The following is a 288,358-nucleotide window of genomic DNA, read 5'->3' as shown; positions in this document are numbered from 1 at the left end:
TTGTCCCAGGAAGGGGAAACTTTATTGACACATTCCTGGGGTCAGATACATCACATGATCACACTGACAGAACCACAGGCACATAGACACAGGCAACAGAGCATGCACAATGTCGGTACTAGTACACTGTATATCCACCTTTCGCAGCAATGCAGGCTGCTATTCTCCCATGGAGACGATCGTAGAGATGCTGGATGTAGTCCTGTGGAACGGCTTGCCATGCCATTTCCACCTGGCGCCTCAGTTGGACCAGCGTTCGTGCTGGACGTGCAGACCGCGTGAGACGACGCTTCATCCAGTCCCAAACATGCTCAATGGGGGACAGATCCGGAGATCTTGCTGGCCAGGGTAGTTGACTTACACCTTCTAGAGCACGTTGGGTGGCACGGGATACATGCGGACGTGCATTGTCCTGTTGGAACAGCAAGTTCCCTTGCCGGTCTAGGAATGGTAGAACGATGGGTTCGATGACGGTTTGGATGTACCGTGCACCATTCAGTGTCCCCTCGACGATCACCAGTGGTGTACGGCCAGTGTAGGAGATCGCTCCCCACACCATGATGCCGGGTGTTGGCCCTGTGTGCCTCGGTCGTATGCAGTCCTGATTGTGGCGCTCACCTGCACGGCGCCAAACACGCATACGACCATCATTGGCACCAAGGCAGAAGCGACTCTCATCGCTGAAGACGACACGTCTCCATTCGTCCCTCCATTCACGCCTGTCGCGACACCACTGGAGGCGGGCTGCACGATGTTGGGGCCTGAGCGGAAGACGGCCTAACGGTGTGCGGGACCGTAGCCCAGCTTCATGGAGACGGTTGCGAATGGTCCTCGCCGATACCCCAGGAGCAACAGTGTCCCTAATTTGCTGGGAAGTGGCGGTGCGGTCCCCTACGGCACTGCGTAGGATCCTACGGTCTTGGCGTGCATCCGTGCGTCGCTGCGGTCCGGTCCCAGGTCGACGGGCACGTGCACCTTCCGCCGACCACTGGCGACAACATCGATGTACTGTGGAGACCTCACGCCCCACGTGTTGAGCAATTCGGCGGTACGTCCACCCGGCCTCCCGCATGCCCACTATACGCCCTCGCTCAAAGTCCGTCAACTGCACATACGGTTCACTTCCACGCTGTCGCGGCATGCTACCAGTGTTAAAGACTGCGATGGAGCTCCGTATGCCACGGCAAACTGGCTGACACTGACGGCGGCGGTGCACAAATGCTGCGCAGCTAGCGCCATTCGACGGCCAACACCGTGGTTCCTGGTGTGTCCGCTGTGCCGTGCGTGTGATCATTGCTTGTACAGCCCTCTCGCAGTGTCCGGAGCAAGTATGGTGGGTCTGACACACCGGTGTCAATGTGTTCTTTTTTCCATTTCCAGGAGTGTATATACATAAATATTGACAAAAAAAAAATTCTATTACAGTATTGGTGCATTTCTGCCAATTGTGAACAGAACATAAAACTTTTATCAGTCTTTCTCGTAGCGACGCCACTCTTCACTTTGTAGTTGAGAGTATTTCCTATGACTCGGATGATTTTCACAGGGGAATTCTTTCATCACCTGTCACTTTTCACTGCACTAAAACTGGGGATCACCTTTTCACACTCTGGTGGAAAACACTGGGGATTTAACTATGTGAAGGGGGAAGTGATATTTCTTGACTCGACGATCCATCGGGTCATGTCGGGAATCAGGAAAGTTGATGACTGGTTCAATGACGAATGAGTCAGTTTGGTGGCTGTCTTAATCTCATTCCAATTCATGTTTCAGCACATGAAAATACAGAAAAAAAAATCTGTATTAGGACTTGCTCATTAACTAGCATCTTAATCTAAGGGAATACAGAGTAAGAATTTAAGACAATAAAAATTACTACATAGACTATGTACATATACATTATAAATTATTCATATTTTGTGTCTAGGTTTTATATTCTTTCGTTAGCAAATATTAGCAAAACACGTTTCGTCTTGTACAGGTCTTTCTTAAGCAATGTATTTAGTAATATTGCCGTAGCAATTTTCATAGTTAAGGAAAAGTCATCATTAGTGTCCTTTTAATGTAAATATAGTAAAATCGTGCGTAGTTTATCAACGTTTTATTATCTTCATGTCCATTTTCATCTCAAATCTTGAGCACGCTTGCGCCCGTTATGGAGAGGAATGCTTATTGTTGAGTGTGAGCCGGCGAGCAGTCATTGAATGTTGCCACAGTGCTTCACAGTCACGTGGTAACGAACTGGCGGTTTAACAGCGTTGACAGTCCGCGTCCTGCACGAGGCAGATAGTTCAGTGGCTACCAATCGTTTTGTAACTTGTGCATTTTGTTGAATCATGGGTAATGGAGCAGCTCGTCAAGGCGACATGGTCAACCTGGACGGTAAATTGACTCCACCAGCGACGAAGGACAGTCATCGATGAAAATGACTACTGTCACCTATTTCAGTGAGTACAATAGCTTGTCTATTCTTTGACTGATAGTCACTGTATCGTCGTTGCAACGTGAGAATACTTGTAATGCTACTTCACACGCGGAACATCACTCGTGTCCATAAGTTTATTACAGTTTTGATTCACACAAGAGATAACTAGTTCGTGTCCATACCTGTGTCAAATTACGATTTTACACACGCGTCCATCATTTTGTCACTGAGTCATACGCATCAATCCATACGTGTCCATTTAGGTGTCTTTATACTACAGAGTAGTACAGTTAATGCTAAAATTACTTATCCTGAAAGGATCATTTACAAAATATACATAGTTTTTTTTATATATATATTACTGTCCAAGAGAAAACGTGCTTGCTATTATGAATGGTGCTTCTGAAGCACGTTAGATTTTATATATATTTTAAATCTGATTCTTTTCCTTTTCTTATTGTTCTATAGCAGCCTTTTTTTGTTTCTTTGTTCATTTATTCGGTTACATCAATAATCAGTAAAATATACCACTTTGGCGTGCCGAACAGTTCACGTTCAAAACTTCATCTAACAGAAATCGGGAAAATTATTCCTATTTCCTAGGATGCTTTTGCTCACAGCAAATCAGATTTACATCATGTTTCGATAAGTAACTGCAGGTACGCATTAACCAACGAGCCACGATCGTCAATACACACAATATACACACGTCAAGTCTTTTGAACCAATTTCCAGATTTCTTCCCCTACCGGGTAGGGTAGAAAGGTAAGAATGCTAAAGAAGAAAAATACAATAGGATAGTGCAAGGAAATGAAAGATACGAAGATAGATAGTAGGTGAAATAATCAGTTGAACAAATTCATTCTTCGGCTCCACCGTTTTTAGTGTCATCCACGTGGCATAACTTGACTTCAGTATTAAAATGTCGCACAAATCCGCTTCCAAAGCATCTTCAAATATATCTCAAAATCACGGCATGCGGACATAGCAGAAGAATATGAGCAGATTATCTCAGTCCTCAACTAGGTGTCTTAATATCGAAGGTTTCTGTATAATACTCGTGACATAGGAATAGTCTCTCTAAGTTTCTCCAATACAGGACCTAATTCTTATTATAAATGCAAATTTCTTAACTGGTTGACTCATAGTAATAAATAAATTAAAGTTGCTCTCCAGTTGCGGGTACCATTATTCATTTCATTGTACATTAACTATATGTTGCTGCTTATACTCGGTGTAATCTACAGATTACAATGTATCAGTTTTGCATCGTACATGGTTCTAGCGACTTAAAATGTCAATCCTTTGGAAGCTTAACTTAGGTTAATACTTCACATATACGGACATTCTGGTCTGAATGAGGGATTTAAAGAAAACCTTTACTACTTGGTAAAAAGGAGATTTGCCATAACTTAAAACTAAAGCAGCAGGTGGCACTTTGGCACATCCCTTACTCAATTCAATGACTGCAGTCTTCTCTTGCTCAAGAAACTTAAAACTACCTTAAAACTAAAGCAAATCTTATTTTCCAAATACGTAGAGTACCTTCTTCAATCACTTCATATCTTTCAAGCTCCATCATTACTTTGTGTCCACCTCACTCAAATGATTACGTCACCTGCAGAATACATGTACATGCTGTTGATTCACATACTTTCTAAACAGATCACACTCTTGTTTCAAGTTGCAGCTTAACATAATAAATGATATATTTTTTAATGTTTTTCATGGTACTTCTTTAGGTCTACATGGTGGTAAAGTCCTTTTATTCGTCCACTAACTGGATCTGCCAACACGTAACAACCGATATGCGGCTTCCTGACTATAACAAACGGTCCTTCGTATAGGCGTTGCCACTTACGATTTTTACGTAAGATGAGAGATGGTTTGAAGTGTGTCCTCAGAAGAACAAGCTCGTTCAAACGATACGACAGAACTTTATTGACATGCCTGTCAAATGCCTTTTTTCTTAAATTGGCATGAGTTGTGAGAGAGATCAGGGCTTGTCTTAACTTATTATCTAGGCTGACTTCTGGACCTTCTATCTTGGGGACAGGATCAGTCCATTCATTGCTTTCCCTTTGCCTGGAGATTAATTCTGAAGGTGTGAAACCGGTCGAAGTGTGCGGAAGATTATTTACAATCTCTTCAAATGGAGTAACGAAATCGACCCACCGTGTTTGCTGGTTCGGTACATAGGTGCGAATAAAACGATTAAATTCTTTGAAGACTCGTTCTGTCGGGTTACTTTGCGGTCTAAATCTTGGGATTAGAATCTGTCTAATACCATTATTCGCAAGAAACTGTCTCCACTCCTTTCCAACGAAGTTCGAAGCATTATCAGACAACATGGTTTCCGGCTTACCAAAACGAGGAAAATAATCCTTTTCTATTCGTCATATTAAAGATTTTGCACTGGAAGACTTCATCGCGTATAAACGCACGTGCTTAGTGAAAAGGTCTAGCAAAACAGCAAGGTACTTAGCACCTCCTCTTCCTCTAGGAAGTGGACCCGCATAGTCGAGACTGACTATTTGGTTAGGACGCTCAGTGTATATAGGATTCAAAGGTATGACATTCGAAAGATTGAAGGGCTTTGGCTTCTGACAGATTAAACAAGTGCTTGGATGTTTATGAATTCTCTTATGCAGATTGGGTACGTAGCAATAGTCAGAAATCTTTCTTTTACACTTCTCGGGGTCATAATGTCCCCAGGATAGGTGAGTGTACCATATGAGATATTCAACGTACTTCTCAGGAATACAAACACACCATTGCTCCGTCAACATAGATGTACGATGAAATAAAACACCATTGTGTGATTTATAAAATTTCGACAAACGATGATTGGGGTTGTCTTGTAGAAGCTGTTTGGCTCTCTTCCATTTTCGGTCACTTTCTTGCAGAGTACCCATCTGTCGGCAAAGACGTAGAAAATAACTACGATTCAAGGGATCTTTCATAAGGAGTATCTTGTGATTGGAAATCTGTTCTACAAGTTCCATAGGCTCCGGCGTACCTTCCGGCATGCGTGACAGTGCATCTGCAACGATGTTGTTCTTGCCTTTCACGTAAACAATTTCGAAATTGTACTCCTGTAGAAATAGGCACCAGCGAGTAAGCCTCGGATGACAGAGCTTACACGAAAGGAGAAAGCTAAGAGCTTGATGGTCGGAGTACACTTTGATCGGATGGCCATAAATGTAATAATTAAAACGGCGGAACGCCCATACAACTGCCAATCCTTCTAACTCTGTAACAGAGTACGATCTCTCGCACTCCGTCAGCACACGACTGGCGAAACTAACTATCCTAATCTCTTCTTTATCTCTAGTTCTCTTTAGCTGGAACAAACAAGCGCCCAAGCCTTGAAATGAGGCGTCACAAGAAATGCAGAATTCGGAGCTCATATCCGGATGACTGAGGATATTGCTATTCAGAAAAGCTTGTTTGATTTTGTCAAAGGCTTGCTGACATTCAGAGGTCCATGCCCAATGAACGTTTTTCTTTAATAGTTTGTGCAACACTGGACTGTTCATGGATTGATTTGGTATAAAGCGACGAAAGAAAGACGTTAACCCTAGAAACCCTTTTAATTGTCTTTTGGTGCAGGGCACAGGGAAGTTCCTTATTGCAGACAGTTTGTTAGGATCGGGAGAGATTCCCTCAGAAGAGATAATATGACCAAGGAATTTTACTTCCTTTTTTACAAACTTTGATTTCTGTAAATTGGCAGTAACGCCAAAGTTAGCAAACCTCACGAAGATTTTCCGAATCAAGTCAAGATGTTCCTCCCATGAAGTCGAGGCTACTAAGATATCATCGACATAGACAGTTATTTTGTCCAGTAAATCATGACCTAAGACATGGTCAAGTGCGGCAATAAAGACACCTGAACTAATATTCAAGCCAAAGGGTACGACACGAAATTGATATGACCGACCCGCAAAGATAAAGGCCGTGTACTTCCCTGAAGAAGGCAACAACTTCACCTGCCAATAGCTACTTCGAAAGTCGATGGAGGTTAGAAATTTGATACCATAAAACCTTTGCAGTTGCTCCTCCAGTGCTTCCGGTAGGGTACACACAGGAACAATAATTTTGTTGATGTTCCTAGCGTCTAGAACAAGCCTAACACTTCCGTCCTGTTTAAATATAGACAATAATGGGTTCGAATATGGAGAGTCAGAGGGCTCAATTATTTTCCAGTTTAACATTTTGCGGATTTCCTGTCGTACTGCTTCCTTGCGGGATTGCGGAACTGCATAGGTGGTTTTACAGTAGGTGCTGTGGGGCTTAACCTTCATGTCGAATACATAGTTGGCTATGATTCCCGGTTTCTTAGAAAACACATTGGTAAATTGTGTCAACAGGTCGTATAGTTCCTTTCTTTGTCGGTCACCTAATCCTTCAGATTCATTAGCCTTCGTCAGTAATTCTTCATGTGTCGGTAATAAGTCAAAGTCTTCGTCTGCGTCTACTGACTCGTCTAAATAATTGAAATATTGTTGCCGAGATGTGAGCTTGCGGAGCTTTACTTTATGTTCTTGGCTGGACAACTTAACTTTGGTCCTCATAAGTCGAATCACTATATTCTTATCACTGCATCTGAAAGTACATGTACCTTCATGCAAATCTATGATGACACGATTCTTACGTAGAAACTCCATTCCTAGGAGGCAAGGTACTGACAGATTTTTAACAACTAGAAAAGTACATGGTACGGTATCTGATGCAAATCTCACTGGTACATGAATTTGTAGCGTCACCTTTTGAACTAGAGAGCCTACAGTTCCGGATACGGTACACCCTTGTACTGGCACTGACAGAACTTTTGCTACAGAACACACTTTCTTATATACACATAAAGACAAAACATTGATATTGGCACCAGTATCTATTATGGCGACAAGTGGTACATCATGAATATGAATCACAGTGGATGCCTGAACCTGGTTTTCCCATAAATCCTCACCATTCAAAACGTCATTCTCCTTCAGCGAGTCATCTCGTAAGTCACAGTCATTGTCATATCGTATAAGGTTGATTTGCCCTCTAATGAAATCGCCCCCAACACATTCCGCAGCTTCCCCAAGGAGGCAAGAAAAAGAAGCTGCTTTTAGTTTTCCGCATGTTCATTAGATTGAATTTCGCTCAGAATTACTTTTGAAGTACCGGGCGGTACGCTCGGTACGAAGTTTGCTTCCGTATTCCACCCAAGTTGCGAGCTATTTGCCGGAATTTCAGTCGAGATGGTGTGTGTTGGCGGGTTTGCTCGGGCATAATAGATGCGAGAATTTTGAGGTTCATGATTTTGACTTTGATAGTTAGTAAAAGGTGGAGGACTATTCCTAAAGTTTGGAGCATACTGTTGTTTGTATTGCTTGGAAGGATCTGGAGCATTTCTCCCTTGAGAACAGTGCTGGAATCTAGGCTGGTTACCATACTCCTGTTTACTGTTGGTGTTAATCCAACGTCCCTCTCCATTGAAATTATTATTGTTTTGGCGATCGTTATTGTAGTGATAGCGATCATTGTAATTAACTGTTGAATTACCGTATTGCTGTTGTGTTGTCTGGTATATGGGGTGGTGCCTGTTTTGATCCTGGAATTTATGTTTCTGCTTCCCGCTACGGCGATAGTAGTTGTTATTATCGCACGGAACATCGTGTTCTTTACTGTTGTTGGGTTGGTATGACATACCTGAGTCTGCGCCTACACCGTGCGGCTGTGTAGTGTGCGGGCCAGGATTACAATTACTCCGCGCACTAGCACGCACGTCTTCTTGAATCATGTCAAGGTTGTCAAGTACTGACAGAAAAGCCTCCGTGTCGTCGTCACTGACATTTACTAACTTCTCCCTGATTGATACCGGTAGCTTTGACTTAAGGATCATAATTACGTCCTTCGTGGAAATGGGCGTGTCCCAATATTGTATTTTTTTAGGTATTTCTCGAAGTACCTACGGAGACCAGCACTTCTCGTGTTAAACGGTTCAGCATTATATACTTCCTTTCTAAGGCGTTGTTGTATGCCTGAACTCCAGAATTTGTTCAGAAATTGCTTTTCGAAGTCAGCGTAATTATTACATCTGTCAATTACTTCTGTTCCCCAGACAGAACCCTCTCCTTGAATGTAACCTACTATAAAGCGCATACGTTGCTTGTCATCCCAGCTCTCAGGAAAAACACCATTAAATTATTTCAGAAAAACCATTGGGTGGATGTTGCGTTTCTCTGGCAGAAAAGGCTGGAACACGCGGTGCTTGAGAACGCTTTCTTCTTTCATTAACTCGACAAGAGTTACTTGATCATTCCGGTTGCGTACTAACGGATTCTTCCTGCTGTGTCCATGTACAAGTGGAGAGAATTCTACACGAGACACGGGATTATTATTGTATTCATGTTCTGAAGAAAGCAAGTGTGAATGCTCACTTCTATTGTCATTAGGAAAATCATTGACTTGTCGTTTCAACTGCTCGATTTCCTCAGTGAGGTGTCGTTTCCACTCGGGAAGATCTCGGTGAAAAACTCTACGAATCTCTCGTAATTCAGTGAGAATCGTATCTCCTGATGTACCTGGAGCAGCTAAAATTTCAACTGTGGCTGACTTAACGGCTTCTTTTAAGTCGTGTTGAACCTTGTTTGCTATGTACTGTTCCTTAATCTCGACCCATTCTACAAATTCTTTTCCTATCGTGGAACGTACGTTGGCTGCAGCATCATTCACCCTCTTTTCAATGTTTATTTCGGATAGCGCCTGTGTCAGGTCATTGACCTGGCCTTGCAGAGTGACGACATTGTCTGCAAGCTTGTTTACTTTAGTTCCGACCTCAACGGACTTTTTTGAAACTTCTGTTGTAACTGCCTGTCAACTTTCGATTTGTACTTTGATGTCTTTGTGCACGTTACCTACTGTGCTCTCACATGCATCTACCTTCTGCAGAATACCTTCTATCCTTTCATTAACTTTAGTACTTAATTCCGAGATATATTCCACCGTGACTGTCCTTATTCTTGCCTCTAAGTTGGCATCAATATTATCTAACCTATTTTTCATTGTACCAATCATGGTATTCAGGTCAAACCATTTTCGCTCTGTCTCCCGTTCCTTTTCCCTTGCTTTTTGTTCCCTTTCTTGTCTATCTCGTTGTTTTTGTAATTTATAAGCTTACCTTTCCCATTTCTCCTGTTCTCTTTCTTGAAAAAAAATTCTCATCATTTCAACCATCGAATTTTCTCCCGCTTGCTGTGACGATGATTGCTGTGACGATACGTCACGCGCACCATCATCGTCTACCGTTCTCTCCATTCGCGAATCGGGTCTGCCTGCTCCCGTTCGCGAACGTAGTGGGTATGACATGACAACTGTGTCATCACCGTCATCCACACTGTTTGTCGGCTTTCCTTTGTCATCTGCCATGTTTATTTTCAAGTTTGTGGCGTAACTGCTCAAAGAAATATTTCGCGGCACGCCGATCGTCAACTCTCAGATGCGCGCGCTGATAGTCAAACGTCACACCGCGGTAGGTGGCAATTGCAGAGCTATACCGGGTAGAAGACAAGATGGCACCTAACTTTGAAAATGAGTGACAAACACCTACTAGACACTTAATCCAGCTATTATGGCACACATCTTGTGTTCTTAACCGTAGCAACAATGAAGATGCTAATAATGCTAACAAATAAACTTTGAATGAAGAGATGATCAGAAATGTATTCTAACTACGTAAATAAGCAACTCTGTAAGGAAATAACAGCGATAGGATAAAATGAAGCAGTAAGGAAAGAAATTTGGGAAATCAGTTTTTTTTTATACAAGACGTGAGATTTTATGCGTAATGAAAACCGTACTTACATCAGTCGTTTTGCGCACTGCTGTTATTTTTCGAAATTTTTTTTAATACTTGCACGGTTTCGTTCAGTACTTCCTTTACGGCTTCCCGATGTCCACCGGATGATGTCATGAAAGAATAACAGAACAGATTAAAAAATTTTATCAGGTCCCTGTTCGGGCGCCACATCTAGTATGATAAAAAAAATTATTACTCTTAAATATATTTCAATTCTATCAATTTAAATCTGTGTTTCATACTAGAATGCCGTGTTCCCAGTTTGGCACAGCTTTGCCACAGGACACGCGAAAGCGGTCGAAGACGTCCGTCTTCTGGTCGGCTCCTGATCGTTGTCAGAAGGAGGCTAGTTTTTGATTACGCAAAGACTTCTATTATTCGGAAAAGAACAACCCGGATTTCTTTACGTAATCAGTATGAATTTTATAATTACCTAAGGGACCTTTAACAATGAACAGTAAAAAAAATTTGCATTTGCAAATGAAATCATTAATAAATAGGGCAGCTATGAGTTGTATAGAAGACAAGGAGCGGCCTTCTGTTTACGACCAGGATGCCGCAGTATTCTCTGCTGTAGTAAAGGCTGTTTGACATTTATAAAAATAATATGGCATGGAGGATAAAAAAGTATAAAGGAAAAGAATAGAATAAGAAATCTGGTAAACACTAAATATATTCTAATAAGTCTCACAAGCAATTAGAGCTACTTTATAGACAGCATAACTTACATAAGTAATTATCTAACTCTATGGTGCGATCAGATTTCAGCCTGTCCTGTACTAGCTCCTATGTTCGCGTTTTTGTCACAAATTACAGTCACTTTTCTCCTTCGTTAAAGACAATTCTTGCACTGTTCAACACCTCCGATAACAATAGCTTGCCGAGTTACAGTTTCGAACATAAATTACTTGAATGTTATTAATTAATAACGTTGTCCGCACGCTGGCAAGACCGCTCACTTTTTAGCTTAAAGTCGACCTTCTTCACGCTTTCACACCACAAGCAGAAGTACATTAAAAAATCTGAACATCTACCAAAGTTTTTTTACTGTCATCTTTTATTTAGATCGAAGCGGAACGTCGTTCAGCTTCTGTTAAAATGTTTCTTTGACTGCGCAATCGATGTATTAGCGTCCGCGCTAGATGCGCATCTTTACAGTAATATTAATTATATAAAGTAAATGTCTTTCATGCTAATTATATGAAATAAATGTCTTTCAAAGAATATGTCTCATAGGTTGATCATTTAATATGCAGATAGTTGAATGCCTTTCCAAGGGTACTCAAAGTTTTCACAGGACGGAAATACCAATAATATTACAGACTGTAAATGACTTGACTTGTAAGTTCAGAAGACGGAATGGATAATGTGAATGGATAGCGTCTTGAAAAGAGGTTATAAAATGATCAACGAAAGTAAAAAGAATGAGAGAATGTAGTAGAATTAAATGAGTCAAGTTGAGGAAATTAGATTAGGAAACGAGACCCTAAAAGTAGTAGATGAGTCGCGCTATTTGGGCAGAAAAATAACTGACGATGGACGAAATACAGAGGACGAAAAATGCAGACTGACAGCAGCAATAAAATGATTCTGAAAGTAGCAATTTAAAACATAATATAATTTAAGTGTTCGTAAGTCGTGTCTGAAAGTATTTGTCTGTAGTGTAGCGTTGTGTGGAAGTAAACAGTTCAGACATGAAAATAACGGAAACTTTTAGTCTGGTGCTACAGAAGAATACCGAAGAACCGATAACTAATGGGTAAATAGTGAACTAAAACTGGAGAGATCATAATTTATGGCGGAGCTTGAATAAACGAATGGCTCAGCTGACAGGAATCGTTCCGATGCATCAAGGAATTTACAGTCTGGTTACGGAAGGAAGCCTGGTGGGTTAAAAATGTAGAGGGAGATCAAGAGACGAAGACAGTAAGCAAGTTCGAACGGGTGTGGGTTACAGTAGCTATGCGAAGACGAAGAGGTTTGCACAGGATAGACTAGCATGGAGAACTGCATCACAACAACAATTGCACAAAGAAACGCACCTTACAAATTTTACTTCCTCCTGAAGTCTTCTCCACACTCGTGAAATGAAATTACGATTTTCATTCGACACCAGACTTTCTGACTGTGGCGGACTCTAACCAGCCAATGATCCAGCCACAAACAATGTCATCCAAATGTATATAGCGGGCCGCTTGGATTTGCGGGCCCAACGGCCTGATTGGCTAATTTCAATGCTAATTAACTTGGCGCAACATATCGAATTTTTTTCTGAACAATTATCTCTCAGCGCTGCGTACCGTGCAACATCTTTACAAGCTTTACACAGTTTCTGACCGCACTGTATATCTCTACCGACAACACCAGCTTCTGTATATTTCATGACAGGTAGGTCTTCTTCGAGAATGCGTCCTATACCTGCACCAGTACCCCCTCAACACAGCAGATAAGCCTAAATCCACACCTTCCAGACACTTGTTTCAACGTATTGACTACTCTACACTCCTCACCATCAACAACACTCCAAAACCTCCAAACAGCCTTCTAGTTCCCTCTCTGCCATTTAATTTGTATGGCTGCCAGCTCAGCAAATAATTACGGTTCGCAGTAATCGTCCCCTTTGCATAATTACTTTTACCTTGCTATCAGTTAGTAGAATTCTTTTGTTCCATTTTCTATCTCACACTATCCTATGCAAACAAATTTAATCCCTTCATACATATGTCCACAATTTTTTAAAATATGTATCAGGTACTTCTAGTTCACCTTTCAGTATACGCTCAAGAACAAATTCACAGGTAACTGCTGCATTGGAGGCACAGATTTACTGTCGCCATGACAAACACAATACTTCGGCGTGTCACGCTGAAAGAAATTCACATTGTTGTGGTTTTCTTGAATCGTGAATTTAAAATGATGCTCTCGGACTCGAGCAAGACGTTATGCAATGTGCTAAGCGTATTTCTTGACGAAAGTCTTTAATTTTAAGGGGGGTAGGACGTCAAACGGGACGACTTGGAGCAGGAGAGGCACCACAGGACATTTTATTTCCTGCTGTCTATAATTTAACAAATAAATTCATAAAACTTTGTCAGCATGACCAGGAAGGATTCAGGATTCACCCTCATAGCAGTGGAAGTGCAAAAACATAACAAAATAAATTGTTTTGTACATATGAAATTTCATCATTTTTTCACTTACTGTTGGCTGCATTTGTTGCTATAGGTACATTTTTCTTCACAAGTAAGAGAGATTCTTCGATGAATTTTGCACAGCATACAAACCATACTTACAGGTGTATGAAACTCTAGAATTTTCCAAATCTATTAAAAACTGTGGTAAAAATTGAGATAATTAACTACAAAATTTGATTATTTTCTAAACATGAAGTGTAAAACGTAACAGCTCAATCATTTTTTCATAAATTAAATAGATTCTAGAGTTTCAGACACCTGTAAGTATGGTTTGTATGCTGTGCAAAATTCATCGAACAGTCTGCTACGTCTGCCACAGACGGCTCCTGGCAGGCAGACTACACTCAAGACACTCCTGTGTACCATATAACATACACAAGCACTTGCAGGCGCAACCAAGAGGAAAACGAATCTTCAAAATAAACAGAACTTGCTAGAGACTAATGCGAAGCTTTTTCTGCAGAGGTCGCCTCACAGACACAGGGAAAGTTGGAGTACTCCGCCGACCTCCGCAGGCTTTATAAGGCCAGCGCAGCAGCAGTACAGCCAGTTCCTCGCCGAGCTAGGACCAGCTCCGACGGACTTCACCGACGCCCTTGATGAATAGTCGTTTACATGTTATTTGTTTTCTTTGTGTATTTATAGTGATTGTTTGGGAAGTATAGTTCAGTTTTCAATATACTTCATTATACTGAGTGTTCTACAATATTGAGTATTCTTCACAATCTCTTACTTATGAAGAAAAGTGTACCTATAGCAGCAAATTCAGCCAATAATAAGTGAAAAAATGATGAAATTTCACATGTAAAAAATTTATTTTGTTATGTTTTTGAACTTCCGCTGTTACGAGTCCGAATCCTGAGCCCTTCCTGGTCATGCTGACAAAGTCTTATGAATTTACTTGTAAAAGTATAGACAGTGGAAATTAAAATGTCCTCTGGTGCCTCTTCTGCTCCAAGTCGGCCCATTTGACGTCGTACCCCCTTCATATGAATTTACAGGCAGTTATGTCCTGAAACTGGAAACCTGTTTTGTTGGACCTGTGATTATGCGAAATGGACAATTTGCGTTCGGTGTGTCCTGCTTCTTATAGAAGCCGTACAGCGAGTACTGTTTGTATAAAGCGTTTTTGTACTTATTTGCTGCGCTTAGCTTTTAAATAGTTTTTCTGGGAAAACCTAGCGTAGTTTTCGCGTCTCGTATTTCAGTGAGTGTTTCTTGATTATCAGAGTAGCTCATCAGAAGATTATCTTGGGAATTTGTCACCGTATAGAGTAGGGTAAACATAGTCATGTGTAGGGACTGTGGTTGTTGTGAGCGGACGCAAGGAGAATTGGCCACTCTTCGGGGGCAGGTGGAGGCTTTGTCTGTTAGGCTCCTCGAGCTCGAGGCTCAGGCGTCGGCTCGTAGTGGCGTTGGGGCAACTGTGGTGAGACCTATGCCTACTTCGGTGGCCTTGGAATCACATGGAACCCCTGATGTCGCTGCGTCTTCCGGCAGTGAGCATCTTACCGGTCAGCCATCACTCCAGGGTGAATGGCGGACAGTGGTGGGCTCGCGCGTGCCTGGCCGAAAGGCGAAGGTGGGATCTGGCCGCGTGGCAGCTGCCTTACCCCTTTCCAACAGGTACGGGGTGCTTCCTAGTGGTGATGATATCGTTTCCGAGCCACCACAGGATGCCTCGCCTGTTGGGCCAGTGGCCGATTCTCCGGCAAGGTCCCGACAGTCACAGAGGGCGGGCCTATTAGTTATAGGGAGCTCCAACGTTAGGCGGGTTATGGAGCCCCTTAGGAAAATAGCGGGTAGGTCGGGGAAGAATGCCAGTGTTCACTCGGTGTGCTTGCCGGGGGGTCTCGTCCGTAATGTGGAGAAGGCCCTTCCGGCAGCTATTGAACGCACTGGGTGTGACCGGCTGCAGATAGTAGCACATGTCGGAACGAATGACGCCTGCCGCTTGGGTTCTGAGGCCATCCTTGGTTCCTTCCGGCGGCTGGCTGATTTGGTGAAGACAACCAGCATCGCACGCGGAGTGCAAGCTGAGCTTAATATCTGCAGCATAGTGCCCAGAGTCGATCGCGGTCCTCTGGTTTGGAGCCGTGTGGAGGGTCTAAACCAGAGGCTCAGACGACTCTGCGACTATAATGGTTGCAAATTCATCGACCTCCGTTATTGGGTGGAGAACTGTAGGGCCCCCCTAGACAGGTCAGGCGTGCACTACACACCGGAAGCAGCTACTAGGGTAGCAGAGTACGTGTGGCGTGCACACGGGGGTTTTTTAGGTTAGAGGGACCCCCCCTTGGGCGAAACGATAAAATACCTGACGGCTTACCAGAGAGGACATTATCATCGTTGATAAAGAACGTCCGTCCTCAGAGACCAAAAACAGGAAAAGTTAACGTAATATTGGTAAACTGCAGGAGTATCCAGGGCAAGGTTCCTGAATTAGTATCTCTTATTGAAGGAAATAGTGCGCATATAGTATTAGGAACGGAAAGTTGGTTAAAACCGGAAGTGAACAGTAACGAAATCCTAGACACAGAATGGAATATATACCGCAAGGATAGGATAAACGCCAATGGTGGAGGAGTATTTATAGCAGTAAAGAATTCAATAATATCCAGTGAAGTTATTAGCGAATGCGAATGTGAAATAATCTGGGTTAAGTTAAGTATCAAAGGTGGGTCAGATATGATAGTCGGATGCTTCTATAGACCACCTGCATCAGCAACCGTAGCAGTTGAGCGCCTCAGAGAGAACCTGCAGAACGTCGTGAAGAAGTTTCGTGATCATACTATTGTAATAGGGGGAGACTTCAATCTACCAGGTATAGAATGGGATAGTCACACAATCAGAACTGGAGCCAGGGACAGAGACTCTTGTGACATTATCCTGACTGCCTTGTCCGAGAATTACTTCGAGCAGATAGTTAGAGAACCAACTCGTGAAGCTAACGTTTTAGACCTCATAGCAACAAATAGACCGGAACTTTTCGACTCCGTGAATGTAGAAGAGGGTATCAGTGATCATAAGTCAGTGGTTGCATGACTACAAGTGTAATAAGAAATGCCAAGAAAGGAAGGAAAATATATTTGCTTAACAAGAGTGATAGGGCACAAATCGCAGAATATCTGAGTGACCACCATCAAACGTTCATTTCTGAGGAAGAGGATGTGGAACAAAAATGGAAAAAATTCAGAAACATCGTCCAGTACGCCTTAGATAAGTTCTTACCGACTAAGGTCCAAAGCGAGGGGAAAGATCCACCGTGGTATAACAATCATGTACGAAAGGTACTACGGAAACAAAGAAAGCTTCATCATAGGTTTAAGAGTAGTCGAATCATAGCTGATAAGGAAAAGCTGAACGAAGCGAAAAAGAGCGTAAAGAGAGCAATGAGAGAAGCATTCAACGAATTCGAACATAAAACATTGGCAAACAATCTAAACAAGAACCCTAAAAAGTTTTGGTCATATGTAAAATCGGTAAGCGGATCTAAATCCCCTATTCAGTCACTCGTTGACCACGATGGCACCGAAACAGAGGACGACCGAAGAAAGGCAGAAATACTGAATTCAGTGTTCCGGAACTGTTTCACTGCGGAAAATCGTAACACGGTCCCTGACTTCAGCCGTCGCACGGACGCCAAAATGGAAAATATTGAAATAAACGATATCGGAATTGAAAAACAACTGCTATCACTTAGTAGCGCAAAAGCATCCGGACCAGACGAGATACCCTTAAGATTCTACAGTGATTATGCTAAAGAACTTGCCCCCTTTCTATCAGCAATTTATCGTAGATCGCTGGAAGAACGTAAAGTACCTAGCGACTGGAAGAAAGCGCAGGTCGTTCCCATTTTCAAGAAGGGTCATAAATCAGATGCGAATAATTATAGGCCTATTTCGCTTACGTCAATCTGTTGTAGAATAATGGAACATGTTTTGTGTTCTCGTATTATGACGTTCTTAGATAATACAAATCTCCTTCATCATAACCAACATGGATTCCGCAAACAGAGATCATGTGAAACTCAGCTCGCCCTATTTGCCCAAGAAATTCACAGTGCCGTACACACTGGCGAGCAGATTGATGCCGTATTCCTGGACTTCAGGAAGGCATTTGATACGGTTCCGCACTTACGTTTAGTGAAAAAAATACGAGCTTACGGAATATCGGACCAGGTTTGTGATTGGATTCAGGATTTCCTAGAAGAAAGAACACAACATGTCATTCTTAACGGTTCAAAATCTGCAGATGTAGAGGTAATTTCGGGAGTACCGCAGGGAAGCGTGATAGGACCTTTATTGTTTACAATATACATAAATGACTTAGTTGACAACATCGGTAGCTCCGTGAGGCTATTTGCAGATGACACGGTTGTCTACAAGAAAGTAGCAACATCAGAAGACTCGTACGTACTCCAGGAGGACCTGCAGAGGATTAATGCATGGTGCGACAGCTGGCAGTTTTCCCTAAACGTAGATAAATGTAATATAATGCGCATACATAGGGGCAGAAATCCATTCCAGTACGATTATGCCATAGGTGGTAAATCATTGGAAGCGGTAACGACCGTAAAATACTTAGGAGTTACTATCCGGAGCGATCTGAAGTGGAATGATCACATAAAACAAATAGTGGGAAAAGCAGGCGCCAGGTTGAGATTCATAGGAAGAATTCTAAGAAAATGTGACTCATCGACGAAAGAAGTAGCTTACAAAACGCTTGTTCGTCCGATTCTTGAGTATTGCTCATCAGTATGGGACCCTTACCAGGTTGGATTAATAGAAGAGATAGACATGATCCAGCGAAAAGCAGCGCGATTCGTCATGGGGACATTTAGTCAGCGCGAGAGCGTTACGGAGATGCTGAACAAGCTCCAGTGGCGGACACTTCAAGAAAGGCGTTACGCAATACGGAGAGGTTTATTATCGAAATTACGAGAGAGCACATTCCGGGAAGAGATGGGCAACATATTACTACCGCCCACATATATCTCGCGTAATGATCACAACGAAAAGATCCGAGAAATTAGAGCAAATACGGAGACTTACAAGCAGTCGTTCTTCCCACGCACAATTCGTGAATGGAACAGGGAAGGGGGGATCAGATAGTGGTACAATAAGTACCCTCCGCCACACACCGTAAGGTGGCTCGCGGAGTATAGATGTAGATGTAGATGTAGATGTACAGCGACGAACATGGTAGTCTGATAGAGAACACATTTATACCTTCGCTCGCTGTATCGGTAACATTAGCTTCCGCAAACATGTGTAATTACAAGCCTGAGGAACAATCGGAGAAAACTGCAAAAATGAGCGTCTTACGTTGAAGAAACTGCTAAGCGATCTTGAATAAATCACTACATAATATACAAAATTAGTCAAATCAAGGGATTTCCAATTACAGACAGCAGATATCTACTCGGTCAAACACTGAAGACGTGCAACACGTGAGCACATGTTACAGGGACGCACACTTTAAACATAGTTACGTAAACGTTGCGAAAATACACCGAGACGCGGAGCAAAATTATACAAGACAGATCATAAGAAGAAAGGTTGCCCACAAATGCCAGAACTTGCTTTAATTATTAGTCGTAAATTAAACTAGTTATGATTCTAGTACAGAATATGCGATCGCCAACTAATTGTTTTCCTATAACCATAATGCTGGCAAAATTCTGACTTCACTTTTAACCGCTTATCAATACAAAGAACAGGACTAGTTGTAAAAGATAATGAACCTACGAGACATGTATTAATGACACAATAAATTCAAGTGTTAGTCGTGAAGCCGCTACAATGAGACATTAATGGTTGCTCGTTCGTTAGCGACAAAAGAAGCTAATTGCGAGAAAATATAATACTTACGTCCTTCTATTAAACGAGAGGTTAAACGAGAGGCACGGTGAAAGCTACTCGTAAAATGCTTAATGAGTCATTACGATTTTTGTTACCAACTACACGGGTTCCCTGCCAAAGTGCTTGTCCACAAGAAGACATTGACCAGCCTTTTCGTCAACGGCAGTTGCCGTCTTATTCCTTGTCTAACTTCAACAAAGAAATAAAGTAACGCACACATCCCGGCTAAAACAATTTCGTGCATCAAGTGTATAGATAGTATGAATATATCTCGTATTAACATTACCGAACTTCTTTCCTGTTACATTTGCGTACTGTGCAAAAGAAAAACGACCGTCTGCATACGACTGTACGGCCCTAATCTCTCTCAGCATGATTTCCCTAAATCGCTTCAGGCACATTCCGGGATGGTTCCTTTCAAAGGGCACTGCCGATTTCCTTCTCCATCCGCCCCTAACCCGGGCTTGTGCTCCGTCTCTAATGACCTCGTTGTCAACGGGACATTAAACACTAATCTCCTCGTCTCTCGGCGTATTCTCATGATTCCTACGCGAGATGTACTATGGTGGTAGCCTAATTGTCGGATAGTCTTCTTGGAGTACAGGCTCTCTTTATTGGTCCAGTATGTTCCACTTTAGTTCCCGAGTATCTCTGCTACATTTCGTGTGAGCTATACCGACCTGTTACAATCTTATCATCGTATCTCTGAACCCGTACCTTGTCTGTTATGTCTGTTTGATAATGACTGCAAACACTGGAACACTACTCTAGAATTGGTCGCACTACCTTCTTGTCTGCAATTTGCTTTACAAAGACGCTGCATTTTCCCATAACCCCGATAGCACATTGGACTCGCATTCGGAATGACGACAGTTCAAACCTGCATCCGGCCATCCCAATTTAGGTTTTCCATGATTTCCCTAAATTGCTTCAGGCAAATGCCGGGATCGTTCCTTTGTAAGGGGACGGCCGATTTTCTTTCCCATCCTTCCCTAATCCGATGCGACCGATGACCTCGTTGGTGGGCTCCTCTCCCAAAGCAACCAACCAACCAACCAACCAACCCAGAACCCCGGGCCATAACTAGGCTTCAACAACCGGAACGCCGCCCTGGGACCTTCAATCCTGGAGCAAGAAGGAAAGAAGCGAAAAATAAAATGAGGAAATATTAGTAAAATCGATCAGTGGAGTCTTTCCATAGATTAAAACAATCTAAGTTGGTTTTAGAAAAACGCTGACGTAAAAATATGCGAACCATCTACTCAACTTTAGCTACCGGACGACGATGTGTTCAATGAGTCTGTGTAGTCGGAAAACGATAGCAGACATAACACGCTGAGACAAAGATCACAAAAGTCGTATACACGTTTAATGAAGACACTTCTTACAAACAACACCGAAAGGTAAGGTTGGCAGTAACAGCAAACGGGTATCAGACTGTAACACCATAGCTCTACTGCTCTACTGATTTATTTTGCCTTTTGTTTTATTTAATGTTATATCGTTGAGTTTCTGTAAATGTTGTTGGATTGAATCCATACCATGAGAGTGTTTATTCTTTTTTCTGTTATAAACTTTGATGTCTTTTGGAATTTGAGAAGCTTGACTTATGTGATATGTACGATATGAGCAAATGATATGTTTGACTTTCTCACTTAATGTCTTTGGTTACCTTGGAGATTGAATAATTTTGTTTAAATATTTTTTGGAGAAATAACAATATGTGCAAATGTTCTGTTTTAATTAATATGGATCAAATGGCTCTGAGCACTATGGGACTTAACTTCTGAGGTCATCAGTCCCCTAGAACTTAAAACTACTTAAACCTAACTAACCTAAGAACATCACACACATCCATGCCCGAGGCAGGATTCGAACCTGCGACCGTAGCGGTCGCGCGGTTCCAGACTGTAGCGCCTAGGACCGCTCGGCCACTCCGGCCGGCTTAATTAATATATTTGGCTGTTGTTACGTAATTGCTGATCCTCACTTAGGGTTCTTAGTTATTTTGTATCTAAAATGCGTTGTGGTTCCCCTCGGGAACGGAAGCATGTAGCGCGCGCAAATTGTGGTTGGCATGGATAGAAAGGTGGAACAGTCAGTCGGGGATGAGCTACCTAACTATCAACTGCTCATGTAAAAGTTGTGTATTGTGCTGGTTCCAGGAAAGGCTTTTCCTGACGCTTTCCAACGCCTCGGATGGATGGATAAAGAGCTGGAACTATTCTGGAATTGGTATCTATCATCGCCACCAAGAAATGACAGAGTCCAGCAATTCTACCTACAAATCCACCTACCAACATGCAATCGCCACCACATTGCGCGATCACTGTAATGGAACACTATAGTAATGTACAGTGAAGGATCAGCTCATTGGATGTTTTAGTGTGCACAAATATAAGGTAACTTATACTCGAACTCTTATACCTACCTTGATTTTTTATCCCTAGTCACACAACCACTTAGGGTCCTTCCCAGGCTAAAGTGATTACCGAGTGTCCTTATTGAAAGAACATTAAAGCTCAGTGTTTTAGCATAAATGAGTTATATAGTGAATAATGCTTGCTGAAAATAATTTTTCTATTAAAACTGCTTATTTAAATTTTGTTGCCAACTTCTAACGTGAAAGTTCTCAAAACTGAGGCTTACAAAGTTTTGCTTAGTAAGTGATTACAGTGCAGTCTGTCGAAAATCAACCAAAGGTGAGCTATTGTCTTATAACCACAACAAGTTGTGTTCTACTACAGTAAAAATTCTGAACTGCAAGTGTTGAGAGTTATATGTTCATCCTTGCTAAGTACTTGTTTCTCTAGTGTATTGAAAGTGTGTTTAGTTTGCTCTGCTATAGTAGTCAAGATTAAGGGATCCCCTGCATTGAAAGTAGTTCAAATGCACAAAGTTGTTTAATCACAGAAAGTTTTAATTACTCTTGCTATTCAAGTCAAATTCTGTACAATATTGGGCGTCTCTCGTGTATTAAAAGTGCATATTAATGGCGTAACAGGACCAACAGTTTGTCTATTGTGCTCATGCTAGATAACGATTAATAGAAAGTCCACTATTTGTGAAAACAATAATTTCTTTATTCAAAAGACAGTGAGAAGTAACCTGCTAGTGAATTCCATTGAACTTTCATTCTAAATAGAAAAGTATTTAGCTGAGAGAGACTTAACCTGTAACCAGTTCATAATTTTGCAGTGAACTACATTTACAATTTTATGTCAACTAGGAAAATGTTTGGAAAGTAATACTGAACCTGTGTCCAATTTATGATTCTACTGTGAATGTTAATAGTAATGTTATAAAGACCATCCAGTTTCAATAAGCCCTGAAAGTAATAGTGTGTAGCATTATAAGGTTATATTTATGCAAATAGTTTGTTCTGATCTGGTAGCTCCAACCTTAAAGTGAACATACTGTATACAGGTGCCTGAGTTCATTGCACTCGCGTGTGGCAAAGTATAGGTTGTGTTTGCCCGTTAAAGTTACTCATACCTATTTTCATGAACAAGAATGTCAATCATTCTCTTGCCTAATTAGGCTGGCGACCGTTTTCTTTATTCTTTGAACAGTGTAGATAGGTAAAACATTGTTTGTTACTGTTTAAATATTTACGTAATTCAGACTTTCACATCCGACAAGCCTCCTCCGTTAGGTATTTCACGGTCAACACAAACAAAATTCCTCTCAGAGGGTAACACTGCTCTGTTGCTTTAAACCACGATTACTCTAACAAAATAGTTCCATTTTACGATCTACTTCCCACTTTAAGGTTATGGTATAGCAGTAGCAGACGGTAGTGTTATAAGACCGAACTCATTTATAGCCTTTCAAATTTTGTCGAAATAGCTATTCTCGTCAGCCACTGCTCCGATAGTCTACTCGAGTGAACTAGTAATACTTGTTTTGTCAGTTCAGGAGGCACACAATAGAGTAAGAGATCATGTATAAATGTTATCCACCGTTACAAATTACGTATCACAGAAGCGAAAACCAGCATTAAACAATGATCACTATAATGCCGGATCTATTGCGCCAATCGTCAAAGTTAGCAGCGAGAAGAATCAACGTATTAGCGGCTCGAATTCTAGTGACCTCTACCGCTTCAGTAATAGAGAGACAAAAAAACCAAGTAAATGTACTGAGACTGAAGGCACGATCTACACTGGACAAAGACAATATTTAATTGTACTGTACGTAAGCAGAAACGTCAATTACAGATCAGATTTCATTCCATTTATAAGACATCCATTATTTAGAAGACAAATTAATTTTCTGCCAAAATACAGTTTAATATTTAAAATTCATTAGAAATTCTTATCAAAATACATTAGTATTTAGGCTACATACACGAAAAACGTGTGTTTCAAGACATCACTGTGACTCTCTTAACCTCACTAACAACGTCCGTACAAGCGAATACAGAGATCATTTGGCAAGAAAACTTTGTAGAAAAATATGTAATACGTACTGCTCTGATTTTCTCGTAATTGCAACATTTACACAATTCGTGCTCCTCGAACATAAACTAGCCCCGACAAACTATTATAAAAAGTCTGGATTACTGGTCTTCAAAATAAAACTACTCAGAATGTAACTGCTGCATCTCCATATTCATTAAATACACCTGACAATAATAATTTGTTTTATTCGTTCGCAGAAGGATGCAAGTGGTTTGGTTGCTGTTCAAAAAATGGCTCTGTGCACTATGGGACTCAACTTCTAAGGTCATCAGTCCCCTAGAACTGAGAACTACTTAAACCTAACTAACCTAAGGACATCACACACATCCATGCCCTAGGCAGGATTCGAACCTGCGATCGTAGCGGTCACGCGGTTCCAGACTGTAGCGCCTAGAACCGTCGGCAAGACTCACCGGAGGAGAAACACCCCTCTGAAGATGTCCAGCGCAGCTCTGGACGAAACGCTAGGAGCTGAAGAGTTTCATGGACCACGACCTTACATCCCGGAAGGTTTACCAGAAGATATTATGATCTCTGCCCACCGCCTGGTGACGATACAGGCACGTGATGCGGTAGCAAAAGTATGTAAGCGGAGCAGACACGGACAGGAGATCACCCCAACGAAGATATGAGCTGCAAATGGGGAAATCCATTGAGATAAACGACTTTGAGGAAGGGAAGATTATTATTACTGAAGCCTATGAACGAATATCTCGAAAACGGCGCAGCTGGTCGAATGTTCTCGTGCTACTATCGTGAACATCTACCGAAAGAAACTACCACCAGGCGTTAAATAGTTGGATACCCATGACTCTTTGTAGAACGTGGGGTCCGGAGATTCGTCTGCTCTGAAAAGTAGGATGCATTGTGATCTGTAACATCTCTGCCAAAAGAGCGCAGTGCTGGTACACGCACAAGTATTTCTAACCATACAATTCATCGCGCGTTGTTGAACGTGGAGCTAGACAGCAGACGACACCTACGCGTTCACATGTCGAGCAAACGACACCATCAATTCCGATTGCAGTGGGCACGGGATTAGACCGTTTATCAATGAAAACGTGTCGGCTCATCTGGAGAATCACATTTTTGCTACACTTTGTCGATGGTCTTCTCCACAAACGCCGTCATCGAGGCGAACGGCGGCTCGTAACGTACAACACGCCACCGATGCAGGCTGGTGGGAGCAGTATTATGCTATGGGAGACATTCTCCTGCGCTTGTATGGGGCCTTTGGCAGGACACGTTGACAGCTGCAAACCACCTGCACTTCTTCGTGCTAGAAGTCTTCCCCGACGACGATGTCGTCTTTCAGCATCATAATTCAGAATCTCGGAGCCAGAACCGTGGTTTGAGGGGCACTGTAGTGAACTTATGTTGATGTCTCGGCGACCAAATTCGTCTGATGTAAATCCTATGGAACCCATCTGGGTCGCTATCGGACACCACCACCCGCGCGCAAATCAGGGGCCCGTTATTTACGCGAATTGCATGACCTGTGCGTAGACATCTAATGCCACATATCTCCACAAACCTACCAACAAACTGTCGGATTCCTGACACGCAGAATCAGTGACGTATTTCGTTCGAAAGGCGGAGAAAGAAGATATTAAGCAGGTGGTCATAATGTTTTGAGTCATCAGTGTATCATGAAATTATTACGTGTAATGATTAACTTTGGCCTCATTTAGTTCAGCAGATTGCTTTTATGCTACTTGCTTAACGTATCTACACTACATATATAGTGCGTCAGCCACTGTACGGTGCATGGCGGAGGGTATCTTTTACCACCACTAGCCATTTCCATTCCTGTTCCACTCGCAAACAGAGCGAGCTAAAAACGACTGTCTAAAAGCCACATTATGACCTCTAGTTTCTTTTATCTTATCGTCGTGATCCTTACGCGAAATGTATGTTGGCGACAGAGGAATTGTTTGGCACTGAGCTTAAAATATCAGTTCCATAAATTTTTTCAGTATTGTTCCTCCAAAATAACTTTGCCTTACCTGCAGGGATTCCCATTTGAGTTCCCGAAGCATTTCCGTAATAGTTGCGTATTGTTCGAGCCTACCGGTAACAAATCTAGCAGCCTGCCTCTGAATTGCTTCGATGTCTTCCTTTAACCGGACCTGGTGTGGATCCCAAACAATCGACCAGTACTCAAGAATAGGTCGCATTACCGTCCTATATGTTGTCTCCTCTGCAGATGAACCACACTTTCCCAAAATTCTCCCAATAAACCGAAGTCAACCATCTGCCTTCAGTACCACAATTCTAACACTCTCGTTCCAGTTCATATTGCTTTGCTGCGAAACGCCCAGATATTTAAACGACGTGACTGTGTCAAGCGGGACAATACTGATGCTGTATCCAAACATTACGGATTTGTTTTTCCTACTCATCCGCATCAACTTACATTTTTCTACATTATAGCAAGCTGTCACTCATCACACCAACAAGAAATTTTGCTTAAGTCATCTTGTATCCTCCAACAGTCTTCGAGCCACTCACATATCTGGTAACCTATTCCATATGCTCATACCTGCAGTGGGGCTTGTTGTCAAATGCTTTTCGGAAATCTAGAAATATGGGATCTACCTGCTGACTTTCATCCATAATTCGCAGTATGACATTCCTAGGAGAGGAATTTCATAGTGAACTAATGTTATTTTTTTAATTTCCTTTTTGTTTCACATCAACATCATAAGGCACCATGCGTGCACAGTCCTATCTATAGATAATCCTGTGATACAAAAATGTGTGGATGATTGGAAGTGCACGTACGATCGTGCAATTAGGATAGCTTTCTTGGCTTCTAGATGCGTGAGTACATCAACTGAGTTTATTTTGAAAGCTGATTTATGGCGTGAGTGGGACAGTTTGTCCCTCACTTTTTAAAAAGTACGCCTTGCGATTGGTCAGGCAGAACAAAGCGAAAACTGTGGAAATTTCCACCGAAATGTTGTTCAAATCTTCTACAGTAAACTGGTAGGAGACTTGAGAACGATCAATGACGTTTTTAGCTCCCATCTAATTGGACAAAGCCCCTGCCGCTGCGTTATCGTCTCTGAACGATTGACTGTCCTCCATCCTCACACCGGGATGTTGCACCAGAAGTTTTAGAAATTTTCTAAGTCAGTTAGTCAGAAATTGAAGTTTTCGAGTGCATTTAGGATAAAACATATTGTTTGAAATTCCGGTTAGTTGTTTTCTTCATAATGTAAGTAATCCGTGCAGTAATTATATTCAGCTCTCATAGCTAAATTTTGTGTGTGTCAATTGTATTAATTCCAAATTAGTTTTTGGAAGAGCGCCTTGATTTCATTGTCTTCCCATATTAGGATTTTTCTGCTGTGCTCAACATAATTTGGTGAGCACAACGAATGGTCGCAATCCAGGTCTGACTGCAACATCTCGCAATTCGTAGGAAATATTACGATTTTCTTCCATATGGTGAACATAGCTTCTAGTGACTTTCCTTCCGAACTACAGGCCTAGAGAGTGTTCGAGTTTTAGTGCATTCACCAGAACACCCGTCGTTCAATCTTCTGATGACACGACCCTTTGCTGAGAGAATTATGCAAGATAATTTGTTAAGAACGCAGCTGCCATAAGAAACCATTTTGTTGAGATGACTTTGCTTTTTTAAAACGCTGCTAAAATCGAGGAAAGAACACGTCACTGATAATAAATGTCCTCCTTCGTGAAATTTACTTCGTTAGTATTTTCCCCGCACGCCTTCCACGATTCGCTCTCATATCCTGTGATTACTGACAGCAAAAATGATGCTCCGGAAATGTCTTTCCAAATGATTAATGAAATTCATTCCCTGATCAGTCATGCTGAAGTCGCTTAGCTAGTTTCGTTGCGCATTATAGACAAATAATTCGGCTAAATTTCATTAAATTGTACTAATTGCTTTAGTCAATATTTCACTCAGTAGAACATGCAAATACAGAGGCATTGCCTGTTCGCGATAAGAAGTGGCTTCATAAATTCCATGGTAAATGGGAAAAGAGATTTCCCTAAGTGTAATAAGATCAAAATACAGAATCAGACAGAAATCAGATAACAGATAGCATCATTCCATAAAGTAAATTTTATAGAAAGAACGACGGGCGTCTTTTAAGATGTTAAATATTTTCCAAATCAAATAACACCACAAAGGTATTCTTCACCAGCTCGACGTACATGTACCGTGCGCTGAGGTGACCTATATATAGAGATGGTGGTAGTATCGCCTACACAACGTATAAAAGGGCGGTGCACTAGCGGAGCTGTTATTTGTCCTCAGGTGATTCATGTGAAAAGGTTCCCAACGTGATTATGGCGGCCGAATGGTTCAAATGGCTCTAAGCACTATGGGACTTAACATCTGAGGTCATAAGTCCCCTAGACTTAGAACTACTTAAAACTAACTAACCTAAGGACATCACACACATCCATGCCCGAGGCAGGTTTCGAACCTGCGACCGTAGCAGTCTCGCGGTTCCGGATTGAAGCGCCTAGAACCGCTCTTCCACCGGGGCCAGCACCGAATGATGGGAATTACCGGGTTTTGAACGCGGAATGGTAGTTAGAAATAGATGCATGGGACATTCCATTTCGGAAATCGTTGGGGAATTCAATATTCCGCGATTTACAGTGTCAAGAGTGTGCCGAGAATACGAAATTTCAGGGGTTACTTCTGACCATGGGCAACAAAGTGGCCAACAGCCTTCACTTAACGACCTAGAGCAGCATCGATCACGTGGTATTGTCAGTGCTAACACAAGCAACACTGCTTGAAATAATCGAAGAAATCAATGAGAGCCGGATGACGATGTCTCCATTTGGACATTGCAACGAAATTTGGCGTTAACGGGCTATGGACACAGACGACGGACGCGAGTGCTTTTGCTAACAGTGCGACATCGCCTGCAATGCTTCTTCTGGGTTCGTGACCGTAACGGTTGAGCCACAGACAAATGGAAAATTGTGGCCTGGTCAGATGGTAAGAACTGATGGTAGGCTTCGAGTGTGGTGAAGATGAAGCCATGGACCCAAGCTGTCGACAAGACACTATGCAAGCTAGTGGTGGCTCCATAATGCTGTGGGTTGTGTTTACATGGAATGGACCGGATCGTCTGGTCTACCTGCACCGATCATTCACTGGAAATGGTTATGTTCGGCTACTTGGAGACCATTTGCACCAGCCGACCGTGGTGGCCGAGCAGTTCTAGGCGCCTGAGTCCGGAACCGCGTGACCGCTACGGTCGCAGGTTCGAATCCTGCCTCGGGCATGGATGTGTGTGATGTCCTCAGGTTGGTTAGGTTTAAGTAGTTCTAAGTCTAGGGGACTGGTGACCTCAGATGTTAAGTCCCATAGTGCTCAGAGCCATTTGAACCATTTGCACCATTCATGGACTTCATGTTTCCAATGAAAGATGTCACCAGGCCGCAGTTGTTCGTCACTTTTTCGAAGAACATTCTGGACAATTCGAGCGAAAGTTTTGGCCACACAGATTACGTGACATAATTCGAATTAGACCTTAGCAGTCGCGCTGTTCCAGACTGAAGCGCCTAGAACCGCTCGGCGACCACCGCGGCCGGCTAGTGCAAATGGTCTCCAAGTAGCCGAACTAACCATTTCCAGTGAATGGTCGGCGCAGTTATACCAGATGACCTAGTCCATTCCTTGTAAACACAACCCGCAGCATTATGGAGCCACTACTGGCTTGCATAGTGTCTTGTTGACGGCTTGGGTCCATGGCTTCGTCTACGCCACACTCGAAGCCTACCATCAATTCTTACCAACTGAAGTCGGGGATCATCTGACCAGGCCACTATTTTCCAGTTGTCTGTGGTCCAATCGTTACGGCTACGAGCCCAGAAGAAGCACTGCAGGCGATGTCATACTGATAGCTTGCGTTACTTGAGAAAGGTTTCATTCTGTTTGTTTAGACGTTATATGGATCATAAATCGTATTTATGAGGAACAGAAATGGCTAGAAGACCGAGTCTTCCGGAACACCACTCCGCGTCCCCACTGTAGAGTGGCAGCGAGATAGTGTGTGAAAGAGACAGAACGAGGGAAATGTAGTCGCTGCACAGAGATCCCTCAATCCGGTTAGTGCGGCGCTCCTTGCGCCGCCGCAGTGCGTTCGCCGGCGCTGCGGCGGTCGCGTGATCCGCGCGCCCAGGGCGCGGGTTTTTCGCCGGATCGCCTGGCGGCGGCGCATCCATTATTCAGGCGCGACGCGCCGCCGAATGATGGAGCGGCGGTAAGCGCCCGCCCGCCCGACCTGCAAATTAATACGACGGCCCGGCCCGGCCGCACACCGCTGCAGCCGCCGCCGCCGCCACCGCCGCGGCTGTCGATCTCCGCCGAACAGATCGGCCGCCCGCGCAAAACCGCACAGCGAGCCGCTCCTCCCAGCGGGCCGCGTCCACGGCCCGTACCCGCAGCGGCCACATCGCTGCTGCCCCGCTGCAGCCTGCAGCCGGTTCTAGTAACAAATAAACTGGTCTGTAGGTAAACCTAGTATCTGTATGGACACTATCTCCTTCCACGAAAATTTATTTAGGAACGATTAATCTGTGCACTTGTGAAAAAAGCAGCTGCTTGTATATACGTATGTTCCACATCTCCTAAACCACAGCATCGATTTCATCCAAACTTGGTACACAGGTCCCTTACTACACTCTCTCCTCGTAAGTATCCCGAGACCCGCTTCTCGACAGCAATGTTTTTGTTGTTGTAGTCTTCAGTCCTGAGATTGGTTTGATGCAGCTCTCCGTGCCACTCTATCCTGTGCAAGCTTCTCCGTCTCCCAGTACGTACTGCAGCTTACATCCTTCTGAATCTGCTTAGTGTATTCATCTCTTGGTCTCCCTCTACGATTTTTACCCTCCACGCTGCCCTCCAATACTAAACTGGTGATCCCTTGATGCCTCACCACATTTCCAGCAACCGGTCCCTTCTTCTAGTCAAGTTGTGTCACAAACTCCTCTTCTCCCCAATTCTATTCAATACCTCCTCATTAGTTATGTGGTCTACCCATCTAATCTTTAGCATCCTTCTGTAGCACCACATTTCGAAAGCTTCTACTCTCCTCTTGTCCAAACTATTTATCGTCCATGTTTCACTTCCATACACTCCCTACAAATACTTTCAGAAACGACTTCCTGACACTTAAATCAATACTCCATGTTAATAAATTTCTCTTCTTCAGAAACGCTTTCCTTGCCATTGCCAGTCTACATTTTAAATCCTCTCTACTTCGACCATCATCAGTTATTTTGCTCCCCAAATAGCAAAACTCGTTTACTACTTGAAGTGTCTCATTTCCTAATCTAATTCCCTCAGCATCACCAGATTTAATTTGACTACATTCCATTATCCTCGTTTTGCTTTTGTTGATGTTTATCCTCCTTTCAAGACACTGTCCATTCCGTTCAACTGCTCTTCCAAGTCCTTTGCTGTCGCTGACAGAATTACAATGTCATTGGCGAACCTCAAAGTTTTTATTTCTTCTCCATGGGTTTTAATACCTACACCGAATTTTTCTTTTGTTTCCTTTACTGCTTGCTCAATATACAGATTGAACAACATCGGGGAGAGGCTACAACCCTGTCTCACTCTCTTCCCAACCACTGCTTCCCTTTCATGCCCCTGACTCTTATAACTGCCATCTGGTTTCTGTACAAATTGTAAGTAGCCATTCGCTCCCTGTATTTTACCCCTGCCACCCTCAGAATTTGAAAGAGAGTATTCCAATCAACATTGTCAAAAGCTTTCTCTAAGTCTACAAATGCTAGAAACGTTGATTTGCCTTTTCTTAATCTAGCTTCTAAAATAAGCCGTAGGGTCAGTATTGCCTCACGTGTTCCCATATTTCTATAGAATCCAAACTGATCTTCCCCGAGGTCGGCTTCTACCAGTTTTTCGATTCGTTTGTAAAGAATTCGCATTAGTATTCTGCAGCCGTGACTTATTAAACTCATAGTTCGGTAATTTTCACATCTGTCAACGCCTGCTTTCTTTGGGATTGGAGTTGTTATATTCTTCTTGAAGTCTGAGAGTATTTCGCCTGTCTCATACATTTTGCTCACCAGAGTGAGTTTTGTCAGGACTGGCTCTCCCAAGGCTGTCAGTAGTTCTAATGGAATGTTGTCCACCCCCGGGGCTTCGACAGCAATATGGAGTGTGTTGTGTACGACTTCGTTAAGGAGAGAACGCTACAGAGTGGTTCGGCAACTGTCGTCATAGGAAAGCTGGACAGATGAGGAAATGATTATCGAACACTTTAACACAATAGACAGAATACGTACTTAACTCGTACACTACTGGCCATTAAAATTCCTACACCAAGAAGAAATGCACATGATAAACGGGTATTCATTGGACAAATATATTATACTAGAACTGACATGTGATTACATTTTCACGCAATTTGGGTGCATAGATCCTCAGAAATCAGTACCCAGAACAACCACTTCTGGCCGTTATAACGGCCTTGATACACCTGGGCATTGAGTCAAACAGAGCTTGGATGGCGTGTACAGGTACAGCTGCCAATGCAGCTTCGACACGATACCACAGTTCATCAAGAGTAGTGACTGGCGTATTGTGACGAGCCAGTTGCTAGGCCACCATCGACAAGACGTTTTCAATTGGTGAGAGATCTGGAGAATGTGCTGGCAAGGGCAGCAGTTGAACATTTTCTGTATCCAGATAGGCCCGTACAGGACCTGCAATGTGCGGTCGTGCATTATCCTGCTGAAATGTGGGTTTTCGCAGGGATCGAATGAAGGGTAGAGCCACGGTTCGTAACACATCTCAAATGTAACGTCCACTATTCAAAGTGCCGTCAATATAGCGATGACGAATACACGCTTCGCTTCCAATGTGCGTTCACCAGGGTGTCGCTAAAAACGGATGCGACCATCATGATGCTGTAAACAGAACCCGGATTCATCCGAAAAAATGACGTTTTGCCATTCGTGCACCCAGGTTCGTCGTTGAGTACACCATCTCAGGCGCTCCCGTCTGTGCTGCAGCGTCAAGGGTAATCGCAGCCATGGTCTCCGAGCTGATAGTCCCTGCTGCCGCAAACGTCGTCGTCGAACTGTTTGTGCAGATGGTTGTTGTCTTGCAAACGTCCCCATCTGTTGACTCAGGGATCGAGACTTGGCTGCACGATCCATTACAGCCATGCGGATAAGATGCCTGTCATCTCGACTGTTAGTGACACGAGGCCGTCGGGATCCAGTACAGCGTTCCGTATTACCCTCCTGAACCGACCGATTCCATATTCTGCTAATAGTCAGTGGATCTCGACCAACGCGAGCAGCAATGTCACGATACGATAAACCGCAATCGCGATAGGCTATAATCCGACCTTTATTAAAGTCGGAAACGTGATGATACGCATTTCTCCTCCTTACACGGTGCATCACAACAACGTTTCACCAGGCAGCGCCGGTCAACTGCTGTTCCTGTATGAGAAATCGGTTGGAAACTTTCCTCATGTCAGCGCGTTGTAGGTGTCGCCACCGGCGCTAGCCTTGTGTGAATGCTCTGAAAAGCTAATCATTTGTGTGTCACAGCATCTTCTTCCTGTCGGCTAAATTTCTCGTCCGTAGCACGTCATCTTCGTGGCGTAGCAATTTTAATGGCCACTAGTGTATTTCTCCAATTGTACGAAGACTACTTACAACCGTTGCAGCAAGAAACGGAGTCCAGCTATCACAATGTCCACAAGAAAAAGTCACACTGCACTACAGCACAAACGGGAAAGAGGGAACCGCGACCATGTGGGGTCTGCGTAGCATCACGTCGCAAAGCGGTTCCGAGCGCGAATGGGCTGTGTCGCTGCCGCCGACCGTCCTACACTGAAGCGCCAAAGAAACTGGTATAGACATAGGTATTCAAATACAGCGATATGTAAACAGGCAGAATACGGCGGTCGGCAGCAAGAGGCTGGCGAATTTGTTCGAACGGTTATTGCTGTTACAATGGCAGGTTATCCAGAGTTAATTGCGTCTGAACGTGGTATTATAGTCGGCGCACGAGCGATGGGACACAGCATCTCCGAGGTAGCGATGAAGAGGAGATGTTCCCATTCGACCACTTCACGAGTGTTCCGTGAATATCACGAACCCGACACCGCTGCAGCCGGAAAAGGATTCTGCAAGAACCGGACGAACGACGACTGAAGACAATAGTTCAACATGACAGAACTGCAGCACTTCCGCAAATTGCTGCAAATTTCAATGCTGAGCCATCAATGACATTTAGCGCGCGAACCATTTAACGAAACATCATCGATATGTGATTTAGGAGCCGAAGGTCCACTCGTGTTCCCTTGACGACTTTCTCGACACAAAGCTTTACGCGTCGCCTGGGTCTGTCAATACCGACATTGGACTGTTGATGACTGGAAACATTTTCCTTGTTGGACGAGTCTCGTTTCAAATTCTATCGAGCGGATGGTCGTGTAGGGGTATGGAGACAACCTCATGAATCGATGGACCCTGCATGTCAGCAGAGGACTATTCAAGCTGGTGGGGGCTATGTAATGGTGTGAGGCGTGTGGTGTGATATGTGACCCCTGATATGTGTAGATACGACTGTGACAGCTGACACGCACTTAAGCATCCTGTCTGATCACCTGCATCCTTTCATGTCCATTGTGCATTCCGTCGGACTTGGGCAACTCCAGCAGGACAATGCGTCTTCCCACATGTCCAGAATTGCTACAGAGTGGCTCCAGAAGCACTCTTCTGAGTTTAAACAATTCCGCTGGCCACCAAACTCACCACAAATGAACATTATTGAGCCTATCTGGAATGCCTTGCCCTATGCTTTTCGGAAGAGATCTCTACCCCCTCGTACTCTTACGGATTTATGGACGGCCCTCCTGGATTCATGGTTTCAATTCCCTCCAGCGCTACTTCTGGCGTTAGTCGAGTCCGTTCCACGTCACATTGTCGCACTTCTGCATTCTCGCGGCTGCCCTACACGATATTACGCAGGTGTACCAGTTTCTTTGGCTCTTCAGTGTTTATTGCGACGCAAAGGACGCTTATGGTACAGAGCCACTGGAGGTGTGGCTCATCGGGCGTGGATGCTTGCGTGTTCCAGATCTCTCGTGACCACTGTCGGCGTCGGAAATAAACTTATAGCTCCGTTGCTATGACGCCCGTGGGATAGAATCGATGAATACGGCACAGAGTTTATCGACACTTCGTCTTTATGACGGCTTCAACTCTCCTGAGGACACTTTCCATGAGGTGTCTAAACGTCTCTAGAGGAATGGCAACCCATTCCTCCTCACGACCCAAGACCAGACAAAGTAGCGTTGTTAGAAGTTGGGATCTGGAGCCAAGTCAGCATTCTAACTCGACCCAAAGGTGTTAGATTGGGATCAGTTCGGGACTCCAAACATGCAGTTCCATTTCATGACTGTTATTTTCCACAGACCATTATCTCACAGATGCTCTTTATGGCAGGGTTCATCGTCAGATGGATGCAGCCATCGTCTCCAAACTGTTCATGTACAATACACAATGCTGTAAAATATGTTCATTTCCTTCCTCATTTAACGTTTTATTAAGTGAAATAAGAGACAACACCCTAACCATGAAAAACACCCCCATACTGTGACACTACCTCCTCCTGCTTCATGTTGGCACTAGACATGATGGTAGGTAAGGTTCTCCAGGCATTCGACAAACCCAAGCTCATCCATCCGATTGTCACACGATACACTGTGATTCATCACTTCCAGTCACTCGTTTCCAGTCATCTACTGTCCTGTGTTGTCGCCCTTTACACCATCTCAAGCCTCGCTTATTATTTCCTGCAGCAACGTGCGCCTTACTCGGAGGTGCTAGACCATTGTACCGCGTTGTTTTTAATTCCTCGCGCACAAGTAGACTGCTGGTAGCACATTGGATCTCTGAGATGTTTCCTTCCATTGACTCCATGTTATTTTTTTACAACCAGTCTCCACTGAGCTAGACATTCCCTGTTCGTCAGTAGTCTAGGTCTTCCTGGTTTTAGTTTAGCTATGATTTTTCTTCACGTTTCCACTTCATAATCTAATCACCAACAGTCGACTGGGCAGCTTCGAAATGTTGAAACGCTCCTTATGGGTGTGTTATTCAGGTGACATCCAATGTCTAGTCCACGTTCGAAGTCGCTGAGGCGGCGTAACCGACTTATTCTGTTATTCCTGCTGTCATATTAACAACACAAAATTGCCCGCCTTCTCTTATACTGGCAGGACCACCTCTCATGCCATCTGATGGAAAGGAACACTGAAGGGGTGCGGACAATCTACCTCCCATACAGGTTATGGTGAAAAGGGAGTGACAGTGAAGCATAAATCAGGGAGGCATTAACCAGTGTGATTGCCCTTTTTGTAATTTTATTCGTTGCGAAGATAGGAGCTTCAGTACGTCTCTTTTAAAAAAAAATATCCTAATCTTTTATTAGTTAATCCACTTCCACTCCGCAAGACCTGTTCGAAAACTTATCACACTGTACCATTCACGTAAACATGGCGTTATTACAAACGTAACACAAAATCGACTTTGCTCCCCTGTACCTGCACAAGGTACAGCTATCCAGTGTGACGTAACTTGTCCACTTGCTGGAACTGACAGTAAACACAAGGAAAATACGCAAGTCATGTAGTCAACCGTCTTGACTTGAATGTTAGTGTGAGTACAGTGAACACCGACGAGGAGAAATAGATATGCCACTCGTATATAGAGTATTAAGTTATCTGAACAGTAACTGTAGTAACGTTTTCTTATTTACAATACTGATACAGGTAGTGCAGTACTGTAGTACTTTTAAACAAAATATATTGTACAGTAAAGGAAGTCGTTGATTAAAAACTGCATCATAATTACTTTTCTCTTACTTTACTTGGAAGTAGGCGTAATGTTACTAAGGCAGTTACTAGTGGCAGTCTAACGAATGACTTACGATAATCTGCTGAAGCTACCTAACGTCTGATAACCAATGCAACGATGGAACACCACGCCAAGGCCGGAACCGGCGGTCAGCACTACGTCCTCAGAATGCTGTGTTTAGAGCATCCGAAAGGAGAAAGGAACCACTACTACCAGAGTAGAAGAAAGACCAACCGACCTGCAAATCAAGGAAACTGTGAAAACTACACACCTTACCAGACAGCAACGGCAAGGCGAGGAAACGTACACTGCCGTTACATACACTAACTTCCAGGGCAGGTCACTGGGGCGTTAGCGGCCACCAGGCAAGAAAAATTCCGCTGGTTGAACTTAATAAATAGTAACACATAGAATGCAGCAGTTAGTAACAAGAAGTCGAGGAAAGCTAATTAGATCCGCTTTCCCCCAAGCACTCCACTGCCCTTCATCTCAGCGACAATGCGAGCAACAACATGAACCCAAGTCACTGGAGAATCGCGAGATCTCGCAATGGTGGAAGTTTCACTGCTAGGATTAAACTCCACTCAACTTAAAGCTTGTTGGATCCGGTTGACGACTAGGTCGTGTACCCTCGCGACCACAGCCCTTCCATCCGGCAGTGCATGGGTGCCGCCAGTGCTCCCGGCGTGTTCTCGCACTGCTCTCTTGGCTCCTCTGGAGTCCCCAACCGAACTGCCGACACACACGACCCCGAAGAACAACGACGTCACCTCAAAGATAGAGCCACAGTTACTACATATCGATAACGCCGCTGCTGCCACTAGCAGACAGGCAACGCTTGCGAAACCAAGTGGCGCCAGTCACCACAAGAAGAATAGAAGCAACCGCAACCATGTCAACTAAACGATACAGTCTGGCCTCAAACCTGGACTCGCATTCGGGAGGACGACGGTTCAATCCCGCGTCCGGCCATCCTGATTTAGGTTTTCCGTGATTTCCCTAAATCGCTCCAGGCAAATGCCGGGATGGTTCCTTTCAAAGGGCACGGCCGACTTCCTTCCCCGTCCTTCCCTAATCCGATGAGACCGTTGACCTCGCTGTCTGGTCTCCTTCCCCAAAACAACCAACCAACCTGGCCTCCAACAAAGGACGGAAACCCACAACAGCACCAACACGAGCCGCAGCACGGCTCACAAGCAGTTATCTTCTCCATCTACTATGCTTCAGGAAACGGGAAGTTTACGGAGTCGGCGAAGTTACTATCGCGAATCCAAACGGGAGCACAGGACAGCTTCCACAGGAGATTGACATTCCCAAAAACAATGTACATCGCATTCTAACACGTCACCAGTTCCATCCATATCATTTGCATTCGTTGAGGCACAACATTTCCGCACACTTTTCTCTTCTTCGAAAGACTATGTAAAATGTGTTTAACACTTGATATTGAGATGTTGTTCCATTGCAATTTGTGACATGACAACGTTGACACGCCGTAGGTGGTCGGCCGGTGTGGCCGAGCGGTTCTAGGCGCTTCAGTCTGGAACCGCGCGACCGCTACGCGACCATGCCTCGGGCATGGATGTGTGTGATGTCCTTAGGTTTAAGTAGTTCTTAGTTCTAGGGGACTGATGACCTCAGATGTTAAGTCCCATAGTGCTCAGAGCCATTTGAACCATTTGAACACGCCGTGGCCGCACGGCCACTACTTAACGCTGGCTGCTCACAACCGACTAGTCGGGTTGTATGTATGCTGTTTACAGTTGTTAGTTCAAGTTACCATTGTAGTTACTGCACTGATCTCGCTTTAACTCCATAGCTCAAATCAGTAAAGAAACATGTGTGTATATGTGAGTCTCAAGTCTCTCAGTTCGTATAATTATCTGTTTCGACTTACTACCCAGCAGTCATCAGATGATGTTTAAAAAGTAGGACAAAGTGGGAACAGTAAAATATTAGGAAACTAAGTTACAAATAAATCCCTGTTCCACCGCTTCTTACTTGTCTAGCAATAGCTAGATTCGGCAGCTGTTTCTTTATGGCTGTTTAGCGTACACATCATACCGCCAGGTACTGCTTTGCTCCTGGCCGATCGCGTCAGCAAAAATGTACGTCTAGCTGGTCTACACCAGAAGTTAAGTATTTTTTTTACTTATTTTCGTTTTGAGCAGACATTCTCTCGTAATCTATTTTACATTGTGTCTATTTTTAATCTTGTATTTACGATTTACGAGTTACAAACTGTATACTGTTACGTTGCTAATTGTAGCCTTCAGATGCAAACATAGTTCTTCAGATGTTACAGGGTCTCACGTGGGGACTAGTAGGAAAGACGTGAACGGCCGTGACGCGGTGGATATAACGGTTGCTATCAGATCACCGCACTTAAGCGTTGTCGGGCGTGGCCTGTGCCGGCCGGATACGCCGTTGACAATTTTGCCTTTTCCTGTGCGGCAGAGGGGACAGGAAAGTTGGTGGTGTACAGTCGCTGGTCACGAGCCTATGCGTCAATGCCCTCCTCTTCATAATATCGCATGAAGTGAGGCAATGGCACACTCTTGATGGTGATCCGGCCGTCGGATGGGGACGTTCAGCTCGGTTAAGCCGTCGGCACACGGACCGTACATCCGAGCGTTGAGCGTTGAGCCTGCCGAGTTTCTGACGTCACAGCGTGGAACAGCACGTTCGGGAGTATTTCCGAACGTGCAGAGCAATATCTAGCATGTCAGATATTCTGAGCGTGCGTCTGAGAGTTGACCAATGAGATGGCACAACACCACCTACGTCACTTGCACGCCATCTCCCTTCAGCACGGAGTTCTGAGACGCCAAATTGGCAATCATTTCAAGCCTGTACGATGTATGCCGTTGCTGAGCACCAGTTAATTGAGAATCGCTTGAAAACCCGTTGTTAACTGTATGATTCACTGCAATAAAATAATGAGAAACATCATATTCGTTGCAAAATAATTATTGTAACTTCCGTATTATGAGAGTATGCCATTTGAAAGTAGTGACAAACTGAGAGTATGCCATTTGAAAGTAGCGATAAATTTAGGATCCACCAAAAACGCTTTGTTCTTGGTACAATTTGTTATAAATAAATTTCAGTTAGTAACATAGCTACGATTAAAGCTTTTAGCAAGTGTAACATGGTAGAACTGGGTGTTAAACGACTGTCGTTGGTTCAGCGAAGTAAGTAGCGTTATTGAGTCTCTTCAGACCAAAAGAAAGTTACTACCCTCAGGCAAAAAATAACGCAGTGATTTGGTTAATGGGCAAATACACAAGTTACATTTTTAACAATATTGGGAGCGATGAACACATTGAATACAAGATGTATATGGAAAATGAGTTCGAGAAAATACTTACGTATCAGAATGACAATAAGAAATATGGTAACATGCTCCGAATTGTCTTCAACAGAATGAGTATAGTTTAGGAACACGTGGATTCCTCGTGAAGAGGGGATGGTTTGGGTTACGTTCTCGACCCTAAACTTGCCTGTAAGTCACACATCAAAAATAAATCGTTAGTACAGCAGATACAAGAATATGACGGCAAACATCTGGTGTCTGTTGTAAAAGAAGATCTTGAACTCCCTAAGGATGCGTTTAGAAGGCCGGAACTGACAAAAATGACAAGGCAGTGAAGGATGTCGCTGTTCGGGACTGCTCTCCTGTCCACGTAATTTACCCTGGAAGGAACACACATCAAGGATTTACTGAAAGATTAATGTGGGTGTCGCCCGGGTTCCCGGGTTCGATTCCCGGCGGGGTCAGGGATTTTCTCTGCCTCGTGATGTCTGGGTGTTGTGTGATGTCCTTAGGTTAGTTAGGTTTAAGTAGTTCTAAGTTCTAGGGGACTGATGACCATAGAAGTTAAGTCCCATAGTGCTCAGAGCCATTTTTTTTAATGTGGGTGTGGGAAATGATGATGAGGAACCTCAGGCAGCAGAGGAAGAAACTGTGCACGCTGACATGCCAGCAGTTGAAGGTGACAGTGAAGGTGCTAAGTGTGTGCTACTGCTAAAGACTGAATAGCATTCCTCATTTTTTGAATGCTGTAATTTATGACTGCAATTATCTGTCACCGTATTTATGTCATTTCATTGTAAGCCAGCTATTTTTGTTACTGTTTTTGTGGAATAAAAAAAACTGGATATATGTTACGGCGGTGGTTCGCGTCTAGCCACGTCATAAACTTTTTCTGCTGACTTAGCGTATTTAATAGGTTCTGATGCCTTATCATTAGTTTAATATAAGTATATACTATAATATTTGATGTTATGTAAATGTATGTTCGCCTTTTTTTGAGGAGTGAGTTTGTTCGAGTGGCTTAATCTACAGGACAGCTTGCGCTATTTGTTAAAGAAAAATGAGCAAAATATCTTCATACTTTTTAATTCACATGTTGCAAAGATTCTGCTACTGGGTAAGAACAATGATCAAGTAAGAATGACCTTTGGGTTTTATTAAAATGTGGGAATGATGAAATAATATTTATCTTATGTGGAGAACTATTGCAAATTTATATCGCACTGTTTGTAATTGAAGTTTTACAAGCCTGTGTCCTTATTGATTGTACATGGTACTTTCCTTTTCGTCTTAAAACATGTACATGGATATTCATCTTAAAACATATACATGGATATTGAAGTTTTTATTTGCGTATTCTACATATAGAACAATGTGACTAGCATATGGACATTGGAGGAAATGTGCGCTTTAATGGAGCTGATGTGGGAATTTCACGCGCGCCCCTTTAGTGAACAGTGTGATTCACGAACTAGAATCATCCCGCAACTGCCGCTGGAGTGCGTTGTGATCACGTATACCACGCTGGGGTCCACGTACCGTATGCGCAACTCGCATCGTTTCTGAGCGTTCAGCAGCACGTTCAACTCAACACGCTCAACGCTGACGTTCGATAGCACGGTACGTGTGCCTACGGCTTTACCCTCTCATCGCTATTCGAGAGGAGTAGGCTATGTGCCGGCATCAGGTTTCACATTCTCTATTTTCCCATCATCGTCGTCATCATCATTATTATTATCCATCACTACTCTACACTCGCACCTTACAGTCATCTACACTTAACAGTTACACTCACTACACGAAGGAAAGGAGTCTGCTGGTGCGAAGGATAGAAAATACCTGTCCAATTCAGACGGCTGAAGCTGGCCTTGTGGACCTCCCAGCCAATCATGACGTACTATTTTAAATTAATTTGGTAGCTAAGGAAGGAACATTAGGGTTTAACATCCCACAGGCATCACAGTCATTACAGGCGAAACACGGGCTCAGACTGGGGAAGGATGGAGCCGGAAATCGACGTGTCTTTTCGTACACGAACCGTTCCAACGTTACCTTTCTTGAGGTAAGGAAACTACGGAAGATGAACATATGGGCATCTACACCATCGTCCTGCCGAATGAGAGTCCTGTGTCTCACCCCTGCGCCATCTCGATTGGTAAGTGGCTAAGAGGACAGGTGAGATATGGATAATGTTAATTTTCGTGGAAAAGGACTTTCGTCTGTATTAGTTAAAAACAGTCTCGTTTGCTGTATACCACATATGGATTGGAAGAACTTTCGTCTATTATGTATTCCTTTATTTCATTGAAATTTAGTTTCGTTACAGCTGTATTTTTGTATTTTATTATGATGTCGATTTCACGTATGTGCAATCCGTTTCAAGGCAACATTGTCTCTCCCTCAGGTATCATACTAGCTGACATTGTTCGGTCAGAAATGCCCTCTTTGCCGGTGCTAGACTGCTTTCCTGCTTCATCTGTCATGTATTATTTTGCTTCCAAGCTATCAGAATTCCATAACCTCGTCTACTTCGTGGTCCAGAATTTTGAGGTTAAGTTTATCGCTAATTTCATTTCTACTATTTCTCATTACTTCCGTCTTTCTCCGGTTTGCTCTCGATCAATATTCTTCAGTAATTCTTCTTACCTTTCAATAAGGATATAAGGATGAGGTGCACTCAGCCCTTGTGAAGCCAATTGAGGAGCTAAGGCACAAGTCACGTAAACTGGCAGCGGCCGGGAGAGCGGTGTGCTGACAATTATGCCCTAAACCAGTGACACATATGGGCTGAGGATACAACAGCGATCGGTCGGTACCATTTGGCCTTCAAGGTCTGTCCTAACGCAATTTCTTTTTCAATGAGGTTCAGAAATGGCTCTGAGCACTATGGGACTTAACATCTGAGGTCATCAGTCCCTTAAAACTACTTTAACCTAACTAACCTAAGGACATCACAAACATCCATGCCCGAGGCAGGATTCGAATCTGCGACCATAGCGGTCGCGCGGTTCCAGACTGAAGAGCCTAGAACCGCTCGGACACTCCAGCCGGCTTTCAATAAGGATAGCACTGTCATCAGCGTGTATCACTGATATCCTTGCAGCTTGAATTTCAGCCCCGCTCTTAAAATGTTCTTTTTGACAGCTCGTTCTTTGCCTTCCATCCTTATTTCTCCATTTTGGTTCTTGTACATGCTGTTATTGTACACTCTTTCCTATAGCTTACACCCTTTTTTTCCTGAGGATTTCGAATATCTTGCACCAATTCACATTGACGTGCGTCAAAAACTCGTATGAATGTTCCTGATTTTTCGGAAGTATGACTTCCATATTCAAGCGCAAACAATGAACCGCTTGTCTAGTGTCTTTACCTGTTCTAAAGCCAAACTTATCGTTATCTAACAGGTCCTCTATTTAGTCTTCTGTATGTTATATGCGTCTTTAAACATTTTTGCTAAAGACAACGCCAATATTAGGCAAGTATAGGCCCTAGGTGCTCAGTGGAGTTCTCCAACCCCACCCCAGACCTCTCCTCCTCCAGATGCCCTCCCCCCTTCCATATTCTTGGTTTTGATAGTCTTAATTCTTGTCTGGCTCTTGACTAAATTCGCCTCCCGCCATTGGAGAAGAAGGAAGTGCAAGATCTGAAATTCTGGACGAAATCAGAACGAATGTTTGTGATACAGCCATGACAGAAGATGGATCCTGCAAAGAAAGAACAAAATGGGAGGTAATATTTGCTCACGGAAGTGCAGCATTTCCAGCGAATGCGGCTGGAATATTTTAGGCCCCCTACCTCGCCTCCCGATGAGAGCCAGCGCCAGCTGGAGGCAGCTGGAGAGCCAGCTCACTGCGTCCTGGAGGCGCCGCGCTGCATCAATTTTAAAAGCGCGGCGCGCGTGATGCACGGCCGACATCGCTAAACGTTCATAAAGAGATTATTCTTTGTGCGGCGCGCCATGCAAGTTGTAGCGCGCTCCATAATGCATGGCTAATCTGGGCCGCCTCTTACCTGCCCGGCCGACCGCGAATCTGCTCCGGGCTGCGGCGTTACGCAGCCTGCCCACAACGCTGACGATGGCGCGCTGCTTCTGGTTCGAAACGTGCGCGCAGCTCCGCGGGAGTAATCCCACCCACCACGAGGAAGAAAATCCTGGATTGTATTCAGGACGCCGCAACGTGCATAAGATTCGAGCTATTCAGTTATATCAGTATGCTCATACAATAATGAGATAACTACTAACAAGGGAACCTCCCCATCGCACCCCCCTCAGATTTAGTTATAAGTTGCCACAGCGGATAGGCCTTGAAAAATTGAAAACAGATCAATCGAGAAAACAGGAAGAAGTTGTGTGGAACTGTGAAAAAATAAGCAAAATATACAAACTGAGTAGTTCATGGGAAGATAGGCAACGTCAAGGACACTGGGAACGCAGGAGCGCCGTGGTCTCGTGGTAACGTGAGCAGCTGCGGAACGAAAGGTCCTTGGTTCAAATCTTCCATCGAGTGAAAAGTTTAATTTTTTATTTTCAGTTTATGTGAAAAACTCTTATGTTTTCATCACTTTTTGGGAGTGATTATCATATCCACAAGAAAACCTAAGTCGGGCAAGGTAGAAGAATCTTTTTACCCCTTCGCCAAGTGTACAAGTTAGGTGGGTCGACAACATATTCCTGTCATGTGACGCACATGCCGTCACCAGTGTCGTATAGAATATATCAGATACGTTTTCCTGTGGAGGAATCGGTTGACCTATGACCTTGCCATCAAATGTTTTCGGTTCCCATTGGAAAGGCACGTCCTTTCGTCTACTAATCGCACAGTTTTGCGATGCGGTCGCAAAACACAGACACTAAATTTATTACAGTGAACAAAGACGTCAATGAACGAACGGACAGATAATAACTATGCAAAAATAAAGAAAATAACATTTTCACTCGAGGGAAGACTTGAACCAAGGGCCTCTCGTTCAGCAGCTGCTCACGCTACCACGAGACCACGACGCTCCTGAGCTCACTTTGACCATGATGCTGCCTATACGACCCGTGGACTACTCAGTTTGTATATTTTGCTTATTTTTTTCACAGTTCCACACAACTTCTTCCTGTTTTCTCAATTGATCTGTGTTCAGTTTATCAAGGCCTATCCACAGTGCCAACTTATAACTAAATCTGAGGGGAGTGCGATGGGGAGGTTCCCTTGTAAGAAATTACAGCAGATATATGAGGAAACGCCTTCACGAATGTAAGAGTAATCACATTTGTCATTTAGTTAGAGAATAAATGAATTAAAATGTAATAGCTGCAACTCTAAATGTAGTTAGACAATTACAATAAATTTCTGTATCCGGTACAAAGAACATGTATACTGAAGAGCCAAAGGGACTGGTACACCTGCCTAATATCGTGTAGGACACTAGCGAGCATACAGAAGTGCCGCGGTACGACGTGCCATGGACTCGACTAATGTCTGAAGTAGTGCTGGAGGGAACTGACACCATGAATTCAGCAGGGCTGTCCATAAATACGTAAGAGTACGAGGGGGTAGAGATCTGAATAGCACGTTGCAACGCATCCCAGATATGCTCGATAATGTTCATGTCTGGGAAGTCTGGTAGCCAGCGGAAGAGTTCAGACTCAGAACAGTGTTCCTGGAGCCACTCCGTAGCAATTATGAGTGTGTGGGGTGACGCATTGTCCTGCTGGAATTTCCCAAGTCCGTCGGTAATCCGACAGAATGCTTACGAACGTGTGACCTGTTAGAGACATATCTAGATGTACCACGGGTCCCATATCATTCCAACTCCACGCGGTCCCCACCATTACACAGCCTCCACCAGCTTCCCAGCACAGTCCTCTGCTGACATGCAGTGTCCGTGGATTCATATGGTTGTCTCCATACCTGTAGACGCCCATCCGCTCGATAGAATTTGAAAGGAGACTCCTTCGGCTCCGAAAGCTCATAACGATGATATTTCATTGAATGGCTCGCACGAAGCATTGAACTCTGCAACAATTTGCGGAAGGGTTGCACTTCTGTCACGTGGAACGATTCTCTTCAGTCGTCGTTGGTGCCGTACTTGCAGGATCTTTTTCCGGCAGCAGCGATGTCGGCGATTTGACGCTTTACGGGATTCCTGATATTCACGGTACACTCGTGAAATGGTCGTACGGGAAAATCCGCCCTTCATCGCTACCTCGGAGATGCTGTGTTCCATCGCTCGTGCACCGACTATAACAGCACGTTCAATCTAACTTAAATATTGATAACCTGCCATTGAGGCAGCAGTAACCAACCTAACAACTGCGCCAGACACTTGTTGTCTTATATAGGCGTTGCTGACCGCAGCCCAGTATTCTGTCTGTTTACATATCTCTGTATTTGAATACGCATGCCTATACCGGTTTCTTTGGCGCTTTAGTGTAATTGCACTGGCCACTCAATATAATTAGAATATGTTGTCGCAGATGAAGAAAAAGAACGGAGTAACAGACCCCTTTCGATTGTAGTGTATTCTAGTAATTTCGAATTGTGTCCGTTTATGTGAGACTCCACACTACTCTCTCAAGTTAAATGCCTATCGAAATTATAAAAAGCATCTTGGATAACGCAAGAAATAAATTATCCCTATGACATTCAAGCCAAGGTTGAGAATCCTGACATATGATAATGCCTTTCAACAAATTTATTAAAAAGTTACGCATCTCACAAAAATAATTATAAGAAATTCCATCAGTGGCTGTCTCACTCTTAATAATCATATACAGATACAAATGATGACTGGTCCTCGTAACCTGACAGAAAGGTAGTATGTTTATTTCATTTCTTTGAAAAAAACAACAGTCACCCTGAACATTTTTCTTCGACAGTTAAGGTAGTGAATGTAAGCAAGAATTATTAAACAGAAGGAAAATGACCTTTTTTAGTTGGTTGACAAATGTTTCTTAAAACAAGGAAAAAGGATTGGGGTGATCTGGCAGTTCTCTCACTGCTGGTTTACGAAAGAATATGCCCTTACTAATAACGATGGTTGTGCATTATAGTGTTAAAGTTGACATGCAAGTGTAACGATCAACTGAACCATGACCACAGCTGAGCAGGTAGTCGACGCTGAGATTCCCTACAATGCCAGAGCTGAGGTGTACTTTTCCTTATTGAACATTTGTACTGTGTCGTCGTAGCTGCGACCGCTGGTGTGATGGCTTGGCCCATTTACTGCACGACGGTTGTTTGTAAGGACACGTCTTGTGGCTGGTAGTGAAAATACGATTAATCCCGTCTTACGGTAAAATAAATACAGAAAAATCCCAGTTCGAATGTACGTTAATGAGGACGACAGTAGGCGTCCACTTCAATTCAAACCTGTTTTTAAACTTCCAACAACCGAGTTGCAGATGTAATGAATATTTTACCGGTGCGAATAAAGTTAGAAAGACTAAATTCACTTAAATATGTGATCCTGAGTGATGCTAAAATCGAAGCCGCACTCCAACAGAGTGAAGCTCTCCTACTTGGATCGTAAAATAGAAAGAACTCTCCACTTTCAGAAATCTAAACCACACATTCCTCAAATCTCATACCTAAAGACAAAGTTTGAGGGAGGTTAAACATAAATCTGTCTGCTTGGCTGAATGCTAAGGAACGATGTTATTCCGCAATTGTATAGGACCAAGCACATGTTGTCCATGACCACACACCAAGGTACAAGTTTTCCTGCAATAGCATCGGGTCGATTAGACAACTGTTTGATCTGATGCTTCTGTAAACAAGCGTGGTCCGACCGGAGTGGTCTCAGAGTATCGACAGTGGCGAGAGCAGAATCGAAACTGTCACGTATGTCTCCCAGCGCGAACCACGAAACCTCATACCTGCACAAATTTTCTATATTTTTGACTTGTCTTTTCCAATCAGAAGCCTGAGCTCCACGAGTATCTCCTTGCTACCGAAAAAAAAGAATCTCGTACAACTGAGCGCTTAGTTTCAGATTTCTAATACAGTTGGGGAGTACGACTGCCACCCCTCTAATCCCACAACATCTTCGCCCATAGGACTTGCGCTCTCAGAATGTTACTGGATTTCCACACTACGGCTTGGAGCCAAAAAGGAAAACACTTTAGTAGTGGGAGGCAGGTGGTATTTCTTTTGCATGCCGTGTCCACATTTTTAACATTTTCTTTTGCCGCTGGAGCTGTGTACCCTGCGAGGAGAGAGGAAGGCCATAACACAGTGGAGGCAGTAAAAAGAAACTTAAACTTATGTTTACTGTTTCGCATGTACAAGCTAGGTGGTGGATGGTGGTTTTGCATCCCGTGTCCACATTCTTCACATTCTTAAGATTCCAATCTGCCGATGGGGCTGTATTCCCTGTGAGGAGAGAGGGAGGTCAATCTCTAACAAAGTGGAGGCAGTAAAACAAAATGTAAACTCATGTTTTTTCTTTTAAAAGCTCTGAAGCCAATTATTCGCTAAGGAGAAAAGAAAAGAAACATGGTTCGTCCGCTCCTGGTAGCCCGGAGAGACAGCGAGTCTCACACCGGCATTCCTCTGGCCTGGCGTAAACACATAAATCCGGAGACGACAAATCAGCGTCCCAGGCTCGTTCTTTGCATTGAGAAGAATGCATGCCTCGTCCCTTACTGCTCAGTTCTGACGGGTGCCTGCTACACTTATAAGCTATCCCGAGAGCACAGCGAAGGTGCACTACAGTTGTAATAAGAATTAAAAAGGAAGTCACGGCTCTAGAAGAAAAAGGAAATATACGGGCATGTTCACTCGTTGATTGTTTATTACCGATGCATTCCAAATCTGCCTATCTCATCATTTACGTGATCTAATAGGCTATGAAAACGTAATCAAAAATCCATTAAACATGAGAAGCGTCAAGTTAGATCTGTGACATTTTACATGGTGTAGTGGATAAAGTTTTGGACTCTCCCGTAAAAGGTAATGAATTCGAGTCCCACCGAACTTTAGTTTGAATACTCTTTTCTATTACCTTTTAGATAAATCTAGGATCAGTTCCAGCTTGTTCATTTCTTTTGGCTTAGGGATCATCGAAATGAAAGAAATAAGCGTTCTGCCTGTCACCATCTTCCCTACCATCAAATTACGAGCATCTCATCTGATGATCTGCTGCTCTCCGGACCATGCTGTTCTTGAAATACTACAGGGATTTCGATTGCTGACTGAAATTAATGGTTAAATGAAGAGAACAGAGGGTGACGACCAGTAACAGATAGCTAAAACGAAAGCAGATATATTCTCACTAACACATTTAAATGAGAGGTAGTCTCGACACAAACAGATGGCAACTAGTCAGGCTGCAATTTGGCACTACAAAGGTGATCCACAGGCTTTGTATGGGTCAAGTCACAAGTACATGGAAAGACAAAAAATATCAGTAAAGATAACGGTAACTATTCCAGTCCACAGAGAGAGTTTTGATGCAGCTTAACAAAGATGACCTCCAACATTATTTTTTTTAGCGTGTTGTATCCAAATAGTGATCACCTTTGGCGATTTTTTCTTCTTGGATGACAAGGCATGGGAAATAGTTTCACTTTATTGTGTATTCGCTAGCAAAGGAACTTGGACTTTCTGTGGGTTCTTGAGTGCTTTGAGTGTGTTGGTTAGGTATTCGTACGAGTGATTGACAGTAACTATTTACATGTAGGATACCGAATAACTGAACATTGCATCATCTTTGATGGTCCTGTCGGGGTGCAATAATGGCTCGAGACATATTGTATTTGTGCCAATGCCGTGGTAGGTCCTGGCCTACTTTCGCAAGTTTGTGGATATTTCTCCGATGTCTAATTTTTGAAAAATACGAGTTGCCTGGTCTTTTATCTTCTCAGCGACGTATTTTTCTCCAGCCGGCTCGTGTATTTCTGTCGTCCTGGCCTACCTCGGGGCGCCTAGGCTCCACTTCAAACACCGGTTTTGTAGTGGTTGCGAAATGCGTATATTAGAGTCACATGTTGTTCCCGAAGACGTCGAGCTGTACAGCAGGGAGGGTTCTGCCGTTGCTCTATAAAGTTTCAATTTCGATGATAGGTTTAGATTCCTGCTCTTGGGAAATAGCGTGAGTGCCCGGATCATCTTCAGAGTATTCAATTTTCTATCTTACACGTGTGGGGTAAAAGTCATCCGTTTATCCAATATCACTCCCACGTAGTCCAGGGAATTGCATGTCCATAGATGGCAAGTCGCTTCCTCAGTTCCGGCCGTTTCTTCGTAAACAGTATTGCTGCAGTTTTCGTAGGGTTTAGGGTGATTTTATTTCTCTTCGCCCACTGTCCGTTGACGTCAAGTTGTCGCTGTATCCTGTTGACAAGTTGTCCTATGTTCCTTCCAGAGGTTAGGAAGGCCGTGTCATAGGCGCACTGACTGGCGCTGTCCTGCTGAATGTTGGTAATATCGTTAATATACAAATTAAACAGGCATGGCGAGATCACCGCTCCCTGTGGGAAGCCAGCTGAGACAGTTTTCAGTGATGATCTCTTCCCATCTATTTGTACAAACAGATGCCTGTTCTGCAGAAAGCTATCAATCAGCTTGATGTAACAGTCGGGGAGACGGGTTTGATCGACTAGTTTGACTAGAAGCTTCTCACGCCGTTTCGATGTCTAGGAAAACTCCAGCTGTGGAGTTTCGTCTGTTTAGTTTGAGGTGTATGGAATCTGTGATCCGAAGCAGCTGAAGCTCCGCCGATAACAGTGGCTGGAAGCCAAACTGTTCGAGGCAGATGATATTTTCTTCCAGACAGTCTTTAATACTCTGTAGCAGCACCCGTTCCAATATTTTACCGAGAGTTGGCAACAGACTAATCGGGCGGCAGCTGTCTGGCAACGTTGGTTTTTTCCTCTTTTGGGAATAGGGATGGTCTTCACCGACTTCCAGTCTGCAGGGAAGTAGTCGTTGAGTAAGAAGCTGTTGATAATTCGAGTTAAGAGAATGATGGCATTTCTTAGAAGATTCTCTCCACGGTTTGAATCACAAGTTATCACAAGGAGCCATGAGCGAAAAGACTTGGGGGCACACGGGTAGGAGCAGAGTGACAAAGGCTACCGAACTAACATTGATAAAACCGTGAGGCTGACCTCACTCGGTGCAAACAAAATATTTGCATCTTAAACACGATCGGCTTTGCTATGAGCGTTCTGTCGCGAATGACTTGATTAAAGCTGAGCCTAACTGCGCCTGTCTGTTTCCATGGCGATGGAAATGAACCCATAAGGTCGAAATGGCGGATACCACCGGGTGAAAGCCGGTCACGGGATAAAGCCTACAGTGTATTGCCATGAACTGAGCCTACTAAGCACTGCAACTAACTGAGAGCGAGAGACTGTCTCTCAGTAATTTTGTAAACTCTGTTCTTCGCGCATTCGCGCACTACACATTTCCTCCTAGAGTAAAAGGTCCCTGCAGCCGACATGTGTGTGTGTGTGTGTGTGTGGGGGGGGGGGGGGGGGAACGACGAAGATAGCTTAGACTTTCAGCCGATGGGAGGGCCAGGTAGCGAGAAGCCAGCTTCCAGCCATACTCTACTGAGTGGAAGCTGCCGGAGACTGAAGAAGAGGAGATAACTAAAATGACACCAACGATTTTTCAGTATGTAAGACATCCTTCAGCACGTAATGGCTAAGACCCAAACAAGTGACTGAAGGAATACGAAAGTATCGCCAAATTTCCAAATTTAACAATTGGGACGACACGATATGCTTGGACAATGTATTTTTCTACTTGGAGGGAACCGCCAAGCAGTAGTATGAAAACAACGAGGAAAAATTGACAAGCTAGGGAGCATTCCACACGGAACTGCGTAAGTATTTGTGTGCTTTAGATTTGAAACGACCGAGCGATTTCTGAGTAGTTCAAGCACCATTCGTTTGCAGCTCTTTTGTCTTTTTTTTATATAACTGGAAGTAAAGTATGTCTAAGGCTGCACATTAGGTGGAGTGAAATAATTAGAGCTGACATTAGCATGCGGTCGGTAAGAAACAGGTTTTATATGCGATGTTTAAACTATACCTCCTGTATTTAATGTCACACTAGCTTCTACAAAAATAATATAGTAATCATCCATCAGTAGAGTGAGTTGTACCAACAGTACAGAGTGCCCCTGACGACATGAGCTTTTTTGGTTGACATATAGCTCTGTTTCTTAGTAAACCGTGACATTATTGCAAACTTGAGTTGTTCTGGTTCATATAGACTCTAAGATAAAAAAGTCACACCTCTAAAGGATTATACAACATGCTCACAAACTGATATTTACACAGGTATCGATGGAAATGCAAAATCTTGATCTCTGGCGGCCGGTGGATGAATGTGTGACGCTGCAGTGCAATTTCGCCACGCAGCTGGCAAGAATAGCAAACAGGGGACATGTCGATACCAGGGAATAAGGCCATTGCGATTTTCATTCCGTGTACTCAGTTGCACAGTAACTGTGCCTCGCAGACAGGCGCGTGAACAATACATACAGATGTCAGCATTTGAGAGAGGACGTGTAGCTGGGCTCAAAGAAGCCGATTGGAGTAATCGGTGAATCGCTCGACATTTGGACAGGAGCGATGCCACTGTTCGACGATGTTGGCAGGAATCGGTGAACCACGGCCGACACAGCGCCGAGAAGGAAGCGGTCGACCTAGAGAGACGACGGAATGTGGCGACCTAGAAATCGACAGGGAGACACTCAGAGCCCCGGATTCATCATTGTCATCGATCCGACGTGCAGCCGGTGCTTTAGGGACCACAAGGCCCATAACAGGCGACTCACAGAACGAGGACTGAGCTAGCGCCCCTTGCGCCGATTAACATTCACCTCTGTACACCAAGAAGCCCGTTTGCAGTGGTGTCGGGGACATTCGGCTAGGAATCTCATCGGCTGAAGTAGAATTATCTTCAGCGATGAGTCCCGCTTTGGACTGAGCCCCGACCGCCAGCGAACACATGTCTCGAGACGTCCAGATCAGTGGTGGAATCCCATCCCGACAGTCGCCTGCCACACGCCCCGAGAGCCAATATCTGGAGTGCCATTTCATTTCATAGTAGGACCGCTTTGGTCGTCATCCACGGCACCATTGCAGCACAGTGGTACATCAACAATTTTCTACGCCCCGTTTTGCTTCCCTTAATGGTAAGCCATCCTGAGCTGACATTTCAGCAAGATAATGCCCGTCCGTACACAGCGAGAGTTTCTTCTCCTTGTCTTCGTGTTTGTCAAAGTCTACCTTGACCTGCAAGGTAGCCGGATCTCTTCACAACTGGGAACGTTTGTGACATTATAGGCAGGGCTCTCCAACCAGCACGAGATTTTGACGAAGTAACGCGCCAATTGGACAGAACTGGCAGTGACACCCCTCAGGAGGACATCCAACATCCCTATCAATCAATGACAAGCCGATTAACTGTTTGCTTAAGGGTCAGTGGTGGATCAACAGTTTATTGACTTGCTCGATTTGCAGAGCTCTTTCTCTTGAATAAATCATCATGTTTTTTTCTCAGATTGTAATAATTGTTTTGTTCTTACATGTACATCATATCTATCGATTTGCGTCCCATTCGGGTAATTCCCTCGTGTTACGTCGTTTTCTTCTCTCTTAATATATATTATACATCATACTGCTACAATTGATGATTTGAATTAAACGAATAATGGTCAAACTGCATTTAAATGAATAAAGTCATGCGGAAGGAGAAATACGCACACACTCACAGCTTCTAAACTACCCATGTTTTCCTCTATGCAAGCTCCACATGTCGTAGCGTCCCCGTATCAATTAGAGGGCTCGCACAACAGACAATCAAGGTGGACTGCCGACCTCCCTCCTAGACTTCAGTTCAAAACATCGCCAGTGGATGTAAACATCAACAGACTTTCCGCATAAACACGGCACTACTTCATGAAAAGCCATGTGATAGAGATCCACCAATTCGAACTGATGTTACTACATGTACCACTCTGCCGAATCGGCGTTATGAGCACACCAGCAAAGTCAGACCGCCAATGTGTACCTACAGCTAGGACAGCTCCGGCCAATACCTATGGCGGCTCTAGCCTAGTAGACACTCGCCATAGTCTTCATTAGAAATTTGTATCTTTGTGTTTGTTTTGTTTTGCTTTAGGGTGCAAAAAACAACTGGGGTCATACACGCCTATCTTTGTAATTGTGTAGAGCAGTATTTTGGTTATTACTTTCTTTTCATTGCCTTCTACTCTTATTTGGCTTTTGCCACCACAAGAAGTTTTGTGCTTCTTCTTGTTCTTGCGTTTGGAAATTAGTGCGCGGCAAGAAGGCGTTTTAGTTAAAATAAAGTGTGTTCAAACTTGATCGTTAGCTCTTTCATGCTGACCACAGGACATAACAGTTATTGGCGACGAGGATAAAACTATTATTTGCGGACTAAATGGCCTCCTTACAGGAATTTCTTCAGTCTTTGACGGAAACTCTAGCCGGCCGAAGTGGCCGTGCGGTTAAAGGCGCTGCAGTCTGGAACCGCAACACCGCTACGGTCGCTGGTTCGAATCCTGCCTCGGGCATGGATGTTTGTGATGTCCTTAGGTTAGTTAGGTTTAACTAGTTCTAAGTTCTAGGGGACTAATGACCTCAGCAGTTGAGTCCCGTAGTGCTCAGAGCCATTTGAACCATTTTGAACGGAAACTCTACGGGAGATTCAGGCAGCGCTCACGTCAGAACACCGTCCTCACTCCCCAGCGTTGCAAGAGGTACCTTGTATGGTTGATTCCATCGTGGATAAATTGAACATTTTTTTAGCAACAGTCGGTCCATAGCTGTATCGTTTAATTCATCAATTGAAACCTGAGCAGTCCACTCGAGATCTCTAGTTTACCCATATACACACAAATACACGCCACCTTCGCCCGTCAGACTTCCTTTTCGTGTCGAAAGTCCCCAGGACAGACATATCGGGGATGGATTACGACGCTACAGAGTCTCTCCTGCGATTGCAAATGTCGGTGCGGCAACTTTGCCTGCAAGCAGTCTTATGCCTCTTCGTTGATTCGTGGTATGGTGGTTTTTCACGCACCACGCGAGGGTCTTCGGGCTGATAAAGTTACAGAACCCGCCCTTCGACGCCTGTCTGCCGATCATTCGTTCGTTTGAACAGTCCCACCGACTACAGCCACCGTATTTTGATCCGGTTGATTTTGCGGCTCGCCAGTTGCCTAGCACCGAGCGAGAGTCACGTCGGTCCGTTGCTGCATCCTGTGACAGAAAGTCTTTCACCCATCATGTTCGGACTGCTTCTGGACTCAAAAACGGTCGAAGTGCCCCCACCAGAGAGCAAGGTACACAGCTTGCAGTCGAACGGACCACATCGCCGTTGTGTGTTAGGCTTCACAGAACCGTCGCTTAGATGCCACACTTCCTGCTGACGCACAGGCTCGTCACGAATTGTCACCGCAGGACCTGGACGCCTCGCATTCCAATGAGGACAAGTACTCTCCCAGTCAGGAGCCCGTTTCCGCCTTACCTTGGACGTCGCGCATACGAGGTGAGGCTAGAAAAAAACCGGACTGATGCTGGAAAAAACATTTATTTACAATTATTTACAATTTCATGTTATCTCCTTCAATGTACTCTCCTCCTCCGTCTCTACACCGCTCCATACGAATTTTCCACTGTTCATAGCAATGCTGCAGATCATTTTCGGTAAGTCCATACATTACTTCCGTCGCTTTTTCTTTTACTGCTTCAACAGTCTCAAATCTAGTTCCTTTCAAAACTGACTTGACTTTAGGGAAAAGAAAAAAGTCACAGGGGGCCAAATCAGGTAAGTAGGGTGGATGATCTAAGATGGGAATGTTGTGTTTTGCCAAAAACGTCTTCACTGACAACGCACTGTGAGCTGGGGCATTGTCTTGGTGAAGGATCCATGACTTTTTTCTCCACAAATCGTTCCGTTTTCTCCGTACTCGCTCACGTAGGGTAGCCAGGACGCTAATGTAGTAATGCTGATTCACTGTTTGTCGCTCTGGTACCCAATCAATGTGCACAATCCCTTTGATGTCAAAAAAAACAATCATCATTGCCTTGAATTTCGATTTTGACATTCGTGCTTTTTTTTGTCGTGGAGAACCAAGAGTTTTCCAATGCATCGATTGGCGTTTAGTTTCGGGATCGTAAGTAAAAAACCACGATTCATCGCAAGTAATAACATTTTGTAAGAAGGTGGGATCACTTTCAATGTTTTCCAGGATGTCAGAACAAATCATTCTTCGGCGTTCCTTCTGTTCAATTGTGAGACACTTTGGAACCATTTTTGAACACACTTTGTTCATGTTGAAACTTTCATGAAGAATCTGCCTAACACTTTCCTTGTCAACTCCTGTTAACTCAGACACTGCTCTGATTGTTAAACGGCGATCTTGTCGAACAAGTTTACCGATTTTTTCAATGTTTGCATCAGTTTTTGCTGACAATGGTCTGCCAGTGCGAGTGTCATCACTGGTGTCTTCGCAGCCATCTTTAAATCGTTTAAACCACTCAAACACTTGTGTTCGCGATAAACAATCATCCCCGTACACTTGTTGTAACATTACAAACGTTTCACTTGCAGATTCTCCTAGTTTGAAACAAAATTTGATGTTAACACGCTGTTCTTTCTGTACACTCAACATTTTCCGACACACAGACAAAACGTCAACTACTTAAAACAGACGCCACGGGCATACTGAGTGCAGGTGGCAGATGAAACTCGAGCACTAGGCAGAGCGAGAGTCACGTGACAGGCCACGCGACTTTCAGCCTTATTGCATTCGTTTTATTGTTTCACCAGTACTAGTCCGGTTTTTTTCTAGCCACACCTCGTATAGCTGTGGTCTTCCAAATTGATGCGGCATCTTCCGATTCTATTGTGGATGGTGCCACATACCAATCCTTGGGATCGCCAGCTTTGTCTCCGTACCCTCGCGCCTTGCGTAGTAACAGTAATCACCATATATCAGTCGACGACGCTTTTCAACACAAATCACCTACAACGGTCGTTCCTTCACCGCTAAGTATTTGGTGGTCGGCTCTTCGGGCACTACTAATCTGCTGGGTGTGGACATTTTTGATCGTCTGGGTTTGTCGGCGCAGGACGAGGTACAGACGGTTTTGATCCCCTCCTCGGATATCCTCCTCGCCCCGTTGCTCAGCAAACACGAAACCAAGGGTGAAGGGTTTCACTGTACATGTTCAACTTCTTCCCTCTGCTGTCCCTCGTTTTTATAAGGCCCGCCCGGTCCCTTTGCTCTCCAAGACAGGCTCCAGCTGGAACTTCGCCGCTTACGAGACCAAGGCATTATTTCTCCCGTGGTGCACAGTAGCTGGGCGACGCCTATCGTGTTAGTCGAGATGCCGTATGGTGCTGTACGCATCTATGGCGATTTTAAGGTCACGGTAAATTCTCAGTCCGTCATCGATGCATATCCTGTCCCATCGGGGGATAACATACTAACACGTCTTCAGGCTCCACTGTTTTTGCCAAAATTGATTTGCGCAATGCTTATTTCCATCTGCCGTTGGATGAGGAATCGCAGCAGATGCTAGTCATCATTCCGGTACAACCTCCTCCCGTTTGGCATTGCCAGCGCCCCCGCTATTTTCCAACGTCATTTGGAACACCACTCAAGTTAGGTGCCCAGTGCGGCAAATTATCTGGACAATGTCATCTTTGGTGACTCGACCGCGGTGAACCTTGCGGACAAGCTGGATAGGCTGTTCCAGGTTTTTTCCTAGGCTAACCTGCATTGCCGGAAAGAAAATTGTCACTTTTGTGCTGAGGTCAGTTATCTTGGATTCACGATTGATGCCCGCAGCCTACACGCCTCCTAGGAGTATGTCGAGTTAATTCAAATCTGTCTTCCATCACCAATGTGAAGCAACTGCAATCCGTCCTGTTTCAAATCAACCATTATCAGCGTTTTATAGCCCACGCCGCCGAGATTTCGGCGCCCCTGACTAGGCTGTTGCGTAAGGGTCTGCGTTAGGTTTGGGACGTGGTGTCTGAGCAGGCTTTCATAAGTCTCAGGTTGGCTCTCTCCCGTCCTCCTTGTCTGGCTGCTTACGACCCTTCCCTGCCCCTCATCGTCACCACCGATGCATCAGACTATGGTCAGGGTGCGATCCTCTCGCAAGTGGTCAACAGCGTTAAGAGGCTGGTGGCTTTTGCATCCAAAAAATTTGACCGACACCCAAACCAAATATAGTCAAATTGAAAAGGAAGCTTTATCGCTGATTTTCGCCCTGACGAAATCCTAAGATTTCATGTATGGTCGTCATATCACTCTGCAGACCGACCAGAAACCTTTGGTTTCTCTGTTTCACGCGGGTGCCGCAGTGCCCACCCAGAAACCGCGCCGTCTCCAGTGATGGGCGCTCCTCCTGGTGATGTTCGACTTTCATTTCGTCTGTCGCACCTCTGAACGGCACACAAACGCCGATTTCCTTTTCTGGCTGCCTGCGGGAGAGGACCGTGAGTTTGCCGCATCCCCATGGTTTGTTTCCATGTGGAACCGAATATGGAAGCAGGTCTGGATGCGCTTCCGTTGGATGCCGATGCGGTCCGGCGGGCCACCGCTCAGGATCAGACACTGAAAGCTCTTCGCCGCCAAATCGCTGTGGGTTGGCGGACCAGTCATCGTAGCGTCCGCATTTTTGGGATCATAGGCACAGTCTTTTTACCGCAGTGGCGTCATCCTTTTGCATAGTGATTAGGACGTTTCCCAGGTGGTCATACCACATGTATTGCGCCGCTGTGCCCTCAACCTCCTCCACGCTGGCCATTGGGGAATCGTCCTTACCGAACAGCTGGCCTGCCGACACCTTTGTTGGCGTAGTTTGGATAAAGACATTGCCTCCCTTGTGTCGGCCTGCACCACACATCAGGCAGCACCCCTGTGACAGAATTTATCGTGACCAGATGCAGCCGGTCTGTGGGAACATCTCCACTTTCATTTCTCAGGGCCATTTCATGATTCCCAGTGGCTCAACCTGATCGACTCCAGGTCGGGGTACCCTTACGTATGCTGCTTGATGAACATCACTTCTGCTGATACTATCAAAATTATCGATAGTTACGGATAACAGTCCACAGTTCACTTTGACCAAGTTTAAGCAATTCTATGCTGCCAATGGGATTTCCCTCATCCACACCACCCCATTCCAACCTGCGTCAAACGGCCGGACAGAACGTTTTGTGCGGACATTCAAGACCCAAATCAATAAGCTGCTGAGTCATTAGCCACTGGAGGAGGTCGTGCTTCCTTTTTTGGCTACTCTGTCCTTGTTCCCAAGACTTCTAACCCACCCACACTCGCGCCCCCTTCTGCTGCGTCGGGTGGAGGTCTGAGTGTGGATCTTCTCTCATCCATGGTCGCACTGAGTGCCTGCCATCATCACCGAGCTCTGCGGCTGGGAAATGGCTCTTCTCCGGTGGGCCGATGCTTCCACCACCTGCTGGCACCTCAACCGTTTCCACTCCCATCTGGTGGACCAGAGATGCCATGGGGGAGCTGCCAGTGCCTGTTGCCGGTCACCCTTCCTCTTCCACCTCCACCTCAGCAACTGCCTCCACCGCCAGATGCCCCTGCTGCGTCGCCGTCTCCAACTCCTGCCAGCCACAAACCTATGGACGTCGTCCAGGAAGCCCCACTCCTATGGATGTTTGTGATGCTGTGCATTCTTTTTCCAAGGGGAGAAATATCGTAACTGCCCCTTATGAATTAGACAGCCCGCACAAACAAGCAAGATGGGCTGCCGAACTCCCTTGAAGAGCTCGGATCTTTCCGCATAAAAACGGCACTACTTCATGAAAAGCCGTATGATACAGATCCACCAGTTGAAACTAATGTTACTACCTGTAGCGCTCCGCGAATCGGCATTATAAGCACACCAGAAGACTCAGACCAGCAGTGTGTACCTAGAGCTAGGACAGCTCCGGGCAATACCTATGCCGGCACTAGCCTAGTAGACACTCGCCATAGCCTTCAGTAGAAAGTTGTATCTTTGTAAATGTGTAGAGTAGTATTTTGGTTATTACTTTCTTTTCATTGTCTTGTACTCTTATCTGGCTTTTTCCGCCACAAGAATTGTTGTGCTTCTTGTTTTTGTTGCGATTGGAAATTAGTGCACGCCAAGAAGGCGTTTTAGTTAAAATAAAGTGTGTTCAAATTTCATTGTTAGTAAAGGTTTTTTTAAATTACCGCTACCAGTCACAAACTTTGTCAACTATTGTATTACTTATTTATTTAGCGACATGTTTCGAGGAAACACCTCATCTTCAGGCTTAATGGCATTACAAAAACAACTTTACAATAAGGTCATACTGATGCTACATAGTTTCTTCGTAAATGCTGTGGTCATACTGTGGAAGAAGAGAAAACTTAGTAAGAGGCAATGTCACTTTGGAAGCTGGACTGATGTTTGCACGAAAATGTTTTGTAGCAGTCACTCACTTTGTTCTTCTGGCGTTGCAGTCTCGAAGAACAAAGTCAGTGACTACCACAGCCACCTTATTCACCAGATGTCGCACCCTGCGACTTTTTTCTATTTCCAAGAATCAAAACGGTGGTCAAGGGACACCATTTTCAAACAGCACAAGATGTCCGAACAGCTGTGACGAGGATCTTGGATGATATTAAAGAAGATGAGTTCCAGAAATGTTACCATCAATGGCAGAAGCGCTGGAAAAAGTGTGTGCAATCAGAAGTGAACTACTTTGAAGGAGACAACACTAAACTTGACTAAAATGGTACGCAACATTTGTTTCACATCAGTCTCATTACTTTATTGTCGCACCTCGTATATCCCATAGTCGTAACTCTGCTTCGAGAAGAAATGCAAAAGCTGATGCGCCTGCAATTGTTAAAATCATATTGATAATAGAGTGTGTCTACACAATGGTACACGTGGATGAGTATTTTGGCCATATAGTATAGTGCATTGTGATACTGCTAGTGAGAATTGAATGAAAAAGGGAACCGTTTTCATGCGATGGTGCTGTCAAACAGCAGCAAGAGAACCGCCGTAATCAATGCCGCAACCGACGAACCGATCGCTGACGACCGACTCGCCACAAGACGCAGCGCAAAGCTTTGCAATTCAATGCTGGAACCTGGGGCACAGTCTGGTGCCAGCCATACCCAACTGACGAAAGTTATACGTCCAGGACTTCACCGTCACCCCACTGCAGAAGCGTATTTAACCGACACTGATGACAGAGGCGGGTGTTGTTAGAAAGTGCTTGTGTTAGAAAGTGCGTTGCAGATGGTATCAGTTCACTAAGTCTTTTATCTGTGGCCTGTGTTCCTACGAGATTCTGTACGTCATAACAATCTCACTTCTTCAGGCAGTTCATCGCTGTTTTCTGTCGTACTTGAACATCAAATAAATAAATTTCAAATGAAGTGGGTTACACTCCTTCTTTAATCTTCCGTTATCATGAAAGAGAGATATATCCCCTGGCTGTCCCACTTTCTCAGCTGCAGTATATATATATATATATATATATATATGTGTGTGTGTGTGTGTGTGTGTGTGTGTGTGTGTGTGTGTGTCTGTGTGTGTGTGTGTGTGTGTGTGTGTGTCTGTGTGTTTGTTTGTTTGTACTGTGCTTATGATAGTTCTTTTAGGGCGGAGCACACAGGTAGATTGTAAAGTATTGTATATTCATTCAGTATTTCTTTTTCTTTCTACTATGGCATTGTGTAAATGGTAATTTTCGTCTATTACAACTTTCTGTGAAGGACTGTTTCTGCATTTAATAAGTTTTAGATCGGCGTTTCTGTCTATTGACCTGTGGTTCTTATCCATAATATGTTCTGCAAATGTAGACTTTTAAGTGTTCTCCTGTGTTCAGTGTATATGATGCGAAAATTTCTGCCTGTACGTCTGATATAAAGTTAGTTACAGTCTTTACAATTGAGCTGATACATTCCAAACATATTGTTTCTCTGTGCTGGTATTGGTCATCCTTAACATCTTTTGTATAGAGTTGTCTCTCCTGTTGGCTAGTTCTCGTCCTTGTTTTTGGAATATGTTAACAACCATGTGAGCTTCTTTCTTGTTGTAAGTTACCGATGGCCGTTTATTTGTCATTGTGGATTTTTGTTGTTCACTGGTGGTTCAAAATGGCTCTGAGCACTATGGACTCAACTTCTGAGGTCATCAGTCCCCTAGAACTTAGTACTAGTTAAACCTAACTAACCTAAGGACATCACACACATCCATGCCCGAGGCAAGATTCGAACTTGCGACCGCAGCGGTCGCGCGGTTCCAGACTGTAGTGCCTAGAACCGCTCGGCCACCCCGGCCAGCGTTCACTAGTGTGGCATACATTTGTGTTGTCTGTATTACTGTTCAATGTACGTGTACATGTATGTTGGTGTTGATTCGATTGTTTTTGTGTGTTCGGTGCCTATTTCATTTTTGTTTTAATTTTATGTTTGTCTATCGTATTTGTTTCGTATTCATTTTCAACAGTTAGTTGTGTGACTGTTTGCAGCTATTTTTTGTACCTATCTTCATTTACTAGAGCTTTTGTCAACCTCTGTAGCATGTATCAGAAACTAACTTGTTCGGGTGTTGTATGGTCGACTGAGTTTCTGTGTGTGGCTCGGGTGGTGGTGGTGGTGGGTTTCCTGTACATGGAAAGTTGCTATTGATTGTTCTGTCCTCGTATTGCGACGTCCAAGAAATATACCTTACTCTGATTTTCTATTTCTGTGTTGAATTGCATCTTTCGGTAGACCGTGTTTGTATCGCTGTGGCGTTGTTGTAAGCATTCGGGTGTTTCATCCAGAAAAGAAATTACGTCATCTACATATTGATCTCAGTAAATTATCTGCATTGGTTGGATTTCACTAAAGTTTCAAATATTTTCAGAGTGATGTAAGAAGATGTTGTCTAGGAGTCCATTCATTGGTGATCACATGGAGAGCCTGTCCTGTTGTGAGTAGAACTGGCTGTCAAGTAATAAATAATTTTGTTCTGCGATTTATTTTATAATATTTGTTATGTCTTCAGTATGTGGATTGGTTATGTCAGTCTGTTGTTGTTGTTGTTGTCATTTTGTTGTGTAGTCTGTTTCAGTGGTTTCTATTCTCCGAATGTTAGTGAACATGGATGTAATGACGAATAAAATGAGTGTGGCTGTTGTGCGTGTGTCATTGTGTTTGATCTTTTGCACCAGCTCGTTTTGTGTAAGCTACTGCTGCTGTGAATATACACTGTTTCTGCATGTATGTGTGTATATCTACAACTAGATGACATGTAGGTACACTTCTAAAATGTACAGCTTGTCTGATTAGTATGCGTTAAAAAAGAAGAATTTGCGTTTGCTCATTGTTTCCACGATTATACTGGGTAAACATTAAGAAAACTGACAAACTGCATGGACGGATTCCTGACTGGAGATAGAGGAAAAAATGTCCTATGAACATACACTAAGTGATCAAAACTATCCGGACACCCGGCTAAAAATACGTACAAGTTCGTGGCGTCCTCCATCGGTAATGCTGAAATTCAATATGGTGTTGGCCCACCCTTGGCCTTGATGACAGCTTCCACTCTCGCAGGCATACGTTCAGTCAGGTTCTGGAAGGTTTCCTGTGGAATGGCAGCCCATTCTTCACGGAGTGCTGCACTGAGGAGAGGTATCGATGTCGGACGTTGACGCCTGGCACGAAGTCGGCGTTCCAAAACATCACAAAGGTGTTCTACAGGATTCGGGTCAGGACTCTATGCAGGCCAGTCCATTACAGGGATGTTATTGTCGTGTAACCACTCCACCACAGACCTTGCATTATGAGATGACGTTCACTGGGCATTTGCCATACCCACACCCTGCCATCGGATCTCCACACTGTGTACTGTGGTCCAGTGTTTACGCTCCTTACACCAAGCGAGGCGTCGTTTGGCATTTACCGGCGTGATGTGTGGCTTATGAGCAGCCGCTAGACCAGGAAATTCAAGTTTTCTCAGCTCCCGCCTTATTGTCATAGTATTTGCAGTGGATCCTGATGCAGTTTGGAATTCCTGTGTGATGGTCTGGATAGATGTCTGCCTATTACACATTACGACCCTCTTCAACTGTCACCGGTCTCTGTCAGTCAACAGACGTGGTCGGCCTGTAGAAATCTCGCGTACAGACGTATAACACAAGTGACACCCAATCACCTGACCACATCCGAAGTCCCTGAGTTTCGCAGAGCGCCCCATTCTGCTCTCTCAGGATGTCTAATGACTACTGAGGTAGCTGATTTGGAGCACCTGGCAGTAGGTGGCAGCACAATGCACCTAATTCGAAAAACGTATGTTTTTGGCGGTGTCCTGATACTTTTGATGGCATAGTGTATGTCCAGGAATGGATTGTGTGTGTGCAACTACAACAAATCGTCGCGGAACACAGTACAGAGCTGGATCGCACCCACGCCACAAGAGATGCTCGAAGTGGCCTCTTTGGGTTTGCAGGCGACAGGGATAATAGCGGTTGCCATGTAGGGTACATATAATCGTATTTTGGCTTACATCACGTTGGCGGGTGACTTGTCTGGAGCTTGTACTTGGGTTCAGCTCAATATTCTGTGGAACCCGGTCCTCCTAATCTGCCGTACGGCCCAGCCCCCCCCCCCCCCCCCCCCCCCATCGTCCTGCACGTTCCGTTCGTCTGTCAGAAAGGACATACGATCACAAAAACGCTCAAAAAGGGTTTCAAATGTTGCGTGATGTGGTTGGTGTATGTGAGGGTACTTGTTTTAGTATAACCCTGTTTCCATCTGCTTGGCCGTATTCAAACACCATCTCGGTTTCAAACTTCCTGGCAGAACAAAACTGTGTGCCGGGCGGGGACTCGAACTCGGGACCTTTGCCTTTCGCGGGCAAGTGCTCTACCATCTGAGCTACCCAAGCACGACTCACGCCCCGTCCTCACAGCTTCACTTCTGCCATTACCTCGTCTCCTACGTTCCAAACTTTACAGAAGCTCTCCTGGCAGATGTGAAGCTGTGAGGACGGGGCGTGAGTCGTGCTTGTGTAGCTCAGATGGTAGAGCACTTGCCCGCGAAAGGCAAAGGTCCCGAGTTCGAGTCCCGGCTCGGCACACAGTTTTAATCTGCCAGGAAGTTTCGTATCAGCGTACACTCCACTGCAGAGTGAAAATCTCATTCTGGAACCATCTCGATCGGTTTGTTCCCGACATATATACCGGGCAATTCTGCTGCTTACAATACGGTGTGTCAATCACACAGAAGGAACACACGGCACGTGGTCAGGGGAACTGTCATTCGCCAGCGCCATCTATCGTGGCAAGATGCATTTCCAGATACATGTTCATAGAAGCTTTTTTCTTCCACTTCTAGTCAGGAATACGTGTCTGCAATTGTCAGTTTTATTAATGTTACCCCTGTATGTACGGAAGCAAACACGGAGGTACTTGGCATTTCACTACATACATGAAAACTCTGGACGACACCACGTAGCTCGTTCAGCTGAACTTATGGACTGGCCCCAGAAGAGAAATAGCTCCATGTATGCACGCACTGTATATGAGACTGAAGCCACAGGGTTGTCCTCAAGATGAGAACTGGGCTGTGAACCACACGAAATACAGTGGAATCCGCAGTGCCTTCATCGATGCGGTGCCAAAGACTCGTAGCTGCGCTCTGCGTATTTAACGTAATGAGAAGTTGTAATGAAGGGTGGAGTGGCGAGGATAGGGCCTTTCACACCACTCGGCTTGTGGTTTGTTATGACCTGGGCGCTCTCCGCACCGACATTAAATACAGTATACTTCCCTCCGCATACCTAACTGCATACAGAATTTCATCTCTGCGGTGCGACGTGTGAACCGGGATGGGGTTACGAAATCTGCTCCATATTGCATAGGCGACCAGCAGGAGTGCTAGTCGGCCGGACAGGACACAAAAATAATTTTTAACGAAGCGCCGGGCCAGGCGGCGCCGCGTCATTGGAGCGGGCACGGCTGCCCGCCGGCTGCCGGCCGCTGCCTGCGCGCCGACGCCGACGCCGACGCGAACGCGGACGTGGACGCCATGAATTATTCCGGCGGCGCGTCACTCAGCCAGCAGCAGCAGCAGCCGCGCGCTGCCTTCTGGCCGTGTCCGAGCCGCCCGCCCGCGCTTCAAAAGCTCCGACACTCTCCCCCGGCAGCGAGCTGGCCGAGGCCACGGCGGCGACGAGACTCTCACGCCAGGAAATTCACTGCTTTCCCTAAATTAGGGAATAAATATCGAGTATCGGATGGCGGAACATATCAGGCCTGGAAATACAGGAGGAGCCACTCAACTTTTGCTCAACATTTAAGAGGAATCAATCACATCCCAAGCACAAGAGAGAAAGACATGAAATGAGTTTAAACGGCAGGGAGCTTGTGTCTGGGAGTGGTAAGGTGCTGAGCAAAACTTAGAAAAGCCTTTTATAATATACCCCAAGACAAAAAACCACAAAGGAATTCAAATGGCTCTGAGCACTATGGGGCTTAACATCTATGGTCATCAGTCCCCTAGAACTTAGAACTACTTAAACCTAACTAAACTAAGGACAGCACACAACACCCAGCCATCACGAGGCAGAGAAAATCCCTGACCCCGCCGGGAATCGAACCCGGGAACCCGGGCGTGGGAAGCGAGAACGCTACCGCACGACCACGAGATGCGGGCCACAAAGGAATTATCCGGATCGGAAGGAAATCGGTAGATGTGATTACATGTACAGACAAACAAATGATTACAATTTCGGAAAAATTGGATGATTTATTCAAGATACAGAGCTTCACAATTGAGAAAGTCAATAACGCGTGTGTCTACCCCTGGCTCATATGCAAGGAATTATTCGACTAGGCACTGATAAGGAGATTTGTTGGATGTCCTCCTGAAAGATATCGCGCCAGATTTTGACCAAATGGCGTCCTGCCCATAAGCCTCCAAACGTTCTCAACTGGGAAGATATCCGGCGATCTTGCTGACCAGTGTAGGGTTTGGCAAGCACGAAGATAACCAATAGAAACTCTTGCTGTTCGCGGGCGGGCATTATCTTGCTGAAATGTAAGCTGAAATGTAAGCCATTAAGGGCAACAAAACGGCGCGTAAAATATCGTCGACGTACGTATCGCTGTGCTGTAAGGGTTCCGCGGATGATAAGCAAAGGAGACCTGCTGTGAAATAAACTGGCACCTCAGACCTTCACTCATGGTTGTCAGAACGTATGGTGGGTGACATTCAGGTTGGCAAGCGACTGCTGTCCGAGGCGTCTCCAACACATGTCCACGACCTGCAATCTCGTTGACTGGACTAGAATTGTCTTCAGTGATGAGTGCCGCTTCGACGATGACCAGCGAAGACGTGTTTGGAGACGCACCGCATCCATGCTTACTTCCACGAATTACTTACAGAAGAATGCAAGACCGCTAAGCCGACCCTGATGAATATCGGTGTGAGTTGTTCCTGAAAAATGGAGGCACACGTGAAGCAACACTGACCCTACAAATCATCTTAGAAGACAGATTAAAGAAACGTACATTTATAGCATTCGTAGATTTAGAGAAAGCCTCCGAAAATATTGACTTTAGAGTATCTTCGGGTTTGCTGCGGGATCCTAAAATCAACTTGACTCGATATTTCGGCGATCCAGTTCTCAGCGGGACTCATCTGCAGAAGCAGCATTTTCCTGAAGATGGCGACCGGCTGGATCGCTGAAATATCGAGTCAAGTTGATTTTAGGATCCGGCAGCAAACCCAAAGAGACTTTCAAGACTTATAACGCTGGGAAAGACTACGTAATCACTCCGAAAATATTGATTGGAATATGCTCTTCGAAATTATGAAGGTAGCAGGGTTAAAACACGGGGAGTGAAAAAACATCTACCACTTGCAGAGAATCAGACTGCAGTAATAAGATTCGGGAGACATAAAAGCCGGCCGCTGTGGCCGAGCGTTTCTAGACGCTTCAGTTAGGAAGCACGTGGCTGATATGGTCGCAAGTTCGAATCCTGCTTCGGACATGGATGTGTGTGATGTCCTTATTTAGGTTTACGTAGTTCTAAGTCTATGGGACTGATGAACTCAGATGTTAAGTCCCATAGTGGTTAGAGCCATTTGAACCATTTTGAAGGACATGAAAGGGTGGCAGTTGTTGAGAAAGGAATGAAAAATGGTTGTGATCGCTCCCTGGTGATATTCAGTTTGTAAACTGAACGAGAGTAATGAAAGAAGTCAATGAGAATGCTGGCAAGAAAATTGAACTTCAGAGACGACATTGGAATTCTGTCAAGAGAAGTCAAACGAAATGGATAGAATCTTGAAAACATGTTCTAAGCAACAAAAGTAAAACAAGATTAATTGAACGAGTCGAATTAAGTCAGGTAATGCTGAGAGAATTAGATTAAGAAACGAGGCACTTAAAGCAGTATGTGTGTTTTACTATTTGGGCAGCAAAATAACTGACGATGGCCGAGGCAGAGGGGATATAAAATGGTGATTAAAACTAAAAAACTCCTCCCGAACAGGCCATGAAGGCTAAACGGTACCGACCGGCCACCGTGACATCCTCAGACCACAGGCGTCACTGGATGCGGATATGGAGGAGCACGTGGTCAGCACACCGTCCTCCCGGGCGTATGTCAGTTCCACAGACCGGAGCCGCTACGTCTAGATCAAGTAGCTCCTCAGTTTGCCTCACAAGGGCTGAGTGCACCCCGCCTGCAAACAGCGCTCGGCAGACCGGGTGGTCACCCATCCAAGTGCTAGCCCAGCCCGACAGCACTTCGGTGATCTGACGGGAACAGGTGTTACCACTGCGGCGAGGCCGTTGGGATAAAATGGAGACTCAGTAGTAAGATTCGGAAAAAGAAAGGGTTGTAATGCAGCCCGATGATATTTACGTGGAGCTCAGGCCTAGTACGGAAGTGAAACGTGGATAATCAACAGTGCACAGATGAAGAGAATTGAAGCTTTTGAAACCTGGTGCTTCCAAAGATTGCTGAAGATTAGGTAGGTATATCGAATAACTAATGAGGTGGTACTGAACCGAAGTACGGAGGAATTTTTGGCACAGCTTGACTTAAACAAGGGCTCGTTTGATAGAACACATCCTGATGCACTGAAGCTCAGACAATCTGGTAATGGAAGGGAGTGTGGGGGTTAAAATTGTAGAGGGAGACCAACGCTTGAAAACAGTGAAACAGTAAGCAGGTTCAAATGGATGTAGGTTGCAGTAGTTATGAAAAGGCGAAAAGGCTACTGTAGAGAGCTGCATATAATCAGTTTTCTGTCTGAAGGTATTTACGTGGAGCGTAGGCCTTACACGGACAATAATAATAAAGATAATAATCCCAATAATAACAAAAATAATCACAAATCATAATATAATCACGATGCTGCTACTTAGTAACGTTCAATCATACCCTCCTTACAAGCCTTACGAATTAATTCCCTTCCCTTTCATAACGTTTCCCTGCTACAATGTAGGGAAAAGGTGATGGGTGACCTTTATTTTCAGTCTCACGTTTCGTTCGATTATCGCTCCATGCTGACGATAACGTTACTGCTTTCCAACCATCTAAGATTGATGCAAGTTAAGACGCACGTGCAACCCGAAGGTTGCTGCTTGTCCTTCCCCCTCCCCCCGCCCCTTTCCCTAGAAAACATATCTTCGTAAGCCGAGCTCGGTTCCTACCGCTTCAAATCTACAGGTGTATCAATTCGGCATTACTCTGAAGAATGCCAGATGTAATGGATACTAAATAGCAGGAAATATAGCCAACAGACATTTGTCGTGAAATATCACCACACTCTAGTGCGTCATTTACAGCGAAACTGAGATGAGTTTCGCCCCTTGTCCGCCACCAGTAATTCAGGTCCAGCTTACACAACTTGGCAACTTTTATCTGCTCATCACCCTAAATCCACAACTTACTCAAAATTGTCTTTACTGTCAGTACCCCAACGCCGCAACTAGCTGAAAACCTGCGATTTTATCTTGGCCCCACCACCGCAACGTGTCAGTTAGCCATATTGTAGGAGTGTATCAACATTAGTCTACAGATTACTGTCACAGTTTCATTGCCCAACAGACAAAAAGATAAATTATTACCTTAAATACGCTCGCTGACAGAAGGTTAACGAAGAAGTGTTTAAAGAGAAGAAACAATACAACGGCACGTTTCAATTGCAAATAATTCGATACGGAATTTTTTTAGCTAGCGATAAGAGTTAATCACAGACTAATTGTTTCCATAAATATACGTACACACTCTCCTACCTGAAGGGCAAGTTGAGACCTTCATGTAGAGGGATTAATGGGACCTCCCACGACCTCTTCTGAAGTGTACATTTCGTGTCCGCTATTCAGGTTTTCATTCTTGCGCACGTGCGCTCGGAACGAAAATCCACACTGTTTTTCTCTTGAATAGAAAGTCACCAACCGAAGTAGAATCAACTTCAGGCATGCGCCTTCGCAGTCTGTTCGAAAACTTCATATTATATATTAATCACCTGGCGGATAGCATCAACAACAACCTCACACACGAGCAGATACAGGGCTTTGACAAAAATGGGGAAACTCATCGAGAGATTCATGCTTGAACACAAACGCAGATGCTATCCAAGCCTGCACATTGCGCTCTTGTACACTGAAGAGCCAAAGAAACTGGTACACCTGCATAATATCGTGTAGGACCCCCACTACTACGCAGAAGTGCCTCAACACGACGTGGCGTGGACTCGACTAATTTCTGAAGTAGTGCTGGAGGGAACTGGTACCATGAATCCTGTAGGATGGTCCTTAAATCCCTAAGAGTACTGAACAGCACATTGCAAGGCATCCCAGATATGCTCAATAATGTTCATGTCTGCGGAGTTTAGTGGCCAGTGGAAGAGTTTAAACTCAGAAGAGTGTTCCTGGAGCCACTCTGTAGGAACTCTGGACGTGTGGGTTATCGCATTGTCATATCAATCCAACTGCACACGACTTACACTATTACAGAGCCTCCACCAACCTGAACAGTCCCATGCTGGAATGTAGGATCCATGGATTCGTGAGGTTGTCTCCATACCCGTACACGTCGATCCGCTCGATACAATTTCAGAAGAGACTCGTCCAACCAGAAAACTTCTTTCGTTATCAATAGTCCAATGTCGGTGTTGACGGGCCCAGACGAGGCGTAAAGCTTTTTGTCGTACAGTCATCAAGGGTACACGAGTGGGCCTTCGGCTCCGAAAGCCCATATCGATGATGTTTCGTTGAATAGTTTGCACGCAGACACGTGTTGATTGCTCAGTACTGAAATCCGCAGCAATCTGCAGAAGGATTGCACTTCCGTCCCGTTGATCGATTCTCTTCAGTCGTCGTTGTCCCGTTCTTGCGGGATCGTTTTCCCACCGCAGCGATGTCAGAGATTTGATGTTTTACCGGATTCCTTATATTCGCGCTACACTCGCGAAATGATTGTACGGAAAAATTTGCACTTCACCGCTACCTCGGAGATGATGTGTCCCAATCGCTCATGCGCCGATTATAACACCACGTTCAAACTCACTTAAATCTTGATAACCTGCCATTGAGCAGCAGTAATCGGTCTAACAATTGCGCCAGACACTTTGTCTTATATAGGCGTTACCGACCGCAGATCTGTATTGTACCTGTTTATATATCTCTGTATTTAAATACACGTGCCTGTACCAGATTCTTTGTCGCTTCAGTGTATTTGCCACGAGCGACACCTGTGCAAGGTCCTCAGTACGTCGCTAGAGTCAGTCGTGAGCAAAACAGGATTCTGCGTAGCTGTGAGTGGATTATGTCGGAGGTAAACGAATTCGAACGTGGGTGAATTGTTGGTGCTCATATGGTGGTTGCTTCCGTGACGAAGGGGGCCAAAATCTTTAGCGTTTCAAGGTTCTCCGTGTCGATGTTATATACCGCATGTACGGAAAGTGGAAAACTGCATCCACTAAGTCACAGCGCGGACTAAAGCGTGTGTCGTTTAATCTTGACAGACGGTAATTGAAGAAGACTGTGACGAAAAATAATAGGGTGACAGCTGAAAAAGGAGTTGCAGAACTGAATATCGCGCTCGCGAGCCCTTCGGTACCAAAATAACACGAAGAGAGTTCCATAAGCAGGGAATTGTAGGACGAGCTGGAATTCGAAAATCACTTGTCAGTGATGCAAATGCCCATAGCAGAAAAACGTGGTGCCGAAGCTATAAGACTTGGTCAGAGGAAACTGCTTCTATAGACCTTTTCAAGTCGCAACCACCTTTGATGTATATCTGCCAACTGAAGTGACAAAAGAAAATTTCTACCAAGGCCGGGATTCGAACCCGGCGCTAACCACTACGCCACCGTGGCACAGTGGCTTTGCACAACTGCACAGACTAACCTAGCTCGCTTCCCTCCTCAATCCAAATTCCCATTCACGTCTCAACTCATTTGGTATTCCCCCCAACCTCGAACAGCACCGCAGAGGCTCTCCAACTACATTAGAATAGCACCTCAGCATCGAAGGAAACGGGGGATCTTGACTGAAACCTAGGCATTGGTGCTTTAATCAAATGAAACTGTTTGGCTCCAGAGACCTTTTTAAGTCTCACACATCTGTGATGTATGTATGCGGACTTCCAGCTTTGTTACAAATTTTCATTTGTCGCTTCAGACTGCAGATATAAATTATAGAACTTGCGCTGCGGAGCAATGGTAGACCGTCATTTGGGCAGATGACTCCTGTTTAAGACTGTTTCCAACTTCTGGCCGAGTTTATGTCACAAATGTGAGATATGGCTGGGGTTCAGTGCTCGCCATACCGTGTATTCATGCGCCCCATCTTCACTCTGCAAGGTCGCTTTTCTGCCGAAGATTATGTGGCTGACACGCCCATCTCATGGAACAGTAGTGATGCTATGTTCCAAGAAGACAGGGTCCCTGTTCACACAGCTCACATCGTCTGGGATTAGTTTTGTGAGCACGAGGATGAAGTGTCGCATCTCATCAGCCGCTACAGTCACCAGATCTCAATATTACTGAGACTTTTTGCTCTACACTCATGCTCATAAATTAGGGATAATTGCAGAATGTGGTGCCACACAACGTGGCACTACACAAAACTGGCGCTAACAGCGTAGGCACATACGGAACACATACGACACAGATCTATATGTCCACAGTATTGGCGATAGGTTGAGAAAACCGTCCCGAAACACCTGTGCTACAAAATGGCACTATTTCCTGCGCATGTACCCCGAAATCAATATGGGATATGATCACCATGCTCACGTACACAGGCCGCACAACGGGTTAGCATACTCTGGATCAGGTGGTCGAGCAGCTGCTGGGGTATAGCCTCCCATTCTTGCACCAGTGCCTGTCGGAGCTCCTGAAGTGTCGTAGGAGTTTGAAGCCGTGCAGCGATACGTAGCCGGAGAGCACTCCAGACGTGCTCCATGGGGTTTAGGTCGGGAGAATATGTAGGGCACTCCATTCGCCTGATATCTTCCGTTTCAAAGTACTCCTCCACGAGGCAGCTCGGTGGGGCCGTGCGTTATCATCTATCAGGAGAAAGGTGGGAACCACTGCACCCCTGAAAAGGCGGGCATACTTGTGCTGACGTCCCAATACACCTGACCTGTTACAGTTCCTCTGTCAAAGACATGCAGGGGTGTACGTGCAGCAATCATAATCTCACCCCACACTAATCAAACCACGACCTCCATACAGGTTCCTTTCAATGACATCTGGTTTCTGGTTCACGCCAGATGAAAACCCGGTGAAAATCACTGTTCAGACTATACCTGGACTCGTCCGTGAACATAACCTGCGATCACTGTTCCAATCACCGAGTACTGTCTTTCTGACACCAGGCTTTACGGGCTCTCCTGTGACCAGGGGTCAGTGGGATACACCTTGCAGGTCTCCGGGCGACCAAACCATGTCCGTTCAGGCGTCTGTAGACTGTGTGTCTGGAGAGAACTGTTTCAGTGGCTGCGGAGGGTCCCGAGCAAGGCTACCTGCAGTACTCCGTTGCCGTCTGCGGGCACTGATGGTGAGATATCGGTCTTCTTGTCGTGTTGTACACTGTGAACGTCCCGTACTGTAGCGCATGGACACGTTTGCTGTCTGCTGGAATCGTTGCCATGATCTTGAGATCACACTTTGTGGCACACAGAGGGCCCGTGCTACGACGTGCCGTTTTTGACCAGCCACCAGTCGCCCTAGTAGTTTACCTCTCATAACGTCATCAATATGTGCTCTTTGAGCCATTTTCAACACACAGTCACCATTAGCACGTCCGAAAACGTCTGCACACTTACTCGCTGCACCGTACTCCGACATGCACCAACACACCTCTGCGTATGTGGACTGCTGCCAGCGCCACCGTGCGACGACCACAGGTCAAATGCACCGCATGGTCACACCCCGAGGTGATTTAAAGCCGTAAAACGCCCACCAGAGCGTTCTTTCACCATGTATCAGCATTATCCTTAATTTATGGGCATGAGTGTACTTCGGAGAGAAGGGTGCGTGATCGCCTTCCACCTTCATCATCGTTACCTGAGCTTGTCACTGTTTTGCAGGAAGAATGGTGTAAGAATCCCTTGAAAACCATACAGGACCTGTGTTCATTCCGAGACAACCGGAAGCCGTTTTTGATGCCAACTGGTTTCCTACGGCTTATTAGTCATGCCACTGTGTTCTGTTGTGTTGTGGTGTTTCCCTGTATCTGGAGCTAAAGAATATGGACAGGTGAGAGCGGCGTGTCACTGCTGGTGGGCGACGGCAGAGACCTCTGGCGACCAGAGCGACCACGCGCGGGTGGTCGCGGCGCAACGAGTGACGGCGCGTCTTGGTCTGCTAATTCTGGCGGCGCTATTTTCGCAGAGCAAGGAGAGAGCGCAAACAGTGGTTGTGACGGCGGGGCGGGGGCGGGCTCCGGCGGCGGTGACAGGTTGAGGGCGCCTAACACTGACCCCCCATCAAGTATTGATGGCACAGGGCGGCGCGCAAGCCGCGCCCCAGGCCGGGGGCCGGGCTCACGGGGATGCGGCGCGGGCCCCGCGGTCACTCCTCATTAAGCGGCCGGTCGGGGCTGCGCTGCCAAAATTACCGCCCGCCGCTGGTCCTGTCCAAACTTGCCTCACCCTATGAGCAGGAGCAAAAAGTAGACCGCGCGCCACTCCGAGCCTTCGTTTGTCCGCTACAGCGTATCCTAATCACAGTAGAGACGATAGCTCTCTTGTGGTATGGCGGGATGAGGAGTCAACTACGTTCTGGTATGCTGCCGAGAGGGGGGGGGGGGGGGAGGGGGGGGGGGGAGAATGTTGCCGTGTACATGAAATTACACTACTGGCCATTAAAATTGCTACACCAAGGAGAAATGCAGATCATAAACGAGTATTCATTGGACAAATATATTATACTAGAACTGACAAGTGATTACATTTTCACGCAATTTAGGTGCATAGATCCTGAGAAATACATACCCAGAACAACCACCTCTGGCCGTAATAACGGCCTTGATATGCCTGGGCATTGAGTCAAACAAAGCTTGGATGGCGTGTACAGGTACAGCTGCCCATTGACCAGACGTTTTCAATTGGTGAGAGATCTGGAGAATGTGCTGGCCAGGGAAGCAGTCGAACATTTTCTATATCCAGAAAGGCCCGTACAGGACCTGCAACATGCGGTCGTGCATTATCCTGCTGAAATGTAGAGTTTCGCAGGGATCGAATGAAGGGTACAGCCACGGGTCGTAACACATCTGAAATGTAACGTCCATTCTTCAATGTGACGTCTGTGCGAACAAGAGGTGACTGAGACGTGTAACCAATGGCACCCCATATCATCACGCCGGGTGATATGCTAGTATGGCGAAGACGAATACACGCTTCCAATGTGCGTTCACCGAGATGTCACCAAACACGGATGCGACCGTCATGATGCTGTAAACAGAACCCGGATTCATCCGAAAAAATGACGTTTTGCCACTCGTGCACCCAGGTTCGTCGTTGAGTACACCATCGCAGGCGCTCCTATCTGTAATGCAGCGTCAAAGGTAATCGCAGCCATGGTCTCCGAGCTGATAGTCCATGCTGCTGCAAACGTCGTCGAACTGTTCGTGCAGATGGTTGTTGTCTTGCAAACGTCCCCATCTGTTCACTCAGGGATCTAAACGTGGCTGCACGATCCGTTACAGCCATGCGGATAAGATGCCTGTCATCTCGACTGCTAGTGATACGAGGCCGTTGGGATCCAGCACGGCGTTCCGTATTACCCTCCTGAACCCACCGATTCCATATTCTGCTAACAGTCATTGGGTCTCGACCAACGCGAGCAGCAATGTCGCGATACGATAAACCGCAATCGCGAGAGTCTACTATCCTATCTTTATCAAAGTCGGAAAAGTGATGGTACGCATTTCTCCTCCTTACACGTGGCTTCACAACAACGTTTCACCAGGCAATGCCGGTCAACTGCTGTTTGTGTATGAGAAATTGGTTGGAAACTTTCCTCATGTCAGCACGTTGTAGGTGTCGTCACTGGCGCCAACCTTGTGTGAATGCTCTGTAAAGCTAATCATTTGCATATCGCAGCATATTCTTCCTGTCTGTTAAATTTCGCGTCTGTAGCACGTCACCTTCGTGGTGTAGCAGTTTCAATGGCCAGTAGTGTAATTCTGTACAAAGATTATGGCTATATGATTTATCCCTTGCATAAGCAATTCGGAACTATTTGCGTACTCGCAGGAAAAGTTTCTGTTCTGTAATTTTGTTGTTAGTTGGTTTTTTATTTACAATGTCTTGCAACGGTATCTCCTTCCTCCTGCCGTTTCTTAGCACAACAACAGGATACATTTACAAGAGCAGAACAAGAAAACAGAGTTTATTAATGCCTTTGGTAGTGAGCATACATACGGAGATGACAAAATTCATGGGCTACCGACATGCACAAAAGCACACGGTAGTATCGCGTACACATAGTATAAATGGGAACGCTTTTTCAGAGCTGTCGTTTCCACCCAGGTGACTCGTGTGAAAAGGTGATTATGGCCGCACATTGTTAATTAACAGTCCTTGAACGCGTAATCGTAGTTGTAGCTAGACGCATGGGACATTCTATTTCGTAAATCGTTAGGGAATTCAACATTTCCCGATCCACAGACTCAAGAGCGTGTCCTGAATACCAGATTTAAGGCATTACGTCTTACTACGGACAACGCAATGATCGGTACCTTCACTTAATCACCGATAGCAGCGGCGTGTGTGTAGAGTTATCAGTGTTAACAGGCAAGAAACAATGAGTGAAATAATCGTGGAAATCACCGTTAGACGTACGACGAACGTATCAGTTAAGACAGTGCGGCGAAATTCAGTTTTGATGGGCTATGGCAGCAGACGACCGATGCAAGTGTCTTTGCTAACAACAAGTCGTCGGCTGTAGAGCTTCTCCTGGGCGCATGACCATTTCGGTTAGATCCTAGACGAGTCGAGAATTGTGGCCTGGTCAGATGAGCCCCGATTTCAGCTGCTAAGAGCTGATGAAGGGGTTCGAGTGGGGCGCAGACCCCACGAAGCCATGGTCCCGTGCTGTCAACAAAGCACTGTTCAAGTTGGTGGAGGCTCCAGAATGATTTAGGCTGTCTTTACACGGAATGGACTGGGTCCTCTGGTCCAAGCCAACCGATCATTGACTGGAAATGGTTATGTTCGGTTACTTGGAGACCATTTGTAGCCGTCCATGGACTTCTTGTTCCCAAACAACGATGGAATTTTTATGGCTGTCAATGAGCCGTGTCAGTGGACCACAGCTATTCGTGACTGGTCTGAAGTACATTGCGTACAATTCGAGAAAATGGTGTGGCCGCCCAGATCGCCCGTCATGAATCCCATGGAACGTTTGTGGGGCATAATCGAGCGGTCAGTCAGTTCCTGCACAAACTCCTGGACTGGGAACACTGTCGGAGTTATGGATGGCTGTAGATGGAGCATAGTTCAGTATTTCTGCACAGTATTTTGAGTCCAAGCCATGCCGAGTTGCTGCACTACCCAGGAAAAAAGGAGGTCCGGCACGATATTAGGAGGTATCCCATGATTTCTGTCGCCTCAGTCTACTTGATACTGGCCTACCACAAACATGTTCTTTACGTTGAAGTTTGCACCTAGTTGTGGCCAAAGGGTGCAGTGAAATTAATTAAAACACTACAATGGAGCACACACGGTGGTGTAATCAAGGCTATAAGAAATATGAAATTTCCGATCTTGTGCAAATAAAATAGAAACTATGTAAAAATCAATCTTCGTAGCTCGTGAACAACAGTTTCATTGAATACAAATGTAACATTTGTCTAGTTAAATTAACATAAGCATAAATATTCCAATTTTTGCAAAGTATTTGCATAAAAGTTTACACAAACTTTCTTAATATTTACAGACGGACAACCATTCATGTGAAATACAACAGTAATCATCACGCGCTATGCAAACGGTAAATCAACCAGGATAATGAAACTAGAGTTACAGGTCAGTGTATTGTTAATTAACGGAACTATGTAGATGTGAAACAGAAGAGAAGCGTTTTCACCTTCCAGCTACCATCGCGGGCAAAATACTTATTAACGGGTCCAACGTATTATTGTCCGGAGGAAATATGGCACAATTACCTATCCAAAATCTCACCAAAACCTATACAATAAAATTATAAACAGCCGACCAGTTGCAATGGATAAAGAATTCTTTACCTAGGTTTCAACAAATTTAAATTTGTCTTCTTCAGAAGGTGGCAATTTTACATTAGTATGGACTGATGTATCATCGCCGTTTTTACAAATGTCTGCAACATCCATGTACTAATTTATATTTACGTGACAAACCTTATTTTTAGGGCTATATTTTAATTTTGACAAATGGATCTATGCAGACATTTGTAAAAACGGCGATGATGCATCAGTCCATACTAATGTAAAATTGCCACCTTCTGAAGAAGACAAATTTAAATTTGTTGAAACCTAGGTAAAGAATTCTTTATCCATTGCAACTGGTCGGCTGTTTATAATTTTATTACGTGGAACCGTTGCTGTTGTGCAGCTATGTTTAAAATACCAAAACCTATACCTTAGATTCTATTTTTCTACTGTCCCTAGGCGAATTAATAACTTCAGAAAAAGGAACAATACCAAGAGAAACATAGGCAAAACACAATTATTTTCAGTGAATTAACGACACATTAAATTATGTCTTTGTTTCTCTGGATGTTCTGGACAACTATTGGAGATACACGTCTGGGACATGTATTATTAGATTCACCAGACCAATAATAACAAAATCAATGGAAGTCGTGCTTTACATTAATCTCGTACAGTTTTGTTTTGACTTCACATTAGCGAAGCTGCTAAATTTCAGGCAAAATCTTTTATTAGGCGTAACTCCGTAATCAAACATTTGCGATCCTATGTTTATAGGATTTTTTTTAATTTTACTTGTAGAATAACATATTAAAATATTTGCATAGCTTCGTGAATCACCCTGTAGTCAGCGCGAATAATTTTATCTGTTAGTGTGGAAGCTACGAATGATTAATATTGTCTGTTAGAGTGGTAACTACCATGGAATTCCTGTTTTGGTCTTGATTACCTGTAAACGGAATACCAGCAGTATAGTATATATATTATCTACTTTGTAGTTCAGTTTTTTTATTGATAAGTGCATGTGGTTGATATGTAACATGATCAAGAATTTCGATTTTTATTTAAAAAATAATCATTTTTGTCCCTACCTATGCGCGGTGAAGGATTTGGAGATCATCGTAAATGTTTTGAGAGGTGTGTTTGTTTTGTATAAAATGCTTCGCGAATGCACTTGGATTATTTTCTTTAGATCTCGTGTGTTCTTCCGTTTGAAACAGAAAATTCCTTCAAATTTGCCTAATTTATTTCAACAATATTTTCGGTAATTTTGATTTTCGTATGGTTAAAAGGTTTGGCAGTTTTGTTTGAAATGTCATCCTAACACAAGAGAACTTTTAAATTAGTCTTTTGTTTAACTGTTTCTCTCTCTAGATTTATGCCATTTAAGGTCGACTTTTGCTTAATTTTCAACTTTTGTTTACAGGCCTACATTTCTTTAATTATTTATCGCCCAGAATCGTTCACTTTGGCTAAATTTTCAAGGATGAGTATTTGAAATAATTTTAATTTTAATTAATCAATTAAGTAATTAAATAAAGTTTAAACAAATAAAGATCTCAGTAGGAAAAATGCCTCAATCAGTCAACAGTCTACAAAATAATGAATAAAATTAATTAATAAGACACAAAAAATTGTGAGATAGTAAACGAATAAATAGCACAATGTTCTCAACTACTGTGAGAAACAATCTTTCGGCTTGGTTCTGAATGCTTCGAATTTGTCACCCAATTTTTTCAGTTCTGCTGGAGGCCTACTGAAAACGAAACCTGCCAAATAACGCATATATTTCTGTACAACGGCTTTTTGCTCATCTTCTCCACATCCTACCGCTCTCTGTCCACACCCTCCTCCCCCTCTCTCCTTTAGCCAAATGTTGCCATGGTTGTTTCGACTCCGCTGCAGAGGAACGCTGGAAAGCCCTTACACAACCTCCATACAGTCCCGATCTGTCCCCATACAATTTTCCATTTTTGGAGCCCTGGAGAAAGACATTCGTGGCCGCTGTCGATATTGTAAATACAGTCATGGTTTCGTAGGCATTAGCAAACATTTTTGCATAAAGGCATCGAACGCCTTTTCTCACAGTCGGATAAATTTATGAAGAGTTATAGCGATTACTTTTGAAATATTACTTTTCCGTCTGTCTCGTTGTCATTTGACTGCCCTTCATATTTTTACGTATACTGGACACGACAATCGTCCGACGATGTGCTGCGAGTATCCAGGCCAATAGCCGCGCATTCGAGCAGTTCCTGTGAATGTGACTGCTGTAATTAGCATGTTGAACTACCTACTGTGTACATCGTCCCTAGCATCAGAAATTGCCATCAGGGACCATATGTACCATAACTGAATATATTTGTTTTGATGTTATCTATCTCTGTATCATCGAAATTCTTGTAATATGAGAAATCAGTTGTAATATAATATGTTTGAGTTCAAAAGGAATATTGATTATGAGTATATCCGCGTGCCTGCCACGTTCTTTCTGATGCTTTGCGCTGATTGTAGACCGTTTCGCGAGTTTCTTTACGATTTTCGGACTCATTTTAATACATTCAAAACTAGGCAGGATTCTTACATTCTTGCACATTATCAAATATTTACTCTCATAAAAGACGTTTTGGGCTAGTCCTAGGGAATAAAGGAATCAAAAGACTATTCTTGGTTGAATCTCTGTGTATTAATCTAATTTATTAGATTCAGATCCTCCGTTTTCGTAAGCGTCGACAGTAGAGTTTCGCAAGACGTGCCGATAGTCCGTTTATCTGGGTAGTGTAGTTTTCCACGGTCTTTGGTATGGACTGTGCTTGTTGTGTGCGGATGCGAGCCGAATTGGTGACACTTCGCTTTCAGCTCCAGGCTGTGGTGGGCACCACTGTTGTGGGGCAGCCGTGGGGATCTAACGGGCGTCCAGCACGTCCGAGTCCTCCGATCGGTCCTCACTGGTGGCTAGCCCAGTTACTGCTTGCACTGAAGTTAACCCCTCATATGTGGTCGAGTGGGAGGTCACCTCAGGGCATGACAGGTGGCGAAAGACTTCCCAGGGGCCGCTCGTAAGTCCTTCCTGGTTAGTCTGGCAAACAGGTTCCAGGTACTGTCTGTGGCTCTGTCACTCAGCCAGATGAAGTTGCCTGTCCTGTTTCAGAAGAAATCCTCAGCCTGCAAGATCCGGATAATCACAGAGGGTGGAAGTACACTCCTGGAAATTGAAATAAGAACACCGTGAATTCATTGGCCCAGGAAGGGGAAACTTTATTGACACATTCCTGGGGTCAGATACATCACATGATCACACTGACAGAACCACAGGCACATAGACACAGGCTACAGAGCATGCACAATGTCGCCACTAGTACAGTGTATATCCACCTTTCGCAGCAATGCATGCTGCTATTCTCCCATGGAGACGATCGTAGAGATGCTGGATGTAGTCCTGTGCAACGGCTTGCCATGCCATTTCCACCTGGCGCCTCAGTTGGACCAGCGTTCGTGCTGGACGTGCAGACCGCGTGAGACGACGCTTCATCCAGTCCCAAACATGCTCAATGGGGGACAGATCCGGAGATCTTGCTGGCCAGGGTAGTTGACTTACACCTTCTAGAGCACGTTGGGTGGCACGGGATACATGCGGACGTGCATTGTCCTGTTGGAACAGCAAGTTCCCTTGCCGGTCTAGGAATGATAGAACGATGGGTTCGATGACGGTTTGGATGTAACCGTGCACTATTCAGTGTCCCCTCGACGATCACCAGTGGTGTACGGCCAGTGTAGGAGATCGCTCCCCACACCATGATGCCGGGTGTTGGCCCTGTGTGCCTCGGTCGTATGCAGTCCTGATTGTGGCGCTCACCTGCACGGCGCCAAACACGCATACGACCATCATTGGCACCAAGGCAGAAGCGACTCTCATCGCTGAAGACGACACGTCTCCATTCGTCCCTCCATTCACGCCTGTCGCGACACCACTGGAGGCGGGCTGCACGATGTTGGGGCGTGAGCGGAAGACGGCCTAACGGTGTGCGGGACCGTAGCCCAGCTTCATGGAGACGGTTGCGAATGGTCCTCGCCGATACCCCAGGAGCAACAGTGTCCCTAATTTGCTGGGAAGTGGCGGTGCGGTCCCCTACGGCACTGCGTAGGATCCTACGGTCTTGGCGTGCATCCGTGCGTCGCTGCGGTCCGGTCCCAGGTCGACGGGCACGTGCACCTTCCGCCGACCACTGGCGACAACATCGATGTACTGTGGAGACCTCACGCCCCACGTGTTGAGCAATTCGGCGGTACGTCCACCCGGCCTCCCGCATGCCCACTATACGCCCTCGCTCAAAGTCCGTCAACTGCACATACGGTTCACGTCCACGCTGTCGCGGCATGCTACCAGTGTTAAAGACTGCGATGGAGCTCCGTATGCCACGGCAAACTGGCTGACACTGACGGCGGCGGTGCACAAATGCTGCGCAGCTAGCGCCATTCGACGGCCAACACCGCGGTTCCTGGTGTGTCCGCTGTGCCGTGCGTGTGATCATTGCTTGTACAGCCCTCTCGCAGTGTCCGGAGCAAGTATGGTGGGTCTGACACACCGGTGTCAATGTGTTCTTTTTTCCATTTCCAGGAGTGTATTATAGTTGGGAGCTCTAGCGTTAGGCGCATTATGAGGCCCCTTAGGGACATGACTGCCAAGTAGTGGAAGAAAGCCAACGTGCACTCCGTGGGCATACCGCGTGAAGTCATTCCAGAAGTGGAACGGGTCCTTCCGGATGCTTCCTTCCGGATGCCATGAAGAGCACAGGGTGTAGCCAACTATACGTGGTGGCTCACGTCGGTGCCAATGATGTGTGTCACTTTGGATTCTTTCTGGTTTCGAACGTCTCACAGAAGTGGTAAAGGCTTCCAGTCTTGCTTGCGAGAAGAAAGCAGAGCTTACCATTTGCAGCACACACGACAGTACCGACCGCGTACCTCTGGTACAGAGCCGAGTGGAGGGTCTGAATCAGAGGCTCAGACAGTTCTGCGACCGTGTAGCCCGCAAATTCCTCTACTTGTGCCATAGGGTGGTTGGGTTTCGGGTTCCGCTAATAGGGGCTTACGCGGGTAGCAAGGGCTGGGTGGCGTGGACTGGGCGGTTTTATAGATCACAGGGTCTCAGGAAAACAAAACACAAAAGGGGTTTCAGTCACAAAGGGTCTAGGGTGAACACAGATAGAACTTAGATACAGGAACAATCGGTATAACATTGTAAATTATTGTAGTTGTGTTGGGAAAGTACCAAATCTCAAAACGCTAATAGAAAGCACTAACGCTCAAATCGTTATAGGCACTGAAACCTGGCTAGAGCCGTAGATAAGTTCAGGCGAAATTTTTGGAAGAACCTAACGGTGTTACGAAAGGATAGGCTAAACACAGTTGGCGATGGAGTGTTTGTTGCTGTCAGAAGTAGTTAACGTTGTCGCGAAATTGAAGTAGATACTTCCTGTGAGTCAGTACGTCCAGAGGTTATTCTTGGCAACCAGTGTAAAATAATAATTGGATCCTTTTGCCGACCACTCAATTCAGATGATACAATTGCTGAAAGGTTCAAAGAAAACTTGAACTTGATTTCAAATACGTACCCAACTCATACAATTATAGTCGGTGGTGACTTTAATTTATCCTCGATAAGTTGGCGAAAATACACGTTTAATTCCCAAGGTACGCATAGAACATCATCTGAAATTGTGCTAAATGCTTTCTCTGAAAATTATTTCGAGCAGTTAGTTCATGAGCCCACGCGAATAGTAAATGGTTGTGAAAACACACTTGTCCCCGTAGCAAAAAATTAACCTGACCTAATAACGAGCATCAAAACGGATACGGGGATTAGTTCAAATGGCTCTGAGCACTATGGGACTTAACATCTGAGGTCATCAGTCCCCTATAATTTAGAACTACTTAAACCTAACTAACCTAAGGACATCACACACATCCATGCCCGAGGCAGTATTCGAACCTGCGACCGTAGTGGTCGCGTGGTTCCAGACTGTAGCGCCTAGAACCGCTCGGCCACACGGGCCGGCCATGGGGATTAGTGAACACAGTGTTGTCGTAGCGAGATTGAATATTGTAGTCCCCAAACCCTACTCAAAGAAAACTATTAAAGAAAAACAGATAAAAATTCACTAACGCCTTCCTGAGACACTGAGAGACAATCTGCACTCCGTACAAATTAACAACGCAAGTGTAGACCAGATGTGGCTTGAATTCAAAGAAATAATGTCGGCAGCAAGTGCGACACTTAAATCAAATAAATTAACAAATGACGGAGCTTAACCTCCTTGTATCACAAAACGGGTCAGATCACTTTTGCAAAAAAAAAAAAAAAAAAAAAAAAAAAAAAAAAAAAAAAAAAAAAAAAAAAAAAAAAAAAAAAAAAGATAAGCTCGAAATTTTGCGCGGATTTCGATGCGAGAGGCTTATAATACTTCCAACAATGGAAGTTTCTCTCCTGGCAGAAAATCCAAAGAGATTCTGGTCGTATGTGAAGTATGTTAGCGGTAAGACACAATCAATCGCTTCTCTTGAGTTACTAACCACAGCTTTCCGAAATATCTTCACCAAAGAAGACGAAGTAAATATTCCAGAATTCTAATCAAGACCATCTGACAACATGACTAGCGGAAACGTAGACATCCTAGGAGTAGTGAGGCAACTTAAATCACTTTAAAAAAGCAAGTCTTCTAGTCCAGACTGTATACCAGTTAATCTCCTTTCAGAGTATGCTGATACAATAGCTCCATTCTTAAGAATCATATACAACCGTTCGTTGTAAGAAAGATCCGTGCCCAAAGACTGGAAAGTTACACCAATATTCAAGAAAGGTAGTAGGAGTAATCCATTAAATTAAAGACCCATATCATTAACTTCGATATGCAGCAGGATTTTGGAACATATATTGTGTTCGAACATTATGAATTACCAAGCTCTTTACTCGCATGAAGCGCTGAGTGCTATTTAAAGGGGATTTCAAATTGATTCCGTATTTCTGGATTTCCGGAAGGCTTCTGACACTGTATCACACAAGCGGCTTGTAGTTAAATTGCGTGCTTATGGAATATCGTCTCAGTTATGTGACTGGATTTGTGATTACCTGTCAGAGAGGGCCAGCTGCTGTGGCCAAGCGGTTCTAGGTGCTTCAGTCCGGAACCGCGCTGCTGCTACGGTCGCAGGTTCGAATCCTGCCTCGGGCATGGATGTGTGTGATGTCCTTAGGTTAGTTAGGTTTAAGTAGTTCTAAGTCTCGGGGACTGGTGACCTCAGATGTTAAGTCGCATAGTGCTTAGAGCCATTTTGTCAGAGAGGTTACAGTTCGTAGTGACTGACGGAAAGTCATCGAGTAAAACGGAAGTGAGTTCTGGAGATCCCCAAGGTAGTGTTATAGGCCCTTTGTTGTTCCTTATCTATACAAACGATTTGGGAGACAATCTGAGCATCCGTCTTAGGTTCTTTGCAGATGACGCTGTGGTTTATCGACTAGTGAAGTTATCAGAAGATCGAAACAAATGGCAAAACGGTTTAGAAAATTTATCTGTATCCTGCGAAAGTTGGCAATTGACCCTAAATAACGAAAAGTGTGAGGTCATCCACATGAGCGCTAAAAGGAATACGTTAAACTTGGGTTACACGATAAATCAATCAAATCTAAAGGCCGTAAATTTAACTAAATACCTAGGCATTACAATTAGGAACAACTTAAATTTGGAGGAACACGTAGAAAATGTTATGGGGACGAATAACCAAAGACTGCGTTTTATTGGCAAGACACTTAGAAAATGTAACAGATCTACTAAAGAGACTACCTACACTGTGCTTGTCCGGCCTCTTTTAGGCGCTGTGGGATCCTTACCAGATAAAACTGACGGAGTACGTCGAAAAAGTTCAAAGAAGAGCAGTTCGTTTTGTATTATCGGGAAATAGGGGAGAGTGTGTCACTGAAACGATACAGGATTTGGGCTGGACATCATTAAAACAAAGGCGTTTTTCGATCCGAAAATCTCTCGAAATTTCGATCACCACCTTTCTAGTCCGAATGCGAAAATATTTTGTTGACGCCGACATACATAGGGAAAATGATCTCCATAGTAAAATAAGGGAAATCACAGCTCGCACGGAAAGATATAGGTGCTTTATACGAGATTGGAATAATAGAGAATTGTGAAGGTCGTTCGATAAATCCACTTCCAGACACTTAAATGTGATTTACAGAGTATCCATGTAGATGCAGACAGCCGGGAAAGATAATCTATATGCTCCAGCATGTCTACTTATGACTCTTCCTTCTTAGTTATGTGCATTTCTTATACAGCTAGTGCATGTTCCATTACACTTAGTACAAAACCCATTTCCTTTTCACATTGCTACATAGACAATGAATTGATTTGTATTAATTTTCTAGCAATGTCAAACAAGAATGGAAATGAAGTCCCATGCTTCTTGACAGAGCGTAGGGGAACGATGCGGGAGATCAGCACCGCCGTACTAGGCAAAATGGTCCTAATGGAGGTGGTTTGCCGTTGCCTTCCTCCGACTGTAATGAGGTTCAAATGGTTCTGAGCACTATGGGACTTAACTTCTGAGGTCATCAGTCCCCTAGAACTTACCGTAATGAGGATGAATGATTATGATGAAGACGACACAACAACACCCAGTCATCTTGGGGCAGAATCGAACCCGGGACCCCGTGTTCGGGAAGCGAGAACGGCACCGCGAGCGGCGGACTCAAACAAGACTAAACCTTTAACTCCTTCATTCTCTTTTCAATGAATAAATAAACATCAGCTGCGAAAATAAACCTGCCTTATACCTTTTGTGGATTTGACTTCTTATGCAAATCTGTCAGTACAAGTTACACTAATCCTCTCTGAAGAAAGAGAATGGGCTGCAGTCACTCTCTCTGTTATCAGTATCACACAGCATCGGAAAGTATTATTTCATCACACATCATAAAAAGCCTTTCCATGTTCACAGCACCACTATAGGTTCCGAGATAAGACGACATTTGCATTTCCAATGTGCTTCTCCATTCTATATCCACAATACACAATTGTTTCACAGTGTGTTTATACATGCAGCGCGGCAGTAGCAAAGTTGCAGAAACACGGCAGGTGTTCCGCGACTCATCGTCTTGGACTCTGTCATTACTGTGGAGTAAACGCGTGGGGGTTAGAGATAACACTGTCGTTAAGAAGAGTGTCAGTCACAGATAAAACTTTATGCGTTTTTGTAAGAGTAAAACAAAGCAACCGCATAGTCAGCAAATCGACAGTGCTTACGAGTTATGTGACTGACTCTTAAAGTCAATAGTACGTGTTGGACTGGAAGGCAGTAAAGAGATTGCAGACGTGAAGTGTGTTGTTCCCATGATTTGTCTAGTTGGAACCCCTGATATCGTCTGGGCAGGTTGTCTGCGTATTGTACTCCCACTGCATTCTTGACTTCGGAGTTCCAGTAGTTTGATGCTATGACCAGTATCTTGACTTTCCCGTAATACATGGAGTGGCCAGTGAAAATACAATGTTCAGCCACTGCAGATTTCTTCGACTGAAGAAGATGGATCACACTGTCCGCTGCACAACGTGTATTGTTTGCCCTACGTGCCTTTTACCAGTGGCTGAATGCTTTATTTCCGCTGGTCATTCCAAGGATTACGTAAAGCCAAAATACTGCTGAGACCAGGGTTACCAGCTAGACAAATCATGGAAACAACATATTTCACGTCTGCGCCCTAAGAGGAATTTTTGTTCTGAGTCTTCACTGCCCGGCAGTCTAACATATGCCATTCATTTTAACGGTAAGCCATATAATTCGTAAGCACTGTCGATTTGCTGACTGTGCCTAGCTCTGTTGTACTCGTACATGCGCTAAGTTTTACCTGTAACTAATATTCTTGTTGCCTAAAGTGTTACTTCTGATACACGCGCTTGTACCCCACAGTGTTGTGCAAAGTGGTATAAATTCTGCCAGCGAGTCACATTGCCGGTGGCTATAAGATTATCAGCCGAAATTTTGGAAGAAGAGATAATACTATTCCAGATACACGCCCGAACGTTTATGGAATAATGATAGTGTTTATGGAAACCTGAAAGAAAATCATAATTCGCTGCGTGGAGTCTTTCATCGTCTTCCTTTTCTTTTTCTGCACCTTTCCGTGTATTATTCAGGGTTAATGCTTTACACCCGTTCTTTCCATTTAATCCGGCCATGTGTGTCACCCTCCGTCAGTTTCATCTCCCTCCGGTCGTGTCCTACATAATCATCATCAGTTTTCTGCTATGTTAGCAGGTCCTTTGCCTCTCCATTTTCTGCGATCCATTGCTTCCTTCTTGAGGCTGCTTGATGCTGTACCGTTCATCACGTCATCCAGTATCTGGAATATCTTCCTTCCCCGCTTCCTTTTCCCTTCTACATAACCTTCTAAAACTGTTTTTAGCAGTCCGTCATTCTTTCTTAATATATACTCGATCCAATTTCTTTTTCTTCTTTTTATTACATCTAGTAACTGTCTTTTCTCTCCCACTCTTCTCTGTACCTCTTCGTTTTTCACTCTGTCCATCCAACTTATTCTTTCCATCAACCGTTATGTCCACATCTCAAAAGCCTCCAGCCTTTCTCTGTCTTTCTTCCTCAAAGTCCATGTTTTAGCGCCATACAGAAGAACACTCCATACAAGATATTTTTGAGTCTTTTCCTGAGTTCTCTGTCCAGACTGCTGCAGGAAATTCTCCTTTTCTTATAAAATGCCTCTTTTGCCATTGCTATCCTTGTTTTAATTTCTGTGCTTCACTTCCAGTCGGTGGCTGTCCTGCTTCCAAGATAAAATTTTGCACCTGTTCTAATACTTCTCCATTGAGCACAATTTTTGTTTCTTTATTTCCTCCTAGTACCAATACTTTTGTTATCTTTGTGTTAATTTTCATTCCATATTTTTTTCCGTTAGCTTCAATGGTGTCCACTAAATCCTGTAATTCTTTCTCGCCTGTAGCGAGAAGGACCATGTCATCAGCAAACCTCAAACACCCTACTCTTGTTCCTCCAGTTTCTACTCCTTTGTCATCTAATGAGCATTGTCCAATCATATTTTGCAAGTAGAGGTTGAAAAGGGTAGGTGATAGCATCCCTATGTGTCCTACATAGTCGATCCAAATCTTTGGTCTGTTCCGGTAGTTTTTGAAATTTTATGGCTCCCTGTGTCACAAATTTCGCTATATTACGTGAGACCATAGTTAACCACCTTCAACTTTTTAATAATAGCTGTCTCTATAATTTTTGCTACAATTCGCATACTGTCACAACTGTAGAATTTAAAACTAAAGTCTACAATGTCTTTATAAACTAACTGGTCAAAAGTCTTTTGTTAGCACAACAACAAAGGGCTAGCGAAAATGATACATAACTTCCAACTAAGAATTACAGAAATTTTTTGTAGCTGAGAGATGCGTAAATGATAAGAAAGTTCATTTCAGCGCCTATTCATACGGACCGTAGACAGGTATTCCTCAACTGCTATTAATAATGTTAAGACGACATGTTTTAATGTTTGCTGATCTACATAGAGCACGAATTAATTCCTAATCCATGAAGTGATGTACAACAGTGGTGAAAAATAGAACATAAATTACGTTTTAAAACGTCTTTCTTTCTCACAAGGGAAACTCCCCATCGCACATTCCCTAAAATTTAGTGGTAACATGGCCCAGTAGACAGCCCGTCAAAAACTGAATACAGATCAAGCGTGAAAACAGGAAAAAAGTGTACTGAACTATGAAAAACTAAGCAAAATAGAAACAGTGAACCATCCAAGCTCAACATCTACATCTACATGATTACTCTGCAATTCACATTTAAGTGCTTGGCAGAGGGTTCATCGAACCACAATCATACTATCTCTCTACCATTCCACTCCCGAACAGCGCGCGGGAAAAACGAACACCTAAACCTTTCTGTTCGAGCTCTGATTTCTCTTATTTTATTTTGATGATCATTCCTACCTATGTAGGTTGGGCTCAACAAAATATTTTCGCATTCGGAAGAGAAAGTTGGTGACTGAAATTTCGTAAATAGATCTCGCCGCGACGAAAAAGTCTTTGTTTTAATGACTTCAATCCCAACTCGCGTATCATATCTGCCACACTCTCTCCCCTATTACGTGATAACACAAAACGAGCTGCCCTTTTCTGCACCCTTTCGATATCCTTCGTCAATCACACCTGGTAAGGATCCCAAAAAAAATGGTTCAAATGGCTCTGAGCACTATGGGACTTAACATCTCTGGTCATCAGTCCCCTAGAACTTAGAACTACTTAAACCTAACTAAGGCCATCACACAACACCCAGTCATCACGAGGCAGAGAAAATCCCTGACCCCACAGGGAATCGAAGCCGGGAATCCGGGCGCGGGAAGCGAGAACGCTACCGCACGACCACGAGCTGCGTAAGAATCCCACACCGCGCAGCAATATTCTAACAGAGGACGAACGAGTGTAGTGTAAGCTGTCTCTTTAGTGGACTTGTTGCATCTTCTAAGTGTCCTGCCAATGAAACGCAACCTTTGGCTCGCCTTCCCCACAATATTATCTATGTGATCTTTCCAACTGAAGTTGTTCGTAATTTTAACACCCAGGTACTTAGTTGAATTGACAGCCTTGAGAATTGTGCTATTTATCGGGTAATCAAATTACAACGGATTTCTTTTGGATCTCATGTGGATCACCTCACACTTTTCGTTATTTAGCGTCAACTGCCACCTGCCACACCATACAGCAATCTTTTCTAAATCGCTTTGCAACTGATACTGGTCTCCTGATGACGTTACTAGACGGTAAATTACAGCATCATCTGCGAACAACCTAAGAGAACTGCTCAGATTGTCAGCCAGGTCGTTTATATAGATCAGGAACAGCAGAGGTCCCAGGACGCTTCCCTGGGGAACACCTGATATCACTTCAGTTTTACTCGATGATTTGCCTCTATTACTACGAACTGCGACCTTCCTGACAGGAAATCACGAATCCAGTCGCACAACTGAGACGATAACCCATAGGCCTGCAGCTTGACTAGAAGTCACTTGTGAGTAACGGTGTCAAAAGCTTTCCGGAAATCTAGAAATACGAAATCAACTTGAGATCCCCTGTCGATAGCGGCCATTACTTCGTGCGAATAAAGATACCTTCGCTGCGCAGTGCCGATGGTACTATTACCGATGACTGTGCCGCTAATGCGGAGTTACTGAACGCAGTTTTCCGAAATTCCTTCACAGGGAAGACGAATGGAATATTCCAGAATTTGAAACACCAACAGCTGCTAGCATGAGTTTCTTAGAAGTAGATACCTTAGGGGTTGCGAAGTAACTCAAATCGCTTGATACGGGCAAGTCTTCAGGTCCAGATGGTATACCGATTAGGTTCCTTTCAGATTACGCTGATACAATATCTCCCTACTTAGAAATCATATACAACCGCTCGCTCACCGATAGATCTGTACCCACAGATTGGAAAATTGCGCAGGTCGCACCAGTGTTTAAGAAGGGTAGTAGGAGTAATCCATCAAACTACAGACCTATATCATTGACGTAGGTTTGCAGTAGGGTTTTGGAGCATATACTGTATTCAAACATTATGAATCACCTCGAAGGGAACGATCAATTGATACGTAATCACCATGGTTTCAGAAAACATCGTTCTTGTGCAACGGTTTTGAACAAGTATTTTTGCCAACATATCGAGGGAAGGTTGAAGTCCCCACCAACTATAACCGTATGAGTGGGATATTTATTTGTTACGAGACTCAAATTTTCTCTGAACTGTTCAGCAACTATATCATCGGAGTCTGGGGGTCGGTAGAAGGAGCCAATTATTAACTTAGTTTGGCTGTTAAGTATAACCTCCACCCATACCAATTCGCACAGAGTATTTACTTCGACTTCACTACAATATAAACCACTACTGACTGACACAAACACTCCACCACCAATTCTGCCTAATCTATCTTTCCTGAACACCGTCTGAGACTTCGGAAAAATTTCTACAGAACTTATTTCAGGCTTTAGCCTGCTTTCTGTACCTATAACGATTTCACCTTCTGCGCTTTCTATTAGCGCTTGAAGCTCAGGGACTTTCCCAGCACAATTACAACAATTTACAACTACAATTCCGACTGTTCCTTGATCTAAGCACGTCCTGTATTTGCCATGCACCCTTTGAGATTGCAGCCCACCCCGTACTTTCGCGAGGCCTTCTAACCTTAAAAACCGCCCAGTCCACGCCACACAGCCTCCGCTACCCGTGTAGCCGCCAGCTGAGTGTAGTGAAGTCCTGACCTATTCAGCAGAACCCGAAACCCCACCACCCTATGGCGCAAGTCAAGGAATCTGCAGCCAACACGGTCGCAGAACCGTCTGAGCCTCTGATTCAGACCCTCCACCCGGCTCTGCACCAAAGGTCCGCATCGGTTCTGTCAACGATGCTGCAGATGGTGAGCTCTGCCTTCATCTCGTAAGCAAGACCGGCAGCCTTCACCAAATCAGATGCCGCTGGAATCCAGAGAGAATTTCCTCAGATCCAAAGCGACACACGTCATGAGTGCTGACATGTGCCACCACCTGCAGCTGGCTGCACTCTGTGCTCTTCATGGCATCCGGAAAGATCGTTTCCACATCAGGAATGACTCCACCCAGAATGCACATGGAGTGCACACTGGATTTCTTCCCCTCCTTAGCCGCCATATCCCTAAGGGTCCCCATTACGCACCTAACATTGGAGCTCCCAACTACCAATAAGCCCACCCTCTTTGATTGCCCGGACCTTGAAGGCTGCGAATAATCCTCTGAAACAGGGCAGGCAGCTGCATCTGGCTCAGCCAGAGACAGTACCTGAAATCTGTTTGTCAGACGCACCAGGGAGGCTTTCTGATCAGCCTCCGGGGACGTCTTCCGCTGCCTGCCACGCCTTGGAACGACCTCCCAATCAACCACAGGCGAGGTCTCAGCCCCACTGCGGGCAGCAACCGGGGCAACCACAGCGGCAGACCAACCTGGGGACAGACGGGGCGAGGTTGACATCCCCGTGATACCCAAGTCCTGCTTCCCATAGTGGTGCCCATTGGCAACAACCTCAAGCTGCGCGGCCGAAGTCAGCGCCGCCTGCAGCTGTGAGCGAAGGGATGCCAACTCAGCCCTCATATGAACACAGCAATCACAGTCCCTGTCCATTCTAATCGATGTTGAACAACAGTTACTGAAACACGAGTCCGTGCTTAGATAACGCAAGGGAAACACGCAAAGAATGTATGAACTAACCTGTACAAATGCCTACGACTGCGCTACAATCTGCCTGAATTTACGATTACAGTAACTAAAACTCGAAATTACACCTCCTATACGAAACTCACACGCAATTTAAGTAAGAATCTACGAAGTAAACACAGAAATGAAGCTATATACGTATCTTTCTGCGCTGTCGATGTGCACCAACTGGGACCTCAGGCCACACTGGTCTCTGAGAGCCTACTAGACAGACAAGTGCCACTGACGTACCAAAACAAAACAAATGTCTAACGACTGCGCTACAACCTGCCCGAATTTACGATTACAGTAACTAAAACTCGAAATTGCACCTCCTATACGAAACTCACACGCAATTTAAGTAAGAATCTACGAAGTAAACACAGAAAAGAAGCTATATACGTATCTTTCTGCGCTGTCAATGTGCACCAACTGAGAGCTCAGGCCACACTGGTCTCTGATGTGCAGCATCGAGTGAAGTGCAAGAATCACGGCGTGGTAGTCGTGTGATCACGGTGTTGGACTGCAAACTGGCAGATCAGAGTTCAAATCATCTTCATGCCTTTTTTTAACAGAACTATGAACTTCCTGCTCAGTCATTGGCGTGTTTGTTCTCCTTCTATAGTCTTGGCTATTATCATAATATACATTGGTTATAGAGTATGAGTCACGTGCTAACAATATATTACCGTTGCAAGTAAATGAGATGAATAGTGAGAGCAGGTGAGATGCCGCATAGACCTCGCATAGAAATGAAAACAACAAATAAACGGATGTGAGAACTATGTTGCGACAAAGGAATTCAAGAATGAAAACGGATCACAAGAGTAGTAACATGTGGTACTTGTGAAGAACAAATAGGAGATACGTACTGTACGTCCGGTGGTCTCTTCCTCACACCTCGCTGTTGCAGACGGCGTTTCATCACCACACAGACACAAATTGAATAGAGCGAACGGACATGTCAATGACAAGACGGTTATTTCATAACTTTGTCGAAAAAATGGGGCACAACTGAGGTATGAAAACGGATCTCCCACTCCGCAATCCGACACTGCAACCACATAACTACGACGCAGTAGCTAATCAAAGTACTTTTGTGTTTGCTAACTAATTTATAAATATAAAGTTGTATAATGTCCATACGTTTATTAAAGTAACGTGTAAAAATTTGAAGTAAATGCATTGAGTACTCTTTGAAATTTTTGGTAACAATGTTAATCGTTTATATATTGTATATATCATATATATTTAAAATATGTAGCCCATGTTCGTCAGAATATTCATCAGATTATTCTGAAAAAAGTGTAGTGAATCAGTCAAGAGCTTTTTGAGAATTTTGGTAATAACTTACTTTGCGTGTTACATATTTACTTATATAATAGATTTAGTAAAAATCTTAACTATTAAATCTTAAAGCAGACGAAGAAGAACATTCGGAGGTCTACGATTTTGAACAAAGGAACATTTACATTGTTATTTATGTAGAAGTAAATGTTCGTTTGTTCAGAATCTTTAAATCTTCGACAGTTCTTCACTGATTGCTTTGAAATGTTGACACAGCGTTGGATTAGAATACGTACGTGTTTTTACACTGAAGCGCCAAAGAAACTGCTATAGGCACTCATATTCAAATACAGAGATATGTAAACAGGCAGAATACGGCACTGTGTACGACAACACTTATATAAGACAACAACTGTCTGGCGCAGCTGTTATATCGGTTACTGCTGCTGCAATAGCAGGTTACCAAGATTTAAGTGAGTTTGAACGTGGTGTTATAGTCGACGCACGAGCGATGGGAGACAGCATCTCCGAGGTGGCGATGAAAAGGGGTATTTTCACGTAAGACCATTTCATGACTGTACAATGAATATCAGGAATCCGATAAAACATCAAATCCCCAACATCGCTACGGCCGGAAAAAGATCCTGCAAGAATGGGACCAACGACGACTGAAGAGAATCGTTCAACGGGACGGAATGACAACCCTTCCGCAAATTGCTGCAGATTTCAAAGCTGGCCCATCATCAAGTGTCAACGTGCGAACCATTCAACGAAACATCATCGTCATGGGCTTTCGGAGGCAAGGCCAACTCGTCTACCCTTGATGACCGCACGCCACAAAGCTTTACGCCTCGCCTGGGCCCGTCAGCACCGACATTGGACTCTTGTTGACTGGAAACATGTTGCCTGGTCTGACGAGTCTCGTTTCAAATTGTATCGAGCGGATGGACGTATATGGGTATGTAGACAACCTCATGAATCCATGGACCCTGCATGTCAGCAGGGGAATGTTAAAGTTGGTAGAGGCTCTTTAATGGTGTGGGGCGTGTACAGTTGTAGATACGACTCTGACTGGTGACATGAACGTAAGCATGTTGTCTGATCGCCTGCATCCAGTCATGTCTATTGTGCATTCCGATGGTCTTCCAGCAGGACAATGTGACACCCCACAAGTCCATAATTGCTACAGAGTGGCTCCAGGTACACACTCCTGAGTGTAAACTCTTCTGCTCGCCACCAAACTCCCCAGATATGAACATTATTGAGAATGTCTGAAATGCCTTGCAACGTGCTATTCAGAAGAGACCTCCACTCCCTCGTACTCCTAAGGATTTATGGAAAAACCTGCAGGATTCACGGTATCAGTCCCCTCCAGAACTACTTCAGACATTAGTCGGGTCCATGCCACGTCGTGTTGCGGCACTTCGACAGGTGTACAGTTTCTTTGACTTTTCAGTGTATATACCTTCTGGAGAGCCACATGGTATATAAATACATATAAGAAGTTCATTTTAACTGAAGTCATTTAAATATTTCGAAAAATAGACATCGGATGATTTAATAGTTATGATTCCAATTTGTTTGTCTCGGAGGGGACAACCAATGACAGCACAGACGACCACCCACCCTACCCCGTGCGTCGGTGGCGGGGGCAACGTTGAAATCCTTAATGGGAACCCCCGTTTTATTGCACATTACGATTCTATACCAAAATCAGCAAAATCTTCGTTTCGCCACAGATGGCACTGTAATCGAAGAAATAAAAATCGGTATACTATTGTAATTTACGACATGCTACTCAATCGTCCTTGAATATCCAATGGCACGGGGTACCCACTTGCATGCTGGGAGGGTAAGACAGGCCAGTATTCCAAATCTCTAATTGGAAACCCCATTCGCAACGTTGTCTTCCTCCGGCATATCGAACAAAGGACATCTCGACGCGCCGCTGTGGCCGTGGCTCAAGGTCGAACACTACCCTACTTTTCCAATCAAAGTAGCTGTCCAAATGTAGTACCGCCAGCTTTAATGCACTTAGTAATCCGATTTCCAAATGACCGTACACAGGACAGAAGCATACCTCTGGGAATGTCTGCACAGACGTTTCGACAGTGTCTTCACAGCCTGTTGGCTCTTGATGGTACATCGTATCCTTTAAGTCTTCTCACAGAAAGGAATCCGGAGACGTCAAAACCGACCACCTAGCGAACCAATTAATGGGGCCATCTCTGCCGATCCACCGACTAGTGTAAACATAGTCTAATATCTCCCGTGCTTCAGTTGCGTTATACACTGGTTAACCGTCATGCTGAAACCATATACGCTGTCGAACATCCAGGACAACATCCTGCAGTAGTGCCGGTAGTTCTTCTGCCAAAAACGTTAGACATTTGCGTGCATTCAACATGCTGTCCATAAAATGCATACCAATGATTTTGTTCCCAATATTTTCACAACAAACGTTAACTGACCAAAGACGCTGATATATTTATATGGATATGGTGTCTGTTCTTGCGGACATGTCTGCAAGAACAGACACCATACCCATATAAATATATAGTTCTGGCGATACCGACCTTGACCTTCTTCTTCTGTGCGGATGCACACATATTCCCTGAGTTCTTACGGGACTTGGTAAGAATGTCTTCCACGAGTAATGAGTGTGTTGGGGTAGGACACTACGAATGTAGTGTGTGGACATACAAGGTGAGGATGTGGGTCTCGGAGGCATGCGAGAGATAGTCCCTGCAGTCGCGCTATCCTCTGCGCCCTAGGTGGCTCAGATGGATGGGGCGTCAGCCATGTAAGCAGGAGATCCCGGGTTCGGGTCCGGCCGCGGCACACATTTTCACCTATCCCCGTTGATATATATCAATGCCCGTCGCTGCTGAAGGTATTAATATAATTCTAATTTTGTTAAATACGTTGATGGCCATCTTGCCGTAACCAGTGGGGATTGTCTGTACTCCAGTAATGCATGTTACGCCTGTTAACGCTACCATAGTTTATGACTGTAGACTCACCGGAAAACAGTGACCCGGCAAAGAACGTGAGGGTCGTTTGTATTTATTGAAGAATGTATTCACAAAACACTACGCACTTATGGAAATCGGTGCCATGAAGTTCTTGATACAGGACACGTTCTATGGATGACGCTTATGACGATGCAGTATTGTGACAGTCTTCGGACATACCGGAATCTCAGTGTAATTGCTGGACGGTTATCCGTGGCTTGTGTTGCACTGATGCTAGTACAGTTATTTCATTAGCTTCTCCTGTAACACGTTTGCTGGTTTCCTTTTGCCGGTCTGTACGCTGCCATCAGACATAAAGGCGTTCACAACCTTGTCGAAGAACGAACGGGAATGACCTTTATCTGGAAAATGCTCGGCGTACACGGCAACAGCAACCTCAAAATTTCTCCTACATTCTTCGTAAATCAGGATCATTTCAGTTTCTTCTTTTTGCATCATTCATCGTCCACTTGTGCGCCTGATCTCCGAATAATACGGATGTAGCCGGCCCTCATTGCGAAGTGGTTCTAGGCGCTTCAGTCCGGAACCGCGCTGCTGTTACTGTCGCAGGTTCGAATCCTGCCTCGGGCATGGACGTGTGTGATGTCCTTAGGTTAGTTAGGTTTAAGTAGTTCTAAGTTCTAGGGGACTGATGACCTCAGATCTTAAGTCCCATAGTGCTCAGAGCCATTTGACCATCATCAGTTATTTTGCTCCCTAAATAGCAAAACTCCTTTACTACTTTAAGTGTCTCATTTCCTAATCTAATTCATTCAGCATCACCCGATTTAATTCGACTACATTCCATTATCCTCGTTTTTCTTTCGTTGATGTTCATCTTATACCCTCCTTTCAAGACACTGTCCATTCCGTTCAACTACTCTTCCAAGTCTTTTGCTGTCTCTGACAGAATTACAATAATACATTCCAAAATTTCTTTTTGTAAACTAAGACAGTTATATCAGTAGCTATATCTCTCTCGTTAATTATATTTTTAACTTTATCTAACAGGTCTTAAGATGGGCAGCTAGCCCGAAACCGGTCATTGAAAATCAAAACTAGCGATCAAAGACTGAAATGCCGTATTTTTATTCAAAGAACAGTAGCGACAATCCCAATAAAACAATCATGTCTAGTTTTGATAAAAAAGTGTGAGTCTGTTTTAGGCCAAAACTGTGGAGATGTACAGGATATGGGCCATGGTCCGTGAGAAAGTACACAATGATGGGTGTTGGATTTATGTACCTCAAATTCATCCCCTCTCGTATACTGGGGAAGAAATCATAGACTCGTCTTCCCTTATCAGTTGTTTCCCATTCTGTGTGCTATGTATCAATTCTCCAATTGTTTATTTCCGCTTGTCCAGTTATTTCTCTTATTTTGTCGCGTCTTCCCCTCTTCAGCCAGTATGCAGCTGCTCTGTGGCGAATTGTAAGGTCTATAGGGAAAACTCCCAGTACCACGCACAGTGCCTCAGTCGAGGTCGTGCCGAAAGCCCCCGAGATTCTGAGTAGAACACTCCCTTGGCCGCTCCCCACAGTGGCTGTATGCGGACCTAAGCATGATCGATGTGTCCAAGCACTAGCCGCAAAACAAGTTATTGACTCAAAGACTGCTGTGTAATACGTCCTCATTGTCTGAAGAGGTAGTCTGTATCTTATAGTGTCCAGTCTTACAAGTTTGTCGCTTTGTTAATTGTCAGTTTGACAAGTTCGTTGAAGTGTAAATGTTCGTCAATATAAATGCCAAGTTTTCCTTTTTATAGATATGTTGTTGAATTTTATAACTGGATTTCTTTTCAGTGTGCCTCTTAGAAGTAGGTAAACAATTTTGTTTGTTGCCATTGTGAGTCTGTTGTTCATGCACGACTCGCCGATGAACGCAAGGAGCCGCGCGGCTTTACTCTCTAATTGGGACCTGGAGTTTGCAGAAATCATGACCATAAGATCATTAGTGTACACAATCACCTCGTTAGCCACGTCGTTGTCTTCTAGGGCATTCAGTAGTGGTTCTATGGCTATGTCCCAGAAAATCGGTCCGCATATGGATCCTTGTCGACAACCCTTTACTACCCTCTTAATAACCTTCCATTCCCCTATCCTGTTTTTACAGTAATCTCTAAGGGTGTTGGATAGAGCTTTTGGAATTTTCACCTTTCGAAGTCTTGTAAACAGCGCCGGCCACCAAAGGTTGTCGAAAGAACTAGCTATGCCAATTAGGATTGCTTCTATTTATTTGTCATGTACTGTCTGCGTCATTTTTATGGCCCTATTTACTGCGTCTTCGATGGATTTACGTGCTCAAAAACCAAACTGTGTGGATTAAGGCCGAAGAGCTGCCGGTACGAGTGAAGTTTGTCACACAGCAATCTCTACTCTACCTTTGCCAGAATGTTAATGAGGCATATTGGTCCGTGTGTCTTGGGGTCAGTCGGTCTTTCATCTACATCTACATCTACATCTACATCTACATGGGTATTCTGCAAATCACGTTTAAGTGCCTGGCACAGGGTTCATCGAACCACCACCACAATTCTCTATTATTCCAATGTCGTATAGCGCACGGAAAGAACGATCACATGTATTTTTCCCGTAGAAACCCTGATTTCCCTTATTTTATAGTGGTGGTCGTTTCTCCCTGTGTAGGTCGGCGTCAGCAAAATATTTTCGCATTCGGACTAGAAAGCTGGTGATTGAAATTTCGTTAGAAGATTCCGCCGCAACAAGAAACGCCTTTGCTTTAATGATGTCCAGCCCAAATCCTGTATCCTTTCAGTGACACTCTCTCCCTGTTACGTGATAATACAAAACGTGCAACCCTTCTTTGAACTTTTTCGACGTACTCCGTCAGTTCTATCTGGTAAGGATCCCACACCGCGCAGCAGTATTCTAAAAGAGGACGGACAAGCGTAGTGTTAGCTGTCTCTTTAGTAGATCTATTACATTTTCTAAGTGTCCTGCCAGTAAAACGCAGTCTTTGGATATCCTTCCCCATAACATTTTCTATATGCTCCTTCCAATTTAAGTTGTTCGTAATTGTAATTCCTAGGTATTTAGTTGAATTTACGGCCTTTAGATTTGACTGATTTATCGTGTAACTGAAGTTTAACGGATTCCTTTTAGCGCTCATGTGGATGACCTTACACTTTTCGTTATTCAGGGTCAATTGCCAATTTTCGCACTACACAGATACCTTTTCTAAATCGTTTTGCAATTTGTTTTGATCTTCTGATGACTTTACTAATAGATAAACCACAGCGTCGACTGCAAACAACCTAAGACAGCTGCTGAGTTTGTCTCCCAAACCGTTTATATAGATAAGGAACAGAAAAGAGCCTATAACACTACCTTGGGGAACGTCAGAAATCATTTCTGCTTTGCTCGATGACTTTCCGTCAATTACTACGAACTGTGATCTCTGACAGGAAATCACAAATTCAGTCACATACTTGAGACAATATTCCACAAGCACGCAATTTCACTACAAGCCGCTTGTGTGGTACAGTGTCAAAACCCTTCCGGAAATGCAGAAATACGGAATCGATATGAAATCCCTTGTCAATAGCACTCAGCACTTCATGTGAATAAAGAGCTAGTTGTGTTTCACAGGAACGATGTTTTATGAACCCATGTTGACTGAGTGTCAATAGACCGTTGTCTTCGAGGTAATTCATAATGTTCGAACACAATACATGTTCAAAAATTCTGCTGCATATCGACGTTAGCGATATGGGCCTGTAATTTAGTGAATATACCTTTCTCGAATTTAGGTGCGACCTGTGCAACTTTCCAGTCTTTGGGTACGGATCTTTCGTCGATCGAACGGTTGTATATGATTGTTAAGTATGGAGCTAATGCATCAGCATACTCCGAAAGGAACCTAATTGCTATACAGTCTGTAGCAGAAGATTTGCTTTTATTAAGTGATTTAAGTTGCTTCACTACTCCGAGGATGTTTACTACTATGTTTCTCATGTTGGCAGTTGCTCTCGATTCGAATTCTGTAATATTTACTTCGTCTTCTTTTGTGAAGGCATTTCGGAAGGCCGTGTTTAGTAACTCAGTTTTGACAGCACTGACTTCGATATTAGCTCCATTGCTACCGCGCAAAGAAGGCATTGATTGTTTCTTGCAGCTAACATACTTCACATACGACCAGAATCTCTTTGGATTTTCTGCCAGGTTTCGAGACAAAGTTTCGTTGTGGAAACTGTTATAAGCATCTCGCATTGAAGTCCGCGCTAACTTTCTTTCTGTAAAAGATCGCCAATCTTGGGGACTTTGTTTAAATTTGGCATGTTTGTTTCATTGTTTCTGCAACAGTGTTCTAATTTGTTTTGTGTACCAAGGAGGATCAGCTCCGTCGTTTGTTAATTTATTTGGTATAAATCTCTCAATTTCTGGCGATACTATTTCTTTGAATTCAAGCAACATCTGGTCTACACTTATATTATTAATTTTGAATGAGTGGAAATTGTCTCTCATGAAGGCGTCAAGTGAATTTTTATCTGCTTTTTGGAATAGGTATATTTTTCGCTTATTTTTGGAGGGTTTCGGGGTTACAATATTTAATCTCACTGCGGCAACCCTGTTTCAGTAATCCTTGAATCGTTTTTGATGCTCGTTATTAACTCGGGATTATTTGTTGCTAAGAGGTCAAGTGTGTTTTCACTACCGTTTACTACTTGCGTGGGCTCATGAACTAACTGCTCGACATAATTTTCAGAAAATGCGTTTAGCACAATTTCGGATGATATTTTATTCGTACCTCCGGAATTAAACATGTATTTTCGCCAACATATCGAGGGTACATTGAAGTCACCGCCAACTATTACCGTATGAGTCGGGTACGTGTTTGAAATGAAACTCAATTTTTCTTTGAACCTTCAGCAACTGTTTCATCTGAATTGGGAGGTCGGTCAAAGGATCCTATTACTGTTTTATTCCGGTTGCCAACAATGACCTCTGCCCATACTAACTCACAGAAAATATCTAACTCAATTTCGCGACACGTTAAACTACTTCTAACAGCAACAAACACGCCATCGGCAACCGTGTTTAGCCTATCCTTTCGGAACACCGTCAGCTTCTTCGCAAAAATTTCGGCTGAGCTTAATTCGTCTTTAGCCAACTTTCAGTGTCTGTAACGATTTGAGCATCAGTGCTTTCTATTAGCGCTAGGAGCTCTGGCACTTTCCAAACACAGCTACGACAATTCACAATTGTTATACCAATGGTTCCTGTATCTACGTTCTTCCTGTGTTCGCCCTGGATCCTTTGTGACTGAAGCCCTTCTTGTGTTTTCCCTCTAACCTAAAACACCGCCCAGTCCATGCCACACAGCCCCTGCTACCCGTGTAGCCACCCCTGAGTATATGGACACCTGACCTATTCAGCGGAACCCGAAACCCAACCACCCTTTCGCGCAAGTTAAGGAATCTGCAGCCTACACTGTCGCAGAACCGTCTAAGCCTCTGGTTCAGATCCTCCACTCGGCTCTGTACCAGAGGTCCGCAATCGGTCCTGTCGACTATGCTGCAAATGGTCAGCTCTGCTTTCATCTTGCAAGCAAGACTGACACCCTTTACCACTTCTGTTAGACGCCCAAAACCAGAGAGAATCTCTTCTGATTCAAAGTGACACATCATTGGTACCGACGTGAGCAACCACCTAAAGTTGGCTGCACCCTGTGCTCTTCGTGGCATCCGGGAGGACCCTTTCCACATCTGGAATGACTCCACTCCCTTTCCCTAAGGATCCCCATAACTTGCCTAACGTTGGAGCTCCCAACTACCAATAATCCCACCTCTGTGATTTCCGAGATCTTGCAGGCTGAGTGGTTTCCTCTGAATCAGGACAGGCGACGCTTTCTTGATTCTTTCATAGATAAACGATTTAGAAGAAACGAACATTTGCAATTTTATTTCTATACATTAAGTAACGTGTCATGGTATTTTTGAGTGTGAAGAACGCTCCGGTACTACGTTCAGGAAATATCTTAACATTGAGAAAGCTTGCGTGTCTCGTGCTGTCCGACCCTCCCCGTAATCGGGTGAATGGGAGACTGGGACTGTGATACAAACTAGGGCTAGTGGGACAGCGTTGGTGCAGGCAGCGGCGGCGGAGGTCCCAGGGCACCCAGCCCGCCGCCACAGCAGCCGTCCTGGGGGCGGCGGGGGCGGAGCGTGCGGGGGTGTCCGTCAGGCCGGCGGCCGCACAGCGGGATTGCGGCCGCGCCGCTCGCAAACTATAAAAAAATAAATATATTTCCAACACGGCCGCGCCACGTCACCGCAACCGGCGCGATCAAAAATATACCACCGGCGCGCCGACCCGCGCCGCGCCGGGACGGCCGAATTATTTTTGCCCTGTTGTTACGGCCCGTGCTTACGGCCCGCGATGTGCGAGTGTGACAATGTTAATATCAATAATTAATACCCGTATAACCAACGTAATTTTTGTTCGTGGTTTAGTTGGATGAAATCCGGCGACGAAAATAAAAAGCGCCGTGGTGGCGCGGTGGGCTGAGGGCGAACTACGCGCAAACCCAATATCCCGGCCTCCGAATTAAAGTCGCGCTTAATAAACGCGGCGGGTGGCCACTTTAAAAACTGCAACTTCGGCGTCCCGCGAAATTAGCGTTGCCCCGTCTCGCCAGCTTAATTACTGACGGTAATTTCTCGGCTGTTTACAGCTTTTCCTAAAGGAAGGGAAAAAAGTGTAGTAAATTAAATTATCTCTTCCTGCCCAAATGATCGACAGTTTAAATGCTCTTCTTATTCTTAGGCAACTAATGTATTCCGAAATAGTGTTATCGAACGAGAGTTTACTTTTTTACCGTAATCCCACACATACTGGCGACATCACTTACACCGTTACGAAGCAATACCTCTTCCTATTGTAAACGAAAGGCTTCAGATAACATAAGTAGGGGACTGATGCGCTACCTTTCCAGACAGGGGCCATTTTCTACATACCTGGATAGAACTGGTAAGAGGGCAATGACCAGCTGTGACTGTCGTCAAATCGACACACCAGATCATGCCTCAGGAAATGTACCCTACCTCAAGCTACAGTGGACAGTGTTAGGAAGGCTATATGAGGTAATACCGTTTACGACATAATTACAATGAACGAGGAATTTGATATTCTAAATCTTATAGCTACGGTAGAGAGTACTGTGGCCTGTAGTCTAACGTAGGGAAAGCGAACGAAGTCCGATAGCTCTACGATCGTGTGACCCAATAAGGGACGAGTAAAGAGATGGTCGGAAGCATACCTAAGAAAAAATCGAGAAAACAGTGAAATGTAAATGTTGCGCTCTGACTCGTCGACACGCGGTCTACAATGTTTGTTATTTACAGAAAACAATTTTATCGTGAAACAACTACAGGAGGTCTTATGTATGGTACCTTAAGGATCCAACTTAAATCAGTGCCCATACAACCCTCTACTAATCTATATAATTTTAACTTTTCATAAATATTTATAAACATTTATTGATGTTAGTAGTTTATATGCTGTAAGCTGTAAAAAAAACTAAATATTTGTTTGTCAACTGACAATTGGCCTCAGCGCCAAACAGCGCGCTCTGAACTGTGACACATTGTTTTGTAAAGTAAAATCTTTTGTAAAACATTGTAAGTAGCTCCCATATTGAATGATGAAATTATTTGATACGTTGTAACGATGAAAATTGTGATTGCAAACAAAAACAAATTGCAGCCTGTACCACGCACCCAACGCCGCCTGGCGGCCTAGTCCACTTGACTTTCAAAATTTTCACTTGGTAGCAGTCCGTGCTCGAGAATGTTCACGTGATACATTGTATCTATTGTTTTTTTGTGACTGACGTAGTAATGGTAAACTAGGAAGCAACATTCTAGTCATTGTAACATGTCTCTTATCAATCGTCTGATACTAGTTTTATGTTGTATTTTTGTAGTCTTTGAAAATGACGGAAAGTCGAAACGCGTAAGGTTGATGAAAAATAAGACTGTGGTCAAGACATAAGTAAAGTTATTAAAAGTGCGTCTAGATGTCCGCGTTGTCTCATAGCATTTTCACGCAAATTGCAGCTTTACCACACTTATTTGACGATGATGATGATTACTCTAAATGCGTCATAAATAAAGTAATTAGAGATGAAGACTTTTCCAAGGAATTATTACGTGCCAAGTTTGGATGCTCACATATCCTACAAATGGATTTCATCAGTCAAATTGAAATAATACAATTTTCAGCAGTAGGAATGAAGCCTGTACCTTGTAATAGTTACGTTACGTATTATTGTAGTAGTAGCGCATCTTGTTGTAATACGACTGTTAGCAGTGGATGATAAAGGTAACACTAAAATTAGTCAACTGCTGAAATGACGAAAAATTATGAGTCTCTTTCTGTTCACCATAAAGGAATACGACTGAAAGTGGAGAAAGATGCATAGTATAACCACATACAGGACAGAATATAGGTAGCTGTCTAAATATGAGAGCGATAGTAATAGAAACAAACAGAGATAAGGAAAAATAGTGTGACTGACACCATCATCTTAGTTCAGTATTCAGGATGTACAGGGTGGCCCAAAAAGGATGGTCACATTTTAAATAACTATAACTCCATCAGTTTTACAAATTAATTTTATTCAATTACGTAACTAAATGCTCCCAGGCACCCAATTACAAGAACTAACCACAAAAAATCATGTACGGAAAATGACTTCCGGAAGATGGTGTCCTTCCTCGGTGATGCATTCCACAAGTCTTTCCTCGAAATTTTCCATCACTTTCACTACTGTTTCTTCTTGAATTGCCATAATTTCCGCACTGATTGCCTCCTTCAGATCAATTAAGTTTCGGGGCTTCTTTACGTAGACTTTTGACTTTAGGTATCCCCAAAGAAAAAAATCACAGGCTGAGAGGTCAGGTGATCTCGCGGGCCAGTGGACATCTCCAAAACGCGAGATGATGTGGTGGGGGAACATCCGCCTTAAAACACACATGGAGTCATTGGCTGTGTGGGCCGTGACCCCGTCCTGCTGAAACCAAATTCGATCTCGATTTACATGTAACTCTCGCAGTTTCGGCACCAAAAAGCTACGTAGCATGTTAACGTAACGTTTCGAGTTCACTGTGACTGTAGCGTTGTTCTCCTCAAATAAATAAGGACCAACAATCCCCAATCTTGAAATTCCACACCAGACTGTTACCTTAGCACTATGAAGAGGCTTTTGGTGCAATTCTCTGGGATTATCTGCTGCCCAATACCTGCAGTTTTGTTTATTGACATAGCCGTCTAAATGGAAATGGGCTTCATCTGACATAAGAAGCACAACATCATTATTAGAGTACAAAATGTCAAGCATTGATTCACAAAATCGTCTTCGCTGCTCAAAATCACGATCATACAGCTTTTGCGTGATCATAATTTTGTATGGGTGAAACTGTAACTCACGGCTTAAAATACACTGCAACGAACTACGGCTGAGGCCTAAAGTTTGAGCACGACGCCTAGTGGAACGACGCGGGCTTTGCAGCACTGACGCTCTAACATCATCAATGTTCTGTGGAGTAACTGCTGTACGTGTACGCCCTGTAGATTTACCACTTTTGACAGACCCTGTTGTCCGGAATGCAGTCACCCAACGTGATATGGATCTGCGATCTGGAATGGGTCCATCACGCGCTACACCAAAACGTTGTCGAAACAATCGTTGCACAGTAATAAACGATTCATCATTTCTGAAAAACTGTTCCACAGCAAAAACACGATGCTCGACCGTCCACTGCGCCATCTCGTGGCAAACTGGGTGTAATGGCCGACTTGCAGACGGCCGGCAGTGGTCCCCCCTCCTCACCTTTCAATGGTACTACGCAGTTCAAATCCGACCATCCTTTTTGGGCCACCCAGTATAATTCGAAAAGGTTAAGATCGTCATATAGATTCACATATGTGTAACGATTCAGTGTTATTACCAAGAAAGTGGACTACAATAAATAAATAAATAACTCAGGGCTTTAATATCACTCGAGTAGATTACATACTCATACTCATATCAGCAGCTGAGGCATCGGACAAAGAGAAATTTCTGCAATTATAATATTGCAGAACAGTCGATTATGAAGATTAAGCACAAAAGAACACTCATAACATGTTGTAGGTAGAGGTTACAACTATTATATATACCACGCCCCACTTGTTAATAGTTTTACTTATCGGAACAGCTAATTCAGTTCAATCTCAGTTGAATAAAGATGAGGTACGAAATCTGACGCCGTCTGTTTTAAGGAAACATCCTAAAATTCACTTGAAAAAATGTAGGTAAAATGGTCAGACTAGCATTTGTAATCTTGGTCTCCATACCACCACGCTATTGTCTTCCCTATTGCGCCTTGTCATAGGGCAAAGAGTTCTTCGAGTTTTTTCATAATCTAAATCAGCGGAAGACGATGCCTTGGCCTGCAATGTGCGAGAAAAATAAAGTTTCACACTGTACTAACCTAACAAAAGTAACAAGAATAGGCTAGCGTAACCGCTGTTGGGATTCGTGCCTTTGAATGTATAGCGTGTTTCAATAAGGTTCATACGATTTCACAAGAGTGTATCTTGAATGAAGGTGGAAACTAGGGGTGAATTTTAACTTTCGCGTAGAACTTTTTATTTGCAAAAGAACCGTCCAAATTTACAAAGGTATATCTTTTGCATCCATGTACATACTAACTTGGCGTACTTTCCTCAATTACATTTAGAATCGAATTTTATTTGCATTTCACAAACGCTGAATGTGCTCTGAATGAGAAATACGACAAACATCCAGACGAGTGGTCGTCAAACATATTTGCTCAAGAGCCAACAATGACAATGTGGGGCGGCACCTCGAGCCGCTTATGTGCCGATCTTACTGGTAACGAACATAAATTATTACGTTAAGAACCTACAGTAGAGTAGTTATAGTAAGGATGTGATAAGTTCACTGCCGTGCCCAAATACCGATCGTTAAATGTAGGAAACATTCGAGGATCTCCGTGTCGATTGTGCTTTGTTTAAGACGGCTGCCACCCTGGATGAACTCAAAGTTATGATAAATGCCTGACGAAATGTTTGTGTGAGCAGGTGAGTAATTGATTAATAACAATAGTTGCACTTATATTTAAGTGTAATATGCAATATGAGACATGGTCACATATGTTCGGAATCTCATTTATCTTCTATTCAATCCGTTGTATTACAACAGTCTTAATTAGATTTAATATTCTTTGCTACAAAAAAGTGCCGCTTTTGAAGATGACCGTTTCTATAATGCCACATTCATTAATACATGTTACTTTTGTGTCAAAATATACATTACTGGACTGGAAGAAAAACAATAGAACTTTCCCCTTCCCACGTTCTCTGACCCCTGACTGGCCACGTTACTTATCCCACTGCCCGTGACGTAAGCGGCCGACTTAGCTCACGGCCTAATTCACAAACGTCAATTAAAACTATGCACATATTGTAAAATCACTGAGTTTGTTTGTTACTGAGTAGAAAAACTTCATTCTTAAGAAGCTCTTAACGTTAGTAGGCCTGTTTTGGATTAGGTTGTTAGTTGCTAAATTATAAAAAAAGGCTGAGAACCGCGAGCCGCTCGGTACATGATTCGGGGCGCAGTCTATCACTGCTCCAGACGATAATCAAACTCGTCCAAAGCGTTCGCAAGCAGGTATGTATTTACTAAAGTCACTGTATTTGCTATGCGGCGCCGCAGCTCAGCCAAAGTTTCTGAAAGCGAGGACACATAGACACACGCTTTCACAAACCATCGGATATCATGTGATGACGGGAATGGAGCAATGAGGATCCGTACACCCCTCACGCTGTACGACTTGCAATCATGTACTCTCTAAGAAAATTACGCTGCACAGCTGTAATTGAACTGTACGAATCGAAACATAGAACCAAAAACTCCTTTCTTTGCTGTGTTATTGTTATCTCGCCCAGACGCAATGGACGAGCAAGCGAGCGAGCTAGCTGCACCATGGAGACGTCTAGCGGTAATCACGAGAAACCGTAACTTGCACCTGGAGAACAACTCTGAATGATGAAGAAGGAAGTGGCAGACTATCTCTTTCTGTGAAGAACCGAGTATTGCAAGAAAAATGGAGGCCTTCGTGCTCGAACACCATCGTTATGCATCAGTTTTTAACATCGTTCACGACATTTTGAATAAGGTCTGATGAGTTTCCAGACCGCTCATCCCGTTCAAAAAGCCCGTCGAATAGAGGCAGCAACGGAAATGTTGCAACCGTATCGGATAAATCCAGACGACTTACGCAGGGCATCCCTGGAGGAATGGTCAACATTCCGGGATATCACATGACCTCTCAGTAGAAGCAAGAGACCTTATATGGGCATATGTCCGATTCCGGATAGTTTCCGAGAAAGAATACACTTCCTGTACACTGTTATTCACGGAAATGACGGATTTGCACACAACCGGTTTGAATCACACTTAGCAAACAGAATGCAAAACAATGTTGGAAAAGAAAAAAAGGTGACTAGGGAGAAATCACAAAGAGATTCCCACACGGATCAGTTTTGGCTCCACTACTAGTCGTTTGACAGATAGACACCCTGAGCAAAGAGGTTGAAAGCAATGAGGTAGATTGGGCTAAAATAAAATGTCATAGACGTTGATTGGGCGAGACACCTACAAGCGCGCCACTAGTCCAAAAACAAATGTCCATTAAAGGTGTTCTATCTGGGAAAACAATCATAATGGGGAAAATGTCAATATGAAGTCTTTTCTTCAAATGAGCGTTCTTTCATATCTCTAATTATTGACCATTCCTCCTGCGGCACCCCGTATAGCGCCTAATCACAATGGCCGAGTGCTGGGTATATCACTATGATTTCGCTAGAGAGGACCAAAGAAAGCAGTGGGAACATGCGGACTCACCCCTATCAGGAAAGGCGAAGACCCAAAATCATCGGGCAATATGACGCTGAGTGTTTTTTTGAAGACCGTCATATTTTTGTGCTAACAGCTTGTGCTTCCAAGGAATAAACCGTCACAGGAACCTCCTATAGAAATCTGATGAAGCTACAGGAGGCTGTAGAGACACAGCATCGCGAGGAGCTGTCCGAGGAAGTGTTTTTGCTCCACGACAGTTCGCCGGCTCTGCCTGTACAGTGCACAGTTACACTTGGTGCTTCTTTGGGCTGTCACATTTCCTTCTGACATGGAACCCCACGATGTCTTTCTCCTTCCTCAGACGAAATGATAGGCATTTCCACAATGACGGCGAGGTGGATTGTTCCCTGAACAGCCAAAATGCAGACTTCTGTACCGAGAGCTCCACCAAGTCATTCATCGCTGTGAAAAATGTGTTGCGGTGAGGGTCACTGTGTAGAGAAGGACTAAATACCATCATCAAGTTCCAGGTTGTAGCTTGATTTTTCTGGCTAACAGTTAAGACTTTGAGTCCTCCTCACACTTTGTGCAGCTGCTCTGATATGCTAATCATTTGCATATTCAAGCATCTAGTACGCTTCATGTCAATTTGACGTTTATTGAAATTTTTATGGGTAGAAGAGAGATAATAAAAAGAAACGTTGCGTGCAAAGGGCGTACAGAACAGTGAACTTGCACCATCATCATCATCATTACTTGCTACCTCTACGTACATTATTTGAACAGTCTTCGTTGCTGCATACTGTTAATAGTGATAAGGTCAGCAAAACTGAAATCTTATGCAGTTTTTTACTCTGTTCGGTAGAATTCTGAAAAAAGTTATTCGCTTAACTGCTGTCCATTGAAAGCATAGAGCGTTTTTGCAACTGCGTACAAACTGAGCAGATACTAGTTCACATGTCTGTCAAGCAGAGAAGGTGGAAAAAATTACTGGCGGAAAAAGGAAAGAAAGGAAATAGTGCGTACCTGTGGCCATTTCCAATATGTTGGGCGGGAACACTTCTGCCAACGTTTTTTAAGTGTTGCTTGACAATCGCCTTCTCTTTTATTAGCTATTTCGTCCTTTCTTGCCGCTTCTGTTTTTTTATGTCGCTGGACACTGTCTTGAAATTTTGTTGCACAGTCACAGACACTGAACCGTAACAAAGGCAAGGACTATACTCAAACACACCAAAAATTATTACAAAGACGACAATAAACATTCAGGTTGCATTGTCACCAATTTTCGCACAAAATTGCCTTTGCCAAATGAAAAAAACTGTTTTGTCAGAAACTATTTTGACAAAGATTGTTTTTATAGAGTCACCACATCTCTGAGCTGCAGCAACTCAAGACGAAGGCGTTTCCTCAGGACAAGGACTGTTTCTGCCAAACATGAATAAAGCAAATAAAGGAGCTCCTCGTGCAGATCGTGCAGGCGCAAGCCATGTCTACCGACCCCCGTGCTATACTTTGCCTGGCGAGTGATGCAAATGCTGTATACTTGGGGCATGTGGGCATCACACCGCTCTCCTGGCCGTTTTCCAGATTTTCCAGATCGTGGATCCGCTGCAGTTTGGTCAAGTGGCTCGTCATTTAGCATTACGAGGCTGAGTGCACCCCGTTTCAGTCCTTCCACCACGGTAAAATCCTTAGCGGTACCGGGAATCGAACACGGGTCCTCTGCAAGGCAGCAGTCTACGCTGGCCACTCGGCTACCGATGAGCACTGAATAACGCAAACGGTGAAATGAAAAGGTGAAACGCCACACCCAGCTGCATGGCTTGGAAGCGAGCTCCCCCCTCCCCCCCCCCCCCCTCTCTACTGTACTCCTTGTCCTGACAATGCCTAAGGCATCGAATTCATCTCCTACTATAGGCATTATTCGACCTCGTCTACGCAACCATAGTGCACTAGATCGGACTTTCTGAGAGACTGAGGGCGCAAAGGGGTAGCAACGCTCTACTTCAAGAAGAGTCGATTACACACGCAATTAAGTATGTATTTTTCGATAAACGCCCGACAAATACATTAATAGTAAAAGCACTGAAATAGGTACAAAAATGCCTGGATACGAAGTAGTTATAACTGGACCGAGAGACAACACTCCGTCAGTCACGAGAAACCACACATACACTCCTGGAAATGGAAAATAGAACACATTGACACCGGTGTGTCAGACCCACCATACTTGCTCCGCACACTGCGAGAGGGCTGTACAAGCAATGATCACACGCACGGCACAGCGGACACACCAGGAACCGCGGTGTTGCCCGTCGAATGGCGCTAGCTGCGCAGCATTTGTGCACCGCCGCCGTCAGTGTCAGCCAGTTTGCCGTGGCATACGGAGCTCCATCGCAGTCTATAACACTGGTAGCATGCCGCGACAGCGTGGACGTGAACCGTATGTGCAGTTGACGGACTTTGAGCGAGGGCGTATAGTGGGCATGCGGGAGGCCGGGTGGACGTACCGCCGAATTGCTCAACACGTGGGGCGTGAGGTCTCCACAGTACATCGATGTTGTCGCCAGTGTTCGGCGGAAGGTGCACGTGCCCGTCGACCTGGGACCGGACCGCAGCGACGCACGGATGCACGCCAAGACCGTAGGATCCTACGCAGTGCCGTAGGGGACCGCACCGCCACTTCCCAGCAAATTAGGGACACTGTTGCTCCTGGGGTATCGGCGAGGACCATTCGCAACCGTCTCCATGAAGCTGGGCTACGGTCCCGCACACCGTTAAGGCCGTCTTCCGCTCACGCCCCAACATCGTGCAGCCCGCCTCCAGTGGTGTCGCGACAGGCGTGAATGGAGGGACGAATGGAGACGTGTCGTCTTCAGCGATGAGAGTCGCTTCTGCCTTGGTGCCAATGATGGTCGTATGCGTGTTTGGCGCCGTGCAGGTGAGCGCCACAATCAGGACTGCATACGACCGAGGCACATAGGGCCAACACCCGGCATCATGGTGTGGGGAGCGATCTCCTACACTGGCCGTACACCACTGGTGATCGTCGAGGGGACACTGAATAGTGCACGGTACATCCAAACCGTCATCGAACCCATCGTTCTACCATTCCTAGACCGGCAAGGGAACTTGCTGTTCCAACAGGACAATGCACGTCCGCATGTATCCCGTGCCACCCAACGTGCTCTAGAAGGTGTAAGTCAACTACCCTGGCCAGTAAGATCTCCGGATCTGTCCCCCATTGAGCATGTTTGGGACTGGATGAAGCGTCGTCTCACGCGGTCTGCACGTCCAGCACGAACGCTGGTCCAACTGAGGCGCCAGGTGGAAATGGCATGGCAAGCCGTTCCACAGGACTACATCCAGCCAGCATCTCTACGATCGTCTCCATGGGAGAATAGCAGCCTGCATTGCTGCGAAAGGTGGATATACACTGTACTAGTGCCGACATTGTGCATGCTCTGTTGCCTGTGCCTATGTGCCTGTGGTTCTGTCAGTGTGATCATGTGATGTATCTGACCCCAGGAATGTGTCAATAAAGTTTCCCCTTCCTGGGACAATGAATTCACGGTGTTCTTATTTCAATTTCCAGGAGTGTATATGTGATCGGAAGCCACGTAGAAAATGAAGAAATAAAATACGTAATTATTTGCGAGAGAAAATTATTGTCTAATGATGACACATGGCAACAGTACGTGGCAGATTACCTTAGCGGCGGCATGGAAGTGGCTGTGGTCCGACTGCAGTCGTAATTCCGGATGATCTGTGTTGAGAGTTAAATAAATACTCTGTTACTCATCTCTGTAATATATAATATCTTTGACTGTAGAAGTCAAAATAAAGTTATTAGAAAATTCAAGCCGTGTCATATTTGTTAAGACACGATGTATAACATGGCGACGAAACCGGGAAACCTGTCACGTGGTGGGGTAGAAGTCCAGCTGCATGATGAAAACGATGTCCGCTTGCTTCACGTCCTCAAATCGAGAGAGAAGACCGTATATAGTAGTACAGCCAGCAGTCAAGCAACGTCAGAGCAGTAATTAAGCTGTATGCTTTTATCTTCTGGCAAATGTATATTTAAAAAACTGTAAGTATTGTGAAGTTCATACACGGGAGAGCACTCACTGCTGCTGCTATTGTAGAAGAGTAATAGTAGAAATAATGACTAGTCACGAATAAAATATTGAACCACAGGAATTGCCATCAATTCTTTTTTATACTTCTACAATGTGTGATTATTCCGCAGTCATACTTACTAGACTGGCAATAACGTATACAGTATCAGCGGTCTCTGAAGCTAGCACTTTAGAATTTCAAGATGGCGGTGAGAGAAAAGGACGTGTAAAAAGCTGTTCATTTACTAATAAAACAGTCGTAAGAAATCCCGATAAACTGGCATAACTACGTTACCTTTAGATAACAGTCAATACAAGCGTTGTGTTTGGTTGTAATTTTTTGTACAGCAGACGGAAGATACAAGGAAAGGAATATGTCTCAACACAAGCATAACTAGAAACTTGCTTTCTGCTGTATGTGATCCTAAATCCCATCGGGTATGGCGATAGAACTTTCACTAAATTTGACTCTCATTTTGTGCTAGAATATGTGAATTTCTTCTAAAATATGTCTGTGATGAGAAGAGCAATACCGCCCATTGAACGGAAAGAATGATTGTGTATTGCGGTATGGAACGCAAGCAGGCCTTCTTCCGCATCGATAGTTTTTCTTCCTCTGTTTGTAGTTTATTCGAAATTACAAAGGAAGTCATGCTGCCAGAAGTTCTCGCAGAAACTGCCAACAGCTGCTTCTTTTTCTTTCGTGCTGCATTATATCGGCACGTCCTCCATGTTCAATGGAAAAAAAATGAACGACACAACGTACATTCTACCTTCGTACTCGTGGTTTCCTTCAAGAAAGGGAACTCTTCTTTCATGGTTTTTCGAGAAAGAACCCCATATTAACCAGCACAACTTAGTTTCACATACAGCAAACAACAGACAATGGAGCGCACTAAAGCAAGCTTATCGAATCCAGTGTTGAAACTGTAACCTACTTCTTATTGTTGTCTGTAACAGTCCGAAGACATCATGACGGTTGCATCTTCTGCAAATTTATACCATCTAACTGTGAGAAGCTAATTAGTAACTACAAACAGAATTGAACATTGATAGCCTATGAGCTCATTAACGAAATCTTGTTACATCCGTCCGTCATTTCTCCAGTAGCAAGTAATCGACATCAATCGCGAAGATCACACAGAAGTCACTGGCACTGAGCATGATGACGGAATATCTTCTGTTCACAAGTCTCCTTATCCCATGACTAAAGCAATGCTTCTTTATTCCATCTTTGCGATTAAGACAAAGCAAGACCCACAAAAATGTTCAAAACCATTTAAATTGACGTAAAAATAAAAAAAAAACCACAAACTTGAGCAAAGAAGAGATAAGGTTACTGCACGTTACAAAAGAACGGGACATTTGGCTTCCCGTTGAATATTTTGCGGGACGACGGGGCACAGAACGAAAAAGAGAACAATCCCGTTAAAAACGGGACGTCTGGTCACCCTATATAAAGGGTATAAATAATACAATCCACAGTGTGGGCGAGAAGTTCCGTATCCCTGTAACGCCTTATTACGCAGTTGTTGGCTATGTTGCTTCGTATCAGTTGTTGGAGTCAATTGTTGGAATTCGTGTCTGCGTGTTATTGCAGTTGCAGTCGAGATTTAATTTGTAGCCATGGCAGATGTGGGTGGTCATAGTTACATTATGGAAGAGAGCTCAGTGACAAGTGTGTGGGGTGCACGAACAGCACACAGGGCAGACAATGAGTCGGATTATGGGAGCATTCCAGGAAATATTTAATAAGGCTTCACCGCAGAAGGCAACGCTTCTGGACTGAGAAAGACGTGCTTTTGCTTTTGACAAGATAGGCCACGGAGTGGAAGGAAAAAGACACAAGAAGAAACATGTGCCGGAGTCTCGGTTTCAACTGAACAATCTCCTATGAAGTCGACAAGCAAACGCCGTTCGGAATTTGCTGTAACGAGAACAACAATGTGATATCAAACGAAAAAAGACCTTAAGGTCACCCCTTTTCGATGGATCACACCGGACGAATCCGCAATTGCGAATAAGGACAACCATCAGCTGTAGAATGGAATGACGACAATGAAAATCTATATTGGACCGGGACATGAACCCGGATTTCCCGCTTATCGAGAGCGGTGGCCTTACCATTTAGGTCTGGCCTTGAGTCGTGCACGGATAGCCAAATGGTAAGGCGGCCGCTAGCCATAAGCGGGAAAACCGGGTTCATGTCCCGGTCCAACATAGATTTTCATTGTCGTCATTCCATTCTACAGCTGATTGTTATCCTTATTCGCAGATGCGAATTCATTTGATGTTTTTCGTAACTGCTGTGGTCGCCGCCGTGCCTCAAAGGAACTTTGCCTTGTAATCAGAATAACACAGACACTGCAATAACGTATCGTACTTTTCGATGGATGTTCGAAAATAGTTATCAGATACAGACCGGAATGAGCGCGTTTTAGCACATCGTGCTATGTTGACTCTCTTTCCAAGCGCTGTGCTCCACGCCAAAGTTATGTTTAGAGATGAATGTGCCATTCATCGGAGCTCACGTGATAGAGATATTATCGTTTGGGCCAAGGAGAAACCTCATTACACATTCGAGTTAGAAAGCCGCCTGCCTCACGTTATGATATGGGGCACCGATGACATCACTACATGTGCTTGGACCGTACTTTTTTGAAGGGACTATGAGTGGCGCCAATTAATTACACATCTTAACAACGTGTTCAATACCACAAATTGAGAAAAGGAGCTGCACAGGACGCGTACAACTGCAGCAAGACGGACCGCCCCCTCACTACGCTCTTGCATTGCGCGAGTTCCTAAATGAAGACTGTCCTCGTAGGTCGTGGTTCATCGGCAACACCAGCCTTCTTGAAATCGGCACCAATAAGCCCTTACCTCATCATACCTGACAACTCGTTAACTCATTAACGCGCGTATACCTGCACGTCTTTAACGAAGAATTGCGCTATGATTCTGAGGTTGCATTTCACGCTACAACACTGACATGCTCAAAAATACGTCAGGGAGAAAATGGAGAAGTGTGTAAATGTGTTTACATCATGATGGGGAACATACCGATGTACTGGACATTTAATACTTGAGTACTCACTTGTGCTAAAACAAATCAAATCAATTAGCATTCGATACTAGGAGGTACCGGGACTTCTCACTCACCGTGTATCTGAAAGCTTTTTGCTCAGATCACGAAGTATTTTACCACCATCTACCGTACTAACATGCAGTCCCTGTAATGACTGTATGCCATTGTGAAAAAGTGATGCCTGAGTATTTGCCAAATGATTCAGGGTATGAAAGAATTGCTTCATTACAATTTTTAAGACAGAAAACACGACTTCAATACACAATCAACTGAAGGAAGCATACAAAGCCAAATTGTTCTACTGTAGCCAAGTATTCTAGAATAATCAGTTTCTACAAAATTGCAAAATTCTTGCGAGTAGGCCTCACTGACGGTATATATGTGTGAAAATGAAAATAATCTTTATGAATTACACTTTCAAGAAAAATATGAAGGCAGTCTACAGTAGTTTGCCTTGATTTTCATTTATATATTTATTTATTTATTTTTCATTTCATTAGCGGTACAGAGTAACCCACCACCTTGAAATGTAAGGTGGGTCGGTCGTTTCTAAATCTAACAGAAAAAACTTCTTATTTTTACACTCTTATTGACATACAGTTGTTAATGTTTTTTTTAAAAATAATAAAGAACAAAATACATAAAAATTTCTTTAAGGTTACAGAGTATTGAATGCTTAACAATTGTTAAAGTGGTTCTATGTCAGTTGTTTCTCCCTAGTTGATGATAAAATAATTTATATAATGCCAATGTCAAAGAAAAAAAGTAATAATAAATGTGGTGAAAATAAGTTGCAATATGCAAAGGGAAGTGATATACTATATTTGGATGGATAATATAGTATAAGTAGCTTCTTGGTTGATAATATTCTATTTCTACCTACTTCAGGTGAGAAGGTCTCGGTAGAATCTCGAGCTATTCTCATCTGAAATAGTTTCTGTTTATGGATGCTTATTGTGTTTGTGTGTTTTGATATATTACTTTGAGTGTTGCATGTCAGGACACTACGTGATATTCAGTAGTTATTTTACTGTATTATTGTTGGTAGTTGTTGTATATTCTATGTGATACCTTAGATACATACTCCTCGTATTATACAGATAAAATACTGATTGAGCATTTAATACGTGGAATACATGAATTTTAGCTTTACATTAAGAATACACTTATGGTTGTAAATTTATTAGCAGAAATGGAACGTAGCTCATTGCTACTTGAATGCAGTATTTATTAAATAACTTAATCATTACATTTTTATTTTTATACACACATTATACAGAAAATACATTTGATATATAAAATTCATTGATTGTTGCTTTACATAAAGAAGAGAATATACCTCTGGCTACACATAAGACGAATAATACATTACTGCTTGTGTGCAGTATATTTGAAACAATATGCAATGTGTCATTCGGGAGGAGGAAACTCGGAATAGAAGTACTTCGAGCCTTCTTCTCCCAAGCGGCGTTACCTTATTACTAGAATCTTAGTATGTGGTGTCAGTTGTTTCATGATTGTTACTGTCTGTTGTGCTGTTTGTGACTGTTTTATGGCATGTAGTGTCATGTGTTGCTGGTTTGGGTCCATTAAGTGTTGATCCCTTCTGAGTCATGTTCACTTAGTGTGTTGGTTCCTTCCTCCGTTTCGGAACCTGTAGCCGTGCTTGTATCTTCTCATGTGATTTGTTGTGTTGTTTGTGCTTGTCTACGCCTCCTTCCATATGGGTTCTGGCGCTTGTATTCTTCATGCAGTGTGTTCGATACAATATCGGCTATGTTATTCCAGTCATCGGGATTACCCATTATTCTGGCGATGTCTCTGTCGTTCTGTATACGTCTCACATCTGCTAGCGTGTTGCATAGCAGTTTGACATGTTCTAGTGTTCCAGTTTTTCCACAAATGCATATTTAGTCGTTAGTTAGTCCCACGTGATTTAGTGTACCGGGTACGGGCCGTGGCCTGTCACGAAATGGATCATCCCCAGGCTTGGGTCGACTTGTTTCAGTTGTAATCTCTCGCCTACGTCAAGAAAGAAAGAGTGTACTTGTCGGAAGCGTGCCATTCTCTGTGCCATGTTTGAAACAGTCAGTGTTTCATTTTTGTTTTGTTTGTAATGTTGGTTCCTGTAATTTTCGTGAATTTATCGAGCCTGTCCCTCTTAAGCCAGTAAAGTGCAGCTGTATAAAGTATTGTTACGTCTATAGGGCAGGTCCCCATCACAACGCAAAGTGCCTCTAGTGATGTGGTGTTGAAGGCTCCGCTACGGGCACTGTAATCTATTCCAACAACTGGTCTCTCAAGCGCTTTCTCAACTATGAAACATACATTATACTGCCTTTCCGCGAACCATTCCCAAAGTTTTTATTCGTGTAGTCTGGACAGAGTCCAACAATCTTCTTTTCAAGATCATGATCACTCAGTGCTTTCAGAATATTCATAGGAACAATATCATAATTTTTTCCGAACTTTCACCTGTACTCCTGTCTTGAAATCAAAATAACGAATATATGATTCACCGTCTCCAAGTATTTTTTCATTTGGGCTAATAACATTTGTCACAATAGCCTCGCATTTAGTCTTCGCACACGAATATTTAGGGTCGAAATACTTCTGAATCAACTTCGATGTGCAGGTCGTTGATCTAAATATTTGATTATGTTGAGTTGTGTGGAAGGCATAACAACCTTAAGTAGGAGTCAATTTTTCTTCGGATGAGCCCATATTTGAACTTCGGAAAAAAGTTTTAGGAGACATGGTGGATACAGCAGAATTATCAGACAACCTATGCTTATTCGTTTGCACGTGTCTAAATATTTAACTTCGTTAGCTGTTGAGAGCACAGCAGAACATTTTGTGCAGCGGACATCACTGCTGGATTTATCTTTAACGCCTACAATAAATTAATACAAAGATTGCAATTCGGCGTTCAGAAAACTTTCTTCATTCACTTTCGGCGTGATGATTACTCAAACACCACTCCACGCAACAAATGAGTTATATCGATTTGCATATCACAGATCATAAAGAAAACATACTTTTCTTCTCCATAAAAAGAGCTCTGTATGTGCATGTTTTATTGTGGATTGGCAGTATAACTACTGATTTCCCATGAACAACACGATAATCAAATTTCGCAGGATGGTCCACAAATTAGCGTTGAAATATAGGATATTTTTTAAGACTGTCTAAGCCAGTGATGGGCCATGGGATAAAACCTAACAAAAAAGAGTATCCTGCTAAACGCAGGATATCTGGTCACCATATGATTATGAATAGTTTCGGACAAGACTACAAGAGACGTTCGATAGTTCGAGAGTTCTTGATTATGCATTTCAGGATCTGCTTAACATCAAAGACATCGTCAGGAAGGCAATTCTGAAGGCAACATGAAGGGCAGCAGATAGTCTGCCCACTTCGGTTGCAAATCTGACACTTGCGTCAGCTTCAGCGCGACAGCAGCTCCTGAACCTGTGACAAATCCCGTCAACCTTCCAACCAACTATTTGCAGGGGAAATGGTTTCGATTTTGCGAGCAGTTTCAGTCTTCTATTGATAGCAATTACGTATTTCTCCGAGGATACTTGGAGGCTGAGGCACCACAATCACTGCTGATTCGTGTGAGAAAACGAAAAGAAATCTTGGTTTCTCTCTACAGAGTCAAAAAGCAAGTAATTCAGGCTCATCTCGATTACGTTGAAGATATGAAACCGATGTCGCATGCGTTAACAGACATTTTGACTGCTATACGTTATTATGTTCTAAGGCAGAAAAAAACGTCAAGAAAGTGCTATAAAAATTGGTCACAAATTCATATTCGTACAGGTATCGATTGAAAATGAAAAATTGCAAACTTTGGCGGCCGATAGATGAATGTGCAGCGCTGTTTCACCGCCGATCGGACAAGGATTGTAAACAGGGCACACGTCGATACCAGAGCATAAAGTCTCTGTCATTTTCATTCCGTCTACTCAGTTGGACAGTAACTATGCCTCGCAAGCGGGTGCGTCGACAACGTACGAAATATCATCATTTGAGAGAGGACGTGTGCATGGGCTCAAAGAAGCCGGCTGGAGTATTCGGCGAATCGCTCGACATTTGAACAGAAGTGATGCCATTACTCGACGATTTTTGCAGGAATGACTGAACCATGACCGAAAATGTGTCAGGAAGAAAGCGGCCGACCTAGAGAGACATCAGAACATTAGGACCGAGCAAGCGTCAGATGGGTACTCAGAGCCTCGGATCCATCATTATCATAGGTGTCTGACAAGCAAACGATGTTTCAGTGACCACAAAGCGGCTCACAGAAAGGGGACTGATCCCACTGCGCCCCATACGCCTACTACCATTGACCTCTATACACCAAAAAGGAGGCTGTTTGCAGCCGTGTCGGACACATTCGGCCTGGAATCTCATTGACTGGAGTAGAATTGTCATCAGTGACGAGTCCTGAAGACGAGAAAAGACGAGTCTCTAGACGACACAAACAATGGTAGAATACCAGCCTGACAGTCACTCGCCACAAGGCCCGACAACCAGGAACGATGGTCTGGGCTGCCGTTCCATTTCATAGCAGGATACCTTTAGTTGTCATACATGGCACCCTTAAAGCACAGCGGTACGTCGACGACATTCTACGTCTCGTTGTGTTGCCCCTAATCACAAGCCATCCTGGGTTTACATTTCAGCAAGATAAGCCCTTACGCACACGGCGAGAGTTTCTACTGCTTGTCTTCTTGCTTGCCAAAGGCTACCTTGGCCAACGAGGTCGCAGTATCTCTCCCCAGATCAAAACGTTTGGATCATTATGGGCAGGACCCTGCACCCATCTCTATATTTTTTGTCGATCTAGGACGCCAGTTTAACAGAGTTTGCTACGATATCCCCCAGGAGGCCATTCAACCGTCAATCAATGCCAAGTCGCAGACAGTCTCGTAGGTAGAGCGACCACAGCTATGAATATTCATCTTGGGTACTAATAACCGTTTCAGATGCATTTGGTCCTTTAACTATGACGTACCGTCTTTTAGCAGTGTTTTGTTTTGACGCACGACGAATATTGGGTGAAAAGTTTCCGAGCTTTTCCGCTCTAATGTTTTAATCGTATGTTCACCTGAAGTTGTTACTTTTAGCGCCACGAAACTGGCAGTGATCCAATAATAAAGGAACAAATACAGCTGAAGTGGTTATTTATACCCAACATGAATGCCAAGTCGAATAACAGCTTGCATAAGGACTAGAGATCGACCAACACGCCATTGACTTGCTCTATTATTGAAGCTCTTTCTCTTGAATAAATCATTGATTTTTTTCTGAAATTGTAATCATTTGTTTGTCACCTATACGAGCGTTGTCCAGAAAGTAAGTTCCGATCGGTTGCGAAATGGAAACTACAGTGAAAACCACATCCGTTTTATTGGCAACAGTTAGGTTGTAACATTATGTGATTGCCTTATCATTTTAAATCAGTCACTAATCGAGCAGTCGCTCGGCAACAGCTACAGTTAGCAAATAATGTTGCGAGAATGTAAAAGGTGAACGACCTGTGACGTAACTTGTTTATTGTCCAAGCGCCGTCAGAGATGCTGTGAGTTATTGACTTTGAAAACCGCGGCGCGAAAAACGGACAGAAGAAGAACATTTTTTTACACATTTTTTTTTGATGTACGAGATATTCTCAATGAACAGTTACTCATTCTTCTCTTGTCTCCTGTAACTTGTGTCGGACGCGCATGTCTTGCCGCCGTGTTGTTATCGTTAAAAATAATATTGTTTTAGTGTAAAGTAAATGTGTAATACTAAAAGTGCCTAGCAGTAGATTTATTGTGCGACGTGTATGTGAAAACATCGAAGGAATTGTTTTCATTACGAGAAGTGCCAGTCAAAACGGCATCCATGTTAAATCCTTCATTGCAGTGTAAGTTCGTCTATTAATTGCCATAAATTCAGACTTAAATGGAACTGGTGTATGGACTATTTATTTAATATAGAATCTATGTCTCACTCCTTCATGAAGTTATTTAATTTTCTTTGTTTCTTCCAAATAGAGTTCACAGTCACGAATTCGTTCGTCGAGTTCGGACGGAAGTTGCATGCGGCGAAATATTTTCTCCGCGCCATATTCTACTGGTAAATGAATGATAAACTACGGTCCCTTAGGAAATTCATGTTGAGCTATCCAAAAATAATTATATTTTGAATAGGCATTTACTCTCTTCCGCAATGCAACTTCCGACTGATCAGACGATCCAACAAGAGACAGCCGCACACGGTCGGCGTTCGCAAATATGTTTCCACCGCTGATTATAGCTATATGTTACAGCACAAAAGTAAACATATTGTTATAATTAGCGGCTACGAACGGGGACATTTATAACTGTATGTTTATGTATACACATTACGTAAACATATCGTTATAATTGGCGCCCGAACAGGGACCCGAATTAAAAAAAAAAAAAAAACTTAAAGGAATAAAAATTTATGTAAGATAGGCATTGTGGAAATATTCAAAAATAATTGTAGCTAATCTTGTGCTTTTTATTTGTTACATGACATCAAACGCCATCCAATAAAATTTCCATTGAGCGAAAGAAACGAGATATTCAGAGAAAATTACGGAAGAGAGATTTTTTTTTGGAACAGAATTTGTGCGAAAATCTAGTTGCAACGCCCAAGGCAGTCATCAACAACGTAAGTTAAAATTTCGTTAGCCATAGCCAAGCTTCCTTAATTTCATCCGACATTAATCAATTTGTGACGATCTTTAGTAGTTGCAGTAAAAATTTGCTTTGAATTCAGTAGGTTGCATTTAGTAGAGTAGAAATTTCTTCAAGTATTGTTTAAATGACATTGTTGTGTATTGCATATCAATTGTTTTTAAATGTCCGCTGCCTGTTCACGGAGCTGACCAGCCTTAGTTTTCATTTATTTTGACCAGTGTGCAGCCATACTTTCTTTACGGTCCAGAATAGTCTCTTGTTCTCGTGACGTGCAACTCCCGACATTCCGAACTTGGACGTAGCAGTGACAACCGACTCGCAACCGATAAATTACATCTCTGTCGACAGCTGACGGCCGTAGCTCAAACGAACTTCATTGACTTACTGTTTATAAATAAGTGAGATATGGCAGACGATAAAATGTCATCACAAAATTAAGTGAACAGAATGAAACGAGTGAAGTGTCGCGTCGCTTACGCTCCTGCACAATAATTAGTAGGGCTGAAACACCAATCGAAACAATTGTAGAAAGTGAAGTGGGAAATCTTACGGACTTTGATGCCTCACACCATAATGTTACTGGTACTGAACTAGACAATGCCAGCATAGTTTCTGCCACTAGTAGTCGTAGCCATATACCGGTTACAAGGGAGGCAGGTGAAAGCAATTCAGGGGTAGTGACAGACGATGTATTCAAACAGCTACTGAGTCAAATAAGTCAAATGATGCAGGACGGAAATCGCCAAATGTTAGCCTCGCTTGAAGATAAACTGTCTACAGTAAGCGAAGAAATAAAAACTGTTAGAGAAAACGTAGCCAAAGAAGTAGCAAAGCAAGTTAAGGATGCTGTTTCTCAAATGCGAAGTGGAATAATTATCGAACTGAATGATACTTTAGCTACCATGCAAAGCGAGACAGCTGACATCCGAAACGCAACCAAGAATCTTGATTCCACCGTAACCACGGTTAATCACAGATTATACAGAGTAACTACGCAGGTAGAAAAATTAACCGAGGGAATGTCAAACTTGACTCTGGAAACGGAAACGAAAGTAAAGGAGAGGCTAGATCGTCATGAGAGAGAATTTAGAGAAAAGTATGAGAACTGGATTGCTGGAAAGGACAAATTTGTCGAAGATAAAATTAACAAAGACCTAGTAGAGACTGTGAAAGCAACCACACTTGGTATCTTGTCAGCTACTGGAAGCTCCGGAGATACCGTAATGTCTGAACTCGGTAGCATTACGCGTACCCTTCAGCAAGAATTATCAAATTGGAAGCAAGAGGTAACGGAAAAGCTAAATAACGTGAAGGCACAAGTGAGTAGTAGTTCCCGAATACAGAGACCGAATTATCCTAACTCTTTAGCCTCAGAGGAAGAAGATGAATTATTTCAGCAATTCCGAATACCTGTTGTATCTAATGAACACACTTCATCACCACATATTCCAGTTAGTCACCGAAACCAAGAATCTGACTCAGTAGTAAAAATGATGAAGGAAGAAAGCATGATAAAGCATCGAGTTTTTCAAACCTTTAACCCGGAAAAACGAAATATCCACCCAATTGTTTTTCTTCGTGGATTCTCCGGCATTTTTCCAAATTCGTGGACTGATAGACAGCGTATCCAATTTGTTACCGGATATATAGGTGGCGAATCGGCAATATGGGGAACAGAAATGGTTGATAAGTGTCGAACATATGAGGAGTTTGAGAACTGTTTCCTCAGCAAATTTTGGAGCGAAGGTGTTCAGAAGCGCCTTCGTAAAGAAGTCTATAATGCAGAACAATTTGACCCCAGGAATAGTAGCCTGAGAAAGTACTTCGAAAAATATCTTGGCAAAATTAGGTATTGGGATAACCCTATCAATAGTAAAGATGTAATTATGATTCTCAAGTCTAAATTACCCATTTCGATTCGTGAAAAGCTGATAGCCGTACCAGATGATGATCCAGATACCTTTCTGTCGATATTAGATTCCCTAGACCTGATCTATGAGGACATGAGAGCTAACAAACCGCGGAATACTCCGCAAAATTCTTGGCCACAACATTACGACAGTAACGACTATGAAAAGCCAGGGAACGATTCAAAAAATAGTAACGATTGGCAAAACGGAAATAAAGGCAGTGGGTATCCGCACAAAAGGAATAGACATAATCAACACAACCGATTCAATCCCGTGTATAACACGACTGGTAACCAGTACGGCAATCAATCGTACAAGTAGAAGTTTGGAAACGGTCTCAGTCAAAAAGGTTGGCAACAGCAGAGCGGATCGCAATGGAATGCACCGTACTCGCGCAGCCAACACTCAGACTACGGGCAGCAACAAACAGCTGATTAGGCCCACTCATACCAATACAACTCCGCGCCTAGTAAAAATCAAGCGCAGGGAATGTACAGAAACACACAGTTTAACGGCAAACCACAGTGTGAAGGTGGATTTCACAGTAACAATTCCGGAAATCATAATAGTAATAAAAATCATCAGACCCCGCGAAGGCATTACAATCGCAAACGCGGAAGACAGTAACACGTATTGGACACCAGAACAAACGCAGCAACATTTTGACACGAGGTTAGTGCATAACAGTAATTTTGTTCCTCAGTGTTCTCACAATGTCAGATTGGTCGAACTTTCTAATGATGAAGGCCAATCAAAACCACACAAGCAGGAAAACTAAGTTCAGCCTCTGAAAGCTCCCTATGTGATGCTGTGAGACAGACTTCGACGGAGAGACTAACCATGACGTACTTGTACTGAGATACAATGACGGGATTGACATGAGACAAGAATTATTACAAGAGAAAGAGACGACTGACGGTGATGAACCGATAGATGACCAAGTGCAAGCTATGACAAAACTTCCTATAGCCGGAATTTTGACGACTGTAATCCTAGATACAGGTGCAAATATTAATGCTATGTCTTTATGTTTCTATAAGCAAATTAGCACATTAATTAAAATTCCAACATTACCCGTCCAAGGATGTTCAATGTCAATTCAATTCCTAAGTGTAACAACACAAGTGCTAGTTTAGACGCCAGAATAAGACAAGCTCTAACAACGTTAACCACCCAAGCCAATTTACGCAAGAAGGCGTATGACAAACATATTAATAAGGTGTTAACTTATACAGTAGGCGAAAAGGTCTTGTTAAAAACACACTTTAAACCATCGTTGCTCTTACACAAAAATCGAAAATGGCAAAGTCTTTTTGAGGGACCTTACGAGATCCTTCGTATACCGCATACAGGTTGTTATCTGATTTCTGATCCCGCAAATGGAAAAATAAAAGGGTTATACCATCACTCTGATCTTAAAAAAAATATCATGCTACAGAATAAGTCAAAAGGAAAGCTTTATAATGACAAGAGAAGGTTAGCCGCTAGTGACTAAGTGACAACTGATTTGACTTCGTTAAAAAAATGCTTAGAATATGTTACACGACAGTGAGTCTATCTTGCTATACAGCAGACAATTTAAAATATGTTATCTTGAGCCATAATTTAAGTACAGACAAGCTGATAAATGAAAAAAAAAATTCTTGTTTAACAAAGAAAGTGTTCAACTCCAAGAACTCTAGTTTTAAGATTTAGTTTTAAGGAGATAATATTTAAGAGAGAAAAATGAAATATAAAGCGAAGGATGTGCCTAACAAGCCGGCTTCTGCGATATGAAATGCTAAAGAAGTGAAAATAAAACATAGTGTGTAAGAATTTTTTTTTTTAAGTTCAAGGAGCAATGATCCAGAAACGAAATTTATTTTCGTCAAGGACAAGGGTCGCTTGACAATTATTGGTTCCTGATCCCACTAAAAAGGAAAACAAAAACTAGTTTCTAAGTCAGCTATGACATAGAAATCTGGAACAGGTTCATCTCTGCATTAAAATAACGTAATGTTTACGAAGCATGTGAGTTACTTGTAAGTACCAACATGACCACGAAAGCGCTATCCTTCAGCTAGATAAACAAAGTAGCATTAATTGTAATTGCAATACGCAGGACAGATACATTCAAAGCCATAAGTGAAATAAATACCAAGTATAAGAGCGTAAGTGGCAAGGACAAAGCAATGATGACTTAAGGTCATATATAGAGGTCAATGCAGTGTAGCGCAAGCAGGCGTCAAGGCGAGAATAAAATGACAATGAATCAGCCGGCAAAACAACGCAACTAGTTCTTAATTGGAGCGCGTACGCAGACGTACGGCGCAAAGGGAAATTAATTTCTAAGTCATAAGGAACAAGGAGTTGTTTGCTAGATTTCTTCTTCTATGTATTATTATACCTATGTCTTTCTTCTGAATTTGTTTAAATACCCCAACCCGCCTAAACCCATCCCGTAGACTTGACGTCACAGATTGAGAAATGCGGTTGACGTGGAAGGCTGGTTTGGCATACGATTTTCAAAACGAAACGCGTGAACGAAATCGGGAAAAGCTAGTTTTGAAATGTCTTTATTTTTCCTTTTAAAGTCAATCCGAGACGGAAACCGAGATCGCGATAAGGAATTTGAATATTTTCTTGAATGGTGTTCTGTTCTCATGTGAGAGGGCGATCAAATGTGACTGATTGATCCTCACATCTAGTAAAAAGAGAATTTTTGTTCAAATGACAGTGATAACTTTAATGAATCTAATAAATAGAAAGAACGGTTGAAATGAATTAAAATAATAATAATTGCTAACAGATCGGAGAAACTAATGTAAAGATAAAAAGTGTTAAACGTGCAGATAGGCCGACGGACAATGATAGTCCGGTTGTGTAACCGAAGGCGGTGATGTGATTACGTGCAGTGCATCGGAAACCAAGTGTGTTAGCTGCTTTGCAAAGTGCGAGCGCTAGCCTACCTTAAAATCTTCAAAATCGGCTGGAAAATGTGGAGACAGGGATGGTTTCAATGGAGTCTCTGTCCCTGGTAATCCTCGTCCCTCCGCACCAGCTCAGCAAACCACAACACCATCGACGCAACGTGTTCACTGAACCGTGCGCGGAAAAGCTGAAGTACCGCGTGGAGGCTGGTGAGCGCCTCGAGTTGCGATTCAGCTCTAACAATCCGCCTGTGTCAACGTCCATCGACGCAACAAACGCGTTAAATTTAAAGTGATGTACTTGCACAGTACTCCCGCTGCAGTTCGACGAAACGGACTTTCCATGAAAGCCGCTCCCAAAATAAAAGATAAAAGACTCAAGCAAGAAAACAAATTGGTATCATGAAATAGACGAAGACTTAAGGCAGATAGGGATCAACAGGCAAATGATAGGAGACAGGAAATACTTCAGAAACAAAGTTAGGAATGCAAAATTTATTGTAAAGGAGAGAAAGAAGAAAGGAACATTATGGACAGAGCAAAGGAAACAGGAGCACAGCCAAAGGATGAAGAGATTTTGGGAAGAGAAGAGGAAGAAAGGAAAGAAGTGAAAATTGTGTCATCATGTGATTTTCGAGTTCAAACACTGTCCATAAGGGCAACAATGAAATGAATGAATGAATGAATGAGTTCACAACATATCACATACTATGCTAATGTTATATCCCGTGGATGAAATGCGAACAGCCAAACCACACGCGAATAGTGACAAAGTCAAATTCCTATGAATCCCAAGTCCTAAAATTAGATTTAAGCTTAGTTCTTAGACTAATGGGTATTTATATTTTTTGTTACATGTAACGTGTGTACGTAACGTGCGAGTGAGACTCGCCCGCCAGAGCTGATGAAAAGTTTTCTACTCGGAGACCGCAAAGTAGCGATCCAACTTCTCAAGGCATAAGCTTCACCTGGAGAAGAATCAAATTTTAACTTTCCTGTCAATACACAAACAATGAAAGCGTAAAAATTATAACAACTAGTGAGCAATGGAAAATGGACACGTGTGAGAAATTCCATGTGTGAGAATTGTGTGAGAGTTATGTGCGTATAAAAAGATGAATCCTATGTGTTTTCTTTCAGGAGCAAAGAGCCTATGAGCTCTGGACAATAACTTGAGGCCACAAAGATGGTCGGTATGAATTCTGTAAAAAAAGGACTGTAATGAGTATAATGTATAATGTCCATTGTAGACTTCGTAGATTTACTGTCTTAGTTTTTAAATTTTTTGTGTATCTTTACCTATGAATGAGAGATCTCACCATATTTGTGTAATCCCAATAATCAAATGACAGGAATACTGTGTTTGATCAATGTAAATTTGTAAAGTACTCAATCCCATAATGTTAACGGCGACATGTGAATCACGGTAATCTCCTTGATTTCCAAGATTCCCATGGAAGGCAATGTAACATTATGTGATTGCCTTATCATTTTAAATCAGTCACTAATCGAGCAGTCGCTCGGCAACAGCTACAGTTAGCAAATAATGTTGCGAGAATGTAAAAGGTGAACGACCTGTGACGTAACTTGTTTATTGTCGAAGCGCCGTCAGAGATGCTGTGAGTTATTGACTTTGAAAACCGCGGCACGAAAAACGGACAGAAGAAGAACATTTTTTTTCACATTTTTTTTGATGTACGAGATATTCTCGATGAACAGTTACTCATTCTTCTCTTGTCTCCTGTAACTTGTGTCGGACGCGCATGTCTTGCCGCCGTATTATTATCGTTAAAAATAATATTGTTTTAGTGTAAAGTAAATGTGTAATACTAAAAGTGCCTAGCAGTAGATTTATTGTGCCACGTGTATGTGAAAACGTCGAAGGAATTGTTTTCATTACGAGAAGTGCCAGTCAAAACGGCATCCATGTTAAATCCTTCATTGCAGTGTAAGTTCGTCTATTAATTGCCATAAATTCAGACTTAAATGGAACTGGTGTATGGACTATTTATTTAATATAGAATCTATGTCTCACTCCTTCATGAAGTTATTTAATTTTCTTTATGTTTCTTCCAAATAGAGAGTTCACAGTCACGAATTCTTTCGTCGAGTTCGGACGGAAGTTGCATGCGGCGAAATATTTTCTCCGTGCCGTATTCTACTGGTAAATGCATGATAAACTATGGTCCCTTAGGAAATTCATGTTGAGCTATCCAAAAATAATTATATTTTGAATAGGCATTTACTCTCTTCCGCAATGCAACTTCCGACTGATCAGACGATCCAACAAGAAACAGCCGCACACGGTCGGCGTTCGCAAATATGTTTCCACCGCTGATTATAGCTATATGTAACAGCACAAAAGTAAACATATTGTTATAATTAGCGGCTACGAACGGGGACATTTATAAGTGTATGTTTATGTATACACATTACGCAAACATATCGTTATAAGATACAACTTCCACCTATTTCTCTACATAGTCGCCGCTCCAACTTCGAGTGTTGTCGTAGTGTTTTGTCAACTTTCAAATATCCTCGTCGTAGAAAGCAGCCGCCTGTGCTTTCGGCCAATTATCTGCACTGGTCTGCAACTCGTTGTCTGTGGAAAAAATTTGTCTTCATAGCCAGCGGTACTTGTAAGCAGAGAGGGAGCCAATTACGGACTGTTTTGTGGGTGATCAAATACTTCTCATCGGAAACGCTGCAGGAGCGTCTTCATTGCCCCTGCACTGTGCGGCCGAGGATTGGCACGAAGAAGGAACTGCTCGACAGTTGTGTTAAGTGGGCCGCATGACACAGGCGAAATCTGTAACCGGGCCCTCATAATTCGCGGGAGACGCTGTTCCCTACGCATCTTTACGTGCTCACTGTTCACTCAAAACTGAAAAGAGCGACGCTACACGATCGACGGGCATAGTAGAGACACTGTCCAACATATCTGTGCAAAGCTTTACCGGATTTTCCCAGTGGTATCCACTTCGCGACTGATCGGAACTTACTTTCTCGACAACCCTCATACGTACATCACATCTACCGATTTGCAACTCATTCTGTTAATTCCTTCACGGTGTGTGACGTTCTTTCTTTCTCTGTTTTTTTTTTTTCTTGGAGTGTATATCGAATGCAACAAACATATACTACGCTTACGAGCGTTAGGGGAATATGTGTACGATCACGGCTGCATGCTGGCACCCAAATTCTACGTTCGTTTCCTGAAGAAGTCCGACGTTAGCTTATTTACGCTACAAGATAAAAATCTGTGAAAGCCATGTCACAAAGTTAACGGATTTTTTAAGGATGAAGTGGAGAGAGCCATGGTCACCCGCAAAAGTAGAGTTAGTAACAATTCAGACACATTCACATCTACAGCTCTGAATGCAAAGGGAGAGAAGTTCGGTCGAAAAATGAAAAGAAACCATGTGTTTTGTGATTCAAAAGTTGCAAGTCTTGGGTCTAAAAAAGGGGCACAGCATAAAGTAATGTAGCGAGAAAAATAAAGAAAACTGTCCTGCGACATTGACACATGTGTGAATAAAACGGAAAAGAGTCCCTCTAAGACCTCCCAGTTCGACAATACCCTCGGGGCATCTACCCACCTTTACTGAGAATTTTAAAAACGAACCTGTACAGAGAAAACCAGTGAAGTATTTGTGGGGATAAGCATCCGTTGCTGCTTCGGATCACGTTCAAATTTCTTCGAATAGTCTGGAACGATCCCTAGTGGTTCCAACGTGTACACGATAGCAAAAATTGCGGCGGCGCTGCACTCCAAAGAGGTGTGATCACGTTCGATAGGAATGTAGCCCCACATTGTCCTTAGAGAAGGAATGATACGTCTGGAGTATCAACAGAGTCAAAATATGTCAAGAACGTCGTCCTGTTGCTCATCGCACAGAGAACTGTCGTTTTCGGCAGCGAAGTGTATGGGAATGAACGCCCAAAGGGAAGAGGTGGTTTCACTGACGCCACTTATGCCACCGCCTGAGGCCTTTCAATTGGTTCAAATGGCTCTGAGCACTATGGGACTTAACATCTGTGGCCATCAGTCCCCTAGAACTTAGAACTACTTAAACCTAACTAACCTAAGGACATCACACACATCCATGCCCGAGGTAGGATTCGAACCTGCGACCGTAGCAGTCGCGCGGTTCCGGACTGAGCGCCTAGAACCGCTAGACCACCGCGGCCGGCTGAGGCCTTTTGTGTCGATTCTGAGCGACGGCATTTATCTCGGTGAGACATATGGAACTCGCCTGATTTCAGCGCTGGACGTCGCAGGTTTTACTTCCATCGTGTCAAAACAAGGGGTGGAATGTGGACAACAGGGTGTGCTGGGCAGAATTGTGGTGAAATTTGATGCCAATGCGAAATCATTAACTCACCTTACACGTCACAAACTCCTGAGGTCTGCCATTTTTTTCTCGTGTGTCGACACCTTGCTGTTTAAAGCGTTGTATAGCCCGAGATGACGTCGCAGGACGCCACACTTTCGCACCATTACAGAAATGTACTTTATTCATCTCTGAGCCAAAATTAAAGCTTCTGCGTCGAATGGGAACTGTGTGGTTTCTAAACAGTGGTTCTTTAATTGTGTTGAGCAATGTAGTTAACAGCTTGTAACGAAAACCAACCATTATTTGTTATGGGATTTGGATCGCAACACCACATTCTATGTCCACAGATCTTATATTTGTTCACTTCAAGTTAACAGGAATTTGGACAAACACAGGGTGACAGTTATTGTACTACACTCATACTCATAAATTAAGGATAATTGCAGAATGTGGTGCCACACAACGTGGCACTACACAAAACTGGCGCTAATTGCTTAGGCACATAGGTAACACACACGAGACGGATCTCTAAGTCCACGGTATTGGTGATAAGTTGAGAAAACCGTCCCGAAACACATGTGCTACAAAACGCCACTGTTTCTGCGCATGTACCCCGACATCAGTATGGGATATGATCACCATGCACACGTACACAGGCCGCACAACGGGTTAGCATACTTTGGATGAGGTGGTCGAGCAGCTGCTGTGGTATAGCCTCCCATTCTTGCACCAGTGTCTGTCGGAGCTCCTGCAGTGTCGTAGGGGTTTGAAAACGTGCAGCGATACGTCGACCGAGAGCATCCCAGATGTGCTTGATGGGGTTTAGGTCTGGAGAACAGGCAGACTACTCCATTCGCCTGACATCTTCTGTTTCAAGGTACTCCTCCACGATGGTAGCTCGGTGGGACCGTACGTTATCATCCATCAGGAGGAAGGTGGGACCCCACTGTACCCCTGAAAACGCGGACATACTGGTGCAGAATGACGTCCCGATACACGAACTGTTACAGTTCCTCTGTCAAAGACATGCAGGGGTGTACATGCATCAATCATAATCCCACCCCCACACCATCAAACTACGACCTCCATACAGACCCCTTTCAAGGACATTAAGGGGTTGGTATCTGGTTCCTGTTTCACGCCAGATGAAAACCCGACGAGAATCACTCTTCAGACTATACCTGGACTCGCCCGTGAACATAACCTGGGACCACTGTTCCAGTGACCATATACTGTGTTCTTGACACCAGGCTTTATGGACTCTACTGTGACCAGGCGTCAGTGGAATGCAACTTGCAGGTCTCTGGGTGGATAAACCATGTCTGTTCAGTCGTCTGTAGACTGTGTGTCTGGAGACAACTGTTCCAGTGGCTGCGGTAAGGTCCCGAAAAGGCTACCTGTAGTACTCCGTGGCCGTCTGCGGGCACTGATGGTGAGATATCGGGCTAGGGTCCGTGCTACGACCTGCTGTGTTTGACCAGCCTCCAGTTGCCCTAGTATTCGAGCCCTCATAACATCATCAATATGTGTTCTTTGAGCCATTTTCAATACACAGTCATCATTAGCACGTCTGAAAACATCTGCACACTTACTCGCTGCACCGTACTCTGACATGCACCAACACACCTCTGCGTATGTGGACTGCTGCCAGCGCCACCGTGCGACGACCGCAGGTCAAATGCACCGAGGTGATTTAAACCCGCAAACCGCTCATCAAAGCATTATCCTTAATTTATGGGCATGATTGTACATGAAAACAACGTAAATTAGTTACAAACTACATTATTAAACATGTAAACGTCACTACAGATATTCGAATTTAGATTATGACATGTTCGATATGTCTGCCAACCTGCTGAAGTGTCGGAACATCGATGCTGTCGATGGCCTCCTGAATAGTTCTTTTCAGCTCTGCAATGGTTTTGGGGTTATTGCTGTACACCTTGTCATTAATATAACCCCACAAAAATGAGGCGCATGTATTCAGATCCGGAGAAAATGGCGGCCAATCGAGGCCCATGCCAGTGGCTACTGGGTATCCCAGAGCCAGAATGCGGTCCCCAAAGTGCTCCTTCAGGACATCAAACACACTCCTGCTTCGGTGGGGTCCAGCTCCGTCTCGCATGAATCACATCTTCTGGAAACCAAGGTGACTTTGGATAATGGGGTTGAAATCATCTTCCACGTACCATTCGCTTGTCGCCGTGCCATCAAAGAATACAGCACCGATTATTCCGTGACTGGGCATTGCACACCACGCAGTCACCCGTTGAGGAAGAGCTTTCTCGATCGCGGAATGCGAATTCTCAATCCCTCAAATACGCCAATTTAGCTTTTTGACGAACCCATCCAAATGAAAGTGTGCTTCGTCGCTGAACTAAACTATACTAATTCCAATCACACCCCGCGGCCAACGGTCCATTTTGAAGGTCTTAACACAAACCGTTCAGAACTTACGACGATTTTTTTTCATGTAGTTCAATAATCGTCACCCTGTAGCAGCTTTACTAGTAAGCGACAAGAGCATTAACTGTTTCTCTGGTTAATGCTGCCTCTGGATCACAGGGTCTCGGGTTCGGTTCTCGGCCGGTTTTGGGATTTTCTCTGCAAGGGGATTGGGAGTTTGTGTTGTTCTCATCATTTCATCATCACAAACCAAACATCATCAACTGTTTTTCTGATTAATCGGCAGGATTTTATCGACGTTCTGGTGCCTGTAGCACACAGTCAGACTTCCTCAACATTGAGCCTAACGCTAGGATCATGTATCAGCCATGGAAACACGACGGCTGAAGGACCCAGTGAAGCAGAGCTCCAGGTGTGGTGTTGTTTTAAAATCTCCGGTCTGGAAGAAACCGGCCGAGTGCACAGAGGGCACTACCTTTTACATCCAGCCATAACTCTGCTAATATGTACAGCTTTGGGAGGGTTGTTCAGTTACGTTAGGTTGCCAGACATAGACTTCTTCTAACTGCCAGAAACTCTCCTCTGTCGCCTCTCTGATGTATTCAAGCCAGAAGCACAGTTTAAACTTAGCACAAAGGGCTCCCTAACGACAGAAAACGCAATTTGGGGAAAATTACAAACTTCTGAATTAGTTGCAGTTACTACTGGTTTTGAATTAATTGTAATCACGGCCAGCAAAAATTATAGACAATATTGGGGTATCATTAACGTTTATTTGGGATCTGCACCAACACCTGTATTCCGCAAGGCACCAGACGGTATCTGGCGGAGGTACTACTACCTGATCCGCCTTTCGCTGTTTCATTCGCGGATGACACGTGGGAAGAATGATTGATGGTTAATCTCCGTATTAGGTCTGATTTCTCAAATTTTCTCGTTGTGGTCATTCCACGAGACGTATGTGGGAGGAAGTTACCCGACTCTTCGCTGAACGTACGATCTCGGAATTTAAATAGCATACCCCTGCGTGGTGCACAACGCCTCTCTTGTAGCGTCTGCCATTGGAGTTTGTTGAGCATCACCGTAATTTCTCACGCCGACTAAACGATCCCGTGACGAAACGCGCCGCTCTTCTTTGGATTTCCCCTATCACTTCTATTAATTGCCAAAGCTCCCAGAATGCTAAGCAATAGTCAAGTACTGGCTGAACAGCTGTTTTTTAGGCCACTTCTTTCGTGGGTGAATTACATTTTCGTAAGATTCTTTTTATGAAAGAGATTTTGAAAGAGAGTATTCCAGTCAACATTGTCCAAATTCTGAAGATGCCAGGTGTAAAATACAGAGAGGGAAAGGCTATGTACAATTTGTACAGAAATCAGATGGTAGTTATAAGATTCGTGGGGCATGAAAGGGAAGCAGTGGTTGAGAAGAGAGTAAGACAGGGGTGTAGCCTATCCTCGGTGATATTCAATCTGTATATTGAGTAAGCACTAAAGGAAACAAAAGAACAGTTTGAAGCACGAATTAAAATCCATGGAGAAGAAATAAAAACGTTGAGGTTTGCCTATGACATTGTAATTCTGTCAGACAGAGCAAACGACCTGGAAGAGTAGTTGGGCAGAATGGACAGTGTCTTGAAAGGAGAATATAAGATGAACATCAACAAAAGCAAAACAAGGATAATGGTATGTAGTCGAATTAAGTCAGGTGATGCTGAGGGAATTAGACTAGGAAATGAGACACTTAAAGTAGTAAATGAGTTTTGCTATTTGGGGAGCAAAATAACTGGTGACGGTCGAAGCAGAGAGGATATAAAATGTATACTGGCTATGGCAAGGAAAGTATATTTCTGAGGAAGAGAAATTTGTTAACATCGAGTATAGATTTAAGTGTCAGGAAGTCTTTTCTGAAAGTATTTGTACGGAGTGTAGCCTTGTATGGAAGTGAAACGTGGACGATAGATAGTTAAGACAAGAAGAAAATAGAAGCTTTCGAAATGTGGTGCCACAGAAGAATGCTGAAGATTAGTTGGGCAGATCACGTAACTACTGAGGAGGTACTGAATAGAGTTGGGGAGACAAAAAATTCGTAGCACAACTTGACTAGAAGATGGGATCGATCCGTAGGACGCGTTCTGAGGCATCAAGGGTTCGCCAATTTGGTACTGGAGGGAAGTTTGGAGGGTAAAAATTGTAGAGGGAGGACAAGATATAAATTCACTAAGCAGATTCAGAAGGATGTAGTTTGCAGTAGTTACTCTGAGATGAAGAAGCTTGCACAGTATTGAATAGCATGGAAAGTTGCATCAAACCAGTCCCTGGACTGAAGACGACAACAACTACTTTTTATGAATTTCAGCCTGATATCTGCTTTTCCTACTATTTGTTTTATGTGGTCATTCAACTTAAGGTCGTTCCGGACGGTTACTCCAATGTATTTTAGGGCAGCTACTGTTTCCAGCAATTTTTCACCACTAGTGTAATTGTAAAGTAGTAGATTTCTTCTACTACGTATGCTTTACATTCGTTTATATTCGGAGTCAACTGCCAGTCCCTGCACCCACCATTCATCAATGGTCTGCAGATCTTCCTACAAATCGTTACGGCCTTCTGACTTTGCTGTCCTTTTACAGACAACCCTATCATCTGCAGACAGCCTCTCAGCTCGTCCGCCCTCGCAAAACATATAAATTTACGAATGAAATTAAACACAAAATTAATTATTTCATGTAGAATAGCATTGTCAGTGTCAAAGGCCTATTGATGTCTAATGTACCTAATTATGGTGTGGCAAAAATAATTTTCCCCCATAGGTGCGTATTGTATCACAGTAAGTCTTGGGCATAGTCGACAGAATGCGCTGAAGTCACAAAAACAAAAAACAAAAAATTACAAAATTTGTTTTTTGAAACGAACCCCTCATTTATTCAGAACACTACTATTTACAGGGCGTGGACATAATAATACGAAGTTAATGCTGTATAGTACATGTTCGCGCAAGTTGGCACCACTGCGTACGTGTAAATGCTACAACGCGGCTGCATTGCACAGCTGACCTGCCAAATCTTTGACGTCATCTTTCAGTATATTATATGCTTTGTTCTGCGACGGTTACCACAAACTATGGCTGAAATGAGTGATCTCTCTTTCGGTAAAATGTGTGACCACTTCAATAAAGGGCAACTCGTTGGTGTGCGGTTAGAGCAATCAGTGACGGAAACGGCTGAACGGCTTAACGTTTCAGGACTGACAGTATCCACGGTAATGGTAGCACGCACATCGGCGGAGGAGAACAGCTGATGAAAGCGGGAGGTAGCTGACACAGATCGTCGAGCATTGAAAAGGATTGTGGCCAAGCAACATACACTGAGGTGAGAAAAGACATGGGATAGCGATATTCACACGTGGAGGTGACGGCAGTATCGCGAACACAAGGTCAATGCATTTGCGGAGCTGAGGTTTGTATTCAGATGATTCATGTGAAAAGATTTCCGATGTGATTGTGGCCGCAAGATAGGAATTAATAGATTTTGAACGCGGCATGATAGTTGATGGTAGACGCTTTGGATATTCCATTTCGAATATCGCCAGCGTATTCAATATTCTGAGCTCCACAGTGTCAAGAATGTGCCGAGAATATCAAATTTTAGGTACTACCACTCATTCCCGGACAACGCAGTGGCCGACGGCGTTCAATTAACGACCGAGAGCAGCGGCGTTTACGTAGAGTTATCATTGCTAACATACAAGCAACAATGCATGAAAGAATCTTGGAAATCAATGTCTGGCTTCGACGACAGTATCCGTTGACAGTGCGGCAAAATGTGGCGTTAATGGGCTATGTTGGCAGACGACCGACGTGAATGCTTTTGCTAACACTACGACGACGCCTACAGCGCCTCTTCTGGGCTCGTGATCAAATCAGTTCGACCCTAGTCGGCCGGAAAACCGTGACCTAGTCAGACGAGTTGGTAAGCGTTGATGGTAGAATTTGAGTGTAGCGCAGACCGGACGAAGCCGTGGACTCAAGCTGTCAACAAGACACTGTGCAAGCTGGTGGTGGCTCCATAATGGAGTGGGCTGTGTTTACATGGAATGGACTGTGTCCTCGGGCCCAACTGAACCGATAATTCACTGGAAATAATTTTTTCGGCTACTTGTAGACCACTTGCAGCCATTCATCGACTTTATGTTTCCATGATAATGCGCCATGGCACCAGGCCACAAAGATTAGCGATTGGTTTGAAGAACATTTTGGTCAGTTCGAGCAAACGATCTTGACACCCGCGTCACCCGCCATGAATCCGATCGAACATGTATGTGACAAAATCGAGAGGTCTGTTCGTGCACAAAATCCTACACCAGCAACACTTTTGCGATTATGGACTACTATAGAGGCTGAATCGCTCAATATCTGTGCAGGGGGCTTCCAACGGCTTGAGTCGATGCCACGTCTCGAGTTGTCGTACTACGCCGGGTAAACGGAGGAGCGATACAATATTAGGAGGTATACCACGACTTTTGTCACCTCAGTATAAAAATTAACTGCAGAACTCAACACTCACTTGAGTAACACTCTATCTACAAAAAAAGTACGGCGAGAACTTCACAAGGCTAACATTCGTGGAACTGCTGGAATGGCGAAGCTTTGAAAACGAAAGCCTACGCAAAGCTGCGAAAGAAGTGGTGCCACAATCATAAAACCTGGACACTTGATGACTGGAAGAATGTGGTATGGTCCGATGAATCATCTTTTACGTTCTTTGGTACAAACGGTTGGGTTTATGTATGGGTAACCCTCAAATAAACCACGATACGGCCTACCTGCTTCCTACAGTCAAGCGTGGGAGAGGTTGCGTTATGATTTGGAGGCTATATCGTCGTATTCAGATGGTCCTATCATTACCCTCACTGGTCGGATTACTGCGACTGAATATCTTGACATCCTCGACAATGACGTGCTTACAATGACTAGACAATTGGTGACAAACACTGTGACATTCCAAAACGATAACGCGCCCATGCACACACAGCCGTAAAAACTTCAGATGTGGATTGCGGTGGATCAGAATATCATCAAACATCTTCACTGGGCAGCAAAGTCACCGGACTTCAACGTCATTCAAACGCTGTGGGGAGGTTTAGAGCAGAGACTGAGGAGCAGATTTCCAGCTCCGGCACCGTTAAAGCAATTGGCGGATATTTCGGCCCAAAAATGAGACAACATTCCTTTGGAAACCATTCAGGCACTGAAACTACCACTCAGATTAAAACTGTGTGCAGCACCGAGACTCGATCTAGGAACCCTTGTCTTTCGCGGGCAAGTGGTTTACGAATATACGCGACGGTAAGAAAATTGCATCACCAAGGTGAAGCTGTGTGATATAGACGAAAGTTGGTAGGCGTGTTTCTACATCTGAAATATGATGTCTATTCAAGTTTCGCGCTAGTCTCATAAGAGTGGCTCTAGGATGCAAATCAGATTTGTTTTAAATACACGCTGTAACGGCCGTGAGTGTTAGTTGCCTTTTAGATTGGACGTGGTGAGTTGATGTTAGTCAAGAATGTCTTTACAGTGACAAAGACGCCACTCATTATCAACACCTCACCTGGTCGTGTAACAGGGCTACGAGAAACTGGATGTTACTTCAGCGCTATTGCCGAAAGACTGGGCGGGAATGTAGCCTCTGTACATGACTGCAGGCAGCGGTGGTCACGAGGATATACGGGCTTAAGAAGCCCAGTCTCCTCACGACCAGGTGACACTATCGAGAGGGGCGGCTACCTTGCTCGGCGCATGGCTTTGATGCATAGTACTGGAGCTGCACCAGCAATCTGAGCAGCAGTCGGCGCCACAGTGACACAATGAATTCTTATATATCGATTACTTCAAGGACAGCTCCAAGCCAGAGGCCCTATAGCGCGCGTTCCACTGACTCCAAAATACCGCTATATGCGGCTTCTGTGGTGTCAAGCGAGAGCGCACTGAAGGGCTGGGTGGAGGTCTTTTGTGTTTTCTTATGAAAGCCGGTTCTGCCACAGTGCCAGTGATGGTCATGTTTTAATAAGAAAGAGGCCAGTTGAGGAGCTGTGTGCAACCTATTTGAGTGATAGACAAACTGGGCCTACACCTGGACTTATGATCTGGGGTGTGATTTTGTATGCCAGCAGGAGCACTCTCGTGGGTATTTCACGCACGCACCCTGACTGCATATTTGTGCGCCAGTCTGGTGATTCGACATATTGTGCCGCTACTAGTGAAGAACATTCCAGAGAGTGTTTTCCAACACCACAACACTCGACCACATACCGTTGTTGTAACCCAATATGCTTGATCACCAGATCTGTCTCCAATCTCGCACATATGGGACATCTTTGTGTAACTCCGGCGTCACCCATAACCAGCATCCATAACCGCTGTAATGACCGACCCACTGCAGTCGGTATGGAACTCCATCCTACAAACTGATATCCAGCACGGCCACAACACAGTGCTGGCACGTTGGCATGCTTACTTTCAACATTCTGGCGATTACGCTGGTCTTTAATCTACCAGCATTGTAATAGCTTATCTTGCACTTACATTAACTGGTGAGCTCGCAATGTTAACCACTTAAATGTCAAAACATATAACACTTCAGCCTCAGCTGGAAATAGAAACCAATCTTTGCCTAGGTTTCAACCAAAATATTTTGGCCTTGTTCAGAAGCTATTGACACTAAACTATTGCCTGCCAAAGTTTGGCCATGTCAAGTATAAAACTAAAGCACTATAGTACCCAGTCATAAGTGTACATAACGTAGCTGAAGAGAAACAGGAGGCCCCACTACGCGGCCGGCCGAAGTGGCCGAGCGGTTCTAGGCGCTACAGTCTGGAACCGCGCGACCGCTACGGTCGCAGGTTCGATTCCTGCCTCGGGCATGGATGTGTGTGATGTCCTTAGGTTAGTTAGTTTTAAGTAGTTCTAAGTTCTAGGGACTGATGACCTCAGAAGTTTAAGTCCCACAGTTCTCAGAGCCATTTTGAACCCACTGCGCGGACGAGGTCGGTAGGCCGCGAGAGCTGCGCCGGAACTAATTTCGGTGCGCTGCTATGCACCGAGCACCGCTGATGGTCATGTGCATGTGCGCGTAGAAATATAGATGCACAACAGTAGCTACCTTTACGTTAGGAATTGCATTACTATAACCATTAATACTGATAATGGCTTAATATATAACCGAACTTAATTCTGAGGAGAACCAGAACCCTATGAACGGATTCGGAGCCCTTAAGAAAGACTAGTTAAAAACCCTAGAAGTTATCGCCGATAATAATGGATATAAACCAGAAATTGTGAGACAGCTCTTGTGACAGCCAGAGCGAGAGCACCAGCAGCAGCGAGTACTGTTTGTATAAAGCGTTTATTTTGCATTTTGTTTACGACCTTCCACTAAGGAAGGGATTCTATTTGTGTTTATCTGCTCTGCATAGTAACTAACAGTTCTTGATAAACCTTTACGTAGTTTTCGTGTTAGATTTCTTAGTGTTTTCTTGATCGTTTAGAACAGAAAGCGCCCGAAAACCGTCTTTTGTTTGTTTCGCGGCCGTTAGCCACTAGTCACTTGAATCAGCAGTTGTCTTGTGACAGCCAGAGCGAGAGCACCAGCAGCAGCGAGTACTGTTTGTATAAAGCGTTTATTTTGCATTTTGTTTACGACCTTCCACTAAGGAAGGGATTCTATTTGTGTTTATCTGCTCTGCATAGTAACTAACAGTTCTTGATAAAACTTTACGTAGTTTTCGTGTTAGATTTCTTAGTGTTTTCTTGATCGTTTAGAACAGAAAGCGCCCTAAAACCGTCTTTTGTTTGTTTCGCGGCCGTTAGCCACTAGTCACTTGAATCAGCAGTTGTCTTGTGACAGCCAGAGCGAGAGCACCAGCAGCAGCGAGTACTGTTTGTATAAAGCGTTTTTGTACTTATTTGCTGCGCTTAGCTTTTAAATAGTTTTTCTGGGAAAACCTAGCGTAGTTTTCGCGTCTCGTATTTCAGTGAGTGTTTCTTGATTATCAGAGTAGCTCATCAGAAGATTATAGTCATGTCTAGGGACTGTGGTTGTTGTGAGCGGACGCAAGGAGAATTGGCCACTCTTCGGGGGCAGGTGGAGGCTTTGTCTGTTAGGCTCATCGAGCTCGAGGCGCAGGCGTCGGCTCGTAGTGGCGTTGGGGCAACTGTGGTGAGACCTATGCCTACTTCGGTGGCCTTGGAATCACATGGAACCCCTGATGTCGCTGCGTCTTCCGGCAGTGAGCATCTTACCGGTCAGCCATCACTCCAGGGTGAATGGCGGACAGTGGTGGGCTCGCGCGTGCCTGGCCGAAAGGCAAAGGTGGGATCTGGCCGCGTGGCAGCTGCCTTACCCCTTTCCAACAGGTACGGGGTGCTTCCTAGTGGTGATGACATCGTTTCCGAGCCACCACAGGATGCCTCGCCTGTTGGGCCAGTGGCCGATTCTCCGGCAAGGTCCCGACAGTCACAGAGGGCGGGCCTATTAGTTATAGGGAGCTCCAACGTTAGGCGGGTTATGGAGCCCCTCAGGAAAATAGCGGGTAGGTCGGGGAAGAATGCCAGTGTGCACTCGGTGTGCTTGCCGGGGGGTCTCGTCCGTAATGTGGAGGAGGCCCTTCCGGCAGCTATTGAACGCACTGGGTGTGACCGGCTGCAGATAGTAGCACATGTCGGAACTAATGACGCCTGCCGCTTGGGTTCTGAGGCCATCCTTGGTTCCTTCCGGCGGCTGGCTGATTTGGTGAAGACAACCAGCATCGCACGCGGAGTGCAAGCTGAGCTTAATATCTGCAGCATAGTGCCCAGAGTCGATCGCGGTCCTCTGGTTTGGAGCCGTGTGGAGGGTCTAAACCAGAGGCTCAGACGACTCTGCGACTATAATGGTTGCAAATTCATCGACCTCCCTTATTGGGTGGAGAACTGTAGGGCCCCCCTAGACAGGTCAGGCGTGCACTACACACCGGAAGCAGCTACTAGGGTAGCACAGTACGTGTGGCGTGCACACGGGGGTTTTTTAGGTTAGAGGGACCCCCCCTTGGGCGAAACGATAAAATACCTGACGGCTTACCAGAGAGGACATTATCATCGTTGATAAAGAACGTCCGTCCTCAGAGACCAAAAACAGGAAAAGTTAACGTAATATTGGTAAACTGCAGGAGTATCCAGGGCAAGGTTCCTGAATTAGTATCTCTTATTGAAGGAAATAGTGCGCATATAGTATTAGGAACGGAAAGTTGGTTAAAACCGGAAGTGAACAGTAACGAAATCCTAGACACAGAATGGAATATATACCGCAAGGATAGGATAAACGCCAATGGTGGAGGAGTATTTATAGCAGTAAAGAATTCAATAATATCCAGTGAAGTTATTAGCGAATGCGAATGTGAAATAATCTGGGTTAAGTATCAAAGGTGGGTCAGATATGATAGTCGGATGCTTCTATAGACCACCTGCATCAGCAACCGTAGTAGTTGAGCGCCTCAGAGAGAACCTGCAGAACGTCGTGAAGAAGTTTCGTGATCATACTATTGTAATAGGGGGAGACTTCAATCTACCAGGTATAGAATGCGATAGTCACACAATCAGAACTGGAGCCAGGGACAGAGACTCTTGTGACATTATCCTGACTGCCTTGTCCGAGAATTACTTCGAGCAGATAGTTAGAGAACCAACTCGTGAAGCTAACGTTTTAGACCTCATAGCAACAAATAGACCGGAACTTTTCGACTCCGTGAATGTAGAAGGGGGTATCAGTGATCATAAGTCAGTGGTTGCATCAATGACTACAAGTGTAATAAGAAATGCCAAGAAAGGAAGGAAAATATATTTGCTTAACAAGAGTGATAGGGCACAAATCGCAGAATATCTGAGTGACCACCATCAAACGTTCATTTCTGAGGAAGAGGATGTGGAACAAAAATGGAAAAAATTCAGAAACATCGTCCAGTACGCCTTAGATAAGTTCGTACCGACTAAGGTCCAAAGCGAGGGGAAAGATCCACCGTGGTATAACAATCATGTACGAAAGGTACTACGGAAACAAAGAAAGCTTCATCATAGGTTTAAGAGTAGTCGAATCATAGCTGATAAGGAAAAGCTGAACGAAGCGAAAAAGAGCGTAAAGAGAGCAATGAGAGAAGCATTCAACGAATTCGAACATAAAACATTGGCAAACAATCTAAACAAGAACCCTAAAAAGTTTTGGTCATATGTAAAATCGGTAAGCGGATCTAAATCCCCTATTCAGTCACTCGTTGACCACGATGGCACCGAAACAGAGGACGACCGAAGAAAGGCAGAAATACTGAATTCAGTGTTCCGAAACTGTTTCACTGCGGAAAATCGTAACACGGTCCCTGACTTCAGCCGTCGCACGGACGCCAAAATGGAAAATATTGAAATAAACGATATCGGAATTGAAAAACAACTGCTATCACTTAGTAGCGGAAAAGCATCCGGACCAGACGAGATACCCTTAAGATTCTACAGTGATTATGCTAAAGAACTTGCCCCCTTTCTATCAGCAATTTATCGTAGATCGCTGGAAGAACGTAAAGTACCTAGCGACTGGAAGAAAGCGCAGGTCGTTCCCATTTTTCAAGAAGGGTCATAAATCTGATGCGAATAATTACAGGCCTATTTCGCTTACGTCAATCTGTTGTAGAATAATGGAACATGTTTTGTGTTCTCGTATTATGACGTTCTTAGATAATACAAATCTCCTTCATCATAACCAACATGGATTCCGCAAACAGAGATCATGTGAAACTCAGCTCGCCCTATTTGCCCAAGAAATTCACAGTGCCGTAGACCCTGGCAAGCAGATTGATGCCGTATTCCTGGACTTCAGGAAGGCATTTGATACGGTTCGGCACTTACGTTTAGTGAAAAAAATACGAGCTTACGGAATATCGGACCAGGTTTGTGATTGGATTCAGGATTTCCTAGAAGAAAGAACACAACATGTCATTCTTAACGGTTCAAAATCTGCAGATGTAGAGGTAATTTCGGGAGTACCGCAGGGAAGCGTGATAGGACCTTTATTGTTTACAATATACATAAATGACTTAGTTGACAACATCGGTAGCTCCGTGAGGCTATTTGCAGATGACACGGTTGTCTACAAGAAAGTAGCAACATCAGAAGACTCGTACGTACTCCAGGAGGACCTGCAGAGGATTAATGCATGGTGCGACAGCTGGCAGCTTTCCCTAAACGTAGATAAATGTAATATAATGCGCATACATAGGGGCAGAAATCCATTCCAGTACGATTATGCCATAGGTGGTAAATCATTGGAAGCGGTAGCGACCGTAAAATACTTAGGAGTTACTATCCGGAGCGATCTGAAGTGGAATGATCACATAAAACAAATAGTGGGAAAAGCAGGCGCCAGGTTGAGATTCATAGGAAGAATTCTAAGAAAATGTGACTCATCGACGAAAGAAGTAGCTTACAAAACGCTTGTTCGTCCGATTCTTGAGTATTGCTCATCAGTATGGGACCCTTACCAGGTTGGATTAATAGAAGAGATAGACATGATCCAGCGAAAAGCAGCGCGATTCGTCATGGGGACATTTAGTCAGCGCGAGAGCGTTACGGAGATGCTGAACAAGCTCCAGTGGCGGACACTTCAAGAAAGGCGTTACGCAATACGGAGAGGTTTATTATCGAAATTACGAGAGAGCACATTCCGGGAAGAGATGGGCAACATATTACTATCGCCCACATATATCTCGCGTAATGATCACAACGAAAAGATCCGAGAAATTAGAGCAAATGCGGAGACTTACAAGCAGTCGTTCTTCCCACGCACAATTCGTGAATGGAACAGGGAAGGGGGGATCAGATAGTGGTACAATAAGTACCCTCCGCCACACACCGTAAGGTGGCTCGCGGAGTATAGATGTAGATGTAGATGTAACAAGAAAACAGGTAAAAAAACTGCGACCTCATCTACACTAGGCGTCGCACCAGAGGTTCATTCCTATTCCCTTCGTAGGCTAAGCATCCTATACAATACTGCGACTCTTAAAGAGCCATATCTTTAAGATTGCATGTTCTACGAATAACAGACTCAAAAAGAACTTGGTCCATTCGTTGTTGTTGTTGTTGTTGTCGTCTTCAGTCCTGAGACTGCTTTGATGCAGCTCTCCATGCTACTCTATCCTGTGCAAGCTTCTTCATCTCCCAGTAACTTCTGCTAGTTTTTCCATTCGTCTGTAAAGAAATCGCGTTAGTATTTTGCAGCCGTGACTTATTAAACTGATAGTTCGATAATTTTCGCATCTGTAAACACCTGTTTTCTTTGGGATTGGATTATTATATTCTTCTTGAAGTCTGAGGGAATTTCTCCTGTCTCATATATCTTGCTCACCAGATGGTAGAGTTTTGTCATGACTGGCTCTCCCAAGGCTGTTAGTAGTTCTAATGGAATGTTGTCTACGCCCGGGGCCTTGTTTCGACTCAGGTCTTTCAGTGCTCTGTCAAACTCTTCACGCAGTATCGTATCTCCCATTTCATCTTCATCTACATCCTCTTCCATTTCCATAATATTGTCCTCAAATATATCACCCTTGTATAGACCCTCTATATACTCCTTCCACCTTTCTGCTTTCCCTTCTTTGCTTAGAAGTGGGTTTCCATCTGAGCTCTTGATATTCATACAAGTTGTTCTCTTTTCTCCAAAGGTCTCTTTAATTTTCCTGTAGGCAGTATCTATCTTACCCCTAGTGAGATAAGCCTCTACATCCTTACATTTGTCCTCTAGCCATCCCTGCTTAGCCATTTTGCACTTCCTGTCGATCTCATTTTTGAGACGTTTGTATTCCTTTTTGCCTGCTTCATTTACTGCATTTTTATATTTTCTCCTTTCATCAATTAAGTTCAATATTTCTTCTGTTACCCAAGGATTTCTAGTAGCCCTCGTCTTTTTACCTACTTTATTCTCTGCTGCCTTCACTACTTCATCCCTCAAAGCTACCCATTCTTCTTCTACTGTATTTCTTTCCGCTATTCCTGTTAATTGTTCCCTTATGCTCTCCCTGAGACTCTGTACAACCTGTGGTTCTTTCAGTTTATCCAGGTCCCATCTTCTTAAATTCCCACCTTTTTGCAGTTTCTTCAGTTTTAATCTACAGATCATAACCAATAGATTGTGGTCAGAGTCCACATCTGCCCCTGGAAATGTCTTACAATTTAAAACCTGGTTCCTAAATCTCTGTCTTACCATTATATAATCCATCTGAAACCTTTTAGTATCTCCAGGGTTCTTCCACGTATACAACCTTCTTTTATGATTCTGGAACCAAGTGTTAGCTATGATTAAGTTGTGCTCTGTGCAAAATTCTACCAGGCGGCTTCCTCTTTCATTTCTTCCCCCCAGCCCATATTCACCTACTACGTTTCCTTCTCTCCCTTTTCCTACTACCGAATTCCAGTCACCCATGACTATTAAATTTTCGTCTCCCTTCACTATCTGAGTAATTTCTTTCATCTCATCATACATTTCTTCAATTTCTTCGTCATCTGCAGAGCTAGTTGGCATATAAACTTGTACTACTGTAGTAGGCGTGGGCTTCGTGTCTGTCTTGGCCACAATAATGCGTTCACTATGCTGTTTGTAGTAGCTTACACCCATTCCTACTTTTTTATTCATTATTAAACCTACTCTTGCGTTACCCCTATTTGATTTTGTATTTATAACCTTGTATTCGCCTGACCAAAAGTCTTGTTCCTCCTGCCACCGAACTTCACTAATTCCCACTATATCTATCTTTAACCTATCCATTTCCCTTTAAAATTTTCTAACCTACCTGCCCGATTAAGGGATCTGACATTCCACGCTCCGATCCGTAGAACGCCAGTTTTCATTCTCCTGATAACGACGTCCTCTCGAGTAGTCCCCGCCCGGAGATCCGAATGGGAGACTATTCTACCTCCGGACGCCATCATCATTTAACCATACAGTAAAGCCGCATGCCCTCGGGAAAAAGAATACTAATGAAAAATTATCTCGTTCTGGGGTGTACAACATCACCTGCAGTGATTTCCCGAGTTATTACATCGGCCAGACAGTGCCCTCTCATGACTTGACTTTTGCCGAGCACCTTGTTCAATTTGCCGATGCTTCTAATCCACCAAACAACACAGAGCTATTAAATTGCGAGGTTAAAGGCACTAGCCCTAACATCCTTGAGGAGTTGCAAATCTTTAAACACTTGTTGCTTGATAAGGAAAACCTACTTAATGACCAGCTACAATTGAGAAATAAGAACTTTTTCGAAGGTTTTCAACCTTTGCTTCACAGGTCCTGATTTTAAATTGCCTTTGCCGACACCTCATCCAGTTTCTTTCGTTGAATAGTAATGTATTCAAAACTGAGGAATAATTTTGCCGAGTAATATCTAGTCTTTCTTACGAGCTCCGAATCCGTTCATAGGATTCTCGTTCTCCTCAAAAGTAAGTTCGGTTATACAGGGTGGTCCATTGATCGTGAACGGGCCAAATATCTCACGAAATAAGCGTGAAACGAAAAAACTACATAGAAGGAAACTCGTCTAGCTTGAAGGGGAAAACCAGTTGGCGGTATGGTTGGCCCGCTAGATGGCGCTGCCATAGGTCAAACGGATATCAACTGCGTTTTTTTAAATAGGAACCCCCATTCTTTATTTCATATTCGTATAGTAAGTAAAGAAATATGAATGTTTTAGTTGGACCACTTTTTTCCCATTGTGATAGATGGCGCTATAGTAGTCACAAACATATGGCTCACAATTTTACACGAACAGTTGGTAACAGGTAAGTTTTTTAAATTAAAATACAGGACGTAGGTACGTTTGAACGTTTTATTTGAGTTGTCCCAATGTGATACATGTAACTTTGTGAACTTATCATTTCTGAGAATGCATACTGTTACAGCGTGATTACCTGAAAATACCACATTAATGCAATAAATGCTCAAAATGATGTCCATCAACCTCCATGCATTTGGTAATACGTATAACGAAATTCCTCTCAACAGCGAGTAGTTCGCCTTCCGTAATGTTCGCACATGCATTGACAATGCGCTGACGCATGTTGTCAGGCGTTATCGATGGATCACGATAGCAAATATCCTCAACTTTCCCCACAGAAAGAAATCCGGGGACGTCAGATCCGGCGAACGCGCGGGGCATGGTATGGTGCTTCGACGACCAACCCACCTGTCATGAAATATGCTATTCAGTACCGATTCAATTGCACGCGAGCTATGTGCCGGATATCCATCATGTTGGAAGTACATCGCCATTCTGTCTTGCAGTGAAACATCTTGTAGTAACATCGCTAGAACATTACGTAGGAAATCAGCATACATTGCACCATTTAAATTGCACCATTTAAATTGCCATCGATAAAATGGGGGCCGATTATTCTTCCTCCCATAATGCCGCACCATACATGAACCCGCCAAGGTCGCTGATGTTCCACTTCTCGCAGCCATCGTGGATTTTCCGTTGCCCAATAGTGCATATCATGCCGGTTTACGTTACAGCTGTTGGTGAACGACACTTCGTCGCTATATAGAACGGGTGCAAAAAATCTGTCATCGTCCCGTAATTTCTCTTGTGCCCAGTGGCACAACTGTACACGACGTTCAAAGTCGTCGCCATGCAATTCCTGGTGCATAGAAATATGGTACGGATGCAATCGATGCTGATGTAGCGTTCTCAACACCGACGTTTTTGAGATTCCCTATTCTCGCGCAATTTGTCTACTACTGATGTGCGGATTAGGCACGATAGCACCTAAAACACTTACTTAGACATCATCATTTGTGGCAGGTGGTGGTTGACGTTTCACATGTGGCTGAACACTTCCTGTTTCCTTAAATAACGTAACTATCTGGCGAATGGTCCGAACACTTGGATGATGTCGTCCAGGATACCGAGCAGCATACATAGCACACGCCCGTTGGGCATTTTGATCACAGTAGCCATACATCAACACGATACCGACCTTTTCTGCAATTGGTAAGCGGTCCATTTTAACACGGGCAATGTATCACGAAGCAAATGCCGTCCGCACTGGCGGATTGTTACGTGATACCACGTACTTATACGTTTGTGACTATTACAGCACCATCTATCACAAAGAGAAAACAGTGGGCCAACTAAAACATTCATATTTCTTTACGTACAACACGAATATGTAATAAAAAATGGGGGTTCCTATTTTAAAAAACGCAGTTGATAACCGTTTGACCTATGGCAGCGCCATCTAGCGGGCCAACCATAGCGCCATCTGGTTTCCCCCTTCAAGCTAGACGAGTTTCGTTCTTTGTAGTTTTTTCGTTTGATGCTTATTCCGTGGGATTTTGGCCCGGTCACTATCAATTGACTACCCTGTATATTACGCCATTAACAGTTTTAATGGTTATATTAATCCAATACCTAACGTAAAGGTAGCTACTGTTTCGTAAGTGTATTCCACGAAGAACTGCTGCTTATATCAAAAACCAACGGTGACCAACCTCATTATTGATGAATAAAGTTGTTTATGTGTCAGTTGTTCATATTACTTTGTGCACTTCCTGTATGCATTGTGTGGTGTCACCGCCAGACACCACACTTGCTAGGTGGTAGCTTTTAAATCGGCCGCTGTCCATTAGTATACGTCGGACCCGCGTGTCGCCACTATCAGTGATTGCAGACCGAGCGCCACCACACGGCAGGTCTAGAGAGACTTACTAGCACTCGCCCCAGTTGTACGGACGACTTAGCTAACAATGCAACACTGACGAAGCCTCGCTTATTTGCAGAGAAGATAGTTAGAATAGCCTTCAGCTAAGTCAATGGCTACGACCTAGCAAGGCGCCATTAACAGTTGCTATTATTTAAACCGTACCGTCAAGAACGATGTATACAAATGATGGATTAAAGTTAAGTATTCAAGCAGCTACGTACTTTTCTTTATAGCATTCATTAAGCATCCTGTTTCAGACCTCACGCCATCCTGCGTGAGCTTATAGCGTGCATTTCGGCTTCCTCAAACAGCACGGTGTTGGCACTTCTGCCGACACTTCACATTGTCCGTTTTCCCATTCTCTTTTGTGCTAGGTCACAGTGCTGTGTTCAGATGACCAGCACTGCTTCTGCTGTAGTTCCCGTGTCCTTGCAACATTTCGCGAAGTGTTAGTCACTAGCAACGGCCGGAGCCCGGGACGCTCGCTTCGCGCGCAGCCGCAGCGGCAGATGAGATCGCCTTTAGCGCGCCATCCGCCAGTGATTACCCCGCCGGATTCATTCTGCAAATGGCGCCTTGGCAGTAACGTGGCGGCTGCTCATCTCAATAAAGTTAATGCCCGCCGGCGTCGCCTGCCACGTTACGACTGCGGCCGTAATAACGCGGGCCGCGATTAGCGCGCGGATGACGACGCCGCCGCCGCCGCCGCCGCAGCCGCAGCCGCCCCCGACGTCAAACTCGCGCCCTAACTCTGTGCCCCGTAAAATCGGGGACAGGGGAGAGATGGGGACAGAGCGGCTAAAAACTTTCCCGCCTTTTACTGTTAATAACATTACCTGCCGGAATATGAAAACGGAATTTGTGTAATTTCGCCGACGGTAAGTGCCGTCCCCTTTAGCCACTCGCTTCCCCCGTCTTTCCCGTTAGCCGCAGACCTGTGGAACAGAAGCAAAGCTGGGAGAGCAACTGGCTGTCTGTGATCACATAACCAGGCATTTTCACTCGCACGCTTCTTTTTATTTGACGAGGATCATTGTAAGATTTTCATACGTTTTGTGCCATTGTAAATAATTCACCTTTCACTGTACTGCGACAAACATGAATGAGAGCGCTGCACGAGTGGTAAGATGCTTGACCGTGTATGAAAGTTTACCTGTGGTTAGCTCGCTCCCCTGTCAGTTGTACAGAGCTGGAGCGTTCTTATTAGAGGCGTAGTAGCGATCAGTTGAGTTTCTAGAGAAGGAAATTTGATGTATGTGGATCTGAGAGAAGTTATCTGGAATACTTTATTATGGAGATGAAAACTTGTTTGTAAACATACATTATTAATCCTAATGATGGAAAAGATTTTTCTGGAGGAATTTTTCAAGATAACGAGTGTATGCGCAAGAATGAAATACTTATCATAACTATTAATTGAAGGAAAACTTTGTTGCTCAGATAACTAATAACTTTCTTGATTAGTGTTAATTTGATATCTTAATTTTCATTATGTCACAAACAACGCAATTGGTTGGGGTGTCTGTAATTTTTGTATTGAGAGAATTACGTAACTGTTAGTCCTTTTTACAGTAATCAGAGGGTAACTTTTCAAGAAGGACTTTCTTTAAACTAAAATCCTCCACTATCGTTCTTAGCACAGCGTAGAATATTTTGTCGTGTGTGCCTTGCACCTTACGTCACACTAACCCACAGATTGTTTCTGACAAGCAAAAAACAAATTTTGTAGGGAGTGAAACCTTCCCGTCTCCTCTTATACTTCTTTTGTTACGCAACCTTCCCTTCTACAATAACCTATGAAACCTTCCCTTAGGATTTCTATCTCTTGCTTAATAATAACAAATGAAATCTTCCCTTTGAAATTAATTCTCTTTCTCAATCTTCGCATGCAAATTTAAATGCTGCTTATTAAAAGAGATTTTCTGATTATTTCGACGAAACATAGAATGTGTCGTCGTCGTGGCTCTCAGTCGTTACTTGCAATAACCCCAAACTGTTCCTTAACTTTATAATTGTTACTGGATCGCCATCTTACTGCTACATCGAACTGCGACATGAATATACTTACTCTGTTTTACTATTCTCTATTAGCTGCTGGTGGAATGTCATAATAAGTGGCTGTATTTATTACCAAAGCTGACGTTATTCTTTAATTAATTTGACTGAAGTTACGTAATTCATAGTTAATCTTTTTCTTGACAACAATAAAATTTTGCAAAGTTTTACGTTGATGGTTTTTGGGATGGATTATAATCAGTAATGCAATATTGCTGGCAAAAATTAATTATATTCTGAATGAAATGATTTTACAAACGTTCAAATGGGTCTTACTTTTTACAGTAATCTTACAACTAGCATTGCGCAAATATACCTTCAGTAGTCTTGAGTTTCTCAAAAAAATAATTCAATAATATTAGTTCCTCTAACGATAACAGTTAGCTGATGTCTCTATACATCCGTTTATAATTTCTTGTAAATCATAGCTGGTGGCTGGCAGGCACACCGCTCCTCTCAACCTCTCGCGTCAGACCTGCTACCGACTCGCTTCACATCTCGCTTGCTGCTGACTTCCTACGAATGCTAAAGTGCGGTCTCTCCCGCCAACAATGCTTTCTGGTGCAGACAATCCCTGCTACCATTGCAAAATGTGTCAATGCGCGGTCTTTCCCGCTCTTTTTTTAAAATGTATCCATACGCGGTCTCTCCCGCCCTTTTTAAAATTATATCAATATGCGGTCCCTCCCGCCAACAATACTTTGGTGCAGACATTCCCTGCTACCACAATTATTTCCAAAATGACAAATATTAATTATTCCTACTTAATCCTATTAATAAAATCTAAACATCTTTCACAAATTATGGTTTGACAATAGACAATAGAAATATACACGTCTTACAGGAGTAGTTTAATTTTTATTTAGCTGCTACATCTGTCGATTTCTATTTGCTTCCAAGAACGCCAGTACACCAAAAACAAAACAGCATGCTAAGCGTGTGGTAAATTACTTTTATTTCCGGACAGATAGCACTTTGCATTTTTGTGAGCAAAACGTACACAGTCAGAATTCTCAGGTATTATGCTTATTAAGCAGCGAAAATTGTAGTACTGTTAAACAGTTATTTTATGCCGAGTTGAAGAGTATTTTATTTCGTGGATATTTGAAGTCAAACTTTGCACTTCATGTTACACAGCTTTCATAATGCACTTCAGTATTGAGTTTCAGTTAAATAGTTTTCACTAAGTACTATTAGCTTCATTTCAGATTTAATCAGATTTGTTTTCATTATTTCAAACTCACCATTTCACTTAGATTGAAATTTTCTTTCACAAAACTTGTTCACATGCGCAACACGGGCAACCAACAGTCAGTATTGCTCACAATTACGATATCTAAAGCTCACGTTACACGTTTGAAAAAATAATATTCAATATTTTCATTTATAGACAAATATATATAGAAACTTTACCCCGTCTTCATTTTTAGTTATCAACAAGTGCGCATCACAAAATGTAGTAACTCATCTCGATGTTGTCCGCCCCCGGTAGCTGAGTGGTCAGCGTGACAGACTGTCAATCCTATGGGCCCGGGTTCGATTCCCGGCTGGGTTGGAGATTTTCTCCGCTGGGTGTTGTGTTGTCCTAATCATCCCCATCGACGCGCAGGTCACCGAAGTGGCGTCAAATCGAAAGACCTGCACCTGGCGAACGGTCTACCCGACGGGAGGCCCTAGCCACGCGACATTTCCATCTCGATGTTAAGGCTCACTTGTTCTGTCAGCGTTTGCTTTCCGAGAAATATGTTTTGGAAAACGATTTGGCTTTGACCAAACACAGTGTTCTCCTGTTCCCCCATACTTGTTTCAATAAAGTTCCACAATCCTCTTGTCGAAAAACAGGCAACATGTTGCACTATAATTCATGTAGTGTTGGGATTGTGGTCATTGTATTCATAACATTTCACCAAAATATGCACAGCGTGACGAAGTGAAGCACACAGACTACATGGTCAGAAGACACATACACACCGTATATATCTACGAGGTGTCTTCAAAAAATACTTTGAAAAAAAAATGTTGGTAGCAGCTGCTGAAGCTACAACCATTTGATGTAATCTGTAGTTCGATTCGTTGAGGAAGTCAGCGTGAAGTCGGAACACGCTCTGACTTGTCAGTCAGCACCCAGAGCATAGAAGCGAAACTCATAAAGGAATTTCTAATAATACGCCCTTGGTTCGCTGCCACGCTACTTGGAGTGCTGCAAGTTTATCAGTCCATCATCTCACTTTCTTATTGGTTCATCACAGTGTGCTTCTGATTATGACTTTCCGTGTGTATTGCACTCTTTGAATTGCGTTGCAAATATGTTACTCGTGTTCTGATTGCATTGTTCTCGCCTCCGTAATATTGGTTGGATTAATAATTCCAAAGTTGTTTCTATTTAATATAAAACAGAACCTGCTTTCGTTGTATGGTGTTCTGAGGTCTGTATATATTTTTTATTCCTGATGAATATCTGAGTGTGATCTGCGCGATTTAAGTGCATTGTAAGTATATTCCTTTTATTCTACGCTATTTTTGTTTGCATCCGTCTTCCGTAATTTTTCGCATTTAATGGAGAACTTCATGTTAGCGGATTTTTGAAGTATTGGTGTTCAACATCATCATATCTTGCCGCACAATGAGTATGTAATTCTGCTTTGTATGGTGTTGCTTCTTACAACTGAGTACTATGCATTTCACAGCGTCTTGCAGAGTAAAGATGTAGATGTACACTAATCGGCCATAAAATTAAGACCAACGACCTACTATCGACATAAATCCGTCCAGATGATAGTGGCGTCACCTGACGAGTAATGAATGCTACACAGACACACTGGCGATACATGTAGTATCAGTAAGCGTGCTATCCACTTGTAGAATGGGGAACGCGCGCAATCTATCTGAGTTTATCGAAGGGCAGATTATGATGGCCCGGAGGATCGGCACGAGCATTTCGGAAACTGCACGACTTGTCGGACGTTCGAGGAATGCTGTGGTGAGTGTTTTCAACACGTGGCGGACCAAGGTGAAACCATGTCCAGACAGTGTGGGGTTGGGCTGCCATCCTTCATTGTAGAGGTCGGACGTCGTAAACTGGACCGACCTGTAAAACAGGGCATACGGCGAACTGTGGTGGAACTATACTACTGGCCATTAAAATTGCTGCACCACGAAGATGATGTGCTACAGACGCGAAATGTAACCGACAGGAAGAAGATGCTGTGATATGCAAATGATTAGCTTTTCAGAGCATTCACACAAGGTTGGCGCCGGTGGCGACACCTACAACGTGCTGACATGAGGAAAGTTTCCAAGCGATTTCTCATACACAAACAGCAGTTGACCGGCGTTGCCTGGTGAAACGTTGCTGTGATGCCTCGTGTAAGGAGGAGAAATGCGTACCATCACGTTTCCGACTTTGATAAAGGTCGGATTGTAGCCTATCGCGATTGCGGTTTATTGTATCGCGTCATTGCTGCTCGCATTGGCCGAGATCCAATGACTGTTAGCAGAAATATGGAATTGGTGTGTTCAGGAGCCGTGCTGGATCCCAACGTCCTCGTATCACTAGCAGTCGAGATGACAGGCGTCTTATCCGCATGGCTGTAACGGATCGTGCAGCCACGTCTCGATCCCTGAGTCAACAGATGGGGACGTTTGCAAGACAAAAACCGTCTGCACGAACAGTTGGACGACGTTTGCAGCAGCATGGACTATCAGCTCGGAGACCATGGCTGCGGTTACCCTTGACGCTGCATCACAGACAGGAGCGACTGCGATGGTGTACTCATCGACGAACCTGGGTGCACGAATGGCAAAACGTCATTTTTTTCGGATGAATCCAGGTTCTGTCTACAGCATCAAGATGGTCGTATCCGTGTTTGGCGACATCGCGGTGAACGCACATTGGAAGCGTGTATTCGTCATCGCCATACTGGCGTATCACCCGGCGTGATGGTATGGGGTGCCATTGGTTACACGTTTCGGTCACCTCTTGTTCGCATTGACGGCACTTTAAACGGTGGACGTTACGTTTCAGATGTGTTACGACCCGTGGCTCTACCCTTCATTCGATCCCTGCGAAACCCTACATTTCAGCAGGATAATGCACGACAGCACGTTGCAGATTCTGTACAGGCCTCCGCTCGTGCATGGCGTCATGACGGCCAAGGGGTATCGTACACTGGTTGCAGACAACGTATACCCCTTCACGACGATCATGTTTCCCGAAGGCAGTGGCATTTTTCAACAAGATAATGCGCCATCTCACAAGGCCAGGAGTGTGATGAGGTGGTTCGAGGTACACAGCGGTGAGTTACAATTGATGTCCCTGATAGAACACATCAGAGGTGTGACTGAACGTGGTGTCAGAGCTCATCGCCCCCTCCCCGGAATTTACGGGAATTAGATGACTTGTGTGTGCAGGTGTGGTGCCAACACCCTCCAGCGACCCACCAAGGCCTCATTGCTTCCATAACGTCGCCGCTATTATCGGTGCCAAAGATGAGCATACCGGCTATTAGGTAGCTGGTTATAATGTTCTGGCTGATCAGTGTAGATGAGTTGGAAGTCTTGATGACTAGAGAATTCTTCCTCGCGAGTGCTAAAAGAGCGACACTAGTTACGCAAATGTTTGCAACTTTATTAACAGGTACTAGAAACAGTATATTTTAGCAAAAGTCAACGCAAATGTCGGTGGTGTCCGTGAAATGCGAAAGTACGAAAAACGTATGGTAACAAAAATAATGTAGAATACGAGCGATATACTTACAGTGCATTTAAATCGAGAGTTCACACATGGATTCGTAAGCAGTAAAAAACAGGCATGGGTCTGGGACATAATATCCACTTGGTTTGTGCAAATAAACACACTTTACTACCGGAGTACCAGGCCCTCCGATAAAGTATAAGCGAAAAATATTTTCATCTAGAACTAGTATTTCGAAAAGTGATCATACATATTTTCGCATCATATTTCTAGTATTCACGTTCACTGCCACACCACTTGAAGTTCTGCTATCGTTCTCTGTTTCCGCGTCGTAACATGGGCCTTGCACTTCTGATATATTTTTTCTGTAGTCCAGAGACGCGGGAGTGAGGTTGCGTTTACGGTATCTGTCGTACATCATGAATTTCGAACGGCACGTGAACATTAAGTTACGTTTCAAGTTGCAAACAAGTGCCGAAGGAACTTATTGAATGTTGAAACTAGTGTACGGCGAACAATGTTGTAGCCGTGAAGACTGTTTACAATTGGCATGAGCGATTTAAAAGCGGCACGTCCATAACCTCAGAAACAGAAGAAAACGTGCAAAATGTGCCAAAATTTTTTCTTTCAAACAGGCAAATAACTACTCGAGAGATTACCAAAGAGCTTAGCATCTCGTACGGCTCCGTTCAAAGCATTTTAACAAGTAATTTGCAAATGAGACGAGTGAGTGCAAAATTAGTTTCCAGGCTTTTCAGTGATGAACAGAAAGAAAATCGTGTGTCAGTTTGCACTGAGTTGAAGGATCGTCTTCATTCACAAACGGACTTAATGTCTAACATAGTTCCCAATGGAAAGCCAGTGACTCTCTTCCTCCTAAAAAAGGATGTCAGTCAAAATAGAATACCAAAGTCATGCTCATTTTTTTTCTCCATATTGAGTCCGTTCCAGGGGGAACAATCATAAACACCCAAATCTACAACGGAATACTGCAACGTTTGCGAAACGATGGACGAAGAAAGAGAGCAGAAAAAAATGTGCCAATAGCTTGCTTCCTCATCACAACAATAAGTCCTGTCACATCTCAGTGTTGATTTGCGAATTTTTGGCCGGAACAGGTATTCCTGTCTGACCACACCCGACTTACTCACCAGATTTTGCACCACTCAACTTCTGACTCTTCCCAAAAGTTAAAGCCGTTCCTAAAAGAAAACGTAACACCATTCCTGACACTGAGAGGGCCACGACAGACCAATTGAACGAACTGAACGCCCTTGCAAGAGAAGCCTTGCACAAATGCTTGCAAGCATGGATTCAACGTTGGGATAAATGCATTGCTAGTCAAGGACAGTACTTTGAAGCTAATTAAATTAGTTTCCAAGTAAGCTTATAACTTTGTTTCCAATAAATTTATTCAGCGTATTTTTTGATCGCAAGTCGTAAATGAGTTGTAATTCCCTGTGACAGGTGGAACAGCCATCAGACTGATTTCGTATTTAGTGTTGTTACCAGGTACGAAGAGCTTCAGATGTTGAGTGGTCAGTGTGAAGAACATGGACATACCGTGCATTCGTGTGAGTCAGGACTATCAGCACCCGACAGATTTTGAAAAGGGTGTCATTATGTCTCTCAGTTTGGCACCTGCTAACAGAACAAATAATGGACTCCTTGCAACAGTCCGTGTTGTGTTGCACCATTGGTCGCAGATTAGCAGGAGCTGGACCACGGAGTTACCCTCCCACGCGTAAGTTACCATTAACACTATAACACGAACGGCTTCTTTTGCAGTGTTTCCATCACCAGCGAGCATGGACTGCTGATAAATTGTGTGACATGGTGTTCACTGTGAATCGTGCTTTCGAAATTACCCTAAATGATCACCGTCGCCGAATATGGAGGCGACCTAGGGAGTCGGCCAATTCTTACTATCTACTGGAGGGGTACTGCGGTGTTACTACTGGCTTATTGGTCTGGCGACCATTGGGTATGGATTCCGTTCACGAAGGGTAGTGATTCAGGCAACTCTTGAGAGCACAAGTGTACGCCAGGGGCATACTGCGTACTCAGGTGTACAATGCCAATTTTAAACAGGTCACTGCTCCTCCGCATATGCCACGTTTCTCTACAAACTGTCTGCGTGATGTTGAGGTACTGCGTGCCAACAAGAACCCGAGATCTATCCCTGATAGATATTTATGGCAACAGCTCTGACGTCAATTCTATCCCAGTGCCAATATCCGGGACAACAAGGGCCAATTACAACACTTGTGGGACAGTTTGTCTCATGAGAGGATACAACCGTTTTACGACATTCTGTCCGACGGAATAATTGCCTCCCTCCAGAACAGAGGGGGTACAACGTGATACTGGCAAGTGGGTTCATACTGTCAAGTTCTTTGAAAATTTGACTGGATTTTGTAGTAACTAATTCCGTGAAGTTTCGTTCCCTGTTTTCCTCTGCTTCTGGAGGCTTCACTTTTTTGTCTGGAAGTGTATACCTTATACAGGGTGAGGCAAATAAAAGAGATCTGGAGAACAGAGTTCAGGGTGTACAGAGAAACATCGCAGAGGAAAGGACATACAGGACTAACTTCACTATAGCTGATGCTGAAAGCGACCACCAGTCATCTCTTGGCACTTTCGTCACCGGTCACCACGTTTCTGAAGGCGAGTCGGACTGCTGGAATTGCTGCAGTCTCATCCGAAAGGTTCTGCTGCAGTTGTTGAAGACTCTGAAGATTGTTGGGATACACCTGAGACCTTAGGACTCCGACACAAAGCAGTCTCTTTCTGGCAGATCAGGTGACTTGGGTGGCCAGCTAAGTTCGCAACCAAAGTGACCTCTGCTAACAAATCTGCCAGACCTGAAGATTATGTATATGTGCCCCTAGGTTCGGCCGGCTGCAGGGGCAGTTCTTCCAGCCTTTTGGAATTAACCGTAGGTCTTTTTCTCCTCCGTTAATGCTGCTTCGACTGGTATCAAAATGTTGGCATTGTAATGCACCGAAGTCAGCGTCTGATGAAGGAAATGGGACCAATAATGCGCCGCGCAGACACTGCACACCAAACCCCAATCTTCTGGTCATGCAGTGGTGTTTCGCGGAAGTTATGCGGATCTTCCACTGCCTAGAATCTGTGATTCTGTGAGTCGACGTCAGATGAAACAAGGCTTCATCAGATATAAAGAAAAGAAGCATGTCCAAGCCTTTCATTGTTATATCAGTGAACAGCCACTCGCAAAACTGGAAGCGCTTAGAAGCATCTGCTGATCTGAATGACATTCGGTAGTGATGTATGCGCAGATCCATGTGGAGTATTCGTCCGCATGATCGACGTGATATGCCGGTCTCTTGCGACAGGTGTCGGGTTAATTTGGTAGGCCTCTGAAGTATTTTCTGGTAACTGCAGCCACATTTTCCGGTGTGCGGGCGCGTCTCGGAATGTTTTTTGACTTGTTCGAAACAGATACTCTTCGGTGGCACTTTCACACCATTAAAGTACTCAGCAAACAACTGACCACACCGTTCGAGTACCTTCGCCCCCTTTGCACTGCTCCACTCGGACTGTCAAAGCCAGCACTACGCTCGGAATCGATGCTGATATGTGGCGGGCGTACACATGATGTGCGCGTCACCGTGTGTGGTTATATGCATACATTCACGTATAATCGTATCCACTCGTCAGGGGCCACTTTTATTTGTCTCGCTTCACTCTATATACATGTGTTGTCTGTTCTTTCGTGTCACCAGGCCACTTTTATTTGCCGCTCTCTGTATGTAGGAGGTGTCTGTTCTTTCGGACACGAATATACAATTAAGGCGGAGGCGGACAGGAATCTCTTCAGTGCGGATGCACGACAGGTTTGAACTCTTACGGGACTCAGCGAAGTGCCACGAGTAATGAGGATAATTGGCAGGGGGCAATACATTAGTAGTGAGTGGATAATTTGAGAATTTGGGTCTGATGGGAGGCATACTACGATAGTTCGAGTAGTTGCAATGACCACTGTGTCCGGATGGCCTAGTGATAGCGGGATACTTCCCGCATGCGAGGTCGAACTCTTCAGAATGGCTCTGAGCACTATGGGACTTAACATCTATGGTCATCAGTCCCCTAGAACTTAGAACTACTTAAACCTAACTAACCTAAGGACATCACACAACACCCAGTCATCACGAGGCAGAGAAAATCCCTGATCCCGCCGGGAATCGAACCCGGGAACCCGGTCGAACTCTGTGAGGTGGATTTGTGGGCACGCTGCACACTACTTGTTTGCTGATGGCGAGAAACGTGTCATTGACTTTCGGCAGTTCCTTAATGAACGCCACTGTGCAGTTGTCCGCAATCCAAAATACAGACAATTTTTCTCCAGTTTCCTCTGCAGTGTTTTCCTTAACCCACCCCAGAACTGGATCTTTCCTGTCATGATAAGTTGATCCCCGTCTCTTCCACCTCTAGAACCAATATATTCACTAGTCATCGGAATGGTCATCTCGGAAAAACTATACCTTTGATTGTCTCAGTTTCCTGGTATTCTCGGTGGTATTAATGACAAAAATAAATAAAAATAAAAAAGATAAGTGAAAAATAAATAAATAAACGATGTTCATTGTATCTCTGCTCCACGTCCCCTACGCTTTCCTTAGTTCCCGGAGGATGGAAAGGGGGCATAGTGGCCAGACCTCGGGTTGCGACCCTGCCCACTTTTCCCCACGCATACCTTTGGGCGCCAGGGAGGTTCCTTTCAAAAAATAAAAAATAAAAGTGATCAAAGCATCAGCATAGTAAGCAGAAGAACCGAGTTCGAATCCCGGTGCGGTACATATTTTCAGCTTTCCCCATTGATTTACAACACTGCCCATTCGCAGCCAGTGTTTGCAATTCTATTGTTTCTTAAATCGTATATCTTAGCAGCACATACTGTTGTACATGTGGCTGTTTATCATCAGCAGTACAGTTGATATTTTAGTACAGTTTTTGATCTGCAACTAAGTAATAAAGATTTCTATACAGTACATTAGTCTCTAGCAGGGGAGAGTGTTACACCTAGAGGATAATGTTTACGAACAGATGATGTTTTTTGGTCGCTACTTCAGTCTAGTGACTGAATTTAAATTAACGTGAAAGAATGATCACTAGAGACCGCCATAAGCAGTTCCTCCATTTTCTACAGCTATTTTTCTTGTTAGTCATGAGGTTGTGTTAAGCGCATCATTTCTAAATATTTCGCATTCTACACATTGAAGTGCTGTATAATATTCCGAATCTATTCTGAATATACTGTAAATTCTTCAGTTACAGAATTTTATGGTGAAAAAATGGTTATATATTTTAGAATTGTTTGTGTTACATGTGGTCAGTTAAGCCACACTTGGTCGGAGAAGCCCCATCTTTTACCCTGAAACAGGAGAAGGTCTTGCACCGCGAAACATGCAGATGAACCGAGTTTAATACTTTTTACGGTAAAATACTAATGCAAATAATATCCGTCTACATCAAATTCTTTTAGCACTCACACGCATTACACATTTTTGACTTCCTACAGCAACAAAAAATACTCTACTTACTTTTTGTCTTTTTTCTTATTATACAGAAATTTGCGTAGTTGTATTTTTACGTATTGCTCTTTTTTTGGCGAGTCTTGTGACATTTTGCAGTAGATTATGCAATACTTTGTTCGCAGTGCTACTGAAATATATAAGTCACGAAGTGTCCTACATCAAGCCATATAGTTTTGATCCATCATTGCAGAGTAGCTAGATTTTCATTCGTACAGCTTAAAAACTCAATAGTTTCTTGCTGAATGAGGTCTGTTTACGTATAAGACTTATTGTATTACAATATTCTAGAGCCAGCGATGAAACTTGTCAACTATGTTGATGAATATTAATAATTATTCTTCTACAAGTGATGCTACTGTTCGGTAAGTTCGGGGCACAGGCAGATATTATAAATGTGTGTAGATTTTCCAGCACTCAGTTTTTTACTCGTTTGATTAGTAAGTAATCTGGTTTCTTCCCCATTCTTTAACGTTACTCGAGAGATTTCACTTTTGTTTAACATATCAATTAAAACATTCTTAGATTTTTTTTACATGAACACAGTCGTTACTGAGAGTAAGATTACTTAATGGGGGAGTATAAGAACCGTGCAATTGTTTTCTAGCTGAACTGTTTTCTAGCTGAACTGAATGAAGGTCTGTCGATTGCTTGAGTAATAGCTAAATATATATGAATGTTCCATTTAGTATCTCCACACAATATTCCTTAGTAATTTGCGAATCATGACTCACTCATTGTGACATACGAGTCCCTTATAAACGTCGCTGATCGTTAATATTTCTACACCAGGAAGGAGACCAAATTATTTATTATCGTGAATATATATGGTAGAAAGATTAGATTTGAATGGCTGTGACGCGCTTGGCATCAAGTCGAATTATGCATAGATGACACATCCTGGGATGTCATTCCTTGCTGCTTCTACCCCCTGCCATCGACAGCAGTGATTGACGCATGTTGGCGTGGCAGTCTCTCTGAAACCCATGGCCAGCTCTTTTCAGTGGGTGGGACATCTGGGAACGTGCTGGCCAGGGTAATTGTCGAGCTCGGGACAGAAAGGATAATGTTCGGCAACATGTTGTTGAAAGATAACGTCAAGTAGATGTCAGAGATAGTTTACGGCCACCGGCCTCAACCCATCAGAAACTTAATCTGCTGTTAAAATTAACGGCTATGTGAGCCATAGGCGGTCGTGTTGTCTACCCAATGGCACTCCATACCAACACGCCCATCTACATACATACCCCCCAAGCCGCGTCGCTTAGCAAAGGATAGCCTCTCCTGTTCCACTCGCAAATGGAGCGAGGGGAAAACGACTACCTCTATGCTTCCGTACGAGCGCTCATTTAACTTTTCTTCGTGGTTTTTACGCGAGTTGTATGTTGGTGACAGCAGGATCGTTCTGCAGTCTGTTTGAAATGCCGGATCTCTAAATTTTCTGAATAGTGTCTCCCGAAAAGAACATCTGCTTCCCTCCAGGGATTGCCATTTGAGTTCACAGAGCATTTCCGTGATTCTTGCTTGGTCATCGAAGCAACCGCTAACAAAACTTGCAGCTCGCCTCTGAATTACTTCGATGTCTTCCTTTAATCCGATCCGGTTGGAATCCCAAATATTCGAACGGTACTCAAGAATGGATCGCAAGCGTGTTCTTTACGCTGTCTCGTTTTTACAGTAGATAAGCTACACTTTAATAGAACGCTTTCAATTATCCTCCTTCCCTACAATCAACCTTACATTCTCCTTTCAAATCATGCAGCTTTCCAGCGTTCTGCCTAGACACCTGATCGACGGGACAGTGTCATATAGCTCGTCGCTAATACTGTTTTCGAACATTCCGTGAGTGTTGTTCCTATTTATCATTATTAATTTACATTTTCACACTTTTGGATGCTGGGATCGTATGATGTTGACACATACAGTCCAGCAACATTCGTTTTTCTTGGTACCTCCAGACACTTATACATAATGCCATCCTCAAAAGTAACCGAAGTATATAAATTGCGATCCGCTTGATTTGTATGTACCTGGTCTTCTAACCAATTTCCGGTTCAGTCGTTTGACAGAACAAAACTGTTATTGCAAGAGACTCTTAGAGAACACTGGTCTGCCTGCCTATCAATCCAGATACAGATTAAGACTACGGCAACTAAGACATGAGGAAAAACGTTACTAGAGGTGATGTAGTCTTTGATTCTTTAAAAGCAGATATCAACTTGAAATCTTAAGAGGCAGTCAAATGAAAACTAGACAGATGAAAAACGTAAGCAAACTATTTATTATTTCAATCTTAATCACCATAACTGTTGATACACTTATCCCACTGTAATACAAAGTTGTCAATTTCTTCATGGAAAAATGTTTATGGTGGCCCCTAGAACCATGGTCGTACCCAAGCGTGCACCCCCTCGTCCGAAACAAATCAACGGCCACGGATGCCTTTATTCAGGACACCAAAAATATTCCTTTATAAAATATTTCCATATTTGCGAAGCTCTGAAGAAACGCATTCGTAATCATCTATTTGCTTCGTAAGAACAGGTGCACGCCTGGGTACAATCATGGGTACGTAGGCAACTGCAAACTTTTTCCATGAAGGCACTGACCACCTTGTCACATAATGGGATAAATGTATTAGTAGTTATGGCAATTACTTTTAAAATAATAAACAGTTTACTTACCTTTTTCCACTTGTCACCCTTTTCGTTTGACTGCCCATTATAGATGAAGAAAATTTTTGTATTGGTCGGCTATCCAACAACTATTGTCCCTATTAACTAACCACAATATATCTTAATATGGTTTCAATAACCAACAAAAAGTGTGTAAATGTTTAATATTGAAATGACGTGACGCAATGTTTGTGTTGGACAGAGCCTTGAACCCAACACATAACTAGTTTGCTGACTAAGCAGGTACCGATTTTTTCCACAAATACTGAGAGATTTAACCTGAAATGACGAGACCAAAAAGTTTTACGTTATCAGGATTCGAACCTGGCACCTATCGCTGTCGATTTATTGCCATGAATAGACGTTAGATAGAAGTAGCGCATATCTGGATTGGGAAAAACGTTTAATGAATACAACAGAAAAACGTAAGAGAGAAATTAGTCATCAACAATATATTCTCTGACATCAACTAAAACTTACTGACGATTTTCAGGAAGTATTTCTTTTCTTTTTTTTTCGCCTAAAGAAAGCTATTGGTTTGGAGACAAAGATGTTGTCAATCTAATTTTGAAGTGCATTATCTAAAATCCCTAATGCTTGAAGGTCTCTCGGGCATGCAGCCGGGTTGACCGGTCGTTGCTGAACGAATTTTCGACGGCGTAACGTGCCATCATCATCAGGTTACTCCTGTTGACTGACGTCCTAGGCCGGCGGGTGGTGTGGTATATATACCTTCGCCTCTCCCCTCCACTGACTCCGCGTCTGGACCGAGGGATGCGCAGAAATCCGTTGTCCTTGTTAATAAGGTTCTCGCGCAGCCGGATTTCAATTCCTTCCTTGTATACACAGTCCCAAAAGCCCGTTCTCGTATTCCATATGATGATTTGTCACGATCACAGAAGTCCTGCACAACACATCCCGCTTTTGGGACTGTGTATACTTCTGTATACAAATCATCATATGGAATACGAGAACACAGAAGTCCTGCACAACACGTCCCGCTTTTGGGACTGTGTATACAAGGAAGCAATTGAAATCCGGCTGCGCGAGAACCTTATTAACAAGGACAACGGATTTCAACTCAGCCAGCAATAAAAGTTCTGCAGGAGCAGCGGAAACGGGGCACCACACCCACCGAAGGCGGCATGCGTACTGACGCCCATCAGTCATCCGTCAGCGCAAGCTACCCCCACCACCGCGGCCTGCACATCCCTCGGTCCAGACGCGGAGTCAGTGGAGGGGAGAGGCGACAGGTATATATACCACACCACCCGCCGGCCTAGGACGTCAGTCAACAGGAGTAACCTGATGATGATGGCACGTTACGCCGTCGAAAATTCGTTCAACAACGACCAGTCAACCCGGCTGCATGCCCGAGAGACCTTCAACCATCTCATTCGCCGGGAAAATCTACGAACACACATGAAATCCCTAATGTTTTTCGGTTGTTGTTGTTGTTGTTGTGGTCTTCAGTCCTGAGTCTGGTTTGATGCAGCTCTCCATGCTACCCTATCCTGTGTAAGCTTCTTCATTTCCCAGTACTTACTTCAACCCACATCCTTCTGAATCTACTTAGTGTATTCATCTCTTGGTCTCCCTCTACGATTTTTACCCTCCACGCTGCCCGCCAATACTAAATTGGTGATCCCTTGATGCCTCAGAACATGCCTTGCCAACCGGTCCCTTCTTCTTGTCAAGCTGTGCCACAAACTCCTCTTCTTCCCAATTCTATTCAATACCTCCTCATTAGTTATGTGATCTACCCATCTAATCTTCAGCATTTTTCTGTAGCACCACATTTCGAAAGCTTCTATTCTCTTCTTGTCCAAACTATTTGCCGTCCATGTTTCACTTCCATACATGGCTACACTCCATACAAATACTTTCAGAAACGACTTCCTGACACTTAAATCTATACAGGAGGAAAACAAACAGCGGATGGAAACCTGTTCCCAAAACTGTCATCCACTAAGGCAACAGAACATCGCATTCATAGGAGACAAGACCTGTTTACGCAGCATTGGTGATCGTGGCAATCAGTCGTGATTTTAATAACAAAAACGTTGCGAGGCGTTCTGCCTATGGCCCTTCAGCGTACAAAGTCACATCTGCTGCCGAAGGGGTGGCCTAGTGGCAGGCACAGACGCCTATCAGCGGCTCCACATCACTGCAACTGCACACGCCCCACACCATTACACAGCCTCCACCTGCTTGAACAGTCATCTGCTGACATGCAGGGTCCATGGATTCATGGGGGTATGTCCACACCAATGTACGTCCATTCGCTCGACACAATTTCATCTACATTCACATCATACTCCACAAGCCACCTAATGGTGTGTGACGGTCGGTAATTCCGGTACCACTATCTGATCTTTCCAACCCTGTTCCACTCACGAACAGCGCGTGGGAAGAATAATTGTCGGTAAGTCTCTGTATTGGCTCTAATTTCTCGAATTTTCTGCTCGTGGTCAATACGCGAGATGTACGTGGAGGGAAGTAATATGTTGTCCGACTCCTCATGAAAAGCACTGTTCCAAAATTTCAATAGTGTCTCCGTGATGCACAACGTCTCTCTTGTTACGTCTGCCAGTGGAGTTCGTTTAGCATCTCCGTAACGCTCTCTCGCCAGCTAAACGATCCCGTGACGAAACGCGCCGCTCGTCGTTGGTTCCTCTGTATCTCCTCTATGAGTCCAATTTGAAACGAGACTTGTCCAGCAGGCAACATGTTTCCAGTCATAAACAGTCCAGTGTCGGTGTTGACGGGACCAGGCGAGGCGTAAAGCTTTGTGTTGTGCAGTCATGAAGGGTACATGAATGAGCCTTCGGCTCCGAAAGCCCATATCGATGATGTTTCGTTGAATGGTTCGCACGTAGACGCTTTTTGATGGCCCGGCATTGAAATCTGCAACAGTTTGCGGAAGGGTTGGACTGGTGTCACATTGAGCGATTCTTTTCAGTCGTCGTTGGTCCCATTCTTGCAGGATCATTTTCCGGCAGCAGCGACGTCGTAGATTTCATGTTTTACCGGGTTCCTGATATTCACGGTACACTCGTGAAATGGTCGTACGGGGAAGCCTCACTTCATCGCTACCTCCGAGATACTGTGTCCCATCGCTCGTACGCCGATTATAACACCACGTTCAAACTCACTTAATCTTGATAACCGGCCATTGTAACAGCAGTAACCGATCTAACAACTGCACCAGACACTTGTTGTCTTATATAGGCGTTGGCGACCGCAGCGGCGTATGCTGCCTGTTTACATATCTCCGTATTTGAATACGCATAGCTATATCAGTTTCTTTGGCGCTTGAGTATATCTCTAATGGAGCCGATGACGTAAAATGATCCCTTCAGCGCAGGTGCACACCAAGCTCGAACTCTTGCAGTAATCGACGAGATGCCGCAAGTAATGAGGCTAACGTGCAGGAGCACTACATCAGTACTGTGTAGTGTAACTTGAGAATTTGTGTATGACGGGGGGCGTACGAGGGAAATCTCTGTGGTCGTTGTGACCACTGCAGTGCGGATGGCTCAGGGATCCGTGCATCTGCCTATAAACGAAGCAGTACGTTTTTCAGAAACTTCCTCTTCCGACAGTGTTGCCAGAGTGTGCAGATGGCTATAAAGTGGTTTTATTTCAGTGATTACAAAATCAGACCGACAGTATGCACTTGGTAGCGTAGGCAGCCAGAGAATGGTTATGAGCAGAATAAGAAAACCAATGTTTTGAATAAGCTGTAATCCACCTCCACGGAGTCAGAATTCCCATCCAATGTGGAGCATTATTCGTTATGACAAAACAGTGGATCATCCATATGCGCAGTTCAGTGGTCTGTTGGAAAGTTTCTATTTTCGTATGATCAAGGTCTGGGCTCAATTTACCCTTCAAGTAACCATTCTTAACAAGCACAAATAGACTTTTTTCACCTCGTATAACTTTAACTGAACAACCTATGGTTGTATCACCATTACAAATCCACATTAAACATAGCGTCCGTTCACTACCGAATGGAGAAGAGTCGGTTTAAGTTGGGCCAAGACAAAGGCAGGGGTCGTAGCAGGTGGAAACACGGTCACCATTCAGCATTCTTGAGCTAGAAATTTTGTTTCTTAATGTACCAATAATAACGTAAGGTCATGGGGCACTTATTTATTGTTGTATTTGGACAGAAGATGCTGAAAGTATTGGTGCTGGACTAGATTCGAACACAGATTTTCCCTGTCGCGGGAAGATACTGTCACATCGCTTAGTTCTTTCCCCAAGATTCTAAACTCTTCAGGGTCTACACGAGATACGTGAATCTGTGTTCGAATCATGGTCCACCACAAAAATTTTCATCGTGTCTTTTCAAGCTGTAGCATGCGTATACTAAATTACGGGTCTAAATGATTATGATTTATAAAGACTCTCCGTGCATTGTTAACAATAATGATTGGTGCCTGTTTCGACTCCCAGTAGGACACAGAATTTTTCATAATATCATTTATGGTTCAAACATGACTCTCCTAACTACTACTTAAAAAAATTCAATTGTTACACATCTCTTCGTATGCTGTCAACAATGAAGAATGTACGGATTCGACTCCCAGTCAGCACAGATGTTTTCGTGGCGTTATTTCCAACTGAAATATAAGCATGTCTCTCTATTTGTGGAATAGACCGGTATTTAACGTCTATTCGTGGGTAGAAAACAATGGCGATAGCTGCAGGCTTAGAATCCTAGTAGGGCAAACTTTTTCGTCTCGTTGTATCAGTTCCAATCATTTCGCTACCTGTAAGAAAATTATACCTAACATTTGATTGTGCTTAATTAACCGATTATGTGGTAGATTCGAATCCCCGTGCAACACATCAGTCTAAGTTTAAGCACGCATACATATTGTTATTTGTAAATGAAACCATATTTTAGATCTTCTGTGGTTAGTTAACAGGTACAATAGCTGCTGGATAAGAGTTCCAGGTCTTGGCCCAGTACCGTAATTTTCGCCATCTAATTTAAAGTTGAAACTTGCTTTTTGAAATGTCATTTGTTGTAATAAATTTGAGTTTCAAACATTAAAGGCTGCGCCATCTCTAATAAAGTGTTTCCTGATATTTGCATTACCTTGGTGTTAATTTGCTTCTGTATTGATAGTCATACAAACCAGCGTTCTCTAATGGTCTCTGTGGTAGCCATTTCATATAGAGAAATGACTGTACCAGAAAGAGATTAGAGGACCAGCAAGAAAGTGTGTGGGTTGCATACAAATAGGGTGGAACGCAATTCACGTAGATCAGATACTTTCGAACATGAGAGTACTTCGTGACGATGTACTCGTCTCAACAGACGACGTGATTTCACATGGAGCCTCTGCTATGTTCATTGCTATGGTTGGTCTCACAACAGTCGGCGTGCCGATGAGCACTCGACAGAAAGCTCGTGGGTAATAAACCACTTGACGCTGCTAGATGTAGGAGGGTTGCAGCGGGCGCAGCAGGTGTGCAACTAAACGCTGGAGAGGGCACCACTGTCATCAAAGATGTCAACAGCAATATGTAAGAGCGGCAGCAGCAATCACACGACATTCAGCACTTAACAGAACAATCAGCCGAAAGCTCAGAGGTATTTAACACATGACGCGGCTGAAAGTTCTATACATCAGTATACAGGGTGTCCCAGAAATGTTGTGATAAACTTCGAGTGGTTGCAGAGTGTGCCTTGAGGAATAATTCGAGGATAGGAACCCGCCAGTGGAGAGGATGGGGCTGGCTGCTGCGTAGAAAAGCCTAGCCTCCAATGAACACGATGCTCTGTTGCCTCTGTGGATGACGATTTTGGGCACAGGTTTCCATCTGCAGTTTTCTCCTGTACAGAAAAGAACGTCGGGAATATTAGACAAATCCAGAAGATTACAATGAAATGAATACCCCTAGCTGCATACAGGCATTGATATAAGTCAACGCGAACGGTTGAAATTGTGTGCCCCGATCGGTACTCTAACCCGGGATCTCCTGCTTACATGGCAGACGCTCTATCCATCTGAGCCACCGAGAACACAGAGGATAGTGCGACTGCAGGGACTTATCTCTGGCACGCCTCCCGTGAGACCCACATTCCCAACGTATTGTCCCGCACTATATTCATAGTGCCCATGACCATTATACTCATTACTCGCGGCTTTTTGCCGATTCCCGTAAGAGTTCGGGCACTGTTTGTGCATCTGTGCAGAAGAAGATGGTCAAATGGCCGGTGAGCCTTAACTATATATGAAGATCGTGGCAATCAGTGGTGATCACTGGATAATAAACGACATTGTGAGACGTTCTGCCTAAGTTACGTCAGCGTACAAAGTCACTTTTGCTGCCGAAGGGGTGCCCTCGAATTGTTTCTCAAGACCTTATCCACACACACACACCCCGGCCCCTCACTGCCCTTCTCCCCCCCCCCCCCCCCCCCAAGTTTGTTGCAGCCCTCCTGGGACACTCTGTACGCTATTTGATCAAAAATATCCGGCCACCCTTATGTAATGTGAAATTGTCCACTACATGTCACGAGAGGCGGCCCGACAGAATAAGGGGAGATGGGCTGTACTCACAGAAGAGAAACAGTAGCAGCAGAATGGGTTGGTCCGGAGACCTTAGTGACTTCGAACGTGAATTAGTCATTGGATGTCACCTGAATAATAAATCCTTCAGCGACGTTTCAGCCCTTCAATATCTGCGAAAGTCGACTGTTTCTGATCTGATTGTGAAGCGGAAAAGCGAAGGAACAACCGCAGCTAAAACAGGACAAGGCAGACTTCATGCACTAGCTTACAGGTACTGTCGAGCATTGGGGAGGGTGGCTGTAAAAACTGCATTATATAAGTGGAAGGAATTAGCTGCGAGTTCCAAACGGCTACGAGTGGTCCAGCTAGAACACTGTGCGTAGGTAGTTAAAAAGAATGGGGTACGGTGGCCGAGCAGCTCTCCACAAGTCACTCATTTCTGTAGTCAATGTTAAATGATGCTAGAGGTAGTGCAAAGAGCGACGTCAATCGACAATGGATGACAGGAGACGAGTGATTTGGAGTGATGATTCAGGCTACATCGTGTGGCAATCCGATGGAATGTTTTGGGTTTGGCGAATTCCTGGAGAACGTTAACAGCCATCATCTGTAGTGCCAACCGTGAAATACGGAGGTTATGGTGTTAGGCATGTGGATGCTACCCCCTTCCTGCGTTTGAGAAACCGCTAAATGAGGAAGGGTATGAACACATTTTAAAGCATTCTATACCGTATACAGTAGAGGAACAGTTCAAAGAGGATGACTCTATGACCCTGGAGTGGCCGAGCGTTTCCAGGCGCTTCAGTCGGGAACCGCGCGACCGGTGCGGTCGCAGGTTCGAATCCTGCCTCGGGCATGGACGTGTGTGCTGTCCTTAGGTTAGTTAGGTTTAAGTAGTTCTAAGTTCTAGGGGACTGATGACCTCAGAAGTTAAGTCCCATAGTGCTCAGAGCCATTTGACTCTATGAGCATGACATTGCCTCCTGTCATTAAACACCATCTGCGAGGCAATTGTTCACGGACAGTTAACATTCCTGAACTGGACTGGTCAGCCCCGAGTCTCGACCTCAACCTAATGGGAGTGAATTCAAAACCCAGCGCCCAACGTGGTTTCGGTTTTGAGCAAGAATGGATTGCCATTGCTCCATAGACAGGCTCCTTACAGACAGTATTTCCAGCAGTATTGAAGCCGTCATGAAGGCGTGGACACACCCACTGATTCTTCTTATCAGACAGAGCGTACTGCCGCGAAATCGTGCATTCGTGCAATGATATTTACGTTTGCAGGTTGAGTGAAGTCCTTTTTGATGGGGTAGTGGGCTGTTGTGGGAGACTTGGGTTACTTTGAGTGCAGCCGTGAGTGGAGACGCGAGCTGGGCGGACGTGGAGCGCGCCGCCCCGGCCGGTGACGGAAGTCCGCCTCCTCCTGCCGCCCCTGGGCCGGGCTAGCCGCCGCCACCGTGACATTAGCGCTGCCGTCTCGCTGCTTCCTGGCGTTTTATTTCATTACGGAGCTCAGCGGCGCTCCCCTCGCCGCTGTCTCCGAGTTTAAAACTCTTCCGGCTGCAGATTTTTACTTAACGGCGGGGCGGGAGGGCGGGCAGGCGCAGGGAGCGCGGAGTGGCCGTGCTCCTGCTGCTTCCACTCTGCCATTACGCGGGGCCGCCACGGCTTAAAGGTCCGCGCCCATTACGCCTCTCCTCGCCATACGGCCGCTGAGTTCCGTATCTACCGCCGCCTCAAACACCTGTAGAGTTCAATACGTCTCCTACCGAATCGAAACAGACCTGTTCTACCAAACTACTCTTATCGCCACTATTCTCATCATCATTACCATCCATGAAATATGTAACTCTCAAAACCCTCGTTCGATCCAACCCTTATGTACTGATCCTCAGTCTCAGACCCTTACTGAAAAGTACTTAACTTTTATTTTCAGGAGACTGTGCGGCTGGTCCCGACCGGAGGTTCGAGTCCTCTCTCGGGCATGGGTGTGTGTGTGTTTGTCCTTAGGATAGGGACTGATGACCTTAGCAGTTAAGTCCCATAAGATTTCACACACATTTGAACATAATTCTTTTATTTTGGGGGGCCTCTCCACTCTTCAGGAATTTTACCGTATTCCATTTACCAGCTTACGCGATCACGGCAGTCTTCCTCTTTCACACCTCTTTCCCTCATCATTCCAATTACACCCACTCTCCATGTTAATCTTGGTCATCCACATTTCCTCCTTCCCTGTAGCGACCATTACAGGTTTGGTTTTGGCCATCGCCCTTGCTTCACTAGCCGTACATGGCGATACCACTGAATAGCGCTATTCTCAATTCTTTGCACGACTTGTTGTTCCATATCTATTATCTCCCTAATTTCGTCATTTCTTCTCCACTCTGTCCAGGATATCTTGGCTGATCTAATTCCATCCATCTCTGCTGACTGTACTCTCTTTCTCCGCGACTCCCAGGGTCCACCCTTCTGCTCCGTATGTTAATTATACTCTCCACTACTGTTGGCAGAAACCTTTTCTTGGTTTGGTTTGATACTGCCTGGCTCCGCAGAAATGCCTTAGCATTTTAATTGCTCCTCTTGTCTGCTAGATCCAGCGTTCCACGTCTGTTTCACAGTTTCCTTAGAGATGGATAATCGATTCTAGTTATTTGAACTGCTTTACAGCTTTACTAGTTCCTTGTGGCAGTACTACATTCCTCCCATCTCCTCCTACTACAAGAAAATCTGTTTTGCTCATATTTATGCTACACCCTTCTCGTTCAAATTCTATTAACTTCTTCATCATAAATTCATTATCCTTTGAACTTTATGGAAATTGGAAATTTGTGGTATGTTATATGGCAGCAGACTGCTGGGGTCATCGGTTCATAAACTTACGAACTACTTAATCTAACTTAAACTTACTTACGCTAAGGACACACACACTCATGCCCGAGGGAGGACTCGAACGTCCGACGAGGGGAGCCACGCGAACCGTGACAAGGCGCCCGAGACCGCGCGGCTACCCTGCGGGCCTACTTTATGCTATCAGTGCCTGTTCATTGGCAAATAATAAGTAGGTGGTACAATGCTGGGAAGGAAACCCAATTCATCCGCATGACTGATTCCATCATTCCAATATATACTCTGTATACACTGAAGACCCAAAGAAACTGGTATACCTGCCTAATATCGTGTAGGGCTCCCGCGAGCACGCAGAACTGCCGCAACACGACGTGACATAGACTCGACTAATTTCTGAAGTAGTGCTGGAGGAAATTGACACCATGAATCCTGCAGGGCTGTCCATAAATCCGAAAGAATACGACGGGATGGAGGTCTCTTCTGAATAGCGCGTTGCAAGGCATCCCAGATATTCTCAGTAATGTTCATGTCTGGGGAGTTTCGTGGCCAACGGAAGTGTTTAAATTCAGAAGAGTGCTCCTGGAACCATTCTGTGGCAATTATAGACGTGTGGGGTGTCGCACTATCCTGTTGGAATTGCCCAAGTCCGCTGAAATGCTCAATGGACATTAATGGATGCAGGTGGTCAGACGCGCACGTGTCACCTGTCAGAGTCGTATCCAGACATACTAGGAGTCCCATATCACTCTACTGCACACGCCCCACAACATTATAAAGCCTCCACCAGCGTGAACAGTCCCCTGCTGACATGCAGGGTCCATGGATTCATGAGGTTGTCTCCATAACCGTACACGTGCATCCGCCCGATGCAATTTGAAACGAGACTCGTTCGACCACGCGACATTTTTCCACTCATCAACAGTCGAGTGTCAGTGTTGACTGGCTCTGGCAAGTCGTAAAGTTTTGTGTCGTGTAGTCATCAAGGGTTCACGAGTGGGCCTTCGGCTCCAAAAGCTTATATCGATGATGTTTCGTTGAATGTTTCGCACGCTGACACTTGTTGATGGCCCAGCATTGAAATCTGCAGTAACCTGCGGAAGGGTTGAATTTCCGTCACGATGAACGATTCTCTTCAGTCGTCGTTAGTCCCGTGCTTGCAGTATCTTTCTCCGGCCGCAGATATATCGAATATTTGGTGTTTACCGGACTCCTAATATTCTCGGTACACTCGTAAAATTGTCGTACGGGAAAATCCGCACTTCATCAGTACCTTGGAGATGCGGTGTACCATCGCTGGTGCGCCGTCTATAACACCACGGTCAAACTCACTTAAATCCTGATAACCTGTCACTGTAGCAGCAGTAACCGATCTAACAACTGCACTTTTTATCTTATATAGGCGTTGCCAACCGCAGCGCCGTATTTTGCCTGTTTACATATTTCTGTATTTGAATACTCATGCCTATACCAGTTTCTTTGGCGCTTCAGTGTATATTTTAAACAGGGCCAGTGGCAGACTGCAGTCCTGTCTAAGTCCCTTCAGTGTTTGGAATGCCTCACTCAAACTTTTCCCTACTTTAACTGCTGCGTACGATTGGTGGTATATTCTTTAAATTAAAGATATATGTTGTGCTTCTACACATATAAGTACATTCCATCGCTTCTCATAGTCCGTTAATGGGTACAATATCATACCATTTTTCTAAATTCACAAGTATTGGGAATACTTCCTGACGCCTAGAGTACGCATTCTCACTTATTTGTTTACTGGTAAAAATATGATCCATACAAGATCGTCCAATTATAAAACCTGCCTGTTCCTCTCACATCATTCTCCAATCTATTTTTCAGTACAAAAAAATTGCTGATTGAAGCCTTAACACTTATTCCCCTATTATTATTTGGATGCTTCTTGTATCCTTTTTTTGTAGTTAGCAGATATGTATGATACACACCACTCTCTTGGTATTTCCTCTCACTCCACAATCTGATTGAAAAATTTACAAATAAGTCTCACCTTTTGAGGGGGCCCATATTTCCAGAATTCAAACGCTACTCCTCTCAGTCCACTTACCTTCCTATGTCTTCATTTTTGTATCTCTCTTACCTCCTCCTCTAGTATAGGTTCTATATTACGTAATTTTCTGCTTTTGTTATATGTACTTCCACCACGTAGTGTCTTCTTATTTCTTCAAGAAGTTCTTCAAAGTGCTTGCTCCACTGTCCAGTAGATATAGGCAGCATTGTAGGCGCGGGGTTGCTAGACATTTTTATCTTCCTTATCATCCTCTATGCCTCTGCCGAACTCCTGTATCCAAGTGAATGCTGTATTTCCCCACATATTCTTTCCCATTCCTGTTTCTTATACCTTGCTGTTAATTTCTTAGCCCTCTTTTTATATGCCTTGTCCTATTCCAGTCCACTTCTCATGTATAGCTTAACCATATATGACATAGTTTCTTCTTCTCGTCAACCATCTCCAACAACTTTGTGGCCATCCATTCGGTTCTTACCCTTCTCTCCCTTTCCCTCCCTAAACCTCCTTCACTGGTTCCTTAATTGACTGTTTCAGGGAACTGTATAGCTCGTTACCACTCCAGTCTTCCTCCACTCCATCTAGTCTTAGATTTAATCTTTGCCGCTATAAACTTCTCACATTTTCTTCTTGTAGCAGATGTATCCTATATTAATTTAAAGTACTGCTTCCAGCACCCTCCTCTTTCTCCTGATGTTTTGTCTTGGTCTTAATCGAAAAATCGATTTTTGGAGTAGCGGTAACTGCAAAATGATCGGAGCCATACTCTACTCCTCTTTTTACCTTACACCTAGCATCTTAATTACCCGATGCCTCCGCACTATTACATAGTCTATAATTGATTTTCGTTTCCTTGACGGACTGGCCCAGGTGTACCTACGTATTTCTTTGTGCTGGAACTAGCCATTCATAGCAGTACACTTCTGAACCTTATAGAAGTTAACTTTCTTCCGCTGTCGTTTTCAATATCCTCTCCCAACAGTCCTACAACGTCATCATTTAATCTTTTTTCCAATTCGTCCAGTTATGTCCCTCTTTATTAACAATTGACGTCCATCTGGACATTCATCAACCAATCTTTGTAACTCATCGAAAAACTCCCTATTCTTCTCATCAGCGCATCTTCTTTAAGGCAATACATCGCAATTAATTCCAGCTGTATTCCATGAAATTTTATTGTTACACTGATTATCCTCTCATTCACTTCTTTCCAATTAATTATTGTTTGATTCCATTTCCTTTGTACAAAAACTGCTAACCCTGATTTTGCTCTTTCAATTTTTTTCCCTCTACTGCAAACAGAATGTAATTTCCAACTACTTCTTCTCCAGATCTTTTCTTTTTCGTTTCTGTCTTTACCAGGATATCAATTTTCAGCATTTCTCTTTCTTTAATTATATTTCCAGTTTTTCTCGGAACCTCCGGACATTCCATGTTCCGTAAATCATAGTCCTTATTCTTAACCAGAGTCGATACATTTTGATCCGTTCGGCTTCTTTATTTTGTTTCGAAAAGATAGCAGAACCTGTTTTACCAAGGTGGGATGCTAACCCCCGCTGAACCCCAACCTGAAGGACCCGGATTTCTCCTCAGGATTTACTCCCCTAGGGAGGTTGCCTTCACGGTTAAGAGGCCCCCCGCCCCTACCCTATGTCACAATTGTTACCATTTCAAGAAAGGGAAACTCAGGGTTAGATAAAGGAAAAGGTCGGACATTGTGACACATTCTTTGCCAGGATCCACTGCAAGAGGCCTGTCCAGCTTGGGAGACTCTGCCAGTAGCTACACTACCGTCGGTAAAGCCATCTGTTTCACTGAAACATACAAACCCTCTCGCCCGCACGGACAGTGCTACCTAAAGGCGTCGTCTCCTCGAGAAAGTAATGATGGAAGAAATAGAGAAGCTCCAAAGAAGAGCAATACATATTGGCGTGTTCATTTATTAAGCTACAAAGCGACACAGAGATACTCAACCCACTCGGAATCAACGAGAGAGAGAGGTTCTGCATCACGATGTGGTTTACTATCAAAATTCTGAGACTGTACGTTCCTGGGAGGGCCAACAATACACAAAGACGATTCAAAGCGTTACCAGCACCTGTTTAATAGCACGTTCGGTACGCATTGCAGCGGCGATCCTCCATGGCATGGCTTCGACAAGTCCTTAGTACGTTTCCAGAGATATGAGGCACTAGATGCATATGTCACACAATTCCCGTCAATCACGGGCTGCTAGTTTCTTCGGCACGGATCTGGCGTCCAGGATGTTTCCCATCAGGTTCCTTTAAGGCGAATTTCCTAGGCCAAACATCAACCTGAGTTCGCTGCCATGCTCCTCAAAACACTGTAACACGATTCTGACTTTGAGACAAGGACCGTTTGTGGTGTCACCGCCAGACACCACACTTGCTAGGTGGTAGCCTTTAAATCGGCCGCGGTCCGCTAGTATACGTCGGACCCGCGTGTCGCCACTATCAGTGATTGCAGACCGAGCGCCGCCACACGGCAGGTCTAGAGAGATTTCCTAGCACTCGCCCCAGTTGTACAGCCGATTTTGCTAGCGATGGTTCACTGACAAATTACGCTCTCATTTGCCGAGACGATAGTTAGCATTGCCTTCAGCTACGTCATTTGCTACGACCTAGCAAGGCGCCATTATCATTTGCGATTTATCTTGTGATGCATGTACCGTCAGAACGATGTTCACCAATTATGGATTAAAGTTAAGTATTTCAGAAGCTACGTACTTTACCTGTTCCAGACCTCACGCCAGCCTGCGTGAGCTTAAACGCGTGCCTTTCGGCTTCCTCTCCTAGTGGCTTGGCGGTCTTGCCAAGTCACAACACCGTTATCTTGCTGGATGATGCTGTCGCAGTCGGGGAAGATATCAAGCACGAAGGGACGATAAAGGTCACGTACTCCACAGCTGTCATGGTGCCTTCAATCAGTACCACAGGTCCTGTGAATTTGCCACCTCCTCGCCCCCCACATAGCATATTACTGGCCCCACTGATCTGCACCCATAGCGCGGTGCATGCTTCGCGCACCTGTACACCTGGATGCGGACATGTCCGGACACTGCCATCGATTTAATGTAACAAATAAACTGATTCATCCGACAAGGTGACATTTTTCCAATTTGTTTTTCGAATCTCGACCTACATCTGCATAAATACTCTGCAAATCACACTTAAGTGCCTGGAAGAGGGGTCATCGAACCACCTTCGCAATAATTCCAATCTCGAACAGCGCGAGGAAGAAACGAACACCTATATGTTTCCGTGCAAACTCTGATTTCCATTATTTTATTATGATGAAAGTTTCTCCCCATGTAGGTTGGCGCCAACAAAAAATTTTTGCATTCGGAGGAGAAAATTGGTGATTAAAATTTCGTGAAAACATTCCGCCGCAACCAGAAACACCCTTGTTTTAATGATGTCCATCCCAAATCATTTTTCATGTCAGTGACACTCTCTCTCTTCTTTGAACTTTCTCTATGCACTTCGTTAATCCTATTTGGTAAGGATCCCAGACCGCACAGCAGTACTCCAAAAGAGGTCGGACTAACGTAGTGTAGGCACTCTCTTTGGTAGGTCATTTACATTTCCTAAGCGTTCTGCCAATAAAACGAAGTCTTTGGTTTGCCTTCCCCACGACATTTGGATGATCCCAGTCGTGATTGACGGTATCGGTGGGTCAACATGTGATCACGTAGGTGTCATCTGCTGTGGAACCCCATGGTCAGACATGTGCATTGAGCTGTGTGCTGCGAAACACTTTTGCTTGCACTATCAGTATAGGTTGTATCATATCTGCCGTAGATCGCCACCGGTGCCACTTAACAGAGTGGGCAAGCTTCTGACCTCCACGTTCTTAGCTCACTCGTGGCTCCATCGTCCTTTAACCTCCTCCCTTAGATGCTCATGACAGTTCCCGAGATCGTCGTTCCCAGGCTGCAAGCGATTACAGTCAAAGTCCCTTATGTTCCAAAGTCGTTTATTTCCCCATTTGCGGCTCGTACCTATGATTTAGGCCGAAAAACGAAGTCCCATGGCAGAATTGGTACCTCACGACGGAACCACAAGTGGGATCAATCGTTGCCTGACGCAGCAACGAATGAGAGATGTCGGGCACACACGTCCTCAAGAGGTTCATGCGCCGCTGCTGCTGGAAGAGTATTTACGTCAGATGGTCTTACTTCAGCGTGAGCTGTATTAGAAATCAGAATTACACTCAAGCTCATAAATTAAGGATAATTGCAGAATTTGGTGCCACAAAACTGGCGCTAATAGCATAGGCACATAGGGAACACACACGACACAGGTCTGTAACTCCACGGTATTGGTGATAAGCTGTGAAAACCGTCCCGAAACACATGTGCTACAAAACGTCACTGTTTCCTACGCATTTACCCCGACATCAATATGGGATATGATCACCATGCACACGTACACAGGTCGCACAACGGGTTGGCATACTCTGGATCAGGTGGTCGAGCAGCTGCTGCGGTATAGCCTCCCATTCTTGCACCAGTGCCTGTCAGAGATCCTGAAGTGTTAAAATGGTTCAAATGGCTCTGAGCACTATGGGACTTAACATCTGAGGTCATTAGTCCCCTAGAACTTAGAACTACGTAAACCTAACTAACCTAAGGACATCACACACATCATGCCCGAGGCAGGATTCGAACCTGCGACCGTAGCAGTCGCGCGGTTTCAGACTGAAGCGCCTAGAACCGCTCGGACACCCCGGCCGGCTCCTGAAGTGTCCTAGGGGTTTGAAGACGTGCAGCGATACGTCGACTGAGAGCATCCCAGACGTGCTCGATGGGGTTTAGGTCTGGAGAACAGACAGACCATTCCATTCGCCTGATATCTTCTGCTTCAACGTACTCCTCCACGACAACAGCTCGGTGGGGCCGTGCGTTATCATCCATCAGGAGGAAGGTGGAACCCACTGCACCCCTGATAAGGTGGACATACTGGTGCATATTGACGTCCCGATACACCTCACCTGTTACAGATCCTCTGTCAAAGACATGCAGGAGTGTACATGCACCAATCAAATCCTAACCAGCACCATCAAACCACGACCTACACACAGGTCACTTTCAAGGACATTAAGTGGTCGGTGTCTGGTTCCTGGTTCAAGCCAGATGAAAACCCGGCGAGAATCACTGTTCAGACTATACCTGGACTCGTCCGTGAACATAACCTGGGACCGCTGTTCCAATGACCATGTACTGTGCTCTTGACATGAGGCTTTAGGGGCTCTCCTGGGACCAGGGGTCAGTGGAATGCACCTTTCAGGTCTCCGGGTGAATAAACCATGTCTGTTCAGTCGTCAGTACACTGTGTGTCTGGAGACAACTGTTCCAGTGGCTGCGGTAAGGTCCCGAGCACGGCTACCTGAAGTACTCCGTGGCCGTCTGCGGGCGCTGATGGTGAGATATCGGTCGTTTTGTGGTGTTTTACACTGTGGACGTCCCGTTATGTAGCGCCTGGACACGTTTCGTGTCTGCTGGAATCGTTCCCATAATCTTGAGATCACACTTTGTGGCACACGGAGGGCCCGTGCTACGACCTGCTGTGTTTGACCAGCCTTCAGTCGCCCTAGTATTCTAACCCCCATGTCATCAATATGTGTTCTTTATGCCATTTTTAACACACAGTCACTATTAGCACGTCTGAAAACGTCTGCGCACTTACTCGCTGCACCGTCCTCTGACATGCACCAACACACCTCTGCGTATGTGGACTGCTGCCAGCGCCACCGTGCGACGTCCGCACGTCAAACTCACCCCATGGCCATAGCCCGAGGTGATTTAAACCCGCAAACCGCCCACCAGTGCGCTGTGTCACCATGTATCAGCATTATCCTTAATTTATGAGCATGAGTGTATATCGAAGTAAAATAAAACTATGCAGTTCCAGGACCTTTTCAAGTCTCAGACATCCATGACGTACATATACAGACTGAAGCGACGTATGGAAATTTGTACCATAAACGGGATTTGAGCCTGGGTCTGCAGCTCACTATGCAGATGCGCAAACCACTATGCCACCCTGGCACAGAAGATCTACACAACTGCATGGACCGCTTGCACACCTCGCTCCTCAGTCCAGTTACCGGTCTTGGTAGAAATTTTCGTTCTTAGCTTCTGTCTGCTTACTTAGGTCGAAGTTTATAGTCAATTGTACATTAAGACGCGACTATCATTCTGTATTGTGTCAAGTGAGAAGTTATAAAGTACATCGACAGTAACAAGTACGTAAGTGACATTCCTCTGGACATGGATTGTTTCCAGGTTAAGTACTTCAGACTGTTCAAACCTTAATAAAGAGATTTAATATTCTGTGTGTGTTGTAGTATCTGCTCGACCTTCTCCAGAAGTAAATCTACTCCTGCTAGGATTCACTACAGAGCCAAAACGAATGTCCCAAGTGGGTTTTTCGTTCGGTGCTACAGTACGGTCGTTAGAATGCTTCCCGATTCGTCTCTACTCTACTTACAAGCATCCATCGGGGATGCGGGTTCTTGTGTCAGGATATCGCTCTCTGTTGAGTTCCTCTGCCTTATTAACACTACACCTGCCTTCAGACACAATAAAAAGTGATTATAATGCAGTTTAAGGGCTGCGTTTACTGTACAAACATGTCGTTTGAATGTACTACAGCACTGTGCTACATGTATCCGTTGCTGCAGTTACTGTCCAGGTAACTTATATTCTCCACAGAAGAGTGGCATTTCTATCTGTTAGGCTGTACTTGCACATACTTTCAACTGAAGATGGTTGACTGAATCATCAGTGCACATTTTCCTCGAGTTTATATCTGTTCACTGCGAACTCCAGGAAATGGCCGGTTTACGTGATCCTAGGTACTTATACTGTGTGCTAGTACAGATGGGTCATAGCTAATTCTGTGTTACGATTTCAATTTGTTCACGTGAACGGTGGGCTGCAATAAGCTTTGAACAGCTTTTGTGAAGAAATGGATTACCAAATGAGAAGTATAGGATACTGTTTAAAAAAAAAAGACGCTCTGCTTTCCATTTCTTTGCAATGAACACAGTTACAAGAAAGACAATATGATCGGTTACTGTCCCTCTGACAGGTAACATTTGCTTTCTAATGTATCCTTTGTATGCCAGTAAAGAGCAAGTACAAACGGCGGACATGATTAAATATGCTCAGTGGTATGCAGTGCATAAGTAAAGGTTGTCCGTCCAAAGAACACATTACAAAAGCGATAGGAAGATTGATTGAGCTTAAATCCCAATCATTAAATAACCTGTCTGGTGCTGAATTCACTTCTGACCGATAAAATAACTATCATCTGGATTTATTCGATGATTGTACCAGGCCGTGGCTGTTACAGAACGTACCATTGTTCGACAAGAAGGTTGACCATAAAAAGTATTAATTTCCGTTTCAAATAGTGGTATTAACACTAATTCTAACTTTTTCGAACAATGTACGCTAAACTTCCTGCGACATCTTTTCGAGAACAGAAAATAACCAACATAAAAAACCATGTGGTAAATCTGTAGGACATTACAGTACCTGTAGACACGTTTGTAATCAATTAATTATACAGTGAAAATGCAACTACAAGACAGCCACAAACATACCTACGCCGTCTCCTCCCATTTAACAAGACAGAGCGAATAAAATATGAAGGATCTTCTTCTCCAAAAACGTTTCTTCTGTCTCTCGTTTTATATATATATATATATATATATATATATATATATATATATATATATATATATCTTGCTTGGTACGTCTTTATTTTGTTTGTGGACAAAAAGTTATTCGATGTGGTCAAGATCACGAGATATTATGATGTGGCATGCAGCATTTTTTTGCTCTCTGGGGCTATTGGAAGACCAGGAGGTTGGATACAGGAAGGTGACATGCCTCGGAAATTGACGCTAAGTACAGAGGAACGTCAAGATGAATAGCGCTTGGTTCGAGATCGACAATGAAGTCTGTGAAAACCGTCGAGTATCTAGAAGTTTATGTCTAGAGCAATTTGAGATATCCAAATACATCTAACAGTGGAGAAGACAAAAGTCAGGCCTAGACTTATCGGAAGCATCCCGAAGGCAATGTAATTAACTAACGGAGGACCTAGTCTACTAAATACTCGTCCAATCAATTGTTAAGTATTAGTTGGAGGTCTGTAACCTCCACTAACTTCAATTTGCGGAAAGAATAGGGAAGATTCATTGATAAGCTACGCTTTTGGTCACGGATTTGTATAGTCAGCGTGAAAGTGTCACAGAAATGGTCTACAAGCTCCAGTCGGAGATCCTGCGTTGTGCATCATGAAGAGTCTTGCTCTCAAAATTGTGAGTCCCCGAGTTCCCACATAAATCATGAAACCTGTTATTTGTTCCAGCATACGCACGATACGCCGTTCAGACAAGAACAGAACAGAAGCTTTTGAAATGTGGTGCTGCAGAAGAACATTGAAGATAAGATGGGTAAATCGAATTCTTACTTGTTACAATGAAAATTTTTTGTAATATTAAGTGGAAAGTAATTTAATGGGTAGTTCTAATGGATAAGTTAGTAATATACTGCTGTGAAAAATTTGAGGACGAAAGTGGCTTTCGTATGATGTCTCCTTGCCAAATTGACATCCTTAGGAAATTGATGCTAAGTGCAGAGGGACATCAAGATGAAACTTGGGACATCCATAAGAATAACTGTTACACTGTAGTATAGAAGGTAAGGCATTCCATTCCTCCACCAGCGTGGTTGAAAGTTGCTGGATGGTCGTTGGTGACTGTGGACGTGATGCAGTATGCTTCTCCAAAGCACCTCAGATGTGCTCGATAGGATTTTAGTTGGGGGAAAGAACGCACCAGTCCATTCGCCGAATGTCGTCTCGTCCTAAGAGCTCGTCCAACTGCATTGTACGATGTGGTCGCACATTGTCGCCCACAAAACTGGGTTCGATGTAAACTTAATCGAGAATCTCAACGAGTTTTTGCCTGTTTTCGATATAGATATTGACAAGATATCAGTCATGGGAATTCCAGGACCGTACCTCTACAGTAGTTCCTCAGACTAGCCCAGACATAGAAAACTAAGAGAGCAGGGGACTTCGGTCTATATATGTAGATATACAAGATTCAATAAAACATTTTTCATTTCCTTGTTAAAACATGACTACAGCTTACATTTTGTGTTCGTCTATCATCCTTTCGATGATCAATGCAATGTAGGCTACAACGGCAAAAAGATGTTTTTTATGTGATGTAATTACAATTAAACAATTTTCAAGTTGTTTTATTTTGACTGCATTGTGAAATCTTACTTCTCGACAAATTTCATGATTCTATGTCAGCGTACACGACTGAGTTTGCGAGTATCAAAATACGTGATATAAATGACCATATCTTTTGACCGAATTGCCTTAGAAGTTTAAATGATTTACACCGCCAAGGGATCATAGGCTTCAGCGTGTGACACAAATCTGAATGTGATACGCCTATCTGTTCAGCAGAAAAAGGGGTCTTAACAGATGGACAGACAGAAGGATGGATAAAAAATGATAAAGATTCCTTTCATGTGACATAATTACAAATTAATAATTTTCGGATTTTTTCATTTACTTTGAAGTGTGAACTGTGTATGGTTGCAAATTTCGTAATTCCTGGTCAACGGGATGTACTCTTGAACCTGATAGGCCCTTCTGGCCCTTCCACTCTCGTTGGAGGCCCATCAGCTCCTTCCGCATTCATTTTTGTTCTATTAGTAATTCAACGCGTAAATTATGTCCTATTTTCATGTTAAATTACAAAAAAAAAGAATACGAAAGGGCCTGAAGGACATTATGGGCCTTCCAACGAGAGTGGAGGGGCTATATGGGCCAGTTAACTTTCATAACTCCTCAATCCACAATAAACATTTGTATTGGTTCTGGTTCACTTAGGGAAAAAGGAGTGATTCGCAAAAAGAGACAAAACTCTGCCAAGAAAATTGTAGTAACACTATCCATGGAAGTACTGGAGACAAGTACTGCTAATGTACCAGTCGTTAATAACAATAACATCGCATGTAACACCGATTCACGCACAGGGGAATCCACACACGCCCATACATACTCTTTCATAGTTAATCAGAAACCGGGCGTTGGGTGAAGGCCTTGCTTGGTATTCCCACTGTAGTCTTCTGGACACTATGGTCCGTGATACATCCATTCTGGAGTAGTGAACAACATAAACCTACGACGCACCCAGCACAGACACATTCACTCGTCGAGAAAAGAAAGGAATTCCCTGCAAAGGAAATTCCTCCTACATTGAATAGTGAACACAGACATACGGTTCCCTGAGCAAAGAGACTGAAACAGAAATGATCACGTGGCTTAATGTCCATTCGACGTCATTGTCATTTGTAGCAAGTAGTTTCAGGCAACCTACTTTCGCCATTCATTCAAAAATATATAATACTCTTGTGCAACTGAACATATAAAAGAAACTGTTTAGCAGTAAATAGATAATGTGCGTGGTTGGTTGGTGGGTTTGTTGGGGGAAGGAGACCAGACAGCGAGGTCATCGGTCTCATCAGATTAGGGAAGGATGGGGAAGAAAGTCGGCCGTGCCCTTTGAAAGGAACCATCCCGGCATTTGCCTGGAGCGAGTTAGGGAAATCACGGAAAACCTAAATCAGGATGGTCGGACGCGGGATTGAACCGTCGTCCTCCCGAATGCGAGTCCAGTGTCTAACCACTGCGCCAAATGTGCGTGGTATTGCGGCAAATAACAATAACTCAGGTATTTATCTAACACAGGTACAAATAATTTTTGCTGTGGGTAATACAAATATAGAAACTACACATTAGAATTTAGTATGCAGGTAAGTTTTCATATCTATTTACACCCAGGTAAGTTCAAAGCGTAGCAGCGGCTGATCGTCGCTGACGACGTGTGTTTACTCATACACAGTATCATAGTTAGGATGACAAAAGCTGTATATACAACAATAATTTTACGTGTCGTATGTCGAGTTATTAATTGAAAAGAAAGTCAAGTTCTATCAGCAATAAAAAATGCAAAAAACCTGTAAGACACGGGGTTACAAAATAAGTGAAATATTCCACAGAGTACTTATAAACATAATAATAACAAATAATATGAAAACATATCCGTTGATATACTCTAGTATCAGCAGTTTAAATCTCTAATTATTCACAAACTTATGAAAACTATTGTCTGTAAAGCTGATTAGTATTTGGGCGTGGCCCCCAGAACAAACGTTCATTTGAGTCATTAGATCGATGTAAAGCATCCAGAGAAAATGGCGTGAGGAACTATGACTACCAAGAAACAATGTGACACATACAACAAAAAATAGGTGAGACATTTACGTATCTGTAAGTGTGTGACTGGGCTCGGAGAGTATTGACCTTTCTTAACCCTGTCTAAACAGCGGTAGAGAATTGAGTCTTCATTCGCAACAGAACACGCAGCACAGACATACACAGTCTCCTCTCTCTTAATGTGTACAAGGGGTGTGTCGTTGTAGAGCTGGGGTATGTTGGCACGAGGGGCTGGCTCTCGCTCAGGCCACGTCCCCTCGTGGGCCCAGAGCTCTGCCACTTGATGGCCCAGCTATGTGACACCCAACGTTCTCCTTCAAGGATGCCGCGCCCACGGTCGGCCTGGGTGGCTGCACTGGCATGCTGGCCTACCGGCAGGATCTCTAGTGTCACAAGCTGACGATGACTTTTGCCCCTTCGCATGGTTGGTTCTCACAAGATCAGTTACCACTTTGGCGCACCGCTGCCTGCAGACGCCGCTTATTCGCTTAGTCCTTATGTGGGCGTGGTCTGAGTGACCGCCCACAGTCTGCACCAGCCATTGTTGCCCAGAGTCCCGTCTGTGTATTCAGCAGAGGAGCACGATTAATTCGCGGCCGTATGAAAAGCTAATTTTCGACCGGGCGTCTTGACGAGCACAACTCCACGCGGATCTCTACGTGCATACGGAAGAGATAAAGCGACTTTACCCTCTGACCGTCAAGAAGCGAGTCTCTGACCTCTTTTGCACCGCTACCGGAATACCCATACCGTTGCTCTTTAAAATTGCCAATCCTGCCATAGCAACGAAACCGGCACGAATCATGGTCCTGAAACAGACACTGTCTGCTCCCGTCACAACAGAAAAACGCCCTGCACTAATCTCAATGCGTCCCACCAAAACCAAAAGATTATTTTGAACGTGTCACAGGCCTCGCCAAATCTGCTCACGAGACAACTCAAGGTGCAGTGACGAGCGACCAGCAGAGCCAGTGGGAAGTTTCTGCGAATTCTGACACCCCAAGCAGGGCAGTCATGGCAGCCCAGTACTTTGCCGTATGGCAGCAAAACAAGGCTTGTAGCAATACAGAGAGCGAGCTGTAAAGCAATTTGGCTGACTCAGAGCCGGGGCAACCTGGCGACAACCCTTCACAACTTCCATTCATTGTCCTCGGTTCCTTCCGGGAAAGTTGCCACTCGCCACACTGACGTCCTCTGGCCACCATGTCTCGTCGGAATGCAGCTGCCGCTTGCAGCGGGCGACACGTGGCACCGTATTAAGAAAAGAAATCCACCTCTCACCGACGAAATCCTCCAGACATGCATGTACTGTGAGCTCAATAGCTCAATCATCGATTCGTGCCTCATATTCCACTATTGTTATTGTTCTTGTTGTTGTCTTCAGTGCAGAGATTGGTTTGATGCAGCTCTTCATGCTCCTCTATCCTGTGCAAGCTTCTTCATTTCCAAGTACCTACTGCACCCTACATCCTTCTGAATCTGCTTAGTGTATTCATCTCTTGGTCTCCCTCTACGATTTTTACCCTGCACACTCCCTCGAGTGCTAAACTGGTGATCCCTTGATGCCTCAGATCATGTCCTAAAAACCGATACCTCCTTCTCGTCAAGTTGTGCCACAAATTCCTCTTCTCCCCAATTCTATTCAGTACTTCCTCATTAGTTACATGATCTACCCATTTAATCTACAACATTTTTCTATAGACTCACCAAATATGCAGCAACCAGTCGCAAAATCTAGTTTTATTTATTCACTTTTGGTAATCGATTTCAACTGATTAACAGCCATCATCGGTGCTTTCAAAGAATATGTGCCCTGAGTAGTAATACTGTCTTAAGCAGACAGTATTACTACTCAGGGCACATATTGGTTGAAAGCACCGATGATGGCTGTTAATCAGTTGAAATCGATTTCCAAAAGTGAATAAATAAAACTAGATTTTGCGACTGGTTGCTGCATATTTGGTAATTTTATGGTTTACGGTCGCTGCACGACTTACGAACCACATGGAGCCCACCATTCATATTTTTCTATAGCACCACATTTCGGAAGCTTCTATCCGCTTCCTGTATGAACTATTTATCGTCGTCGTTTCACAATCATACGTGACTACAGTCCATACAAATACTTTGAGGAAAGACTTCCTGACAAACCTATACTCGATATTAACAAATTTCTCTTCTTCAGAAACACTTTTCTTGCCATTGCCAGTCTACATTTTATATCGTCCCTACTTCATCAGTTATTTTGCTCCTCAAATAGCAAAACTCATCTACTACTTTAAGAGTCTCATTTCCTAATCTAATTCCCTCAGCATCACCTGGTTTAGTCAGACTACATTCCATTATCCTCGTTTTGCTTTTGTTGATGTTCATCTTATATCCTCCTTTCAAGACACTGTCCATTCCGTTCAACTGCTCCTCCAGGTCCTTTGCTGTCTCTGACAGAATTACAATGTCATTGGAAAACCTCAAAGTTTTTATTTCTTCTCCATGGATTTTAATTCCTACTCCGAATTTTTCTTTTGTTTCCTTTCCTACTTGCTCAATATACAGATTGAATAACATCGGGGAGAGACTACAACCCTGTCTCATTCCCTTCCCAACCACTGCTTCCCTTTCGTGCCCCTCTACTCTTATAACTGCCATCTGGTTTCTGTACAAATTATAAATAGCCTTTCGCCCCCTGTATTTTACCCCTGCCACCTTTAGAATTTGAAAGAGAGTATTCCAGTCAGCATTGCCAAAAGCTTTCTCTAAGTCTACAAATGCCAGAAACGTAGGTTTGCCTTTCCTTAATCTTCCTTCCAAGATAAGTAATAAGGTCAGTATTGCCTCACGTGTTCCAATATTTCTACGGAATCCAAACTGATCTTCCCCGACGTTGGCTTCTACCAGTTCTTCCATTCGTCTGTAAAGAATTCGTGTTAGTATTTTGCAGCTGTGGCTTATTGAACTGATAGTTCGATAATTTTTACACCTGTCAACACCTGCTTTCTTTGGGATTGGAATATTTATATTCTTCTTGAAGTCTGAGCGTATTTCACCTGTGTTATAAGTCTTGCTCACCAGACGGTAGAGTTTTGTCATGGCTGGCTCTCCCAAGGCGATCGGTAGTTCTAATGGAATGTTGTCTACTCACGGGGCCTTGTTTCGACTTAGATCTTTCAGTGCTCTGTCAAATTCTTCAAGCATTATCATACCTCCCATTTCATCCTCACCTACGTCCTCTTCTATTTCCATAATATTGTCCTCAAGTACATCGCCCTTGCATAGGCCCTCTATATACTCCTTCCACCTTTCTGCTTTCCCTTCTTTGCTTAGAACTGGGTTTCCATCTGTGCTCTTGATATTCATATAAGTTGCTCTCTTTTCTCCAAAGGTCTCTTTAATTTTCCTGTAAGCAGTATCTATCTTACCCCTAGTGAGATAAGCCTCTACATCCTTAAATTTGTCCTCTAGCCATCCCTGCTTAGCCATTTTGCACTTCCTGTCGATCTCATTTTTGAGACGTTTGTATTCCTTTTTGCCTGCTTCATTTACTGCATTTTTATATTTTCTCTTTTCATCAATTAAATTCAATATTTCATCTGTTACCCAAGGATTTATACTAGCACTCGTCTTTTTACCTACTTGATCCTCCACTGACTTCACTATTTCATCTCTCAAATCGACCCATTCTTCTTCTACTGTATTGTTTCCCCCGTTCTAGTCAATAGTTCCCTAATATTCTCTATGAAACTCTCTACAACCTCTGGTTCTTTCAGTTTATGCAGGTCCCGTCTTCTTAAATTCTCACCTCTTTGCAGTTTCTTCAGATTTTTTCTACAGTTCATAACCAATAGATTGTGGTCAGAATCCACATCTGCCCCCGGAAATGTCTTACAATTTAAAACTTGGTTCCCAAATCTCTGTCTTACCATTATATTATCTACCTGAAACCTTCCAGTGTCTCCAGGCCTCTTCCACATATACAACCTTCCTTCTGATTCTTAAACCAACTGCTAGCTATTATCAAGTTATGCTCTGTGCAAAATTCTACCAGTCGGCTTCCTCTTTCACTCCTTATCCCCATTCCATATTCACTTTTCCTTCTCTTCCTTTTCCTACTATCGAATTCCAGTCCCCCATGACTATTAAATTTTCGTCTCCCTTCACTATCTGAATAATTTCTTTTATCTCATCATACATTTCTTCAATTTCTTCATTTGCGGAGCTAGTTGGCATATAAACTTGTACTACTGTGGTAGGCGTGGGCTTCGTGTCTATCTTGGCTACAATAATGCGTTCACTATGCTGTTCGTAGTAGCTGACGCGTGCTCCTATTTTTCTTATTCATTATTAAACCTACTCCTGCATTACCCCTATTTGAGTTTGTATTTATAACCCTGTATTCACCTGACCAAAAGTCTTGTTGCTCTTGCCACTGAACTTCGCTAATTCTCACTATATCTAACTTTAACCTATCCATTTCCCTTTTTACATTTTCTAATCTACCTGCCCGATTAAGGGCTCTGACATTCCACGCTCCTATCGATAGAACGCCAGTTTTGTTTGTCCTGAACGACGTCGTCCTGAGTAGTCCCCACCCGGAGATCCGGATGGGAGATTATTTTTCCTCCGGAATATTTTACCCATGAGGACACCATCATCATTTAACCATACAGTCGTAATGCTGCATGCCCTCGGGAAAGGTTACAGCTGTAGTTTCCCCTTGCTTTCAACCGTTCGCAGTACCAGCGCAACAAGGCCGTTTTGATAAATGTTGCGAGGCCAGCTCAGTCAATCATCCAGACTGTTGCCCCTGCAACAACTGAAAAGACTGCTGCAGGAACCACACGTTTGTGTGACCTCACAACAGATACCCCTCCGTTGTGTTTGCACCTGCGGTACGGCTATCTGTACCACTGAGGCACGCAAGCCTCCTCACCAACGGCAAGGTCCATGGTTCATGGGGGGAGGGCGGGGGGGGGGGGGGGGGGAGGAGATGGGAAGTCATATTCCATAACAGAAATAAAATGATAACGCGTAAATTATGTCATATTTGCACGCAGAATTGCTAAAAGAAAAAATACAAAAGAATGCGAAAGGACCTGATGGTCCTTCCAACGAGACTGGAGGGGCCAGAAGGGTCTGTCACCTTCCACCCTACATGTTTTGATAAGTGAGTTTTCGAGTATCAATACATGTGACAAATGGCCGTATCTTTTGAATGCATTGACTTAGAAGTCTAAAATTTTTACACCGTCAAGGGAGTATATACCTCGGTATGTGACATAAATTTAAATTTGATACACCAACTTGTTCCAGAGGAAAAGGGATCTTAACAACCCGACGTACAGACAGACGGATAAAAAATGACAAAACTTATCCGTTTCGTGTGATATAATAAAAAATTAACAGTTTTTGATTTTTCCTTTACTTGTACTACGAAACTTTGTTTCTTGCCAATTTTCATGACTGTTGGTGAGTGATCTTTCGACTGGTTATACATGTGACATAAATGGCCGTGTCTTTTGACTTACAAGCTTAAAATTTTTTGCACTGCCAGGGACTAATACGTTAATATGTGACATAAATTTCAACTTGATACAGCTACCCGTTCGTAACTAAAAGGTGTATTAACAGTCGTACAGACAGACAGACAGACGGACAACAAAGCGTTCTGTTTATACAGATTGAGGCAGGGAGCCCTAAAAATGAGGTGTGACTGAAGGAATCCGTGAAAAGCTGTCCCTGGGGAAGGATTGCTGTATCACAATACCTGGTTGGTGTGTGTAAAGTGTTCAGAGCTCTGGAAATCAGTACGCCCATGCAACATTATGCCTCCCCACAGCGAAATACGAGGCTCACCGGAACGATCATGTTCCACAATTCTGAACGTACCCTCATGTGGGGAGAGCTGGGAACAAGTTATTCACTCAGGAACATTATCGAATGTGATCGTTTTGGTGGTCCACGTGATATGGTGAGAGGAAAAATAATGCTGCATGGGCGTACTGACCTTCAAAACTTTGAAAATGCCGCACGGGGTAGCCGCTCGGTCTGGGCGCCTTGTCACGGCCCGCGCGGCTCACCCCGTCGGAGGATCGAGTCCTCCCTCTGGCGTGCGTGTGTGTGTCGTCCTTAGATTAACTTACTTTAAGTGTATCTTGTCATTATTCATTTTTATGCATAGTGATGCCCGACCACATCGAACAGTGCAGGTGGAGGAACTCTTGAAACGAGAGACTATTAGGCGAATGAACCAGCCTTCTCGATCCCTGAACTTAAATCCCATCGAGCACATGTGAGGTGTGTTGGGGAGACTATTGCAGCACACCCATATGAACGAACGACCATCCAGCAGTTGTCAGCGCCCCTGGCGGAGAAACGGAAAACCCTACCACAAGAACGTCTTGCCAACATCGTGGACAGCCTGTGAGAACGTTGCAGAACATGCACTACTCTTCGTGGTGACCGCACTTCTATTAAGAATCTCTTCCCGCCTTCCTTGATGTCCTGGGGACTATCATAAATATCTGTAACTTCTGTGTAGTTATTGTGTTCCAATAAAAGCGCCATTTCTATTCATCTCATCGCGAATTTGCTTAAGTTACCTTCGTTGTTATACTGTGAAAGTATCATGTCCAAAATTATCTTTAAAAGTGAAACTATCTAACCAAAATTGTTTCCTTTTTAATTAGTGAAAGTATCAAAGATAAAATTGTTCCAAAATAATTATTCAACAAACCTGCATCTGACGGCATCTGCGAACTTGTTTTGTGCACTACTCCATTTTGCCAATAATGAAACATGTATTTGACTCAGCAATCAAGTTTAAGAGAATAAAGCCGTTTGTGCAATGGCACTAAGATCTTACTGAAAAATTAACTTTTGGCCCTGATGTTTACATAATGAAATTATATCTTGACTTGAATAATGCCAGTTGTGCAATGGCATAAAATTAGTTATTTGAAATAACTTTGCCCTGATAACTTTAGTTATACCAAAATCGACATCAAACCATGAACTGCAAGTGTATATTGCATAGAGGCCTCATTTCCTTTACGTTCATTCGTTTGGTGGTTTACTTTACTACTCATTTTCATATTCAATACAAGCAAAGGATGTGGATTATGATTCAGGCTGTTAGATTTAAACACAATGTTGATCTCTCTCTCTCTCTCTCTCTCTCTCTCTCTATATATATATATATATATATATATATATATATATATATATATATATATATATATATATATATATATATAATGTTGTAAATGGCAGTTTTTGTACATGACTTAAATTTTTAACTATATATATATATATATATATATATATATATATATAAAAAATTAAAAATTTAAGTCATATACAAAAACTACCATTTCCAACATTTTTGTAGCACGAATCACTCTTACAAAAAATTTTACAAAACGCTTACCGCGTCCAAAACTTGGACATATAGATCCTAACTCTGAACATTATCTAACAAAAGCCACTTTGAAATAATTTTATAGCTTCTCCCATTAACGTGCTGAAGTTTGCTCAGTGTGCAAGCTGAAAAATGCGTAGCGCGAATCCTACCTTAAAGCTGTCCCCACACGTCTGCTTCCTCCGAGCACCTAGCTGCGACTACCGAGTTTTTTACTGCGCGCCCCTGCTCTCTTAACCAACAAAGATTATCCTACTGAAAGATATTATACTCATTCCACCTTGAGGTTGGCGACTATCGACTTTATTTTCTGGATCTACCCTGATCAGACCTTAGCACATAACTTTCAACTGTAACAGATTTTTCTATGTATGGTCTAAGTTTCATTAAGGTCTGTTACTTGGCAGCGGTACATCATGCAAATGTTACTTACGTCCCCCAGGCTGTGGCTAAGCCATGTCTCCGCAATATCCTTTCTTTCGGGAGTGCTAGTTCTGCATGGTTCGCAGGAGAGCTTCTGTAAAGTTTGGAAGGTAGGAGACGAGATACTGGCAGAAGGAAAGCTGTGAGTACCGGGCGTGAGTCGTGCTTCGGTAGCTCAGATGGTAGAGCACTTGCCCGCGAAAGGCAAAGGTCCCGAGTTCGAGTCTCGGTCGGGCACACAGTTTTAATCTGCCAGGAAGTTTCATATCAGCGCACACTCCGCTGCAGAGTGAAAATCTCATTCTGGATTCAGGGATATGATAGGAACCATCACTCGCAGCAAAAATATCCAGTAAACAATGGCTCTGAAATGCATACCTTAAGAGCAATTAGCACTTATTCATGTTAGCTACTGTGAAGCTCTTCTACTGAAGAACTGCTCATAGCTCTTAAGGCGTGCATTTTAGAGTTCATGTTTACTACACAATTTTTTCTTATTTTGGCCTATAGTGCCTCCTTCCAAGAGATGGAAAGCAAAGAGCTTGCAGTAGAGAGGATTTGTTTCACAGTACCAAAGATGGGAAAGTGAGACGGAAAGGTATCCTTAGGTGTTAAGGTGTGCGTTTGAAAGCCCATGTTTACTAGATTAATGATCGTTCCTGTCATATCCCTGAATGCTGACTATTTCCATTGGGACACACTATATAATTGGTACATTCAGAAATGGCAACAAAAATGGAATCGCTTGCTACTAAAAGGGTAACTCCTCAAAAACTGAAAATCATGATTTTGTCAGTTTCGGTTCCTTGAGGCATGGATGCATCGATTGGAATTAAAATGGGCAGTGACATTGCCTTACTGCTGGAAGAGAGCGGATTTTACTATGCAATTGTTTCTAATGCGGGACAACTCCAGGAGTTGTTGCGTTTTAGAAATAAAATTTGTTGCAAGTCTGGAACTGGGTGATTTTTATTGAGAACTTTGACTAACTATTCCACATATAATTTCAAGATGAGCACCTCAGGGCTTGAAGTTCCGAATAATGATGGAAAAACAAGAAAAAGAAAGAAAGGTAAGCTTTGTTCACTTTTTAGTATGCTATGGGTTTTTGAGACACACAAACACGAAAACAGTTGGAGGTACCTTTTATTGTCAAAATGAGGCCCAACGTAAAAAAAGGGTCCTAATGAGGTCTATCTATAAAGGTGCATTGGTTCCGTTGTTCCCATAAGAGAACCCAACTTAATCATAAACGTATGTGTGGCTAAAATCGCACTCATACGGTTATAATAATGTTATTGTTTTTAACAGACACTAGCAGATTTGATAAAATCTAGCACTTTTTGGAGGGCTCTCTTATCTACCATTAGACTGCGACTTAGGTGTCATGAAAATGAAGCTACGAATGTACGTCCGAGTCTTTATTCCGGATCAGAATATTTAATTTATCAGCGAATCCAAATGCCTTGTCACTTTCAAATTTATGCAGTAAAACAAGAGAAAAAGAGAAATTTTATAACATGATAGACCCTTTCATTCAAAACTGAAACAATGGATAGAGGCACTAGAAAATAGAAAAAAGTATCATTTGCTCCCTATTAGCTTCTGTATTATTAGCGCAGTTCAAAAAACAAAAGGCAAGTATTTGCTAAGCACTATGTCGGAGGACTCAGAGTCCAGACCTTTACATTAGTGAAAGCCAGGACATATTTTCCCAACAAGAGCATTGGGAATTCCCAAACAGAAGCATATGATGGGAAAATTCCTGTAAACAAGAAAAAGAGAGATGAGACTGAGAAAGTATTGAAGTAAATTACAGGTAGATAGTATCAAGCCTTTGTGATAAGCTGAAGACGTAGCCTGTAACAGAAGTGGATGAGGATGATTGAAAAGTGACTAGAACTAATCATTTTTATAACATGTTTGTAATTATTTTTGCATAAACTTTAATTAGTTTTGTGACAAATGACCAGTCATCATATGTAACATGTTTTGTACTCTTTTTTGTATGACGTCAGGGTAGTTTTATGAGCACTGAAAGTTATAAAGATAATGATAGACATATTCGTTTCAGTTCAAAAACATTGAGAAACAGTACGTTATTTGATTATCATTTAAATTACTTCAAATCATGATTGTGTACGATAATTTTTCTTTGTAATAATATTCTCCAGACGGATATGCGTATTTTACATTACACTTGTAGCGCTCTAAATACTGTCATTCATTAAATATAAGTTTTTACTTTTCGTGTAATTTAAATAAGTGCTTTAAAATATATTTCCTCACTCATTTATTGCTGTAAGAGCGTAACTCCATGTGATAAAAATCAGCCTAGCAGCTACAAATATTTTTCAAATCAGGTAATACTAGCCTTATACATTCCAGCAAAAGAACTGTTTCACGCAGCAGGAAGAAATTCGTCATTAACTTGTTAAATAATGTAGTGGAATGTTGTTTCTTCCTCCTGAATAATTCTTCGCACGTGAGTTGTCACCTTTTAGAAATAAACGATTCAATTTATGTTTTTATTCAGGATAGCTTATTTCCAAATGTAATACATTAAAAGCGGTCCAGTTACTTAAATATGTGATGGACCATCATTACAGATGAGTCAATGTAAACGTTGTAACATCCACCCTATGGAGGAAACTTGGGTCTCTCTGGCTTATAATCACGATAGCATCATGTGGTTCCTAATAGTTCGTCGGTTTGCGCAGTACAAGAACAGTGTTGATTTTGCGTTGCGAGACAGGACAACAAGGCGACAACGAGTGAAGAGACCACTGGCTGTTCTCAACTAAGTAGAAACTCGCATCGTTTCCACTACAGCCCAAATTACATGTGGAGCCGTTTGGAGCATCCACCGTGCACAGAATACTTTTGACGACATGTTCTTGTCTATGACCCATTTCGGCAAGCAATTTCCAACTTCTACAAGAAGCCCTTATATTCATGAGCCAAGGAAAACACAGGCTGCATTTGTCCGCCTCCTGCACCAAGCAGTCTACGTGTACTTTCAGCAAGAAAATACACCGTTTCATAGCTCCCCAAGTGTGTCAAATTGTTTGAGGTTGAGTCCATGGACATAACGCTTGTGTAGTATCTGAAATCCATTATGTTCAGTATATCTCGGACCCCATCGAACGAGACGAACGCTCCTTGAATCCAGGTGCAATCATTCTCCAGTTGTGGACTCATCACTCAGGATGGCTTTACAATGCTTATGACGCCCATAAACACAAACGAGGCGGGTCACACACAGTCATCATCGTCAACTACTTCTACCTCTGAATGACGAGGTTTATTCAAGTCACAAATTGAGATACGATTTCATTTGTTGGCTGCAAGTGAAATCATGCTGGGCTATTCTCAGATTATTCCAGCGTATTTCCAAAAGCCCTTGTCTCATCAGTGTGACGGCTTTCCGTAAGTTTTTTTTCTGTTTGTTGAACTCCAATGTAGCAGCATGTTTGCCCATCTCTTGTCATTACGCCTGGTCGGTTCACCAACTCACTACGACTTCAGTGCAGTTGCTCGTTCGCGGATGTCTCTAACCGTTGTAACAAACCGATATCACTTGCCTCTTTTCAGCTTTTCTTTGCTGAAGCCAAGAATGGACCTTCACATCACCCTCTGAATCGTTCTCCAGTTTTCTTTGGTGAATTTATTTAACGTCAAGGTCTCTAAGATGTATGTCAGCAATAGTAGAAAGCATTCGGCATACCATACTATCTTTAGATTTTCTTACATCTTAGACTGGAAAACAATTTAGTACTCTTCAATAAGCTCACAGTTAAAGTTTATGGTTCAAAATGGTTCAAATGACTCTGAGCACTATGAGACTTAACTGCTGATGTCATCAGTCCCCTAGAACTACTTAACCCTAACTAATCTAGGGACATCACACCCATCGATGCCCGAGGCAGGATTCGAACTTGCGACAGTAGCGGTTGCGCAGTTCCAGACTGTAGCGCCTAGAACCGCTCGGCCACACCGGCGGGCTGTCCTAGTTGAGCTATTTCACTTCCGACAGCCCTTAAGAGTTGACTCTTCCAAAGGATTGTGTCCAGTGCCACATTACCTTCTCTGACCCTTGTATTGAACGAAACATGCGTACATAATTGAAGATCTTGACTGTAAAAAAGCGGTATTTTGATTATTTCGAGAAATTACGCAGTAAAGTTTCAATAAATTCTCGTAAATATGATAGAGCATGTACATTCAGTTTGATTTTTTCACCCAGATACGTCCTTGTTTTCACATATATCTTCTGTAACGACATAGTTGTAAAGTGATGAATTCTACCTACAATTCTATACTTAAACTCTCGTCAAAGGGACCTTAACATTCTTTACTTGCAAACCTGGTGCACTTAACGTCAGTTACCATTGACTTACTACTGTTTACTCACTGGCAACGTTAACGAGACATTACTGCGAAACCTCTCCAAAATACATATGTAAAAGCTCCTATTACAATAACACTTCTTGACGGTGATCAAACGGTACTACTGGCCATTAAAACTCCTATACCAAGAAGAAATGCAGGTGATGAACGGGTATTCATTGTACAAATATATTATACTAGAACTGACATGTGATTACATTTTCACGCAATTTGGGTGCATAGATTCTGAGAAATCAATACCCAGAACAACCACCTCTGGCCATAATAACGGCCTTGATACGCCTGGGCATTGAGTCAAACAGAGCTCGGATGGCGTGTGCAGGTACAGCTGCCCATGCAGCTTCAACACGATACCACAGTTCATCAAGAGTAGTGACTGGCGTATTGTGACGAGCCAGTTGCTCGGCCACCATTGACCAGACGTTTTCAGTTGGTGAGAGATCTGGAGAATGTGTTGGCCAGGGCAGCAGTCGAACATTTCCTGTATCCAGAAAGGCCCGTACAGGACCTGCAACATGCGGTCGTGCATTATCCTGCTGAAATGTAGGGTTTCGCAGGGATCGAATGAAGGGTAGAGCCACAGGTCGTAACACATCTGAAATGTAACGTCCACTGTTCAAAGTGCCGTCAATGCGAACAAGAGGTGGCCGAGACGTGTAACTAATGGCACCCCCTACCATCACGCCGGGTGATACGCCAGTACGGCGATGACGAATACACGCTTCCAATGTGCGTTCACCGCGATGTCGCCAAACACGGATGCGACCATCACGATGCTGTAAACAGAACCTGGATTCTTCCGAAAAAATGACGTTTTGCCATTCGTGCACCCAGGTTCGTCGTTGAGTACACCAACGCACGCGCTCATGTCTGTGATGCAGCGTCAAGTGTAATCGCAGCCATGGTCTCCGAGCTGATAGTCCATGCTGCTGCAAACGTCGTCGAACTTTTCGTGCAGATGGTTGTTGTCTTGCAAACGTCCCCATCTGTTGACTCAGGGATCGAGACGTGGCTGCACGATCCGTTACAGCCATGCGGATAAGACGCCTGTCATCTCGATTGCTAGTGATGCGAGGCCTTTGGGATTCAGCACGACGTTCCGTATTACCCTCATGAACCCACGGATTCTATATTCTGTTAACAGTCATTGGATCTCGAGCAACGCGAGCAGCAATGTCGCGATACGATAAACCGCAATCGCGATAGTCTACAATCCTACCTTTAACAAAGTGGGAAACGTGATGGTACACATTTCTCCTCCTTACACGATGCATTAGAACAACGTTTCACCAGGTAATGTGGTCAACTGCTGTTTGTGTACGAGGAATCGGTTGGAAACATTCCTCATGTCAGCACGCTGTAGGTGTCGCCACCGGCGCCAACTTTGTGTGAATGCTCTGAGAAGTTAATAATTTGCTTATCACAGCATCTTGTTCCTGTCGGTTAAATTTCGCGTCTGTAGCACGTCATCTTCGTGGTGTAGCAATTTTAATGGGCAGTAGTGTACTTAGATACGCGGTTTGTGTATCATAGCAATTCATCTGGCAGAAATTCGTTAATACGTATTGCTTGTCTCGTCCGTTTATACGCTAGTAACACTTTTTAGAGCATTCAAATGGAGGGCCTATTTGTTTTTATATATGTATGTAGTGTATTCCTTTCCTTCATGACTCTTTTATCTTCATTTATTTCTGGCCACCTCCATGTTTCACCCTCTTCCTACCTCCCTATAGGCTCCGCTTATCATGTGTATCAACTGTATCGACCTGCAGAATATAAGGATCAGGCGTGTCTTCGGAAGGACGCGTTTATGTGATGCTCGTCCGAACCTATAAAAATTCAGAGCTATAAGATTAACGTCCTCCACACACCTCAGAATAATTTCACGCAAAAAAGTGAAACATATCCGTCGATAGTTTGTAGCATGTACTCATTACCACCCTCTTACATACAAACAAACACCGTCGAACAGGCTGTGAAGGCCCAACGGTACCGACGGCCGCCAGGCCATCCTCAGCCCTTAGGCGTCACCGTATGCGGCTACAAAAGGGCAAATGGTCAGCACACCACTCTCCCAGCCGTTCTCAGTTTTCGTGGCCGGTGTCGCTAGTTCTCAATCAAGTAGCTCCTCAGTTCACCTCATAAGGGCAGAGTGCACCCCGCTTGCCAACAGCAATCGGCAGACCCGGACAGTGACCCATCCAACTGCTAGCCAAGCCCGACAGTGCTTAACTTCGGTGATCTGATGGGAACTGGTGTTACCACTGCGGCTAGGCAGTTGGCCCATTCTCGTATATAAGCTACATAAAAATATACACGCAACACAGGCGATACAGGTTGTATAAAAGGAGTAACAATCTGCTTAAGTAGATGAATACATATTTATCTTTTGCCATATTGTTTTCAAAGTACGAGGGTCCCTCCAAAAGAAATGTACACTATTTTTTTTACAAATGCATCTTTTATTCTACATGTTTGAAGGTTTTACAGTGTGTAGATACATCCTTTAGTAACAATATTTTCATTTGTCCACGTAATTTCCATCCCTCTCAGCTGCCTTACGCCATCTTGGAACCAGCGCCTGTATACCCGCACGGTAAAATTCCTGACCAATCTGTTGGAGCCACTGTTTGGCAGCGTGCACAAGGGAGTCATCATCTTCAAACCTTGTTCCACAAAGAGAGTCTTTCAGTTTCCCAAAGAGATGATAGTCACATGGAGCCAGGTCAGGACTGTAAGGCGGGTGTTTCAGTGTTGTCCATCCGAATTTTGTGATCCCTTCCATGGTTTTTTGACTGACATGTGGCCGTGCATCGTCGTGCAACAGCAAAACATCCTGCTTTTGCCGATGTGGTCGAACACGACTCAGTCGAGCTTCAAGTTTCTTCAGTGTCGTCACATATGCATCAGAATTTATGGTGGTTCCACTTGGCATGATGTCCACAAGCAAGAGTCCTTCAGAATCGAAAAACACCACAGCCATAACTTTTCCAGCAGAAGGTGTGGTTTTGAATTTTTTTTTTTTTTTTTTTCCTTGGGTGAATTTGCATGATGCCACTCCATTGATTGCCTCTCGTCTCTGGTGAAAAATGATAGAGCCTTGTTTCATAACCTGTCACAATTCTTCCAAGAAATTCATCTCCACCATTCTCACACTGTTCCAAAAGTTCACTGCATACCGTTTCCCTTGTTTCTTTGTGAGCCACTGTCAACATCCTGGGAACCCACCTGGCACAAAACTATTTTAACGCCAACATTTTCAGTATTCTGCAAACACTTCCTTCCCCGTGGCGTGACAGTTCGTTCACTGTAACGCGTCTGTCAGCAGTCATCAATTCGTTAACTCTCTGCACATGGCCTGGGTGTGTGCAGTACGAGGCCAGCCGCTGCGAGGACAATCCTCAATATTGCCGTGCCCGCTTTTATCACGTAACCTGCTTGCCCACCGACTAACTGTACTGCGATCGACAGCAGCATCTCCATACACCTTTTTCAACCTCTTGTGGATGTTTCCCACTGTCTCGTTTTCACAGCACACGAATTCTATGACAGCATCTTGCTTCTCACGAACGTCAAGTGTAGCAGCCATCTTGAAGACAAGCTGTGACGGCGCCGCTCACGGGGACAGGTTGAACTAAGTCTGAAAACAAGCGGGAAGGATGTATCTACACACTGTAAAACTTCCACACATGCAGAATGAAAACTGTATTTTTGCAAAACAGTGTGCATTTCTTTTTGAGTGACCCTCGTATGAACACAGTTGCAGATAACGGTTTATAAGAAACTATTGCAGCACCTTACTATATCATTTCAGCAATGCTGAGGATGGTGCTTAACACGCCTGCTATCGCACTGTCGCGTAAATGTACATAAACTATGGACAGCGGTGCGAATTAACATTGTTTACTTACTCAACGAGTTATGCACATTTACCTGATTAGTATTACTTTCTGAGGCGCGTTTTCGTTCAGGAACATATGGAGGATCTTCATCGGAGACATATGTATCCACATCACCCTCTGATACCTACAGCTCGTCCCAGGAAAGCATTTTCTTGACGCGGCTACCGCACACTTTACGACTACAGGCAGTCAAGTTCGTTGCTCTTACCACTGTTAACAAGCACAAACCCTGTCAAATTCGCCACTAGCTGGAGTATGAATTTCGATATAGAGCTGCTATCCCTCAGATTATCGTGAACGTTTCAACTGCAGCACATCACTTACTACGTTTTACACGCAATAACTCAATTTCCTATCGAGTGTCGCTAACGATTGCTTACAGCCGACGTCTTCAATTCAGTTGGACATTAATGCGCTCCGTAACCCGAGAAATTGACAACTATAGTCTATTTTTATTAGTTCTGAGTAACTGTCGTTTGTTCCGTGTGATGCTGAAAGAGACGACTTCTAAGACATACAGTGAAGTGACCAAAAGTCATGGGATAGCGATACACACATATACATACGGCGGTAGTAGCGCGTACATAAGCTATAAATGCGCAGTGCAGTGGCGGAGCTGTCAATTGCACTCAGGTGATTCACGTGAAAACCTGTCCCACGTGATTATGGCTGCAAGACGGGAATTAACAGTTTTTGAACGCGTAGTGATAGAGGTAGACGCATGGCACATTCCATTCCGGAAATCGTTAGAGAATTCAGTATTCCGAGTTCAACAGGATCAAGAGTGTGCTGAAAACATCGAATTTCAGGCATTACCTCTCACCAAGGACAACGCAGTGGCCGACGACCTTCACTTCGAGATCAGCGGTGTTTGCGAATAGTTGTCAACGCTAACAGACAAGCAACACTGCGTGAAATAACTGCAGAAATCGGTGTGACGTACGACGTACGTGTCCGTTAGGACAGTGAGTCGTAATTTTATGCTAATGGGCTATGGCAGATTCGGGAGGACGACGGTTGAATCTCGCGTCCGGCCATCCTGATTTAGGTTTTCCGTGATTTCCCTAAATTGCTCCAGGCAAATGCCGGGATGGTTCCTTTGAAAGGGCATGGCCGACTTCCTTCCCCCATCCTTCCCTAATCCGATGAGACCGATGACCTCAGTGTCTGGTCTCCTTCCCCAAACAACCCAACCCAACCTCAAAGATTAGGTATTAGGTATTAGGCTATGGCAGCAGACGACGGACGCGAGTGCCCTTGGTAACAGAGTGACATCGCCTCGAGCGCCTCTCCTCGTGACCATATCGTTTGGGACCTAGACGACCGGAAAACCGTGGTCTGGTCAGAAGAGTCTCGATTTCAGTTGGTAAGATCTGATGCTAGGGTTCGAGTGTGGTGCAAACCCCACGACGCCATGGACATAGGTTGTCAACAAGGCACTGTGCATACTGGTGATGGCTCGATAATGATGTGGGCCGTGTTTACACGGAATGCACTGAATTCTCTGATCCAACTGTAGCGATCATTGACTACAAATGATTGTGTTTGGCTACATGCAGACCAAACAACGATCCATTTTTTATGGATGGCAATGCGCCATGTCTCCAGGCGACAGTTGTTCGCGACTGGTTCGTAGAACATTTAGGATAGTTCTCGCGAATGATTTAGCCACCCGGATCACTCGGCATGAATCCCCTTGAATAACTATGGGACTTAATCTAGAGGTCAGTTCGTGCACAAAATCCTGCACCGTCAACACTTTCACAATTGTGGACGGCTATAGAGGCAGCATGACTCAGCATTTCTGCAAGGGACTACCAGCGACTTGTTGGGTCCATGCCACGTCGGACTGCAGCACTACTTCAGGCAGAAGGAGGTTAGAAACGATATCAAGAGATATCCGACGACTTTTGTTACATCATTGTACAAGTCTCATTACACAGTAGAGTTTCCGAACAGTAGCGACATCATATTTCAGTACAGTTTTTGTTCTTCTGGACATAAAAACTGAAGGGATAGCAAGCAATGAGATTTTACTTATTGAGCGTAGACAGTACTGAAGTAAAATCCAAGATTAAATTCGTAGGTGGTTTTAAGGCACACGGAGTCCGAAATTTAGTTCACAGATCTGCCACCTCTAGCATCAACAAGAGCTTTAACTCATCAAGATATCGAATGGAACTTACGTTGAATTCCAGATGGCCAAATTACCGGTTACGTGCCAGAAAGGTAATACTGTTGTATACCCTACGGCACACGACATGCTTGGTCCCTATGGTGATAACGAATTTAATACGGTAATGCTTGTTCTCGCGGAGCCTTCATACACACATCAAAAAAAGTTTTGCATCACCCCGGCTCCGAGAACCCCTGAAGATAGACGTTGACTGTGGATATTGTATAACAGACACAGTCCCTTTGACTGTTCAGAGATGTCACTAAATCCGCCCAAAGATGTAAACAACCATGCATGAATAGCGCCTATTAGACGGAGGGGGCTCGGCAGCCGATCAGTTCCAGTCATTCCACCAGGAAGTAGGTACACGGCTCGTATTGTCTATAGTTCAACCATGCCTAGACGGTCAATACCGCGGTTCGATCACGACCGCATTGTTACTTTGTGCCAGGAAGGGCTCTCAACAAGGGAAGTATCCAGGCGTCTCGGTGTGCACCAAAGCGATGTTGTTCGGACATGGAGGAGATACAGAGAGACAGAAACTGTCGATGACATGCCTCGCTCAGGCCGCCCAAGGGCGTCGTGTTTCGACTCAAGCTGTGCGCAATAGGCTGCATGATGCGCAACTCCACTCCCGACGTCCATGGCGAGGTCCATCTTTGCAACCACCTCATCATACAGCGCGGTACAGATGGGCCCAACAACATGCCGAATGGACTGCTCAGGATTGGCGTCACGTTATCTTCACCGATGAGTGTCGTATATGTCTTCAACCAGACAATCGTCGGAGTCGTGTTTGGAGGCAACCCGGTCAGGCTGAACGCCTTAGATATACTGTCCAGCGAGCGCAGTAAGGTGGAGGGTCCCTGCTGTTTTGTGGTGGCACTATGTGGGCCGACGTACGCCGCTGGCGGTCATGGAAGGCGCCGTAACTGCTGTACGATACGTGAATACCATCCTCCGACCGATAGTGCAACCACATCGGCAGAATATTGGCGAGGAATTCGTCTTCATGCACGACAATTCGCTCCCCCATCGTGCACATCTTGTGAATGACTTCGTTAAGGGTAACGACATCGCTCGCCTAGAGTGGCCAGCATGTTCTACAAACATGAACCCTGTCGAATATGCCTGGAATAGACTGAAAAGGTTGTTTATGGACGACGTGAACCAACCAACCAACCACTCTGAGGGATCTACGCCGAATCGCCATAGAGGAGTGGGACAATCTGGACCAACAGTGCCTTGATGAACTTGTGGACAGTATGTCACGACGAATACAGGCATGCATCAATGCAAGAGGACGTGCTACCGGGTGTTAGAGGTACCGGTGTGTACAGAAATCTGGACCACCACCTCTGAAGGTCTCGCTGAATGGTTGTACAAAATGCAATGTGTGGTTTTCATGAGCAATAAAAAGGGCGAAAATGATGTTTATGTTGATCTCTATTCCAGTTTTCTGTGCAGGTTCCGGAACTCTCGGAACCGAGGTGATGCAAAACCTTTTTTGACGAGTGTATATGGAAGCATCCATTGTTATAAAATATGCAAACGAGGACACACTTGAAAAAACGATTTGGTGCCACTCATGTAACCTGTGTTATCGAGAGGCACAGCTGTCGATGCTCCTTTTTCTAATGGCGCTTCAATCGCAGCCACAACAATGGCACCACAGTGACAGTTCATGCTGCTCCAGACGTCATTTCACTGCCCGTGTGGGTACCTGTCTTAACTGCAAACAAAACCATTCCCGAAACCTGAGTTTTGCCCAGCGTATACAGTGACACGGGAATGCAGCCGGGTGACGTAGTTGACAAACGCCGACATTTCTACAGGTGATCGCGCTGTCATTTTTAAGGCTAAACTGCAGAAAATAAGCTCTGTGCAAGTGAATTTAAAACCTCAATTTTCGGAGTAATTCGGGAAAGTTAAAACACACACACACAATACACTGTAAACACAAACCCCGTCACACAATCAAAGATGACCTACACCAGACGTTATTCTGTATCTTTTTCCTTTTTTTCCAGATATGTAGAGGATACTTCCGTTGTTTGGAATCAGCGGCTTTGAAATCTTCGTACCTTGGTTCACAGGGACTATGTCATTTCAGACTCCGAGAGCTTGTCAGCTGAGTTAACCTAGCTTGAGGTCACCTTCCGCCAGACTGGATATGGTGAAAGACAGATCAGACCGGCGTTGCGTTATCGACCAACCGAGCACCGAGTGAGTGATGATAATACCGCATTGGCACCAAGGTCTACTGCCTTTCTGCCTTACACATTGAGAATTTCCAACAATATTGGTAGTATTTTGTGGAAATATGATATTAAATGTGTTTTTCAACCTCCGTCTAAGATCAGGATCCTTTTAAGGTACACTAACAATGATATCGGTTGGCGTAAGGTGGTTGTCTACCATAGTCCTTGCAATTGGGGCATGTCATACCTCATACATCGGTCAGACTATTAGAACCGTGGAGAATCGGTGTACTGAACAGAAGTGTCACACATGCTTACCACAGACGAGCAAATCGGGCATTGTAGAGCATTGTCTCGGCACCGGTCATTCTATGAGAAGTAGCAACACGGAGATTCTGGTATGCACTTTCAGCTGTTGGGAGACTATTATTAAGGAAGCAGTTGAGATTAAATTAGCAAGTAACCTTGTAAATAGAGACGGAGGTTTTTGCTTAAATTATGCGTGGACTCCTGCTCTCTCCCTCGTCAAAAAACTGAAGGAGAGAGTTAATGCTTCGTCGACCGGTGTTTAATTAGTTTCGCTCCTGGCGTAGGTCATCTTTTGGTTGTGTGGTGGCGTTAATGTTTACACTGTGCGTGTGTGTGTGTGTGTGTGTGTGTGTGTGTGTGTGTGTGTGTGTGTGTGTGTTTTATTCTTCCGTAATTTCTCTGCAAACTGAGGTTTTAAATTCACTAGCACAGAGTTTACTTGCTGTAGTTTTGCCTTAAAACTGATGCAGTGGTCACTTGTCGAAATATCGGCGGTTGTCGACGACGTCACCCGGCTGCATTCCCGTAAGATAGCTGAACATTCCTGACTCAAGTCACATAACGTGGGTGTTAGATCCTGCACCACGGAGTGAACGGTGTGTTTGTCCTCTGGGGCGCAGTTAGTTAATTATTTGCTCCATTAGTTAGTTAGTCACTTGTTCCATACATCATATTCACGATAATCATGTTACGTCATGTCATGTTGAACATGTCAATAGAAGAAAAATGTAGAACACATACATACATCTAAAAATAGAGGAAACAATATTTGAATTTTTTATACGGATTATTCTGTACAAATAACAAATTATTTCTATTCAGGAGTTCCTTTATGGTATAGATGCACTTGTTAAAGAGAAACATCTCTAACCCATATTTGAAAACACTTGTGCTAGCGATTAGACTTTTTATTTCCATTGGCAGATTGTTAAAAAGTTATACAGTTGTATATTTCACCCATTTTTGTCCCACAGTTAGTTTCATTAAAGGGTATCACAGATCATTTTTCCTTCTAGTACTGTAACTGCGAATATCTCCCTTGCTCTCAAACTCAGATAGTCGATAATAAATTTAACAACAGAATAAATGTACCGTGAGGCTGTGGTTAACATTCCAAGCTGCCTTAAAGGATGCGTGCAAAATGTACATTCATGAACCTCACATATAATTCAAATTGCTTCCTTTGTTGCGGTGAATCCTTTTTTGGTCTCAGTTAAAAATTAGCCCAGTACATTATCCCCTAAGATTCCAGTGACTGAAAATATGCAAAATATGTTAACTTCTGCACCCTAAATTTGGCATTAATTCTCATAGCAAAAGTAGATGAACCTAAACATTTTAGTAAGTCCACTATGTGTTTTTTCCGCTGTTTTCATCAATACAAACATGTAAGAACTTAGAACTTGATGATGTTTGTTATTTCGTATCGGTGCTCTAGGTTAATATGGGGTGGCATAGTTTTGACTGTATAAAACTGGATGACCTGTGCATATTATTTTTTCAAAGATTAAAGCCACCCCATCTGGCAAAGCCCGTCAGTAACTTTCACAAAAATATCATTTACTATTTTTTCTGTTGGTGCTTCTTTGCTCGGCTTCACGACAATGCTTTTATCATCTGCAAAAGTGACAAATTATGCTTCCTGATTCACAGAGAATGGCAGATCATTATACTAAAGCAAGAACATAAGGTGGTCAATGTTCGAATTCTGTGAGGCTCCCATTGTAATTTCTCCCCATCCAGTTGATGTGGCGCATCACTCTTTGTATTACTCTAACAGCTTATGGTGTTTTAAACAAGAACTAAGCTAGGCATGTGTTCTATAAAAATTAACTTTTACATTACAAATTCATGGGTGACACAATCAAATGCCTTCGATAAGTCACAAAAGATTCCAATTGGTGATATTTTACCATTTAAAGATTTTGTTACATTCTCTGTAAATGTGAAGATGACTGATTCCGTAGAATATTCCTTTTGAAATCCAGACTATGATTACCACACAGGTTGGCAATAACGTTGTTGCACACTGCCTTTTCAAAAATTTTAGAAAATGATGTAAGGAGCACACTGAGTGATAGCTGTTGAGATCTGTGAAGCAACCCTTCCTATAGAGATGTCTAACAATGGCATGTTTCAATATGCATTACAATTTGTAGGACATCGAATTTTAGTGTTTTATTGGAGATATTATCCATCTCATAAAAAAAATTATTTTTAGAGTCATAATAATCTCAGCTATTTCAAATGAGAAAGTGAGATTAATTTTTATTTCGCTGAACCGTTTTACTTTTTCTTTTGAACTAGTTGCAGCACTTTTTTCAACTATTTTTAAGAAGTAATGGTTAAAAATGTCTGCCACACATGAACTTTCTCTTATAGTGCTCCGTTATCTTTAACAGAAATAATGTCATCTTTTATGGCTTCTTTCCCTTTCGCTCATTTAACAATATTTTATATTGGTTTTATTTTATTTTCCGATCTGTTAGTTTCAGACAATGTTTCCATACTTGTGGAATTTTTTACAGTTTTTCTTAATATGTTATAATACTGTTCATAATATGAAAGTATTTTTTTGGATTATTACTTTTTCTGTTTTTTTGTAATGCCCCTTTATCTATGTGAAGAGATTCTGATTTTTGTAGTGATCCAAGATTTCGTAAATGACACCCTGTTGTTATATTAAATTATGCTTTTAGGAAAACTAATTTCATAAACGGATGCAAATACATTAAGAAATATTTTGAATTTAGAGGTAGCATTAGGGTCATTGGCAAACTTTACCCAGCCACTATTTTTAAGTCTTTCTTAAAATCTTGAATAGTTTTGTCGTTAATTAACCTCTGTGTTTTCTTTGAGTGTTTTTGAACCGTAAATGGTGGTAAGTTATTATCGGTGCATCAGTAACCTGACAGTCCACTTACCATGGGATGGCATGCGTTTTTTTTGTGTTTTGCTTTTTTTTACTTTTTGCCTGTTGAATAAACACAATATAAGGGTGCAAACACGGACATCCGCAGTTATTTATCGAAAAGGAAGAAAGATTCTAAATTTGAATTTTTTATGTCATTCAGTGAGTCTGAAAACGTGTTCTGTCCCAGAAACTACTGTTGACAAGATGTATACAAAACTTATTTCGAAACTTACTTTATCTCGAATAATGATAATTATATACTCAATACTTTTAAGGCTGAGTACTTTGATACCTTAAGTGTAAGTATACTTCAGTAGCATACACAAAGTAGATCTCTTATATTATTCGTCAGTTTCAACATTTCATTGACAGGGAACTGCTAGTTTATTTCAATTCCTTAAAGCGTTTATTTTAGCAGTACCTGTAAGGGTCTGAAACAGATCGCCTAATAAATACTGCAACTGTTGACAGAGTCATCAATAAACGCTTTAAGGAATTTTTACATTATTATTTTGAATATGGCAGCCACCTTTCTAATTCGACGGACTTAAACTTAAATTCTCATATAACTAAACCCAGACTGTCCATCGAGTTAAAAATATAGCTAGAAAATATTCGCAAACAATACTGTTTACACTTAACTGATGTTACATTGAAACCGAAGACAGAAAATATAAAATTTTAAAAAATCAGAACGATTGTGAAAATCCTGCTAAACAGCAACAACACTAACCAACAAAAAATGTCACATCAATGCTCTCGAAGTGAAGAAACACGGAATTAACTTTAAAAAACTCTCATTTAGTTCTGTTGACACTTTTTTTGCATATAGAACTTAGCAGACAATCATTTAATAGATTTATTGCACCACTTTCCTAATTTTTCTTCATGCAGACTGGCAAAACTAAAGTTGAACAAAATGTATTTTGCAATCATCATTTTTCGGTGTTGATTGGATGAAGTGTAATTCAGTGCCAGTATTCGACTAGATGAATGTGGGAATTGTCTCAAAGCTTCCGTTAAATTGGCTGGTACTATCACTTTTTAACAGCTCACTTTCTCCGTTTTCCCATAACGTCACATGAATGAGCAAATATGGAATGTGAATTGCTGGATTCGTAGCTCTAAGACTGCATGTGGCGCTGTGTAAAGCCTCATAGAGTTTTGAAAATGTCCCAATTTCTGGAGTGGACGTCTTTTCGACTTTGAAATTTCATATTTTCTTCCTTGTCCCTGACCCATGAAATGGAATTTTCTTTTTTGTGACTGCCTACAACGCCTGGCAAAAAAAGTGAAGCTTCCAGAAGCCACGATCGGATGTCAGTGTAAGTTCATACACGTACACACCATCAGCAGGTATGTAAGTGGCCAGAGTTGCAATTCACTGTTACAGATAGAACGGTCACCAGAGCGGATTAGTGTTGTTCGTGTTTCGTGTTGCTATTAGAACTGCTGGGGTATATAAGGGGCGGAACGGTGGCAGATGTTGAGTGCTCACTGTGATGGAGACGGAGATGCCGCTTACTCGGGCGACACAGCGTCATCAGCATATGGTAGAGCTTGAGAGTGGCCTCATGTTTGTCTCCAATTGGCCAGCTGATCGGTCGTGCAGTATCCAGATCTGTGGAGCATTCGCATGTGACAGTGGTCCGATGTTGGACTACATGGGAACTTGGCAGCAGGTATACTCATCGTCTAGATTCCGGTCAACCACGTATGACAACCAAAAGGGAGGGTTGCGGTGTTGTGAATCACCAGGCACCTTGTAGCGTCTTATGCCAGCCATACGAGAATAACTAACGGACTCCCTGTAATATTCTGTGTCATCCCGTACCATTTGTTGGAGACTGACAGCAGCCGAACTATGACTAGACTGCCCCAACGGCTGCGTTTGGAGTGGAACCATGACTGGGAAAGACGGACTGGTGATGGCAGGAGTCGCTCTGTGTTCAGCAATGAATCGTGGTTCTTCAGTACCCTGTTGAGTATGGGGGCGACCTGAGGAGAGCTCCTATCTTCCAATATTTTGGAGAGACAGAGATGTATTACTATGGCGTCTTGGTATGGGGGGCCATTGGATACGACTTCAGGTCACGGCTGTAGTGACATGGGCACAACGATACATCACGGACATACTGTATTCTCATGCGTTACCTCTAATGCAATAGTATCGAGGTAACATTTCTGAACAGGACAATTTTCGTTCTCACTTGGCTCTCATCTGTGCCCTACGTGATGTTACTGTACTCCCGCAGCCAGCAAGATCCCCAGTTCTTTCCCCGACAGAACATGAGTGGGACCAGCTAGGACGTCAGTCCCGGTCCAGTACCAGCATCCAGGATATCAGGACACGTTACGGCAGCTGTAGGTCAGCTAGCCTTAGGAGATGATGTTGTTGTTGTGGTCTTCAGACCTCAGACTGTTTTGATGCAGCTCTCCATGCTACTCTATCCTGTGCAAGTTTCTTCATCTCCCAGTACCTACTGCAGCTTACATCCTTTTGAATCTGCGTAGTGTATTCATCTCTTGGTCTCCCTCTACGGTTTTTACCCTCCACGCTGCCCTCCAGTACTAAATTGGTGATCCCTTGATGCCTCAGAACATGTCGTAACAACCGATCCCTTCTTCTAGTCAAGTTGTGCCACAAACTCCTCTTCTACCCAATTCTATTCAATACCACCTCATTAGTTATGTGATCTACCCATCTAATCTTCAGCATTCTTCTGTAGCACCATATTTCGAAAGCTTCTATTCTCTTCTAGTCCAAACTATTTATCGTCCATGTTTCACTTCCATACATGGCTACACTCCATACAAATATATTCAGAAACAACTTCCTGACACTTAAATCAATACTCGATGTTAACAAATTTCTCTTCTTCAGAAATGCCTTCCTTGCCATTGCCAGTCTACATTTTATATCCTCTCTACTTCGACCATCATCAGTTACCTTGCTCCCCAAATAGCAAAACTCCTTTACTACTTTAAGTGTCTCATTTCCTAATCTAATTCCCTCAACATCACCCGACTTAATTCGACTACAGTCCATTATCCACGTTTTGCTTTTGTTGATGTTTATCTTATACCCTACTTTCAAGACACTGTCCATTCCGTTCAACTGCTCTTCCAAGTCCTTTGCTGTCTCTGACAGAATTACAATGTCATCGGCGAACCTCAGAGTTTTTATTTCTTCTCCACGGATTTTAATACCTACTCCGAATTTTTCTTTTGTTTCCTTTACTGCTTGCTCAATATACAGATTGAATAGTATCGGAGATAGGCTACAATCCTGTCCCACTCCCTTCCCAACCACTGCTTCCCTTTCATGTCCATCGACTCTTATAACTGTCATCAGGTTTCTGTACAAACTGTAAATAGTCTTTCGCTCCCTGTATTTTACCCCTGCCACCTTCAGAATTTGGAAGAGAGTATTCCACTCAACATTGTCAAAAGCTTTCTCTAAGTCTACAAATGCTAGAAACGTAGGTTTGCCTTTCCTTAATCCAGCTTCTAAGATAAGTCGTAGGGTCAGTATTGCCTCACGTGTCCCAACATTTCTACGGAATCCAAACTGATCTTCCCCGAGGTCGGCTTCTACCAGTTTTTCCATTCATCTGCAAAGAATTCGCGTTAGTATTTTTCAGCTGTGGCTTATTAGAGATGATACAACGGCTTTATGATATCCATCCCAACCGAATCAGTGCATTTAGCCAGGCCACAGGGGGTGCAACGTCATACTGATAAGTGAGCTTATACTGCCAAGCTGTTTTGTAAATCTGACTCGGTTTTGCAATCACTGAAATACCACCACATACCCTCTCAACCTGTAAAATTTCATTTCGTTTCCTCCTCCCCTACTGGGAGCTTCGCTATTTTTCTCTGGCGAGGTACATTCGTGCATAGTGAGCCTGGTTCCCGACTGGCGATAAATACTAAGCTTCCAATCCGCTACCGACTACTGGAAAATTTCCTTGAGTTAAGCTGGCGACCGGTAAAACGACTTATGAGGATCGAACAAACCACGGATCCTGTCAGACTGAATTCAACGCGGAACACCGTGAAGCAGAGACGGGGGTGGCTGCGCGTGGTGCAGCATAAAGCGCCCTCTATTCAAACTGCCGTCAAACGCCGAGGGAGGGGGCGAGTGAGCCGGCCTCATAATCGTAAAGGAGCCACTCTCCATCTGCGGCACTCCCCACCATCAGGGGCGGCGCGCGTAAAAGCCCCGGGCGCGGAGCCGCGGGCGGCGGGGGCGGCAGCCACAGACTTCTGCTTGTCGACTGCCGTCGCCGGCGGTTACTCCAAGTGCTGGCGGGCAGTAAAAACCTCACCTCAGATTTACAAACCAGTCCGGACGTTTCAACGAATGTTCCCAGTCGGAGGAAGCTGCTCACGAGCGCTACTGGAAAACCGCTGCCCAAGTTCTAAATTCCTACCAAGTGGCGCAAAAGGCGTTTTTCCAGTACTTTTACAGCACTCGCTTGCTGTGTCCTGTTTGCGTGTACGTCCAGACGAGTACCTTTCTTATTACTACTCCTTTAATGACAGCGATAGCAGCACGGTATGGCCTCAGGTGGTACGAGGGAAAGTGTCAGCGAATGGACGTCCAGCATTAGACTACTTGGAATAGTCTTCTTCTTCTTCTTCTTCTCCTTCTTTTTCTTCATCTGCACTTCAATCATTAGGTTTTTTTGCTTGTTGCGGAGCTCATTTCTCCTGCTGCCTTCGCAGACCTCTTCGGCCTACGGAAAATTGGGAATTTGTGGTAAGATCTTATGGGACCAAACTGCTAAGGTCATCGGTCCCTAAGCTTACACATTACTTAATTTAACTTAAACTAACTTACACTAAGGATAACGCACACACCCATGTCCGAGGGAGGGAGCTGCGCGGACCGTGACAAGACGCCAAGACCACACGGCTATCCCGCACGGCTCTTCGGCCTACCAGATCATAATTTCTCTCAATCATGAAAGAAGGTTGTATATATGGAAGAGGCCTGGAGACACTAGAATGTTTCAAATAGATTATATAGTGATAAGATAGAGAATTAGAAACTAGGTTTTAAATTTTAAGTCATTACCAGGAGCAGATGTAGACTCTGACCACGATCTATTGGTTATGAACCATAGACTAAAACTGAAGAAACTGCAAATAGGTGGGAATTTAAGGAGATGGGACCTGGATAAACTGAAAGAACCACAGGATGTTGTGAGTTTCGGAGAGAGCATTAGGGAACGGTTGACAGGAACAGGGGAAAGAAATACAGTAGAAGAAGAATTGGTAGCTTTGAGAGATGAAATAGTGAAGGCAGCAGAGAATCAAGTAGGTAAAAAGATGAGGGCTTGTAAAAATCCTTGGGTAACAGAAGAGATATTGAATTTAATAGATGAAAGGAGAAAATATAAAAATGCACTAAATGAAGCAGGCATAAAGGAATACACATGTGTCAAAAATGAGATTGACAGGAAATGCAAAATGGCTAAGCAGAGATGACTACAGGACAAATGTAAGGATGTAGAGGCATATATCATTAGGGGAAAGATAGGTACTGCTTACAGGAAAATTAAAGAAACCTTTGGAGAAAAGAGAACCACTTGTATGCATATCAAGAGCTCAGATGGAAAACCAGTTCTAAGCAAAGAAGGGAAAGCAGAAAGATGGAAGGAGTATATAGAGAGTCTGTACATGGGTGATGTACTTGATGGCAATATCATGGAAATGTAAGAAGATGTAACTGAAGACGAAATGAGAGATATGATACAGTCTGAAGAATTTGACAGAGCACTGAAAGACCTAAGTCAAAACAAGGCCCCGGGAGTAGACAACAGTCCATTAGAACTATTGATAGCCTTGGGAGAGCCAGCCCTGACAAAACTCTACCATCTGGTGAGCAAGATATATGAGACAGGCGAAATACCCTCAGACTTCAAGAAGAATACAACAGTTCCAATGCCAAAGAAAGGACGTGTTGACAGGTGTGAATATTACCGGACTATCAGTTTAACAAGTCACTCCATTTTCTTCTTCTGTCATCGATTTCGTACCTTAAGTTAAATATATTGAATTATTTCTTAATGCCGCTGTTTCTTAATCTGTCTCCTTCGTTACAGTCTTTGTGACATGAGTGGTACAGATCGCTTCACAATTCTGTTTCAGATACATTAACTTCGTAAATTAATGCAGGCAGTGCTGACTGTCGGATAGTGGATGAAAAGTTCTCAAGTGATGTTACGGATACCTGGACATCACAGAAAACTTGGTATACTGGTTTCTTAGGAATAGTTTCCTTCTCTTTCACTTCCCGGCTGTCATTCCATACTGACTGTGCAGTTTGAAGATGTAAGTGTCGCTTTTTCCTCTAGCATGAGGTGCCTGAAACTGAAAGAAATAAGGAAAGAACTGAAACTCTGAAACATCTGGCCTTCATTCTGGAAACTGAAACTTTGTTTGATAAGGTTACATCTTGTATCTCTTTCTTGATAATGATTAGTAGCTTAAAATCTTGTTTCCTCTCGTTGGTATGAAGGGTTTCAGCCTTAAAGGGGTAGTGCTTCATAATGATCACTATTACAAAACGAGTCCAACTGTATACCAAAACCTGCCTTTATAACACGAATAATGTGTTAAAATGAGTATCAACCCATAGGAAATTCTGAACGTTATTACGCCCTCATCTGACGAAAATAATTAAGTGTATTATTTCTAAAGTACACACAATTTCGATCCAGGATTACGGAAAGCAACATATAATATAGGCAGGCAAGCTTTTTTACTTAAAATTCGGGAAAAATACTTATGCAACTACAGTAATTCGTTCGTGTTTCTGTCGGCGGCCACAATGTTGGTTTTATGCAGCTGTCGCTTGCGCGCTATCCTCTTCATTTCAGAATATCTGTCTGACTGACTAACTCCGCCGAACAGTCCTCGTAAGGCCGAACGGTACCACCGACCGCCGTGTCATCCTCTGCCGACAGGCGTCAATGGTTAGCGATATGAAGGAACATGCTGTCAGTACACTGCTCTCCCGGCCGATGTCATTCGTGACCAGAGCCGCTACTTCTCAGTCAAGTAGCTCCTCAATTGGCGTCACAAGGCTGAGTGCACACCGCTTGCTAACATCGCTCGGTAGAACCGGGCGGTGATCCACCCAAGTGCTAGCCAAGACCAAAAGCACTTAATGTCGGTGATCTGACGGGAACTGGTGTCGCTACTGCGGCAAGGCCGTTGACATATCAGCCTATCTAGTCCGTCCTAAATCACCGTCGATCTGCATTATGTACAAAAATCGAGACTTGCTCCTGCTAGTCTTTTCACCCGTCGTCCTTTCAGCTTACAGGTCCCAGCAACAATTCATGTCGCACTACGATTCAACCATTATTTCTCACCGATTTGTTATGTTCTGCAGCAGATTTTTTTCTCGTTAAAAATTTGCAGGACATCTTCATTTCTCACTCGAGCAATCCAGCTGATCTCCACCTGTCTCCTATGACACCACGTTTCTGAATGCTACTACATAATCGTTTCTTTTCTTTCTCGTTACCTAAGTTTCGAATTCCTACGGAACCGTGCTTCTGATATAGTGTTTGATGAATCCTTTTCTGGAGCCAGCGTTCGTGTTTTTGATATTAGTAGTTGTGTCTTTTTACAGAAATGCCTTTTACCTTGAGCAGTCCGTGTACTATGATTTTCGTACTTCTTCCATCGTTCAACCCCTCCCCTCCCCCCCTTCTCTGAAGACACACTTGTGCCAAGTTAAATATATAGCCACGTGACATTTCCATCTGCTATCAGATCCTTTAAGTACCCATATCAGTTCCCATTCTCGACTGGTAACCACTTCTGTTTCATGAACGAACCATATCATGCTTGTTTTCTGTATATGACAAATGAACCCCACGCCCCTCATCCCAAAAGTTTTGCTTGCCTTATTGCTTCTTGAATGTAAAAACGAAATTTCAGTGGTGACGATGAACAGCTATGCCTTGGGTTACAGACATGTCCTGATTTTTGGCTCTTTCATTACGCGATCAATGCAAACGACACCAGTCTGCTTCACACAAAGAGAATGGATTATACTTCTACGCCCTGTATACTTCTGCCTGCCTTGATATCTTTCCACAGTATGAGTTTGCACTGACAACATGTAAGTAACTCTTCCGTATTTACTGGCTTAATAATTATTTTATTTACATTAGTTAGCCATGTTAATTATGTAAAACTGATTACCATATTATCTGTCATACAAATAACATTTATTGTATGTTGGATGCTTTAATGACGGCAACCAACCTATTCAATGACTTGGTACAGGCCCACTTACAAAAATTAAGAAGCTTGACCAATGAAGGCAAAACTTCATTAAAAACTACGCCATTTACCAGTGTGATTCACCGCACGGCTTTCAAAGGAAATTGTTCTCCATCATCATTGTGAGTTGTCTTCTTGTCGCGACGATTAACCTACGTAAAATCATATATTTCGTGATGAGCGGTCTGATGTCGCCCTTTTGACGAACTTTTAATTAAATATCTCACTATGAGACGGAAGGCAAGGCTACAGTATGAATTTCAGCAGATGCTACAAGGTGAGCAGTGTTTCTTCGTCGGGAATTGTTTTCACGTAGACGAGGTTTTCAATACAACCCCACAGAAAAAATTCCAAATCAGGGATCGAGGTGGCCGTGCAACCGTACCTCCCCTTCCGATCCACTACCTGGGATATGTGGTATTGAGTATGTCACGTACCTGCACAGAAAAGCGTATAGCTGCTCCATCTAGTTGCATTCGCATTTGATGACGATGTTAAGTGGTATGTCATCTAACAGTTCTGGAAAAGCTTGTTCGATGAAGATCTTGTACCTCACCGTATTCGAATGTGGAGGCAGGCGTATGGTCCAATCACGTGATCGCCAATAATACCGGCCCATATATTCACTGCAAACTGCTCTTGGCGGTGGTGTTCAAGTGGGACGTGAAGATTGCGCCACCCCAGATATGGCTATCACGACAATTAAATAACCCATCTCCGGTGAACTGTGCCTTATTTGTGAACAATACGTTGCTTAAAAAATTGGGTCCATTCCCACAACGCCTAGCAATCCATCCACTAGACCGAACTCCTCGTCGGAAATCATCCACATTCAAAGCCTGAACTCGCTGATAGGAATGCAACTGTTTGTCTGCCGGATATGCCAGACACTATTTTCAGTGGCCGTGCGGTTAAAGGCGCTGCAGTCTGGAACCGCAAGACCGCTACGGTCACAGGTTCGAATCCTGCCTCGGGCATGGATGTTTGTGATGTCCTTAGGTTAGTTAGGTTTAACTAGTTCTAAGTTCTAGGGGACTAATGACCTCAGCAGTTGAGTCCCATAGTGCTCAGAGCCATTTGAACCATTTGAACACTATTTTCAGACTTACCCATGGTACGAGCAATGATATGCGTGCTTGGCAACTGTTAACTTGTCCTTCTACACATGCAAGTACCTGTCTTCCATATTGACTATTGAGTACTCCGTGGGCAAACAGCAAGACGCTGTAGACGTAAAGCACCTGTCTCCTAGAGCCAGTAGTTTCAAACGTTCGAGGCTGTGGTTGGCGTTTGTTCAGGTACTGAGCGCCCTACAGCGGTTGAGCTTCGTGTACATTCTCAGCGACTCTGCCACACATGGAATGTATGTCTCGCAGTTCTCTAAACATGTGCCGTAACATTTGGTAAAGCAGTGTACGTATCGCGAACACTGAAGTTACCTTCGGTAGTGCCGCAGTGTGCATCACCAGTCCACAGCGGTACTGCAGTGCAAACAACCTACTTGTCTTAGAGGGCATGAATGAAGAACAGATGTACGTTTACTGCAACTGATACAACAGTCCTTAACGGCTAGAAAATAGGCGGAACGGGTATGAATAACAGGAAGTTTGACTACACAGCAATAGAACATTATCTTTACTGAAACAACGTGTATGTGTTCATTGTCCTCTTGTTCCTGAAATTCAAACGCTTTCACTGGCCCAGGACTACTTCCAAGACCATAAGTTCCTATTCCAAATTCATTTATCTCGAATTTTCTATCACTTCGTTCAATTAATGCATAATCTTTTGAATTACCCTCATATTCTAATCCAAAAACCCATAAGCACTTTAAACTTAAAAGAACAAAATCATATCTAAAGTAGTGTTCGAGTCTACTGCGGTTCCTATTACGTTGTCGGAAGGAGCAGTCATGTTTACCGTAAAGTCATGTCGATCATGGGGATCACGTCCATCTCATGTGCTCCAAAATATCGTAAACAGTCTTACCATTGGTGTTCTTCTACTGGACTATGTTATGTATTCAGTGGAATAACCTAAAAATATCATTTGCTTCCTTTTAATATCCATGTCTGGCAAATCTCCCTTTCTTTGATACTGAACCTGCAAGCAATAAACTATCGCTCATTTGTATTTTAACACATAGTTTACCTTTCACTGAGTGTCTGTTGTAGATATTTGTATACTGCCACAGAACACAAATTCAAGAATGGCTCTGAGCACTATGGGACTTAACTTCTGAGGTCATCAGTCCCCTAGAACTTAGAACTACTTAAACCTAACTAACCTAAGGACATCACACACATCCATGCCCGAGGCAGGATTCGAACCTGCGACTGTAGCGGTCGCGCGGTTCCAGACTGAAGCGCCTGGAACCGCTCGGCCACTCCGACAGGCTCATAGAGTCATCCTCTTTGAACTGTTCCTCTACTGTATACGGTATAGAATGCTTTAAAATGTGTTCATATCCTTCCTCATTTAGCGGTTTCTCAAACGCAGTAAGGGGATAGCACCCACATGCCTAACACCATAACCTCCGTATTTCACGGTTGGCGCTACAGATGATGGCTGTTAACGTTCTCCAGGAATTCGCCAAACCCAAAACATTTCATCGGATTGCCACACGATGTAGCCTGAATCATCACTCCAAATCACTCGTTTCCTGTCATCCATTGTCGATTGACGTCGCTCTTTGCACTACCTCTAGCATCATTTAACACTGACTACAGAAATGAGTGACTTGTGGAGAGCTGCTCGGCCACCGTAGCCCATTCTTTTTAACTAACAGAACACAAGTGCAACTCCCTGAAGAACAAGGTAATTTTATTGACAAGTGACGTGAGAGGTAGTTCATCAGTGTAGGAGTATATGATAAATTCAGGCCAAGTGAATCACACATGTCATCGTAAAGGATGCCCAAACAACCGAATCAATACACAGCGTACCCTGCCCCCTCTGGCGACAACGCAGTCGTGAATTGTCGCATGCGAACGAGAATAAAGGAGCCGAATTGCATCCTGCGATAGATTGTCCCAAGTATCTTGCACCTTTGTTACAATTCGGCAGTGGTTCATGCAGGCCCTGGAGAACGAGTAACTTCCAGCTCCACCTTGTCCCACACGTACTCAGTTGGCGAGAGATCTGGTGATCTTTCTGGCAACGGCGGTCGTTGTACACCGCGAAGAGCACGCTGCTTCGCAGTAGCCCTCTATGCACGTGCATTGTCCTGCTGTAAAAGCACGTCACATACCCGTCGAAGAAACTGTAGTAGCGCGAGGATAACAAACTGTACAGTGTAGTTCGCACGGTTTCGTTACCCTGCAGAAACTCCAAATGTGACAGCGAGTTTTAACTGATGGCTGCTCACTCCATGAAGTCGTAGGCGGATGCACTCCTGAATAGGTGATTTACGGCCTCTACCCTGTAGACGTGGACGTCTATCACCCGCATACAGACAGAACTTCTCATCACTGAAGACAAGGGAGCGCTCTACCACTCTGCAGTCGACTCTTTCACGACACCAGAGTAAGCCATGTCGAGGTGTAAGTGGTAACATGGCCAGAGGCACATGTGATCTTAGTCCTGGTGCAAGGCCCTTGCAGACACAGCAGACGCAACATACGCTAGGTTTCTACCCTGGATGATATTCGGTCCGCCGCCTCTGCGCGCACAATGTGTGGATCTTGACGTGCATCTGTAATATGCGGACGTTACGTGCTATGTGGACGTCCAGAATCTGGTCTGCGGCTGAGGCAATGTTTCACAGACTACTGCTGAAAGCAGCGATACATCACCCATACACTGCTTCCAAGCATATGCAGAAAAATCCGCCGATATGTCCACCCAGCTTCCCGCAGGCCCATAATGTGACCCTACACCGTTCATCTCTAAACTCAGCGCTGTTACCGCCGCGGAGTCAAAACAGAAGGCGCGCAGATAGTCCTGAGCACCATCAGATCGCCGACTACCACAATAAATGCATCACTAACACTTCAACCCGTCAATGTGCACATGTTATAGCCCGGTGCCTCTGGACACTGTCCTTTACGACGTTGCATTTTTATCGGGCAGTGTACTTGGAAAGAAACTCTGAGAGGAGCCCTCTACAAAACAGGAAGAAATTGACATCAAAACAGAGAGCGGCTTACATAATTGCAATACATGTTTACGGCATAACTTCGTTATTACCCAGCGCTGCTAGTAGCTATCCCTTGGAAGTCGATCAAGATCTATAACGTCGGGCATGTTTCCTGCCGCTACGAAAAAGGTTTCGTCTACCAGTTCTACTTCTATATCTTGAATTTAACACAAGGAAACAAATTAAAAACACAACTACAAATGAAACTTCCTGGCAGATTAAAACTGTGTGCCCGACCGAGACTCGAACTCGGGACCTTTGCCTTTCGCGGGCAAGTGCTCTACCAACTGAGCTACCGAAGCACGACTCTCGCCCGGTACTCACAGCTTTACTTCTGCCAGTACCTCGTCTCCTACCTTCCAAACTTTACAGAAGCTCTCCTGCGAACCTTGCAGAACTAGCACTCCTGAAAGAAAGGATATTGCGGAGACATGGCTTAGCCACAGCCTGGGGGATGTTTCCAGAATGAGATTTTCACTCTGCAGCGGAGTGTGCGCTGATATATCAGCGCACACTCCGCTGCAGAGTGAAAATCTCATTCTGGAAACAACTACAAACAATTGAACCGCAAAGATTATTATTTTATGAGTTTCCGTAAGGCACTGAATACAATACTCGTACTTGTGGCGATGTTAATGTAGAAAAATTCGAATAAAAGTAGAATTCAATTTCAAATTGTCCTGCATATTGTTCAAGTTATGGAGCATTACATCTCTTCACTGGCTGGTCTGATGCGGCCCGCTGTCTTTGCTCTCAGTGTCCATCTCTTTGCCTCGGAGTATCTCTGATACTCCACGCCATAACTCATTTATTGTATACATTCCGATCTCCCCCCACCGATTTTTTCTCTCTACGACTTCCTCTAGTGTCATGTACGTTATTACATGATGCTTTAATACATGTACAACAATCTTGTCTTTTCTTCAGTTTTCCACATATTCCTTTCGTCGTTGACTTTGTGGAGACCCTCCTCATTTCTTATCGAGTCAGTTATTCAGTTTTCAGCATCGTTCCGTAATATCACGTCTCAAACGCCTCTTCTCTTCTTCCCATATAGTCGATGATTCATTTTAGTATTTTAATGTAATATCGCTGCCCACTACTCACGTCTGTACCGTGCTCACTGTGGTAGCGCCAATGTAACTGGTGAAGGCAGCAATTGCAATTATAAAGTAGTGAGTGTTGGAACGTGATGGCGGTCCGACAAATTAACGGGTCATATGTCATGTACAATAAAATAGCAATCAAAACGACTGCAGCAATGCGAAAGGATGTCTTAATGAAATACCAAATATGTGTACTATTTCTGGAATAAATATATGTACGGAAACTTCCTGGCAGATTAAAACTCTGTGCTGATCAGGACCCAAACATGCGGTCTTTACTGTTCGTGTCCAAGTTCTCTACCGACTGAGCTATTCAAGCACGACTCACGACCCACCCCCACTGTGATAAGTTAAGCTGACTGGAAATCTGCAATTCTCCCTGGCGAGAGCTAATGGCTGGCACTCCCATTGCTAGAAATTTGGTTCCTAGGTTAGCTATAGGGTACTAGTTTGTGACCCTCCAAGTTGAATGCTTTGGAACGCACCATTTTGCCACATGCTGGCAGGGTGGGGTGTTGTACCTTGCAACACTTCTCGGACTTCCGCCTCTGGTCAGCACTGTAATAGACATTTATTGTAATTTGTTATTCCATTTTTAAATTATAAAATCCTCTTCTTGAGTGCTGCAGTCTTTGTTCTGAAATTATAAAAATTACTCCGGAAAATTGAGGTTTTTCTAGAGGTGATAAAATGTTTCAAGGTACAACATGGTCATGTACCTAGGAACATATATTCTATTGATACTTCCCAAAAGTGTTGCAGTGGAGAAAATCTTGTCAGTGCTGCACTTAATAGTCTATATGTTCCATTATTACTCTCCTACACGATTTCCTAAACTGTGGTCCGTAGAACAATGGTGTTCCACAGGAAATGAATAAGTGTTCCGCGAAGAACTATTAATAGTAAGGAGGTTTTTTTCGATACTTTGGCGACACCAGTTGTTTTTCTAAAATTTTATTGTGATTTCTCTGTTATTATCATTTAAAATTTATGTTATAACTGAATAAAACAAGTTTTTCTCATTTCTTAAAAAAATAAATAAGACGTTCCATCAAAGTATCAGGGTTCTCAAAGTGTTCCTTCAGAGGGAAAGTGTGGGAACCCTGCTCAACTACATACCAATAATCACTAAGTAAAAGCAAATTAATTACCAATAATCACTAAGTAAAAGCAAATAATTACAAGTATAAAGAAAACAGTTACAATATAACAACATTTTGGAACAGAAACCATTGGAAGGTACTAGAAATATCCATTTTTTAGTCTATATCTACATCTACATCCATACTCCGCAAGCCATCTGACGGTGTGTGGCGGAGGGTACCTTGAGTACCTCCATCGGTTCTCCCTTCTACTCCAGTCTCGTATTGCTCGTGGAAAGAAAGATTGTCGGTATGCCTCTGTGTGGGCTCTAATCTCTCTGATTTTATCCTCATGGTCTCTTCGCGAGGTATACGTAGGAGGGAGCAATATACTGCTTAACTCCTCAGTGAAGGTATGTTCTCGAAACGTCAACAAAAGCCCGTACCGAGCTACTGAGCGTCTCTATTGCAGAGTCTTCCACTGGAGTTTATCTGTCATCTCCGTAACGCTTTCGCGATAACTAAATGATTCTGTAACGAAGCGCGCTGCTCTCCGTTGGCCTTCTCTATCTTCTATCAACTCTATCTGGTACGGATCCCACACCGGTGAGCAGTATTCAAGCAGTGGGCAAACAAGTGTACTGTAACCTACTACCTTTGTTTTCGGACTGCATTTCCTTAGGATTCTTCCAATGAATCTCAGTCTGGCATCTGCTTTAGCGACGATTAATTTCATAGGGTCATTCCATTTTAAATCACTCCTAAAGCTTACACCCAGATAATTTATGGAATTAACTGCTTCCAGTTGTCAGGTGAAATAGTAAAAACACTAAAGGAACTGAGTTCAAATTCTGTACCTGAAGAATTAACATCTTATAAATAGATTTCATATATTATACAGCACTTATGTAGGTAGAACTAAATATATTTATAAATTCTGCAGAAGTTACAAGCTCATGTTTCCCAACAGCTGAAACAGTATAAAGTGTCAGAAATTGCTCGTGGCACTCCTGCATGCGATTCTAAAATTAGTTACTACATTGAAACATCATGCATTCCTAGGAACTCTATCCTCAGGGTATTATCTCTCCCCTACTGTGGAAACCGACCTGGTGGAAGAGCCCTGTCCAAACTTCATAGGTTATATGTACTGTGGTCATTATGCAGCAACGAGAAACTGGAATGACTGTTTTACTTACATATGTACATCTTCATGCATTCCTACGATCCCGCACTGAACAAATTTTGTAGAACTGCCCATTAGAGAAGTCTTCTGTGTATGGTCATTCTTCCGATACCTAGTGGGAAGTATTCATCGCCGCGTCTTCACAAAAAAGAATCTGCATTGCTTTACACAAATTATCGAAAAAGATAAAAAACAAACAAATACATGGAAAAAACAGAAAACAATTTCCACGAAAGTTGAGCATTTTCTTAGCAGAGCAGTACTGCATGAAGAAGAGAAAAGTGCTTGCACAGTTTGTTCCGCACAGCTCGAACAACAACGACGACGCTTGGACTCCTGCCTCGACTTGACTGAGGTGCTACTCGCGGGCAGTTCTTCCTTGGAAAAAATTATCACAGCTGCCGAGACATGGTGTTATCAATTCGAACCTTCCACAGAACGACGCAAATTCACATGAAGCGTCAACACTTTGCTGACATAACCGAAATTCCAGCCAATGTGACAAGCGAGTTGAACAGAATCACAAAGGAGGATTTTTCTGAACGTTCTGGGAATTTTACTGAAAATGGGGAAGACTACGTAGAGCAGCTGAAGCATTACAACCACCATATTAATTTTAATCCATTTTCTAAACTTTTTGGACTGACGAAGTATGTACTACTCTCTACTTGTCACAGGAATGTCTACACTGAACCACAGATCAACAGAGAATCACTAACTTCTTGAGGTCTAGTTTCCTATGTGAGAGTATATATGTTTGATTTGGTAAGCAGCTTGGATCCTATTTCATTATTCAAATGTGCGTTGAAAGATTGCCTCCAACTGAAAGTGTGTCGGTGTTTGGGTTGGTACATATTTAGACGAGAGTATAAACTTTCGATACCTTGCTGTCTGAAACAGTGACTGTGCAGATCTATAAAGATGACTTTGTGGTTATATCGTCCCTATTGTGGTGAAATAATTGATAACATATCCCGTGAGACGATTGCATACAGGTATGTAGAGCTCATTACATTGACAAACACTTCCACCAGCTAAAGTCAATGAATGCAGTGACAAGTCTCATATCCCAGAGTGTGTTTGAAATCCTCTTGGGAGACTAACTGCTATTAGCTGTTATTCGCCTCACATTATTTCTTATCGCGCTGAGAACTTATTCACTTCATAAGAGAATTGATAAAAACCATTATTAACATCTATGTGGACGGCATCAGGACAAGTTTCCAACAACCTCTGCCTTCATGTATCTCGTACTTTGCGAAAGTAACACTTTGAACTTGTTCCAAAAATCTGATATCCGATCACAATTTTTATTTCCTGCTCTCCTGAACGTTTATAATCCTTTCAAATTAAGTTTAAAAACTGGATTAATTTTTGTAAATCGTCTTCCGAATTTACCGTTAGTGAAATGACGTTAGCATATAACAATATGTAGATACATTCTTATGTCCATGGATCTCTTCTAGCGCTTTTTTCTTTACATTTTCGGATGACACCATTTATATAAATATTAAAAAGAGTAGGCGATAAAACACTTCCTTGTCTCACACTTTTATTTATAAAAATCTTTTTCCTCTGTGTAACAGGGTACCTCAAGTATATTATAAGTTCCACTACGTAAATTCCATTAGATAGGTCCAGCTCTTCAAGTACCATAGGGAGCTATATTACTTTTTATGAAGATAAGGACTTAGATAGAAAACTGCAGCGCTAGCAGAGGATGTGTGACACTAGACGTAGAACATAAAAAAATGCACGAAGAAACACAAAAAATGAAATTCTGTAATGTGGCAACTGCACCTGTCCTCGTTTGGCAGTGAATTTTGGGTTATGAAGAGGGAAGATTTCAGTAATCTCCAGAAGGCTGAAATTAAATTTTTACGAGCACTCAAAGATTGCACTAACTTGCACGGGTTCCTAATGAAAATATTAGACAAGAAGTGAATATTTTTGCTGTAAACTACGACATAGGAGAACATTAAGAAAACTGGAAGGAATACCTGCAACAAATGGAAGAAAGAAGGATTCCAAAGATGGCCTCACAATATAAACCCAAAGGAAAGAGAAACATAGGACAGCCAGTTGAGAGATGGAATTAATGCCCTAAAGGCGAGAGGCCTAATCTGTGAAAGCCAGAAGAAGAAGATTTAATTTTGTATCTTTTAGACGCATTCCAGCACTGAGCATAAATTACTTACCTTCTTGTTTTATTTATGCTGTGTCCTGTGTTCCAAAGAGTAACCAAAACTACACCGACAGGAAAAATCCGAACGTTAACACCAATCCTAACGTTATTCAACGGCTGTTCAACACCCTGATGAGAATTTTCTTATGCGTAATAGTGCGTGATCTTTGAGTTCACATATCCTAATGCGCTACACCTGCTATTTTGAACTCGACTTCGGAAGGGCAACGGTTCAAATCCCCGTTTGGTCACGAAGTTTTAAGTATTAAGTGGCCCTTCTAACTCGCTAAAGGCAATATCGGGTGGGTTCATGGAAAAGGCCAAGGCCGATTATTTTCCCCAACTTGACTTTGTGCTACGTTCTCATGAGAGTCGGAGCACGAGATCAAGTTGGGGAAAATAATCGGCCTTGGTCTTTTCCACGAACCTCGTCGTTGATGGGATGCTAAGTGCTGAAGTTCTGTCCTTCCTGAACAAGGCCTCATCTGAAGTAACGAAAACGAGAATCCAAAGATCCCGATACTTTCTCATTCAGAAAAGATCGGTGAAACTGAACTCTCACAGGTTAGTGTGGAAACCTCAATTAACTTCCCGCAGTAAATTTGTAAAGATGAAAAAAATGGCTCTGAGCACTATGGGGCTCAACTGCTGTGGTCATTAGTCCCCTAGAACTTAGAACTAGTTAAACCTAACTAACCTAAGGACATCACAAACATCCATGCCCGAGGCAGGATTCGAACCTGCGACCGTAGCGGTCTTGCGGTTCCAGACTGCAGCGCCTTTAACCGCACGGCCACTTCGGCCGGCTGTAAAGATGAAACTTCAGGTCCTCATTGATGTAATGTTCTAATGTGAGGATCTTTCAGTTTCCATTTCCGCTTTTCCGGTGAAACAAATTTTCGGATTTTTTGGCTGACTATCTTCGACTTGAACAACTTTTCCTTGTGCTCGGACTCGATTCTGAATGGATTTTTTTGTATTTGTTCTTTTGGTATTAATTATGCTCTCACAAAATACAGAAAAATACTTACTCGGCATTCATCACTTTGAGTATCCTTTACATTTTGAATATTTTCAAAATTTCCAAAAAAATATTTTTACTCTTACACATGGTAGGTAGACTGTTCCTTGACGATCTCTTTAAAATATAAACAAAAACACAACGTAATTAGTCTCTAAATTCTGAGTTTCTTAGGTACAACATCTTTCAGAGTCTTTATTCCATCATCAGGTAGAAATTACGGGATAATCAACGGAACTGCACCGGATGATGGAACAAAGGCTCGGTAGCTTGTCAGCCATAAAAAATTAAAACTTTAGAGACTTTATTTTTTATTTATATTCAACAAAATATTTTTGGAGTTGTGGTATGTATGTACAGAGCTTTTGCCCCACATCTTTGGAAATACACATGAACTTATTCGTATTTAACGACTCACAGACATAGTCTTCGCACAATTATGTAGAAAAATACATGAAGTTTTGTAGCAAAGATGGCTGCCTTCACTAGGTTCGAGAGCGCTCGTTGTGTGTTTTCGTTTGAAGAATCAAATTCTGCGACAACTATACGACGTACTGTCCGTGCCCAGTATGGAAAAGATCCTCCCAGTAGGCCAACAATTTATGAGTGGAAAACGTGTTTTGTTACTGGGTTCACGGTGTTACTGGAAGCACAGTGTGAAATAAAAAACTCTCAGGTCGATCGAGGGAGTCTGACGACGTCGATGGAAAACTTTGTTCACAGTACTGTAAAGACAAACCAGCGTGATTATAGAGTCCTGGCCGTCTCACATATGATTGCCTAGTTAGGAAGACCTTTGCATGTCAAACTGTACAAATTAACAATAGAGTCAGAACTAAGGGACACTGATAGAGTGGCTCGTAAGGACTTTTGAGGAGACACGTTACATCTATTGGATGAAGATTTCATTGGAAACCTTATGTTTTAGAGATCAATCGAGTTATCACGTGAGTGGTAAATTTATTAAGTTCAATTGTAGGATTTCAGGCAGTGAAAACCCATGACAAACCTTGAAACGTGGTCGTGACACCTCCAAACATTTGTGCATTGAGCATGAGACAATTTCTTTTTTCAAAAGAAAAGAATCAACGGAAAAGTTTACTTATGTAGTCTGAAAAACTTTCTAATCTCGCTGATGGACGGGGCTGGCCAAAAACGCAACGTACACTTCATGCAATGTAGCGCACCACAGCCCTGCTTCATCGTATCTGTCGTTTCCTCATTAACCGCTTTGCAGGTTGGTCGAAATGCGCCGATTGTACGGCCCCATGTTAACGAATCCTTACACTTCTTGATTTTTTTACGAGGGTACGCCAAAGATGCCGTGTTTGTACTTCCGTCTCACCGGTTCCTCTGAACAAGTTACACCTGACGTGCTGCAGCGAGTTTGGCAACAAATCGTCTTCAGATAGGATGTGTGACGCAAAACCAATTGAAGTTACATTCAACATGTTTAATTATAAGGTACATTAACTTGATGTAATTTACTAGAAAGAATGACACCAAAACTCGGTTTGAAAGTCACGCGGGTAAATCTATAAGAATTTTCAAAGTTGTAAAGTTTTCTTGAAACCCGCTGTAATTCATTAAAATCGTTGTATAAACACTGAAGCGCCAAAGTAACTGGTATAGGCATGCGTATACTGATACAGAAATATGTAAACAGGCAAAAAAGGGCTCTGCGGTCACAACACCTATATAAGACAACAAGTGCCTGGCGCATTTGTCAGATCGGTTACTGCTACTAAAATGGCAGGTTATCAAGATTTAAGTGAGTTCGAACGTGGTATTAAAGTCAGCGCACGAGCGACTGGACACATCATCTCGGAGATAGCGATGAAGTGGGAATTTTCCCGTACGACCATTTCAGGAGTGTATCGTGAATATCAGGAACCCGACAAAACATCAAATCTCAAACATCGCTGCGGCCGGAAAAAGATGCTTCAACGTGACAGAAATGCAACCCTTACGTAAACTGCTGCAGATTTCAGTGCTGGGCCATCAACAAGTGTCAGCATGCGAACCATTCAATGAAACATCATCGATGTGGGCTTTCGGAGCCGAAGGCCCACTCGTGTACCCTTGATGACAGCACGACACGAAGCTTTACGCCTCGCTTCGGCCTGTCAACACCAACATTGGACTATTGACGACTGGACACATGTTGCTTTGTCGGACGAGTCTCATTTCAAATTGTGTCGAGCGGATGGACGTGTACGGGTATGGAGACAACGTGATTATTCCATGGACCCCGCATGTCACCAGGAGACTGTTCAAGCTTGTGGAGGCCCTGTAATGGTGTGAGGAGTGTGCAGTTGGAGTGATTTGGGTCCCTGGATACGTCTAGATACGACTCTCACAGGTGACACGTACGTAAGCATCCTGTCTAATCACCTGCATCCATTCATATCCATTGTGCACTCCGACGGACTTGGACAATTTCAGCAGGAAATGCGACACCCCACGCTTCCAGAATTGCTACAGAGTGGCTCTAGGGACACTATTCTGATTTTAAACACTTCCGCTGGCCAGCAAACTCCCCAGAAATGAACATTATTGAGCATATCTGGGATCCGTTGCAGCGTGCTGTTCAGAGGAGATCTCCATCCCCAGGTATTGTTACGGATTTACGGACAGCCCTGCAGGATTCACGGTGTCAGTTCCCTCCAGCACTACTTCAGACTTAAGTCGAGTCCATGGCACGTCGTATTGCGGCAATTCTGCGTGCTCGAGAGGACCCTACACGGTATTAGGCTGGTGTACCATTTTCTTTGGCTCTTCAGTGTTTGTATGTACGTACGTACATCCCTCATCTGCTTCTAAGACTCTGGTTCGATTTCAACCAAACAAGTTACACACATCACTTACCGTTTGGGAAGAAGCGCTGTGGAGGTAGAATAACCTGCCTTCCATAGGGGTAGCGGTGGTGGAAAAAAAGAAAGTATAGATAAGGAACGCCTGGAGCTATTTCAACCAAATTTGGTATATACAAGACTCTTTCTGTGCTTTCCGGGTGTCGTTTGTAAGTTATAATAATTGTTGCTTTCAAAGCTCCTTGAATTTTCATTTAAACCCAGACTCTTGAGAGAGAAAAGACAGAAAAAAGAAATATGAGTGAATGTGCACGACTTTTTGTATACTTCTTGCTCAGACTGATTTAGAAGCTTCCTCAGGTTTCAGATGAAACTGCAAGGCGAAATTCGCTACAAATACAGATGAAATATGAGTGAAGTACGTGTAATGTACACTGTCTGATCAAAAGTGTCCGGACACTTGTTGGTGGATATTATCACGGCCAGAACTCTGCTGGGGACACTTTCAGTGCGGTGTCTGAATGTCTGTGGAGAAATAACAGATCATTGTTCCTCAAGAGTCGGTACCAGAGACGGTTGGACGCTGTGGTGTGGTGCGAAGTCGACACCCTAACTCATTCCAAAGCTGCTACACTGCATTCAGGTCGGGACTGCTCAGACCAGTCCATTTCAGGAATGTTATTTTCTGCAAGACGAAACCTCGCAGATGCTGCTTTATGACAAAGTGCATTGTCATGACGATAAAAACAATCATTGTCTCTGAACTCTTCCTCCACGGTTCGCAGAACACAGTGCTGTCCAATGTTTTCTTATGCTTCTCAATTTAGCGTTTTCTTAAGAGCAATAAAAGGGGACCATATATTTACCACGGAAAACATCGCCATACCGTAACACCATCTACTCTGTACTTCACTGTTGGGACTACGCATGATGGCAGGTAATATGTCCAAGAATTTGACAAACCCTAACTCTTCCACCAGATTGCCACAGATCGTCACTCCAAATCAGTTTTTTCCAGTCATCCACTGTCCAGTGGCGTCGCTCAGCAGTGACTACAGAAAGATGTGGCTTGTGAGCAGCCGCTCGACCACTCTACGCCATTCTTTTTAACTTTCTACGCAATCATTGTGATAGATGGGCAGCTTGTGACAATTCGGAACTCACTGACGAAAGAGGGAAGGAAGAAGGATTAGGGTGTAGTGTCCCATCGACATCAAAGTCATTAAAGACGAAGCACAAACTCTGAATGTTCCAAGGATGAGGATGAAAATCGACCATGCCCCTTCACAGGAACCATTCCGGAATTCGCCTGGAGCGATTTAGTGAAATCACGGATGACCTAAATCTTGATGCGGATTCGAACAATCGTCCTCCCTGCTAATCCAGTGAGCTAACCACTCCGTCGCCTCGCTCGGTAGAAACTCACGAGGGAATCCTTCCGTTGATTTTATGCGATTTTTACTAGTGCCTTCGGCAATAATCGTCGTATCCTGTTCGTCAGTACATAAGGTTCGCCTGGTCTTGGTATAGCTGCGACTGTTCCTTTGCGTTTCCATTTCAGAATCACAACAATCGAATTGGGCAGCTTTAGAAGTGTTTAAATGTCCTGATGGATTCGTTAGTCAGTGACACATAATGACTAGTCCTGAGCGGCCCATTCTGCTGCTCTACTGACAACACAATATTCTCCAACTGCTGTTATACTGAAGGATGCGACTCTCATGGCATCTGGTGATCATTTTACAGAAGTGGGCGAATACTTTTGATCAGACACTGTGTGTTAAGTACTCTGTCCAGGCAGATTTATGTGATCACCTGTCAGAAGCCTGAATAATCACCTTCTGCAGCGCGGACCGGTCGAAACGTGCAGCGAGAGTTAGTCAGGTTCCTAGAGGGTACTGACAAGAATGTGGAACCATGCCGACTCCAGTCTGTGGTCATCTGCACTAGGTTTCTCAGTTTAGGATCCGTGGCCCGAACACCCCGATCGAGGTAGCCCCACATATTCTCGATTGTGTTTAAATCCGAGAAGTTTGGTGGCCAGGGGAGTACGGTAAACTCATGCTGATGCTCTACGAACCACGCACGTACCCAGCGAACTTTGTGACAGGATGCATTGTCCTGCTGGTAGATGCCATCGTGTGAAGCAAAACGAAAGTGCCTTTAGGGGTGGACATGGTCCTCAAGAATAGACGCAACTTGTGCTGATCGATTGTGCTTTCCAGAATGACGAGATCGCACAAGGAATACCCTCCGGCCTGAACAAATCCGACTATTGTGCCAGGGTGTTTGCTTTCAGACGCTTCATGCCTTACATGGTGCTTGAACCAAGCGCTGGTGCAGAGGACCATACGCAACAGCCTTCTCCGAACGGTCATTGTGGAGATGGTAGTCCCATGGCTGATCTGGGCCATCAGTTGCTCAACAGCTGCCCATCTATTCGGCCGTAAACATTTCCGCAGCTGTCATTCAATTTATGGCAAGTCGTGCGACACGCCGAGAGGTTCTAGGCGCTACAGTCTGGAGCCGCGCGACCGCTAAGGTCGCAGGTTCGACTCCTGCCTTGGGTATAGATGTGTGTGATGTCCTTAGGTTAGTTAGGTTAAGTAGTTCTAAGTTGTAGGGGACTGATGTCCGCAGCAGTTAAGTCCCATAGTGCTCAGAGCCTGTCGTGCGACACACTTGCCTCTGCGACGGTTTTGATAACGCCACTTTGCAATCCTCGATGTATTTTAACCGCAGCGACACGCAAACAGTTTACAAATTGAGCCGTTTGAAGACACTTCCACCCTTGGCCCGAAAGTCATCGATCATTGGTTCCGATTTAAAGATGGGCGAAGTCGTTCATCCTTGGGAACAAGTTCACTGGTGATCGCTCTTTTTTGGAAACCGTTCAGTTTTGCTCGTTCACCGTTCATTGTACTTGGTATACGGTTGTTATGAAAAATTGAAAATTAGTAGTTTCCGACTGAACTGTTTTTCGCGTCTCTCCGACAAGGTTTATACACCCCCAACTGCTAGTGCCACCGTCTGCCGCTGCATGTGTTGCTATCTGCCGTCTGTGAGTGTCATTGCACGTTGACGCCGAACAAAGGCGATGGTACATTAATGTGACTGGATGGTGTGTACGTGAAAATATGTATACCTGCAATACCTGTGATTATGCGGACGCGGGCGAAACTGCGCGGAAAAAGAAAGTTTTTTTCTGTTTTTCCCTGGAGTTTCCTCTGTAGTGGCGCACGCGCGGTGTTGGCTCAGTATCAGTGTGTTATCCTGCCCCGACTGAGCGCAACGAGTGCGTCGCCCGCGGCGCCGGCTCGTGTACCTAGTGTCGGAGCGGCGGCGACGTACGGCGGGGAACCCCCGTGGTTGGCTGGCGGGGCGGCCGTGTTTGCCGGAGCGGAGCGGCGCGGCGCTGCGCGGTGTGGCGCGGCTGCGGATTGATTAACTCCCGGCTCGCCAAACAGCGGCGTCAATGTCGCTGATGGCAGCGCGGTTAATAACGAGCCGGGGTTGGCCCGTGTGGACCTTCCCTTCCCTTCCCTTCTCCTCCGTGCTGCGCTGCCAGGCGCAGCGAGTGCCACACAGGCGCACGGATCGCTGCCGCCGGCCACTGTCGTCAGACGTGACCGTGCGCATGTGCGCCAACCGCCACTCTCGTCGCTGTTTCGCGGCCGAAAATCAATTTGCGGCGCCCGGGAGTCGAAGAGCAAGAAAGGAACGAACCAAGATTGAGGGTCAACGGTCTGCCGACGAACGGATAATTAGAGACAAACACAAGCTAAGATTGGCGAAAGTTTAGGAAAGAAATCGGCCGTGTTTCTTTCAAAGATAACACCCAGGTATTTGCCTTAAGCGATTTAGGAAAAATACGGAAAATACGAGGGTTGTTTTGTATCCCGCCTCGTAGGCGGCGAGTGGGTCTGCTCCTGTAAACTGAAGGGTAGGCCGAATGTAGGAAGCTAGGAGGAGCAGGTGATGTAGAACTCTCGGTACTGCTTTACTTTAGCAAGAAGATGAATACATAACTTTTCACTGAGGAGCACGTAGGTGCGAAGCCGGATGTCTCAAGCTCACAGAAGCTACACAGGCAAAATCTGTAGTGGCTCGCCCACTATGAAATAGAAACAATGTTGCATGGTCATCTATTCGGAATCAAATGGGCTGAATCTGGAGCGTCGCTCGTAGAGCTGCACAGCGCCGGCTAGAGGGCGCTGTCGTCTGTATTGGTGTCGTAGTGCCAACATATGAACTTGCACCTACGCCGTGACATCGTAGCTATCGATACTTCAGGTTGAAACTTAAATAGTGACTAGTATTTATTCACAACCGATACAAAAGAACATGATTGCACCTGTTACTGTCCTTCAAAGTAGTCACCAGCGTTGTGTAGTACCCGTTGCCAGCGACGTGGAAGGCGTAGTATACCGTTAGCAGAGCCTGTTCTGTCGATGGTGCGAATGGAGCAGTCTGCTGCCTGTCGAATCTCTGGAGCAATTCTGAAGCGAGTGCCACGAAGTGGTTCCTTCATCTTCGGAATCAAATCGAGGTCACAAGGACTTCAGTCCGGGTAGTATGGTGGATGGTACAGTACTTCCCAGTCCCATCCACCGAACAGAGCAGCCACAGCTTGCGCTGTATGCTCCAGCGCATTGTCGTGCAAAATGATGGGTGGGTTGCGCAAAAAGTGTCGCCGCTTCTTTCGCAAAGCTGGTCGCATCGCAGGTGATGCTCCGAAAACGAACAGTAATACTGTGCATTGACGGTCTGCCATGGAGGAACGTAATGCTTTAGGATAACACCATCACAGTCGTACGCGAGAATCACAATAACTTTTACCATACTGGGGCTCTGACGCACTTTCGACTTTCGCGGCGACCCTTAATGACGCCATTCGTTGGATTGGCGTTTCAGTTTTGGCTCGTACGATGTGGCCCATATCTCATACAGGGTTACATCTACATCCGCATCCACATGGGTATTCTGCAAATCACATTCAAGTGCCTGGCAGAGGGTTCATCGAACCACATTCAGAATTCTCTATTATTCCAATCTCGTATAGCGCACGGAAAGGATAAACACCAATTTTTTCCGTGCGAGCTCTGTTTTTCCTTATTTTATCGTGGTGATCGTTCCTCCCTATGTAGGTCGGTGTCAACAAAATATTTTCGTATTCGGAGGAGAAAGATGGTGACTGGAATTTCGTGAGAAAATTCCGTCGTAACGAAAAACGCCTTTCTTTTAATGATGTCCAGCCCAAATCCTGTATCATTTCTGTGACACTCTCTCCCATATTTCGCGATAATACAAAACGTGCTGCCTTTCTTTGAACTTTTTCGGTGTACACCGTAAGTCCTATCTAATAAGGATCCCACACCACGCAGCAGTATTCTAAAAGAAGACGGACAAGCGTAGTGTAGGCAGTCTCCTTAGTAGGTCTGTTACATTTTCTAAGTGTCCTTCCAATAAAACGCAGTCCTTGGTTAGCCTTCTCCACAACATTTTCTATGTGTTCCTTCCAATTTAAGTTATTCGTAATAGTAATACCTAGGTATTTAGTTGAATTTACGGCTTTTAGATTAGACTGATTTGTCGTGAAACCGAAGTTTAACGAGTTCCTTTAAGAACTCATGTGGATGACCTCACACTTTTCGTTATTTAGGGTCAACTGCCAATTTTCGCACCATTCAGATATCTTTTCTAAATCGTTTGCAATTTGTTTAGATCTTCAGATGACTTTATTAGTCGATAAACGACAGCGTCATCTGCAAACAACCGAAGACGGCTGCTCACACTGTCTCCAAAATCATTTATATAGATAAGGAACAACAAAGGGCCGACAACACCACGTTGGGGAGCGCGAGAAATCACTTCTCTTTTACTCGATGACTTTCAGTCTGTTACTACGAACTGTGACCTCTCTGACAGGAAATCACAAATCCAGTCACGTAACTGGGACGATATTCCACAAGCACGCAATTTCACTACGAGCCGCTTGTGTGGTATAGTGTCAAAAGCCTTCCGGAAATCCAGAAACACGGAATCCATCTGAAATCCCTTGTCAGTAGCACTAAACACTTCATGTGAATAAAGAGCTAGTTGTGTTTCACAGGAACGATGTTTTCCAAACCCATGTTAATTGTGTGTCAATAAACCGGATACTTTTGATCGCATAGTGTACCTTCCGTGGTGAAGTACAACAGCACCGCCTTGCGGGATTGGCTAACATCTACTACTAGGTTTGAACATACGTTTTCAGAGATTATTCGATATTTTTTGTCCAACCCCTATACACGAAGCTTGCTACAAGCTGATTCGGACCGTCATGGTACATCTTGTAGCTATCACACCTTAGTAGTGGAGGACGTTTTGTTTACTGATGATTTTCATGGGTTTGCAGCCGGGTTCCATCGTCCTGACGACAACACGGTATTTCGCTGGACCATCTGGCTGCCATCTTCAGGTGAGATTGAGTGCACAATCACGCCGGAACTGAAGAAACTTCACTTTTTTTCCCTTTATTGTAATTTTAGCACCTCTTACAGGCGGGCTGTCAGCAGCATAGTACGCCGCTCTTCAGCCTTAAGTGGTACAATCAGATGACAAAGAGGCGACATAGACAATACAATGAAAATGGCGGGCAAAAAAAGTAGAGACAAAAAACAATAAACATGAAGCCGTTCACGTTGGACGATAAAAACACTAACACTTGTTGACACGGCGCACAGAACACGGAGGACGGCGACAGCACATGTGAACAGTGGAGTTGTAACTGCGAAAGAACGCGAAACACAAAACGAAGCACACACACGAGACACTGATGGCGATGATCTTCGGCGCGCGAATATTCACTATGCGTGTGCGAGTCCGGGGACCTGCCAAGAGAGGAGGAGGAGGAAGGGGAGTGGGAGAGCGAGAGGGGAGAGCAGAGATGCCACGGGCAGGGGAGATAGGGGGGAGGGAAGAAGGGGGAGGGGAAGCCCGGGGGAAGAGAGGTGGAAGGGGGGGACGGGGGAAAAGGAAAGAGAAGGGAATGGAAGAGAAGGGAGGGAGGGTGCCTAAAGGAAAGGACACCGGAATGGGGGGTGAGGCAGGGTCAAAGTTGATAGGAGGGGTAGATGGCGGGGAGTAGGACATCATCAGGGAGGGGGAGCTGGCGGAAGCCACCTTGGGAGAGGGTAAGGAGGGTGGAGAGATGGAGACCAGGTGGGACGTGGGAATACAGGCGCGGCAGCGGGCAGGGGTGGGAGAGGATCGGGGAGACGAGCGGGTGAGGAGGATCGAGTTTACGGTAGGTGTACAGGATCCGTATCCTTTCAAGGAAAAGGATGAGGTGGGGGAAGGGGATTAGATCGTACAGGATCCGTGTAGGGGAGGGGAGACGGATGCGATAGGTGAGGCGGAGAGCATGGCGTTCAAGGATTTGGAGGGATTTATAAAAGGTAGGGGGGGGCGGAGATCCAAGCTGGATGGTCGTAACAGAGGATAGGGCGGATGAGGGATTTATAGGTGTGGAGGATGGTGGAGGGGTCCAGACCCCACCTACGGCCGGAGAGGAGCTTGAGGAGACTGAGTCGGGAGCGTACCTTGGCTTGGATGGTCCGGAGGTGGAGAGTCCAGGAGAGGCGACGGTCGAGGGTGACGCCAAGGTACTTAAGGGTGGGAGTGAGGGCGATAGGACGGCCATAGATGGTGATGTAGAAATCAAGGAGGCGGAAGGAAGGGGTGGTTTTGCCTACAATGATCACCTGGGTTTTGGAGAGATTGACCTTGAGCAACCACTGGTTGCACCAAGCGGTGAACCGGTCAAGATGGGATTGGAGAAGGTGTTGGGAGCGCTGCAGGGTGGGGGCAAGGGCAAGGAAGGCAGTGTCATCGGCCTGAAGAGACTTCAGATTCGGCGGCTCCTTTATACCACGGGTACTGGCCGTTGCGCGTGCGCGAGCAACGGAAGAGCTGCCCTCTGTGAGGCGAAGATTTGCAGCAGCGCCAGCGGTGAAAACTGTCAAAAGCGAGGAATCGCAAAATTAAAATGCAGCCGGTCGGAAACCAGACCGTTGTTGTTTTATCTGTGATAAAATAGGATTCCACGTCTTATTTAAAGGAAAACCTTTATCTCTATTAATAATATCATCAGACAGACGTATTTCGGGCAATAATTTGCGTCTCATTATATGACATATTGTGCCCTTCATTAAGACAGTGTTCAGCAACGGCTGATTTTTCCGGCTGGAGCAGACGTGTATGCCGTAGATGGTCCACACATCGATCTTGAACTGTATGAACAGTCTATTCAATGTACGCCTTTCCGCAGTGACAGGGAATCTTGTATACCCCAGGCTTCCTCAGTCCCACGTCATCCTTAACCGATCCAAAAAGGGATCTAGTTTTGGCCATGGGCATAAGGACGCTTTTAATATCATATTTCCTGAGGATTTTTGAAATTTTCGAAGAAATACTTCACACGAAGGGTAAAAAAGCAACTGATTTGGAAGTGTCCACCGTTGGTTCGCGTAAGGGTCCAAATTGAAAAGCACGAGTAATTTGGCGATCAGAATACCCATTCTGCCTGAGAACAACCTTAAGGTGATCCAGCTCCTGTTTCAAGTTATCGGAATCCGAAACAGCAAAAGCCCTCTTGACCAGTGTGCGTAAAACTCCCAAGCGTTGATGTTGTGGATGACAACTTGTGGCATGTAGGTAGCGGTCCGTATGCGTAGGTTTTCGGTATACATTGTGTCCCAAAGTCCCCTTTTATTTCTTATGCACTAAGACCTCCAAAAAGGGTAATTTGCCATCTTTTTCAATTTCCATCGTAAATTTGATTCGTGGATGGAGGCAGTTAAAATGATCTAAAAATCGATGAAGAGATTCAATTCCATGTGGCCAAACGATGAAAATATCATCCTCGTATCTCAAAAAACATGTTGGTTTAAGAGAAGATGTCCTAAGTGACATATGCTCAAAATCTTCCATAAAGAGACTGGCGACAATAGGGGAAAGAGGACTCCCCATAGCCACACCGTCAGTTTGTTCAAAAATTGTTCATTAAATAAAAAATACGTCGATGTCAATACATGGCGACACAGCTCACTACTTTTTTCATCCAAGAGCTGACCAATTAGCAATAAAGACTCCTCCAAAGGTACCTGAGTAAAAAGTGAAACAACATCAAAGCTCACTAGAAGGTCAGTTGTTCCAGGGCGTAGAGACGTCAGGCGTTGAATAAAATAGGACGAGTTGGATATGTGGTGTTCACACTTCCCAATGTGTGGGCTCAGAACAGAAGCAAGATATTTGGCCAAATTATAAGTAGGGGCGCCCAGATTACTAACGATCGGACGAAAAGGTGGCCCAGGTTTATGTTCCTTGGGTAGACCATACAACGTGGGTGGTACTGCCGCCCCTGGATGAAGTTTTTTAATGATATCCTCAGGCAATGAGCTCTTCTTAATAAGAGAGAGGGTCTTCCGCTTTGTCCGTTCGGTAGGATCGCTCCGTAGCTTACGGTATGAAGAATCCTCCAACAAACAAGCCATTTTTTCCAGATAATCTTCACGAGTAATAAGAACAGTGGCACAGTGTTGTCGTCAGGACGATGGAACCCGGCTGCAAACCCGTGAAAATCATCAGTATTTGATACGCCGGGAAAATCTACGTTATGACGTTTTGTTTAGCTTAAAATCAGCTGATTTAAGGTAGAACTCGAGTAGTTAATGAAACATCATATTATTAACACGAACTCACTGTGCAGCCCGTCGTCAAACTGAAAGGAGACACTGTAATGTGATCCCCTTCTGCTTGATTCAATTAAATCAGTTCTCTTAACAACAAAACTTTTATTTTGCTGTGTTATGCCGCTACTGCTTCCTCTCGTATGCAGGAAATCCATCGCTCTCCGGACATGAGCTTGTGACTGTATAATTTTGTCTCCCTCTTCCTGGCCGAGAAATCCTTCGCATACGGTTTTTTTTATGTATCTGCTTTTCTTTCTGCACTATCTGAAGTATTAAATTGCTTACAATTTTTAATCAAGAAATTAATTTGCAGTATAATACTAATTTAATTCCTACATATACCAAAATCAAAACGGAAACAATTACAGTTTATAGGTACAATCAATACATGCAAAGGAAATATTGGCTCTGAGCACTATGGGACTTAACATCTGTGGTCATCAGTCCCCTAGAACTTAGAACTACTTAAACCTAACTAACCTAAGGACAGTACACACATCCATGCCTGAGACAGGATTCGAACCTGCGACCGTAGCGGTCACGCGGTTCCAGACTGAAGCGCCTAGAACCCCACGGCCACACCGGCCGGCAAAGGAAATATTACATAGAAATCTGTTCACGTTGAATTAAAAGGTTAAAGGAAGTCTGAAAGACCTAAAAGATTGGCGGTGTGCCTGGTGATGAAGAAACGTCATTATGTAATTTAGTTCTTCTGACAAGGAGCACTGTATTGAAGAACAAACCAACAGAATAGGTGATACACTAGTAACAAAATTTTGATGCATTTTATAAATAGGGAACGCTCCCAGTCCCAGTTTTCTGGTTTACGCTAAGGAGTTCATTACTTACTCCTACAACGTAATTTGACAATTTGTATTTAATAAATTTCGGACTGAACATGGAAGCATAAAGAAAAACTCTACACTTTTTTATTAGTTTCTTTGAATTAAGTTGTCTCCCTCCTGTTCCTCTGGTAACTTTAGAATGAACATCGGCTAATAAAAAAAAATATGAACTGTAATGGAGGAAATTGTTTCCATAATGAGTCTTTCAATATGCAACTGAGTCTGCATCGTTTTGAAACTTCTTGGCGGATTAAAAGTGTGTGCCAAACCAGGAAGTGATGGCGGATCACGAGTCGTACGTTAATCGTCAGTCGATAAGATGAAACATGGCTGCTAGCCTTGTTTCATTTCTTGGCGTAAAGTGCCATAGCTATGCGATGAGTCCCATTAATGCATGTATGTGTTGATCGGAAGTACAGCCAGCGTGACGGTCTTTTAAGTGATATACAGATACAACACAGTCTACCGTTCTTTCACTTAGTTGTGAGTGAATGACATAAACGCATTCTGTTCAAAGCACACGATACAAGAAGCAAAAAGTCTCACAAACATGGGCCCAAAAACGCACTTTTTGCGAGATAATTACGAAATATTGATTGCCAGCCACCCCCACTGATTTGATTCTCACTCCCCCCTCTCCCCCACTCCCCCCTCACCACACCACTCCCACCCCCTCCCTCTCCCCCTCTCCCTCTCCCCCTCTCCCTCTCCCCCTCTCCTCCCCCCTCACTCTCCTACCCTCCCCTCCCTCTCTCTCTCCCCCTCCCCCTCTCCACCCTTCTCTCCTCACTCACCCCCACACTCTCCCCCACCCCCTCCTCCCCCTCTCTCCCCCTCCCCCCTCCCCACTCTCTCACGCCCTCTCTCTCACTCCTCCTCCTCTCTCCCCCTGCCCCTCTCTCCCCCTGCCCCCTCTCCCCCCTTCCCCCCTCTCTCCCCCCTGCCCCCCCCCCTCTCTCTCTCTCTCTCTCTCTCTCTTTCTCTCACTCACACACACACACACACACACACACACAAACACGCACACACACATATGAATGCCATCTCTGCCAGCATAGCATTCATGTGTATGTGAGGTGTGCTGACGAAGGTTATGGCTAAAAGCTAATGTGTAGTGGCTTTCCTTATTCCTGTCTGCAATTTAAAGTGTCATCTTTATGGTAAGTAGCAACGTATATTTTTCTTGTGTTGTTAAAAGCTTTACTTAGATATTTGAGCACTGTAGCTATATCTTCAGCTTTTGAAACTCCTTTCTCAAACGCAGGATAGGTCCTCCGCAAACAACGCAATAAACTGAATGATCTCTCAAAAATGTTATTTTTGCTGGCTTGTGAAAAAAGTTGCGGAAGATATGATACTAGCTGCTGTATTTATTGATTAAGGAATTTGATGTTAGATATATTTATATGCAACCTATTATGCCATTCTACAAACTCATGGGTCGATTACGATATCCCATCGATGATTACACATCGACGATGAAGTCGAAATCAGCATCAATGATATTCCAACATCTCAGATTCCAATTGAGGTACCACATATACAGGGTGTATCATAAAGAATCATCCGATTTCTTAAAAAGATGATAACTGTTATGTTATTTGGGATACGTGCGTGGACAACATACTGCTGCAAAGAGCAAACTCTCGAGTTTTACATGGTTCCCGCTAAGTAGCAGCAGTGTGCGCCCACTTCAGTTCTAGTAAAAATGGTGTCGTGACAACAGAAAGCGTTTTGTGTTCTACGTTTCGCGCAATGCGGATCAGTCAGCGTGACTTTGGTACTACGTGTGATGTGCATCCTCCTACAGCACAGAGCATTAGATGATGGCATGAACAATTCCGAGAAACAGGTCGTTTGTGTAAAGGCAAATCGCCGGGCCGTCCCCCAGTGTCTGACACAAAAGTCGAACGCATACGCCATAGTTTCACAAGAAGTCCGTAGAAATCCGTTCGCCGTGCAGCTCCACAGCTCAACATGCCCACGATGTCCGTCTGGCGTGTGTTGCGTCGATGTTTACACATGAAACCACACTCTCGTCTGGAAGAGCGGGAATTTTTAAATCAAAGAATTATTGAACGATGGATCGGTCGCACTGGACCAAATGATTCAGTCTTACGGTACTGTCCTCTAAGGTCACCGGACCTGACTCTACGTGATTATTTCTTGCGTGGATTTATAAAAGACTATGTTTGTGTGCCTCCGTTACCAACAACAGTGGATGAATTGAGACATCACATAACAGCAGTTGTGGAAGCTGTAACTAAAGACATGCTCGCTGCAGTGCAATTTGCATACCACATTGACATATGCCGTGCATCTCAAAGGGGCATGTTGAACACTATAAAAGCTTTTTGAGATTCCTGTTCATTAAAAAACAAAATTCGTTGTATATGTTTATTAGTTTCAGAAATATACACATGCCAGATCGGATGATTCCTTTCGATACACCCTGTATATCTCTGGAGACGTACCAAAGACTTAGCGAACCCATACCACGCAAAAATGGTGCTACATTGCGTTCCAAAGGTGGACGACTGCGCTATTAAACAGATAATCGTAGTGTTTTAGGTCATCAGTACAAATGCAGACGTAACTACTTGTTCTGTTACCGGATTACGTCCCGGCCGACACATGTTGGTTGGAACATTTAATGACAGAGCGGCAACTAATATTTTCCAAATGACCTGAGCGCAGACATGCTAAACGATAGATCCTCGAATGACTTTTTATTAGTGCCTCTCGTTCGTCGAACGGGGAGGAAGTAATAGCGGAAGAGAGGGGCGAGAGAAGAGGAGAGAAGAGGTAAGGAGGGAGGGAGAGAGAGAGAGAGAACGAGAGAGAGAGATGGGGCGGTGGGAGGAAGCGCGGTGCGCCGCGGCCGGACATTACAGTTGCAAATTGGCTGCTAATATGAGGCGATTACACGCGCCGCGGTGCGCGCAATCGCGTGATCCGGAATGAGGTGGCAGCGGTAGCTAGCTGCGAGGACGAGCAGTGGGAGGGGGTGGGAGGGGGGGGGGCAGACGCAGACCGCTCGCGTCCTCGCCGGATATTAACGCAGATTTAACCGCGCGCCCCGATGCGATTGGGAATTTCATTTCGCGGAACACTCAAAAGCATTTCATATTCCTAACTAAATACACGGCCCGCGGCCGGCCGTAAACGTATGTCGGCGTGCGAGCCGGGCTGGTCTCTGGGCTGCCTAAATTGATCCGCAGCCGCCACCAATTTTCCTTGCGTATTCCGCTGTGCGCCGTGGAGCCCACCCAATAACGCAGAACGATGCTCTCCGCTGTAACTGTCTCGTCACGGCGAATTGTCTCCATACTGATCAAGACTGCGACTCATAAGTAGACGGGGCCGAAGCGACCGCTTCAGTTTAGTGTGGTAGCAAGAAATAAATCTGAAACTTCCTGGCAGATTAAAACTGTGTGCCGGACGGAGACTCGAACTCGGGACCTTTGTCTTTCGCGGGCAAGTGCTCTACCAACTGAGCTACCCAAGCACGACTCACGCCCCGTCCTCACAGCTTTACTTCCGCCAGCTTTACTTACCTCGCCTACTACCTTCCAAACTTTACAGAAGCTCTCCTGCGAACCTTGCAGAACTAGCAATCCTGAAAGAAAGGATATTGCGGAGACAGCCTGGGGGATGTTTCCAGAATGCTTAGGTAGCTCAGTTGGTAGAGCACTTGCCCGCGAAAGGCAAAGGACCCGAGTTCGAGTCTCCGTCCGGCACACAGTTTTAATCCGCCAGGAAGTTTCATATCAGCGCACACTCCGTTGCAGAGTGAAAATCTCATTCAAGAATTAAATCTCGTAATCGTCTACTTATATGAAGGAACACCATCTGCCATCAGCACCTCGTGGTCTTGCGCTTAGTGTTCCTGCCGCTCGATCACGGGGCTACCGCTTCGATTCCCGGTCGGCTCCGAGATTTTCCCCGCTCACGACTGGGTGTGTATCTGTTATCTTCATCATCATTTCGTCTTCACCGACGCACAAATCTCCGAAGTGGTGTCAAAAAAAATGATTTGTACTAGGTGGCCGAACTCCCCAGAAAGCAACTCCCGGCCAACAATGCAAGTGTTCATCAGAGAAAAGGTTATCTACATCAACATATATACTCCGCAATCCACCATACGGTGCGTCGCGGAGGGTACGTACCACAACTAGCATCCTCTCACCCTGTTCCACTCCCAGACAGAACGAGGGAAAAATAACTGCCTATATGCCTCTATACGAGCCCTAATCTCTCTTATCTTATCTTTGTGGTCTTTCCGCGAAATGTAAGTTGGCGGCAGTAAAATTGTACTTCAGTCCTCCTCAGATGCTGGTTCTCTAAATTTCCTCATTAGGGATCCACGAAAAGAGCGCCTCCTTTCCTCTAGGGACTCCCACCCGAGTTCCTGAAGTATTTCCGTAACACTCGCGTGATGATCAAACCTACCAGTAACAAATCTAGCAGCCCGCCTCTGAATTGCTTCTATGTCCTCCCTCAATCCGACCTGATAGGGATCCCAAACGCTCGAGCAGCACTCAAGAATAGGTCGTATTAGTGTTTTACAAGCGGTTTCGTTTACAGATGAACCACATCTTCCCAAAATTCTACCAATGAACCGAAGACGACTATCCGCCTTCCCCACAACTGCCATTACATGCTTGTCCCACTTCATATCGCTCTGCAATGTTACGCCCAAATATTTAATCGACGTGACTGTGTCAAGCGCTACACTACTAATGGAGTATTCGAACATTACGAGATTCTTTTTCCTATTCGTCTGCATTAATTTACATTTATCTATATTTAGAGTTAGCTGCCATTCTTTACACCAATCACAAATCCTGTCCAAGTCATCTTGTATCCTCCTACAGTCACTCAACGACGGCACCTTCCCGTACACTACAGCATCATCAGCAAACAGCCGCACATTGCTATCCACCCTATCCAAAAGATCATTTATGTAGATAGAAAACAACCGCGGACCTACCACACTTCCCTGGGACACTCCAGATGATACCCTCACCTCCGATGAACACTCACCATCGAGGACAACGTACTGGGTTCTACTACTTAAGAAGTCTTCGAGCCACTCACATACTTGGGAACCAATCCCATATGCTCGTACCTTAGTTAGGAGTCTGCAGTGGGGCACCGAGATAAACGCTTTCCGGAAGTCAAGGAATATGGCATCCGTCTGATACCCTTCATCCATGGTTCGCAAGATATCATGTGAAAGCATGGCGAGTTGCGTTTCGCAGGAGCAATGCTTTCTAAAGTCGTGCCGTGCCGTAGGGAAATGTGGTAAGACCGTTGTATTTTTCTTTGTAGGCTACATAAGTGACCTGGCGGATAGGGTGGGCAGAAGTTTGTGGTTGTTTGCTCATAATGCTGTAATGTACGAGGAGATATCACAGTTGAGTGACCGCAAGAAGAAAAAAGGTGGCTTAGTCCATATTTCTTGTTGGTGCGATGAATGCCAGCTGGCTGCACTTGTACAAAAGTCTAAGTCATTGCGGATGAGTAAAGAAAACAAACTCGCAATGTTCGTGTACAGCACTAGCAGCGTCGTGCTTGACACAGTCACGTCGTCTGAATATCTGAGCGTAACGTTGCAAAGTGGAACAAGCATGTGAGGATCGTAGTAGGGAAGGCGAATGGCCAGCATCGTTTCATTGGGAGAATTCTGGGAAAGTTTGGTTAATCTGTAAAGTAGACCGTATATGGGACACCTGGTGCGCTCTATTCTTCACAACTGCTCGAGTGTTTGTGATCAGCAAAAGGTCAGATTAAAGGAGACATAGGCGGCTTTCATTTCAAGGTGCACTACTGAGAAAATTTAGAGGAGCAGCATTTGAAGTGGACTGCAGAACGATTCTGTTGCCACCAACATACATTTTGCTTAAGGACCACGGAGATAAGATAAGAGAAATTAGGGCTCATATGGAAGCAAATAGACATTCGTTTTAGACATTCGTTTTTTCCTCGCTTTATTTGCGAGTGCAAGAGCAAAGGAAAAGACCAATGGTGGCACGGGGTACCCACCCCCACGCATCGTACGGTAGATGTAGATGCCATACGGACATTTCAATTCATTTTTTGAAAAATGCCAACGATATTTGTCATTCTATATAATACAAGAAATACGATGAAGACTTTCGCGACCGAAAGCTGCTGGTGAATCTTCCGCACCCTATCGTCGTGATGTATGACACTTTTCTGTTCCTAACTTTTTATTATAAGCTGCGTTGGACATCTTCAGAAGTGCTTAAGATTCCATTGAATCTTGCCGACTGTTTGGTCGGACGTAGGGGAGCGATATAAATATCGTGAAAAAGGAGGGTGGTAGACCAGCAAAGAAAATCTGTCAAGCACTCCGATCTGTAAACGATAAACGCCCAACTCGTCAGCATGCGGGGTATATAAAATTCGATATACGTACAGTGTCTACGTAGGAGCCACCAAGAGAAGCGTGAATGCACAACTGAGTAACACAAGAGCTTTTGTCGACCAGGGACAATGGAAATATCAGATTCAGCAGAACATGCTCTTCAGTCAGGAAATTATGAAATGAAGTCATGGACTGTGCGGCTGATCCCGGCGGAGGTTCGAGTCCTCCCTCGGGCATGGGTGTGTGTGTTTGTCCTGAGGATAATTTAGGTTGAGTAGTGTTTAAGCTTAGGGACTGATGACCTTAGCAGTTAAGTCCCACAAGATTTCACACACATGAAATGAAGTTTTCCGAAACCAATATGTTAACTGGAAAAACGAACTATTATCCACGGCTATAGAGAGAAGTCATAGAAGTACATAAACATGGGGATCATTTTAACAAAAATGTAGAAGTTCTGAAACTCAGTGACGTACGAACACTAGCTCCACTGAATCGATAGATAAGTTTTATTTTTGACAGAAGACAATCGATAGTTAAGTTTTATCTCAGACAAGGATTATCTCTGCCGACCATGTGTAAACTTTTCGGCACGCCTCGTTTTCACAGAATTATGTCGCTCACACACGTTCCACCCGTTAGTCGGCAAGACTGAACGAAACCTGAGTACCTCTGAAGATGTGCAGCGCTGTTCTGGACGAAACGTTAAGAACGAAAAAGATTTCATGGAGCACAACACAACCCGGAAGACTCAGCAGCAGCTAAAAATGCAACAATTACTGAAACAGGTAGCTTAATTTATTTTCTGAAAGAACGATGCTTATAGGTTTTTTTTCGCTCTTTAAAGTGGTGTGGAATATAAATCTGCGGCGATATAACGATAACGCACGTTAACTAAAATAATGAATAATGTAAACACCCCCCCCCCACACACACACACACCCGTAGGGCTGAACGCCGTCGACCTAACTCCGTGTCATCATCTGCCAGTGGTGTTATAGGACGCGGTATGGAGGAGCTTGTGGTTAGTACATGGCTCTCCTGGCCGTTCGACATCGTCATGAGCTTCTGAGAATAACAATGTTCAGATTGATTAACGAATTTTTTAATGTAACACATTATTTTGATGAAGTGTGACATAATCACTCTGAAGTATACAGCGATCCTATGTTTAAGAAATTTTGGAATCCAAAACAGACGTGGACCGCTTTTGATCTAAAAGATCATTAAGTTTTAGACATGGCTGCTTGGTTTAGTGACCGTTTCCAAATTAAAATTGAAACAAATGAGCCCTCGGTCATTATTATTTTTAGTCTTATTGACCAGGATTCAACACTTCTAAGAGTGCCTTCATCAGAACTAATTGTTTTAATTCCGATGAAGGCACTCTTAGAAGTGCTGAAACCTGGTCAATAAGACTAAAAATAATTGTGACCGAGGGCTCATGTGTTTTAGTTTTAAAAGATCATTATCAGGTGTGTCTATAAAATATAAAAAGAATTTGCAAACTTATCTACCATAGTCCTACGAAAAGATAGAACGTTACTGGTAATAGCGTTAACGCACAAGACCTGAGAAGCGACTAAAAAGGAGTTTATTTTGCAGAATCATCAATTTCCAATGTATGTGTGTCTGAGTGTGAGTGGGAGCGTGAGTGTGTGTGTGTGTTTCTTGGGGGGGGGGGGACAAAAAATTAATAGAGGGAGACTAAAAGATGAATACAGTACGCAGGTTCAAATAGATGTAGGTTTTAGCCGTTATTCGGAGATGAGTAAGCTTGAACAAGATAAAGTAGCGTGCAGAACACGTTGAACCAGTCTTAGAACTGAAGGGTACACCAACATCTAGAAGACAAGTTGCTTTTTAGTTGTATGTCAGGTCATGTGTGTTACCGCCAGTAACAATGATAGTGTAGTCTACCGTAAAGCTCCTATAGATAATTCTGCATTTTCTGTTTGTCCTTTCTGATGATGGTGATGTAACAGATGGAAATCGGTTATAAAATAAAGAAAATCTTCCTTATGAGTATACTGTCTACTGTGCTGGCGTACGCTGTCGCCAGCACACCGGTCGGAAAAGATGTAGCGCGGAGATCGATAGTAGGCTTTCGACCAAGCGCGCCTAACATGAGAGAGGCCAGAGACAGACTCGCAAGCAACAGGCCGACAACGTCGTCTCGACAGCCGCCGCTTACTGGAGAACCTCACTAAGTAACTGGTACTGACTCACTGACTCACTCAGGCTACGACCGTGCATAGTGATCAGGTCGAGACTAGCAGCGAGACTAATGTTTGTAATAGCAAGATTACCGCCATTGTCTGCAAGAAAACTGTTACGAATGAGTTTGTACCACAACACATGGACAGTATTAAAGTTAAGTAGCAGCTATCTGTTCATGTAAATAAAGAACCATGTTAATCCACGTGTGCGTTTGTGTTGTAGAAAGAGGATACTACATCGAGGCTCCCATCTTCGAAGATGACAATAACCTCGTTAACAGCGCTGCACTTTTCACTCCGCTTCTGCACTGCACTTCTGCACTCCTCGTGGTTCTAGGCGCTTCAGTCTGGAACCGCGCGACCGCTACGGTCGCAGGTTCGAATCCTGCCTCGGGCGTGGATGTGTGCGATGTCCTTAGGTTAGTTAGGTTTAAGTAGTTCTAAGTTCTAGGCGACTGATTACCTCAGCCATTACGGGGGGTAGGACGTCAAACGGGCCGACTTGGAGCAGGAGAGGCACCACAGGACATTTTATTTTCTACTGTCTATACTTTTACAAATAAATTCATAAAACTTTGTCAGCATGACCAGGAAGGATTCAGGATTCACACTCATAGCAGTGGAAGTGCAAAAACACAACAAAATAATTTTTTATTGATATGAAATTTCATTATTTTTTCACTTCCTGTTGGCTGCATTTGTTGCTATAGGTACATTTTTCTTCAGAAGTAAGACAGATTCTTTGATGAATTTTGCACAGCATACAAACCACACTTACAGGTGTATGAAACTCTAGAATTTTCCAAATCTATTAAATACCGTGGTAAAAATTGAGATAATTAACTACAAAATTTGACTTTTTCTAAACATAAAGTTTAAAACGTAACAGATCATCCATTTTTTCCATAAATTAAATAGATTCTAGAGTTTCAGACACCTGTAAGTATGGTTTGTGTGCTGTGCAAAATTCATCGAACAGTCTCTCTTACTTATGAAGGAAAGTGTACCTATAGCAACAAATGCAGCCAATAGTAAGTGAAAAAATGATGAAATTTCACATGCAAAAACATTATTTTGTTATGTTTTTGAACTTCCGCTGCTACTAGTGTGAATCCTGAATCCTTCCTGGTCATCCTGACAAAGTTTTATGAATTTACTTGAAAAAGTATAGACAGTGGAAATTAAAATGTCCTGTGGTGCCTCTCCTGCTCCAAGTCGGCCCGTTTGACGTTCTACCCTCCCTTAAGTCCCATAGTGCTCAGAGCCATCTGCGCTCCTCGTTTGACGACCTCTCGCACCTGGTTTTATCTCTAAATCAGCCAATCTTAGTCTCGTAGAAAAAGTTTGTGACTGCATGGAACACCGGCTGGAACTTAGTAATCGACGTAGTTGTACAGAATCACACCATCAATGAGTGTCTTCATACCTGAGGGAACTCGTCGATTATCTTTCTCGTGGAATTGAGGCCGTCATCATGGTCATACGAAGTGCTTACACCAGATAGTTCTAATTCTTATTTTGGCTTTGATCTTAATTGCCGGATCAGACGACGGCAATAGCCGAAACAAGGAAATGTAAAAAATGAATAATACATTAAACAGTCTCGACACTATTATTCGCAAAGGGTTGCGTATTCGTTGTTCTATATTTTACTCAATCATATTTCATATACGAAATGCAATCGCAGAAGCATTCATTTTAACTTTTGTTTTCAAATGAAGTAACACAAGAAGAAAGATTACTGTTTAGTGTTCCGACAATGGCGGCGCCATTGAAGACGGAGCGCTAGCTCGGATCGGACAGTGAATGAGGCAGGAAACCGGCCGCAGCATCTCCAGATGACATTTGCGGGAAATATTTAGAAAAGTAGGACTGAAGATCAGTGTTAAACATATTGTAGATGATGATATCATTAGACGCGGTTCAGAATTGGGGTTTAGGGAAGAATGAGATAGGAAATCGGCTGTGTTGTTTTCTAAAGACATCACCCTGATGTTTTCTTTAAACGATTTAGGAAAATCAAGGAGAACCTAGATCTGTTTGGCCGGACGCGACGTTTTAAGTCGCGTCCCGCGTCTTGTCACGGCCTCTTCTCTCCCAGCAAGCAAAAACTTTAAAAAGTCTAAAACCGAATGGCCAGATGGGAATTTTATCGTTGTTCCTCTCGAATGTAAGTGTTCTGTATTAGGCACTGAGCCACTTTTGTGTACACTATACGATCAAAAGTATCCGGACATCTATTAGTGGCCATAATATGAAGTATGTCCAATCATCGCCTTTATCACGTCTTGAACGATGCTGAAGACACTTTGAATTAGGTGTTTTAATGTCTGTGGAGAATTGCAGCCCATTCTTTCTCAAGATCGGAAGCCAGAGAAGGCAGTGATGTGGGACGCTTGGGTCTGGAGCCTAGACTACGTTCTGACTCGTCCCAGCTCATCTCAAAGGCGTTCCCCTGGGTTCAGGTTGGATCGCTGGGCAGGGCAAACCACTTCAGGAATGTTACCTTCCACAAATCATTGCTCATAGATAATGCTTTACGTCAGGGTGCAATGTCATGTTGATATAGACACTGTCTCCCAACTGATCCTCTATTGGACGCAGTACGCAACACTGTAAGATGTGTTCATGTCCTTCCCTATTTAGCGTTTTCTTAAGCGCAATAAGGAGACCACATCCTTATCAAGGAAGACACTCCCGTATCGCAACAGAACCCCCTCCGTTCTTCAATGTTGGCGCTACACATGATGGTATGTTAATGTTCTCCAGGCATTCGCCAAACCCAAACCCTTCCACCGGATTGCCATAGGGTAAAACATGATTCATCGTTCCGAATCACTCGTGCCGGTTATCCACTGTCCAAAGGCGTCGCTGTTTGCTCCACCTTTGCACCTGATACTGACTACATGAATGTGTGGCTGATGAGGAACTGCTCAACCATTGCACACTGCTCTTTCGAGCTCCCTACGCACTGTCATTGTGTTTCATAGACATTTGGTAGCACTTTGGATCTCATCAGAGATTGCTTCCGCTGCCGTGATGCATTTTTACAACCGAGGTTGATTGGAATGCTTAACAGACCATATCCGTCACTTCATGAGGTCTGCCTCGTCTTGGTTAGTTTTGACTGTTCCTCCGCGTTTCCACTTTACAGTCACATCAACAGTCGATTTGGGCAGCTTTAGGATGCCTGAAATGTCTATGAACTCAGGTAACAGCCAACGACTAGTCCACGTTTCAAGTGAATGAAAAGAATTGACCAGATGCGAGTAGGGTCCGTGCTCTAGGTCTTTCGTATAAACTTAGCTACGTATACAGTCAGTTCTCCCATCATAGGAATCAATAATCTCGATGCTTTTTGTCTGTTATCGACATTGGTGCAGGCAAGTTATCGGCCACGGAGATTCCAAGTCTTTCGAGAATATTTTAAGTGTGAAGTCGGATAAAAAAAATTACAGAAATTTTTTTTCATTTGATATAACTACAAATACAGGCTTAACTCACTAGGGGTAAGATAGATACTACCTACAGAAAATTAAAGAGACCTTTGGAGAAAAGAGAACCATTTGATGAATATCAAGAGCTCAGATGGAAACCTAGTTCTAAGCAAAGAAGGGAAAGCAGAAAGGTGGAAGGAGTATATAGAGGGTCTATACAAGGGCGATGTACTTGAGGACAGTATTATGGAAATGGAAGAGGATGTAGATGAAGATGAAATGGGAGATATGACACTGCGTGAAGAGTTTGACAGAGCACTGAAAGACCTAAGTCGAAACAAGGCTCCGGGAGTAGACAACATTCTACTAGAACTACTGGTAGCCTGGGGAGAGCCAGCCATTACAAAACTCTATCATCTGGTCAGCAAGATGTATGACACAGGCGAAATTCAAGAAGAATATAATAATTTGACAGAGCACTGAAAGATCTAAGTTTGAAACGTCCCGTTGGAAAAATTATTGAATTACTCTGCTGATAAATCTCTTACATTAGGTGATTTTCAAGCAGCTGAGCAAAACTGAACGTTCTCAAACATTTCGCTCTTTACCTATTCTGATCAACACTAAACTGACACGCGATATTTTTTAGCGCAACGCAATCTGACTTTCAATAATCCCTACAAAAGAATGGCCCTGACTAACATTAACCTATACCTCTCACAAAGCACTTACCTCACAAAAATCTTCGTTACTCGACTACTGCAATACAGCGAGCACAACTACTGCCAGCTAAATAAAAGATTCAAACTACTGAAGACACTAACTACTGATAGGCATAGTTAGCAAATGAAAGATTTTGATAGAGAACAGACAATGTATTTACCTTAATAGTGTTCAAAAGTCATAGTATATATAGCAGTTCATGACATCCATTCTTACAAATGTACTGTTTCTGATGGACACACGTCCAGATCATCCGCTCTCAAACATTCGCCATCCCACTTCCCCACATCCACCACTGCTGGCGGCTCACCTCCAACTGCTCAACGCTACGCGCTTTTAACATCCGGCTGCCCAACACTACAATGGCAGACAACAATGCAAACCAGCCACAGACCGCACACAGCACAGCCAGTGATTTTCATACAGAGCGCTATGTGGCGTTACCAACAAAAAAACCTAAACAGCCTACTTACATAGCCCCCATACTCCCCACAAAAAATTTTACAAACTGTTTTGGGCACTGGTCAATACATATTTGTTAAAATTTTTTCACAATTACAATAACAAAGAAATCAAATGCACACACTTGTTGATACAATGTTGGTCAAAAGCTAAAATTTTCTCACAGTCCATAAAGACAGCCCTGATCGTTCATCACAGTAAAATAACAGTGTTTTTCTCAATGTCTGAGCAGTAAAAGAAAATACACACGGAAGTAGTGGATTTCCATGCAGTCTTGAAGAAGTAGTGTTCTCCTTCCAATGGAAAGACAGTGCTGGCTCTCGACATGCAGACAGGTAATGGGCCACAACAGAGCAAACCCACCGCAGAGTCAGTCGAAGTTTTGAAGAATATTGGTAGGTAGGTCATCACAGAGTAGAACCACTGTAATCCTGGTAGAGATTACGCTATTGGTGGACCACCAGAGGTGCAGACCCAGTGCAGTCCTTGTAGAAATAATGGTATTGGTGGGCCATCAAAGATGCAGACCTGCTGTAGTCCTTGTAGAAATAATGGTATTGGTGGGCCATCGAAGATGCAGACCCCCTGTAGTTCTTGTAGAGACGGCCAGCAGCCACCTGTTGCGACTGTGCAGGTGCACAATCACCATTGAAGAGTCTTGCGGACAATATTTCAAGTCCATAAACCACCACTTGTGCACTCACAAAAATTTTTTTTTGAAATGTCCTTAGAACCAGCAATGCTGTTAACCAGTCCCTTGCTGAATTATTAACACATGTGCAAGCACTAACAGTCCCAACTTCTCACATATTGTGCATATATTATGACCAACAGAAATGTGTGCAGTGAAATGAATGCTTACAAGTTACTTGATTTGATAAACTGGTGTCAATTACAATTTTATAACATGAGAATACAATGACAAAGGTACAAAATACATCATTAAAGAACATAACAATACAGACAACATTTGTAGTAAAACAGGCTTTACAAAAGAATAGAAATAAACATGCACATCAGTGTTACAAGAATTATGACATAAGTACATACATAAAGATCAGAATAACTTTTGAAACATCAACTTCACATATGAGCAACAAAACAGAACAGATAAATAATGTCTAAACATCTTTACAAAGTAAATAACATATTATTCGAAAAATTCTACAACGTAACTCTCATCAGCTAAACACATAAAGACAGGAAATACACAAATACACAAGGGTACACAAACACATAGCAGAATAACACAAGAGGAAAGAGCTGGGTTTGTTTTCAGTGTAACATTTGGTACTGCAGTCCAACCCGAAACTTCATTCCGTACATCTTTCATCTTATTTCAGCACTTGTTTCCACCAAAAAAAGCCAATCCAAGCATGCGTTCTGTATTATGTTCACAACCTCTTTCAAAAATATTTTTTCTCCACTGTACACTACTTTTTTGGCCAAACCATTTTCTTATAGCTTCTCAATGCATTTCTTCCAATTCATCATAGTTAGTTTCTTATATAGTCTGCCCCCTCTTAAGCTAACTTAAATCTACTGAGCTCAGATATATATACCAAGAGACGAGACAATGCAGCAGCAAATAACAAATTTACGCAAACAGCAAGACCAAAAAAAATGGAAATTGGCAAAGCAAGCAGCAGTATACATAAATTAGCAAAGCAAATGCAACATTACAACTAATATGAACCAATGTGCAGCAACAAGAAAAATAAATCAGTAGTAAAACTGGCTTAACAGAGTAATAAAAAGTGAAATTCAGTAGCACTTTGTCTGGCAAACAGCAGCAGCAAATACTATAACTTATACCTAAACATGGCAAAGCTCAAGCAGAAAGAATATTTCAGTAAAGATATGAAATGTCTAATACCTATGTCAGATATTAACACTAGAGTGATGCATCACCTTAACTTACTCTACGAAACAAGTTACCCAGTCATTGACAAAAAATTATGTACGCAATTCCTGTGAAGAGAAATGTCTATTTGTGCTCCCTTTTTTAAGAAAGTACATCATAAAATTATTCTTTACTGGGTCTGTAGACAGAAAATAGTGATATTAGTACATATATTAAATTTTATTTTAACCAATGCTGCAGTGCATATAGAAACTAGATATTAAACAAAATTAGCAAATAAATACATAAAGCAGGGGGTGAAACGTCATTCACTACCCATATGGCATTTCATAAGGCAGTAAAAAATCTCTCAACTAGCAAGACAATAGCCACGAAATGTTTCTTATCGTTTCATTAGTCATTTCAGTAAACATCAGAAAGTGTGGTATTTGCAATGCTTTCTACAAAGGAATGTCAATATCGAGGTTAATGGTCTCCTTTTTTTTCTCCACCTGTGCCTCTGAAAGGCACACACTAATGGCTTTTTTCCAGGCGACTGTCACGCAGCTGGGTGCCCATGATGCATTACGTGAAGGCACTTAACTTTCTTTCCGAAATATTTACGACAGCAGTGACAGTCTCATATATAAAATTTCACAGGTCGAGAATTTGCTTTACAAATGTGTAGAAACAAAATCCTATAAATATAACGGTGTCCAAAAAGTTTTCGCTGACATTGTGATACATTCACGCAATTACACACATTTCATAACTCTTAAAGTCCAATTCTTGGTTTCCAACATCCTTTTCCACCAATAGTCCCTAGCCACTATTCATTACTCCTTACCTTATTACACATATACATATTCGTCGACACGTCAATCTTGTGTCGACACTTCAATATTTCATCATAATAAATACATAGCATAATCAAATTCCTCATATAGCATCAGCTTATTGATCATAAACATACCTCAACAGCATAGTACACATTGTCATCATAATAATAACATTATAAAAACTCAGCCAAATCTCAAAAACGTCGTAGCTTTCTGCAATAATTTCAAACCCTAAAAAATATTCTCTGCTCATTTCAATAGTGTCATCTACCTCAAACGTACTTTAGAAATCGTGATCCCATACCAAATATATCATTCAAAGCTCTCATAGTATCACAATGGTTCCGAAAAAAATATGAACAGTTCACAAAGTACAGACAAAATATAATTTCATAAGTGTGAAGTTATCCAACTGTGTAATTGCGTAAACATCTGTCACTGATGTAATAAAAAAAAAATGTTTGTCTCTCAGTTAAATGATCAGATAGCTATGTAATTTATGTGTTAGAGAAATATGGTACCGATGTGTAAAGTTGTATAAGCAAACACCATATTAGCTAGGGCTCCTTGTGCTTGCCAAACACATGGCACACAAAGTAAGCGTGTATCCCCCTGAGGATCAATGTAATTATACCCTCAGGTGTTACAGATTACAGCAATGGAATGAAATGTATCACGGAAAACTTTCTTTGCAATTCAAAAATCTTTAAAAATAAATGTTTTAAGTACCATATTAATCACTCAAATGCGTGTCCTGTAGCGCTAAATGGGCGTCTTGCTGTAAGATAATTCTGTGGAAGTGTCGTAGTTATCGCCCTCTGTAAGCAAAGTTCTGCTGAAGTCAATGTACGCCGGCAAGTGTGGCCCCGCAGTTAAAGGCGCTTCAGTCTGGAACCGCGCGACCGCTACGGTCGCAGGTTCGAATCCTGCCTCAGGCATGGATGTGTGTGATGTCCTTAGGTTAGTTAGGTTTAAGTAGTTCTCAGTTCTAGGGGACTGATGACCTCAGATGTTAAGTCCCATAGTGCTCAGAGCCATTTTGAAGTCAATGTACTCACCTCATCATAAACAAAAGTTAAATGCTTTGCGTATAGATATCGAAGTTATTATGTACCTTACCATGATCAAGAAAGTGCTATAATGTAATGTATTGTTGTGCTACGAAAAAGCTGTCTCATTGTAGCTATAACGCAAAAGTTACTAACAAAACATGTTTTACTTTCCAGAATAATACAGAAAAACTGTGCAGATATAATACAGAAACACCCCAAAAGCAACATTGTAAATTGTCACTCATTAGTAGCGTCGTGATAAAATCGTATAGCTGTCACATAAACTAACCACTGTGTCATCTGGTATCTCACAGAAAGTACTTTAAATCCAGAATGTATTTTCAAGTAAACCAAAATGTTGCATTAAAATCTCATTAGCAGTACCAGTATATGTTCTAAGTATGTAAGCCTTATAGTCATTACGTAATCGTGCAACTAACAAGCAAGAATGTACACACACAATAACACTGTGACATCTGTTCACTATAACAATGCATTCGTAATTTCTGTTTAAATAAGTTCTCTTGGTTCTTGACTGGATATTTAACTTCAAACATTGTTGCATGTTAACAGATTCTAAGTCTGACAAAGCATACTAGTAATGTAAAGTGAAAAGTTTTATGGCAAAGACAAAGTTAAAAAGCTTATTATCTTTCAATAAACGGTTTTACATGTGAAATGTGGTGTAAACCTTTACTCTTCCTAGTACGCAGAGTTTCAGCTTCAAAGCAATTATGTTGTGTACGTCGGTAAGGAATGCTAAAATTTTTCTCAAGCCTAGCAACTTACGTTATTTTTGTCGGAGCCAGCGAGCCCACCTGGCTGCCTGCGGTGCGACTCATTGTCTGTGTCTTTGTTGGCGCGCGTCGTTATTAGGATTAGGAGACCTATCTTCTACAAAGTCACCTTGTCGAGACGGCCCTGACCTGCTTGAATTCGCCAGTTCTGATGAAATTCATGTCTGTCGTTTTGTCGGTAGTTTACATAGTTTCTTTTTTGCCGGTCATGTGATGGAGAATTTCTCCCGGAATCGTAACTGCGCGGTGGACCGTTGCGTCTGACGTTATTCTGTCTCCCTTGATAATAATTATTTTGGTTTCCATATTGTCTGTTTCTCTGATTGTCTCTGTGATAGTCATTACCGCAGAGAGGTGATCTTTCCCTGCAATTATTACTACTCTGCCAACGGTTGTCAAACGGGTCGTGTCTGTCTTGGTCACGATTTGTGTTGTGAGAATAGCCTTGTCATGTCCAGTTATTATTTCTTTCATCGCGGAATTGCGACAGATGTTACCTGTAATTGTTGTGTTCCTGTTTTCGCGTTCCGCGATTGTCAGTGTCAATTTCTAATTCTTGTAAGAGTCCCTGAAAAGCTTCAATGTCGTCTTTGCTACGTCCTGCCAAAATAATATGTCGTAAACGTTTAGGTAATTTGATTAAGCACATGCGGATGAGGTCTGAGGGGCTGTACGGGTTTGACAGGTACTGATTCTTGTGCAACATGTCTTCAAAATATTTCACAACACTGGAGAATTCAGATTGTTCGAAATGTTTCATCATTATGATGCTATGTTTTACTCGGTCTTGTGTAGCTTGAGACCAATATGCTGAGAGGAAGGCATGATAAAATTCTCCTTCACTGTGGCAATCGTGAATGACCGATCGCATTCTTACAGCTGGTTCATTCTCTAAATAGCCACACTCTTCTGTGTCATTAAAGACTACCGGTTTTGTGTCATTCCGATTATCATCTACCTTCGTAGATAAATTATTTAGTTGATCTCTGATAATGAACTGATTTCCTCCATGTGTCTTTCTGAATCAATTTTCAGAGTATCAACTGTGTCCTTTAAGTTTTCCTGAGCTTTTGCAAGTTGCGTAACCGAATCGGTAGATGCAACTGAATCAATTTTAGCTTGCAAGGTCTCATGATTTTCATGAACAATAGTTTGCAGTTCTTTTATGGCTGCTTCGTGATTCTGTAATGCATTTTCATGCCGCGAAAAAATAGGTTGAAAATGCTCACAAATTTGTGTTTTTACTTCATTACAGACTTTTTTGACATTTCGATTCAATGTTACGTAACTCAGTAGTTAAATCTTCACATGTTTGTTCAAGCGTGGTGTCTAACTTCCGAAGATTTTTGTTCCATTGTGTCTAACTTTTGAAGCTTTTGCTGTGTTTGTCTCTGATTTTGTTCCATTTGTTGCATTAATTGCAATAATAATGTATTAGTGTCTGGAATCTGTTTCTATATGCATTTTAGCAGTGCATTTTCACCGGCAACATTCACATTTTGCCAAGCAGAAAATGTGTCTTGACTCATTTGAGAAAACGGTGAGGACCCAAAATCTGAGTGTACAGTATTTGCAATATTGTTTTCTGACATTTCAGATTCCTGAGGCGAGCTGTGGCCGACCGATCGATCGATAATGCTTCCCTGTTCACTACTTGTTTCATTGTCTACACCATTATTTGCTGTCCACTCCATTTCCCTATGCACAATTACCAAATTACTACTTTGAATGTCTGTTAATTCATCACATAGTGGTGCTGATAAGCTACGCTCGGCGTCACTATTATTTCTCAGTTTACTTTGGAGCCTAGTGTTACGTTTTTCACACACCGTTATTGTCACAATATTTCACACGATAACACAGAAAAGCACAATTTGAAGAGCAAAAATAAGAGAACACATTAACATAGCACTGAAAATAATATTGAGTTAATTGCAAGTGCAGCTGCGAAATACTTGGCGCAAATCTACATGCATGCCACAACTGTTTTACTGTACAACAAGCTACACTAATTACACAAACTACAAGAAAAAATCAGAAGATTCCAGTGAGGTATCCTGGCAGGGTCGCCATATGAAACGTCCCCTCAGAAAAATTATTGAATTATTGTGCTGATAAATCTCTTACATTAGTTGATTTTCAAACAGCTGAGCAAAACTGAACGTACTCAGACATTTCGCTCTTTACCTACTCTGATCAACACTAAACTGACACGCAATATTTTTTAGCGCAACGCAATCTGACTTTCAATAATCCCTACAAAAGAATGGCCCTGACTAACATTAACCGATACCTTTCACAAAGCACTTACCTCACAAAAATCTTTGTTACTCAAACTACTGCAATACAGCGAGCACCACTACTGCCAGCTAAATAACTACTGAAGGCACTAACTACTGATAGGCATAGTTAGCGAATGAAAGATTTTGTAGAGAACAAACAATGTATTTACCTTAATAGTGTTCAATAGTCATAATATATATAATAGTTCATGACATCCATTCTTACAAATGTACTGTTTCTGATGGACACACGTCCAGATCATCCACTCTCAAAAATTCGCCATCTCACTTTCCCACATCCACCACTGCTGGCGGCTCACCTCCAACTGCGCAACGCTACGCGCTTTTAACATCCGGCTGCCCAACACTACAATGACAGACAACAATGCAAACCAGCCACAGACTGCACACAGCACAGCCAGTGATTTTCATACAGAGCACTATGTGGCGTTACCAATAAAAAAACCTAAACAGCCTACTTACAAGTAGAAATAAGGCCCCAGGAGTATATAACATTACATTAGAACTATTGATAGCTTTGGGAGAGCCAGCCCTGACAAAACTCTACCATCTGGGGAGCAAGATGTATGAGACAGGCGAAATACCCTCAGACTTCAAGAAGAATATAATAATTCCGATCCCAAAGAAAGCAGGTGTTGACAGATGTGAAATTACCGAACTATCAGTTTAATAAATCACGGCTGCAAAATACTAACGTGAATTCCTTACAGACGAATGGAAAAACTGGTAGAAGCCGACCTCGGGAAGATCAGTTTGGATTCTGTAGAAATATTGGAACACGTGAGGCAATACTGACCTTACGACTTATCTTAGAAGAAAGATTAAGGAAAGGCAAACCTACGTTCCTAGCATTTGTAGACTTAGAGAAAGCTTTTGACAATGTTGACTGGAATATTCTCTTTCAAATTCTAAAGGTGGCAGGGGTAAAATACAGGGAGCGAAAGGCTATTTACAATTTGTACAGAAAGCAGATGGCAGTTATAAGAGTCGAGGGGCATTAAAGGGAAGCAGTGTTTGGGAATGGAGTGAGACAGGGTTGTAGCCTCTCCCCGATGTATATTGAGCAAGCAGTAAAGGAAACAAAAGAAAAATTCGGAGTAGGTATTAAAATCCGTGGAGAAGAAATAAAAACTTTGAGGTTTGCCGATGACATTGTAATTCTGTCAGAGACAGCAAAGGACCTGGAAGAGCAGTTGAATGGAATGGACAGTGTCTTGAAAGGAGGATATAAGATAAACATCAACAAAAAACGAATATAATGGAATGTAGTCGAATTAAGTCGGGTGATGATGAGGGAATTAGATTAGGAATTGAGACGCTGAAAGTAGTAAAGGAGCTTTGCTATTGGGGGAGCAAAATAACTGATGATGGTCGAAGTAGAGAAAGCGTTTCTGAAGAATTTGTTAACATCGAGTATAGGTTTAAGGGTTAGGAAGTTCTTTCTGAAAGTATTTGTATGGAGTGTAGCCATGTATGGAAGTGAAACATGGACGATAAATAGTTTAGACAAGAGGAGAATAGAAGCTTTCGAAATGTGGTGCTACGGAAGAATGCTGAAGATTAGATGTGTTGATCGCACAACTAATGAGGAGGTATTGAACAGAATTGTGGAGAAGAGGAGTTTGTGGCACAACTTGACTAGAAGGAGGACTCGGTTGGTAGGACATGTTCTGAGGCATCAAGGGATCACCAATTTAGTATTGGAGGGCAGCGTGGAGGGTAAAAATCGTAGAGGGAGACCAAGAGATGAATGCACTATACAGATTCAGAAGGATGTAGGTTGCAGTAAGTACTGGGAGATGAAGAGCTTGCACAGGATAGAGTAGCATGGAGAGCTGCATCAAACCAGTCTCAGGACTGAAGACCACAACAACATAACAACAAATTAACAATTTACTGATTTTTTCCCTTTAGCTGCATTGTGAACCTTTCCTCTTGCTAAACGTCATGATTCTAGCCAACGGAGTGAGTTTGTATCAAAATACGTGACGTAAATGGCTGTATCTTTCGATTGCACTGACTTAGAAACTAACGTTTATTACACCCTCAAGGAACCGGAGACCTTACTATTTGACGTATATTTCAACCTGATACGTCAACCTGTTACTGAGAAAAAAGTACCCCAACAGACGGGTGGACAGACAGACAATTGGATAATAAATGACAAAAAACGTTTTGTGATATAATTACAAATTAACAATTTCCGGATTTATTTCTGTAGCTGTACTGTGAGACTCCGCTTCTTGCCAAATTTGATGATTCTACATCTACATCTACACTTATACTCCGCAAGCCACACAACGGTGTGTGGCGGAGGGCACTTTACGTGCCATTGTCATTACCTCCCTTTCCGGTTCCAGTCGTGTATGGTTCGCCGGAAAAACGGCTGCCGGAAAGCCTCCGTGCGCGCTCTAATTTTACATTCGCGATCTCCTCGGGAGGTATAAGTAGGGGGAAGCAATATATTCGATACCTCATCCAGAAACGCACCCTCCCGAAACCTGGCGAGCAATCTACACCGCGATGCAGAGCGCCTCTCTTGCAGAGTCTGCCACTTGAGTTTGCTGAACATCTCCGTAACGCTATCACGCTTACCAAATAACCCTGTGACGAAACGCGCCGCTCTTCTTTGGATCTTCTCTATCTCCTCCGTCAACCTGACCTGGCACGGATCCCACACTGATGAGCAATACTCAAGTATAGGTCGAACAAATGTTTTGTAAGACACCTCCTTTGTTGATGGACTACATTTTCTAAAGACTTTTCCAATGAATCTCAACCTGGTACCCGCCTTACCAACAATTAATTTTATATGATCATTCCACTTCAATCGTTAACACGCATACTCCCAGATATTTTACAGAAGTAACAGCTACCAGTGTTTGTTCCGCAATCATATAATCATATAATAAAGGATCCTTCTTTCTATGTATTCGCAATACGTTACATTTGTCTATGTTAAAGGTCAGTTGCCACTCCCTGCACCAAGTGCCTATCGGCTGCAGATATTCCTGCATTTCGCTACAATTTTCTAATGCTGCAACTTCTCTAGGTCAACGGGAAGTAACTTACAGGTTTTGCTGAATGAAATTGTGATTATCAGAATATATGACATAAATGGCCGTATCTTTTGACTATATTGATTTAGAAGCTTCAAATTTTTACACTGCAAAAGGACCGTAGACCTTAATATGTGAAATAAATGTCAATTTCACACGCATGGTCGTTCCCGATAAAAAGGGTTTGAACAGTCGGACAGAGAGACAAACAGACAGTAAAGGGATCTTATAAGGTTCCTGTTTTTGCCGACTAATGTAGGAATACCTAGAAAAAAAGAAGGAAAATTACTGTTCAACGTCCCGTCGACAAAAAGCTCGTTATAAACGGTACATCTGCGCAGATTGAGAAAGGATAGGGAAGGAAATCAGCCAGGGACTTTCAAGCGAACCATGCCGGTCTTTGTCTTAAGTGATTTAGTGAAATCACGGGAAACCTAAATCACGAAGGCCAGACGCAGATTTGAATCTTCGTCTTCCCGATTGCGAGTCCAGTGTGCTAACATCTGCGCTATCTCGCGGGCTCGTAATTGCTGAGCTCTGGTGACTGACTGACCCATTCCGAGCACAGGTTACAAGGGACTGATTTCACTTCCCAGAAACTTCAAATTTTTCTGACGAACACACAGTTACAAGCTTTATCCAAGACAAATGGACACCAAACATTCTTATGAAACGCAATCCACTGGTAACAGACGTTTTGGAAGCCACCAAGGGCATGAAAATCTAGGGTATAAGGCAAAATTTGTGTGATTGAAGGGACACATCATTAAACGTAATGAAATAGTCGATGATCTTAGCGAAGACTTCCGCTGACAACGGCACATTTGAAAATATCTTATTACCTCCATAAGATCTGAAGACTACATTACATAGAAGAACAAGTTTCCAGTAGGAAGACGAATATCAATCGTCGATAGTGAAGGGCAATAATATGGATATTCTCTCGCAGCCGTGGTTGCATACAATTAAGTTAAAAAAATGCTTATTAGTTCCACTATTCGCATGAGATTCGCCGTCGAATACGGTTTCAAGATAATCCTTATTGTTAATGTGGTGGTGTAACAGCAGGGGATAACAGTCACATTTTTTTTTTTTCTAATGTAAACTATACGCCAGCTAGAAAATTGACTCCATGCAACAGTTAGTCAGATCTCATCACCCATTACCGACTAGTACAGCAGCTCTCCTTCACCAAAGTATTATAATAAATTTAACACTAATTATAATGTTTTAAAAATAAATCTGACCTTAATTTGCAAATTTACTTACAAAATTTCTAAAACACTCGGAGATGGCTGTATGGCATTCACAGCAACCAGATCCATTCCATCAGTATGGAAGTATGTGAGATCATTTTCCTGTGAAACGTAATCGCTAATAATTTAGATTCAAAGTTTTATAAGTAACGAGTATTTCAGTCTCATCAACATGTCTCTCTCACATTAACAACTTTCTAATGCTGTTGATATTTTGTGTTCTACCGTCGCGGTTTCTCTAAATCTACAAATGCCATAAATGAAAACTTTCCTTCCTTTGATCTATCTTCTAAAATAAGTAGTACGGTCAGTATTGCCTCGAATATTACCACAGTTCTGCGGAACACAAATATATCTTCCTCTTTCCGGCTTCTGCTAGTCGTTCCATTCTTCTGTGACAATTCGTGTTGGTATTTTACTGCCTTTATTTGTTAAGTTAATCCTTCTATGCACCCGTCATCGCCTCCCCTCGTTGGTATTGCCGTAACGGAAGTCAAAGTATTTCGCCTGTCTCATATATGTCGCATACCAGGTGGAACGATTTTCGTCTGTTTCGACTTATATCTTTCAGGGCTAAGCCAATTTTTACTCGCAGCATCGGACCTCCTATCTCAAACCAATCAACTTCCTCTACCCTATTCATAGCATGGTCTTTGTTTCCATTATTCAGCCTTTCCATACATTCCTGTCACCTCTCAGCTTTCTCTTCTCTCCTTGGTAATGGCTTGGCATATGAATTCTTGTTGTTCAGTACAATTTTTCTCTTTCCTCCAAAGGTTTCTTTAATTTTGTCTACAACCCTTTCCTATAGGCATGTACGCTTCTCCAGTTTTGCCATTCCTGCTCTGCCATTTCATACTTTCTGTCAGTCTCTTTTTTTGTGGAGTCTCTGTTTCATTTCGTACATTTTAATATTTTCTTCTTTCATCACTTAAATTTGATGTCTCGAATGCTATACAAACATTTAAACTGTGTCTTGTCTTTCTGTCTAGTTGTTATTCTCCTGTATTCACTATTTCTTCACTTTCCTTCAACTTCTAACGAGTTTCCATCGTTTATTTCAGTTATTCGTTGCCTAACAGGCTCTGGTTGTCCTTCTTATGCATTTCTCGTCTCCTTAATTTCCTCGTTTCTTCAAATTCTTCAACGCATAAAAAATAATTGTTAGATTGCACTTTTGCTCTTGTATATGTTTTGTAGTTAACAGCATGGTTTCTAAATCTCTGTATGACCATTGTATAAAGTATCTGAAACTATCTGATGTCTCCTCTTACACAACTTTCTGTCAAGACTCTTAAATAGCTCTCTGTTCAAAATTTTACCAGGCGACTTCCCTTTTCATTACTTCTCCTAGTCCATATTCTCCTATTATAGTTTCCATCTCTTCCTTTTCCTAATATCGATTTCCATTCAAGAACTGGAAATAAATTTTTGTCTCCTTTAACATACTAAATAATTTCTTCTATCTCATCAGATATTCTTTCAATAACTTCTCCCTACTCGGAGCAAGTAAGACGACACATTTGTACTGCTACGGTTGGGCCTGGATTTGCATATTTCTTGGCTATGTCGTTCATGGTAGTGTATCTGCATTCCTGTCTTCTTATTATTAGAGACAGTTTTTTACCCTTATTCAACTTCGTACTGATAACTGTGCGCTCCCGAGACCAAGAAGCCTCTTCTCCTGGCCACTGCATTTCAGTGATTCCCACTATATTTAACTTCAAACTACCCGTCTCTATTTCAAGCTCTCTAACGTATCTACATGATTAATGGATCTAACATTTCACACTTTATCCTGTAGAATGCCAGATTCGTTTTTCTTTATTGTCCCCATCAGGAAATCGAATGGAGAGCTATTTTACCTGTGGATTTACCCAGAAGGATGCCATCATCATTAAACTACGCAGTAGAGCTGCTACTCGTCGGGATGTGTAATTGCCGCAGTTTCCGCTTGCACTCATCCATGCCACGGCACGATGACTGTGCTGACTCATTTTATAAAACCAAATCAATCATCTACACTGCAAAAGCTGCTGCCTCTCTTCAGGAACGAAATGTTTGTTTGCCTCTCCATATATGTCCCTCCAAGATGTTGCACCTACAGTGATGCCATCAGCATCGTTAAAGTATGCAAGTCAATTTTTCTGTCGTAAGAAGGCTCAATATATTTTATTAGGATAAAGTGATGTGCATGCAGCACTGGAACTTTACTGCAAACTGTTGATACTTTAATTTCTTTTAAGTCTTTGAAACAATTACGGTGCAAAAGTTTCAGTAAACATTAGTTTGTTCTTTGCAAATGTTTTTCACTTCAACAAGGCACAAATTATTGTAAAAGCTTGCAGCAACAGCTGAAATTCACAGCCATACTAAAAAAGGAGGCTATGAAGAACTGAAGTGCCATGGAATTATTTAGCAAAGATTACTCTTTATAATCCTAGGTAAATGAAGAATTAACTGCTCTTCTGTTCTTACAGATATAAGCGGCGATTAAAAAGTTTCGTTCAAATGCCGTGCAATCCAGTATAGGTATGCTAAATAGGCAAAATTTCCTTAAGCATTGAGGCAATCATCCCCCCGACACAACAGATTGAAGATACTCGTTTCTTAATGTCATATATTGACGACATAATGACCTGTACGTTGTTACGCTTAAGGCTATTTGGAACCGTCAAGGGCACTCCATGGTAGGAAATCAGGGACACAACGCACATAGCAGGAAAAAGTGGTAGCGTTTAGGATACCGGAAAAAAAATAGTAACACCAGAGCCGTGCGAATTGCACACGCTCTTGGCAGCTGTGGCAGGGGAGAAGTTTCACTTCGGAGAATTAACTGGCAACTCCATCCACCGTCTAGACGCTGTCGAAAGGCGTCACTGTAGAAGCCGGCCACGAGAAAGCACGTCTTAGCAGAGGGAGCGAGCTTCATACTTGCTCCTGAGAACTGCAGCGTCACTGGGTTTACACAGGTTAGAGTACTGCTATAGCAGCCCCGTCCGCAGAAGGGTGGAGGGCGGGGCTAAGTGACGTAAAACACTTGTTGCTGGCCACAATAATAGTGGCAATGACGTTTAGCTTTCAGCTGAACGCTAATGTGAAATCCAGAAGCGTCTCTACCTACCGAGTAGGAGTAGAGGAGTAATCTAAAGGTGATTGGTCACAGGCGCCCAGGAGCTGCAAAACGACTCGCCAGATGGGCTAAAGATTGTTAAGTGCCGGTAGATTGGTGGGCCGACTATGGGAAGGGAGAAATTGTGCGTCGCCACGATTCTTTAAAAACCCTTGTTTTGTCTTCAGAGGGAGTTCTCAGACAGATCAGACTCTGTGTGGCTCGCGGCCAACCTCGGTAAGCTCCGACATGCCTGTTTTCCTCACTTGAAATGCTGCTCTCACGTTAGTACTTAATGTGGTCCTAGTGTTCGCTACTTCTGTTAGCACCTTCCCCCGAAGCTTCGGACACCGACTTCTGCTGTGCAACCAATTGCCTCCTTTGCTTTTCCAAATGTTTAGAATCTGCCTTCAGTGTAGTCAGACTGCAAATAAACAGTGTTAATCAGACCCCTGAATCGCATGAGTTTCCTGCTGCAAGCACCCTGTCGAGTCCCAGAATCCGCATCTCTCGTAGGGGCCCTGTGACAGTGTTTGGTGCTGATCCAAGTCATCAACTTGTATTCACTGGGAATTTGTCTTTCTGTATTTGCACCTCACTGCTCTGAAATTACAGACTGACCTTAAATCCCCTGTCTTCCCTCTACCCTGTGTCCGGACAAGACAAAAAAACATCTTGTCCTGCTGAAGTTCGTAACTGTCTGCTGAATATCCTGGTCCGACAGGAATCGTCGACCCATAAAGGCCTTTGTTAAGGGACCGAAGGCGTGATAATCGCATGGGGAGAGATCGGGACTTTATGTTGTGTGCTCGAGTGTCTCCCACGTGAGTTGGCGTAATTTTTACATTATATTTGCGACATGGCGGCCTCTTGTGTCGAATGGCGACCAGCGCTCAACTGGCGCGCTATTCCACAATCGTGGCTTTCGACAGACATGCTGCCCCATGGATGGATGTCTACCGGCGTTTGTCCTTCGGCAGCCGAGAATAATAGCACGGTAGTGCTGTTTCGACGCATTTGGTAATAACGCACCGTTGTTCACTTTTCCGCATTTACCGCATGCACATCGGAGGGTCACGAATGTCACTAATTCCTTGAATACATGTCGATACTTATATACCTGCATCAGAGTCGCACTACGTCATATAAACTGCAGCGACGCCCACAAGCGAAAAATTTTTGATCGCAGCTTATACTTTCGCCTCTTCTTTTAGGAACTTTATTTTACTTCATTTGTTTATTTTTGTGTCACTGTTCCAAAATACGGAAATATGGAGATGTTACAAGAAACGCCTACACTTGCCTTAATATACCGCTTTACATCACCTTCGGCAGCGTTCTATATCATGAAGAAACAAAACACTTTAGGCAAGGAATGCAGCAATACTTCGATCAAATTCTTATCTTATTGTTAGTTGACGAGCAACGACTCGAGTACACGTCAGTTCAATAACGTTAAATTGTAATCGTGAAAGGGATAGTATATGAATACGTTAGGAGGAGAATAATAGTGGTGGTCGAAGAGAGAAAGATCTGCTCAGAAAAAGAAAAGTATGAGTTGCAACGCGTCATAAACGTAAGTATGATATGCATTTCATAACTTAGGTTTTTGTAAAAAGACATCATCTAAAGAGAGCATTCATATTTCTAAATGCATTCATTCTGCTTAAAAGAAAGTGATGGTTAGAAATTTATTATTTAAGAGCATGGAAAAATTTATTTTATCTCCGGAATACTTCGTTAGTGTTGTAAGAGACACGTTCAGACACTCAGAACATTGATGTACATTGACGCAAAATGTAAATGTGTTTTGGGCTTGTTGATACAACTGGTTTTCGCATTATCGCTATTGTTAAGGAAATTAGTGAACATCAGGGGAAGGAAAGGAACTGTTTAGTAATATTTTCACAACATGATTAGACACATTAATTAACTAGATCAAACCGGGTACAAATACCTTATGTAACGGCGTATACTGATGGTAGCCAGTGCGACTTCTGAAACGGTAAGAAGTGGATCAAATCCAGTTAATCATTTCATAGTTTCTTAACTGAATTCATGTTATTCCAGTAAAATAAGCAAGTTCCGATGACAATTTCATCATGCGCTGGTTAGTTCATATTTGTCAATATTGCTCTTGGAGTAAATCGAACAGAATCGGAATCATGACGTGCAGCTTAAATTCCTGTGTGCGCCAGGAAATAGTTACAATTGCGCAGGCGAATTCATCAATCTTCGGAAGAGATATTTAAAAAAAAATCTGCGTGCAAAATATCGATTTCCCGGTTGTATTAGAGCGGATAAGTATTGTGTCGGTCTGTTCCACGTGATCTTCACAGCAAGTACGACTGATAAGTAATTCGGAGTGAATACGAATTTTTGTGCAGTAGTCTATTACTAGGCTACAAGCCAAAATTAAATCAGACAGTCTGACATTTTATGCTGACTGAAAAAACAGCTTTAATCCGCTCCAAAGCAGCATTTTTGATGACCAGTCTGATGAAATAAACATTAGTTTCCATAATACATCTACTTTGTCCGCAGCTCGTGGTCTCGCGGTAGCGTTCTCGCTTCCCGAGCACGGGGCCCCTGGTTCGATTCCCGGCGGGGTCAGGGGTTTTCACCTGCCTAGAGATGACTGGGTGTTGTTGTGTCGTCTTCACCATCATCATTCATCCCCATTACGGTCGGAGGAAGGCAATGGCGAACTACCTCCCCTTAGACTTTGCCTACTGCAGCGGTGCAGGTCTCCAGCATCGTCCCCTACCCTGTATCAGAGAACATAGGACTTCATCATCATCATCATCATCATCATATTAGCATTACATATTAACACTTCAGTTAATGCTAGTTCTACGAAATTCTCAATGATAATGCGATAGTTATCGATCTTGCACGATGAATATTAGTAATCACGGTTGTCAAATTATCTAAAAACGAATTTACAGCAAACATTATATTGTTACGCTTCAGTTTTCATGCAAACAAAAGTTTTGTCTTCATTTACAATTTTTCTAATTTTAATGTCGATAGTGAAATAAATCTTACAAAATAGCAAGAAGCACAGGACGCTAGCGTTGTTTTTAACTATTAGGCCTATAAATCTTCACGTAAATAATTATTTCCAGAATCTATTATGTAAATTAAATCTGAAAAACAATTTCAGTTAAGACAGTCATATTAATACCAATCCTTTCTAGAAGGTACTGGAAGATAGGTAACAGATATATCGATATTTTTCGCGCTAAGCTCGTCAGAGTGGTTTTTGTAGCTGTTGAGTTTGGTACACGATGTTCTCTGTTCGACTATCTTCTTTGGCTAGCTCAAGAAAGTTACAAAAATACACACACACACACACACCGCGACGTTATGCTGCGGGCACGTGACGCGGTAAGTGGTATGCAAGCGGAGCAGACACGGACTGGTGATCATCCTAGCAAAGATATGGGCTGCAAATGGGGAATTCCATTGAGATAAGCGACTTTGACAGAGAGCGGATTATTATTACATAGAACCTATGAACGAAAATCTCGAAAACAGTGAAGCTGACCGGATCTTCACGTGCTACTGTCGTGAGAATCTACGGAAAGAAATAGGACAGTGAAACTACCACTAGGCGCTAAATGGTTGGCGTCCACGATTCTTTACAGAACGTGAGGCTCGGAGGCTTGTCTGCTCTGCGAAGTAGAACAGATGGTGATCTGTGGCATCTCTTCCTAAAGAGCAGATTGCTGGTGCACACACAAGTGTTCCGGTGCACACCGCTCATCGTACATTGTTTAGCACGGAGCTCCGCAGCAGATCACACCTGTGTGTTCACATGTTGACCCAACGACATCGTCAATTACGATTGCAGTGGGCACGAGACCATCGGGATTCAACCGTCGATCAATGGAAACGAGTCGGCTCTTCGGGTGAACCACATTTTCGCTACACTATACCGATGGTCGTATCCACAAACGCCGTCATCGATGTGAACGGCGACTCGAAACGTGCAGCACGCCACGGACGCAGGCTGGTGGGAGCAGTTGTACGCCACGAGGGACATTCTCCTGCACTTGCATGGGACCTGTGATAGCAACTGAAGACACGCTAGGAGCTGCGAACCACCTGCATCCCTTCATGCACGATTTCTTCCCCGACGGCTATGTCACATTTCAGCAGTATAATTGTCCGTGTCTCTGAGCCAGGGCTCTGCCACAGTGGTTTGAGGAGCATTATAGTGAATGTCGTTGATGTCTCGGCGACCAGACTCTCATGATGTAAATCCTATGGAGCCCCTGTGGATCGCTATCGGGTGCCATCACCGGGTACGAAAAGCAGCGGCCCTGTATCTACGCAAATTGCATGACTTGTGCGTAGACATTTAATGCCAATCATCTCCAAAAACCTACCAACTGTCGGGTCCTTGATACGCAGAACCAGTAATGTATTTCACTGGACAACCAAACTATGAAGCATATACAACAATAAACTGGTAGCCAAGATCGCAGAAATTTTTTTTATTTCGTGATTACCGGTTTCGGCGAAACTAAAGTCGCCATCATCGGATCTTAGGACACATACAGGTTACAACATCAAGGTAAACAATGGTAATATAAGATCCGATGATCACTTCCACACGAGCACAATGTGCTGCCTACAAGCTCTGAAGCAGCTGGTCGTAAGGATTTGGCTCATACGTTTATATACATTACTAGCCATTAAAATTGCTACACCGAGAAGAAATGCAGGTGATAAACGGGTATTCATTGGACAAACATATTATACTAGAAATATTGTACTAGAATTGACATGTGATTACATTTTCACGCAATTTGGGCGCATAGATCCTGAGATCCCAGTACCCAGAACAACCACCTCTGGCCGTAATAACGGCCTTGATACGCCTGGGCATTCAGCCAAAGAGAGCTTGGATGGCGTGTGCAGGTACAGCTGCCCATGAAGCTTCAACACGATACCACAATTCATCAAGAGTAGTAACTGGCGTATAGTGAAGAGTGAGTTGCTCGGCCACCATTGACCAGACGTTTTCGATTGGTGAGAGATGTGGAGAATGTGCTGGCCAGGGCAGCAGTCGAACATTTTCTGTATCCAGAAAGGCCCATACAAGACCTGCAACATGCGGTCGTGCATTATCCTGCTGAAATGTAGGGTTTCGCAGGGCTAGAATGAAGGGTAGAGCCACGGGTCGTAACACATCTGAAATGTAACGACCACTGTTCAAAGTGCCGTCAGTGCGAACAAGAGGTGACCGAGACGTGTAACCAATGGCCCCCTATACCATCACGCCGGGTGATACGCCAGTATGGCGATGACGAATACATGCTTCCAATGTGCGTTCACCACGATGTCGCCAAACACGGATGCGACCATCATGATCCTGTAAACAGAACCTGGATTCATCTGAAAAAATGACGTTTTGCCATTCGTACACACAGGTTCGTCGTTGAGTACACCATCGTAGGCGCTCCTGTCTGTGATGAAGCGTCAAGGGTAATCGCAGCCATGGTCTGCGAGCTGATAGTTCATGCTGCTGTAGACCTCGTCGAACTGTTCGTGCAGATGGTTGTTGTCTTGCAAACGTCCCCATCTGTTGACTCAGTGATCGAGACGTGGGCTGAACGATCCGTGACAGCCATGCGGATAAAATGGTTCAAATGGCTCTGAGCACTATGGGACTTAACATCTATGGTCATCAGTCCCCTAGAACATAGAACTACTTAAACCTAACTAACCTAAGGATAGCACACAACACCCAGCCATCACGAGGCAGAGAAAATCCCTGACCCCGCCGGGAATCGAACCCGGGAACCCGGGCGTGGGAAGCGAAAACGCTACCGCATGACCACGAGATGCGGGCATGGATAAAATGCCTGTCATCTCGACTGCTAGTCATACGAGGCCATTGGGATCCAGCACGGCATTCCGTATTACCCTCCTGAACCCACCGATTCCATATTCTGCTAACAGTCATTGGATCTCGACCAACGCGAGCAGCAATGTCGCGATACGATAAACCGCAATCGCGATTGGCTACAATCCGACCTTTATCAAAGTCGTAAACTTGATGGTACGCATTTCTCCTCCTTACACGAGACATCACAACAACGTTTTACCAGGCAACGCCGGTCAACTGTTGTTTGTGTATGATAAATCGATTGGAAACTTTCCTCATGTCAGCACGTTGTAGGTGTCTCCACCGGCGCCAACCTTGTGTGAATGCTCCTGTGAGTTAAATTTCGCGTCTGTAGTACGTCACCTTCGTGGTGTAGCAATTTTAATGGCCAGTAGTATACATGTGTGTGTATGTGTGTGTGTGTGTGTGTGTGTGTGTGTGACAAGGTGTGAAGCCTGTGTCGAGAGCGTCAAAGATTAACAAAATGGTTAAAAGCAACATAAAATTCCATCGACTTATTATTCAGCAGCCCTGAACAAAGTCTTCTACTACGTTATATAAGAACAAATGCGCCAGCCTAGACACTGAGCACAGCGTAGTAAGTTTTGCTTCGTTATATACGGACAATAAGCAAGTAAGGGCATTATAAAACATATCATGGTGCCTGAAACAACCGTTTTTACGGATTATTTTGGGTTAGAGAGTGTATCGGTAGCTAAAATTTGTTAAGTACAAGCGACAAAACTCGAAACAGCGCAAGTTTCAACATGGCACGTAGGACAATTTCATTGTGTGCGAGGTGTAGGCATCTTGTTCTTTTTATTCTTGGACGTTTCATTAATTGAATGCACTGTCTGTCTATTTGCCTTCGTGTGTTTCGATTAGCAATGTTTCCAGTGAGTTGTCCGGTTCCTGTTTCAAGCTGTTATGGTCATTGATTCCGAATATTCCAGATGATAAATTGTTGGTCGCGGCTCACTTTTTGAGCTATGTGGTGGGTTTGAAGAAGCGATCATCTTGAGAGACGTTGTACATGCACCAGGACTGTGGCGCTGATGTAGACTGAAAATAAATGCTTGCACTAGCAATTTCATACAGCACCATTTATAAAAGATTACATCCAGAGACCGTAGATTATTTTTCTAAAATAGTTCAACTCCAACACCGAACTTGGTCATAGGCTTCAGCATCACAGCTTTAATCCACGCATCTCTAACATTCGTTAAGTCATTTTGGCAGCATAATAAATATTAATATTTTGTTTGTTGTCTGGTTGATAAGACTTTCTCTTCATATTCACCGAAGAGCAGCCAAACAAACTGGTACACCTGCCTGAAATCGTACAGGGTGTCGGCGAGCACCAGAATTGCCGCAACACGACTTGGCATGGACTCGACTATTGTCTGAAGTAGTGCTTAAGCGAACTAACACCATTAATCCTGCAGGGCTGTCCATAAATACGTGAGAGTATGTGGAGGTGGAGATCTTTTTTAACAGCACTTTGCAAGGCATCCCAGATATGCTTAATAGTTTTCATGTCTGGGGAGTCTGGTGACCAGCGAAAGTGTTTAAACTCAGAGGAGTGTTCCTGGAGCCACTCTGTAGCAATTCTGGACGTGTGGGGTGTCGCAGTGTCCTGCTGGAATTGCCCAAGTCCGTCGGAATGCACAACGGCCATGAATGGATGCAGGTGACCAGACAGGATGCTTACATATGTGTCACCTGTCAGAGTCGTATCTAGACGTGTCAGGGGTCCCACATCACTCCAGCTGCTACGCTCCACACCATTACAGAGCTTCCACCGGCTTAAACAGTCCCCTGCTGACACGCAGGGTCCATGGATTCATGAGGTTGTCTCCATAGCCGTACACGTCAATCCGCTCGATACAATTTGAAACGAGACTCATCCGACCAGGCAACGTGATTCCAGTCATTAACAGTCCAATGTCGTTGTTGACGGGCCCAGGCGCGGCATAAAGCTTTGTGTCGTGCAGTCATCAAGGGTACACAACTGGGGCTTCAGCTCCAAAAGCCCATATCGGTGATGTTTCGTTGAATGGTTCCCACGCTGACAGTTGTTGATGGCCCAGCATTGAAATCTGCAGCAATTTGCGGAATGGTTGCACTTCAAAAAAATGGTTCAAATGGCTCTGAGCACTATGCGACTCAACTGCTGAGGTCATCAGTCGCCTAGAACTTAGAACTAATTAAACCTAACTAACCTAAGGACAGCACACAACACCCAGCCATCACGAGGCAGAGAAAATCCCTGACCCCGCCGGGAATCGAACCCGGGAACCCGGGCGTGGGAAGCGAGAACGCTACCGCACGACCACGAGATGCGGGCTAAGGTTGCACTTCTGTCACGTTGATTGATTCTCTTCAGTCGTCGTTGGTCCCTTTCTTGTAGGATCTTTTCTCGGCCGCAGTGATGTCGGAGATGTGATGTTTTAACGTATTCCTGATATTCTTGGTACACTCGTGAAATGATTGTACGGGAAAATCCCCACTTCATAGTTACCTCACAGATGCTGTGTCCCATAGCTCATGCGCCGACTATAACACCACGTTCAAACTCTCTTAAATCTTGATAACGTGTTTCACCTAATAAGTTTGCGGTAATTTCCAAGAATGATTGCCTATCGAAGTTGCGGTGTCCAAACGATACGTATCGAACGTGCGATCGTAAATCGAGCATACGACTCTGGTGGCGGGCGTTGTGATCAGTTATTTGTGATCGTCATTTTTATTCTTTCCGTCGTTCCCTTAGTTACTCTAAATTACATACCTCCGCGAATTATTTGTGAGTTGTTACGGAATCCCAGACAATTTATGTCATTAGTGAGTGGTATGCCTGGTGTTTTTGACGTTTCTTCGGTGGATTCTCTCACATGGAAAAATCTAATTCCATGTTTATCCAGCGTAGAAAATTGTTCGACTTTTTGTCGCAAATATGGAGTACTACCGGACGAGGAAAAAAGGGACTGTGTAGACTGTGTTGGTACGAAGTGTGTAAAACTTCGTAAGAACAGTTTCGACGCTTAAATACCGTTACAATTTCATTGCGGACAATGCGGAAAACGAACGAGTATCAGGAAGAATACATTGTTCGACTCTTCCAAATTATCCATCCAGACCACCGTAATGGACTTTCACATAATGACAACAGCGACGACAAGTAAGGTGAGTCGTCTACTTTGCAATTACAAGTATTTTTGTAACGCTCTTCTTGTCATTGCTATAGCGACCATCGTAAACATTTTCTTAACGTCCGCCACCAGAGTCGCATTATCGATTTACGACCGCACGTTCGATATCTATCGTTTGGACACCGCGACTACGATAGGCAATCATTCTTGGAAATTACCAATTTTTCTTTTTCAGAAATCCACGTGGAAACAACATTTTTGAGTGGGAAGCCACACAGTATTTCTGTTCAACCATCCCCTGCAAGCGATCACAACAGTAGAGTTGGAACGCTGAGCTGAAGAAGAAAAGGAACGAGGAAATGATCGAGCCTGATAATGTAAAAAGCGTTTTTAGTCAGGTAATACTCAAGTAGCAATTAGGGGCTCACTTTTTTTTCGTGGAGGGAAACAGTGCTATCATTTGATGTGTGACTTTAATCGATATAACAGCTGCTAAGATTAGCTGTCATTATCAAATCGAAGATAAAATGGAAACCTAAGATACAGGCACCAAGAAATGTCAGCTAAACGGCATCAGTCATGTGGTGGCGTGTGAGTCAGTCGGTATAAGCAGCTGCAAATGATGCGAAGCAGACCCGCCCGCACGTTGGGAGCGAACAGCAGTCGTTAAGCTTGTGGAGATGGGCGCACCAGCAACCAGAGCCGTACAGCAAAGTAAGTGCGGGAGAAACATACTAATGCGTCAACGATACGTTGACCGATATAGTTTTAGACATTTTAATGACTGGTCCTAAGAAAAACGGAAAGACAGCGTAGTCTTTGTTGTGCTGAGATGTTTAATAACTGCCTTGCAGCGTAATGAGTAAGTGTTTTCAGTCAATATAACGTCTTAGTTTAAATTACAACCCAGAAAAATACTTTGTTATACCATTAGACTGTCCAGCGAATAGTCATACGAAGCACGTGCAGTGTCTTTGCAACACTACACTGTTGTCAACTTGATTTACATTTAGCAGTTCCCTCAAGTTACTTTTCTGAATAATAAACAGCCGTTTGCGCGCATTTTGTGAGTTTCTGTAGCTCCACTGTCACTTGCAAAAGTCATTTCAGCGACAGATCCTTGCAGGTTTGTAAGCAAGTGGCAGTCACTTTATACCAAACGCAGACCGCACGATGATTGTGTCAATACTTGATAGTCTAGGGACTACGACAGCTTCTGCTAACCACACGCCGTGCGTTATCCTGCAGTAAAAAATAATCCCATAAGCAGTTTACGTAACATCTCCAGTAGGCAGTTGATAGTGACTCTCTTCCAGCCAAATATTGAACAAGAGGTTGTTCTTTCCTGACGCTAAGAATGGGTGCGATGATTCTTCTGTGTTAAGTTGAGGGTATGAATATTTCCTATAAAGTAGATTGTTTGTGGAGCCAAGCTGCTAATTGTAACCTAATGTCAGTTTATGACGAGTTGAGTAATGTTGCTCTTCATAATGAAAACTCCTCATCATAGTTCAAACTTACCGCACATCGGATTTTGAAATCTAAGAAAGTCTTTTCTAATCCATATACCTGTCGCAGTTTCGCTTCGAGCGTGAAGGTTCTTGTTTCTTTCAATTGCCGCAGCGTCGCTTGTGTGAATTTTTCCTCGTTAGTGTTGCTCTGTCTGCCGAGTGAGTCGTAGCATCTGCGCTCTGCCTTACTGTCAGTCTGTGTTCTCTATGGCTACCATGGTTTCCACGTGTATTCCACGAAAAGGTACAGTGAGTTCTACTTTCGATAAAACAACGCGACACGTGCAGCCCGGGTCTCTAGAAATCCACGGTTGGCTTGTCGATACAATTCATGTGGACTCTGATCAGGTCCACACCGCATATTTTGACTCAGACGAGCATGTGTTTTACTTGAAATTTATAGATCCCTTTCACGATGAAAGATTACAGTCGCAACATGGTTCTCAAGTCCCGTTTACTCATCGCGATAATTCCAATAGCATGGTGTCACTTGCAATTGCTGAAATTGACTATACCAACGGTCGAGTGTTCAGTCTCCCGCCGGAGGTTGATGACAACTTTCTAAAGGACATATTGTCTCCTTATGGTAACGTGAAAAAGTCCGACGTGAACGCTGATCTACTCAACACAGATTACAGTGTTATAGGGGAACTCGTTCCGTGGAAATGCATGTCAACAGCAATATTCCAATACATTTACGAGTGTGTGGTTACCGCGTTCGTGTCATGTATACTGATCAAGAGGGAACCTGCTTCCTTTGTAATGATAGTGGACATGTTCGGTCTCATTGCCCACGGAGGATTTTTGTATCAAACCCGTTATTAGTGCAGCGTCACAAATTGACTGATGCTTGTAACCTCCCTCTTACTAATCGGTCTATCCTGCTTGCGATAAAAAATATGACCGTGGATCGCGTGTATGCCTAATGGACTATTTTCTGATTGTATAAGGCTATCTTTCCCGAATAAATGATACCTATAAGTAGGGGTAAAGTGTACAACCGACCCTTCTGATGAAAAGTCTACTAAAAATAAAAGTAATTAAACCGAACAGGGCTATAATTTGGGAAATGAAAGTTTTTTGTGCATTCGCTCATGAACAACACTGGACTGAAAGGGGTACCTCTGATGTTGAATCCAAAAGTTACACTAATGAACGAAAAGGAAGTAATTAACGGTCGCCAGCCCATTAGGGCAATTTACATCCAAAATCCTGTACAAGATGATGGGAAAGAAAAACATGTATTATTAAACACTGACGTGGCAACTAAAGGTTGCCACGTTTGTTTTTTTTTTAACACTAATTTTATGTGAGCATGTAATGATAAAGTTAACTGAGAAGTCACTCTTCCGTTATGTTTGGCATTAAATTTTGAAATAGGCAATCGAGTAATGATTTGAAAATATGCAACTAAACTGTATGTTAGTATTAAACTTCGCTAAGTGAACAATGACTTTCAGTGACCTCAGCATACCGTCATCAAAGAAATTTAGAAAAAAAAGCAAGCACTTTTTACTTTGCCGTTACTTATTTTGCAAATTGGATTTCGTATTTCGTATTGTATGAATATCAAGAGCTCAGATGGCAACCCAGTTCTAAGCAAAGAAGGGAAGGCAGAAAGGTGGAAGGAGTATATAGAGGGTATATACAAGGGCGATGTACTTGAGGACAATATTATGGAAATGGAAGAGGATGTAGACGAAGATGAAATGGGAGATAAGATACTGCGTGAAGAGTTTGACAGAGCATTCAAAGACCTGAGTCGAAACAAGGCCCCGGGAGTAGACAACATTCCATTAGAACTACTGATGGCCTTGGGAGAGCCAGTCATGACAAAACTCTACCATCTGGTGAGCGAGATGTATGAGACAGGCGAAATACCCTCAGACTTCAAGAAGAATATAATAATTCCAATCCCAAAGAAAGCAGGTGTTGACAGATGTGAAAATTACCGAACTATCAGTTTAATAAGTCACAGCTGCAAAATACTAACGCGAATTCTTTACAGACGAATGGAAAAACTGGTAGAAGCGGACCTCGGGGAAGATCAGTTTGGATTCCGTAGAAATGTTGGAACGCGTGAGGCAATACTAACCTTACGACTTACCTTAGAAGAAAGATTAAGAAAAGGCAAACCTACGTTTCTAGTATTTGTATATTTGGAGAAAGCTTTTGACAATGTTAACTGGAATACTCTCTTTCAAATTCTGAAGGTGGCAGGGGTAAAATACAGGGAGCGAAAGGCTATTTACAATTTGTACAGAAACCAGATGACAGTTATAAGAGTCGAGGGGCATGAAAGGGAAGCAGTGGTTGGGAAACGAGTGAGACAGGGTTGTAGCCTCTCCCCGATGTTATTCAATCTGTATATTGAGCAAGCAGTAAAGGAAACAAAAGAAAAATTCGGAGTAGGTATTAAAATTCATGGAGAAGAAATAAAAACTTTGAGGTTTGCCGATGACATTGTAATTCTGTCAGAGACAGCAAAGGACTTGGAAGAGCAGTTGAACGGAATGGACAGTGTCTTCAAAGGAGGATATAAGATGAACATCAACAAAAGCAAAACGAGGATAATGGAATGTAGTCAAATTAAATCGGGTGATGCTGAGGGAATTAGATTAGGAAAGGAGACACTTAAAGTAGTAAAGGAGTTTTGCTATTTAGGGAGTAAAATAACTGATAATGGTCGAAGTAGAGAGGATATAAAATGTAGACTGGCAATGGCAAGGAAATCGTTTCTGAAGAAGAGAAATTTGTTAACATCGAGTATAGATTTAATTGTCAGGAAGTCGTTTCTGAATATATTTTTGTGGAGTGTAGCCATGTATGGAAGTGAAACATGGACGATAACTTGTTTGGACAAGAAGAGAATAGAAGCTTTCGAAATGTGGTGCTACA

The 288,358-nt window shown here is 43.6% G+C and overlaps 1 protein-coding gene across 1 annotated transcript; it reads right to left on the bottom strand.

Annotated features, from left to right (window-relative positions):
* Nucleotides 1-74,770: 74,770 nt before the first annotated feature.
* On the bottom strand, nucleotides 74,771-191,656 carry LOC124613566 (mucin-7-like). The gene is made up of 3 exons (XM_047142281.1): nucleotides 191,421-191,656; nucleotides 104,421-104,584; nucleotides 74,771-75,105 (listed from the first exon to the last, which is right to left on the bottom strand). The coding sequence occupies exons 1-3, from the start codon at nucleotides 191,654-191,656 to the stop codon at nucleotides 74,771-74,773; spliced, it is 735 nt and encodes a 244-aa protein (XP_046998237.1).
* Between the last annotated feature and the right edge of the window lie 96,702 nt (nucleotides 191,657-288,358).

The sequence above is a fragment of the Schistocerca americana genome, chromosome 4 (assembly GCF_021461395.2).
Source record: "Schistocerca americana isolate TAMUIC-IGC-003095 chromosome 4, iqSchAmer2.1, whole genome shotgun sequence".
NCBI classification, from domain to species: Eukaryota; Metazoa; Arthropoda; class Insecta; order Orthoptera; family Acrididae; genus Schistocerca; species Schistocerca americana.
Note: the sequence above shows the minus strand (reverse complement) of the source record. Positions and strands in the feature narration are given on the sequence as shown.

Excerpts from the sequence above, each read along its gene's own strand:
- LOC124613566 (XM_047142281.1), bottom strand. The coding sequence starts at position 191,656 with ATGCGAAGGGGCAAAAGTCATCGTCAGCTTGTGACACTAGAGATCCTG. Across the intron at positions 104,585-191,420 it reads TCTACAACGACACACCCCTT|TTTGCGAGCGGCGCGGCCGC; the intron begins GTACACATTAAG and ends ATTTTTTTATAG. Across the intron at positions 75,106-104,420 it reads ACGCTGTCCCACTAGCCCTA|TGACCGCGGGGCCCGCGCCG; the intron begins GTTTGTATCACA and ends CTTAATGAGGAG.